This window comes from Paralichthys olivaceus, chromosome 17 (genome assembly GCF_024713975.1).
Source record: "Paralichthys olivaceus isolate ysfri-2021 chromosome 17, ASM2471397v2, whole genome shotgun sequence".
NCBI classification, from domain to species: Eukaryota; Metazoa; Chordata; class Actinopteri; order Pleuronectiformes; family Paralichthyidae; genus Paralichthys; species Paralichthys olivaceus.
This window is the reverse complement of record NC_091109.1, coordinates 20,171,811-20,460,168: the sequence shown is the minus strand read 5'-3', so window position 1 is coordinate 20,460,168 and position 288,358 is coordinate 20,171,811. Positions and strand designations below refer to the sequence as shown.

General features: G+C 42.6%; 6 protein-coding genes across 21 annotated transcripts in view; 3 read left to right on the top strand and 3 right to left on the bottom strand.

Annotated features, from left to right (window-relative positions):
* The window catches only part of ptchd1 (patched domain containing 1), a 9,317-nt gene extending 4,354 nt beyond the window's left edge, over positions 1-4,963 (top strand). Inside the window, exons 3-4 of the mRNA XM_069512734.1 lie at positions 2,882-3,615; positions 3,722-4,963. Coding sequence (XP_069368835.1) covers positions 2,882-3,615; positions 3,722-4,822 — 1,835 coding nt within the window. The 3' untranslated portion in view covers positions 4,823-4,963. The remainder of the gene's footprint in view (positions 1-2,881; positions 3,616-3,721) is intronic.
* Positions 4,964-7,829: 2,866 nt separating this feature from the next.
* adgrg2a (adhesion G protein-coupled receptor G2a) lies at positions 7,830-28,932 on the top strand. 2 transcript variants are annotated; one of them, XM_069512996.1, is made up of 35 exons: positions 7,831-8,177; positions 10,212-10,300; positions 10,494-10,819; positions 11,075-11,333; positions 12,110-12,166; positions 12,350-12,391; positions 12,472-12,546; positions 13,088-13,135; positions 13,220-13,290; positions 13,750-13,818; positions 13,923-13,960; positions 14,047-14,186; positions 14,735-14,846; positions 14,939-15,000; positions 15,158-15,205; positions 15,302-15,369; positions 15,450-15,487; positions 15,617-15,656; positions 15,744-15,778; positions 15,997-16,124; positions 16,204-16,321; positions 16,608-24,054; positions 24,226-24,362; positions 24,448-24,604; positions 24,950-25,105; positions 25,299-25,421; positions 25,554-25,599; positions 25,686-25,789; positions 25,980-26,104; positions 26,179-26,447; positions 26,570-26,669; positions 27,102-27,388; positions 27,476-27,577; positions 27,823-27,936; positions 28,011-28,932. In XM_069512996.1, the coding sequence occupies exons 1-35, from the start codon at positions 8,158-8,160 to the stop codon at positions 28,109-28,111; spliced, it is 11,151 nt and encodes a 3,716-aa protein (XP_069369097.1). In that variant the 5' UTR covers positions 7,831-8,157; the 3' UTR covers positions 28,112-28,932. The 2 variants fall into 2 exon arrangements, with proteins under 2 accessions (XP_069369098.1, XP_069369097.1); XM_069512997.1 differs by lacking the exon at positions 12,110-12,166 and having other exon boundaries at positions 7,830-8,177.
* A 35,356-nt stretch (positions 28,933-64,288) lies between these two features.
* dpp6a (dipeptidyl-peptidase 6a) lies at positions 64,289-222,917 on the top strand. 6 transcript variants are annotated; one of them, XM_020103215.2, is made up of 27 exons: positions 64,289-64,623; positions 64,721-64,789; positions 175,541-175,655; positions 184,894-184,992; positions 197,583-197,677; positions 198,136-198,210; positions 199,562-199,614; positions 200,716-200,797; positions 204,405-204,525; positions 211,147-211,301; positions 211,455-211,552; positions 212,418-212,541; positions 212,624-212,662; positions 212,817-212,924; positions 213,220-213,311; positions 214,335-214,382; positions 214,505-214,623; positions 215,725-215,796; positions 216,957-217,064; positions 217,901-217,970; positions 218,490-218,684; positions 219,010-219,064; positions 219,170-219,269; positions 219,941-219,999; positions 220,099-220,171; positions 220,259-220,332; positions 221,207-222,917. In XM_020103215.2, exons 2-27 carry the CDS (start codon positions 64,733-64,735, stop codon positions 221,354-221,356), a joined length of 2,436 nt encoding a protein of 811 aa, XP_019958774.1. In that variant the 5' UTR covers positions 64,289-64,623; positions 64,721-64,732; the 3' UTR covers positions 221,357-222,917. The 6 variants fall into 6 exon arrangements, with proteins under 6 accessions (XP_019958774.1, XP_019958777.1, XP_019958776.1 ...); XM_020103218.2 differs by lacking the exons at positions 64,289-64,623; positions 64,721-64,789 and adding an exon at positions 80,211-80,738; XM_020103217.2 differs by lacking the exons at positions 64,289-64,623; positions 64,721-64,789 and adding an exon at positions 103,840-104,206.
* ggh (gamma-glutamyl hydrolase (conjugase, folylpolygammaglutamyl hydrolase)) lies at positions 216,665-226,268 on the bottom strand. Of its 3 annotated transcripts, none has more exons than XR_011238952.1 (11): positions 226,109-226,268; positions 225,833-225,941; positions 225,691-225,741; positions 225,245-225,329; positions 225,009-225,147; positions 224,571-224,677; positions 224,298-224,388; positions 224,071-224,205; positions 223,795-223,972; positions 221,188-221,738; positions 216,665-218,714 (listed from the first exon to the last, which is right to left on the bottom strand). XR_011238952.1 is itself a non-coding variant. In XM_020103219.2 (9 exons), the coding sequence occupies exons 1-9, from the start codon at positions 226,236-226,238 to the stop codon at positions 223,854-223,856; spliced, it is 966 nt and encodes a 321-aa protein (XP_019958778.1). In that variant the 5' UTR covers positions 226,239-226,268; the 3' UTR covers positions 223,141-223,853. The 3 variants fall into 3 exon arrangements, 1 of the variants encoding a protein (XP_019958778.1); XR_011238951.1 differs by having other exon boundaries at positions 221,188-221,326; XM_020103219.2 differs by lacking the exons at positions 216,665-218,714; positions 221,188-221,738 and having other exon boundaries at positions 223,141-223,972.
* An 80-nt stretch (positions 226,269-226,348) lies between these two features.
* Positions 226,349-229,007, bottom strand: LOC109639623 (apolipoprotein D-like). Of its 2 annotated transcripts, none has more exons than XM_020103193.2 (5): positions 228,226-229,007; positions 228,017-228,134; positions 227,814-227,935; positions 227,620-227,708; positions 226,349-227,540 (listed from the first exon to the last, which is right to left on the bottom strand). In XM_020103193.2, the coding sequence occupies exons 1-5, from the start codon at positions 228,360-228,362 to the stop codon at positions 227,305-227,307; spliced, it is 702 nt and encodes a 233-aa protein (XP_019958752.2). In that variant the 5' UTR covers positions 228,363-229,007; the 3' UTR covers positions 226,349-227,304. The 2 variants fall into 2 exon arrangements, with proteins under 2 accessions (XP_019958752.2, XP_019958753.2); XM_020103194.2 differs by having other exon boundaries at positions 226,359-227,540; positions 228,017-228,121; positions 228,231-229,007.
* Positions 229,008-229,159: 152 nt separating this feature from the next.
* LOC109639611 (collagen alpha-1(XV) chain-like) lies at positions 229,160-277,710 on the bottom strand. Of its 7 annotated transcripts, none has more exons than XM_069512534.1 (46): positions 277,355-277,710; positions 277,175-277,257; positions 252,097-252,344; positions 251,849-252,019; positions 251,545-251,676; positions 248,133-248,207; positions 246,629-246,721; positions 245,396-245,534; positions 245,126-245,169; positions 244,756-244,971; positions 244,565-244,591; positions 244,296-244,358; positions 244,022-244,102; positions 243,662-243,709; positions 243,412-243,555; positions 243,120-243,206; positions 242,586-242,639; positions 242,229-242,264; positions 241,939-242,064; positions 241,441-241,500; positions 241,310-241,336; positions 241,134-241,178; positions 240,758-240,820; positions 240,339-240,374; positions 240,160-240,243; positions 240,004-240,069; positions 236,113-236,175; positions 235,679-235,768; positions 235,495-235,530; positions 235,311-235,364; positions 234,929-234,985; positions 234,706-234,765; positions 234,558-234,599; positions 233,479-233,562; positions 233,319-233,346; positions 233,098-233,166; positions 232,860-232,885; positions 232,652-232,750; positions 232,413-232,566; positions 232,242-232,327; positions 231,980-232,108; positions 231,561-231,608; positions 231,395-231,457; positions 230,985-231,182; positions 230,786-230,901; positions 229,160-230,701 (listed from the first exon to the last, which is right to left on the bottom strand). In XM_069512534.1, exons 1-46 carry the CDS (start codon positions 277,363-277,365, stop codon positions 230,500-230,502), a joined length of 3,963 nt encoding a protein of 1,320 aa, XP_069368635.1. In that variant the 5' UTR covers positions 277,366-277,710; the 3' UTR covers positions 229,160-230,499. The 7 variants fall into 7 exon arrangements, with proteins under 7 accessions (XP_069368635.1, XP_069368636.1, XP_069368637.1 ...); XM_069512535.1 differs by having other exon boundaries at positions 244,756-244,944; positions 277,355-277,708; XM_069512536.1 differs by lacking the exon at positions 234,558-234,599.
* Positions 277,711-288,358: the final 10,648 nt, after the last annotated feature.

Here is a 288,358-nt window from a genome sequence, read left to right as displayed (position 1 = left end):
CAGCACCTGTGATGGGTCGTGCAGATGCCAGCCTCAGACTGAACGCCATTTCAATGTTGACACATCATCACTGTGACTGACAGGTGGTGTAGTCGGTGGGGTGGGGGTGTTCTGACAGGGAGAGAGAGCTCAAACCTTAAAGGTTCTGAAAAACAAAGTTGTTGAGTTGGCGCAAATCCAGAAAAGTGATAGGAAACGTTTTATAATGTGATGTTTCTACCTGCAGCAACTTGACAAAATGGTTTGTGAATGCCGTCCAAAACTCTACGACTGGAATTGGAGTCAGTAAAGCGCACATTCACCGAAGACACTAACTCTTAATGTTAAAGAAATTAATTTAAAAAAGCTTTTGCCCTTTTGTGCAGATCCATGCTTAAATTAAATTAAATTGGTTTTTGCTATAGTCTGAATATAAAGATGGACGACATGACATCTTACCAAATGTGAAGCCAAAGTGTCTCAATCCCCACCTAGTGGCTGGCTGCGGTATAGGTCATAAAGAGAAAATGAGGAATGTAACACAGGGATTGTTCATCTTTTTCAGTTTTTTCTTTCAAATGATGAATTGAGAAAGAAATCAGCAGGTTAGTTGATCATAAAAACAATGATACTTTTACTTTTACAACAGAAATGCTAATTCATACTGCATTTAAACAGCAGACTGAAGAAGTCATGATGCAGTAAATTAAAAATGAACAAACGAGGAGTAAAGTGAAAATACATGTCACATGTGAGAGTACGGGCAGTTTATCTGGAGCGCATAAATACTACACACTGTGGGGTGTTCTGTGCGTAGCTGCTAATGCACACGTATAGCCTATACCATAATTACTGTGTAATGTGGAGGAGGAAGGCTGCTGTTACAGGCTTAAAATAACCGTAGAGTGAACAGAGGGAACATGCGGAAAAGAGAAAGATGAAATATCGCTCCAAATGGGGGCTGAGATACAGATTCTCCGAGCAGAAAATGAAGTTAGGAGGAAGACGGGCAGACGGGGGGGCGGAGGAGGATTTCTCACAATGCCGGTGGGCAGAAAGAAAAAGGTGGGAGGAAGTGCGAGGAGAGGAAAAAACAAAAGGTGCTGGATTAGTGTGAAAGATAAGAGGAGGTAGTAAATGAAGATGTGTTTTAAGATTAATTTGCAAAGCTGGTTCCAAACATAAATAGATGTTAATGAGGTGAATAGTAAACTGCAGCCAGGGTGGGGAATCTTTTTCCTTCTGAGGGAGTCATGACTTAATTATTGAACACATATATCACACTATCTTCTCTGATGTGAAGGCTGGAGCTGCTCCGATGTGTCTGATGTCAAATGATAGTGATGATGATTCTACCCAGAGCAGGTTTTAGCCATAATCGAGTTTTTCAATCAAATCCTCACATGGTGGAGCCGTGCATCGATTGCAAAGACAACAGTTCCTCCCACGTATCAAACTCTGCAGTGATCCCACGCACAAAAATGTCTGGTTGGGCTGTAGTTTGTACATCTGTTGTTTCATCACAGGCCAGAGACGATTCAGAGTTTCTGTATTTATGAATTGCCTCACAAGGCAGATCCAACTCTTTTGCACACACACACACACACACACACGTTCAAGAGATCTGCAGACTTTCTCAGCTGCACCCACGCCTGAAGTGTTGGTATGTTAAGCCTCTGCTAAGGTGTTAAGTGTTTTGCCATGGTGAGGTCAATGGAGAGAGAAAGAGGGGGAGGGGGTGGGAAGGTACTTGTGTCACTGGTGACTCACGGTTGCCATGGCAACCGCCGACGAGGCAACCATTAAAAACCATCTGCTTCATGCATATTAACACGTATGTGCCCGCATATGAGAGTGGACGTCTAAGCACGGACGCAACATCGACCGGCAAATGGACATTGATGTTTCCAGATGTTACCTGCTTAGAAGCTGGAAATCTGCATATTCATCAATGCATCATTTTCTAATTATTCAGTTTTAATCGTCACAAGTTGTAGTACTCTGCTGCTGCTGCAATGGTTAAAATCCTCAAAGTCAGGAGAACACAGGATTTCCTTGGTGTCTAACTTCTGGGATTTCACATGTTTCCATTTGCGGTGTGACATTCTGCAGAAAGAACAGGCTCAGTGACACTTCCACTTCCTTGTGCTACATAGAACGAGGCCAAAAGGGTGCAATCAAAGCAATGCAGACAGAGATATCGGGTTGGTTTGACATAAGCTCGGATTTAAAGCGCTGCGGTTTCTGGGGAACAACTTTTTTCTTTTTATTCACACAAAACCAATGTGTGCTGTGGAAAGAAATGTTAAACATTGAGGTTAGCGTAGCATCAGTTAGCCAAGTGTGTAGGATCAAGTAGCAGCTTCTCTTGAAGGAAACGCAGAGTTAGTACTTTAACAAATCTTTTAGTTTTAATTTAAAGCTGCATTCATTTTTTGTTTGTTTGGCCAATAGGGGGCAGTGCAACAATGTTAGGAAGCAGGTGCTGGGTTACGCTTCCATCTTAAGTATGCGATACTCCCGTCTGTGAGTCACTGAGCTCAAAGAATCAAAAATGCATGTACGCTCTGAGGGAAACTGCAAAGTCATGGACCTTTGCATTGAGTTTTCACTGCGTGACTCCATTTAACGTCAGGAGATGATTTTCTTCCTCCAAAGTGCTTGTCGGGTGGCTTCAGAAAATGCGTTCCTCCCATCTCTTTTTCCGGTGATGGATTGGAAGGGGGCCCGATAATCTCTTTAACTCTAATTCTATCAGCTCCTATTATAAAAATATCGATTATGTGCAGATTTAAATTTATAAATACATAAAAGTCACCCTTGAGTCATTTCGTCTGGGTACATCTGTAATAAAGCACAACCCTCCGATATAAATCCTCCATTTCTCTTTGTTTCCCGTCAGGTCACGGGCTCTTCGGCTCCTTCGAGATGCTGTCGTCATGGAGACGAACGCGAGAGGACCAGCACGTGAAAGAGCGTGTGGCGAGCGTTTTCGAGGACGTCATGCTGCGTTTCTCCGGATCCACCATGCTCCACCTGATGACCCTGGGCCTGGCCGCCTCGCCGCTCACCAACATGGAGGCCGTCAGACTCTTCTGCCGCACCGCCGCCTTAGCCGTCACCATCAGTTATGTTTACATGTTGTCCTTCTACAGCTCTTGTCTGGTGTTCACCGGCTACTTAGAGACGGGATACCGACACGGCTGCTTCTGCCGGAGAGTCCCCAAACCGGACCGGCTGGACTCTAAACCGGCCTGGTACAGGTGTCTGATGTACACCCGCTACCAGGATGAGACTCAAACCAACACCGCGCCACACGGGGTCGCACACAGTCACACTCCCCCACCGAATCCCAACCTGACGCACACACACGCACACACGCACCCTCACACCGGAAACAACCATAACTCACACGGGCACGAACATGTGGAAAACGCCACGCACACACATCCACACTCTCACACCTCTCACACGCAGTCCACGGTCAGCACGGAACCTCATCCTCAGGACTCTCACCTTTTGCTGGGGTGTGTGAGGCGTTGCTATGGAGACTGGATCACAAACACTTATGTCAAACCCTTTGTGGTTCTGCTGTACCTGGTTTACATCTCGTTTGGATTGATGGGCTTTCTACAGGTGAAGCGCTCGTACACACACACACACACACACACACACACACACACACACATTACAACAGAAACGTTCTGCTCAGTCTGACACTAATCATTTCTGTCGTCAACAGGTGACGCAGGGTTCCGACCCCAGTGCGCTGGTTGCCATGGATACCACGACAGTGTTGTACACCCGTGCCCAGCAGCGATATTTCAGCTCGTACTCCCCCGTCATTGGATTTTATATCTATGAAAGCGCCCCCTACTGGAATGCCTCAGTGCAGCGGGACCTGCTGGAATACGCCAAAGGCTTCCAGAGAATCAGCTGGCTGGAGGCCTACCTGAACTACCTGTCAGACCGCAACCAGTCCACCAGCCAGCCGCGGGAAAACTTCACCCGCACACTCCGCCACGCCTTCCTCCACGAGCCGCAGTTCGCCCACTTCGCAGACGACATCATATTTGCAGAGCGCGGTCAGGGCGAGGAGCCGGATGTGGCCGCGTCGAGGATCTTCCTGGTGGCCAAGACGACGGAGAACAAGCGCGAGGAGATGTCAGTGCTGCTGGACACGCTGCGGCGCTTGTCACTGACCTCGCGTGTTCGCTTCCTAATCTTCAACCCCTCCTTTGTCTACCTGGACCGCTACGCTGCAGCGGTGAGCTCCCCCCTCAGACACTCACTGCTGGCGGTGCTCTTCCTGTTGGGTCTGTCCTCGCTGGCCGTCGTGGAGCCGCTAGTCTCCGTCTGGCTGGGCCTCACCCTGCTCTCCGTGCAGTTCGGAGTGCTGGGCTTCATGACCTTATGGGGCGTGGAGCTGGATTGCATGTCCGTGTTGTGTCTGATCTCGGCGTTGGGACACTCGGCGGACTGCAGCGGCCCCCTCCTCTGTGGCTTTGCCTCGGGTCGGGGCGAGAGCAGGACTCGCTGGGTGAGAGTGGCGCTGGAGAGACACGGAGTTCCCTCTCTACAGACGCTCATCTGCTACAGCGCCGCCCTGGTGCCTGTTGGCTCCATGCGGTCCAACCTCACACATACACTGTTCCGCTGCCTCACCCTCACGGCCGGATGCTCGGCGCTGCACACGCTGGCGTTCCTGCCCACCCTCCTCACCTTCCTGCCCCCCTCCAAGACCCAGGGCCAAGGGCCTGGAGGAGAGGGGCCCAGACAGGAGGTGGAGTGTGTTGAAATGAACGACAGCACACGAGTGGTCGACCAGATCACCACAGTCTGATCATAGGGTGATGTTGTTTTTTTTCAGGCCCCTGGTTGCCATGGTGACTGGTGAGCGGTTGATTGTAGTAGCCGCTGTGCACGCTGCAGAGAAGAATGAAGAGAGGAAGAGGGGAGGAGATGGGAGGAAGAACAGAGTGTGAAGGTCGAGAGAGAAGCGAAGGAGAGTAGGAGGCAAGTAAAACAACGACAGGTTTCCAGCGCAGTGTATCCATGGTTACCTGCTTGTTGCTAGCGCTGTGTGGCATGTTAATGAGGCTTGATTTCTTAAGTAGCCAATCAGGCGTGGATGATCGGCTGAGGTCAGGCCCCTGGATGTGACCCTACGACAGTGAAAGTGTTGCACTTTCCACTTGTCTCCAAAACTTTGCTTTGTATCCGATCACATCGTTTGGCTCCTGCTTTCTGTCCACATTATCAAGTTGCACAAATTCAGCTACAATGACATGAGGCAATCATCTGTATAACTCCAGTATTTCTACTTTAATTCTGGACAAATAAAATCAAATGAAGGAAACTTGGTCTTCAGCTGTGATGTTTTGAACACTCATGTTTTTTTTTGGGTCATTTATTTTATTAGATTTTATGAAACGTCATCTCCTATACTTGACATGGATTGGTTCTGTCGATGAATGTGCGTCTGACATCAGAAAGTTGTAAATATGGGTTTTGCTTTCACTAACTTTTTGAATAAAGTGCATATCGACAATGGAGAGAAATAATAAACCTACTGTAATAAGATGCTATTACTACCAGCAACATTAACGTTGTTTAAACATCATGGAAACAATCCTACGAGACACTTCCTCTTCTTTTTAATCTTCTATTGTTGAATGCTGTCTCAACTTCCTGCAACTGGTCCAAAAGGGGAACTTTTCACACCTGTCATTTTGGTTCCGATCGAAAACGATCGGTGTGAAAGTGCCCACGGAGCTAGATCTCATCAGAACATCGCTGACAAACCAAAAGACCAGAGTAAGTCACAAAAATATTTTCTATTGGTTCCCTCACCCAGATGTGAAGATACAGATGGACGTGTTATTCACTGTGTATGTTTGATGGATGAGTTTGCAGTGACACATTTTCCCTCGTCGCTGTAAATTCATTACTGTTTCAAAGGTTTGAGGAACCAACAACCGATGGAAGTGTTGTTCTCTTTCATCCTCCTGTGAATGTCAACCCCCCCCCCCCCCCCCCCCCGAAGCGAAGGAGCTTGTTGCCTTTTTATTCCTGAATGCGTCTCAGTGGCTGAAGGTCTGTGTGTGGGAGTGCTCGCTATTGTTGATCCACGCTCCTCTCTGACACTCGGCTGAATGAAAGTATTGTTCGGGCTCTATACAGGCGTCACAGCCGGATGGTTTCCTGTAAGAGCACGTGCATGAGCTTCAAGGTGAAGGATCCACCAGCTGTGGGCTGCTTCACCCTTGGTTCTTACAGTGCTTAGAAAATTACAGGGGCTGCTCTATAAAAACACTAACTTTCCAGAAATACAAAATGGAAAACGTCTTCATTGCGCAACGAGCTGTGACTAAAAACTCCAGGCTGCAAAGTAATGGAGAAGTGTTTAACTAATGACCCTTTCAAACCAAAGATTGAGTCCTCAGGGCGAGAAACAGGATTGGGAAACCTCCGACACCTCCCACGCGCTGTCACTCCTGTTGACGTTTCACTGTTGCGTTTCACAAGTACAGTCGAAGAAGACAACAGGCCTCTGGGTGCAGGACGGAACAGACGTGTAAAATGTCACTGCAGATTTCCGTCATAGGAAGAAGACACCAGGACACAAATGACATCCTGTGTGTCTTCGTTGTTGTGTTGTTGCTGTTTTTCAACTCTTTGTCTTCATTTTGTGTTTGCTTGTCGTTGTCTTGGCCGTGTGTGCGTCTCCTTCGGGTCGTACTGGGTCACCTGAAAACCATTCAGTCCAAGTCGCACATATGCAAATCTATAATGTTGTCAGACAAAGCTTCACCTGTTCTGGATGGTGTCATTCCTACCAAACCACAATGACTTTCAATAATTGGCAGACGAGCTTGACGTGAGAAATTGATCAGTCGACCTCGATCTGTGCCAACACACTCACACGCACGATGACGAACCCGCCCAGAAGTGCTGCGTCACTGGAGCAGAGCGGTAACGTGCCGCAGCTCTGCTCCGCTGATCTGACACTGTTTTGTTATCCCTCAGTAAAAATGAACAAAGGCTGATACTTGAGCCCCAGTGGAAAATACAGGAACCACTGTAGTCTTCATCGCCCCCTTGTGGCAACAAGGTGGTCAACTACTGAATTTTCTAGACGCCCTCTCACCACACATACTCACAGTCCAGTCCGTTAAACAAGTCCTCTTTATTAGACTGGGTAAACACATGTCGGTCCCCACAACATGAGTACAACTCGCTCCGCTCATACAGACGGTGGGCTGCAGGAAAGTAAAGCACACTCTGATTTGAAGAGTCGCCCCGAGGCTGCTCTCGTGTTGTTTGGTTTCATTTTACAACAGGTTCCATTCCTCAAATTCACAAATTCACAGCCCGGCCACCTGCATATGAGTGTGTGTGAGAGTGTGTGAGAGTGTGTGTGAGTGTGTGTGTGAGTAAGACACAAAACATGAAGCAGAAGATGTTCAGCCAGTTTGTCAACAATGAATTCAACAATGCATACTTGATCCTATTGTGGCATTTTTCTTTATTTTTGTTTTTGCAATCTGCTGCTCATCTCCATCACCAAGCTTTATGTCTCATGGACACACACACACACACACACACACACACACACACACACACACCAGATAAAGGCTATAATACCCTGTCCGGGATCTGTCTGACCCTGTATCCTGTAATACCAGCTGCTGCCCTCCAGTCCCACTGAGAGAGAAAAAGATGTGGACACATGTAAGGAGAAATACATTCAGATACATTCGACATTTGTCCAACTTTGGTCATTGTCTTTCTCTGTCCGTCTCGTCCCTCCTCCCTCTCGTCTGGAGGTGTGTCATTATTACGTCTACAGTCTCGCTTGAGCAGACACATTTCAGAAATCCTGATCCTGATTTCCTGCATGCAACTACATGCCGCAGACGATGCTTTTATGTAAGAGACAGGTGGATACAGGGGGGACGGCGAGGGGCAAGTGAGGACAGAGACGAGGGAAGAAGGGATAAGGAACCATCACCAGGGAAGAGAATAAGGAGAGGAAGACAGAGAGATATCTTGGCAGTTTTGGACTCATGAAAGGAGGATGAACGAGAAGACAGCGGAGGGATGGAGGGACCAGAGCAATATGTGATGACAAGTCCTCCTCCATATATATCACACACATACGTATAAACACTGGAGATGCATCTAAAAAGCATCAGGTAAGAATTTTTAAAGACTTCTTTCCAGGTATAGTAAGTTTTCTAACTTCACTCTGCACAAACAGTAAAAAGTGACAGTGTATTTCAGAAGTGTTTGAGGACGACTCACTAAAGACGAGGACTAATTCTGAAGTATCAACACAGGAGAGGAAAACACAACATCATCTAAATTCTATGAATTGTAGTTTTCTTTACCCCAGAAAAGGCCGTTTATATTTAAATACTTTATATTTAAATACTTTATATTTACATGGAGGGGACCCTCTCTACGGAGGCCACCATGTTTTTTACATTAGTCCAGACTGGACAGACTAAACACCTTTTGAGTTTTATGACAATTAAAGTCCACCACAGGTTCTTTCTCATGTTTGGAAGGAGAGGGTGAGGTGAGGGGTGTTCAGCCGCAACGTGCAACTTCAACACTAGATATCACAAAATTCTACCCACTGCACCTTTAACACATTAAAGGTTGCGTCTTTGTTTTTGTAACCACGGTAAAGCAGTGGCTCTGCGGAGGATCAGGAGAGACAAGAAAAATTCAAGAAATGTCTCCACGTTGTTTTCTCCTCATGCTTTTCTTAGACTTCAAAGACAGTCAGACTGTGGGAACAGAAGTTAAAGTAGGACAATGGCTGTGTAGTCTGTGTGTCGCCGTGAGGCTTTGAAAGGTCGAGTTTCTGTTTCCGACGTGACACACATGATAATCACATGTAAATGTACAGTTCTGTCACAGCGGCAAAGTATTGATGATTATGATATTGAGGACGTTACTCGACAGAAACCAACCTGCTGTCTGATTTAAACTTAAATCTGCAGCACTGACTCACACTTTAATTTTATTTGTAGGAAATCTTTCAGTAAAGTGTCAAATGAGACGAAATAAGTGACACATTCATTTTAAACAGATTTTTGTACCCCAGCCAGCAAACCCTGTGTGTCTGCATTTCTTTTTAATCCCATGGAACTGCAGACACTCCCTGTAATGCAAAAAAATCAAGACGTGTATAAATGTATACGCACATATTCCTTTAATGCTTTGGTAATGACTCCATTTACTTTAATTAACGTGCAGGGCTGAGGGTGAGGCTATGATAAGAGAACAAGGCTGAAGGAACAGTATGTTTGTACCAAAAGTAAAATCATTTGAAGAAATCATTATTCAACCAACTGCTGCTACACCTGAAGAACAAACTAATGCAGCGAGCACACCAGACAATTAGTTCAGCTCTTTTTATGGACATTGCAAAAATAAAGGCCCCTCGTCCTGATTTCCTTAATATTTACTGGTATAAAGATAAAGTTTACCAAACTGCAAAGAACTTTTCATGTAAATATTGCATTTATTTACATTAAATTAGGAAAATGTGTTATGAGGGAATCATCACCAAGCTGCAGGATTTTTATATAAACAATTCATCAAAGTCTAATTAGACAGCATTAGCCATAATAACTTAATATGTCATGGTTGTGGTATCAGCTGCTGTGCACAAAATGTAATAAAGGAGATTTCATAATTTCACATTAACATAAAGTCAAACAGTCAATGATGTTTCTGTTGAATTTCCCTTTTTTAAGCATCTAAGTGACAAAGCATTCTGTATTATATCAAAATCTTATGGGTGTTAACTGAAGCGTATCAACAACATGGCAACAATAACCTGTAATTTATAAAGGTGTGAATTTAGCGAACTGTAATCCAATCTGCTGCATCCAGCCCTGCCCTGCAGTCCATCCCCGCTGCAGACAAAGCCACAGACAAAGCCACAGATAAAATTAGATAGTTTTAGTTTACCAGCTCTGAATTTCTGTGAAATCCCAAAGCAGGAATATACACTGTAATAATATCTAGAATAACATCGGCTGCATTCAAAGATATGGGAGGAGGAAGGTGGCAACACACACAGTCGATTTTGTTTTCAACCAAAGAACATTGGACATGAGATTCAAATATTTGGCAGAGCCGTGACCGAGTGACGTAAAGAGGAAGAGCCTCGTCTCATCTAATGTGAATTTATTTCACATTTGTGTCTTCAGGAGGATGCGCTTCGAAGAACAGTGGGGATGGAAACACCATTTCCTTCTAGTCATCTGGTTCTTGCTGCTGGCAGCTGCTCCACCCAAAGGTACACGTCTGTTTAGAGATATTAGTTTTGATTATTGGTTTTACATTAAAAAGAGGCATTACATTTGAAATGGCAAAGCATTAAGATTAACCATTTTCTTTGGATCTGAGAGTTTATGAGACTATTTCTGCAACGAGAGCATCCGCGCAGTAAAATTATACCTTCACAGCTGCATTTCTTTCTCCCTTTCCAGCACTGGGATATTTCCTGGGAGACACCAAGGCAGTATTAAATGGCTGTGAGGACCACTGGACCCTGCAGGAGAGGGCCGCCATGCCTCTGCTCTTTCAGATGACCGTGTGTGTGGACATCCGTGTGTTGGTGCCCGGATCCTGGGTGGCCTTCTCTTACAGCTCGGTCTACGCCCCCAGGCCTGAGCTGGGTCTGGAGGGAGACGACGGGGCGTTGTACGGTTGGCTGCTCAGGGTCCGACACAGATTTCCTATCCAGTTGTCCCTAATGCGCTGGCACAGGGTGTGTCTCAGGAGGGACGTACTACGCAACTCCTTCAGCCTGGAGGTAATATCTGCTGTGTACAAGTATGAAGCGTGTTGGATACGTACACCGATACCTTATTTAAGTAAAAGTAACAAAACAATAAAAGTAAAACTCATGCATATAAAATATTATTTAAATGAAAGTAACAATATAAAATTACTCCATTGCAGGTAAAAGTCAAGCATTTAAAATGTTACTTAAATGTTCTGTAAATAAAATAAAATAATCTGAACCACTTTATTTGTACATATAATATTTAACATCTGAATGTTCCAGGTCGATGGGCAAATGGTGGCCGAGAGGACCGTCATCGCTCAGGCCATCCCCCCCTCCGGCTCCTTGTGGCTGGGCTGTCGTCCCAGAGACAGACCCCGGGCGGCCCAGCTCGGACAAGTGGAGCTGTACATGTTCCGGATTTGGGCCGACCTGGACGACCATCACTCCTGCGAGGACGGCACTGTGATTGGCTGGGATGCTCGTTACTGGGGCATCACCAGTCCCAATGCCAGAGAGAGGGACCCAAACCTTCTGTGTGGTGAGAGAGACATGCATGAAGTCCTCTTGATCTCAAAGACAACTTGATTCGACGCATAGATAGAACTAATCATTGTTTGCATGTTCAACCTAAGACAAAGCATGAAGATCTTTAGACGTTTTCAAGCATGCATCTTATTCTAAGCTGTTTTCAGTCATGAACTCTGGAGGATTTCCTCAGAATGGGCTCCGGACTTTCTCGGGAGTTTGCCTTTCACACATGAACCACACAGGAGGTTCGATCTCCGGAGCGTTCAGGTCAGGGGTGGAGCAGCAGGCAGGACGTACCATATTAATTCTGCTGTGGAGATCGCTTGTTTTTGTTTACAGCACATTGACACTAGCGTCTGAGAACTAAAAGCTCTCTTGACGTCTTTTACGTGTATCCCACCACTTTCTCATCCTACACCATGAGAAAGTGTTTGCTACAACAACACATATAGTCCCTCGGAGATCGTCCGGAGGTTCTCTGGAGTTCAGTGCACGTCTGAAAGCAGCTCTGGAATGTTTTTCCAGCCTGATCTTCCACATTTTTCTTTTATGAGATGTATCTAAAAATAGATCCAAATCAAATATTATTCTACTATTATAAAAAGAACAAACTAGACATGAGAGAGAACAAACCCTCCAGTTTTAATTAGGAAACATATGATATGAATGTGATGTTTGAAATCCCTCATGTGAAGAAGAAGTGTCCGTCTCCAACACCTGTAGTTGTGCATGTATGTTTAGAGCATGTTGGTAGTTGAATGTTGCCTGTTTCTATGTTTCCTGTAGACCACAGAATGTGGAGACGTCGTGCTCGCAGAAGTGTTACTAATGGTTTATCCTCAGGTGACTTGCACACTCACATGCATGTTGTGTGTATCTGTAACATACATGTGCATTGGTCCACATGTTTGTGACAAAGGGAGGGGGCTGTTAAATGTGTTTTGGTTTTTTTTAATCTCAAGATTCATATAAAGAAAGATAAAGATTGTTGAAGCAGTGAAACTTTAATGACATTTGTTGTTCCAGCAATTACAACTTCACATGAACGCTTATTCTCAACTCCACCTGGTAAGAATCATTTCACAATAACATCTCCGACGAAATATATTCATCCTCATTCTTACTGGACCTGTATCTTTTCCATTTAGTGCTGTCAGCTCAAACTACCTCAGGTCCAGTCATAGCAACCACGGACCTGAGCAGCCAGACGCCTTCGACCACAGGTGAGCGATGTGCTCATTGTCAATTTCAATTGGTCAAATTTATGTAATTCAGTTCATCACTTCGATCGATTATAATAACACAATAATGTCAAGTTGTAAAACTTTAAGGGCTTAGTTTTTGTTGAAAAGTGGCAGAATTCCTGTGACATCAAACTTTTTTGTCCACCGTTGCGATCTGTTTAATTTATAGAATACAAGATTAGAAAGTCAGTAAAGTTAATGATAAAAGGTTATAAAAGTATTTTTTTTAATGTGGGTCATTTATCTAAGCTATGATAACCTTCTAATGTCAAGGATGATACAATAACTAATTATACAATCAAGTATAATTTAGTTTAATTAAGTAATTAAGTATTTCCTCATGGTTTGATCACTGTCCATCACTTCTGTTAAATGTTTAAAAATGTTTAAAGTTGCCAAATTTTAATATTAAAAATGTACGACATGGCTTCACGTCACTCATTTATAATGGGTTAGTCTGACACAATGTTAAGAATGAACAACATTTCAATGTGTTTCTCCTTCTTCTCTATTCTTTTAGGTTCAGGACCAGGAAACTGTAACATCAGCCAGCTCTGTTCCGACACAGGTGAGAAATATTCACGCTTTGTCCCTTCAGGAAGTTTTATTTACATATAACTGGCTGAAAAAACATCTTCTGTTCTTTCTGCAGATGCTTATTTTTGGATGATACTAAGTGTTGAGAGCAAACAAATCAATATAAAGGACGAAGTGAAAGACCTGGTGAGAGTGAAACCTTTCACCTTGTTGTTTTTTCATGTCTCCACCCTGTCTTCTCTTAATAACTTTAATAGCCACGTTGTCACAAACGAGTCTTTCAGGCACAGGATTCATTCTTGGGAGCAGCAGCAGCAGAATCGTGCCAGAATAACATTCCAACCTTGTGACTCACCTGAAATTAATTTTGAAATTGCCTGGCAACCATTTATAGTAGTGTTACACAGTGAAATTAAGAAACCTTGAATGTTTAGACTCAAACTGAGTGAGATGAACGGGCCCCATGAGCCTTTTTATACAGAGTCCTGTTGGTAGAAGCTAAAGTCGAGATGAGTCCAGATTATTGTATGCATGTGTGTGTCTGTGTGTGTGTGTGTGTGTGTGTGTGTGTGTGTGTGTGTGTGTGTGTGTTATCTGCCGTCATCTCAGAATCTGTCTGCCTCTGTCTCTCCATCTCACACTCAGCTGACTCAAGCATTTGGCTGCAAAGGAAATGCACCAGAGATTTTCTGTCAAGGTGGAACAAATGTTCAGGTCAGTTTGTCCCAGAAACAGGAAACATCATTCCACTTTCCAGAATAAAACCTCTCCCAGACGACACAGACAAGTGCATCTCTTCTCTCTCTCTCTCTTCTCAGTGGGTCGAGGTTTCCTGTGGTGAACAGAGGAACGTGAGGTAAATCATGTCACCAGGTAATTCTGCTGTACACGTGTACTTCCGATTTCTACTCCTCACTTGTGGGGTGAACTTGTTGTTTCCAGCAACGCGACCTGCGGCGTGCTGCTGAAGCTCAGCCACGCGTTCTCAGCGTGTGAGCTGCAGCTTGCCGGAGTTTCTGCACTGCAGCAAGCTGGAAGCAATGGAAGCCGAGCGAGTATCATTGGAGAGGTGGAGAGAGTCGGTGAGCACTCATCAATCAGTCGCTGCTTAGTCCCCATCCATCACAACACAAAACAAACACAATCATTCAATTTTCAGCTTATTAGCAGAAAAAGCCATTAAGCTGACATTTAAATGACACACGGTCATGATGGTGTGAACACAAACACACCCATACTTGTACAAAGTGAGAACACGCTGCACATGCGGATGTACCTGTAATACTTCATATGCAAAACACAAATTAGAATGCAGACATTTGAATACTGCAGCAATTTTTGGAAAGTGAGGACCACACGTTTTCCATGGGCTGGGTTAAGACTTGGTTGAAGGGCGAGGCATTTAGTTTGGATGGTTGAGGTTAGGGTGAGGGGCTGGGGAATGCATTATCGTCCTGGTTAAGGTCAGGGGTCAGATGTGATGTAGTTTCTCACAAACAACAAGACTTTACATAAATATCCTCTTACAATTTCAAATCCGCCCAAAAAAGTCCACAAAAGTGAAAGAACACACAAACACACACACACACAGACACACTCCTGACCATCCTGAGGATTTTGTCACCGTCAGGTCGAAATCTGTGCGAGGACCCGAAGTCCCCTGGTGACAACTTTGTGAGGTGCACCTTCACTTCCTCCCTGGATGACGTCTGCCAGACCAACACACACTCCCAGTTTAAATGGTGAACATCACGTTTGTCTCCCTGTTCTCACTGTAAGCCCTTGTGTGTGTGTTTGTTTGCATGACACACTTATCATCTTCTACATCTGTTAGCTCTCCCCTGCAGCTCAACCACAGCGTCGCAGCTCAACAACCAACAACACACTCCTGCAGCAGTGAGTATCGACACCACAGACAAACTGTTCACCTGAATACTCTGCTGCTTCCGCTGCTGCTGCTGCTGCTGCTGCTCCTGCTGCTGCTGCAACCGTTTGAATTTCCCTACGGGGATTAATAAAGGACTTCTGATTCTGATGTTTGTCTGTCTCTCAGGGCAAAGGTCTCACTTTTGTGACTGTTCTGCGGTCTGCAACTCTTCAAGTAAGAAAACCACCAGAATATTCTGTCTGTATATGTTTGCACTATTAAATGCACACACACCCAACCCAGCTTTGATTTGTGCATTTTCTTTTTCAGGCAAGTTTTTCGCCATAAGAATCAATATCAGCGATCCTTCTGTTGATATTAATTTCCTGAGGAATTTGGTAAGAACATCACAATATGATTGAACTTCCTTTTGTAAACATGCTATATACGTACTAACTGTCTACACATCATCTGGCAGTTGTCAACACTTACTGTTTGTGATCCAGCGCTGACAGGGTAAGTCACTATCCACTTTTAATCAATGCTGAAAGTTTAATAATGTATTTTAAAAAGCAGCTCAAGAATTAAACTAACTAAACTGTTGCAAATAACATGAAAGAGACGTTGACGATTCCTTGTTCGTAGGTTTTGTGAACCTCATCCAGAGATTTCAAATCATTACAAGGTAAATCTTACAGTAGATGATATTTATATATATTTTAATATATGAAAGCTGTCTATCGTGTTAACCCGAACCTTTTCTTTATTCTAGCTTACTCAAGTGGAATGTCAGAGGACCACGCAGAGGTAGACATTTAAAATGAAGAACCACTTTATTAAAATTCGTGGACCTATATATTTATCAGTGATGATGATGGGCAGATGCAGAAAGCACTTGTGAAGAAATATAAGGAAAAAAGATGACAAAAAAAAAAATGCTCACACTGTGGGGTGCAATACAGATCGTTATGTTTGACAATAATTAATAAAGGTGGATTTCTAACCTGCATCCTGCTGCTCACTAGTTTAACCAGCTGCATGGTGATTCTGGAGATGAATGGATCTGTCAATGGGTGCCTCCTGAGAAATGTTGTGCAACGACTCATTGACCACCACAGTGTCATCACAAATGAAAAGCCGCTCACACGCATGGGTGAGTCTTCATGTTTTTCAGTTTTTTCACATTGATCCCATTATGAATTCTCCGTTGAAAAGCAAATCTCTGTCCTCAGTCTTGTGTGGTTCTCCTGGGTCCACTGTCTCTAATCTGTTGGCGTCTAACCGGACCTGGGTTGCCAGCGACCAGCCGACCTCTAATGTCTGCCAACCTGACTCCACTCTGGTTCAATGGTAAAATGATACAGCATTATGATTATATTTAGAAAACTGGTGTTCTAGTATGTGTGTGTGTGTGTGTGTGTGTGTTAGAGAAAAATCTGCAGTTTCTTTCTCAAAAAAATTTATTTTTTGAAATCTGGGAATTCTGGTATTCAACAAACGCTGCAAAGATAAACACAGGTTCAACTTGTGAAATCGACCAGATCTAACCCACTAAACAATAAACATCAAATAAAGTTAAAAATTCATATGAAGTTCTGAACATCGCATATTTTGCTTTTTGTCTCTTCTCTCATAGTGACGTGAATGAGACACTCGCTGTTCTTCTGACTGACAGTTGCCCTCCAGAACTTTCCACAACCACGCAAAGAACTTCCCAGACTTCCACGACAACCGGCACCTCTGAAGCTTCAGCTCCGTCCGTCACCGCCCACTTCCAACAAACTAAGACAACAACTGACAACACCACAGCAGAGCAGCAGACAAATGCAACACAAGAAATAGCTCAGCCCGACACGACAACTTCACCCACAACAATTAACGACACACAATCCTCACCAGCGCAACCCGCACTTCAAACAACCTCACATAGTATAACCATTGCCGACTCCAGAAGTACAACAGAACAGTACACTCAAACTACAGTGATTCAAAACACAACCACAACACAACAACACACAACAGAATTGATATCTACTGTCAACTCAACACAAACCAACACCACAACGTCTGCAAACACCTCAACAACTACTCTGGCTCCGTCAACAACATTTAACACAACTACACTGTCTCACACAACACTGTACAATGTAACTACAGCAGATGCACTTACACCTCCTCCCAGTAACACAACAGTGTACAACATAACTACAGTCACACCTCTTACACCTTCTCCAAATAACACAACACTCTACAATGAAACTACAGTTACAACATCCAGTGACACAGCAGTATACAACATAACAACAGCAACTGCACATCTACTTAATCACACAATAGTGTACAATGAAACTACAGTCCCACCACTTACTTCTATTCCAAATAACACAACGCTTTACAATGTAAACACAACTGATACATTTGCATCTTTGACCAGTAACACAACAGTGTACAACATAACAACAGTCAGACCGCTTACATCTTCTCCAATTAACACAACACTCTACAATAAAACTACAGTTACACCTCCTAGTGACACAACACTTAACAACATAACAGCCATTGCACGACAACTCAATCACACAACAGTGTACAATGTAACTACAGCAGATACACTTACACCATCTTCCAGTAACACAACAGAGTACAACATAACTGCAGTCACACCTCTTACATCTATCTCAAACAACACAACGCACTACAATGTAACTACACCAGATAGATTTACACCTTCTCTGAGTAACACAACAGTGTACAACATAACAACAGTCAGACCAGTTACATCTTCTCCAAATAACACAACACAGTACAATATAACAACAGTTGGAACACTTACATATATTCCAAATAACACAACAAACTACAACTCAACACAAACCAACACCACAACGTCTGCAAACCACTCAACGACTACTCTGGCTCCGTCAACAACATTTAACACAACTACACTGTCTCACACAACACTGTACAATGTAACTACAGCAGATGCACTTACACCTCCTCCCAGTAACACAACAGTGTACAACATAACTGCAGTCACACCTTTTCCAAATAACACAACATTCTACAATGAAACTACAGTTACAACATCCAGTGACACAGCAATATACAACATAACAGCAACTGCACATCTACGTAATCACACAACAGTGTACAATGTAACTACAGCAGATACACTTACACCATCTTCCAGTAACACAACAGAGTACAACATAACTGCAGTCACACCTCTTACATCTATCTCAAACAACACAACGCACTACAATGTAACTACAACAGATAGATTTACACCTTCTCTGAGTAACACAACACAGTACAATATAACAACAGTAGGAACACTTACATATATTCCAAATAACACAACAAACTACAACTCAACACAAACCAACACCACAATGTCTGCAAACCACTCAACAACTACTCTGGGTCCGTCAACAACATTTAACACAACTACGCTGTCTCACACAACACTGTACAATGTAACTACACCAGATGCACTTACACCTCCTCCCAGTAACACAACAGTGTACAACATAACTACAGTCACACCTCTTACACCTTCTCCAAATAACACAACACTCTACAATGAAACTACAGTTACAACATCCAGTGACACAGCAGTATACAACATAACAACAGCAACTGCACATCTACTTAATCACACAACAGTGTACAATGAAACTACAGTCCCACCACTTACTTCTATTCCAAATAACACAACACTTTACAATGTAAACACAACTGATACATTTGCATCTTTGACCAGTAACACAACAGTTTACAACATAACAACAGTCAAACCGCTTACATCTTCTCCAATTAACACAACACTCTACAATAAAACTACAGTTACACCTCCTAGTGACACAACACTTAACAACATAACAGCCATTGCACGACAACTCAATCACACAACAGTGTACAATGTAACTACAGCAGATACACTTACACCATCTTCCAGTTACACAACAGAGTACAACATAACTGCAGTCACACCTCTTACATCTATCTCAAACAACACAACGCACTACAATGTAACTACAACAGATAGATTTACACCTTCTCTGAGTAACACAACAGTGTACAACATAACAACAGTCAGACCAGTTACATCTTCTCCAAATAACACAACACAGTACAATATAACAACAGCTGGAACACTTACATATATTCCAAATAACACAACAAACTACAACTCAACACAAACCAACACCACAACGTCTGCAAACCACTCAACGACTACTCTGGGTCCGTCAACAACATTTAACACAACTACACTGTCTCACACAACACTCTACAATGTAACTACAGCAGATGCACTTACACCTCCTCCCAGTAACACAACAGTGTACAACATAACTGCAGTCACACCTTTTCCAAATAACACAACACTTTACAATGTAAATACAAATGATACATTTGCATCTTTGACCAGTAACACAACAGTGTACAACATAACTACAGTCACACCTCTTACACCTTCTCCAAATAACACAACAGTTTACAACATAACAACAGTCAGACCGCTTACATCTTCTCCAATTAACACAACACTCTACAATAAAACTACAGTTACACCTCCTAGTGACGCAACACTGAACATAACAGCCATTGCACGACAACTCAATTACACAACAGTTTACAATGTAACTACAACAGTGATCAACATAACTGCAGTCGCACAACAAAACACTACAGTTACAACGATGAAAACAACAATTAGCAGATATTCAACTTCTCTCGAAAATACAACTGAGTACAATATAACAGCAGCTTCCAACAATTTCACAACAGCCCCCAACATCTACACAAGAAATAACACAACAACCAACAATTACACAACAGCTTCTAACAGTTACACAACAGAGTACAATGTAACCACACCCACCAACAATTTCACAACAGCCCCCAACATCTACACAAGAAATAACACAACAGCCTTTCACAATTACACAACAGGGAACAATGTAACAACAGCCAACAATTACACAACAGCCTCTAATGATTACACAACAGAGTACAATGTAACTACACCCACCAACAATAACACAACAGCTTCTAACAATCATACAACAGAGTACAATGTAACTACACCCACCAACAATAACACAACAGCCTCTAACATCTACACAACAAATAACACAACTGACTACAATGTAACTACAGCTGTCAACAATTACACAACTGCCTCTTACAATTACACAATAGGGCACAATGTAACTACACCCACCAACAATTACACAACAGCCTCAAACATCTACACAACAAATAATACCACAGCTTCTAACAATTACACAACAGAGAACAATGTTACAACAACAGCCAACAATTACACAACAGCCTTTAACAATTACACAACAGAGTACAATGTAACTACACCCACCACCAATAACACAACATCCTCTAACATCTACACAACAAATAACACAACAGCTTCTAACGATTACACAACAAAGTACAATGTAACCACACCTACCAACAATTTCACAACAGCCTCCACCATCAACACAAGAAATAACACCACAGCCTTTCACAATTACACAACAAAGAACAATGTAATAACAACAACCAACAATTACACAACAGCCTCTAATAATTACACAACAGAGTACAATGTAACTACACCCACCAACAATAACACAACAGCTTCTAAAAAGCACACTACAGAGTACAATGTAACTACGGCCGCCATCAGTTACACAACTGCCTCTAACAATTATACAACAGAGCACAATGTAACTACACCCACCAACAATTACACAACAGCCTCCAACATCTACACAACAAATATTACAACAGCTTCTAACAATTACACAACAGAGAACAATGTAACTACACCCACCAACAATTACACAACAGCCTCCAACATCTACACAACAAATATTACAACAGCCTCTAACATCTACACAACAAATAATACAACAGCTTCTAACAATTACACAACAGAGAAAAATGTAACAACAACACCCAACAATTACACAACAGCTTCTAATAATTACACAACAGAGTACAATCTAACTACACCCACCAACAATTACACAACAGAGTACAATCTAACTAAACCCACCAACAATTACACAACAGCCTCCAACATCTACACAACAAATAATACAACCGCTTCTAACAATTACTCTACAGAGAACAATGTAACTACACCCATCAACAATTATACAACAGCCTCTAATAATTACACAACAGAGTACAATGTTACTACATCCGCCATCAGTTACACAACTGCCTCTACCAATTACACAACAGAACAAAATGTAACTACACCTACCAACAATTACACAACAGCCTCCAACATCTACACAACAAATAACACAACTGACTTTAATGTAACTACAGCCGCCAACAATTACACAACTGCCTCTTACAATTACACAATAAATAACACAACTGACTTTAATGTAACTACACCCACCAACAATTACACAACAGCCTCCAACATCTACACAACAAATAACACAACTGACTTTAATGTAACTACACCCACCAACAATTACACAACAGCCTCCAACATCTACACAACAAATATTACAACAGCTTCTAACAATTACACAACAGAGAAAAACGTAACAACAGCCAACAATTACACAACAGCCTCCAACATCTACACAACAAATAACACAACTGACTATAATGTAACTACAGCCGCCAACAATTACACAACTGCCTCTTACAATTACACAACAAATATTACAACAGCTTCTAACAATTACACAACAGAGAACAATGTAACTACTACCACCAACAATTACACAACAGCTTCCAACATCTACACAACAAATATTACAACAGCTTCTAACAATTACACAACAGAGAACAATGTAACTACTACCACCAACAATTACACAACAGCCTCCAACATCTACACAACAAATAACACAACTGACTATAATGTAACTACAGCCGCCAACAATTACACAACTGCCTCTTACAATTACACAACAAATATTACAACAGCTTCTAACAATTACACAACAGAGAACAATGTAACTACTACCACCAACAATTACACAACAGCTTCCAACATCTACACAACAAATATTACAACAGCTTCTAACAATTACACAACAGAGAACAATGTAACTACTACCACCAACAATTACACAACAGCCTCCAACATCTACACAACAAATATTACAACAGCTTCTAACAATTACACAACAGAGAACAATGTAACTACTACCACCAACAATTACACAACAGCCTCCAACATCTACACAACAAATATTACAACAGCTTCTAACAATTACACAACAGAGAACAATGTAACTACACCCACCAACAATTACACAACAGCCTCCAATATCTACACAACAAATATTACAACAGCTTCTAACAATTACACAACAGAGAACAATGTAACTACACCCACCAACAACTACACAACAGCCTCCAACATCTACACAACAAATATTACAACAGCCTCTAACAATTACACAACAGAGAAAAACGTAACAACAACACCCAACAATTACACAACAGCCTCTAATAATTACACAACAGAGTACAATCTAACTACACCCACCAACAATTACACAACAGAGTACAATCTAACTAAACCCACCAACAACTACACAACAGCCTCTAACATCTACACAACAAATAATACAACAGCTTCTAACAATTACACAACAGAGAAAAACGTAACAACAACACCCAACAATTACACAACAGCCTCTAATAATTACACAACAGAGTACAATCTAACTACACCCACCAACAATTACACAACAGAGTACAATCTAACTAAACCCACCAACAATTACACAACAGCCTCCAACATCTACACAACAAATAATACAACAGCTTCTAACAATTACTCTACAGAGTACAATGTAACTACACCCATCAACAATTATACAACAGCCTCTAATAATTACACAACAGAGTACAATGTTACTACATCCGCCATCAGTTACACAACTGCCTCTACCAATTACACAACAGAACACAATGTAACTACACCTACCAACAATTACACAACAGCCTCTAACATCTACACAACAAATAACACAACTGACTACAATGTAACTACAGCCGCCAACAATTACACAACAAATTACAGTGTAACTACAGCATCCAACAACTACACAACAAGTCACACAACAGAGTATAACATAACTACAGCAGCCAACAATTACACAACAGGATACAATGTAACAACAGCTGGGAACAGGAACTTCAACAATGGCACAATCACAACAAATAATACAACAGCCTCCAACAATTACACAACTGCATCTCAAAATTACACAACAAATAATACAACAGCCTCCAACAATCACACAACAGCCTCTAACAATTACACGACAGAGTATAATGTAACTACAGTTGAGAGTAGGAACCTACACAATGGCACAATCCCAACAAGCAATACAACAGTGAGCACATTTACACATTCTCCAAATTACACAACAGTAAACAACGTAACTACTGTCTCAAACAACTACACAACAATAGAGAATATTACAACTACTACTGTTTCTTTAAATGTAACAGTTGCACCCATCACGGAAACACCACAGAACACAAATGTGACTCACACAACTTCACAAGTTAACGAAACTCTTAACAATGTAACAACAATGACAATAAACTTGACCATGAACAACAACACTTCTGTTGTCGACAACAGCACGACAACCACAGCATATCCACTGAAAAACCAAACAGCAAATCAGAACACAGCAAGTACGACCCAAAACATCACATCATCTGCAAAGACTTACAACAACTCCACGACAACTGCCACCAGCTTGGAACCAGCTGTCACTCACAACGTTACTACGGGAACAAGCTACAACCAGAACACGACTACAAGCAGTTTAACTACCGATGTCAACCAAACAACAAAAAACCCAGTTATTACTTCACTGGCGCTTTTAGCCACTACTTCATCCACAACCACTTCTCCGATAACTAAAACTACTACTTCTAAAACTTCATTTACTACTGCAACAACTAGCAGTACTGCAACAACTAGCAGTACTGCTACGTTGAGCCAAGAGGCAAAGGAGGAGCAGGCGAACGAGCTGCTGAATCAAACTCAGGATGCGTCCAAGCTCAGCTCCTCTCAGGTGAAGCTACTGAAATTCTTACGTGTTTTTGGATTGTTAAACATACTACTGCCGTTTTGTTGGCATCATTACATTGGGGAAAAAAAATCTATATATTTTTGTTATGTTTAAAAAAGTGGGAGGGAGCGTAACGCTCATTGAGCCGTTAAAATAATCTCATGGATGTTGCAGGTGGAGCAAATAGTGGGGCAGTTGGAGAAGCTGCTGGAAGGCCCCTCTGTCTCTCAGTCCGTGGGACAAAAAGCCATCAACATCATCAGCAACTTGATGGAGGGCGACGCTGGGGCCCTCTCTGGATCGGCCAACAGGTAAAAATCACAATAAATAAATAAACCCTCAGTGACTTTCACTGTACATGAACGCAGGTTTTCTACAAATGTATCGTGTCGACAGGCTGATTGGAGTCGTGGACACCGTGGCTCTGAAGCTGGCCGTCAGCGGCGACCGAGGGATCATCTCGTCAGAGTCGCTGGTCCTGGCGATCAGGACGGTGGACGGAACCAACTTCCCCGCAACATCTGTCGACATCTTCAACACTGATAATGTCCAGGTAGCACACGTTCAGGATTTTCTTCCACAGCAAACACAGAACAAAAAAAAGAACTCCGCAAAAAAGTTGAAATCAATGATCTTCAGTACAAATGTACCTATAGAATATATTAACGTCCTAATATGGACTCTCACTTGCTATTGACCATCCTATTTAAAATGTATGCTATTTAATTACCATATATTTATATGCATGTTTACTTATTTATTACTTTTTAACTGATGTTTCCTTACAATCCCCTTTACTGCCTGCAGATGTCCCCATTGTGGGTCTAATAAATTATTTATCATCTCACATTATCCTATAATTGCAGTAATCCTTTGTTAACCTTTTGGTTTTTTACAGCTCCGTGGTCTCAGCAGGTCCAGGTCTAAGAGGTCCGGTTCTGCTCTGGGCTCTGTTTTCTTGCCCTCCACCCTGACGTCAGGTCTCAGTCCTGAGCAGCAACAACAGGCCAGCAGGGTCCAATTCACCTTTTACACTAAAAGCGTCTTTTTCCAGGTACTTTACCACCGTCACATCCAGATTTGCCATCAGTCATTTCTAAATTGTTATTTTTCTTCAGATCCAACATTTATTTTTAGGCTGCATTAAAATTATATTTGATATCAGAGCAGTTATCTTACTCAAATATGAAGAAATGTGAATATTCTGTATTCCTTAAACTGATTCCATTCCTCTCTTTCCTCTGCAGGACTCAGCATTAGACAACACAACCTTCGTCAGTCCAGTTCTGGGCTCCAGTGTTGCCAATTTGTCAATAAGCAACTTGAGTGAGGACATTCGGTTTACCATCCAAAATATCAACCCCGTAAATGTGAGTGGTTTATTGTCATGAACCCATTTATTCCACGACAGTTCAAAAACAATGGTAACTTTTCAAAATAAAAGGTTAATTGTGAAATAGCAGCTAGAAGAGAGGATTCAAACGTTTTTCTTTGGTTCACAGGGAAACTTTGTGGCCTCCTGCGTATTTTGGGACTTCAGTCGGAATGGTGAGTACTGGACACTTATGCCTCATGGAGTTGGTTGAATTGCCTCATGTGTGAACATCCCTGTTTTTGTGTGTTTTCTGGTTCAGGTGGAAATGGAGGCTGGAGCTCTGCCGGCTGCTTTGTTGTCAACACCACATCAGAGGAAACAATTTGCAGCTGCAACCATCTCACGGCATTTGCAATACTGATGGTCAGCGTTTAATGCTTTTAAAATTTGGTTCAAATCAGCATTTATACAGTAATTAAACAAACCAATGAACTTGAACATTGCAGGTACCAAAATAAGTGATCCAACTTTATGTTTGAAGTAAGAAACTGTCTAAATTTGTACATGTGTTCACTGTTTGTATATTTGTGTCTGTATCCCGTCCTCCATGCAGGACTTGTCCAGAGAAGGAATAACCGATCGTGAGCACGCACAAATTCTAACGTTCATCTCCTACATCGGCTGCGGAATCTCGGCTATTTTTCTTTCCATCACTTTATTGACGTACCTTTCATTTGTGTAAGAATCCTTCTCTTCTACAGATATACCCTAATTTCCCGTCCGAGCATTTTCTTTAAAAACTGTCTTTGCAGGAAACTGCTGCGAGACATTCCGGCCAAGATCCTGGTGCAGCTCTGCTTGTCCCTCCTCCTCCTCAACCTGGTGTTCTTATTGGACGGCTGGCTGGCGCTCTACCCGGCGATCGGGCTGTGTATCAGCACCGCCTTCTTCTTGCACTACTTTCTGCTGACGTCGTTTACCTGGGCCGGGTTGGAAGCTCTGCACATGTACCTGAGCATCGTGCGGGTGTTCACGCCTTACCTGAGCAAATACATGCTCAAGTTCACACTGATAGGCTGGGGTGCGTCCTGTACTTTAAACCTCACCGCCTAAATGTTATTACTTGGATGTATAGTCATGGTTCAAATGTGTTTTTTAAGCATAATTCTTCTATAACTGTTTTATGGATGTATTGTGTTGCAGGTATTCCTCTCATCGTGGTGATCATCATAATAGCAGTAGACAAAGACAACTACGGTCTGGTTACATATGGAAAATACACAGATGGCACCACAGACGACTTGTAAGTTACATTTAAATCTTTATTACCTCTGTGTAAATGCAGGTTAATGCTGTATTGCACTGTCATATGATGTTCGCAGGTCCAAGAGAAAAACAAAACAGACCATATGAGAATATTTGTATTCTTCCTGTCATTGTTGTATTTGACCACTGGAGGGTGAGACACTCTTCTCTTAACTCTTCTCTATCTGTGGCGCTGAAATGTTTTAATGTGTATTTTTCTTTCTCTCACTAAATATCAGTGGATTTATGACCAGAATTAATTGTCATGAACTTATCAGGCCAGATATCAACAGTTCTATATGGATCTGTACAGGACCTGAAAGATTAACAATCAAGCAGTTGTAAATTTCAAGTTACATTTGTGCTTCACCAAGGATGAATTTTCAAAACTTCCTATCTCCTAACCATTCCTGCTTCTGTCCGTCTGTAGCTGTTGGCTGCGTAACGACATCGTCTTCTACGTGGGCGTGGTGGCGTACTTCCTGCTGATATTCGCCGTGTGCCTGCTGGTCTTCATCGTCGTCATGGTCCAACTGTCTCGGATCAAGAAGCAGAACCCTCAGAACCAGTCTGCGAACAGAGGAGCGTTGACGGACATGCGCAGTGTCACCGGCCTCATCGTTCTGCTCGGCCTCACCTGGGGCTTCGCTCTGTTCGCCTGGGGTCCGCTCTACCTGCCCTTTGTTTACCTCTTCTCAATATTCAACTCTCTGCAAGGTGAGATCATCAGAAGAGGAAACAGTTTATCCATATTACCAAAACCTTGATATCAAACCTTTTTTTTTTTTTACTTGTTCTGCGCAGGTTTCTTTATCTTTGTTTTCCACTGTGCTGTGAAGGAGAACGTCCGCAGACAGTGGCGGACTTATCTCTGCTGCGGGAGACTGCGATTGGCTGAAAACTCTGGTGGGGCACTAAACGTTTTCTTAAACCATGAACACATTAGGTCAGGGTGCATTGTTTTCAGTGAAGAAACCAACTAAAGCTTGGTTTCATGTTAGACTATAGGACAAGATGATGAATACCCGTCTGCACAATTTAAGTTACCAACTACCAGTAGATGTTAGCCGGTGTCAGCGGCCACCAGCCGATGTTAGGGACGTAACTTGAGTTGTGCATCTTGGCGTAATCATATATACTTTTTTCAACAGATTGGAGTCGCACGGCCACTCAGAACAACAGGTCGATGGGCACGGTCTTCACCTCAGTTCCCCACTCGGCCTCTTGGACCTCCTCTGTCGCCAGCGATGGCACCAATAGCAGCGGTAGGTTTAATCTGTCAAAACTGCACACGCAAAAATATGACTCGTCTGTAACTGTCCCCGCCCCCCTCCCCCAGGGTCTGTGTTTGTAGACAGCGGAATATCCGACGGCTCCCAAGGCGACGTCCTGCTCAACGATCTCCACAGACGAAACGTGCTGTTACAGGGCGAGGTCTGACGGCTGTGTCGAGGTTGGGGGGGGGGGGGGGGGGGGGGGGGGGGGGGTAAACAGGACTTGAAGGTGTAATGAAGGACAGAAGAGTTCAGAGAAGAAGCGCGACTGAAGTTCCTGAAGAGGAAATTGCTACTTGACGTAATTTGTTTATATAATGTAAGAGGGTTGTTAACAGCGGTAAATGTACAGAAGGAGTATTTGTGACTGAAAATCTGAATTTTTACTTTACAGCTTTGTTCCAGTTTCTGTAGAATTATTACTGCAAACATTGTTTATATTACATAATATTCAGACTGCAATAAAAGTCATGGCCTAGAACGCAGCCTAGAACAGACTGTTTCTCTTGTTATGAGGCGAGTTTGCTCTCTTTTTGTAGTTGTTTCTCCTTTGGGAACATAAATGGAAAAAAAAGGAAAATATTTCATGTGTTTTTAAAATTAACTGTTGTCACTATATTTTTAAATTTGACCCTCTCTCTAATGAGGGACGTCTACAGGCACTTTGAGAAATACTGCAGCGGGAAAGTGGACAAGAGGGAAACATGCTTTTTTATTTAATCTGTTTTTTGGAGGTTTTATTTCTCTTTTACTTTTATTTTGCTACAGTTCAGTGTTGAATTTCGAGAGATGTACGATAATATGAGATTTTATTAGATATTTTTTTAAAAGAAGTGTATTGCTTATGCAGTTTGTTGGAACATAATCAACAGTGAGGATTTATTTCCTGCCCTTTTTTTGTCAGGAGCAGATTTGACTAAATGTCCTTGCAGATGAACATGTGCATGCCATGAACGAGAAGATAATAAACCTTCAATTTATTACCTGTCCGGTTTGTCTCTTTTGAGTCAGAGAGTTTCACGTCTGCTTGACATCTTTACATCTTTTAATCAAACCTGCTCAACGGAGAAAACCCTCCAATTACCTTCCCTGCAGCCTCCGCGCTCATCACAGGGTTGTGTAACCTTCAGCAGAGAATCCCGCCGCCGGCTCAATCACAGCCGGGAGGGTCGGCCCCAGTGGCTGCATGGGAGAAGTGAGCTGCTGAAAAGTTTAACATGAGTTTAGATCTCAGAACGGTGTGAGACCTCAATGTGAATTAATGAGTAATGATGAGGCAAAGAGAAAAGATGTCGCAGAGACGAATATGAAACACATTAATAATCTCCAAAGAGAGATTATCAATAATTAACACTTAACACTTGATGGGGTCTGATTTACCCCAAACAGGAGTACTTGAAACTTTCTCTGTGATTTTTTTTTACTTTCTGTATATTCAGAATATACTTTAAATACTTTTTAAATTATAAAATGTGATAATACAAAGTTTTTATACTGAACATATGTGGATCTGGAAATTCCAAATCATCTATTCTTAGTATCTTTGCATTACAGGCGTGTAAAACTTCTTCATGGACGATGAAGGATAGAATAAAAGGATAAATTGTCTCTGATGCTGCTGGTATACTCAGCAGAGCCACCTACCTTCCACCAGATGTCAGTGTAATCATGCAGCTTACAGCAAACTGAGCAGGTTCACTGTCATCCACACCTATGACATTACCAGATGAAAGTTTGATGCATGGTTATTATTAAGAAAAACATCTCACTTACAATCCTGTTTCCCTAAAACCATATTATCTGTAAAACTGAAAGCTGGGACATGTAATGACCCAAAACTACTGACCTGCAAAATCCTTAAAACCTCATTTACTTGCAGATTATTCATATATGCATAACTCCGACATTTTTTTCTGCCTCTGCTGTGAACCTGTCAGATTCAATATCCGAGCGTCTTGACAAGCAGCGTGGATGCAAAATAAATGTGTCTCAGTCTGGTTCACTCCACTAATTTGCTGGCAGATTTGACCAACTAATCATGCATCAGTCAAGAGGGACGTTTTCTTTTTTTTCCTCCTCGTCTGGAGTTTTAATTAGATTTGAAGGTTAACTTTTAGTGCAGCTGCAGCACAGCGGCCCGTGTGTTTTTACAACCTCACTAATGCTGGGTGTGAGCAAAGGGTTAAAGAGAGAGTATAACACACAGAGGCATCGAAATCGATTAACATTTCATTTCTAAAAGGACATTTTATGACTGGTCTCAGGCCATGGGAAAAACATAAATAAATAAATTCCTCTCCTTAAAGTTCACCAACAAAGAATCGACCCCTTTCATTGTGCTGTGACGTAGAAATTCATGCTCTTTTCTCTATTATCACAGGCCATCAATATTTAATCCAGGTCAAATGAAAGGTCTGTCTCTTTCCCCGGGGGGGTTTGCTTTCACAGCTTCAGCACCTGAGCAGCATTTACATGCAGGTCACACCGGGAGTTTTTCATTTAGTTTAAGGAACAGGTACAGATGAGAAGACACTGATGTGTTCCCACATGCAGTTGATTTATTTTTGTATTTTTGTCATGTTGATATTTGAGGCTCAGAATGTCATTTTATGCAATAGTAAGAAAACTTTCCACCTTACAAAGTTGCTGGTGGCTGCCAGTTGCAGTAATTTAGCGAGCTAGCATCAACTAAAATAACAATACAGCACACTAGATGATTTTCAACTTTTGACCGATGACACGATGACAGAACACACACTTTTCACGGTGGCGGGTCCAGAGACTTGAAATCTCACAATCTCGGCTCGCTCTCATTGGCTTTTGCTGGTTTCTGTTGGAGCCAATTACACGATAATCTGCAGCATTAAGATTATTTTGTAAACCCCTCACACTTCAGGTTTATCTGGGAAGATAATCGGCACAGCAGCCTTTAATAGCACAGACCTGCCTTTAGTTACAGCTGAAGAGTATCGATCATTTGCACCTCAGCAGCTGTTCATTAGGTGAACGTTGGCTCATTCAGCCTGATTTCTCTGCTCTCTGAAGACCCGCTCCTAACAAAACCACCATCACAACCAAGGTAAATATCCCACCAAGCTCCATTACTGCAGTTTCCTTATCCGAAATATCCACTTCAGTACTTTACCTATAATTTGCGTAACTTTTACCATTTATCTTGTGATATCTTAGAGTTACTTATCCTGATATTTTTAGTCTGCAGGTTCCAGTTACTTTATGTGTCTTTCCCTAACGTGGCTTATTTAAAGTAGATGTGGCGAAAGTATCATGAAAGTATTGTGTCTGAAGAAGTACTTGTATCAGCACTTGGCAACGGAGGGCAGTAAAACACAAGGAATCTGATGTGTTTCGGATGTGTTTATGTGTGCTCTGTCACAATGACCCATCTGGCGGAGGAAATAGACGGCAGCTGGAAGTCACTTACTGTGTTTTGGTTTCAGTGGAGTTAGACAGATTGGACGAATGGAGAAATGCATTTACTGGTTGATTAATCTGTTGAGTTACTGGCACGTTTCATTTGTTTTGGAGGATTTTTTTTTCGAAGAAAATTGAAGTTGTGGTTAAAGGATGAGGGGCTGTGTCCTGATGGTGATGACAAACCCATATACCTCATGACACAGGCTCTGTTTTTTTCCTTTTTAAACATGAGTCATACTCGTCTGATGATGAAGAAGAAGAAGCTGCTGCATTGATAAAAGCTGCTGGCTCAGCTGCAGAGGAATCAGCTGTGCACCAAGTCCACCTACGCAGAGACTGGCTAATGGCAGGTCACAGAAAGAGTTGGAAGAAAAGAAGTCAAGGAAACAATATAGAAATGCTACAGTTTCACATTCCTATGGTGCAAGTGTAATGGGCCATTGGTGTTCATATGAATAGTCGTTAAATACCCAGGGAGGTGATGAAAGGTCTGTATTGTAGGTGGAGGGGATAAACAGTGAAGTGGACCTTCTCTCTTTTGACGCATGGTTTCTCTACAATAGATGGCCTGTGTCACTGCACTTGTCCTCTTTTTCTCTCTAAACCAGTTGAGGCAGATGGCTGCCCAACCTGAGCCTGGTTCCTACTCCAGGTTTCTTCCCTCTAATAATGAGTTTTTACAATATGAATGGATTATTACTGTGACACCGTCCCTTTCAAAACGACATGAAATACCTTTGAATACATATGTGTCTGTGTGTGTTGGACGGATACGATACCGTGAAAGACTGTACCTCCTTCCTTCAGGCTGTCGAGACAGCTCAACGTCTACTTGTGAATGTTTTCTACTTCGAATGTTTTGTGCCTTGATGAACACTCGTACTCATATTATCTATCAGACACTGTTTCATCTTTTAACACCATCAGCACAAACTGAAGTGTCCCCCGGCAACCATCAGGTCACTGAGGCAGATCTCCCCATCACATGCTGATTGAGAGGAGTCACCGATTCAGCATCATCTTTATTGTTTGGAAAATTGGAAATTCAAAATTGTGCTTATTGTCCTCCAGCTGTCGTCAGCCTTCGAAATTAATTGAGAAGCAAAAAAGTGGGCTAACATGTACTTGCATTTGTAACATGGATTCTCAAACAGCTTGTTTATTGCTCAGACTTTTAGGGATGCATGAATACAAGTATGAAAGTCACTCAACGGATTCCAAATGACTGGTGCACAGAGTGAAAGATGAATTCTCATGGAAGAGAAAGAATTGCACTGCACGCCACAAGTGCTTATGAAACTATGAGATCTGACTGTCTGCATGGATGGTAATAACTTTATGGACCATAGTGCTAGCATGCAGTAGCCTGTGATAGTGCAAGCATGCAATAGCTCAACAACACGAGCAAGCAAAACATTTACTGAGCAATTTCACAGCACATTTGTGATTTTAAATAATTGTGGTTCATACATTTTAGCTGCCACCTATTTCAAAACTGAGAGGATTTTTCTCTATATTTATTTTTATAAAGTTATATCATGTAATAGAAGGGTTAATGCATGGGTGAGCAGCTGATGTCTATTGTCGTGAATGTTTTAACAAAGCTAATTATTATAATGCAGCTAAAAAGTCAAGAATGGGAAACAGCTGAATATGAGCCTCAGTCGACACCGTGCATTCCTTGTGTTTTTGTTGTGGTATGACTCAGAGAGTGCTCACATAGCCGAAGGTCCTTTCACCCTTTCTGGACATTCACATCCCAGACAAAGACGAAGTACAAAGAGACAGACAGGAGAGGGAGGGAGACATGGTTACACAATACATTACAAGACATGAAAAGTGTTGCCTAGACCCAGGGGACGTCTTATTCAATAGCTATTTGTCCAACTTGCATCAGCGGAGGGGTGGATTTTCATCAGAAAGGCTGTGCAGCAGGAATGAAACTGACAGATAATGGTATAGTCAAATGGTGGAGACGTTTCTCATGCTCCTTTGAATCATGGAATATGTGATTGTTGAAAACCTGACGTGACCAGAGCAGGAAGGGCTTTCTGATTGTCTGCTGCAGCGGCTGCTTTGTCCCAGTTAATAAATTAATTGATTAATTAAAATAACACAATCAACAAAATAATTCACACTTTAAGTGTAAAAGGTCTGGTGGATACTCTCACACCTTCAGTCATCGTCATTACTGAGCACTTCTCTGTTTCTGTTCTGGTTTAGTGTCTTTGCTGAGCAGCATCTGATTGTTGGAGATGGGAGCAGAAGAGTTGAAGCATGGAACACAGTGATAGAAATGTCTGAGCATTGGTATTACCAGGAACAGGACGTCCCTCCAAAACAGCCTGGGAGGCTGCCCAGAGATTTACAGCAACATTGAGGGAGGGAGCTGCAGAAATTCAAAACCACAGAGAATAAAAAATGTTTATTGTCTGATGAGACCAATTCCCAAAGGTGTGTTTGGCACAAAAACACGTATGGCACGTCATAAACAGCGAGCCCAGCAGTGAAGCATGGTGGTGGCAGCAGCATCGTGGTTTGGGGCTTTAGTAAAGTTGAATATCCTCAGGAAGATAAAGAGGGGTTTCATTTCTCAGCATGATAACGACCCTAAATCCAGTCGACAAACAAAATCAAAAAAAAGGAATAGCTTCACCGAAATGAAATTAAGCTGTGACCCCTTTTTAACTGCAGTCTGTGAGGTGACCTGAAGAGGCAGTGAGCTGAAGAAATTCATGAACAACTTTGCAAAGGAAAGTCCTTGAGAAATGTCGAGATGTGCCACGCTGATAGATCAAAAGGTTCTTCAAAGCATTTAAGGATGTGCACCGTTACGCAGGTCTTGAATTTCACAGGTTATAGGTCACAGTAAACGTGGAAAACACTCACATCTCGCTTTCATTTTACTTAAGTCACAAAAACTCGAGACTATAAAAGGTATGTGCAGACTTTATAAAGCATGCAGCTCGTCCTGATCTTTATTGTACTCTTATCTCTATGGCTTCATCTAATGATTTTCACATTCAAAGGAGTCAGAACTGATATTTTTAACATTATGAAAAGTGTCTGCTTCTCTGATGAGCAGGCTCACAACGAGAGTTGGACACTCTTCTTTAAATGGGGAATTACATCCCTCTCAGTGCTGGCTGTCAGCCGTCCGGAGGGGGAGGGGGGGGGGGTGTTCCATACACTGTTGGCAGTATGATAAGGAGACATCTGAAATGCAGATATTAAAACGACATCAATCGAGTGTGCAAATTCTATCTGGCTGCATGTTTGTGAACAGATCAGCCTGAGAGATCTGGGGGGGGGGGATGTAGTGTCCACTGCCATTTTAACACAGTGGGGATGTGCTTTTAATAATCCGGCTGCTGCTGAGTAAACAGAACCAGTGGGGTTTCATAACGACCAAATGAAGCTGTCTGGTCGAGGAACTGCAGAGTGTGTGGTTAAAGTTAGTTTTAACTTTAGTTTTGTTGGATATGAATAAAAAGCAGTAATTTACTTCCGTGTCTTATTTTAATGTGAAAGCGAATCACACCTGCACGGACGTTTTCACGATTTCCCCGAATATTTTGAAACCTAATTAACAACATCTCATGTCCCATCATTTGTGAAGCTAAACCGAACGAAGCACAAACTCTGCCCGGGGTTTAGTGAAACTGTCCCATTTGCTCATTTAACAGACTTTATACGTACGATCAAAGAAGCGTGTGTTGAAAGACCAAGTGTATTGACTATAGCTTTGCAGAGCTGCGTTGACTCCATGAGTCGACTTTGAGTCCAAGTTCAACTCTGATTCAACAAAAATAAAGAAATAAATAAAAGCTACGTAAATCTCCCCCAGAGGAGACGCTCGCATTATCTGTCCCTTGAAAGCTTTACCTTCAGGCGAGGCTTTCTGAATTCTCCTCCCTGTTCTGCTTTTGGGATATAAATAGACCTTCAATGTGCCACGCTTACCATGTCGGTTAGCAGCAGAGGAAAGATTGACAGAGTCGGGAATAAAGACACTTTGGAGAGGAAGGAGTTAATTCATACATTCGCTTGCTCTTGCTATTCTGAAGTTCACACATTCGGACTCTGTTAAAAAGAAAACTGTCTGGCCCCGTCTGAACCCACCGACACTGGGATAGTTCTCACAGTTTTCGGTTGGAAAGTTTTTTGGGAGCGCTCATTATTTTCCAAAGAAGGAGACGTAATGTGTCAGACATCCTGTCTCGGGATGATGCAAGGGTTTCGTTCGTCCTCCGCTGCCGCTTATGCCATATCGTGAAGTGGTTGCCCCTGACAACAGTGAACATGTCACCCGGAGACGCATTGATTTATTCTGTTCAATCAGCCATATCTGTGCCGAATATAATGGGGAGCTGTGTCTGTATGGGATTTATAACGGTTTTAATTAAGAGGAGAATCGATATGTGAACAGTCAGATTCATAATTATAACTAATGGCACTTTCACAACACAGGAAAGGGCACTATTTGCTGGCCAGTGCGGCCCCGATGAAATCCACACCTGACGAGAAGCTTTTAATCAATGTGGAATACAGTAATGCATACATAATGAGCTAGCACTCTATTGATTAAGACCAATTTCTCCTCAGCCTCAAGCTGATTAAAACGTTTCATTCATTTAATCTTGTGGCACATTACCGTAGTTTCCTGAGTGTTGAACTGAAGCCGGACCGACACGTTGCCCACCGCAGCGGTGGGCGGTCACGCTCTTCTTCTTCTTCTTCTTCTTTCCCCGGAGCAGCTTTTTAAACAACTTTTGTTTTTGCATCTTATTTGTATGTAATAATTGTTCTACAGTATAAACGCCCTCAGGCAGTGCAAAGGAAACCTCAGCGTCTCAGACCTGACAGCCTCTATCTTAAAAAACAAGAGTGACATTCTTTTTCCCGTGTTAAAGTCAAGAAGACGCTTGTGAGTAGCTTTAATATCAGACTGTGAACCTCGTTGCTTATGCACCAAGCACTTTTTTATATCTTTATGCTTTGAACACGAGACTTTCTGTCCTGTTCACAAAGGCATAAGTGAATAAATGAAATATTTCCCCGAGATTTATTGCTGCACAACTTGTGTGTGGTTTGATTCCGTGTTGCTCACCACTTGCACCTGATAAAACCACACAAGTCTGTGTGTGTGTGTGTCCTTTGCGCTCCATTCACAGAGGGGTCCAGTCCTTCAGAGGTAGGGCAGGCCCCTCAGGATTCTGGCTCAAAGCACTTGGGGGCTTCATTAAAGCTAAGACTCAGGCTTTGCTTCTGCGTCTGGGGTGGAAATGTCTTTCCCTGAGCAAGACCTGGGAAATAAAGGGTGAGCGAGAGCCACGAAGACCCAGAGAGTGGACGAGAGTGTCCATTAATGTCTCTTCGTGTTTCAGCTTGTCTTCACCAGGAAAACTAAGGTCAGCAGGTTGTCAAGTTTAACGCTCGCTCTTCCTTTTAGTGCTCCCTCACAATTTGTCTCGCAAGCTTTTTCTTTTGGGGGCGGGGGGCTGTCATGCTTCTCAAGCAGTCGGTCCAGTTTGGATTTCCTGCTGCGGGAATCACTGCAGATAAGAGATTGTGCGATCGGGACACATGTGCTTTTGTGATAAGAGGCTCATCAGCTACACAACATGAAACATATCACAGCTCCTGATCTGATATTTCTATAAAAACAGTGATGCTGTGTGTGTGAACTGTCAGGACAGTAAATTAGGTCAAGGATCTGTCATTAAAAGGGAGTAATTATCTCATTACTGGTTGATCGCGGCACATCCTATTTGTTATCTAGCCGTCAACCAGTTCATTAGCAAGTAGCAACTCATTATCTGTGTCTGGATGTGTCCTCAAACACAACAACAACTAGATGCATAGTGATTTCTGAACTCCAGAAGATGATTAATGATAGAAACAAACAAGTTAAAATATGATTGTTACCTAAAGCACGTCACAGTGAATCACCTGTTGCGATGCTCTCATGGGGTCTTCTTGAAAAAGGATTCAACATCTCCAACTTGTGAAGCAGGAAAACAGCAGAGTTGATTAATCAAAGGATTCTTAGTGCGAACATGGAGATTTTCAACTTTCAACGCCAAGCAGGTTTGTTTGTTCGCAGGATTAATAAAGAAAACATGGCCGTCTGTTTCACCATTTCAATCAGCAGTGACGGGGAGGGAGCGGCAAGAGCCTTGCATTGATTGGACTCCATTGATTAGACGAGCATGTTCCCTGGGCTATCTCTGTCACACGCTCAATAACAATGGAGCATTTCAAATGTGATCCAAAGGTCACCGGGACGTCTCTGAGTGAAGTTCAAAGTCCGTCTCATGTTGCTTTGATTTGGTGTGAGGTTACAACCTGGGATCTATATGAACCAGATCGGTTCTCATCCCTAATCTGATCAGTGACATCTGAAATATATTATAAATGCATGTTCAAAGGGTCCGTCCGGCTTTGTTCTCTCAATCCTCAACGCAGGGCGTCCTCGCAGTGGAGGACACACACACACACACACACACACACACACATATAAATGATACAGCCTAGCCTTGCCCAGATTTGTCTCACATTCTACATACGATGATGGCACTTGCGCGATCTGCTCCAGATCTGGGCGGCAAGTAAGCCGTAGCAATATCTCACAGGCCGGAAGTGTTGCATCACTGCCTGAAGTGGCCGACATCAGTATATGAAATCTGAGAGATAAGTGTTCTGTGAGCTCCCTTCTGGTTTAATATAAAAGACTCATAAGAAAATAAAACAGCCACACGCTCCTTTTAAAACATTTTTGTCACCTCAGAGGAAAAACACTTGGTTGATTTGAGTAATTACTGAATAATAATCCCGTTACCTTCAGTGTCTCTGATGGCACATTTGAGGTCAATTACAGTTTAATGAAACCAAAGTGAACTAATTACATAGACCTTGCCTTTGGCTGTAATTTCATTTTTCTTGCCATCACAAAAACATCCAAGTTATTTGTTTCCTCTGTGCTTTCCTTCACTTTGTCGTGGAGGTTGAAACTATCGTTCTATGCGTTTTCGAGAGCCTCTTGTATAAAACATCACTATTAATGGATTCTGCTCCTCGAGGAGCATTTGACCTGCAATTTGAAGAGGAGGCATTTTTGAGTCGACAGAAATTACGGCTCCTCGTTCTTGGTTTCGTTTGCTTCTCCTCAGACTAAATTGCTCAGTGAAGAGCTTTGACCCACTGAATAAAGAAATATGTTTATTTAAACCACATCTCCGTGCTCTCGGGCCTGACGGGGCACGGGTGTACCAGCGGAGGCAGCGTTCGCAACAAAAACAAAGAAAGGATGGAGTTATCATCAGACTGCAACTGCACAAACACAAGATATCTGGGCTCTGGGCTCCGGAATCATTCCTCTCAGTGGAACACCTTTCCATGGATCATCGAGTGAAGACGTTCACATGATTACTTTAAGCAAAACCATCTTATCTTAAGCTATGGAGGCTGTAGAATTCAAAGTGTGGCCTCAGTGTCCCCCCCCCCCACCCCCACTGCCAAAAATATTATACCCGGTGACGATGATCAAGGAGAAGAGAGAGAGCGAGGTGATTTCAGAATCGTTTCCACACACCCACCTGCTCTCATCTGTATTCCAGCTTTTATCACCTGAATTTTTTTCCACCCCTTTGAAATCGCTGCTTCTATAAGTTTCTAGATATTGAGCAGACACGTTTTTTTTTTTTTTTTATCTCTTTCCGGTGTTTTCTCTCTGACTGTTTTTATCGCTCTCTCTTTGCATGATTCTTCTCTTTATCGTACGCCGGACGCACGGTGATGACTCACGTTTTCAAGCTTCATGTCTTTCTTACATTGTTTAAATTTTAAATTGACATCGCCTCCGCAGGCTGCATCTACCTACACTTGACATCGACTGGTTTGTCGACAGACGTTTGTCCGACGTTGACTAAAAATGGCTTCATAGATTTGCTTGATAGATTCTCGTGGCTTTGAAAAGGAAATTCATACGCACATTTTCTTGATTCACGTTCCACCTTCACGGTCGACTCGGCTCATTCCGTCGACTCAGCAAACCCTGAAGCCCAGTGACTGAAAACACGTTTCCCTGAGACGACTCGTCCACCGGCACCATTAATCTCAAGAGGAACCCCAAAGTGTTTCTCCCGTGAATAAAGAAATTCTAACCAAGATGAAACAGTGGTAATTTCTCTCCTGTAGGGGAAGGTCTGCTTTGAGCTATCTCTGTGACTGGCGGTTTAACCACTGCTCCTTGATGACATGCAAATGAATGGAGGAGAAAAAAGCAGTTTCTAATCTAGTATTGGGACAAACGCTGTCAGGTTGAATTGTAGAAGATTGACGATGACGCTCATGACTGCAGTCGCCCATTAACATCCATTTTCACCCAGATATGAAGCTACGGCTGTTAAATTCATTTCTAAAACAGCCCAGAACTAAATAACTTTTAATGGTTATGAGTATCAAGGCTTCCCAGACTACACTTATTTAAAATCATGGCAACTTTTAATGGACTTTATCGACCCAAGGCTATAACAGCAATTCGCTAAAGAGAAATTCACATTCTAACAAGCGTTATTTGAGACGGCGAGAATGGATTCAGTGTTTAAAACATTAAATTCATTGATGCTTCTTTAAAACAAAATCCAGATAAACATAAATCTATAGCTGCAGCCCATTCATTATTCATGACCTTTCTATAGGTCACAGACCAAAGGCCAAATCATACATATTTCAGCATCCTCTTCCCGATCAGTCGGACTCAATAACACAGACACAACCCCCCCGTCCTCCTCAGGACTGTGTCGTTTAACACAGTAAAAGACGACACTGATTGAAGTATACGTGCAGGAATCTTTCAGTTCTTACATTTTCCTGCTTCCTGTAATCTGTACCTCTGTCCTCAGATAGGTGCGTTGGGTTCAGCGGCCTCAGCATTTTTCCTATTTGGAGGAATCAGGATTTAAAATTCGAGGGTATTTCTTTCACTTCTTTAATTTTTTCTTTAAAATCTAGATTTAAACGTATGAAGACATAACGTAGAATCTGTTTGAGACATGAACGTCTTAAAATGGCATGAACTATGGGTCTGTACATCCAATGGTTGGATCCGTCTTGAATGTCATAGCGATCAATTCAATAGTTTGTGACGTCTTCCGACCGACAGTTACGTCCCTGCAGCCATTTTACCAGCGTGGCTACAAATTCTGAAAGACCCCTGAAGTTTGAATTTAATTTCTTGTTTAACAGTGAAATATGGGGATTTGAGGGCACAGTATTAATATCACATTCCCAGAACAATAAAAAGCACGTTCCATCACTGTGCAGATGCCATCATGTTTAATGAAATGTTGTGTAAGCATTGCGATTACACAAGTGGGACAGGTTAATAATGAAAAAGGAGTTGACACGTTTCCAAAAGCAAATTGAATTTCCTAGCTGCTGCAGAACTCTGTGTTGTGTGTTTGAATGTAAAGAAATTCACAATTATGTAACTGTGAGCGTCAGAGTGTCGCAGCTGTTTGATCCTGTTGTTCCAACCTGTGTCTTTTATTTTTATTTCTTGTGCGTTATCAATTTCTAAAGTGGGCTGACTGAATTTTCATGAGATTATCCGACTAATTCCTCGATACTGGATTCTCTGTGTACTGTTTGTAAATGTGCCTCGTGCCATCACTCATTTCTTATTCATGCGTATTAAAATGCTAATCACAGGCCTCATTAACTGTGGGAAACAAAAAAAAGCTCTGGGCTCCGAAGTGGCTCTGCAGACGCTGGTGGTAAACAACACATCGCAGTTTGAACCAATATTTGACCAATCAAAGCTGCTTCAGCTGCACAGAACGATGACAGGGTGAAAAATCTAAGAGATACATTTACATAATGGCTTCCTCATGAACGACGAGCTCTCGTGAATGGCAGTTACAGCGTTTAATGTGTAATTCATGAGGAGAGTGTGCGGTCGATGAAGAGCTGGAAGCAGCAGCTAAAATCACTGGAGGACAAAAAGCTGAAAGTGTTTTTGTTTCATACTGTTTGTGCCACAGATAATGAGCATGTTGCTGAACTTTCCCGAGCTGCAGTCTGTGGGATTTTTTAGAATTAATGAAGCGAAATGTGAAGTGTGCTCAAATTACTGCACCTGCGACGACTGTGATCGGTTCTGATGGCGATAATTTGAGGAAGCAGATGGGTCGGTGTACGTCGGAGACACACGCTGTCATTGTAGTCTGGAAAAGAACACCGCGGTGGAATCAGAGGTGGAAAACAAAACTCCACAATCATGAAGGTTTATGTATTTTTATGAGAAACGTTGAATAATGAATTTTAAGCAAGTCTTGGGTGGAGAATGTGTTCGTTTGTCATTCATATACCTGCCGTGGACATGGACATGGACCAAATGTAGTTCTAGTCAGACTGATGTTTGTTCAAGTGTTTGTGTTTCTGAATCTCATCACATGTCAGCTGGGTTTAGCTCCAGCTGTGTGTCCCTCACAGGATAAGCAGAACTGATAATGGATGGATGGATATTTGATCAATTGCTTTTTATAATGTCATTGTTTTACAGATGTGTCACAGATGAAATGTCAGAGCCACATTTTATAGTAATCCATAAAGCTGTTGAGATATTTCACTCAAAACCACCATGGTCGTGCTTGAGAAAAAGTATAATTACCTAAAGTAATTACCAAAGTCACTCAGATTAATCTTCTAGAAAAACATAACTCTATTAAAATGAATGATCACAATTTACTAAATATTTAGCAGTTAAAGTGTTTGATTACTCATTAAATCCTCCAAACTCTCACGATTTGCCTTTAACACATGTACAAATATGAAACATTTCAGCTCCACAATCTGGAAAGATTTACAAACCAATTAACAGATAAATGATCCTCTGTGATTGGACACACACATTGGCAGGTCACTGAGTTATGAATGTAAACAGCAAACAAGACAGTTGTGCAATTACCCATAGATGCATTTACCTTCCTTTGGTTAAACTGGGATTCTAGTGGATTCTTTTTTCCAGCAGTTTCCAGAAGCACAAAACCTTCAGCTTAGACTCGTTTGAAAAGCAGAGGTCCTTTCAATTGAAAGAGGCATTGTAAAGACCACTGGGGCTTCCGTATAATAGCTTTATGGATAAGAACGGGCCAATAAAGCCACCTCTGGTGTCGTAGAGGAGTCGGGCCTGCTCTCTTATAGAACAGCAGCTGAAATGGATCCAGCAGCCGGAGCTTCTGAGAAGAGAGAATGAAACGCATCAAATTGAACTGTGAAACTTGGGTCTGCTCTCCCGCTGAACTCCCCTCCTACATTTTTTCACACATGATCCGTTTACTATAATGTGAGTAATGTAATTGCCGCCCTCTGAGCTAAGGTTTCCACCGCAGCGTCCAATCCTCAATATGCCACAGCGAGGCAGGAAGCAGCATTTCCATTTCCTGTGCTATGGATTAGTAAACGAGCGAGCGGGGCCTGCTGGTATAAAAGCCAAGCATATTTCCAATACATCAACTCGCATTCATTTAATTACCAAGACCACAATTATCTTTGGCTTCTATGGGTTTCCTCTTTTGTTTAAAATAGATTATTCTGCCGCAGCCTGTAAGAGCCGAGGAGCAGCAGCTGCATTAACAGCACGTTAGTTACAGACACAGTTCATCGCCACATTTCTGTGGCCTCATGCAAAAACTCTCATCTTTATTAATACACAAGTTCAAGTCCAATTTGTGGAGGTTTGTTTCAAGTCGTCCCCCCGTCACACCTGATCTCCCTGATCAATTCAGGGAGAAATGTCCAGAAATATCCTCAAACCGAATTCAGTCATGTTTGGTCGCAGCTCAGTTGTGTGGAAACTTAATTTTTAGGAGACAGGGTCGGTTGCCTGCTGCTCCTGGATGTTGTGCTCAATGCTAAATATGTCAAATACACGTAAACATCAGTGGCAGGGTCATTCTTCATTCAGGAACGACATTGAGAAAAAATGTAAGTTTGTAGCCTGTGACAAAAATGCACATGTTTCCGAGCCGTAATTCAAACCGTGGATGTGTCAGATTCTGATTCCTTCAAAAAATAAATAATAAAGTTTATGTTCTCTCTGATATTTTCCAGTTTGTGTAAAATATTCCATTTTGCTTTATAATGACTGGATCATATTCCCTGAGATTTCAAGGGAAGAAGCGTAGTCAGTACCTCTACGTGCCATTTATTTGGTGAATAACTTCATTTCATGGGTTACAACACCAATATCTGCATCTGTTACCATCTCTTACCCAGGAGAGCTGCATGGCGGCGCTGAGGAAATATTCAATTTGTCTGGTTAGAATAAACCTCTGTGGAGAAACTCTCTTAAATTAGATTGAAAAAGGCATCTGCTTCTCTGGAGCTGCTAAACAGGATGATGCCACCAGCTGTCACACGTCTGCGAGAGGTTTCACAGTCTATTGTGCAACATTACGGGGAGAACGTGTCAACACAGCCCCGAGCGATGGATGAAATATTAATCTGAGAGTAACACAGAGTCCAAAACTAAAACACAGGCTGAGGAAAGACGTTTCTGATGAATCAAAACAAGCCTCCAGTGATGACGAGAGTCGCACGTTGTCAGATTTCATCTTGTTTGTCTCAGAGGAAGGTTTAGTGATAACAATCGGAGATATGTTAATGTTATAAATTGAATTCTGAAATGACTCAATCTGTCCAGAATATAACATGAACTCATCTAGTTGATAGAGATGTTTTGAGAGTTTCTCCAACATCGTGAAAGATTTTGACATTTTAAATGAAAGCTGCATTTTCCAACATGTCCTCTTATATGTAAATGATGCTCTTATATAAAGTACGAGTTGAGTATTTGCTAATAAACTCCACAATTGGCTGCAGATGGATATTATGTTCTGTGTGCTGCCACCTCTGCTTTATGGTCACCTTAAGTTTTTATGTCCCTTTGTGGTCGTTGCTCATCTCTTTGTGGTGACTTTGCTTTTTCTTGCTGTAGTTGTTTATTCCTGTGTGTCTCTTTGTGGTCGTTGTGCGTCTCTCTTTAGTGCTTTAATTAACTTTCCAACAGGAAACAGTCCTGTCAAGCTTGTAACAGGCTCTGGCTCATGGGTCCTCCAACACCCTTAGGCCCCTGCGTCTGTGCCTGGATGTGTCACACACAGTAATCCTTCCATGAGTGTAATTAATTTACTTAACTTTATTTGTACAGCTATGTTCAATTAATGTGTCACAGTGAACATTTTCACTGCAGAAGCAGGAAAATGCACATTAACGATAATCCGCTTCCTGCAGGTCGTGTCGTCGAGCATGTTTTAAAATACCATAGAGCCCTGGAACTGCAACATTTAAAACCATGCATGAATATTTTGAGCTTCTCTCGTGTTTGATTAGTCAAAATGTCTGTTGTGAGAAAGGTATACTGCAGCATGACTTGTTTATGGGACACCTATCACCAAATAACAACTCTCCAGAACCAAAGAGGCCACTCCACATATTTCCCTGTCAACCCTGCCGGCACTGGGTGAAAAACTCACGGTTGAGATTCTGCAAAAAGCTCTGCACGTTCTTGTGTATTTCCAAATTAGTAGAAAGAACTACTACTACTCAGTGATGCATGGACTGAGAGAATATCAGCATTGACATGAATGGCTGAGTGGAAGACGTGGGCGTTTGAATAATCTTTGACACCTGCCATGACCTGCCTGCAGCTGTAGTCCCCAGTGAAAGAGCGAGAGAGAACGGCAAAGTGCAAACCGCTTTATGTAGAATGCTTCGGGGGGGAATAGCAGAAATATTGTTTGTGAACAAGTGCAGTTAAATAAATGTTAATGAGGACGCTGCTGAAGAAAAGCCTTCCCGTAAGGTATCACTGTCTATTGTATCTGCATGGCAAAATCTGTGTGGTTAGAAGACTGAAGGCCGACACCTACGATATGTAAAGAAGTCACAGCAGCTTGAAGTGGACTTTTTTCCCTGAATCTAAACGGCCTCTGGACTGTTTTGTATAATCTCTTGTTATTTTTTTTTTGCACTCCACCAAACTCCTTCCACTTTGGTCCCAGTCCATTTTATTGTAATTAGGGATACAGTGAAATTAGTCCACTTAAAGCCAATTGCTTGTAAAATTAACCCAAAGCCAGTAGGTTTTAATGGACTGTAATATTGTGCACTGCCCACCCTCTGGATACGTGTCTGAAAATTTACTTTTCTCGCGGCTTGACCTCAATTTTGGGCCAAAACAGCAGGAGTCACTGAAAAAGAGCAACGTTTAAACTGACCGGCTTGAATTCAGTTTGAAATCTCAATGAATTAATTCTGGTATTAAAATGTGTCTCGTGTTCAGGTTTGATTTTAACTTGACTACGTGGACATAGATGTGTCTCCATGTGTCTTGAATAACGTCCATAGTGGAGGATTAAGGAGAGGATTGCTCCCTGTGTTTACTGGCTATGACTGCTGCTATTGGAATTCTCATCCATGTAGTATTTGGTTGTGGTTTGACAACACAGTTGCATTTACACTTGTTTACAGTGTGGTCTCGATGCGTCCCTGACCATCGCTGGAGGAGATTAGTCCAATCCAATTAGAAATTGGGTGTTAGTATAAATTCCCATCAGTATGTGGCCGATGATGATAATCTGACGTGCGGACCATTAGAGGGAAAAGGCGAATGCAGAGAGACCTACTGTAAAATACAACACTTACATCATTTCCCAGCTTTGCCTGAAACATGAGCAGAGATCAAATCCATAATTATTTGATAATCTCAGTTTCTTGGAGATCTGAGGGCTCTTATGTCTTGAGTGCTCCTCACTGGTGATTTAGCAAAGAGGTGGTTAACTGTAGAGAGGGCAACGTACGACCGGCACACACACCTCAGGGGGACTGACGGTCCACTCGTCCTCTCCTCGATGTAGGTCGCCATTTATTTTCTTTGGGACATTGGCTCCATTATGGTGTTTAGCTACAGGGTTGGAACATGGCCACAAAAGCCCCGAACAAAATGCTGTGTGCTTTTATATATAATTTTTCATATATATATGTTTTTGTCTTATAACTGACTCTGAGCTCCAGGCAGCTAAAGCTCTGCACCTGAAACAACCTCCGTCAAAACAGTAACACAGTTAGAACCCAGCTGACGTCCAATTACCCACTGAGTTAATCGTGCATATTGCAGAAATGTGTATGTTTTATTAACTAACATCAACTCACGGGCAAGAGTCTGTTGCACTCAAGCAGAATTACTCAAAAACATATTTATTTTCAGTTTTAGAAGGAACAGAAAAAAACGATGTGGTCCAGCTGATGGAGCCGTCACAACGGACTTCAACGTTCCACACAAGACATTTAATTTGCAGGAGTTTCACAGTCAAGGTGAGAAGAAAATAAATCCCAGGCCCGGTTGCGAGAAAAGAAACACTGGCAATCAATAGCAAACAATGCACATAGTGGTCCTCTGTTCTGGTGAACCATCCTTCCAACCACCTCTCTGCAATGTGTGGCTCTATAACGACCTCATGCTGTTCTGCCTTTGTTTTGTTGCCACTAGACATGAAACATCTTCTTCTTTTTTTCAAGGTTACGTTTGAATTCAGAAATAAAAGATGTGGGAGTTCCAGCGTGCAAAAATGCTCTCAAGCGTAATCAAAGGAGGTCGTTTTCCCTGCGTTCCCTCTGATATGACAAGGAGGGCTGCGAAATACACGAGACAATGTTTGAGCAACGCGAATAAACAAGTTGTACCTGCTTCTACAAAAAACAATCTCTCCGAAAAATGAATTCTGCATTTTTATGAGAAGGCAGCGGGTGTGGGATGTAGGTGAAGGCTTGTCTGCAAATTATTAATTAAAGAGAACCAGAAGTCAGGATGTAGAGAAAGAGGAAATTATGACCCAAAATGAGAGAAACTGTAAGTTTCCTTTCAGATATTCAGCCTCAAACATTTACTTCGGCCAGTCTCTGCCTAATGAGTGTGGTTTTGGCTCAACAGGAACCGATCTAATGAATACTAAATGAGTCCTGTCTCCACATATTGACTTCCCAACATGTTCCCCGGCTCATTTGAGAGTCCGAACAGATCATGACTGTAGATGGGTTTCTCAAAATGAAACAGCTCGGGGAGCAGTTATCCTTCCACTGTTCCGGTTGCCACACGGCTAATTCAGCACCATCCCTGACGCCCGCAGTTGAAATGCTAATGATAGAAACCACGTTCAAGCTGTTTTAAAATTTATATTACGTTCTCTCATTTGGCTGCTTTTTATCAAGAGCGACTCTGAACTGAGGGACGGCACTGAAACGTCAGGAAAGTGGGAGACCTTGAAGTCAAGTGCTAAATCTGTAAATGTTCACTTTGATTTGCTAATCTGTGATATTTCATTTCAAGTGCGGCTTCTGAAAGTTCCAGACTTTCTCTCTGACTTTAGTTAACTCAGGGCTCCGTTCGCCTCATATAGCTTCAAACAGACGCCATGAAAACAACAGAACCGACTCACATCCGTTCCCGAACATTGTCTGCAGTCTGGGATGAGTAAAGCGTTTTAAATAAATCAAGAGTTGTTGTTTTGTATTGTTAAGAATCTGCTGTTATCTGACTTCACAGTTGGAGTCTTTGACCTGTGGGATATTTACACTTCAAACGCGTCTACCTTCCAACGCACGTTATTCCTGGTGGCGGCTGGTTCTCTGAGCAAAGGTTAGACCCTTGAAGAAAGTAAAGCAGAACTGAACTGCCTGTCCAAGGTGAGAAAAAGGAAGTACACAAGGTACATTTAGAGCAGCTGACAGCGAGTGTACATCATGATACTTTGGAAGTATTTCAGTTTGGGACTTTAAAGTTGGTGCAGAAACGCAACTTATTTAAACACCATAGTAGAAATCATGTCTGTTTTTATATTACAGGTTTCCATGTAAACATAATCATATAGTTTTCTGACTTTCACAGTCTCACAAACAATAACACACTGAAGAAAACACTGACAAAGCTTCATGTGTCTCTCTTAAGATCATAAGGCTGATCTCAGATAGGAGGTCTCCGCACAACAGGGCCTGCAGTGTCATCCCGGTTTTCTTAAGTAACCAGGAGATGAGAGTATTAGCAGTCAACGGCCCATCTAAGACACTGTTACGGCTCTCGGAGGAGCCATTACAGGATGCAGGGAGAAACAACAGGGAGGACGAGTGCCATTATTCACCTTGAACAGCAGTAAGTGAGGAACATCAATTCCACTGACGGAGGTTCAGTCGTCTCAATGTAATTCAAATGGCAGGGTAACAGAGACGAACTGTTTGAGCCTATTGATGGTAACGAGTTTCATCTTGTGATCAAGTGGTTAAATATAAAGAAGCACATTCCAATCTATTCTCCGGAGCTCCGTGTTTTCCCATGTGTGCCGTCTCCATTTGCGCCTAAGATTTTCTTTCTGCGCGTTGTTCATGCACAGAGCGTCAGAGCGCTTATGACGAGAAGTTCGGCACTTTGAAGCCTAGTGCAGGCAGCTAAATGTCAATAAGCAGCACTCTGACTGCCCTTAATATGCACCGTAAAACACATTTTGAATTATTCAGTTTGTGAATATAGAGATGGGTCACACGTAACTGCTGCAAAAACAAGTTATTATATATATATATATATATATATTGGATCACCAAAGTCAACTTTTTCAATATCCTGTTAGATTTCCTTCAATATTCCACTTCCTATTTTATTTTGTACTAACATTTCCTGTCGTTCCAGTTCCTGTTTCCTTAATTTATTTCTGCACACATGTCCCTTGATTAGCTTCCTGTCCCTGCCTCTCCCTCCAAGAAACCCCTTTAAATAGTTTCCGTCTCCCTTTGTTCTCTGCCACATTTTCTCGTTGCCCTCGTGTTGCTTCTGTTTTTCGATTTCCTTATCTGGACTCTCGTGTTTCATCATTTAGACTGTGAGGAAAAACGCTCGTGTCGTAAACCCTGCTCTCCTGAGCGTTCTCTGCGTTTGAGTCTGAATATTCTGTCACAAAAAACATGTCAAGATATTTCACACCAACAAAATGACTGACGCTGCTTCTCCCCGGGGCTGAACCACTGCTGTGAATAAAAGAAAATAACTGCACATTTGTATTTGATGTGATTCTCCTAAATCCTTAAATCTTTTATATTTGTCACTTGTTTAGCTCGATAGACTCTCGACAGCTATAACGTGATTATGGATTTAAATTGGAAATAATGTGCCAATGCTAGACGAGCTTTGTTTGCTGTTACACATTACTGCAGAGCTGCAGGTTACATGTCTTCTTTAGATGTGCAGCATTTCCGTTAATTTGCACTTTATCCTCATTTCCATATAAACACGTGATTAATGAATCATAAAACAAATAAGAATCAGAATTTACAAAGAGGAATCTTGAAAGTTGACCTAATTTAAAACCATGCACGTCTTATTGTGTCTATTGGGAAAGCATCTACAGGTAAATCCGATTTTCTTGATTTCTGCCTGAATGTCTCCAATATTGATAACCTCTGCAACAATCCCTTCACATTCTCTCTATTGTGAAGTGTGTATCGCTAACATCAGAGGAGTCTTTAATAGTTAATACAAATCTCCTCCTCCATTCAGCTCCCTCCTTGTCGGACCACTTGTTATCGTTTGGTTATCGAGGCATTTCTCCTCATTTCATGTGTGATGAAAATATTCATTTCTAATTACCATTTCCATAGCGTTGTTACACGTCCAGCATTTTAATACTATAATAATCCTCAGAATTCCTCGCTGATGAAATAATAAGTAACACTGGATTAAAGCAGATCAATTATAAATTCAACTAATTAACAATTAATTAACACTGAATCTTGTTTTGCCAGCAGTTCAAATATCCCACAAAAGAACAATGTATTCACAATTGCCTGTTTTTTTTCCACCGAGATCCTTGAATTATTCTCAAATCAATAGAAACAGAACGAACCATGTCAGAAACATGAACCGTTGAAAATACATCGATGTGATAACAACTACCAACAACGACAGAAACTTTGAGTAAAATGCATTTAACGTGAAGTTTATGACCTATACTGCAACAAGCCACTAGGGGGCGATTGACATGTTTTGACTTAACGTCATGTTGGACATTTTTAAAGTTAAGTTTCAGGACTGAAACGTCTCTACGCTTTATAAACATGCAAAAATTAACAAGGCTGCAAAACAACAGGTTTTAAAGACGAGACGATGAAATCTCCCAGGTCTCTGACTCCTCAGCAGAAATCTGAATCATAAATCTGTTTCGATGTCAGGCTGCTTTTCGTCTAAAGTGGATTCTTGGTGCTTAGTTTCAGAGATCCTTCAGCCCCCAGGTTCTCTCCTCCTGCAGCAGCACAAAGGGATTACGTCTAATGGATAAAACCATAGAAAAGCAGAAACAGTCAATGAGAACATCTCTGTCTGGAGCATAGCAGGTGCAGAAATGCCCTCATCGATAACACACCTGAGGACAAAAGGGCGTCGTTATGTTTGTGTTTTCAAGTCTTCACCTCTCTGTCAGGTGGTGTGTGCACAAGACGTTGGCTTTGGATAGATTCTTGATAAGAGGAGCTCCTTCGGGGAATATAGGCAAAAGCTTTCATCCAAGCACCTGGGAGGCACTGGGGGAGAATGAGAAGAGGTGAGAGCTCTCCAGGGAAATAAGAAATGAAGAGAGGGGAGTCTTTAAACTGCAGTCAGCCCTGTGCAATAATGTGCAGCCTGAATTCAGGAGGTGTCAGATGGTTTTCATATGAAAAGGCTGTATGTATGTCTTTGTATGTGTCCATGCCTGTATGATGCACGTGGGAGGCGACTCCTCTTGACGGGATTAGAGGGAGGAAACGCTGAATGCCACTCCTGCGTGGTCCGAAAATGTGGGGCGACATCTTATCACTCACAGTAAAGTCATCATCATGAGAATGAAATGTCAAATTGGGGAAAGCAGCAATCCCTGGAAAACGTGTAACCTTTCTGCTGCGAGTCCCCGCTGAGTCTTTTCTCTGCAGCCATGCGGTCGCAGCGGCCCCAGTCCTGCGTTTCCCAAAAAAAAAAAACGTGATTTTGCCAAACACACCTCTGAATCATGCACGACTCAGAAAACAAGCTTCAGCGTTGGTAAAGAACACTTTTGATGTCCACGTCTTTTCTTTTTTTTTGAGAGAGAGAGAGACAATAGAGCATGTAGAGCACGAGTCCCCGCTCTCAGAGCTACGGTGGTCCTCAGTAAGCAAATGTCATCTCTGTGCGGTTCAGGTTCTCACCATCCTCTCCTGCTGATCTGAGAGTCAAAGACATGTGAAATCAAAGAACCGCGAGAAATTCTATTGCACCACGGATTAAAAGAAAGACTTGAAAAGAATTCTCTGACATCGCGTTCAAAGGCGGCGTTGTAAATGTTCTCTTTTTTTCATCACTGAAAGATGCTCTTCTGTGGGAACACGGCTTCACCCTGCTATAGTTGGGATTTCTATGTTTAGAACCGCTCCTGCCATCCATCACCGATCAAGACTTGATGTGAGCATCGTCGCTTCTTTGGGCCAATTTAAGCCAAATCAAAAGGAAATCAGCCCCAGTCATGAAATAGGCACAATCCATTTGGAGTGGGGGGGGGGGGGGGGGGGGGGGGTTGCTGAAAGTCTACACTAATAGGATCGCTAACGACGGACAAATAGGATGAATAAATAAAGGATTTAATGCAGGTTCCCCGTTTCACTTCACATGCAAGACGAGCAGAGCATTGCGGCAGAGAGACAAAAGCCTAATTGGCATCTTGATGAGTATTGGCATTGTTTCCTCTGTGATCCATGTTATTGATTGAGATTGCACATAAGCATCTGATGCACAGATCAATTGGCTCCCAGATGGACTAATTAGGAGTGGCTTTCTTTTCACAAATTCACTTGTGTAGACACCAGATGAGTCTTGAGGTTTAGTGACGTAACGGGACAAAAGTTCTGTCTGGAATTGTTCACTGTGAACTTTTTGTATCGTAGGATTCATCGTGACGGACTCCAGCGCACAGTGACACGTGTGGAGCGTATGTTTTGGAGCAATGTTTGACCGACTGGTCTACGGCTTGTGAAAGCGCAGTCGTGAAGGGACACACCGGCAAATCTTTTTGCTTCAGTCCAAGTGAAATGATTGGTTGTGTTATTGATCAGGACGTGAATGGGATTTCAACAAACAAGATGAAAACTGTTCTTTCCTTCTTTTATAGAAACCGGAACAAAAAGTGTTTCAGACAGAGGCTGAAAAGAGAAATGGACAACATGAGAAACGTTTTCTGAACATTAGAGTAATAACACAAATTAAAATCATGAACTCTGAATATGAGCAGCTCCTTTAATTCCAACCAGATACCAGAAGAATCTTTTCTCCCCCTACCTGCACATTAAATGCTTTTAAATGTTCAAAGTGACGAGCATCAATCAGGTAATGAGCCGTTATCTTTACACTTGTTTAAAAGGAAGTGTCTGACCTGGGGGCACAAAGTCTCTTTCAGTCAGTGCAGCATGGGTACGTTTGCTGGTTTGCCTTCAGAACAGCAGAGTTAGTGAGTAAATCCTACATATAAAATATGCTTGATTTCTTTTATTTTATCCCCCCCGTCTCTCTTTTTTTGTCTGCCACAGAGAGAACCCACACAGCCCCATGAATTTATTCCATTTGATATTCTCTGGGCTGCTTGATCTTGATCCCTCTGCCTGTTTTCCTGGGCTATGAATATATTACAAGGACACAAAAGAAAAATAATTTTATTTTGGGGCAGAAAACACTAGGCTGGATGGCGCAGGAAGGGAGGATAAGAATGGCTGAGGAAGTCCATGGTATTATCAAACCGCTGTGCTTTTCATAAGTAGTTTTTGGGGAAAATAAAGTTAAAGTAGGACACAGTTTTATTATCTTGTGGCAGCTGTGACGGTGGTTATCAAGCCACCAGCGATTCAATACGTTGTACACAACATTACTGCACATTTTCCCCGCTGTTTGTTTTCTGCCGACTCCCGGAGAGAGACGATATCATCGTTGATCACGCGTCCACGTGGAGCTGAATGAGGTATTTGTGTAAATATTTCATTTAGGCGCCCACACGTCAGTTCAGAAACGTCGCACACAAAGAAAAACATTATGTAAAATAGAGTTTTCCACATTCCTGCCCACGCTAATCCTTTCAAGGCGACTGTGACGGAGGATGTTTTCATGGTGATTGAGTCCATATGAGAACATTAGCTGCGTGCAGTCCCTCAGAGGGGCAGGAAGAAGTCACTGTCATATAATGTTACAGGAGGGAGCCTGGTTCTTTGTCAGAGGCAAACAAAAGTAAATATCAGTGTTAAAAAAGTGGGAATGAATCCAGTGATGAGTCTTATTATGTGTATTTCTCTTTAAAACATGGAACAGGGCAGCATGGGGATCAAACAAACACATTGATCATCACTAAAAATATATTTTTTGACAAATTAATTATATTTAATCACCGTTCTTGTGAACTAAAGCCTGAGAAGATTTGATCCGCTCGGTTTATTAGGTACACCTATGTAAAACCAGTGGTGTGTAATAAAAGTCCTGCAATAAATTCTACCTTCATGATCTTCTGTTTTTATTGAAACTCTTTTAGAACTATATGATCATTTTGAAGGCTGCAGCTATTAAAGTAAATTATATACTGATCCTAATGCTCTGCTGTGTTTCCAATAATTTATTCACTCGACTAAGTGACTTCCCTTAGCTTTAGTTAACTGCAAAATACTGTAACATGGCAAATTTTAGTTAATGAGATGTTGACGAGACAATGATTGTGTAGCGTTAGGATGGACTCTGTCTAACTCTCTGTCTGTCTAAGAAGTTCAACCCAGAAAACAGATTCTCCTCATCAGGAAGCTAAACTCTGCTGAAAGAGATCTGCAGCTCGTTATGACCACTTTGACTACATCTACAACTAATGGTCACAGTCTGGTTGATGAGAGTATGTGAACGGATTCTTTCAGTCGAGTCCTGGAGTTTTTCTCTCTCTGTGGAAACAAAAGCCGACAAAATAAACCGAACTCAGAGTCCATCAGTAGCTTTTCTCAACTGTCTTCAAGGTCCGACGGCTGCTGATCTGAGGCCCTCAATCATATCACTCAATCCACCTCCGAAGATGGATTTCCCAGGTGTCATGGAACTGTTTAGAAACACATGGCTCAGATGAAAAATGAAAACACCCAGAGGATGTAGCGCACGCTGTAAACACAAATACATTTCGAGTTAAAGTGTGTGTTGTGCGATTAATGTTTTTGTTTGTTTTTTTCCCCCCAAAGCTGCAAAATCTTGTTGTATCGTGATGCAGAGACTAAAGAGCCAAATGAGGTGAATTGCCAAGTGGGTCGTGAGAAAGTTCCCATGTGGGTGGATGGAAAAGCAATAAAGCAGCAGCCGCACTCTCAATCATAATCTGCAGAGTGATACCATCAGTCTGGGATTGATGGTATCATGATTTCACTTCGCTGCACAAAGACACAACAGCTGAAGACAAACTTTCTCATCCTCTACATCTCCTATAGATGAATATCTGGTTCTTCTGCAGGAGACAAATCTTTTGGGGTAACACCCTCACGGCATTATAAAGACAAATGCGTCTCATTGCCGCTCTTTGACGTCTCATTTCCTGTTTTTTCTTGCACTCTTTATGATTGTTTTTCTCCAGAGCTTTGGTCTTCAAATTAGCATGTGAGCCCAAATATGCATATTGATGTCCATCACTGTGAAGTGGTCGCCGTGGTAACGACTCCACGGCAGCCAGGGGCTATACATTTTGCTGGCAATGCCGTTTAATTGAACCCCCCCCCCCCCCCCCCTCCTCCTTCCTCCTCCCTGTTAAGGAGACCTCCTCTCCCCGAGTGCAATCCATCACCGTTACAGTACAGATGACACCGTGACGTGATTTTTCATCAATATCATACATGAGAAGTGCTGAGCCATTAAAATGCCCTGACAGCTGAAGGGAGGAGAGGAAGAGCTTCTGCCTTTATCTTTAGAAATACTCAATTTCAGGCTCCGATAAAAGGCTGCTTGGATTTCTGTACTGGCTGCGATCAGATCCCTCAAAGCTCTTCTCATCCAAAAACATCACAATAGTCCAATTTACTTTTTCCAGCCCGCGTCAGTTTGATATGGAATAAACCTGTCAGTCCGTGTGGTTAGAAACCAACAGTGTTCTTTGTCTTGTGTAAACTTTTTCCACAAGAAAGTTGTTTTTATGTTTTTTAAAATGAAACGAAGAGATTTTTTTTTTTTTTAAATATAGAATAAGTCAGACAGACTTTTATCTTCTCTCAAGCTCTGAACTCTTCATGTCTCTCATCAGAACTCAATATGCAGAATGCAAGAAAAAGGATTTTACCACATAAAGAACTTCACATATATTTTTTCAGAACAGTGTCACTTGGGTTACAAGCTGATTCTTTGGAGCTTGAGGTCATATCTTGAGCAAAGCTGTCACTGTATATGCACCTTAAGCTATTTTATAACTTTTATTGAATAAAATCTATCTATCTATCTATCTATCTATCTATTCTATCTATCTATCTTCTAAAGAGTTAAAGTTCAAATTTGCGACTCCATATAAAGTTAAAAGAACAAATCTACTTGGAGGATGATGTTGAGTTTGGAAAGTTGTATTCCTAGTTTCTGAGTGACTCAGCCGACACTCGGTGAAGGTGTGAAACTTGCCTGTAGCTTATTTAGGGAGAAAAAACAAATGTAACACTGAAGAAAGAAACACATGTTTCTCTCTGCTGCAATCAGACACGGTTTTAAATCTTTGTTTCTCACAAGAGAGGCGTTAAAACCTCTAAGCCATAATCCATCTCTCCCTTTGAACGATCTCCCACCTACAGTACAAACGACACATTCGCAGCACAACAGAGATCAGGGCATCCTCCGCCCCGACACGACTGTCGGCAACAGCGGATGATGAACAATCTTTTGTAAAATGTTTGGCTTTCGCTCCGAGAACAGACCGTCAGATCTCAGCACCGAGCCGCACGAAGACAAATCGTGGGCACATGAAAAACAGAAGTCGGCGGCTTGTTGGCTCCAGTAAATGTCACCAAGCACAAATAAAAGTGCAAGGAAACTGTAAAGTCAACATCTTAAAAGACCAGATTTGCTCCTTGGAGCAGATAAAAGGGACGTCACAGGTCAAGTCTGGACTTATTGAGCCGTTACGCTCCTGCGATGTAATAATCTGGTGTGAGCTCGTTCTGAAGGATAAATAAACAACAAAAGGTTGGGAGTTGTGTTTGTGTGTTTACAGCGCGAGTCCAGGGGGCTGTCGTACCCTCGGCCCTCCACATGACGTCAGCAGCACGTGATCATTGCGCCTGTATCCGAAATATCTAGGCAGGAAATGGAGACACATGCTTTCATAGTCTGGCCATATTTTAAAGGAAAGTCTCATCCATTGTCAACTTTAAAACCCAAATGCTGCATCTTAAAACCCCGACCTGTAAACTTTGGTATTCTCTGATCAATGAGCAGATCATTCTGAGAATCATGATGCTGGTGATGATCATTATTGTGATTGATTGGATTTCAGGGGAAACCTGAGATGTACTGTAACTTCTGTGCCGGCACAGATTGTGTTGAAATGCAGATATTTCCAGTGTTGACAGCAATATGGCTGCCATATGGCACAATGACTGACTCAACAGTGCATTGACTCCGCAGATTCATTAATGATTTCTGTCATGGCTTTGTGAGGATCTTATTTCTCCTCAGGAGGAGGAGGAGGAGGAGGAGGAGGAGGAGGAGGAGGAGGAGGAGGAGGCCTGACAGTTAAAGTGTCAGGCAAACTGCAGAAAGACATGTCTCCTGCCTCTGCTGGTGCATCAAGCTCCCATGATGACATCTCTGTTTCTCTCTGTGCTCACACACTGATGAAACTCCAAAACACATGAAACACAGTTTTCCCTCCCAGAGCCGGTGATGAACATTAATGTTTTTCTTTTTATTTAAATTCTGCGCTTGGTGAGAGGATCTGAAGGTTTTTTGTTTGCACTCGGACAAAAAGGATAAATCATCAAGAAGCTGTTGGAGTTTTCGAATTCGAAGCTGCACTTCAATCCATTAACAACACACATGATGAGCGGTTCTCGGAATAAACGTCCACAGACAAACAGATCATTGTGGAATTAGACGCTAGATAACACATCACTCATTCCAACTCATTTAGGCAAAACACAAATTAGCCTTCACGTGATCACCGGCTCGTACACTCACACATCTCACTACTCCGTTCCACTGATGCTACACAATAACTTGAATACGTCTTTAATCTGTGACGGGCTGAGACTTTAATTCACGCAACGTCGCGTCACACGCTCCCTGTTTTCTGTTGCACACAACTGAGGGAATCATTTTTTTATGCAAATCGTGCAAGTGGAATTGGATTAGCTCTCCAGTGAAATATCTGCATGTCAGGGAACGCGCTTGTAAACACATATACTATGCGTTCATTTTCACACGGTGACAGCATCCACAGGCGAGTTATGAGGGTCTTAACGTATTTATCACTGTACCATTTGCATGATTATGTTTAAAAACAAGTATAGTGAGTTAAAAATGCAGCCGTTTCTGTTGACTGAGGTGAAACTGTGGGAATCTCTTTACTGTATGTTTAACCTGGGAGATACTGTGACTCCTGGAATTAGAAATCATTTGATCTCCTTGTCTGGGCTTGTTATTCCGTACTTTTTCTGGATTTAATCATAAACTACAGTTTATACATTTTGTTAAAATCAGGATGAACTGGAGAAACATCGTCTGACTTTATTCTTTGTAAAACTTCAAAATAAATGCTGCAGATACAGAGTTTGATGTTGTTCAGTGTCATTGATCCAAATAACACAAACAACTTTCTATTCAAGTTTGGTAGCTTTTCTATTTGCAGCCGTTAGCATGAACGAACTAGTTTAGTTTTGGGGAAGCGTTTGTTGATGTACTGAATTACCTGACGCAGGCTGCTGTGCATAAAAGACAAAATGATTTTATTATCGTTGTGTTGAGTCTGATTGTTTGCAGCGTTTTTCACTTAGCAACCTTCAACTCGCAATAAGAACACGATTAAGAAAACGGGGTTTCTCTCTCGGAGCAGCCTGTGGCCGTTGCATGCTCGAAATATAACATGCAAATCCCAGAGTCAGATAAAAAATTGCGGCCTATTCATCCTAATGTCATCGCACTCTGTCAACCGCTGGAGCGTGAAGGTGGTTATCACCAATAACGTGCCGAGGTGTGTGGACAATCCACAGGATGTTCCATCACAGGAATTGAAAGGGCTGACTGATCTGAGTAATAACCGTCCTCGTGCAGGAACTCAGCAGAGTGATGCCGCTGATACGAGCGGGTCATGGAGTGGAAAAGCAAATTATGACTCTCGGCATATTGGGGAGGGAAATTGGTGTTTCTGTACCTGACATGATAATGACAGGACCATGGTCTGAAATGAGACGGAGCCGCGTCCTGTTAACAAGTTCATCTTCACACATTAACAGCTTCGCTCTCATGCCTGTGAAGACATGTCCTCCATTTGCTGCGTCTGTGCCTCATCAGCCTCTCTCCTCATTTTCAGTCCTGCGGCGTGAGAGCGGCACTAAGACGTGATTGTGTCTGTGGACAGAAGTCATTTCAATAATAGAGAAATATCTTAAGACAATAAAATGGAAGTTGCCTCTTCAAGAGGAATCATTTCCTTTGCTGTCAGAGAACAATCACAGACAATGATCTGCTCCGATAAGACACAGAACAGAAGATGTTTTGTCAGATGTTTAAAAAAAAGTTTTTTTGGAACGTCTATACTTACACGATGACAGATGACATTTTGTGGCGTGACATGAAAATGCACCAAAAAAGTATTTTTGTTTTGTCCTTATTCTTGTTTTAATGACTTTTATTTAATGATTTGAGTTTTTTCAGTAAGTTGTGTGAACACATTCAACCAGTCAATCATTTATAAAATTGCTGTTTGTGAGAATCTTTGGACCCAATTGACATTTTGTGGAGTCCATGTCTGAAAACGTCTTCAGCTGCTTTTCAAAAAGAACAAAGAAAAGGAAGATTTGTTTCAGACAAATAAAACTCATGCAGACATGAGATGTGGTGTAAGACCTCCTGTCCGTGTAGACTGGGTTAATTGGCATCCGATGTGTTGGAGCAGCCAGAGGTGAGTTAGCAGGCAGGACGGCAGCCGGCAGATGTGCACTGGGATTTACTGCTCTAATCCCTAAATCTATGGGACGACCTTTTCCTCCTCAGCGCTCAACTCAAAGTCGAAATCAAACACCACTTCTCCTCATGTTCTTATATTGGTGAAATGTTTTAATTGGCTTTAATGTTTTACTCTTTATTATTATGAGTGTATTCCTTACAGCGTTACAGAGATCGTCTGAGCAGTGGTTATCAAATGTTTGAATTTATTCATTCGTTTTGCATTAATTGGCTATTTTGCTCAATCTGCTGCGTCACATCTTCCGCTCACTGCAGGGAGCAAAACAAAAATGTGGCTAAACTTTGCATGAAAGGATTCTTTTAAAGAGCAAATATGAAAACTTGCAGCAAATCAACTCATTGTTGTGCGTGAGTGGAATCAAAGTCCCCGACCAGTGAGAGAACTGCTGTTTATTTGCTAAAGACATAAAAATCACACTTTACATTTTCTCTTTTTCACTCAGTTCAGTTATGTAATGAAGTTTAAAGCTGAGAGAAATCTGACATGTATGGTGTGAAGGTCATTTCCTAACCATCCTCTAACAGTAACAGGACACAAACAACACAGTCTGCTGTTTTGAATGCTCATTTATTAGCCACATACAGAATAAAATAAAATTAATTGGGCCACTGGGGGTGTTTTAAACTTCTAAGTCACCGGCTGGGTGAGGTTCAGATTTAGCTTCAGTTTCTATTTTAGATTTATTTAATTATTTCTTGTGTCCTTGTGTATGTCTGTGTGTGTGTGTTTGTGTGTGTCTGTGTGTGTACAGGCACCCACTGTGGAGCTCCTGTTACATCACTGCAGTCATTTTGTCATCTCACTCTGCACGGCCAAAAAAGACAATAATTTTTTTTATTTATTTAAGTTTTTTTCTTGCTCCGTCTTGATTTTTTATTTAAGTAAGTGACATTTTCCAGAATAACATCAAATAGAGCCACAAACAGCAAATACATGTGGCTGGAGGAAGGAAGGTGGCTGCAGAATATGAAATGAACTCATCAGTTTTTACCCGTTTTTACTTTTTGTGCCTGTAGAAATTATTAGAATGATAATATCTCAAGAGGACAAAAAAAACAGCTTTGCACAAAGTACAAAAAACAAAGTGAGCCTGTTTGATGTTCCGCTGTGAAGCATCTGCAAAGCTGTTATTGTAACTTTGTAAAAGCGTCTTTAATGGCATTAGGATGCAAGAAAAAGAAAGAGCAGCCTCGAAAATGAGATTACCCCCACTGAATATTATTATGCATGAGTCCATTATCTGCTTTTAGCAACACGGAGAGAGCAGCGCCCCAACATTAACATTCACAATATACACGAGCAGTGAGGATGTGAGGACAAAAGGTGAGCTCATCGAGATCCTCTCTACCTCGCTGACGCTCCGGAGAACCATTCCCATGTGAAAGACGCCCAGAGAGAAACACCTACTGCCGAGCTGTTCGAGACGCTTCACTTGTTTCTCCGGTGGCTAAATACGTTTTTGTGTCTTTATCTGTTTATGCAGCTTGAGACTATGAAAGATGATTTTTTTTTTAAAACCTGACTCAGTGGGTTGAATGATCTAACAAACAAAAACTGTTCTTATTTTTAGACTGAACGTAAAGTGAGTTTTCACCCTGACTGTCTTGTACCGAACTCTGTAGACGTTAGCTCCAGCAGGTTTACATTTTCCATTTCTGTATTGAAAGAACATTCCTCATGCTCGTATTTAGAAAACACACAGAGAGAAGTCGGACTCCTCGACTTATTTTGAAATATGAAATATTTATTTTGCAGCCTTGTTGAGGACAACCAGTTTGTTGTCTCATCCTTAATCTCCCATAGTCCTTCAGTGAAGTTTAAATCTAATGAATGCAAAGTCCAAAGAATATGAATCACATCAACTTCACATATATATGTATATCTTATGCACCGCAGCTCCACCAGAATATCCATGTCTGTGTAATTGTGGCTGATGCAGTCTGATCACAGCCTGCATTAACAGTCTCAGTCCCCTATGGGAAGTTCCTCGTCTGTTTTTTCTCACATTTACATAACGTGTACACATCTGACGTCTGTGTCGCGGATCTAAATTCAGATGTCACTTGAAACATCACTGACTCCTCATACAACGTATGTTTTCCTCACATATCAATACGTGTCTGTTCAGCTTTTTCTTTTTTATAAATATGAGCATAACTGGATTTTAATTGCTGAATCGCACCATGCAGCACATCCTCAGTCGTCTCCACTCGATTATTTTCATTTGTCTGAAACCAGGAAGAATTCTCTTAATGTCCAATGACGAACACAATCTCTGAACTTCTGCAGACTACCTGTGTTACACCCGAGGATTATGGGTAGTGCAGATAACTTGTGTTATTGAGGAGGACGTAATGTTGTTTTAAGATCTCGTAGTTTGAGGAAAACCTACCTTGGATGGTTAAAATATTACAGCTGATAACCAAAATCTCCATTCAGGAAACAAATGGGATTTTTACTTTGCTGTTGAGCTTCGACTGGAATCTTTTCTTTTGTTCGGTTAACGTTTCCCTGTGTGTCTCTCTGCCTGAGCCTGTGTGGGAACAACCGGCTGTGACCTGAATTAATGTGAGGCTCAGACCTCCCTCGGAGATGATCTATAGGTCAGAGTTAACCCTGGAAGCGACAGCGCGGCTCACAGTGTAGAGGTGAACCCGAGGCTCGGATGTCCTTACCTGTCAGCGTGGGTCAGCGCCGTCCATGTCCCGACAACCAGGCTTCCCTGCTGACTGATGGTCCGCCGATAGATCCTGTCAAGAGGCTGATTTGAAAGGGAGGTATACGACGTCCCGTAACGAGCCGGACAGAGGGCTGGTATCCCTGAAACAGTCGAGGCCCGTCCGTCAGCGGCCTGGTGTCCTATTGAAGAGTCCTTGAGCAAGTCAGTGAAAGCCGTCCTCCTCATGTCACATGAAATACATCCAGATCCCCAATGTCATTTAATGTTAATGCAGCTGTTCTCCCAGTCACCGTGTGTTTGATACTCAAAGAACTCAAGAATGCTCAAGTCTTTTACAATAGTAATAAAGTGCATTGCACTCTGGCTCAAGCTTTAAATGCAGTGATGTGCCACTGATCGACGTACAATCCCCCCCCCTGTCCATTTGTTTGTTTGTCTGTCAGAAAGATTTCTCAAAAACTACTCAACACATTTCCATAAAACTTGGTGGAAGGATGCTACATGGGCCGAGAACGACCTCATTACATTTTGCAGTAGATGTGAGCAAAGGGGCAAATCCAATAATTTCTTTTTAATCTTTCTTTGCAAGATTTTTTGACATTCTGTGACATTTACTCTCATTTTCCAGAGAATACTTCATGAATATTGAGAGAGAGAAAAAAAAAATCAGGCATATTTATGGGATTCAAATCTACGAGTGTGTGCGATTCAGCAGTTTGACTGAATTAAGGCGGAGGAACTTTCTGTTCACAGTGTTCACATCGTCGTAAGGTAAAATATTAAAGACTTTCTGAAAAGGAAATACCTCACTTTGTCATTTTGATAATAAAAGAATTGTTTGAGGACTGGAATGATGAGGTTTGGTATTTTTGTAATACTTTTACCAATGTCCTGTCTGGAACCACCAGTGAAGAAGCTGCAGTAGAACAGTAAAACTTTTAAGAATTCATCCAGGAGACTGTTTGCAGTGGAGTTACGACATCAAGCTGCTTCACACAACAATTTCTCTGCCAAGTCTGTTGCAGTAATGTTCTCTGGTGGTGCTGCTGCTCAGGATCTGTGATCATACATTCTGAGAGGCATGAAGTGAATATATAACAGCTGCACCACTGTATACCACTTCTGACCAGCCATTGACTGTATCGCTATATCCGACTCGGGTGGGTGACAAATTGAAAGGGAAATATAATAACGGATGCTTCCATACAGGGAGCCGGGGGGAGTGACTGACTCGGTCTTTGAATATGTATAGAAAAAAAAATATCATGTGAATCGTTATGTTACGGTCTTCACGGTTTCCAGGGAAATGAAATGATTCTAGAAGTTTATGACAATGTTTTATTTATGAAGCTCTTTTCTGTTGTGAGTATTTAATTGATGGTTCTTCCTGAGCTGCAGGGGGTTGACCTCTCGGGGCCACCGTAGGCCTGTATATTAAATGCATCTCAGTGAGTCAGTCTAATTGTTGATTCCTCTTCAGTGAGTGACAGCAGCTCCTGCTCCACCTCCTCCCCCGAGCTGTCACACCTCACAGGAAAAAACCTCATAACACACACTTATTACTGTGATGGAGCCTAATGAAGTCACCTCCTCACACGGAGATAATCACTGTAATTGTCACAAATAGTTTGTCACCGGTAATTCTTTCTGTCGCTCATCTCTCCCTGCATTAGACAGGGGTCACTCAGAGTTGACATCAGAAGGAGGAGGAGGAGGAGGAGGAGAAATGAAGCTGCACTTTGTGTTTTCATTTGATTAGGAAGCAGATGAATCCTGCAACACAAAGTGAGCATGAGGGTTTTAATAAACACACCTGCACTGGTGTGGAGCTGTGTGTGTCCACAGGAGCTGTGGATCGTGGGGAACCTTGCAGACCCCCCGCTGCTGCTGCTGCTGCTGCTTCTGCTGCGACGCTGACAAAACTCCCACCTCGTCCACGGCGTTCAGATGACGCGCCTGCGCAATGACTGCGCGCCAATACTCACAGACGCACACGGGGGCTCAGTCGGTGTTTGCAGGTTCGCTTTCCCAGTCGTCTCCGAAGTGGATTAAAGAAAACACGACGAGTGGAGTTGGACCCGGACAGTTTTTATTAGTTGGAACAAACTTCACCGCGGATTTGAGGCGGAGGTATCCGGCGGCACTTTCCCCGTGGAACAACAAACAGCGGACATCGTGAAACCCTCAGCTCCACACCTGAGGAACAAGTCCCTGATATCTAATGCGTCCCTGAGCGCAGATACGCGTTTTACAAGCCGATAACAGGAAGGCGACCCAACGCGCCAGGTAAACCAAAACACTCCTCAGCTTTTACGCGCTCGCCTGTTCGAGTCAATTCGACTCCAACTTTGACTTTTATTTCTTTTTTATATTTTATCTCCAGAGGTTTTTCGCCATGAACCAAACTGCAGGAGCCACAAATGCGTATCGCAGATGCTCCAAGGGAGGAAAGGTAAGACTGCGTAATTCCGAGAAATTGAGATTGTGGACTGAGTTTTTTTAAATAAACGCGTCCCCGGTGAAGTGCAGGGCTCCCGGGGGCAGAGTGGCGCTGATCTCCGATGGAGAGGCTGTTTACTCGGCTTGTTTGGTTATAATTATTTCTGCTCTGGGGACAATTTATGTGCTGGATTAATCAATGTGGTTGAATGTGAGTGATGCTAATGACCAGTAAACAAGGACACTGGAAGCTTTGGATCAAGACACTCTAGTTGTTGTTGTAGACACATTTGAAATTGGAGCTCACTTGCAGTTTATCCACATTTCCTGCTCAGAGATCTTTTTCACATCCAAGATGATGGCACTGTGCAACGCTACCAAGCCTGTGACCCACATTACAGAGGCTTCTCCTCCTCCTGCTGCTGAGTGGATGTGCTGTAGTCAACTGGGAGAAGGGAGGGATGAAAAGGGAGGCAGGGGGAGACAAGCTGGAGGGAGTGCATGGTGGAGACTTTCCAGTGGCACCAATAGGAGAAAGTGTGTGTCTCTGTGTGTGTGTGTCTCTGTGTGTGTGTGTCTGTGTGTGTGTGTGTGTGGCTGCTCTCATTCCCAACACATCTGCTTCCGTCAGCATGCACCTTCACTGGTGATGAAGTATGAAAGTGTATTCATCACCAGCAGCTTTGACTCATGGGGGCAGATTTCCCAGTGTTTACAAGTATTGATCCTGCAGCCACAAATATTCAGAGTTGATGTGAACTGAGGTTTGAGATGCTTCACTTCACCGATTGATCCGGTGAATGAGCTCAGACATGAGTCAACACACGCTCCTGGTCGTTCGGCTCATTTTTAATTGACTCTGACAGGTTTTCTCTGTCTTTGTCATGTGAGATGACGCAGGTGGTCTCGTGGTTCAGTCCGGTGGGCTTCACGGTGAACCACACGTGGTCGTGAATTAAAAGAGACCCTGCAGAATGCATGGTTAGGCGACCCTGCGTCCTCGTCGTTTGCATGCGCCAGATGACGACTCAAGAAAATGTAAGCCACAACAGTTAGTGGAAAGATTTTAATCCCATAACAAAGTGATTCAGCTCAGTGGGAGACGGCTGTAAGTGGCACTTCAACAGTTGCCAGGGGGATACATGTGAAAAAGTAATTTTGTTGTGGTGGTGCACTGATTTAACACTGTTGCCTCACAGCAGAGTAACTCGGAGTTTGAATGTTTCCTCTGGGAACGTGTGGCATGTAAAGATCAAGTTAACCGTTGACTCTGAACTGTCTGGGAAACAGCATTAGGTCTGCACGTTGAAGATTTAGGGTTTCAGTAACATCCAGTTGAACACATCATGACCGGTGATGAGGATGAAGTGTTGCATGTCTTTCATAAGCGTGGACATCAAACCGAGGTTGATTACATCTTATATACTGTTGCTGTTTACTTGCTCCATCCCTGTCCCCGTATCTGCAGTGTTTCCTGTGTTTGCTCGTCCAGCAGGACAATAGTGGTGTTCATATCTAAATGTGCTTTCAGTCGCTGTTTGTTTCAATCTGTTGTGTTTCATCTCCACTTTGAGTGAGAAAATAGACTCACTCCAGACACTCTGGTCTCCAAACGCCTCCTCAGTGTCCGTCTCTGTGTCCTGTGGCCGCCGCCGCCGCCGGCAGGATCGTCTGCGATTTCAAAACTGTTTGGGCTTTTTGTGTTTGTGTCCATTTAAAGCCTCGGCTGCTGCTGTGAATTTCTCTTTGATGAGTCCTTCGTCTCTCGGTGGAGTTTCTATTTCCAGTCATGTTGACAGTCAGCCACGGAGACGTTTCATCGTGGATTAATGGCGGCCCGATTTTGGTCTGCATGTGTTCTGCGGGCCTCCCAGCGGGATGAGCCTCACACGGTCGTGGTCATCAGCTCGTGACGAGTTTTGACGGGTTTGTAAACACCCGAAAGAGACAGGAGGGAGTCTACTGTGGGTTCAAAAGGAAAAAAAACCACCCGGTAACCATCGTGTAACCTGCATTCCTGCACCTGCGTTGTCGTTTGGTGTATTTTTGTCACTTCAGTGCGGTTAAACGCAGGCGGTGCAGCGGGATGTCACGATGAGATATATCCACTACAGCTTTATAGGATGTTGATTCTCTTATCTGCAACACCGACAGCCTGTCTCATCCTGCTTATCGCACATCAACAGCTTTTTTTTAAGGCTCTGGGAGAAAAATCATAGCAGAGGCAGACGAGCGAGTTCCTTCTGACAGAAGCGTCTGTAGACCATCATGCAGTGCGGCGACGTGCAGGAGATACTGTCGCTGCTCCTCCTCGTAGCTCTGCAGTCATTTCAACCATCACACTGTTCCTGTTGTGCTCAATTATCACACTAACACTCAATCCAACCCGCCCCGCAGGGAAGCTCCTTTCTTTCTCCGGGAGGCCTTCTGGGAAATGTAGGAAGTTATTTGGAATAGTGGAGAAGGCAGTTTGAAAGGGAAGTGGTAAATATACAGTATGAAAGAGTAACTTGGTAGTTTCCAAGATTATTAGATGAATCATTTAAGTTGTTGTTGTTTTTCAATAGTACTTATTAGCATCTTTTGTCATAGTGAAGTGAATCGTTTGGGGTTTTAAACGGCCACGATGATAGAATAAGACATTTCAAGACGTCCCCCTGGACATTTGTCAATGTTTCTGACAATTTATAGATGAATCAAGCAAAAGTTCACCACGAACTCTTCTAGTCATGACTTCATTTAACTGAATTTCTCATTTTCTGCGTGTGCTATTTCAAAAATCTCCTCCGTGCAATCCTGTTTGCACTGTGTAGATTCTGTTTACATTGTGTAATTATGTTTATCTTGCGTGTTTACTTCTTAATTACTTTTTTTTTTTTTAATGATGTTTCTCATTTTTACTTTCCCATTTGCTTCAGAAACACCCTGCAGTGAGACTAATAAAGGATTATGTTACTTTTCTTCTAAGCCTCAGTGATGCATCAGCAGGGGACCTGTCTTTACTGTGGGAGTCTCATGTTAGAAAGAGAATATGTAGAATACTTCAGTTCATACGAGGCAGTAGTTCATGGACACATTGAACTGAGTTAGAGAGAGAGAAAGCAGTAAGTCAAGGATTAGCGATTCTTGCAGGATAGAAAACGTGTGTTGATGTTGTGTTGATGTTGAAATTGATCGCACACTCAAAGGTCAAGGTTCGCTGGGTACTTTATGGTCCTGAACATCCACATATATCAAAATCTACTGTAGAGCAAAATTGAAATTCTTGTGAGAGTCTGCATATGTTGGTTTTTCTTTTTGTCTCTTAGTCGCAAAACTGCTGGACATATTATCCCGAAACCTGGTGGAAGTATGAGGTTTATGAACCATTTAAATTGTGTTGATGATCAGGGGGCGTGTCCTGGATTTTTTTCTTCTTCTTTAACATTGTGTTGCTGTGTGTTGCTGTGTGTTGTTCAACATTTTCCTTGATGACTTAGACAATAATTCATGCATCTTGTTGGAAAACAAAACATGCATGTTTATGGCCGATAGCAAAATCTGGATCTGGAGCATTTACATGTGGTTTCATCAGGGGACTGTTGTTGACACAGTTTTATCTTGTGTCTCATGTGAAAAGGAAAATATTGCAGATGGTGCATGATGAAAATTGTGTCCTAACTTGGAAGCACCACTAGAGGACAGTGTGGCGCTTTCAGTACATTCAGCTTTATGGGAGTCTTTCATATAATGAAATATATTCGAATATTTTACATCCTTTTTAAAATCTGTCCCACATTCATTCTGATTGAAAACATCAATAAAAGAAATACCCGGTGAATAGTTACACCGTCAAATCTTCTGTGACTTTATTTTCCTGCTGTTCCACGGCTGTAAACTTCTTCTTTGCATTAACAGTATTTAAAATAATAACATGCAGTCGTCACACGATGTTTCTCATCCTGACCGGAGCTTGCAGCTCTGAGATTTATGTTTTGACTCCACAATTCTTTCAGCTCCTTCCCTTCGTCTTCTCCTGGTCACAGCAGGCTAGTTTGATTATCTCGGCCCTCGACAGCCCCGCGGTTCTGTGTGCGCTCGCTAAATCCCAATTAGCTTCGCCGGTTTCTGAACCATTTGCAACTTTGCTAATCTCTACATCTGCACAGCCCAGAAAATCCCCCAAATTTCTTCTGATTACAGTTTCATAATGAGAATATGAAAGTTTAATTTGAGAGTCTTAGGGAATAAAGAGTAAATTGATGCTCCCCTGCTATGAATATTTATTAACTTCTGCTGCACCAATATACATTGATCCCATCATAAAGTTTGCAATTTCTTTCTTTTTCAAATAACTGTAAAATCCCGGAGGCTTATTTGTCCGTCTCATTACTACATGGATTTCTTTTGTGTGTTTTCAAACTAAAAGTAATTTGTCTGTGCAGCTATTGAGCTCACACCAGAATATAAATAACCTCAGCAGCAGCCAGTTGTTCATATAGAGCAAAAGGGGCTAAGCTGATCCTTCATGGTGCAGAGGAGGCGAGCTGACAGGTACTTGGATTGAGGGTAAACTTCTTAATTACAGCGGGTTTGTTGGCCAACAGCAGGCAAACACCAGCGTGAATGTGCCAAGTATCGATCCCTGCTCTCATTACACCCAGGGCCCATTGTAATGCACTGTTATCACTCCAACTCCCTCACTGGAGTCTATGGAAATCATCATTGATTTTTTTTTTCTCCTTTGCACCCTTGGTAAAAATGGCAGGAAAGCGTCTCTCTCTCTCTCTCTCTCAATCATCTTTGCTCTTTGAATTCCTGTATCTGTAGCTGCCTCCTGCTCGTTAGCACCAGTTATCTTTTTTTTTTTTTACACTTCCTGATGACCATAGGCTCTGTAGGAAGATGGACGACGTGACGGCTGCAGAAAAGTGAAGCCAAATCCTCTTGATTGGCCCCTAGTGGCTGGCTGTAGTATAGGTCATTAACCCCGCCTCCTCGATGTAAGTGGATTCCTTATTCATTAAAGTCATTCCTCGTTTACTGATCAGTCTTAAGCTTTGATTCAAAGCCACCTATAAATATATAAACATAATATATTTGAATTGTTCCTTATTCACGCACATTATGTACTTCAAAAAAACCTTAAAAGTATTACTACATTTGGCCGCACCTGGATCCGCCCCCTGCTCCAAACGAAGTCTTCAGCACAAGATGGCAGCACCTGTCCCCGGATTATTTCAGCTTCATGTTTGTGCAGCGGGAGGAAAATAGGGAGACGTGTCATCCATCTTTATGGGCGGGGCCAGGCCTTTGGTCAAACCGGGCTCGTTCATGCTTTGCAGCCTTTTACTTTTGAAGTTTCTCTTTTATGCTTTTCTCCAACACATGAGAACCGTGGTCTCGCAGCAGTGTGAGGAAAATCTTCTTATATCTGTGACCGGGTGGAAAAAAAAAAAAAGTATGACCCCGCTGCTCCTCTGTATTTGTGAGGGAACATATTCAGGCTTCATTGTCCACAGTGAATTTACCTTTAAAGGCACATCTGAGAGCTCTACCCCTGTGAAATGAATAATGCAACACACACACACACACACACACACACACACACACACACACACACACACACACACACACACAGAACAGATTTCCTCCCTTTCAACACCAGTATAAGTGAAGTAAATGTGTTGCCGTTTGCTAATTCTGCTGTAGTGGCATTTCTGTTTGTAATAACCTGCTGGTCGTGTGTGCACTTCATCATCAGGTCCGTGCTCCCTCCGCCTGAGCTCATACAACAGAGGAAATCCTTGGGGGGGTGGGAACTTTATTACAGAATGTTCGCCTGAGACAAACATGATGCAGATCCGTAGCCGCGTCGGGGGTTCCAGCTCGCCGACAGCTCTTTGTTTTCTTCGTGACACCGCGGGGAGTGTAATTGCACGAGTCGCCGAGACCTCCCCGTCCCTTTGAGTGAGCGGTTGGCTCGGCAAAAATGCTCGGGTCATGACAGCCCATCTGGTGGCGTATAGCGAGCAGTCAACAAGGCCCAACGAGACAAATGGCGCCTCAGCCGCCGCCTGTTGGGAGACGGACACTTGAGCCATGTCTGAGATTACAAACATATCCAGTGTGTGGCCCCAGAGACATTAGCAGCCATTACACCAGTCCACACTCACTGCATCCAACGTATCTCAGCTGTCGGAGCTGATCACACTGCCTCGTCTATAGTATGATATTTGCTGATGTGTGTAGATTTCAGGAAGAGCAGTTTTAAACCTGAAGCAGCATCATACGCGGTGAAGACCTTTTCGTACTTGTTGTGGGAGCTGAACTGCTTTGGTGTCGATGAGAAGATTTTTTTTATCATTTTAGTTTTTGTGTTGGTTTATTGCTTTTTTTATTCCGTGAAGGACGTTTTAAATCTTATTTTTAAGGTCCAAGATCATTTGAGTCCAACGAAAAAGACCTCTGTCCCCTCTGGAAGAACCAGGTGGTCCAGATAGCAAAAGGAATCATGAGCTGCAAATAATCATTTGTCTCTCCAGGGACGTTTGTGTCATGCCCTCGGGCCGGCGCTGTTATCTAGCTCATAAAACAAATTTCCTCATTCCTCTGCTATCAGGCCAATAAATGCTTAAAGTTGCTGATTTGTACCCGTTGATGTCTGACAGGCTGGCGTCAGATTGTGGCTACTATTTGATTTATTCGTATTTATTTGCATGAATGACTTAGATTAATTTATTGCCCTCCTGGGATTAATAAAGTCTGAATCTGAAGGGCTGCAGGTCAGGCTTCAGTTTGCCCTCTGCTGGACGAAACACGATGTTCAGGATATCCATTAAATTAACGGTTTCATTAGGAGGAGTTTGGATTTGAGGCTTTGGAGCGATTTTTCCGAAAGATCGCAGCAGCCACAAATATTAAAAGATTGTTTACAGGTTGCAGTGGCGGCGGTAGAGCATCACTCGTCTCTGATAGAGACACAGTGGGACATTCTACCTCATCATGTAGGACAACAGGACCTCACTTACTCCAGATAAAAAGTAATTTTAACTCAAATTGCTTTTTTCTCTTGTTATATTATTTGTATTCTGCCCTCATGTTTTTCCTTCTATAGCCTAAACCCACGCAGGAGAGTGCGCTCATGTGTTCAATGGCCTCTGTCAGATATCCAGAGACGTGTATACAAATAGCCACATAGGTTTTATTCTGCCTGGGTTCTCTGCTGCAGATGGTTTGTTCTTTAAAATGTGGGAAAACAACATATTAAAGCCTTATATCAATAATATATAAGCCAATATTAATATTCATGGACAAACACATGAACTCACTCGTAGAGGGTGAACTGCACCAACAGAATAATTCATCTTATCGATATTAATCACAATTTACTGCAGTGACTGCGTTCTGCATTTGTATTGTATTTGTCTAAAATGACTTTTAAAGACAGTCACTCACACTCGTTTGGGACGTGTCACCTTTGAAACACGTCAGCATCGTGTCAGCCGATCTTTTCCTGGATTTTCCACAGGATTATTTCCAAGGTTAAAATCGACTTCACTCGTGTTTCAGTTAACTTCATCGGACAAATTGTTCAGACTTTGCAGATGAATCCGTGTACGTCTGCCCGTCGTCCAACTTTTGCGAGTTTTTTTGTTTTGTTAGCTGATTACATTTATTTCCAAGTGCAACAATTTTTTTTTTTGGGATTATTGCTGAGAACCCCAAGTGTCTTTTTAAGGAACTGCTTCATAGGCTTATTATACATGGAAGCATTTTTGGTGATTCCCTAATCCCTTCTCCTTCTCTTCATTCTAGTCCCACATAAGTGCGTTCCTGGGAATATCCAGCACTTTGAAATCCTTTTAATATCCCTCTCCTCAGCTAAGCCTTTCAGCAGAAAGCTCCTGAAGACCTAATGTTAGCTCCCTGTTGCCCGTGCGTGTCTGTGCACACTGACGCACACCCAGCTCCAAAGAAACCTCTGAGTGAAATCCTTTAATTAGAATCACTTCACTTAATTCCAGGTGAACGTGTATTGGCTCCTCAAATGCTCTGAATGCGATCGGTTAAACCCCAGCACGCTCGCAAAACTCCAATTTTAAGGGGAGGTGCAGCATGGAGGAGTTTAATTTTCCCAGTTTGATACAAAGCAGCGGTTTTTGTTTGTGTTTTTTCTTTTCTGAGCCTCGAGAATCTGATTGTTTCCTCATTTTCAGGCTTTAGTTCGTTAATGTTTTTAAATTAACACTTTTAAAGAGGTTTTGTGTCGTTACATGCATTCAAATTGCCAATTTAATATGGCACCCAACACGTGTGTGCTGCACAAACTGATTTGGATTAATGCCGTCGTTTAGCCCTGTCTGGCCTGATCGCTCTGCTCCGCCAGCTTGGCCGTGACTTTACACGTTGTTTCGCGAGCTCTGTCCTTGTTGCCCTGCATTTCCAATCTGCAGCCTTTATTGAAATGTATAGCACGGCCCTCTCACGGCCCATTTTCATATAACTGGTGGAGGCAATTTTATTGACTTATTGCAAAAAGCTGGCAGATAACTGATCGCACAAGCCTCATCTGTCCCCGCGTCCCTGGCAGTTAAAAAGAGATGATTTGTCTTGTTAACTCCCGGTGCTCTACATTGCCCTAAAACAAGATGCTGCTCCCCCTTGACAATGAACACTCTCCGGCTGAACATAAACAACAGTTTTATTGTGCTCCAGTCTGCGAGCCTCCAAATCAATGCTTTGTAAATCATCCTCTGGAGGCATGCAAACGCAGATCCATTCTGTGCAGCCAAAACATCCATGGACGCACTAAAGCAGATGGATAAAGAGCGCGGGAGCCAACGCCGCGAACCGTCAGCCAGCAGACACGAGTTGTTTTGTTTTGTGGCAAAAAAAACGTCGGCGAATCAGAGGAAAAAGAAAAGATCAGTGAAGCCATCAGCCACCTTTTCAACTCCATTTTGAAACTTGAGCCGTCGTTAAAGTTTAACAAATGCTTTCTGATATTTCACCACTGCTGAAGCTCGCCGCGCTGCCTGTTTGTATTAGTTTTACTTAATGGGTTTTGGAGCCTCCAGAGATGATAGAATCTAAAATGAGCAGCAGGCTGTGGAGAGCGGCAGAAAGTGGGACAGAGATGCAGGTGCGATGCTGGAAAAACAGCCTACTCAGCCGTGTCCTCGGGGGTAACTCGGTTTGGTGTGTGGCTGAAGACCTGCAGCACATAGCGCGCAGTCTGTTGCATGATATTCCTCAGTGAGGCCGATGCCTCAGGGATAAACCTTATTGCATCATTAAGTCTTCTCTTAATGATAAAGTTAATATATGTCTTAATGAGAGCGCTGTGGCGGCAGCTCTGTGGAGTTTAAAGTTATCGGCTACTCCGTGAGCTTTTCATTATGCCAAACCTCGTCTTCAAATCTATTTATGGCTGAGTCTTTTTTTTTTTTTTTTTTTCCAGAATTAGCCATTCAGTGTATCTGTGGTCTGTAATTGCTTTTTTTTTCTTCTTCTTGCCGCTGTTATCACGATGCACGTTTTCATACCTTGCAGGAGACTAAATTCAATAAGTACCATGACACAAACAAATTCATATTCCGCTGCGTTGAGCCCATGTCACAGATTAGTATGTTAAACCTGTCCATGTTATTAAAATACATTTTCATATGTTAATAAATTGTTAATTTCTTATTTTAACCACTGTCTTGATTTGTGTGAATCCTCTCACGTGGCTGGTTTGGCTGCACAACAGTTTGTGAAATATGCTCTGCTGCTGAGAGGTGGATGAGAAGATCGATAGCGCTCTCACATCCACGAGTCGATATGAAGCTATAGTGCCAGATTTCTGTACGGCCGGAAACGGGAGGAAATAGTTTGCACGTCCTAATCCAACATGTTTAAAAATCAACTAATTTCTGTTTCAGGGGAGTTTATTTGTTGCAGGAATCTTCTGAGACTGTTGCAAGATAGGAAATTGTGTCAAGGAAACTTATTACATTTGTGTCCTGATGTGTTTTATTGACTGTTTTACACGTGATCACCTTTTTCACACTCACTCTAGTTCGGCGCACGCTCGTGTTGTTTGCCAGATGTTTTTCAATCTTTCAGGTGTGTACATGCAGTGTGTGGGATGTGACACTAATTTTCATGCTGACAACGATTTCCCGTGAGATTACACCCCGCTGATTGATGGCCACGCTGTTGCCCCAGAAACCACCTTGGGCGATGTGATATGACTCTCCCGTTATCAGACACTGAAGCATATTCCTGTAGTTAATCTTCCAAAATGGGCGTTCACAGGAGATATCCAGCAACCACGGGCCTTGACTGGTAATGAAAGACGGCCCCTTTCCAGTGGCACGACTGAAAGCAGCTCATTTCAAAGCAGGAAAATATTACAAAGAGGGTGAAGGGAAGGCAGCGCGGCTGGCGTGTGTCATTATTCACTGATGTAGTGGAGGAACTTTCATGTAAGATCATAGACACGCAGCCATAGGATGGGAATCAGTGTTTTATTAAGTGAATTCATTCTGCAGATAAATCATAATTGTGGTCAGTGTTGCTGGTGGGAGGTGAATGTGGTTCAGGGCAACATGGTGGAAACCTTTCCTTCATCTGTTTGATTTGCTTTAGATAAATTACTGGACACTGATTTTTGGTTTCGTGCAACATATTAAGTTTGATGTGCAGATTGTGACAGTAGCTCAAAGTATTCATCTGTCAGAGGGACAGACATGACATCACAAGGTTAGCAGCGTGAAGCTGTTAAAATGTGTTATAATTATTATTTTATTACTTTAATCGCTAAATGGTGTTGGAACATCTCTAGTTCTTTCTTGGTTCGTCAAGTTCTGCGGAAATTCATTCAGTAGTTTGAGCTTGATCCTGCAGACAAACCTCATCAGGGAGGTATATGCGTATGAAGAATGAGGAAGAATGCAGCCAAGTTCCAGAGCACAGAGACGCTGTGGGGTTCTGTGAGCTGCCTGACGGATAAACATGAACCACCCAAACATGTGCCGGGTACAGCCGGCTCCACAGAGCCATCAGTCAACCTTAATGGTTGTTAGCATAGCTGAGCACCCTGGTCTAATCGTTATTCCGTCTGTTGACAGAAGAGCGGGACACATGTCTAAATGTTGATGAAGCTGAGAATCTAAAAGGCCAACAGAGAACGGTGTTTACTATCTGTTCCCACGCTCCTGCTCTCTGTGTTTCGATGCAACTGCACTGCAGAAGAACCGCCGGAGAAACAGATGTCAGGTATTTGCAGATATTGTTAAAGAGCAGGACGGTCAGATGTTTGCCGAGCCCCTTCCCCGAGCTAAGATTGTCCAATCAGGGCCCATTAGTCTGACGAGCTCTGGATTTGTCCACTTGTTGAAGCTGAGCGCACAAGGCCGTAGTAACGGTTTTGGGAGTTTAAAGTGTGGTAGTGAATTTTTCCAGCTTTCTGAAAACCAAAATCGACTCCAATGTAAAATGCAAATGTTTAAAACACTAAAATCAACAGCTGCAATCAAACATGTGTCTTTCTGCGGAACCTTTTCATTTATTATATTATATAAATACAGTGATTGTGTAAAAAGATGTCATTCATTAAACGTCAAAATAAAAATGTATTTGTTACGACCTCCGCACGCTGGCTGATTTTCCTCTCCCGCACCTCCAGGTCGAGAGGCTGAAGCCAGCTGCTGTGCGGCGGGGGGGCGTCATCCGTCCCTGAGCCGAGCAGGTAAAAGTGATGAATCTGATCCAACTTCCTGACAAACGCCTGCTGTTCAAGGCAACTGTTCCATTAATATTCAGATGTACTTACCTGCACCAGCGCTGGGCGGAGGGAAGCTAAAGTCTTCTTAAGTTGGAAAATAATTACAGTAACTTTCCCATCTTGTGCGACTGAAGACGAACTGTCTGAACTGTGAAGCAGCGCTAAAGTTTTCAATTTGCCGTTTGTCATATTTTATTAGTCTATTTAAAATCCACAGAAAACTGGATTTAAAGGATCAGGACGCTTTTCATCTTTAACACGCTTCATTTTTATGCATGAAAAGTCAAATGAAAGAATTGAACCTGCTCTTCTGTAGGTGAAGTGTGTGAGGGAGCGTATGTGGGGTGTTTCATAGCAAACACCACATTATTTCCTGATCTTTGTGTCTCTGAATGTGGCAGTAACGCAGGTAATAGACCCCCCCCCCCCCCCCCCCCCCCCCCCCCCGTCCCCTCATTGCATTGAGGCTGGAAGATGAATGTGCACTTTACATGCCCCTGCATCATTTTTCCTCTCCTCCTGAATTCATTAGAGACGGTAACGATCTGTCGCCGTGACACTCCGGGGTGGGGAAGGTCAGTCGCAAACCTCTTATCTAGATTACGGAGCTCCCCACCAGTGGAGAGCTGCACCCACTGTCTTTGAGATGTTTGAGATGCAAATTGGCCCGATGCTGCAGAGTATGTGCTGAAGTAGTTCCCTCCTGCTGCTCAGTAATGGTTTTAAACACAGTTATCTAAGGTTTACTCTGCATTTATTACGTGTAGGCAAAACCACGAGCTGTTGAAAAGCCTCCAGACCAACAAACAGCACCCTCTCTTACTTTTTACTAGAAATAATTCCGGTTGTTTGACGGCGATGTTGCTTAAACACGTCCAGTGGCTCTCATTAAAAACGGCAGGAGACACCGCTGACAGCGGAGCAGTGGATATCACGGTATCTCGTAATGAAGTTGATAATGAAACCATCGATTTGTCCCACGAAGGTCTCGAGTTTATTGTGCTGGAAGACGGACGTCACCAGAATGAGGCTCGTTCTCTGGACTCTCTCCGCTGGGGATCCAGGCCAATCAATTCTGGATTTGTGCAAGTTTTAATCACTTTTGCTTTAAAATGGTTTCCAGCTTCTGGTCTAATGATACAAATGCATAAGAAAAACTATGTCGATATTTTTGTGTATTTTCTGGCATATTTTGGAAGTAGTTGCACGTAACAGTGTAAACAATATTTTTAGATCCTCATTTCCTGTCTATGTAACACAGCAGTTCGCTTATGGTGTCTTCATGTTGGAGTTGGACAGCAGCCGTCAACACTCCGGCACATTTCCTCACTCCAGCAGAGCTCTGGCTGCGTTCAGCTCGGTTACAGTCAACTGCCTTTTTTTACGACCGGACGCTTTTATGCCTCCGTGCCAGAGGCCGCTGCGGCCTGAGGTGTCACCATCTCAAATTTGGCCCAAAACTTGGACACAAGGAGTTGATTAGATTTTGCTGGTCAAAGATCGAGGTCATTGTCTCACAAAACATATCTTTATGTTTTATTTATCCGAGAGGCCAAAGGTCAACTTCACTGTGACATAATGTTCTGGCTGTTCTTTATGGCCGTTAACAGAAACCATAACTCAGGAACAGGAGGAGAGATTGTTGTGAAACTGTTGTGATTGTGAAGATGTCCATGTGCTGCTGGACGTGTGTGTATGTGTGTCTCTCCCTGTGTGTGTGTGTGTGTGTGTGTGTGTGTCGAGCATACGTTATTTTCACTATGTCCACAACTGCAATCTGACTGTTTGGCTGAGTCGTGCGGCCGTGTGTTGATTATTCTCGTCTGCAAGCGCCTTAACGTCTGGCTGCTGTTTGAACGTGGCCGACACTGTTGTTACAGATGTCCTTGGCCGCTGCACCTGCAGTATATATTAATTCCAACTTGGCTGACGGCCGATGCGCGGAGCAGGGTTTCGAAAAACATGAGAATTCAATTTTGCATGTTTAGTGGATTCCAGGTTGTGAGCTTGAAGGGAGTTTGTGCGGCCTGTTTGGTGCACAAACCCTGAAAGCACAAGGCTGCTGTGACCATGAGGGGCATGAAATTATAACGAAGGTTATCGTTTGCATTTGTCGGAGGAACTCCACTGACTGTTTACGAAGAAAATTGTAAATGCAAACACGGTAATGAAGCCGCTACCTGTCTTCTCAACTGGCGTGTTCTCCCTCTGTCAGCAGTCCAGCTGGAGTCGAGGGAGCGCGATGCCCCCATTAGGTTGTTTTGACAGCCTTATCCAGCGTAATTAATACCAGGCACTTTTAAATGAGATTTATGTGAGGCATGCTGTTTGCACTCCCCAGTCGGGGGAAGCGGCTCTCGGTGAACTGCTGCTGTCAGTTTAGGACACTCCGCTGCTTGGCTGCACCGTCTGTGTGCAGCTTTTTATTCAGTGCATTAAAGTCCAGATTCAGCAGATGCACTTTCACAGAGATATCGATTCATAAAGCCTGAGAGGGAGTGAGGTAAGGGCAGCTGAAAGTATGCAGCCTAAATGGGCGTATATTTTATTAAAGAATTAAAATCTAACTTTAAAATGATGAATATTAGGGACCAGGGCTGCAGAGAACAATTTTCAGTTAATTTGCTGATTAGAATTTCTGCCAAGGAGGTTGTGTTTTCACCCCTGTTAGTTTGTTGTCAGCAGGATTACTTAAAAACTACAGAACAGATGTCTACAACACTTGGTGGAGGGATGGGACATGGGCCAAGAAAGAACCAATAAAAGTTTACTGCAGATCCAGGATTGTTTTTTCCACTTTCTGTAACATTGCAAGATGCAGCATTTTTGGACATTTTCACTGATTTCTCCGGGAAAAAAAAACCCTTTATCTCGATGAAAGAAATCTACCTCAAAGTGGGTTCATTCATTCGAACCCTAACTCAATCATCCATTGTGTTTTACCAGCAGTCCATAAACCCAACACATGTATTCACTGTCAGATGTGACGAAGAAAAGCATCAGATTACAGATTCAAAGGCTTCATTGTCATATTCAGCAATTCTTCACCTTTTAAAAACTCCCACCAACAGTTTTGTATTAGCTGCAGTTGTTATTTATTATGTAGGCAACTTTATTTTCTGAAATCTGGTGCAGCTTGATTGAATTTAAAGGGACAGTTGGCCGTCCTCGTTATATTAAGTTAGGTAAATACTAAAACTGGACATCATCGGTCGATTTGACGCCTCTGATTCATCCTCTGACCTCCTCAGGAGTCTCGATCCGCAGCTCGTGAACAGGTACAGAGAAAGCAAGTTGTAAATTGAAAAAGTTTGTTCATGACTGTCAGCGGTGATGGATGCTTCGGTGCCATTAAACTGTGTGTTGCAGGCTTTTGGCATTTGGTTTACAGCAAGTCAGGGACAGTTCTTCGGGAAGCTGCCCCGTGGATCCCCCACAGGCTCATGATGGATTATTCCCCTTTTTAATAATCATGACCTTTAAGACTCAGTATTTACACATAAAACAAACCCAGAAGAAGACGTGGTCAGATTTACGCGAGTTTTTTTTTTTTTTTTGTGCGTACCTGATGTTCGTGATACGCAATTTACCCCACGATCATGACCTTCACACGCGTAAAGCTGAGCACTCCTGCAGGTTCCAGTCCATCCACCCATCCACCCATCCATCCATCCATCAGCGTTTTACGCGCTTGTCCATCGCGTTATGAATGATTCCCTGCAGCAGCTCAGACAACACGCAGCGACTCTCAATTCGCCCAGCGACGAATGCGGAGGAAGGATTTTTCTGCGATTCATAAAACGCATCTTTTGCGCATCTTCCAACCAAGAGAGAGCGACGCTGCTTCATGCATCCAAACTTGAAACGCCTTCTCCTCCCCGTGCATGATTCGCTGTTTGGTATGCACGACGGGAAAGCAGCGCTGTGGAGGCGAGCCCACGTTGTCTCCCTTTTTCTCTCTCTCTCTCTTTTTATTTTTTTTTTTAATCAATCCATTGGGTTGTAAGCCCACCCACTCATGAACCGGCTCGCTACCTAAAGGGGTCTGGCTGCTGGGAAGGCGGCGGGGGACGCAGAGCTGACAGGAGGAGCTGCCTCTAAAAGTCTGCAGATTCAGCCTTTCTCTGTGGAGCACGTCCGCGCAGCGACAGCGGGAGAAATGAAGGAAAAGAATCTGATAGAGACTGCAAAGATGCAGGGCAACGTCATGGTAAGGTGGCTTTCCAATTTGCACCGTAATGCGTGACGCCGATGAAGTGGTTTTGTTTCGCATTCAAGCCTGTAGGAAGTGTCCCGTCTCCTTCATCCTCATGCGCTTTGACGCATCCCCGAAGCGTTAAAATTCCGCGTTTTTAACACTGACCCTTGCATCTGGTGAAACCGCTCCGGGGGAGCTTTTTTTTTTTTGTGTGCAGTTCACGCCCTTGTTGCTTTCACGTGTACTTCCCATCCTGCAAGTACAGTCCAGAGGAGTGGGTGAGGATATAAACGTGAGTTAGAGGAGCTGGAAAGTTTTGTCCTGTTTTTTTATGGAGCAGATCGTGATGATTGCTGACTTTTGGCTTTGTATCCCCTTTGCCTCATGAGGCTTCTGACCTTTCGCCCAAGGAGGGTCCCATTAATATTTTACTGCATCTAAAGCTGTGAGGTGCAGGATATATTACTCTCCTTCTGCTGGGGGCTGCAGGCGGCTATATGGACCCATGTGTAATGAGGGGAGTGGATCCTTTAATGTCCTTTGGGACGCTTTCAAATATTAAGGGGCCAATATCTTCGGCTTTTTCTTTCTTTAAATAGTTGAATATTAAAGTTCATTGTGCATTCACACTGTATTTCAAGCCCTAAGACCCTCCGCCGGTGACTCAACTCTGTGATTCTCGGACCAGATTTTCTCCTGGAGAGTTCGTTAGTTTCTAATGTTTTTGATTTGCCCCACGATTGCTTTATTTATAGCTGAATAAGCTCAAACACTCAGAGCCATTTTGGAAGATGTGGGACACAGCTGTGTGGAGTCAGGCTTTTCTAAACGGTTCCTTGGTCTCTTTCCTCCCTGTGGCCTTATTCTGTGAATGTGCAGTGATTCTTTGGCCCATATCTCTCTTATCCTGCACAATCAAAAGTAAACAGTGTTTATCATGAGGATTTTGGTTGTTTTCCAAAACGCACCGATATGAAGTGAATATTTTCATTTCAGCTGGTGGCTGTGCAGCGTTCCTTGTTGAATGTCTGGGAGAATCTGGAGTCTGAAGGATTTAAAACCCAGCTGAAGATATAATGTTTTTAATAATCCGAGCTGTTTTCATGCGTCTTCCTGTTAAAGCTATGCTATGTAATAATTCTTGATTTTACTGTCTAGAGCTATGTTGTATATTTTGTGGATTTTCATTATCCAAAATGTTAAGTGCAATGTTCAAACCCAGGGAAACCCCCAGTTTTATTCAAGGTAATGGGACGTTTCATTTAATTCACCTTTTAATTGCTTCATATTTGCTTAACTTCATCCCATGAAGGAAAAACACGCCGCTCCCCAGTCGGCTGTTTTTTTTCCTTCCACTGTTTGTATCGGTCACTCGTGATGGATCATAATTATTCACTGCTGTGTAATTTGAACAAAACTTAGATACATGATTTGTCGGGTAGATTTTTCACTGGTTTCACTGCGAAGAGAACAAAAACTCCCATGATCCCACACTGATGTCCTCAAACTGGACCTTTTGTTGTTGTTTTGATTGAGAAACCCCTAGTGGCCGAAGTTTCATATTGTATTTTTAATTTTGCATTGATATGTGGGTCTGTGCAAAGACAGCTACTGCCTTTAATTTTCATCACCGGACTCCTTATGTCTTGTTTGATACACAAAGTGTAACACATGTAGTTATTAGGAGGGAAGTTATGTGGATAATTATTTCCTGCCTATGATATAATGGACATACCGACTGGCCCAACGTGCTTGTTTGAGCATTTGTAGTAGTTTATTTTCTGACATCTGAACAAAGGGAGATATTTATTAAAATGAAGGTTGTTCTTTTTTTTTAGCAGGCAAAGCTTCAATTATTCATTTGAATCTAGAAATCCCATTAATAGTTCTTTTAAAAATGAAATCCCAAACTATTTAGATTTTCCAAGCTGTTCCTCCTGGATTTGGAGCAGCAGTCTTGCAGGAAGGCAGCGAGTCTGGCAAAGAGAAAGCAACTCCATTATGGCTTTATCTGTGAGAGCAGTCTGCTGCCAGACTCCTGACATTTGTGAGTCTATCTTGGCCTCTTCACTGAGATCTACAACCTGTCAGCTCAGTTTACCGCCTAAATTCTGCAGGAACGTGTTCAGTCCAGAGCCCGACCAGGCGTTGTTGCAGCTCCCAAAGATTTTCTCTTGTCCCCGGAGCAGATTCCCGGCTTTCATTTTGTGTATTTCAATCGTGAGTGTTTCCACGACTGACCCAATCGTCTTTAAAACGATTTGATCTCTAGAGTTTGATTTAGCTGGTGGCAACATGGTCAGTACATGACAGTGGAGCCGGTCGTGCACTCTGGCTTCTACATGACAGCTTTATTGCACCGAATGATTGCTCCCCTGCACAATAAGCTCATACTCGTGGGATGGAGACTAACTGTAGCGTCTCAGTGTGAAGTCCTCTCAATAACAGGGAGAGATCTGCACAGCGGGATTTCTGACCGCCGCACAAGACGTTGGACACTGTTGTTGCCTGCTGGGGATTCTGTCTGCCGGTGAAACAGGTATAGCACTTGAAAATGGGTGCCAAAACAGCCCCAAGGTGTTGTGCCTGCACAGGAAATTGCAGCTAATCAAGTCTGCTTTCAGATGCCTAAGGGGGTAATGACAGCGGAGATGTTACCATGGGATACGTAGGCTATTATCTCGGCCCGGGCTGTCGCGGTACAGTGTGCGGAGCGCCGTGTGCTTGATGCCTCCAGATGTATGAGCGTCTGGCACGAGTATGAGACGGTTCTGTGTGTGCTCCGGCGTTTGTTTTTTTCCCAGCTCTGTTCTGTTAGAGTCTAATTGTTCCCTGACATGGCAAACATCCCCCGTTCAAGGGCACAGGCGGCGATGTTGTTGAACAACTGCTGATTTGTTTCTGAAATTGAAATTTTAAAAAACAGAAGAAAAAAAAAAAAAATCTCTGAAATGGAGAGATTTTTATCTGCAGCAGCGGAGGTGAGGGATTTAAAGGTCTAAGGGTCCTGTTGTCATGGTTATAATATTTAAAGCAGTTTTTCTCAGGGTTAGTAAACATCTGCGGATGTTGTCTCATTAACTTCAGAGTTTGTGCGGCTGCATGACACAGAGATTCAATCCGAGCTTTAGAAATATTTTCGGGTGAAAGTTGGGTATTTAGGAATTAAAAGGTTTCTATTACTTTATTTTGGAATATTTAATCAAATATTCATGCCATGTGAGAAGAGTGAGGTCGTGTGTTGAGAAAGTCATTACCACAACGTCTAACACCTCGTTTCAGACCCTGCTTGATATTGTTGCCTCCGAGTGCAGCAGTAACGGTGTCCGGAGAGCCATGGGGGCAACGCCGACTCACTCACTCGCTTCTCGGCGGCAGGTAAAAGGTGCACAGATACCAGGTGTCTGGCAAATCGTGGTGCAAGGGTGCAGCAGGCATTACACAGCGATCGATAAAGCAGCATGCATGCAGAGGTGGAATAAACAGCGCTGTCTGTGATTCCACTGCTTCTTCACGTGGTTCCGAACGGCCGGGCATGAAAACAAGTGAAGTGAGCTATTGACATAACACCTACAAGTTGGCCCGCAGCCACCGAGTCTGTATCGAAAAGGCATTAACTGTGCAGTGCAGCACCAAATCACACAGGGTGGTCCTCCATCAAAAGGATGAAGTAGTTCAGCAAACAGGAACACATCAGCTCCCAGTCTGGGAAAAAGAAAATACAGTAACAACCATCTTCAATGACAAGGGACAGTTTGTACACGGAGCTTATCGCTGTCGTAACCTTAAGTTTAAAATGTCAACTGCTCAACGTCTGAGAGGCTGAAGTTTTTCTAAAGATGAATTCTTCCATTCTCCTTGTCCTGCTGAGAGAAACTCAATATACATTCAGTCACTATATCAATTATATCTAACTGAAAAATCAAATCACGACAATGGGATTCTACAGTGAAGAGGATTCTCTCATAATCCTGATGTGATACTTGGCACAAGGAGATGATGGTGGTTGCTTTTTAACACCTAAAGTAAAGTGATGTCCGTCATCGCTGGGTAAATACACTTAGTTGTGACCACTAGATTAACTCGTTAAGTCGGTTTGAATACTCAAGAGAATAACATGTTTTAAAAACCCTTTAGAATAACGGCTATTCCTTTATTCTTAGAATTAAATCCATTCCAAGGGATTTCCTTTGGGCTTTTTCTTCTTGGTATTCCCAAGTCGTCCCACGATCAGTGCGGACAGGTAAACAGTCTCATGATTAAAGCGAAGTCACGGGAAGCTGCATCTCTTTGTTCATCCGTCAGAACGCATCCGAGCCCGAAAAAAGTAACCGAGCCCGATGTAGTTGTAGCTGTGTTACTCTGTTACCCAAACACTTTAAAATTTGTATCCGAACGCACAATTTGTCCTTCAGCCTTTCGGTGATAAAATGAAGACGGCTGAAGAAACGCTGAGTGTTGTTATTCCGCGGTCGTCTGAGAGGCTGTGCCCCCGTGACTGTGCAGACTTTAGGGATATTTTACGTCGGTGATTGGGTTCGGGTTTTTGCAAAATCAGAAAGGCGGAAGCCAAGCGACTTGATTTATACCGACCTTTATACAGGCCACGGTTTTTCAGTGCACAACAGCAGCATTTCATTAGGGACACTGGAATCCATCAAACTGAGTGTTTCCCCTTTGGCTACATTTGTTTGTCGAGCAATCAAGCGAGGCTGGCAGATGGCTGGAGTCATCAGCTTTAGAGGCGCAGGAGCTGAAATCTTATGACAAGGGTAGTTAGCTGGATTTTATTTTGTCTCCTGAGAAGACACCTTGTCTCATAAAAACAGGCTCTCTTCGTTATTTACTTCATGTTGTAAATTAAAAAAAAAAGCTCAGAATAATTAATTGGGCATTGACGGAGTGGCTGATCAATACCGGTAATTTAAAGATCTCAGAGCGTGGACTTGTGCACATTCGTTGTGTTTTCACACTGACCCACAAAGCTTTTGGTCTTAATTAATGACACAACTGTGATTTTATGAAATCTTACCACTGTGTTTAATGAGAATTTTTATTATTTTGATGGAAAAATTCATCCATTAAAAGTCCATTTGTTCAAAACCATCTATTGTGGCAGTCGGAACTCAGTTAACTTTGTATAACTCTTGTTGTTACTCACACCAAGAACACAAAGACATTTCTTCAACCTGCTGCAGTGACATCAAACCTTTTCTTTTTTCCCCCTCTTTGTCACAAACTCCTTGAGACATTCAGGAGCGGTTCCACTTGTGCATACAGTATCTGTCGTCTCCGTCTGCTGCACCCTCTCCTCGGCCCTGAGCAATCAATCACCTCTTAGCCGGGCTGCACCATGCTGAGTGCCCCTGCGAAATAATGAGCATACAGTAGCTGAATATTTCATACGGCCCGCCCCATTCATCCCAGCATTGTTTGCGTGTGGAGTTCGAGGACCCGTGCGAGTTAAGGTCTGATTGCCGGCGTGTTCGTCTTTTATGAGGAGACGCAGTAATTGGGCTTGTTCAAGTAGCCGTGTTGATTCCTTCCTTCTGTTTTTATGTGTGGTTATTCATCATAGTAAAACCAAGATGGCCCCAAGTGCGCTCGGCGAGCACTAGATATGCAGTTTATGAGTGACTTATACTATATTCATGAAATACATTGATGAGGTGAATCCAGGTAAAAGCCTCTGTATCTTTATACAACGTCGAGTCGTGAAGGAGGAGGTGGACTAATAAAGAGTCTGAGGAGTTGGAGAAGTATTTTAAAGGAACATAACAATAGTTTCTATATGGTTTAAAGGACTCATTATTGTACATGTTGCAAAGGACATTTGATATTCCTAGGATCATTAATCACCACAGTGTTAGCCCCTGTTTCCCCTTGTTGTGGTTTTGAAAGTCTGAGGGTGGATGTACTTGGATTGAAGGGATATTTAAAGCGGTGACTGGTCATTGTTCCTTCAGCATCGACAAGTGTCCCCGAAATCAGCTTACAACCTGGGATATGGCTTTGTAGAGCGACAAACACATTCAGTTTGTGCTAACAGCTTCATTCTTTTGTGTTTTCTGCAGTTACAACACATATGAGCACTGAATCTCAATGTACAGCTGAAGACGATGGGGGTGTCTTTAGTTTTAAACCAGAATTTTCTGACAACACCAAAGTTATGGAAGTTTGTCCAATGCAGGTGGGACATGATTGTCTCTACCAGATGTAAATCGCCTGTATTTATATTTTATATACGCTTTTTCTAGTGTTATTGACCATTAAAGAAGAATTCACCCCAAAGATGATGAGATAAAGTAAAGTTTGAGCTGCTGGTAATGTTAAAAGAAACATCACAAGGGGATTATTAAAGTATATAAATATAAATATGGAGACAATCATGAGGTTTCACCCTCTTTTAATAGCAACAAATAACAAATTAAAAGCAAACTTATCAAAAACTTTTGGACGTACATGACTGTAATAATAATCTATATCTATAACTATACTGCAGCCAGCCACCAGGGGGCCATCCAGATGTTTTGGCCTCAGGTGTCGTCCAGTCTTTTGCATTTACGGTCTTTGCTTCGTCACGTGTGTACGTTCTCCAAACTGTGCCTCCGCCTCACAGCTGTTACTGAATAACCTTGACGCAAACAAAGATGAAGAAACATTTGCGGTGATGGATCATTTATCCCGAGCCAGTTTCCAGTTGATTCTAAAAACGTGCTCGAATGGAAACTGCCTGCGAGGAAGAAGAAGATTAATCTGGAAGCATATGGTGCAGTTTGGAAAGTGGACAGCATCCGTTCCCTCAAGCTTGACGGCAGGTGAGGTTTGGATTGTGCACGAGGTGACGGGAGTCGATATCAGGAAAGTTTAGGGAATGTTTTGTGCTCTCGGGCTGGAGCAGGGTTCTGAAGGAGCAGAGGCTAATTCAGCTGCATGTGCCAGATGTGGACCTGACTGTGTTAATCTTGACCTCTGAGAAGAAGTACTGCAACATCATGAAGTCTCTCAGGTGGTCTCATCTGCTCGTCTCGTCCCCTTTGTGCTCAGCATTAACGATAATTTCCCTCTGTGGCACTTGTTAGGACCCTGACATGATAAGCTGTTTTCCACCACGTACTCATGGCAGCGAGTATAATTGCATTTCACAGGAAGTCTGTGTGCCCAGAGTGAGCAAGCCGACGACTCAATTTGTCCGTAATCCTGCATCATCCCGGTGTTTACCGCTGTGTGTGTGCAGATGCTTTAGATATTTATAGTGGAGGTAGAATGAGGAGGGATGCTGGAAAGCTCTGTCCATGCAGTAATAGAGTGAGACAGAAGGTAAACACGAGGAGGAGGAGAGTTTAGGTGAATGATGGAGAGAAGCAGACAGACTGACAGACAGATGGAGAGGGAGGAAAAAAAAAAAAAAAAAAGGTTTCAGTGCCAGGTTTCTGACTTTCAAAATTGCTCCACACAGTCCAGCGCAGTGAGGGAGTTTGGAAACCGAGCGGTCGGAAACAATTCAGCCAACATTTCTGAAAAAGATTATCTGCATTCTGTCCGACCGGGAGAGTAAACATCTCTCACTGGGAAAGAGGCAGCAGAGCCGTGAAGAGCAACACAACCAAGTAACAGAAAGTAACTTTACTCAAATTTGTGTTTCAATTTTATATTTCTGCAGTTGTTTTTCTCACCTCAAGACATTTCCAACATTATGAAGCTGCTTAATTTGTCACTTGGTGATAAATTGAAATCAAAATCATGATGTTAATGAGAGTTTTACCGATAATGATAATACACAGGCACAATGTGACAAATTAAGTATGAAACGGGGGCGGACATTATTTTCCATATTGACTAATAATAAATTGTCTTGCTTTGAAAGTGACCAAATTGAAAAATCAATTATAATAAAACAGACTAATTGATTAATTTAGAGATCCTTGCTGCTCTCTGTAAATAAAGTGATGTGTTTACATGAGAAATGACGCTCTGCACATTTTTCTTAGTTTGTTATAATTGTTTTTATATTTTTCGAATTATAAAGTGATCACAAAGCTTTTTCACAAAGCTCTCCAACACTTACACATTCATACTCTGAATAAGATGACGTGCTTTACGTGCTCAAGTGGTGTTTCTTTAAAAGCTTCGTGATTCCCCTATAGGAGCATTTTCTCTCCGCCTTTTGCCACCAGGGGATCCATGTATGATTAATCTGTGCCATTTGAGTCCTGGCAGAGGAAGTCGGGGAAACTGCCGGCTTGAATTCTGGGTAATTATGTCCAACCCGCTCTAACAGGCATCTTAGCTTTCCTCTCCGGCGTCAGCGTGCAGCAGCGAGCGCTTTGTGCACGGCCACACACAACAAATTAAATCAGCCATTTTTTTTTTTTAACTGCAGAGTCTCTGTCTGCGTCTTGTCCATCTTGCAGCTTCTCTTACAGCTGTGACATCAGACAGATGTCCGGCCTCGATGTTCTGCACAGTCGTTGTTTCTCCCCGTCGTGTGGCGGAGGTGCCATAGGCAGTCCTCGGCTCTGAGTGGCTGTCTAATGAGATCATTAAAGTCAGCCAGCCAGACAGAAAATGAAAAAGCACCTGTTGTAGAGGGGAATGTTGTGTATTCCCCAAACATTAGAGGGATCTTACCTCACAGGGCGTTGAAAGAACATTCTGCAACGCTAAATTAGCTTTTGTCCATCCACGCCTTGGGAAGCTGATATATTATTAATTATGATATGGATGTTGGGGATTCACTCGAATTAATTGAAGGCCCCTTGAATGCCTCACGGACGGTCATTTTCTCTGCATGTTAGATGAAACACCCAGGGCACAATCATGCCCCGCATATATGAAGCAACTCTGGAGGACAAAAACGGCGCTATGTGCTTCATTAGGAGCAAAAACAATAAAAACCATCACTAACAGGTCTGAAAATGATGAGCGTGAGCAGAGAAACATTTTTACGATGGCCGGCAGTTACTCAACCTGACGAAAGCTGGCGTAATGAAATGCAGCGAGGGTGAGGTGAAATGCATCCTTGGTGAAGGCAGATACATTTCTTTCAGGATTTATAATGACACTCCCCTGCAGGTTATCAAAACCACGGCACATAAAGCAGATACAGGGAGTGGAGTTACTGGAGCCTGTTTGATCTGAAGTCGTACAGCGAGAGTGATTTTGATTTTATACACAGATCCAGCGAGCAGCCTCCGTATGCACTGTACTGTGCGCCTCACACATGCAGCTCAGTGTAGCTGAATTAATAGATTACAGTCGCATCCAAGGTGCGTTCGCCAGCTCCCACTGATCTGGCAGATGCTCAGTGGCAGGTTTCCACGTCAGCAGTACAGTATGGTGTCCTCGGCACACTGCAGCACCTTCACGCTCATTCATATACAGCAGGAGATTTACGCCGGCTGCATTAGAGCCGGGCTGGAGACCAACAGGGATGTCAGGAATCAACTTTGGCGGGAGATATATGTCTAGTAAAAGCTTCACTGTAAATCAAACTTTACACGAGGCCAGTGAGAACATTCTTCCTGTCGAATGCTGCAGGGTGAAGAGCTGCTGTTTTTTTTATTTTCCTCGACCCTTCCAACCACTCTGGTTGCAGGGACTTTGGAAAATACATTTCGCTTTGACCTTATCCAGCTGCTCGGCACATATGTGCACCAACGTAACTTCTGATAGATATCTGAGTTATTTTCTTGTATAAAAAATACTGCACATGTATGAACTGGGGAAGATCAAAAGTAATGATCGGAGGATAATGCTGTTAATCCATTCATTCACGATTATGAAACCTGACCAACATGGCTTTTTGTGGCACAATGCCCACATCAACAGCAAAATATCGTCTTTGTGGACATATCGAACAACAAAGTGGAAATAATTGCTGCAGCGCTTGGACTCAAGATCAACATAAAAAAGCAAGTACTGTGGTTCTATAACACAAATCACCAATAATCATGGGCCATAAACGAACAGAGGAGACTGAAAGCTTTATGGCAGCATAATGAGGGACGGAAGAGGACGTCAAATCCAATTTCAGTATCTCAAACAAAACCTAATCACATCGTCAATTAAAATGTCAAATCCGTCTTTGTTGTACGGTTCCAAAAGATGGAAAACCACCACCAACCTAATCAATAAACCACAGGCATCAACTGAATGTACTGGCCAGACACCAACACCAAACTGCGGGACCGCACCAAGCAAGAACCAGCCGAGCTTCACCTCCGGAGAAGGAGGTTGAGACAGTAAATCCATCACTTAACAGGCACTAGTTTGGAACCCACAAGGCAAGAAACATAGAAACCTGGAGAAGATGCACAGATCAGGAAATGAAGAAAGAGAGCAGCCGTCACGGCAACGACTTGACTGAAGGACATAAGACTGAGGCCTGAGGAGGAGAAAGAATATATCGAACTAAATGAATGATTAAAAGAAATTGTCAGTGATTCCTAAAATGTCTTCATCAAACCCTCATTGCAAAGAAAAGTAATAATGGTTTGAAAGTTTACAGATTAAAAAAAGTAATGATCATAAATAATCAAAATAAAACGCGAATGAACAAAATATGTAAATCATGAATAAAGAAAAACACAAATTCCCATATTTTCTGCCAATAAAAGTTTTCACATCTCCAAACAAACACTGATGCGGATATATCTCCGAAAACTATGACGAGGTGTGTTATAGTAGATACTTCTACACACTTGGAGGATGACAAGCTGTGTTTCTGTTCAAATCAATAACCCAAAATATGACTATGTTGTTTTTTAATTCATTTCCAAGGTCAACAACAAAAAACGTCTCTGAGTTTTGTTCGTCTCTCGTCTCTGCGCTGAGAAACTAAAGCAGGACTCAGCAGCGATTTTGTCAGTGTGTATTGATTGTGTGGGAAATACCCAGTGTGTGACACGGCCAATTTGTCATGAACAGTAGCGGCACACACCCGGTGCCACTGCACAGGTGCAATTCATCACTCTGTATTGACTCGCCTCGGCTTCTTCCTGCCCATCAATTAGAATCTTTGGTAAAGGTATCAGAGGATTCTTTAGGTTTATCTTGTGAGAGTAGTTTGCAGCTTCTGGATGTTGACTGATCTGTATTTTAGAGCCATCATGTACCGTAGCAAACCCTCCACTAATCCACATTTACCCTTTGACTCTCTTCTCTCACTGACACCCCTCCTCCCTTTTCGCACTTCTCCTCTGCAGGCCTGTGGTATTTAATTTTTTCCTGGCGAACCGGTGAGAGAAAAAGCTGCTGAGTGGACTGATAGATTTGGGCCCATAATGAGAGGGCTCCGACTCCCGGGCTGACAGCTGAGTGTGTATCTCAGCGCCCCCTGGAGCCTCGGAAAGGTCAACGTGCCTCTTAATCAAACATCAGGCAGGCCGAGCCCGCCGTCAGCTGGACGCCGCTGCTCGTTCCCCTGCTGAGTTTAAAGTTCACTCCCATCTGCTCCCTGAAACTCACCCTTGGTGGCAAAATGGCAGCTTCGCTCTCATAAAGCCGTCACGAGGTGGATTTGATGGCCGTTTATGGCGAGGTGGTAATTTAGAGGTTCTGAAAATCCGCTCAGCTGTACGGGACGTCGATGAAGTGTTGTTCAGAAGGTTTGTTTTTGCCTCGAGTGGTAATCATCCACTTGTTCTTCACATGGTGTTTTCTCATGGGTTCAATTTTTCTTTCTCTCAGCTGATCACCAGGTCAAACATGTTTACTTATAGAAATGCTTCATCTTAAAACATTTCCAAGTTTAGATAAAAAAAACGATAATGTGGTGCCTTAAACCAAATACCTGCAGCCTCTGAGGTGCCCCCTTTGAAAATCAAACCCGAGACGTCTGCTTTGGAAGTATCTCGACAGCCTCGACTGAACACGAGCAACTCATTACTCATTTATCTTTTGACAACCTTCTTCCCGGCCAGAGTGAAACCCCCTCAAAGAGATTTTTGAAAATAAGTCCCCTCTAGTTTTGAGCCTTTGCTATAGCGCGATAAAAAAGTAAATAAAGTGGCTCCTCTCCAAAGCCTCGGCCAGGAGGAGCGATACATTACTAAGAGGCCTAATCAAGTTCGGTGTGGCTCATTGATCCTCTGCGGGCCGCACCACGCTCCAGCACGACTATTTTCCGAAGGCAAATTGGTCGTGGGGATGATGCCTCCCCCCCCTAATGACAGCTTCTAATGTAAAGCTAATGTAGTGGTGATCAAAGCTTGCCTCTGGAATTTAAATATTGTCTGTGAGAGACAGAGAGGAGGAAGATAATCGCCTCTCACACAAAAGTAAACGGGAGGAAAAGTTTCACATTCGAAGATGTGTGAAATATGAGAGGATGTAGAATATCACGCTACTGCTGCTCGTGGTTATTTTCTTTAACACTGGTTACATCTTTTCAAGTGTTACTAATTAATCTTTGAGTATAAGAGTACAAACTGTCAGTCACTGTTTCCTGGAGTCCAAGGTGATGCCTTGAAAATATCTTGTTTTGTCCGACCAATGCATAGAAATCCAAACATTTTGGTTTAACAGTGATAAAACGTGGAACAGAGAAAATGATGGTCCCATTTAGAATCAAAGAGCCCATAAAGCTCTGCATGCTTTACCTAAGGCCTCAAAAAAAAATGGTGACGACATATTGTTGCATATAACTTTTCTCTTTATCACCATGCATGCTGATATATATTCATCCATTAAGAGAACAGCGGAGGAATGACAAAATTGGTCATTTGGATAAAGGCAGCTGATTGAATCATCCTTCATTCACATTTAGCTTTTTCAGAAATGTGTTCAACTTTGGCAATACTCTAATGGAAACATAACTCATGTGTGTTTGTGTCTTTCTGAGTCAAAGTCGTGGGGACTGGTGCCAGGGACAGCAGCCATATTTCTTCTCTGGCTCTGTGGCTGCAGTGAAATGCTTCAATGCCAAAGTCTCGTCCTCTTTCTCTCTCTCTCTCTTTCTTACTGGTTCTCAGGCTTATCTACATTCTCTCTCTCTCTCTCTCTCTCTCTCTCCCTCCTGTTACCCCCACAGCCTAGTTTGTCTTTGTAAATCGCCACCTCTCTCGCTCCCTCGACACCCTCGGCTCGCCGTTACTGTACCGCCACTGTTCAAATGCGAAATGGAGCAGCACAGTTAATCACGTGAAATTAAAACCTGCAGTTGCATCGGTCACTTTTAAATGGGCGTGCAGGTCTGTCTAAACATTGCCGTCTTTTTATTACACCTTTATATTTCCACCAGTTTTCGGGGAAGGACCTTTTAATAACCCCTGTGCGTAAAGACAGTTTTTTGTTAAGTTTACCCAGTTCGGTGTGGAGGAACCTGACCGGCCTGCACAGAGCCCTGACCTCGACCGGATCCAACACCTTTGGGGAGAACAGGAACAGACACTGGAAGCCAGGTCCTGTTGTCCAGCATCAGTGTTTGACCTCACTGATGCTCTTGTGGCTGCAGGCAGAAAAATCTCACAGCCACACTCTAAGATTTCGTGGAAAGCCTGAAACCTGAAGAGTGGCAGCAAATATAGCAACAAAATACTCAGTGCACATATGCAATTTATGATGTCATCTAACATATGGAGAATAATATGTCATAAAACAAGTGTAGGAGCAGCTGTTTTACTACATAAGCAGAAGTGTAACTGTAATTTTTGCCAACCAAACAGTTTGATTGAAATGAGGTTTGATGGGTGTTTGTGTCTGTTCCCGAAAGACAGCATGGAATAAGTCTCACTACTCTGATGTGTGTCCCAGTTCAATCAGCTGCTCTGCAATTATTGGAAACGTTGCTTTTGGCAACACAACAGCTGAAAATCCACTGACTTTTCAAAGCAGAGGAAGGAACAGAGACCAGAAAAGATATAATTCCCCATCTAATACAAAAGTTCCCCTCGGTGAACACAAACTCAATGAAAAGTTGTTGAGCACAATGGATGTACTGTGCATGTACATTTTAAAAAAAAGGACAATATAGTTTTTTGAGTGGTTTGTGTTTAATAGCTCAACAGGTTCTCTTAATCGTAACTTAAATCAAATCTTGCATTGGCCTCTTTTAAATCCTTCCACACTGTACTGTCAAATATGAAAACATGATTTTAAGACCACCCAAAATCACCCTGAACCTCAGAGCGAGCATCATTAATCATAATGGAAAAACATATTGGACTAAAAACACTGCCCTGCGGAGAAGTCACAGGCCAATGAACCAATACTTTGATGATTTTTTTACCAAATTTCAAGAAATTCAGTATTTTGGAGATACCGTGTTCAACAACCTGTTCCGGATTCGTGGTGATGTATTCATATGCTCCACCATGCACCCTTCAGTAATTAACAAACTGGGGTTCGGCAGTTTGGCACCATGTCTCCTCACGGCAAGAGTCCTCTGTCCCCCAACTTTTCAAAGAGGTGAAGTTAATTGTTTTTCACACCGGCGACATCTCCTGGTGTACTTCGCCTCTTGCCCAATGTTCTCCTTGGACTGGCTCCAGGCCCCCTGTGACCCTCGAGGGAGAAGCTGTAAAGATAACGGATGGATTGGTTGTAAAGACGAATGGATGGATGGTTGACCCTAACTGTCCTCCAACTTGGACTGCAACATATTCACAGAATTAACTCCCTTAGATCTGACAGCAACAAGACACTCATTGAAATTTACAGTCTGAGGACAGAGTTTTTATTTATTTATAGAAGAGAAAGGCTTACTGTCCCTGGGGAAAAATATCAACATCTGTATGGTTCACCATCTAAAATGAGAATGTAGCCATGGGCGTACTGTGCTCAGCTTCTCTGTGCCTGTGTTGTAAAATCCAGACTGAGATAATGGCGTCTAGACAAATTTCTCATTGACATTTAACATGTCTCTTTTACACAGAAACGAATACAAATGAATGCGGCCGCCCAGCGAAGGTTGTGTCTGTGTCCGACTGCGGCAGCTCTCGGTTATCATTAGGAAGGAGCTGTACGCCTTCACTTTATGGTTTGTTTCAAAACTCTCGAGTATTATTCCTTCAGCTTGTTTGCTCAGTTCTTATCAAGCGACAGAGAGAGCTGCAGGAGGAAAGCGTCGGGATGGCAAATAAATTCCGGGTGAAAGGATCTTTTTACAAAGGATTTGGCAAATATTTGCCTTGTTTATTGCAGCTTACAATGCGCAAGACACTCGTCCCTAACGAAATACTAAATGTCTAAAGCGCTCTCGTGCCGAACCTCCAGCGAGGGAAAAGAGCGATTCCAAAAGTGTCAGGTTTATCTCGTACATAATCGCTTGCACACGGGATGAGAGATAAGGCGGGGGGGGGGCTTCATATCTGCAAATGACACGCGCTTGCTCCCATTAAAGAAAACAGATGGAGGGAAGCCACGGCAACCTCAGCAGAGGCGGACTTTGTTAGGGCTTCACAAACTATAGCAAATAAGCATATGTGTTTATGGCCTGGTGGAGCCACAAATAGCTTGTCAGGATTGTGAACAGAGCAGTTGCCCTTTATTGCTTTCAGGGGTGTGATGGTGCCTTGGAGTCGCTCGCTTCCTTTCTCATGCTGCTCCGCAATAAACGAGGAGCTGCTTGCTAACTCAGACCACGTTTACCTTTGGGGCCTGTGTGACTGAAATGCCCCTTTCATCTAGGAGGGACATGTCTGTCTCAATATCCCCATGGTGCTTATGGCGCTGTGCAAAAAAAAAAAAAAAACGTGGAGGGAGGAGGGTGAGGAGATAGAGGGATGTGCTATTTCGTTGTCCACCATAGCATATCCACCGTTTGTGTACCCTCTCCCACCCTTCCTCTACTCTTTGGGGGAAGGTGTGATGAATGCAATCAGGTGTGAGGGTTGGTGGGGGGGGGGGTGGGGGGGGACGAGGCGAAGGTTGACTGGCAGCACCTCCAACCCTCCTCCCACCACCCTTCTGTTCTCCCACTTGTACCTGTCAGTAGTGCCTGGGTTGAGATCTCAGAGGTTGGCTGGTGCTCTCCAGCTGGCTGCTCGCACAATATCTGTTTATCCTTCGCACCGGCGACCCTCGGGATTCAAACCGCAGCATGTAGCCACATTTGATGTGCTACGTCAACACTGTCTGTATTCACAAAGGCTCAAGCATGATGTTTTGACGCTCTAACCTCCACCAACGAGGTTATGCTTTTGGTGTTAGTCAGCAGGATTATGCAAAAACTGCTAAACCGATTTTCCGTGAAATTTTTCGGAGGGGTCGGCCATGACCCAAGGTGCAGATCCAGGAATTATTTTTCTCTTTATTTATTTCCCTTTAACTCCAAATCAAAATCCAGATCTAGTGAATTTACTGTAAGTGCATTTTTTATTATGGCCTGACGAGTCATCATATGCAGAACAAATCAGATGGTGGAGTCAGTCCCACAGGCTTAAAGAGCTGTGCTTCTGTTTAGACTCTCGTCAGTTTGTAGAACTAGAAGCAAATAGTTCTTTGTTGGTTTGCATGTAGCCTTAGAAAAGGATTGAGAGAAGGACTTTTCTTTTTCTTATATCCAGGTTTTGTAGCTCTCCTTCCAGGATTGAGGTCTGTTGTTGTTGTCGAGCGGCAGTTCGACCTGAAAGGTTGTGAAGGTTTATGATTGGAGGTCATGGTCACTGGGCGACAGAAGCTAAATGAAATCATAGCTGCAAGCAGCAATATGGGGACCTGCCTCATGCCTGTGTGTATATATAAATCTTTTCTTTCATAAAAGAGAAAGTGTTTGCTGACGATCCGAATCTCACCTTCTGTCATATGATAACCAACTCAACACAGTGACCGCTCCAAAATGTAAAAATGTATTAAACAGTGTTTAATATTTAATGTCAGTTTAAAAATTAGTCACAAGAATCTGCTGAAGTTTTCAAACTTTTGTATTTTTTTCACTTTGCTCTTTTTAATTCTCTTTAAGTTTGGATGTCGTCCATTAATCCAGTCGATCTGATGCTGGAGAGCAGCAGAAACCGCCTCAGCAGGCAGAGTCTGTCACCGCTGTGGGAAAATTACATCCCACCCTCCTCCAGCGGTCCTGCTGTCATTTACCTTGAGTCTCCGTATGACGAGCCTTTACATTATTGAACCCAGTGCACACGCTCCTCCATCTGTCACCATATTGGCCTCTCCCGCCTGCGCTCCCTGATTGGCTGAGGTTGTCATCGATCATACGCCGCCGAATTGGCCCGGCGCTCAAATCAATGTCGAGACAGAAGAGCGCTTCTGACCTTGGACTCATCCCTCCCCAGTCAAACCAAACTCCGCAAAGAGAGGCGGATTAAATTCCCAAAAAGTATTTATGAGTGCCGTAAAGTACACGACCGAAAGCATTTACTCTCTGCCCGTCCCCGTCTCTCTTCAGCACGGCATGAAATTAACTATATGCCAGTGAAGTCGAGTTTTCTCGCTCCAATTTCACTTTTGACAAGCGGAGGCTAATGGAGGAGGTGTTCCTGGATTAATGTCTCAGCATTTTAGTTCAAGCCGTCACCAGGGTGAGTGAAGGCCTGATTGTTTGTTGGTGTCAGATGATTTACTTTGCCCTCCTGCATCCGGCAGGAGACGGTTTGAAATGCTTATATTCTGACTATTTATTGGGTCATAGTTTTAATTTACTACGACTGAATAAGGTCGACATGCTATTATCCTTAAGATAGACTTGCTTATTTTTCTGACAGAAGATTTTCTTGGACAAACTGAGGTTGATGGAGTTGTTTTATTGTATTCGAAGAATAATACAATATTATGTGGTGTCCAATAGTGTTCAACACTATTCTATTGTGCTTTACACCTAATTAGCGGCTGAGGGGATCTCGTACATCGCTGTTGTGTTTGCTGCTGCTGCTAAGTGGCCGTCTCTTTCTATATGTGCACAGACGCTGGTATTTGTTGGCTTTTATATATAAATCTCTCCTTGGCTGGTTCCTTCTTGTCTGTGTACATACTCCCTGCAAACCGAAATCAATACGGCCTGCACTCTAATAATATTCTACAAATGTTGGCCCCCAGAGTTGGAACAGGATTAGGTAAAGAAATCTTTTAAACACGCTGCCGCTTCTTCCTGGAACAATGTACGGAGGGACCTGGTACTGTCAGAGCTGATTACTGCGGTGGAGTTTAAATCACCTCTAAAGGAAAATGGGATTTCTGGTCAATGTGACTTCTAAGTTTTCAAAGAAATGATATTAGAAAACTGTTCATGAACGGTTCCTTCTCCTTGACCTTGTATCACATTATTAACTGAGACAAATCATTTGTTATGAGTCGTTTGTAATGTACGACCATTGTATTCGGCAGCGTTTAGTAGATATGTATATATACACACACACACACATATAAATGCAGCAGACAAGTACAACATAAAGGTAAATATATACGTGTATGGTACATGTATGTTTGTATCTGAAGCTACACCCAAGCTATTTTTTACGTTCTAAACATGCACAGTTTTTATGTATTTCGGAATTTTTCTTTTTTTTTTTTTTCCCAAGGCTTGATGGGATATATTGTGTTTGCTTATTTTCTGCTTCGCCCGAGTTTTTGAATGTTAGTATTGATTGGAATTTAAAAAGCCCATATTATTCCAACCCTATAGCGGCAGAGCGCACCAGGGCCACGCTGCGGAAAATGTCAAATATTCCCTCTGCTCTTTCATTCTGCTCCTGAGGTGACTGCTTCCTTTCTTTCTGGGAAGTAGCGGCTCTTCAGCTTGAATTTGAAAATGTACCAATTAAAATGCGACTCTTGAAATACAGTTTTTAATTAGTTTTAACTTTAAGAGTTGTACGATGCATATTCCGAACACAGAAAAGCTGACGACCATGTGGGAGCAAACAGAAAAATGTAAATCTACCGCTCCTTCAAACTTGCACCAACGTGGTCACAGGAATGCAGGGTGGACTCGTTTCTTTCTCCCTCGTGAACTCGAGCAAAACTTCAGCCATGATTGATTGAAGTGCTTCCTGACAGCGGAGCACTTTTTATTTTAACAGCGTCAGATGTAGGTTGACTTCACCATGTTGTGATGTTGGAGTGTTGAGGGATTTCCGTCTCTTTCTAAAGTGTCAGTCATTGTCCTGCTTGTATTAGGAATGAAGAAATTTCCTTAAGGGCTCCGCAGCGTCTCCTCTTTAGAACGTACTTTACCGACTCTGTTCTCCTCTAAACCGCCTTAATAGGAATTTAGATGAGCCACAGAAGAGGAGAAACTTGGAGCCGAGTCAAAACTTTCATCTTTTATTCACAAGCAGCGGCTCGAATGCCATTTCAGACTTCCCTCATCTGGAATCGTCCCTGATGACGTTTTTTTCTCTTTTTTTTTTTTCCTCCGCTCTATGGTATCTCTGCCTATGGTTGGCTTTACTTTCTGATAGTCCTATTAATAACAATTCCAATAAAATATAACAGCGGCGACTCTTTCAGACACAGGTTTTATTATGAGCAATGGGGCTATTTGGCGTAGAAGCATGTGGGTGTTCAAAGAAGGCCCATCACTTATCTAAATAGCGCAGAGTCATACGCTGAATGTCAAGTTATTAACTACGTCTGTAATACAAATTCAATTCAGAGGCCAGATTAAATTAGCAAAATGCTGAACTGCGTGCTAATCAAAAAAATGGAAGCCATTCTGGAATTAATTTATACGACGCCACGGTCGTTTTTCGTCAAGACGACCTCCAGCACTGTGTTTTGCTTCCTGTTTCGTACCGAATATTGCTGGGATTCGATTTATCAGAGCACTCAGGACTATTTATAGAATTCACATCTTATCAGATGATTTTTTTACGTTTGTTTCATCGTCTGAAAATGTGATAATGATTTCAATTTTCCCTGATTTGTCTCTTGAAGCTAGTCAGCCTCCCTCCGTCGTCTCTGGGCCCCGTCCAGCCTCGTCCTCGTAGACAATAAGTTGGAATTGCCTTCAGTGCTTCTTCAGACCTCAGGGACTTTTTTTCATTTTGTCTCTTTGCTCCCTCCATACGGGGGAATTGAAAAGTCAGTGCTCAATAATGGAATAAATGGGTTTAAAGGGGTTGGGGTGGGGAACTTTGTCCTTATCCAGGTATTAGTTAACAGCCCAGGCACAATATCAGGCCTGTGTTAGAGACTGCCGACCATGGACTCTCCACTCACTTTACTGCTCGTTCACTATTAAATTTAATATTTAATGAGTTCTATTGTTAGGTATTTTAATTGTATTTTCTCTTTATCACATAAAGTTTCCTTTATAACTGCACAATATCACACTCTACTATTCTTCTTTTTACAATAAATATATGCAACCAAATGTACAGGACTTCATAGTAGAGACGATAAATGTACAGATTTTCTCTATTGCTTTATTCAGTAAAATAATATTGATAAACATAAAGAAGCATATTAATATCTGTGAAAGGGTGATGAATCAAGTAATTTGTAATAATGATAGTAATAATAATAATACTTTATTCCTCTAGCAGGTTCTCTAAACAAGGTTACAAGGTGTGTGTTGTTAAAAATAAAGAGGAATAAAACAACACATACGAGGAATTGTTAAATCCGATTTTTGTGAAAACCTATTGAGACCATTCGATGCACAGCTGATTCATTTCAACACAGGATTTGTTTATTCATCAACACGTAGTCGAAGCGGGAAATCAATCACACAAGTTAATTTTCATACTTTTTTTGCTTTCGTGGTGGGAATGCAACTCATCACATGGTCTGTTGAGTCTGGAAATCATAGAAATACAAGCAATCTAAATGTGAGCAGCAGCAGCGACCGTGTGAAACCGAGTGAAACATCCGACATCAAGGTGAAAAATGCTCGGCCGGCACCTGAGCCAGGTCTCCAGACCCACCACATGGACCTGCTGACTTTTAACAACACGATTACCTGGAATGTCTCTTATAGATATTGCTGAACTTACAGTAGGTTTCATACCCGAATGCCCATAATGTATTTCACTATAAAGTCCTGTACCTTTATTTGCCTCCGCTGAGCAGAAAACCAAGGTTTTATTGGCTTTATGTCTTCGTTTTATGTCTTTGGGATCATATTTTAGTGAGATACCTCAGTTTTACAGTGTGTTGATAACACAAACTCAACACCTCTGCAGGTACTTCATATTAAAAGCCTCCAGCTATTCAGGTCCAATCGTTTATTCCATTGGCAGCTCTACTTTTATGATGTTTCGCCACAGCACTTCTGTAGTGAAACATCTATATGAAGTGTCGTTCATAGCTTACATCCAAATACAATTATCTGGATTAGTTATTTGTGCAGAAGATAATTCTATTTTCACAGTTTCAAGCAAGCCTCTTCTGCTAGAAATGAATTTTCTATATTATTAGGCAACAGCAGCACGGTGGTTAACATGGTGGAAAGATGGCAGCATCATATCTGCTGTTGCAAGTTAGTTTCACTGTCTTATGACATCTTGAGTTTGTCCTAAGTTAACAAGTGTTTTTAAAAATGTTTTATTGCCAAACTGAGAGATGGAACTGTTTTCCTGTCTTGACATGTGTGTATATAATATATATAATGGGTGCATCATGCTTCTGGAGTGTCTCTTCTAAAAGCTCAGCGATGTAAAAAAAGGTGAGGTTTAAACTCTGTTTACTTTCATTTGGGTGTTTTTGTTGGAAAGTTGCTGAAGGTGTTCGATGCAGGAGGGAGAAGGGCACTCAGAAGGCCTCGCTATGAAGTTAAAGATTCTGTTTTATTTGGATCTGCTTTTTAAATCAAGATCCATTAATTATTTTCTGAGAAATCAATAAAAATGTCTCGCAGTTTTAAAGAAAAAAATCTCGATCTGCACCAAAGTGTAATGTCGAGTTAAAAATGCTGATCCCAGGTAAAAATTCTGCACGTTGAATTAGTTTACGGACGTCACTGTTGAGCGGGTTGAGTGTTTGTCGTATGTTTGTATTGACTTTAAAAATGATTTGCGTTAGAGTTGTCATCACAGCCTCTCATGGTGCTTTACACTGGAGTGCTCCTGTGAGCTGCACTTTTCTATCGCACATCATTCACACTCTGACCGGACAGCTGTCAGGGGTAGTTTAGCGTATAGTGTCTTGCCCAAGGACGCTTTGAGCTCGGGATCGAACAACCGACCTTCTGATTAGGGAACAACCCGCTCCACCTCCTGAGCCGTGTCCTTCTGCTACAATCATTCACCTCCCGTTACGACATTGTGTCCAGGTAGTCCCACGCGCCTCCTCAGTGACTCTCCCTCTGTGTGGTGAACAGATGCTGCTCATCAATATCAGTCACTTTGTTTTTCTCTCTGTTTCTAAACTAAATAAAATCTCAATTGCAAGTTGGACCAACGTTGTTTGAGCAGATTAAACTTCGGGAACTTTCGAGAACTTGACCATTGTGGCCTTAATTAAACCATTTAGTTATTTTTTTCAGTCCTGGCCCAGCGTTGCTCTCATTGTCCTTTTTATTTATTTATTTTATTTTTTTACTGCCTCTCATTCACTAGCTGCTGGCCACAGCTAGAGTTGGGCTAACATACAGTACAAGTGCTTGTTACATTTTGGCACTTTGGCTCACCAAGCCGTAAACGCTACATAAATTTAGATTGGTCCTGCATCGTTCCCGGGACCAATCTTCCTGAGAGTTGGGGGGGGTAATTTACGAGGTGCGATTTGTGTCGTGAATATATCGCAGCTGCTTTATCACCGCCCATCACAGGGACTGATTAAATTGAACGGCGGCAGGCACCTCATTGGGCCGAGGAACCTGCAAAAACACAAACTCCAGTGTGAGTCGTGTCGTACACGTGTTCGAAAACCCCCCTGTCAAGTGGAGGAAGAGCTTAGTGTGGAGATAAAGGTAGAGACAAGAGAGAAAATAGGGTGGAGAGGGAGGGAGGGAGAGAGAGAGAGAGAGAGAGAGAGAGGGAGAATAGCTCTCCACGCACCGTCTACTACAAGCAAGAGTTGGAGCAGTCGACTTGTCTTGGGGACAAAGCCTGAGAGGGAGCACAGTCAATGAGAAAGATCGAGGGGCTGCGAAAAGTCAAAGAGGGGCAGGGGGGAGAGCGGCGTGGAGGAAACGGGGGTGGGTGGTGTGGGGTGGTAGAGAAAAGAAGGAAGGGGAGGAAGGGGGGGGGATGAGAGACAGTTGGCGAGTGAAGTCGGGGAGTACACATTTCCCAAGAGCCCATCCGGGCGAATGGATCGTGGTGCATCAGACCGAATCCTTGTCGTTATGTGATTGATTCACAAACGTGGAAGTGTGCTCCAGTCAGCTGACCGGAGGGGGGGCAGAGAGAGAGAGAGAGAGAGCGAGCGAGAGTGGGGGTCTCCTGTAATCCTCCCACTTCAGGTGAAGCCTCGCACTCGCTCGGCACTTGTCCAGAGGACTTTCCTGTGCTGAGGAAGAGGAGGAGGAGCAGAAGAAGAAGAGGGCGTCGGAGGATATTTCATTTCTCCCTGTCACTTCAGTCATGTCCATGCTAATTGCCACCCAGCAGATCGATACCACCACCACCTCCAAAATGGTAAGCTGCACTCGCACTGTAGCGTGCATGCTAAAGAACTGCTGAGCTGTGGCTGCAGCAGAGCGTCAGTGAGCATCTCTCATCTTCATCAGTGCTATCAGGCCCATGTGGTTCTAACGATGCCAGTTCACTTTGAACAGACTTGTCTTCCGGCTGTTTCCTCACACGTCGGCTGAACCGCTCCTGCTTTTGTTCGTCTCATTCTCAAACCATCGCTTGCATTAGGACGTTTGGTGGCTCTGACTCTGGTTCTGGTGGGAATAGTAATTTTTGCGTGTCTCCTGTCAGGAGACGTGAGTGGACAGACGGGGTCTGTCCGTTGGACGGTGTGTGTGTTATATTGTCCTGATGCAATGACAGCAGGTGCTGCGGTGTTGATGTGTCGGCGCTGCCCCTGGGGGTCTCTCCATAACTCATTCACCATCTCTCAAGGCTCCCGGGCAGAGATGGAAGTTAAATCAGACCGTCCTTCTCCCTGCATTCATCTTTTTATCTGTTTTATTCTGCCTCCTCGTTTGAACCCTCGGAACCATCAGCGCTTCGTCCTGTCGTGGAGGATACATGACAAAGAAATATACTTTTGCACTCAAACAACCAAAGTTTCAAGGTTGTGGAGACAAAATTTTAATTCTGTGATGGAAATTCAACAGTTTAATCTCTGTAACAAGTGAATGTCTTGAGGTATTAATGTGTATGAGTTTTCATATTTAGACTATCAGAGAGATATTTCAGTATTTACATGTCTTCATTTATTTGAAAGACATTCCACCTTTTTTAAAATGTCACCTTCTGCAATTTGGGTGTTACACTTCTCCATACTGGTATTTTGATAGTTTGATTAATATTTCAGTCCTATGACACTGACATGTATGTAGTCTTCATATGTCAGGGGGGCAGATTACACACGTTTGGAGGATAAAGCACGTTGCATGCTCATGTTTATTCTCAAGCTGTGTGACGAGAAAGAAAATGTACCATTTGTCATTTTGGAATTCCTGAAGGATCCATCAATAGTATCTGGGTTTGACAAGAGGAAACAGTGGTAACCTTTAAATTCATATTCCCCAAAGTTGGAGACAACCCCCCCCCCCCCCCCCCCCGAGAAACTTTATTCATCCTGTCACGACTCATCCGGTTACACCTGTCCCTCCTGGCAGGATCCAAGAAGTCTGTGTGAAAGAGACACGAAGCTCCAGTGAGGCAACATTTAGAAAGTTTAACTGGAAACAAACCGCTGATGCATCAAGTGCTTGGTCCCTGAGCAGCTGTAGGATGTTGAGCAGCAACGTTCCAACAGGACCAGGAGAAAAAATACGTTTATTTTTCTGTCAGGGGCGAAGAGGCTGGGGGAAAAAAGTGTTGTCACCAGAAACGTAGATGGCGCCGGTGCAGGAGGAGGTAGATTGTTGTGGGTTTAAATGCAGAGAAGAGGCTTCATGACTGTTTTGAATTACAGATTCTCAACTTCACAGTCAATAAAGGCAGATTCCTTCAAAAAAATAAAGACCTTTCGCCCCTCTCTTACTGGTCTTACTTAAACCTCCACAATGTCACTCTGCTGCTAAGTGCCTTTACCTCCTGGCCTCTCTGTCCACTTTGAATCCCAATGCTTCACCCAGTGCTCTCTAACAGCGATGCACTGGAATCCAGTTCTCTGCTCCCGCCGTGTCCCGGAGCGTGCAGGGGTCCGTCAGCACTTTGATTCACTCCCATAGCAGCAGCAGCCCCGTTTTTTCTGAGGGTTTTTTTTCTCGATGTGTCCGATTTCACGCTCCCTCTTTGTACCTCCCCCCCGAGCTAACGGCACACGTCACTACTCTGTGTTAAGACGTCTCATTTCCCAGCTAATGTGTTTAATTCCAATCACTGTTACATTGAAATGGTTTCCAGCCCATGTGCTATCGTTCCTGATGGAAACTCCTCACGTTAAACACGAGAGGAGCTTTACAGGCGGAGGGGATGAGTCTCTGAATGAATTCTAATGACTTTTTTTTATACAAGCAGAGCTGGAAAAACACTGGAATTGGTGTCTTGTTCAAATTCGACTCTGGTTTCACTCCAGTGTGAAGGGATATCTGTACTTTGAGGCCGATTAATTTTGTAAAATGGGGGAGTATTACAGAAAGAAAGGACTAGATTTAGTATTGATTCATTTTGAGATGACAGATGATTGACTTCAACACGCAGCAAAGGCTGAAATATGAATATGTGATTTCTCTCTGCCAACATTTGTCTCTGGTGTGGAGCTCCTCGATGGCATTTAAGTCCCACTTCTCTCCAAATAAATCAATAATTACTTAAATCCCACAGTTTTCAATTCATTCACACAACCTTTTACTTTCTGAGCCAAAGTACCCCCCCCCCCCCCCCCAAAAAAAAAGCTAAGAGGAGAAATTACTAATGTGTAATTGAATGTATTGATTTTTTTGGGGTGCTAATTGAAGCCCTGGCTAACGCTCTCCAGCCACTTCACTTGGCCTCGACTCAAAATTGTGACTGGAATCCTTTAGTAAAACAAATTAAAAAGGAATCAGATAATATCAGCAGGTTGTAGCAGTAATAACAAAGTGTGGGTGTTTACTGCACGTGTGTGTGAGGCAAGTTTAAATGCCAGACGTCCATGTGACGCAAATTTAGCTCAACTTTTGCAAACTTTTCCTTTACATCCCGTCTTCTCTTTTTTTTCTCCACCTTCTTCTGGTCTTTCAGAAGGCAAGACCAAAAGTAGGTTGGAAAATGCCCACCATTGCATTTCCTTCTGAAAGCCTCTCACACTCAAAAATGTTCTTTTTCCCCGCTGCGGTGTGGCCGTCTGTAAACCTCTCACAGTCATAATTCGAGGACATCTGGAGGTACAAATAAGCGGAGGGCTCTGGGTGTGTGTGTGTGTGTGTGGTGCTGCAGTCAGCAGTGCTCGTAGCTAAACAAGAATAAAACGATGGAGTAGTAAGCGAGGGAGCTGCAGCCAGATGCCTGAATTCTTAATGCTTTTCACCTGATAACTGCTTTTTATGACGGGGCGTTGCAAAGTTTTTAAATAGATACCAAAAGTGTCAGGAAGCAGGATTTTCAGTAAAAGTGCATGAAATAAATTCTCACCCTCTTATCTTCATGGAGGCACTACACAGGTATCTGGATCATTTATTCCAGTTTGTCCCGGAGGGAATCCAAATGTCTGTGAATGTAAAAATATCAAAAACTGTCCATGCAGACATCATGTTAACACTGAATACTTATTACAGTGGATTCATTTTCTATGTGATTGGACATAAATTAAAGTATTGGACAAATGCGTCTGCAGTGAGTAGCCAGAACTAGCTGGATATATATAAGTATCTAATACCCTGCAGAATAAGATGAGTTTAGCCGCTTTCAGGCATGCACTGGAAACTTCCAGGATTAGCTGAGTACTGGAGACTATAACGGCAGCAAGGTGGGAAACTCCTCCACGAGGAGGTTTGGGTGAAGACTAGAACGTCTGTTTGGGGTTTTGCACTGAAACTGAACTTAGGGTTGTGATAGTAAAAGAATCATTTGAAGATTTGGTTCGGTTTCGTTCGATGTAGGGCCCCCACAGTTGTTGCTTTGCTCATGAAGTCCCATTACACGCTCCTGCTTGGATTTAACATCCAGAACGTGTCGCTGCTCCTCCTGAACTCTCCACATGTTCTCCTCCGTCCCTGCTCCTGGATTTGTTTGGTTTCTGCTGAGCCGTCAGAATAACAAATCAACCCTTAGCAAACAGACTTTCTCCACTCGGACCACCATCACTCTCCCAGTGGTGGAATTATTCTGCCGGACCTGTCTGCGAAATGGGATCCAAGTCAACACAGAAGCGTGAGATAACTGAAATGCAGCCCCCCCCCGTCCCCCTCTCACTTCCCCAGCCTCACATCTGCAAATTACCTTTGTGCCTCTTACACTTTATATGTGCTTGATGTTTCACCCTCCGTTACAGCTCGTGTCCGCTCTCAGCCACTGGCTTATTTCTGCACCTTCAACCCCCTCCCCCCCTCCGCTCGCTCCGTCCCTCTAAATTTCCCCGGGACTTTATCATGCCCATTCCAAATAGGATTGGGAGTCAATTTGCCATGCTTCATGTCCCTTCGCCAGAGAAATCCACGGCTGATACAGACACATCATAAAGCTGCAGAATGAGCGAAATACCATTTGTAAAAAAAAAAAAAAAACTTTTCCTCCCACTTGTTATTTGTCATTTCTGAGATTTGTTTCTCCTTGAGAGATGGGGTCGCAGCGCGGCCGGGCAGATGGAGCTGTCGATCCAAAAAAAAAAAGAAAAACCATCAGATTGACGTTGAGGGAAGTAGGTGGTTTCTCAGTGGCAATTGACAGCGCCTATTAATTTGGCCGTTTAATTATAAGTCCAGCAGCGTCAGGCTCCAGCACCTTCAATCTCCCGCTGTCATTCAAAACACACCTCCCGCCAGCGGCCACAAAAACACACACGAGAAAGTTTTTGGATGTTATGCTGAAACTTTTCCTCGTTCGTTCTTGAGAAGTGTCCGTGGAAGAATCCTTCAAATCAATCAGACTTACACCTTCTCTCGCTTTGAATTGCCTCTGCATCCTTGTGGCGATACTTAGGGACAGATGTACGGGTGCGTTAAATGACTGCAGTTGCAAAATCGGGTTCTCGTCATAAAGTAGAGTCCAACCGACCTGAATATCCTGAGCAATGGCCAGATTGATCCTCCCGGTGTGGAGCTCAGATTGAAGGTGGAGGTTTATGACAGTATTCTCAGTGAGGAATGGACGGCAGCAGAGAAATGAGACACCGCAGTATAAATTCACGAGTTCCTGCGCTTCCTACTTTCGCTCTCTCTCACCTGAACTTTTGCTCCTGCGCTCGCTCCCATCTCGGCTTCAGGAGGAGGTTTTTTTCCTCCGTTTCTGACAAGGTCAAACTTCACACTCCTTCCTCGTCTTGTTTCAAGTTTGCCGAGTGGATTCATTCTTCAAATGCCATGTGTGCGAATAATCAGCACTGTAAGACTTCACTCGCTCGAAGTATTCAGTTCATCACTTTATCAAAAAAAAATCAATTTAAAGGGTCAGTTCACCCAGAGCAGCCAAACACTGTTGGGGCCCGCAGAACTTTATTTTAAGTTGTTAAGAACATTTACACAGATGGCAAATATATGAATCTAACTTTTGGGAAGTTTGTCTACATCCAATATTCTTGATGGAATTTTGTAGCTTGTAAAAACATTGATTTTTGTATTTTAATATTTCACCGAACAAGCAGATATACTGACAACATTTGACTCACAATTATTTTTCCCCCAAGAAATGTTTGCGGTAATTAGATGAAATTGCCTTTTTTAAATGTTTTACATTTCATCATAGTAATGAATCATTAAATATAATTCTTCATCTTGTTTAATTCACGTTACTTAAAGCTTGTCAGGATGATTGACTGCTTCCCTCCGGCCATGATAATTTCATGGCCTTTCAGTCCAGCAGCAATTACACAGCGTTTAGGGAAAAAACACTGTGGACAACTGCCTCGGCACCAGAGGAAGAGGGCACAGACCCCCAGAGTGGCTTCAGTCCAGGGGGGAGAATTTGGCCTGATAGGAACAACCTTTGTCGTAAAGAAAAGATAAGATGACACAAAACAAAACACAACTTGAAATATACAATAAAATGTAAATACCGCATGAAAGGGTTTAGCTTTAATGTACAATGTGGAGATAAGGATGCAGGTTGTGTAATGTACAATATGTGGAGCAGTGTGTCTTTTTGCATAATGTTGTTGCTTCACAGAATGCGATGCATTGGTTTATTTCACCTCAGGGGCATGTGCGCAATTTTTGCATGAAGACAAATTTGCAGCAGCACAGTGAAGAATTTATTCAGAAATCAACAGACATAAATGAAGCAGCATTTATCCACTAGATGCCAGTGTTGACTCCCTTTTGTAAAATCTCTCCTCTGATTTACCTTCATGAAACATCTGTATCTGTTAGGGGTCGTGGTTATCGTGTGGAATAATCCCCTGTTTCGAGTTCCCAGGATGCACCTGCAGGGCCCTACCTTTGTAGTGTTTTGTGATCAGGTTGCATCAGATAACACTTTTTTTTTTACTTTCATGAATGTCCCACTCCGACAGAGAAGACTCTCTGCCCTCTGCTGCCCAGTTCCAGTACTGATCCCCACAGCCGGCTGCATTTAACTCTTCATCTTTCTGTGCACGATCAAAATCAATAGGATGGGCCGATCTAAGGTGCAGCGGCCAAGACGAACTCCACTGCAGACCCAGGAAGTGTCTTACCTTTCATTTCTTCCACATTATTAATATCCGGTTTAAATATGTCCCACGTATAGTCTCCACTTTTAAATGCGCAGCTTCTGCACCCTCAGGATCCCTCGCAGTTTGTCAAACCTTGCTTCTCTGCCTTTCTCTCTGCCCCTAATCACATCACTACAGTGCCTGAAAATTGAATTTCATTTCTGGGTCCTGTGCCAGAGCCTGAGATGGATTTGATGTGCCAAAACACATGGAAGCCTGTTTTTTTTTTTTTTTTTTTTCTCTTCTTTGCCTTTTATGAAACCTCTCGTGGAAATCAATGGTAAAACATTTTGCAGGAGCCCGGCAGAGAGCGGGCCGGTGCACAATCTGTGTATGTGGGTTTGCAGCTCAGTAATCAAGTCGTGCAGCGCAGGGTGTGTTTTTAATCTACAAAGATTAAAAACACACCCTGCAGACTTCTTCGAGGAGGTTGTCTTAATTGACGAGTAAATCTGAACAGATGTTGTGGGGGGGGTTCGCTCTGAGTACACAGGAGGAGGATGTTTGCATCTCATGAGGCATTAAGCATCTCCCACAGAAGTTCCTGCAGCTTGTCTGTTTTGTGGGCTGTGATCAGTGTGTTTCTGACTCTGCGAGGCTGAAATCCCAGCATGCTCGGCTTGTTAGAAACACAGAGGGAGGTGTTCTGTGTCCTGTGAGGCCGAATAAAAGCAAATCGAATGACAGATTCTGGGTCTGTTGTGTGTAAAATAATGATTCCCACTGGTTTGCTAATGAAGGTAAATGAACTAGTGTCTGGACTCGGCTCCGTCCTTTAGAAATTATAGGTTGAACGTCTGGCAGCTCTAATTTAATGACTCTTTTCCCCCTAACTCATTCTTACTTGTCAAGATGAAATGATGATGAATCAATAAGATGATTGATGGGGAAAACATTCACATCTATTTTGATTATCACGTAAGCTTCTGTCTTCTCAGATGTGAAATTTAACTTTCTTTCCTTCCTCACGTATCATTATAAACTGAATATTTCGGTTTTAGACGATTGTTTGGATAAAACACTCGATGTAGAGATGTCTGCTTTGATTCCGTGGAATTATAAACATGATTTTTTTATAATGATCTTTGCCTCTGCAGCGGTTACAGCCATAACCAGAGGTGTTATGTTTTGGGGTTGTCCATCAGTCGTCGTATTCTCGTGAACACAACATCTATAACGCCATAAATCAAGAAGCGGAGAATATTGTGACCACATTTCCTGCAACATGACCGGTCGGCAGAGGCTTAAAGCCATAGGCTGGCAATTTGAGCTTTTTAAACATTATCCTCTTGGGTCTCTGGAGGAGCTTTTACCCTCTTACCTAACCTCACTGCTGTTTTAATGTGGGCTCTCATGGAACAGGATTACTCTGCAGCTGCGTCAGGTTTTAACCAAGTTTTTCTCATCATGGACAAACAGAACAAAAGCTTAACTCATTGTTGTCCTTCAGACAATTCATTTATTTTTTAATCATTTTTACACCAATTAGTTGATTCATTAGTTTTAATTGAGTCATTTGCTTTATATAAAACTTTACAAACTCTATTTATTTGTGATATTTCTACATTTGCTCTTTGTTTTTGCTGTTTGGCAAATTTAAGCATTTTGTGTTTTCTTGCTTTGGAATGTTTTTTTGTTTCACTCAAACCAAACGAGGGGAATGAATCCCTGATATGCTTCATCGTGTTAATGTCAGACGGATTAATTTTCTTAATTTATGGAGCAGAAAAACGTTTCACCTTGACAATGTGCCTTTCAACTTTCTCTCCTCCACATGGGGGCACTCTTGCTCTCCGCACGACGCCTCCTCCACGGACCCAAATGGAGGTAAAGATGAAAAAAAAACCAACTAATAGAGACACTTGAGTCTTTTCTGTCTGCATCTGCAAAGTCATGATAAGTTTCCAGCGCAAATCTCTGATATCTGACGCGTAAATGTTGCGTTGGGTTGTTCGCATGCGGCTGTTTGGTGCATCAGCTTCTCTCTGCGCGTAAAGACAAAGAGCCGCTGGTCCCCGAGCGTTAGTCAGCGGTCACTTTCTCTTTCTACCGCGGGGAAGGTGATGGACGGAGCCGGGATCTCGCTGAGGTTTCTCCGTCTGCTCGGGTCCGGATCGTGAGCGGTGTGCGCAGCGTCCTGTGATCCACACCGGTTTGGGGTTTTTTTGTGCCAGTTACGCATCAAGTTGGGGAAAGTGAGGAAACTGCGTCGGTGCAGCATCGAGGCTGAAAGTACGTGATGTGAATCCTGAACTGTTTTTCTGTTTTTCCTCCAACCAGAGCATCTTCTAATCGAATTACTCAATCACCTGCTCAAACTTGGACTTGACGGACTCCACAAGTTCCTTTTTTTTTCTTTTTTAAAAAAAACAACCGATCAGTCGAAATGGCGTCACTGTACCAGAGATTCACCGGGAGGATCAACACGAACACATCCTTCCCCAACCCTCCGGAGGCGAGTCATCTCCTCGGGCAAGGTGCGGAGGGGGAGAGGGCGGCGGAGAGCCAGGGACCCCGGCCTCAGCTCCAGCATCAGTACCGGCGCCACTGCGAGGACGAGGATGTAAGAAACTCACCATCACCTCTGGTTTTAGGACCATTGTTAAATAGTTGTGCGCTTTAAAACACAGCAGTCGACAATAAAATGATGAGGTGTATTGATTATTGGGCCAAAAACATGAGTTTTGATTCTAACTCCCCCCTTTTTAAGAGGCAGAGTTATCAAACTTGTGCGTCAGTGCCTGGATTGGTTGGCGTGTGTGTCAATAAACGATGCGTCAGGAGCGTCTCCTCCATGTCTGGTCACTCAGTTAATCCTGCAAATCGCACGTCAGGGCTTTTTGACATTACCCTCTATTCTTAGATGGCCATCGTGTAACTGGAAAAAAAAAACAAATCCTGTTTTCCAGGAGCCTCTGCTCCAAACATGCACCTTTTCTTCCAGTCGGTTGAATCGGACACGTTCGAAGCAGCTGTTGTGTGAGCTGCTCCCTGTGACTCAGAGGCTGTGTTTGTTTGCGGAGGGATTTCCATAAATTCTAATGGGGGGGGGGGGGGGGTCACCTTGGCTCTTTATGATGATGCTGGAGGAATGAACGTGCAGATGCATGAAGCTGATTCCAGATGTTCAGGTCCAGACTCCCGGAGCTGTCCGCGGTGCTGAAACAGACGTTTTTTAGGAGGTTGCCTGTTTCCTGCAGTCTTCAAAATGTCCCGTTGTCGTCCCTGTGAATATATTTGCATTTCCTGAAGACCTCACATCAGCTGTGTCAGTTCTCACCGTCCATGCGTGTCCCTGGAATTATACGTTGCTACGAGTGAATTCAGTGGTTTTGAGTTCATGAATGACCAGTCAGTTAAATCTGCAGAATTACAAGCAGCCCTGTAGGAAACATACCTCTTTCACATGAGCTACATTCACGAGACAGAGCGGGTTGTCCACTTTTGTTCGATCCCGCTCTCACTTGTATTGCATGTCTGAGTGTCCTTGAGCAAGATGCTGCCCCTGACGGCTGTGCCTGCAGTGAATGAGTGATGTGTGAGAGAGAAAGTGCTGCATGTGAAGGCCTCATATAAATAAATGTACCTGTATTATAAAGAGCTTTAAGTATCATTACTAATAGAAAAGTGCTATTTAAATACAGACCTGTTCAAATTAAATGTACTTGAAATTCACTCTGGATGTACTGTCACGTTTTAAACTGAACATTTTCTAGTTGCAGCTTCTCAGATTGTGAGATTTCAGTGTTTTTCTTATCGTGTGTAATTGTCGGTCAGATTGTCTTTGGTAAAAATGCTTAATATAAAATTTCAATAGGGTTATTATTTGGACAACTCTTTATTAACAGTAGACGAGTTAGCATCAGATAAGTTAGTTTTGCTAAAGGGATGTTGTAAAACATTATTTGTGACGATGACGCTCCTTTAATCTGCGTCACAAACCAGCCAGTTTACACCTGATACTTTAAATTGGATTCACTTTGCTCCATCTGTCACCTCCGTGTTAATCATGTGTTTCCATGTTAGAATCACCATTTATCCAAATATCTGTGTCGCGGTCTGCGAGCTCGTGCTTCACACTCGTGTGTCGGGCGCAGGAGGTAAAACACAGGTTGAGGTGAACATGAATATAACATGAGGTTGATTTATTGACCGGTGCTCCTGTCTTTGTGTTTGTTGGTGCAGAGAACTCCGACATGATCTGAAATCAATACAAACAATGATGTAGTATTGTCCTGATTCATCAACCTGAGAGCATGTTAGTGCAGAGAAGAGCTTTGTCAGAGATAAAGACTTGTTCATACAGGCCTGTGCAGTGATCACTGCCGCACGTAGAGATACAAATCCTGCTCTGTCTGCTCAATGGTGGGCTTTTGATTTTTGAACGCTATTTGAATGCTGTAAGTTTTTAATTCATCCAATATATTCACCGTATCTCGCTCTCCTGTCCCAGTAGTTTTCTTCTGAATGTCAATCCGAGCTCTGGCATCTGTCCAGCTGTGTGGCTTTAATGATTGAGTCTGGTGGAGGTGACATTTACATCACACTGTGTAGATCAGAACTCGAGTCCACTGGGATGAAAAGCTCATCCACTGGCTCCGACACCCCCCCACCCCCACCGATCTGCCACTTCAAAACTGTCTCCACCCTTTTCCCTCCTTCATACCTCACCTCTCTGTCACACGTGGCCGTGTTAGTGACCTTTAAAAGGTTTCTGTTTCCTAAGAGTCGCTTCGTTTTATCTCATGTTTGCTTCAAAATCCTTGATTCATGCAACAGTGTCGTCACTTCTAGATGAATTCTTGCCTGTAATGTTTGAGATGTCGGGTACATTTCACTCTCTGTGTGTCTCCTTGGATTAAAAAGTGTCAATTTAACACTTAAATTGTCGGCTCCGTGAACTCATCACCTCTTTTTTTCTTTCCGACACTTTCTCTCTGTGCTTGCTGCTCTGCTGTGTGATTTTTGTTCCTCACATTTGAGAGTCGTGCTGTCCAGAACCAGACAAAGTGAGGGAGCATGTTAAAGTTTACTGTCCTGCCGAAGGACACTTAGATATTGATGGACACCTCCGCTGTGCCAGGTATCGACTGAGGGACTACGACTCCTCACAACCTATGGTTTCCACTGCGGTGACTTAAGTGCAGATACAAATACTCCATACCAAGTAAACGTCTCGTGTTTAAACTTGTACATACATTCTAAAATATCAGTAATAAGTAAGTAAAAGTACTGCTTCTACTTACAGATGTCTTGGGAGTGAAATACTAATAGCTACTTTTAAATACTTTCCATCAGTATTTATATTGTGTTTGTATGCAAGATATTAAAAAGTAAAGAAATACTGCAGTATTTCATGGAGTATTTTGGGGTAGAAGTATAAAATAGCATCAAACGAGGATGCTTTCTACTTCCAGTCATATAAGTGATCAGTGTTTGATCTATGTATGAGGAATCCAGAGAGAGGAATTAAACAGACAATGCATTTAAAACAGCTCATTATTGCTTTTGTTTGGGATGAGCTTGACTAAATCCTCCTCTGTCAATACATTTGATAGTGATCTTGGTTCCACACTCCTCTCTGATGATGATTCCAGTCTGGTGAAACAACTCATTACAATCTGATCAAACTGATTTTTATGTGTTTCTTTGTTCCGGCAGCTTTCACTCTTGCCTGCCTGTGTTATCGGCCTCTTGTCCGGGGCGTTGGATTTTCACGAATCTAACTTTCGCGGGCGTCTTATCGGCCGACTTTCACAATTAAACAGGGAATTTCAGGAGTTTAATATCCAGCGTTGTTTAGCCTTTCACCTTCCGTCGGTCCGGTCCACATCTGTCGAGACAGTGATATTCTGTTAAGCCTTCTTTGTTCCCACTTGAGCCTCTTGCAGCTTCATTTTAAAGTGAGAAAGTACATGCAGTCTCATTAATTAGATTCCCTCTCCTGTGGCATTTAAAGAAGCGAGCAGACGGATAAAAAAGCAGAAATGGATCTTTACATTCCCCATCAAAGCTTCGTCCCCGTGGTTGATTTTAGTTTTTCTTCGCAGAACCCATTACAAGAGTAAACATCTCTGTTTTTGTGTCTGTCTGCTACGATCAGCGCGATCGTAATGAGACTCAGGAGATGTATGACAGAGATTCAAACCCTAACAGACGCACAGAGGTGGCTGTGTTTTTGTGCTCTCTCTGTGTGTGTGTGTGTGTGTGTGTGTGTGTGGTTTAAGTCACATATTCCCACAGTTTCACTTTATTCTGAACTCATCTTGCTGATTCTGTGCTCTAATGGCTTCACCCCTGCACTTTGCATTAAGAGGGATGAGAAAAAAAGATAAATCCACACTCGCACATTAATTCACACACAGTTTCTCCCTTTTGGCTTTATCTCTCTGTCAAACACACACAGACACACACACACAGACACACACACAGACACACACAGGCAGACAAAAGGATATTTTCCTGGTTATGGATTATGAGGCAGCCAAGCCCTGAAATGCACTTTTAATAAGCTGGCCAGTATCAGATTCAGTTTTTTTATGATAACACGATGAGCTATAATGAACAACAGTGGAAAAAAAGTAGTATATATATATATTATATAGTAGAATCTGCTTTTATATCCTTTTCCCCCGCTGTCAGGAGGTATGGAGGTTATTTGGAGCATAATAGAGTTCTGACTAAGTCAAGGGAATAATTTTTTCCTCCTCACTGGGCAGATAAAATTCAGTTTTATATTATCCTGTCCCACGCTTATTATCTATTTACTTATTTATATATTTATTGCACTTAAAAGATAAGCATAGTGATGGCTCTATACAGCACTTATTCAGTGACCGTATTTGTATGAATACATATTATTTGACCTAGTTTGCTTCAATTTCTACCACCAGTGATTAATACTGATATTAATCCCTGTTATTTGTATAGTATATATATGTTTCTTTAAATACTGTCAGTGATATTCTCTCTGAATGAATTCTGAACGTCTGCTTCATTTGAATCTGTTGGATTAGTTCAGTTTGCATTGGCTCCTCTGCTCTATATTTGCTATTGGAGCATATTGTAACACACTGTGTGAGTAAACCTGCTGCAAGTGCTGCATGCATGAGTGTAATTGTTTAATGCCATGATCTACTACACACAGCTGCATGACTAACTGGTTTAGCGAGTCCTCGGATCAGTACTTAACGGTGGATGATCCACTTAATGAAGCACTGTACATGAGAGGCCGGGGTTTAGGAGGAAGAGTGGATTGTCCACTTACCCATGGTCGGTGGTTTGATCCCTGGCTCCTTTCAGTCTGCATGCTGAGGTGTCCATGGGCAAGATGGTGAAATGTGACTGGAGTGTGTGACAGTGAGCGGTAAGACTGAAAAGCTCTGCATAGATACAGCCCGTTAGCAGTGGCACATGTAACGACTGGAACTTTAAAACCACAGGATTCAAAGCTTCATGAGTTACGAGATAAAGTTTTATTATTTACTCATGAAAAGCAGTGTCAGTCTCTGGGGTAGTCGGTGCTCTGCTTCAGTTCGGACTGAAGTAGTGTTGAGGAGCTGCCGTGACATTCTCAGTTCCCAGAAGATGAGTCCCACAGACCTGTGTGATCAGCTGACAGCGTTAGATTCGTTTTTTAAAGAAATATCTCAACACTTAATGAAGCATAGGACATGAAATGAATGTTAAAATCAATACACGTTATAGCTGCGCTCATTGAATATATGACACGTGCTGTTTTGGGGTTAAATTGAGTCTGAGTCCACAGACCCCAGTGTAAATGTAACATGACATGAAGCGTGTTCATCTTTCAGTTGCACGCCTCAGTTTCAGTCTGTGCTGTGCAGGTAACAACTTAGTGAGTGATAACACCTGACACATGGATGCCAGATGTTTGTGTTACCAGATGGAGGCAACAGAACATTTTCACACACTTCAGTTTCTCTCCGCTTGTTGAATGAAGAGAATACTTCACGTTAGGTCGAGCAACGTGTATAAAAGCGCAACCACTGTCTGTTTTCCACTCGCAGCGTATTCAGTGCAGATTAATGAGCTCCTACTCGTCTTAATTCTGCCTGATTGCACACGTGCCTGCTTTATCTTGTGTTGATGGGTAAATAGCGAGTGAATGATGAATAACGGCACCGGTGGCAAAGGTAGAGAGAGTCATCTGTCGATTCAGGGGGCATCTGGAGACCCGTGTGTGTGTGTCAGACTCCTGCAGAACGACTGAATGAGGGTCGGGGGAATAACTGGCACAGAAACTCATCTGATCAAAAACCAGGCAAATGTAATTGTTTCCTCTCGTTCCCAACCTTCACTTGATTACTGTCATATTGTAAAATCCTCGGCGACGAGCCACTTTGACCTCTGGCTCGGTTAATTTCTCCTTCATGAACAAACCCTCTGACGCTCCATGTTGATCAAACATGACTCACTCACACGTGCACCACTTTTCTCCGGGGATGAATTATGCAGCCATCAGGGTGCAAATCGGCCGTATGGTTTATTTATCACGCCAAAACTCCTGCTAACCAAATCAGCCGCACATTAAGAGGCTGTATCTGTACGTGTAAGTCAGCGCCCTCGTGCAAAGGCCAATCATGGCGGGGGGTGTGTGGCGGGGTCACGTGATCGGCTGTTATAGACGGTGAAGGTTATTTTAATGGGTTTGTGTCAAAGTTGTTCTATATATATATATATATATATATATATATATATATATATATATATATATGATGTGTGTGCATGCATTTATCTATAATGTATAGCAAAGCACAGAAATGGTTCCCTATAGAATCAGGACAATCTAAACCTTCCTGGAGTGATTTCCTCGAGGGGTTTGTGACAGCGTTCAGCTTCCGAACTGAAAATTAAAGTAACTGTTGAGCAGAAACATTATTTCTTCAGCCTCTCTGTCTGCCACACATTTGACATGTGAAGTAAATGCTCAGTAAACGCAGGGTATGCTTGAGGTTCCTCAAAGCAAAGGTGGCTGAACTATGTGATTATGTAGCTATGCATTTATCCGTAGTGTGAAGCAAAGCATAGAATCAGAAAAATCTCGTTTTTATTCCAGTTATTTCCTCGAGGGATTCGCAAAATAAAGTGTCTCGTCAGCTTCCAAAATAAAAGTAGAAGTAATTGTTGAACCAAAACATTATTTTTGCATCCTTCTCTATCCCAGACTTTTGAGTTGTCCCTTGAAACCTGTGTTTTGCAGAAATTGTGAAATAAATGCTCTGTAAACACAGGGAAGACCTATTCATCAATACCAAGGTGGCATTGCGCGTCTCCTCGTTGACGTCTGCAACTCTCTGGCGCTGCATTCCTCTTTTGTGTCGCCGCTGCTCGTGTGGCAGCGAGCTGATGATAACGGATGGTGGGCATTAATAACTTCATCTCAGCATAAAACGAATTCATATCCGGCCTCTTCACGAGGCGTTTCCACCGCGGGGAGAAGCGGCGCAATGGAGGAGGACGGGGAGGCGAGAACCAAAAAGTCTCCTGTGCTGGGTTTTCATGCAGAGCTCTTCTCCCCTCCCTATCCATCTCTCTGACACATGCACACAGCTGTACACACACACACACACACACACACACACACACACAATCCGCACAAGCACATGGGTCTTAAGAGCTGCGCTGCATTTCACTTTTATGGGTCAGAAAACTGGAGTGCTGATTAAGTCATTATTTATGACTGGACGCAGTATTTCTAAGATTAGGGAGGAAACAGGAGAGAGGCAAATAACTCCCCAGCATTTCTCCTGCAAAACAACAAGCCGGTGATTTATATGGAGCTATGACAGATGTCGGACGCCAATATTGTCTTAGCAGGGGAGTCGACTGTTTTATGATGCAGTTTTCTCACGTTTACTCGCTGAAAATTTCTTCCAAGGGCGACAAGTCGGCATCTTTATGAGTTCGCAAAGTTTGTTTTTGGCTCCAGGGTCTAAATTTAGCCGGGCAGGCGTACGTCTGAAGTTTGTCTGTGAAGATCCTCAATCATCAAGTTCATGCTATTTTTTTAAATGTTATATACGCAGGTAACTGGACTCGCTTGAGGGGCTTTAAGAGGCTTTAGCTCTCATCCAAAAATGGTTCTTCAAAGTGAAGAAGCTTTTCAATCCAGAGATTTTCAAGAATGTCAGGTTGTATAGCTCTTTAAAAATCGACTTGTGCAGGTTTTGGTTTGGTCTTCAGATGTGATTCTTGTGTGCAAAGATTTTAAATTCAAACTGATAATTCTCTTTCATGTAATTGGAAACAGAAATCTGTGAATCAAAGCAGATCTCTCAGGTTCATTTAGTCAACAGACGCAGATACATATTGCAGACTTGAAATCAAATATGTTCCTGTCGAGATTCGTGTTAATGGCTCAGCTGATTAGGAATCTTTGCATTTACGACAGCTACATCTTCTCTGTCAGGCTCGAGAGGTGAAGGCATCAGTTGAAGTGCCCCTGCTGCACCACTAGAGGCTGTCCTGTTCCTGTCTCAGAGCGAGGTGGATCATTTCTGCGGCAAATGGCTGAAGCGTCTCGCCGTGGAAGCAGAGCGTCTGTTGGGACTGAGGGCCAGGCATACAGAGTGAGGTTAAATCAATGATACGGGGAGGATGAGAGATGATGAAAGAAAAGTACAGAGGCAGAGGGACGGAGGGAGGAAGGGACGGGGATGGACAAGATAAAGCATTTGCCTTAAAGGCAAAGAGGGGGGGGGGGGGGGGGGCGACAGTGAGACCCTTGATCAAAACCAGAGGTGGATAATTGAATAGTGTATAATAACATAAAAGATGAAACGTGTGTCTCAGGGACAATAGACGGAGGATATGACCCAGTCTGCACTGACGAGGGATCACAGCAGAGGCCTGATGGGTAAAAGTGAAGTCACCTGACTCGCTGCCTTTGTGATCATTAGCTCAGCAAAGAAAAAGAACCAAGGCATTGGATTAAAGGAGAAAACCCACTGATATTAACTAAAGTGCAGCACAGTGTTCATCTACAGGCTCTTACATAGTCGGCGATTAGCATCGGCAGAAAACGGCTCGTGTTTGTTAGCCTCTCTCTGACTTTACACAGAGAGACGGAGCATGATGGGAGCAGAGACACTGGCAGCGGCGTCGATGGGCTCAAATGCAACAAAGAGCGTGAGAGCACATCGAGTCCACGTGCATTAGGATCAAATTAGCACTTGTGTGAGAAGAAGCAACTCTATTCAGCACGCATCCTCCCAGAGGGACTGTCAGCCGTGGAAGATTTGCACCGCAGCTTCATGATGTTGTGCATTCTGACTCTTTATTAACCCTGCAGGCTTCCGTTTAATCCAGTTCTGACACTGAATTCTATGTGCATGAACATTTGATATAGTGAGGTTCAAAATCCCGAGGGTCATGGATGGAGCTGTAGCTAATCCCGGCAGATATCACGAGCGTATAGTGCAGAGCTGACATATAGAGACAAACAACCAGCATGTTCTCATTCACACCCACGGGGCGATTTAGAGTCTCCAATTAACCTGCATGTGTTTGGACTGTGGGAGGACGTAAATGGACAATATCTGGGCCGAGACTCTTTTCTGTGATCACAGGAGTCGAACGTTTCTCCACACAGAACACAGACAGGGATACTTCTCCCAGGTGTTTTAGGTCCAAACCACATTTCGGCTAATCTCTATTAGCAGCTTTCTCCGTATGAATGCAGATAAACACAAACAGATTCGCTTACTGCCCCAAAATCTTGTCCCTTGTGTACAAATGCAGACATTACATCCAGCTCAACTTAAACCTTTTAGCCAGAGACGGTGATGAAACACCGTCTTGCATTAAGTTCGACAGAAACAGCTGCACACAAATAAAAAGTTGAAACCTTAGTTCGTTTAGAAGTTAATGAGTCACGTTAACGGCAGAACATGTCCCACAATGCATCAGATATTAAAACTATTTGCGAGGCTTCCTGCAACATCTCTATTTTGCTTTTCTGCCTTGACTCTGTGCAGATAGAGACGTGTGAATGTTTAAAGCACATGATGCACAGGGACGCTAATATCTCGGCTTTATGTCGGATCGTAACAGCTTAAATGATTAAATCCTTCTCTATCCCATAATGATGCTGCTATTAGTCTGTGTGTTTAATTCCGCACATGAATCAAACTGATATTTATTCCACGAGACACAGAAGGCAGAGTTTCGGCAGCTGGAGTTGACGGATACACACGTCAGCACACAGCGACCCACAACAACGTCTATTATTTCTGCACTTTTCAGAGAACAAAAAGCACTTCCTGCTGTCTCTTCCAAACTTTACCTTTTCAGGTGGATTCATTCTGCCAGGTGTTTCTGGCTTTTAACCCACCCCCACCTCCACCCCCACCCCCCCGACATGTTGTTTCTTGATGTAGAGATGGAGAAGGGCGGCAGTTCAGAGGTGTGTTAGGAATAGGAAACGGCGCGTCTCTGATTGTCGGGTTCCTCGGAGTTGAACATGACAGTTTTGTTTTCATCTGCGAGAGAGAGAGAGAGAGAGAGAGAGAGAAGTGTGGTTGTGCATTATTAATGCACGAGCGTGTGAGGAAACAAAATGTTAAGATCGTACAGGAGAGGGTTTTCAGTGTCACTGCAGAAGAAGGGGGGGGGGGCATTCATTCTGCAGAATTGTTGTGATTGGGTTTTTCCCCCGGCGTCCTCCCACAGTCCAAAGACACGGAGGTTAAGTGGAGAATCTGAATTGACCGTAGGTGTAAATGAGATAGTGAACGATTGTTTGGTTAATTTGTTGTTGAGGGAATTCCCCTTTTTTTTAATCATCTGTTTATCTTCTGTTTTAACTTTATTCTCTATATGATCCATGTTTCCATTTTTCCAGCTCTAAATCAGAGGTTTACTTATTCTCTCTATTTCTTCTCCTTCGTGGATAAACAGCGTTTTGTTTTTCAACCTCCTTCTGCTCCTCCCTCATCCTGCTTGTGCTAATTTTAAATATTCTCCTGCTCCTTTCACGTCTCCTCCTCACAAACATCAAAATTAGACTCATCTGCTCGTGCTAATTCACTGCCGCCCCTGATGACTCTGAGCAGAGATGCGAAGGTTTCTGATTACGCTTCGCTCGTACGGCTGGTAGTAAGTACCTGAAACAAAAGCAGCGCCCTGCAGGTAAATCTCCACTTCAGGTTAGAGATAATAAAGCAATAATTCACTCAGATTTTATCGCAGCGTCTCCATTTCTGTCCTTGTTAAAATGACTCTGGGCTATAAATAACGTTACTCATATAAAAACCTTCTCTGACATGTCGTGCTGGTTAACAGACGTCCTTTTGTTGCTGGATCCTCGGTCTGTATTTATCTTCCCTGAGTTGATTTTGCTTCCAGAGCTCGTTACAAACTGGAATTGTCTTTCCTTCCCACTGACCTGTTGAGAGCCGCAGACAAGAACCGAGCCTCCAATCTTCACCGCCGCCTCTTCATTTTTCCTCTGATCTATTTCCTTTTTCTTTTTCTCCTCCTCGCTCGCCTTCTTGACCTTGTGTCCTGTTGAATGGTGTCGGCCCGCTGAAGCGTGACTCTACATCAGCAACCTTGTCTCTTGTCCCCGACACATGGCTCCGGTCATGGCTGCACGGTCCCGGGCTGCACATCTTTGTATCTCAGCTGAAATGAGTTGCGCTGACTTGAATGTCGATGTTTGAGGGGAGGTGGCGGCTCGGCTGCTACATTTCAGTTTACAGCCACTTTGGCACCTGGAGCTCTTATTTAACCGTTGCCACGAAGCAAAGGAGCATATTCACTTTAAAATGATGCTGAAACACACAGCTGGCTTTTCTGTTGATGTGGTGAAGTTAAACTTAGTTAAACAGTTTCTGCAGAAATGAAGAAAATATGGTCTTTCTCGTCACCTGATGTGTGTCACTCTGCTTTTAGCTCTTTTTTTTGGGTCTCTACCAGCTGCGGAGGGGAATTTCTGATGTTTAAGCGACTAAAGGCACCGCTTTGTTCATCAGCTGTTCTCTAACTGTGATCATCTGCACAGTAGGACAGAAAACAGCTGCCTGCCATTGATCAGAATGATGCAATGAGTGATAAGAATGAAGGTTGAAGTCAGTACAAAGCTCCATGAAACTGAAGGAAACGGCAGATTTGCATTGATATAAAATAATCGTAACTTAAATAATCGTTGATTAATCGTAATCATAATCGTCATCAACTAAAGAAACAGTTGAAAAGAGCTTTAACAGAATCTGATAAGTGTGGAAACAATAAGTTAAACTTTTCGACCGTTGTGCTGAGTGAACTTTACTTTGAAGTTTCCGGCGGTGCACGTCTTAGTTGTGATGAAGCAGTTTATCACTCGCTCCCGTCTCTGCTCACAGAGAGAGACATACACACGTTCACCTCTATGGTGAAACAATGATGTTGTATTACTTTCACATTTTCACTCAGTCATACATCGAGATCTTCCATGGCCTCTTAATAAACAATTGATTTTCTTTTTTCTTTCCTTCACTCTTCATCGCTCTGGATGTTCACCGCCTTTCAACCAGCTTCCTCTGTTCCACTGAAACACGCACATAACTTGCTCTCAGCTCATGTCGGCACATACACGCGGCATAAAGAGAGCAGGGACACGTGTTGTATGTAACAAATGACCTCGGCCCTTTTTTATTTGCTTGGAATCCATACAGCCATTACGGGACATTGTGAGGCCGCGACTGGGCTCAGGATAAATGCACCTCCCTGTACGTGTGTGAAGAATTACCCCCAGATATGAACCGAAGGCAATGGAAAAAATGTTCATCTTTGTTTCCAGCCTCAGAATATTGCTTTTCTGCGGCTATGGAGACGTATACCGAGTTCTTTATTAGAAGAATAGAAGTAGAAAATAATTCGAGGGGATGGTAGACAGTATTGTGGATTGGGTTTATTTTCTGAAAAGAACTCGTTGATGCTGTTTGTGAGAGGAATGAAAAGGAGAAGATGGTTTATGATATATGATGAAAAGCAGCGGAGAGACGGCTTTATTTGGCACTCGAGGACAATGTACATCTACATAAGTATCTCTTCACCGAGCTGACGCAGCTTTCCAGAGCTCAGGATGGAAAGAAATGAATGTGTTTGTTTTGGTGACAGGTTTGTTTTTGAAATGTTAGTTGAAAAAGAAAATGTATATATATATAAATATATCATTGTAGACATAATAATGGAGCAGAAATTGATAAGATGGAGATTGTTGCTGTGTATTTTGCCCTTGGCACTCATGCAGGACCTATTAATAAAACACTTAACGTGTCTGCAGACCATTGTACGAATCATAACAGGTGATTCAGACATTTGCGTTCTCGCATGCAGCCCCTTCAGAAAATATCTAGAAAGTGCTGTTGTGTTTAGCCGTGGATGATACGAAGCCTTCAAATGAGACAGTTATGAAAGTGACATGGCAGCCTTCTCTGCGTGTGGCACCAGGGGCACCAGGGGAGGAGGATTTGTAAATGAGCTTTGTGCAGACCGGGGGCCGCAGGAGTTAGATCATTACACCACTGACGCTCCCATGTGACGGCTGCTTGGCTTGTGTCAGCACAATCTACAAAGCAACTCACACATTCACACACTTGCAGCAGCACTTTGTCTTTCATGCGCGAACACGATTTGAATCCGTGTTTGGCCTTGAGGACGCCGCTCCCTCGTCTACTCTGATCTGACAGGAAATAAAGTGCAGACCAGACATTAATGACACTTTGCCAGCGCTGCGGCGTCCGTTCCTGCTGCGACTGTAATATCTCAGAAGCATCGACGTGTATTTTGTCCGTCTCCTCTTCTGGAATGGAAGAAAATACACCCAACTCCTCCCAGGGTCACCGAGCTGAACGTCCACCGGACTGTAACCCCCAACGTGTCGAACTCTTTCAAAAGTGTCACTTTCTAATGGTTCCCTATTCCTTCTCTCGTCCTCTTCCGCTCTCAGTGTTCCCTCTCTCCTCTCTTTCTCTAAGCCCCCTCTCCTTGTCACACACCAAGGTAGCAGCCCCCCCCCCCCCCCCCCCCCCCCCCCCGAGGTAGTTTCTTTCTTGCTCTGTTTGATCCATTAGTAATCCATTTCAGGGGCTGTCAGCCATAAAGCAGCTGCAGAATGCAGCCTGCCTGGTTTATCTGTCACTGCATGTCAGCCTCGCTCCGGCCGGTGAAAGGCCCTGGACAGGGCTGCAACAGTGGCCTGAATTATGCACATTATAGATAAATACTGAATTGTCCTGTATGTCAAAGTGGAGGAGATCGACAGGGTTTCAGTTTGGTGCAACAATGTGCTGAAGGTGCACTTTAGTTTCGTTGTGTTGGGGTGTAAAAAAAGAGTAGACTTTCAGAAACGAAGAAACAAAGCATGAAAAGAACATGAATATCTCCCTGCTCCGAGGCCCAACACTCCACTTGAATTCAATCAAGATGGACACACTCATGGACATCATTGAAGATGCATGAATTATTTAAAAAACAGTGAAAGAAACTATTTCTCTATCTGTTAAATAAAGCAAAAAATGCACCAAAATGAAATTGGTTCTTCAACCTGGAGTTTTGCTGCCATGCATGTAAAGTTGATTGAGCACTTGGCTCTTTTCATTTCTCAGGTTTCTTTAGAGAATATATAAAGATAGAGAAACATAAATCAAGACTTTTTAAAGAAACACAACTCAATAGTCCACTTATTGGCAGATGAATACAGGCTCTATTCAATTCTATCAAACCTTGAGTTTTGTTTTCACCTTATGTACAAGCATATGCTGTCTTATGATAAGAAACTCTCCAAACTCATGATGATAAATTCATCTCCTGGGTAGACGTTTGGCTTCAGTTGCTGCAGACGTTGCACAGCCTCACTTTACTGTTTCATTTCCTTATTACCCAGGAGAAAAACATTTTTTGTTTTCACCTTTTTCCCTTTTAAAAAAAACAACCTCACCTCTCGTGCCACTGTGGGATTCAGCCGCCGCACACAGACCAGAGTAATCCGAGCTGCTGCAACAGTTCAGCTCCGTCCGTGAGCAGATGTTTGTGAAGCTTTAGATTCCAGGTTGTAATCCCGACTGAGTCAATTTAACACACGGCCTATTGTCAATTACAGCCGCTTGATGCAGTGGTTTGATATTTGGTCGTCAACATTCCTAATGTTCTGTTGTGCCTTTTTTTTTTTTTCATCCTTCCTGAATTGAACAGTGTTTATCTGAAACGACCACATTTAAAACAAATCGTCGCAGGCGTATTCAAAAGAGAAAAATATTTAGTTTACACTCCTCGACTGACTTTTCATTGACAGACATGATACATTTATCAGTTTGCACTAATTATACCAAACCTCTCAACAACAGAAACACATTCATGCATGAAGTGTATTGTTTGCAGGAGTAGCCTCGGGGAAGGAGGAGTCGCTGCTGAAATATTCAAAATTCAAAGAAAACCCCACCCAGTGTTAATTCACCAGCGAGGCTGCGATGCATTAATCATCGTCGAGGCTCCAAAACTGGCCGACAAGGTTTTGAACAGTCTGATGTGCAGCCAATGCATATCAGACTGTTTTTAAATTAATGAATGTGCTTTTATTATTAACAATGATCAAGCAGTTGACAGAAACTGTTCACGACTCACTCGCTGGTGTGGATATTCACCCTCTGATCACTGAGCACAGGTGAGCACCACATGCAAGGACCCGGCAAAACCGAGCACCTCCTCCACTCCTAACGTAAACAGCCTCAACTTTTAGGCAATTACATGATGATCGCAGTGGACATCAAAAGACGATTATTCAGATTTTACTGGTGCTGCCATTGTGTGAGAGATTACTTCCCGACAAGGCCCGAAATTGTTATTATTAAGTTCCTGCTGAGATTAATCACGTCTGCTGCATCCGGACAGAAGAAAAACAAGATTTAACACTTAGGGGGTGCTGCTTTGTGATGATGGCATCTCAGTTTGAGGTGATATCGATAATAATGTTGATTTTTGAAATGCATGTGCTACTAACTCTGTTGTCTTTGCTCATTTGGACTTTGGACGTTTGGAAACGCTGCTGGTCCAGTTTTAGTTGGAATTTTCTCGAGCAGAAACAGAGATGTTTGGAAACGATGACGTAGACACTCACACGCACTTGGGCTTATTCGTTCATGGCATAAATAAGATTTGATTGATTGATTGATTGATTGATTGATATCCTGTCTGGAAGAAACCAACCAGCAGTTGTCTGGTTTAGAGAGCGGCCACCTGATGTTTGTTTTCAGGCATGTTAGTGACGACGAGGATTAAAACTGACCTGGAGCCAAAACAGTCCTGGTGTGTCACCATCTTGGATGCTTGGATGTTTTGTGTGGATGCACTGAAGCAGGAAATTCACATAAAGACAGAAAACATAAGGCTGCCTCTCGCTCCTCGCAGTTGCTCGTCATCGGCGCTCGCCTACACTCCCAACTGCAAGCTCATGAACTCAAATCCGCCACTTACCTGCCATGCTCTAACTCTAATGGCTGAATAAACAGTTTAGCACTGATTGTTCCCCTCAGTGGCATCTCATATGGAGGTGTTGAATTACCCGTGTTCACCCTGCATCAGCCCTGTGCACTCCCTCTGCATCTGGATCTCCAAACTTCTCCCGTTCATTAGTTTAAGCCCTCTAATTGCGGCGCTGCGCTGATTAGAGGTGAGCATCATGCAGCGATTTTTATGAGGACTCTCCTGGTGTGGGTTGCCTCCGAGCAGAAAAGTGAAAGCTAATCTTGGCCGTGACTGTCTCCGGCCTCCATTAGGGCCCGTTAATGTGCGGGCCGTGCAGCAGGGGTTGGAGACAGAGGGACTGGCTGTTGTTTTTGTTTGCTTACAGTTGCTGGGAAATACACAGTGTAATGGCTCTGGGTGTGGCAGCTACTTCATAAATAGGAAAGGCTAGTGGGCTGTCAAAGCAGACAGTGGCTCGCTGGCGGAGAAGCTGTATCGTCCCCGGGACAGCGAGAGGCTAACTGGCTGCCACGGACGGCTTCAGGATGATGTTCGATCATCCGATGGGGACGCTGGGCCTTCACAGGAAACCCTCCAGGGTGGAGACGGCCAAGAGATACTGGAGGGTGAGCCTGATATTAAGAGATGGAAATGAGCCATTTTCTCTGTGTGTGTCTGTGTGTGTGTGCAGCTACATGTGTGCGGGGAATGCATTTTGTATGCGATGTGATGAGCATGTCAGAGAATATAAAGTGCATCACTGATAAAGAGCTTTGTGACTGATTGCAGAGTCACAACTCCTCTGGGGGCGTTTCGGAACTTGTAGTGTACCATTAACACATCAAACATGAAAGATCTTTGGATTAAAAGACGCGCTCGCTCTCCGTTTACATCTTCATCTCTTTAACTTCAGCTATTACACCAGGTTACTGCGATCAGTGGAAGTACATCTCCCTCAAAGCTTTACTGTCCCGTCCCATCTCTCTGATAAAGACGTGTCCCTATCGCTCCCAGCAAATCAGTGTAATGAGCCTGTAAAAGACCAACTTCCAGTCCCTTTGAAAAGCTGCTCTCAGGGGGGAAAAAAAAAAAAGAAAAAAGGAAATGTATGCCTCAGATCACGCTCGCCTCACGGAGAAGCTCGTCTCAAAGTTGGTCCATTTCTTTAAAGGTTATCCCAGGAGAGGTGAGAGCCTAACGAGACACGATGCTGTCTGCAGCTCGGAACCTAAAATGCTACCGAGGGCGCTCGGAGCGGCTGCTTGAGCCAGTCAATATTGCGTTCCCCCCAGGACGGTGGCTCTGAGAGGGTAAAGACAAACTCTTTCTGCTCGGAGTCCAGCGGTGAATACAGATTTGCGTGTTGTCGGCAGCTCGTCAGAAAGAAATCTGGAGTTAAATCAGGAGCCGAGTCTTGATCCTCCGTCGTCTCCCTTGTTTTCGTTTCATCAATCTCGCCATCACCTGGGAGTTTTCTCTTCACTTTAATCTCTATCCCTCATCATGTGTGCACAGGCTAAACTCTCCGCAGCTCATACTGTCGACCTTTACTCTCCACTATTTGATCTCCAGCACGTAGCGCTCCACCCCACTTGACTCCACTCTGTTGAGTGTCAATCTGGGCAGGTCTGCCCAGACACACTGGCTCTGCCTCCCAGCTCAGACCTTTTAGCACATTTCAGACGTGCACTGTTAACGTTGCTGCGATTTCCAAATCTGAAGAGAGTGATTTCTTTATTTCATGAAAGGGACTCATTGACCCTCATGGAACTGTAGAATATTTGACGATGCAGTGATGGAAATCCTCTTCCTCTCGGACTTGATGGCGGAAGAAAATATATTTAACATTCAAAACAAGAACCAATATCATGCACACTTGTAATATCCAATTTTCTAGAGAAAATGTCTTCAAGGAGATTAAGATAATGTACAGCTACATGTTGCCAATTCCTTTTCTTTCGTCTTAATCGTGTATATATATATATATATATATTCAACACTTGTCCTTTTTTGAATTTACTATTGGAGAAAAATAATTGTCTCTCATTTTCTCTTCACATTTTTTGAAAATTACTTTTCCTCATGCATTAATTCAGGATGCATCTTTCATCCATAATAGTTCAGTACGTTCTTCTCGCCACAGACTATTTTGTATTTTTCCCCCTAAGAAATTGGACGGTGGACGATTACACCCTGTCCAAGGTCTTGACTGGAAAATTGTTAAACGAAATGCAAATCCATATAAAGATAAGAAAGTCTGAAAAACATTTAAGGATTAAAATTACCTCTGATGTTCACACGCTGCACGCTACAGCGTCTCCGTCCATCTCAGTCAATCCACCACAACGTTTCCTTTTCTTATCATCACACATTAACCTCCCACTGTGAACATCTTTAGAAGCAGAGGCTTTAATAGTCGGTGATTAGCGGAGTCCTTTCCCTTGTTGTCAGATCGAGTGTAAACTCCCAAGGTGTTTGTAATTCGGAGGTTTCTGATATGAAATCAGACAGGAATCTTGTTTGTTTGCATTTCATAAAGTCGGAAAAGTCATTTGGGGGTCGGTCGAGTTTTCTTCTCGTAATCCCTTGAAGCAATCGTTGTTCTCCGGCACACGTAACCCCCACGTCTTCCCTCATTTCCTGTCAAAGACGAGCTTCTTGCATTTTTTAAAATCGCGAGCCGTTTTCGGGGTCATCCAAGTTTCATTCGCCCAAGCTGGCGCTTCCCCATCCAAACGTCAAACCTGTGTGTGCAGCTCCCTGCAGCAGCTCCCTTCAGAACAATTGAGGAAAAGCAGAAATGTTCATTCTGTCCAGTGTGTCAGTCAATATTTCTGTAACCTTGAAGATGTCAGCTCGCCACATGAGAAGCTGTGCTGGTTCAGTGTCAGGATTGGGGTGTGATTAGATCCATTTGTCCTATAACTGAAGGATTTCTAGTTCAGTCCTCACAGCAGCCAATCTGTGTCGATCAAGAGCTGGATCCTCGTCGGAGAAGTTCTGAAAAACACACTTACAGTAGCACTCTGACTTTTTTCGACCATTTTTAGAAGTCCTCTCTTTTTGTTTCATCTTGTCCAATTAGAAACATAACTTGGTTTTCTTGAGCTGCCTTCAGACTCTGAAGAACTTCTGGAGATGTTTCAGTTGGGCTGATTACAAAACTCTCGAGAGGAAAAAATGGTGCCATACATGAAGAAGACATAGATGTAAAGATATCCTCTCTCCAGAAGGTCGGTGGCTCAATCCCAGTCCCGTCTGCAAGCCGTAGTGTCCTTGGGCTAAACCCGAATAGCCCTTCATAGAAAAAGTGTCTGGAGATTTCTGTTTCTCCTGCTGCGTTGTTCATGTCTGGATCCAATCGTGTGTGGACGTCCTCCGGGGTTCGTGTGTGAAAACAGCTTGAAATAAACGTAGCTTCAAAACTTGGACCCGCCAAACCTCTTGCCGACTCAACACTGAAATCTATGGGGTGGGAATATTTGGGCAGTTTTCTTAGGGGAGATTACTCAGTCTGCTGAACCACCTCGTTCCCTTCAGATAAAACAGGAATAAAGTCTTTTTCAGAGTTTTGGGGTCGTTTTCCATTAGGGTATCAGAGACTAATATTCTGTCAGATAAACAACGTATTCTGCGGATGATCTGAGATATAACTGATTTGCAATTCCAACTTGTTTTTCACCCTTTCTCTCCCCTGATGTTTGCGTTTTATGCACGGTTGCTCTCTGTAATTTGACGGCTGCAGAATGCCCGGCAGTCTACCTTGTACCTTGTCTTGTCTTTTTTCATCAGCTCATGAAACACGAACAATACAGTTTCTTTCCCCTCATTTATCAATTCCCCCCTCCACACCCTCTTTTCCTCCCCTTTGCTCTCTTCCTCCATAACTCTCTCCATCTTTTTGTCGGAGCCGCAGAGCTGGCAGGAAGGTATTATGTGTCTTATTGGGTGAAATCTGCAGCAAATGCCACAGCGGTCTTCAGTTTCCTGCTTTCTTTCTGAGCTGGAGAACAAGAGCAGGCCTGTAAAACTTATATTACTGCACCAATCAGAGGATGCACAATTTCAACTCACATGGCGATCGATGAATGGATCATGGAGCTCACTTTAAAACCGCTCAGCGTATTCTGGTCGGGACTTGTTTTAGATTTTAGTTAGAACAGTACTCCTCCCAGCTCCTCAAAACTTGCATTACATTCTTTAATTCTCATTTTGATGCAGTTTAAATGCGTCTCGTTTAGTGACAATAAGTTGTGTCGACAACATAAAAATCAAGATGGAAGAAGAAGACGCTCTGGCAGCTCTCCTCCTCCGTCGTTATTGTTTTGCCTTTTGAAGCCAGAGGAGAAACCATCCTCACTCCCTCTTGATTAACGTCGACAGTTGAGGCCTGAGGAGATGATTGTATGTTCGACCATGAAGTTGTTGGATGTGGGTAAAACACTTGGCTCAGTGGATCGAGGATTTTATCTAAATCAGGGGCCACAATTTACACAGAGGTGCACACTGTCTTTGTTCACTGAGGTTTCTTTTCCCGACGTTTCTTTCACTGATTTGTATCATGTACCTTGTTCCAGAAACATCCATCATGTTTCTGCTGTAACGTGTTGTCTTTTCCCCTGTTTTAAACTGCATGGCCATAACTCCGCAGGTATCAGTCTTAGAATTTATGACCGACATAGACAAGGTGCTTTATAGCCTCATGCAGTATTTATACACACTGTATATTCAACCTCTCTCCGAGGATATGGCCCGATAAGGAAACCCAACCCATTTGACAGCATCTGTGAATATTGACGGAGCTGTAACGAGGAGACAGACCTTTTAAGATTTCACCTTTGGATGGACTCTGCTTCTCTCTTTCCCTGTAAGCATTTTCAATCCACGTCTAGTTTTTCTTTTTTTTTAAATGTACTTATACTACACCATGCCATTTTCCTGCTTTCCTTGAATGGAAGTCACTAAATACCACATACTGCTGCTGTGAGATTACCAAAGGTCAATGTGCGCTGCTCAGCTCTCCTCCGGAATTATTGTGGTGAAGTATAATGGAGCAAAAAATCCAACAAATACGAGCCGGTCCCTTAAAGAAGTCCTTGACAAAGACCGCAAACTCCAATGAGTCATATGGGATATATTTTCCTTAACACCAATTCTCAATACGGCAACATGAGTCATTTCAGATTGGCCCACCTGCTGCTCTGGGTGAATTTTTCCCCTGAATAACCTTTTCACATCCTCCTAATTAATTCCACTCTCTTCTATTTTGCTGTTAAACCATTGTCAGGTAAAACGAACGCTTCTTGCAGACGTGCACCAGCTCGAGAAGCATTTACTTATCCCTGAACTGATGGAGAAGGCTTTTAATGTGAAAAGTGTTGACTTTCATTATCGATCATTTGTGTTCATCACCAGGTTCCATCATGTAAATGTAGCAGATTAAACCGTGCGGGGTAATTTTCATCTGCAGGTTAATGTCATCTGATGAACATTAAAAAAGAAAATATGCACAAGTCTTTCAACAGTTACACAACCATATGGCATAAAAATACTTCATCAGCACAGACACAAACACGCATGCTACGTACATATGCAAAACACAAGCACAGCTGTTAATCCAGATGATGACAACATGTGGGATTTGTTTTATAGAGTCAAAATCTAACTTGATGAAATGATGAGAAACGTGTGTCATCCAATAACCTGAAGGTTTGCGGTTCGACAAAGTGAGTGTGAATGGGAGAATGTGACTTATACTGTAAAGTGCCATGGATATAATTACAACACGTGTTATTCCCTGTGTCCAGCTGGTAGAGCAGTAATTCAAGAGCGAGAGACATGCGAGTATTAAACAGTGAAGACGAACCACAGTGACCAAAAGCCTTGACAAGATATCACGCTACTTTTACTTTTGGTGATTTCCTTTTGTAAATTTGTTCTCTCGTAAAGTCTAAGCTGCCATTGAAGTAGTTTCACTTCTAAACTAAATTAATTTATGTCTCTTTCGACCCGATATAGTGACCTCGTAATAACGTGGATGCGACTCTGTCGTGCGGCGTCGCAGGTTTGCCCTGCTGTGCATGCTGGGAGTGATATTGCAGTGTCAGATGTGAGATGAGGTGGGTGTCTGAGTGAAGAACAGGATCAGTGCATCCCCCTTTATTATTCATGAGCCTCTGGTCACTGCAGAGAAATGTATTAGAGGGCATTAGAGGGCTTCTTCATCCCCAGAGCGGAGCAGTCACGTGTTTCTGTAAAATGCTGGTGAACAGACTCTTCAGACCAATGTTGGTGTCTGATTTTACGTTTGTGAAATATCTCCGGCTCTGGGCTTTTCTTTGATGCCGTCGGCTCCAATGTCGGTCGTCTCATCCTCGCGTGATATAAAAACACACATCTTAATGTATCGTGTTGCTAAGATCTGAAAGAACAGCTCGATAACTTCACTTTATGGCTGCGAGGAAGAATTATTCTCACTGTCGCTAAATCGATTGAATATTTTGATGTCACGGATAAAAACAAAAACTGAACAACTAACCCCTCCCATGGTGTGTGTGTCTGTTTGTGTAGTGTCTGGTTCAAACAAGTGAGTCGGTGCGTTTTAAAGGTTAGAGGACATTTGTCGTCATGGTTACAGTGGAATAAAAGTGTGGTTAAGGTAAAATAACCATTAATTGTCATCATTCTAAGAAAGATAAAAAAAAAAGCTTTTAGGTGGAAATGGGAGACAAAAATGATGAGGCCTGGGTGTTTGAAGAGTTATGAATCTGGTCCTGCATCACAATTTGAAAATCTGTGGTCTGTTAAATGTCAAAAAGCTTCAAGTTCTAAGAAGTTCAAGGTGGTTTCTTAAATAAAATATTCAATTTCCTGTCAGATGAATTAGAGATTAACAGCTAATCCATGACATTTACGGAGCTGGATCTCAAACCTGCCTCTTTTGAGTGGTTCAAATTATTATTATTTTTTTGTAAAATGTATTTCTGCATCCAAACAATAAACACCAGCAGCTTGAGCTGTCCGTCTCAAGGCTTCGTCCATTTTTATTGTCTCGCTCGAGGTCCCCCCACCGCTTAGGACCTCTCAGTCCTCGCCCTGTCTCATCAATATAAAAATTGTCATTAATATAATTATGTGGAGACAGTTTGCACGAGGACTCCAGTTGAGTTGTGGCGTCCCAGAGTTTGAGACATGATGTTGAATGTGTTCGTAATGAGAAAGCTGCACAAATAAGACTCAGGATGTGAAAAAGGAACATTTCCTTTGAGCTCTTTGAGACGCGTTTGTTGTTTTTTTTTCCCCCTCTCCTTTTTGTTAAAGCGCTAATGAGATCCTTTGTGAACGCGGCGTGATAATGATGTGCGAGTTTCATTCTCCGTCTGTCTACCAATAACCACCTTTGATCACTGCTTGTTGATTCTTGCATGGATCATTTCGAGAAATCTAATTTTCCTCGCTGAGTGCGTGCTTCTCCGATGCGAGATGTTCTTGCGAGTGTTTTTTATTACGATTGCACAAAACACCCACGGAGCAGCGCAGGACGTCGGAAAGTGATGAACGCCTCCCAACTCTGCTGCCGCGCTCTCATTAGACGAGCACAGATTTCAGGGATCTGCGCCGCAGTAATCAGTGCAGAATAGATTATAAGACCACAGCATTGTCAATGTTTAATGAGCACCAAAGAACACATTGGTTTTATTGTAATCTCAAATTGTTTAACCCACTGTGGTTACTGCCACACTAAGACTTAAACCCCCTGTTTGTATGCATGGCCAGGCTCACTTACAACAGAGACCTTTTATGTTGTGATCAAATATTCATGTTGTAATGGTTTGGATGACGAGGCCTCCTTCTTTCTGCAACGTAACGGCACATTTGTCTGCTCCTGCGCCTCCGCTCTATGAAAATTAGACAAGCTGTGGAAAGTTAGAGGAGATATTGCGGGAGAGGGAACGACTCACACACACAACGAGCTCACGGATGTCTACGCTGCGGCTCCATGGGAACAGTATTATGAGAGGCTGAGCTTGGTAAACAACACCGGCAGCCTGTTCAGATCCGTACAGAACCACAGACGCGTTTGATGTAGATTGCGGCGGTTTTGGCTCTGCAGGTCCGCGTTCACGTCAAAGCACTCGTCAAATGTCAGCGTCCTCTGGGGGGAAGTGGGCGTTTGGTGCAGATCGAAGCTCTGTGGGGGATTGTTTGGAATCTCCTGGGTTCGCCCGGAGAGCTGCGTCGGGCTGTGACTGGAATTTGTGAGTCAGTGGGGTGAGTTCCATTGAACAAAACTTGGCACTAGCTAATCAAATTGCAAATCCAGGTTCTGCCCCACAAAAGAGTTTGCTGCATTATAGGTGATAAACACCGTCCTTCTCCATGTTAGTGGATGGGACATAGAGTGGTTTGGTTACAAAACACAGAATGTCTTTGGAGGTACATGTTAAATAAAGTTTTCTCAAGGATGGTTTCATTGTAGGTAGATATATCACACTGATCATGTGGTGCTATAGAAACAGGCTGTTTATATTGTGTATATATTGTTAACACAAACTTTAATTGGTTGTTATAAAGATCGAGCCAGAACCAAGTAGCAGACGCTGCCACAGACGAGCCTTTAAGCGATATAAGTGCTCAATAATTGCTTTTTAAAAATATAAATATCTGAATTGGCTTCACTTAATAAAATAATCCTCCAAATATAGCTTCTCTATCATCCCTCCCAGGCCTTGAAGATGGCTCGGTAAAGTTTGTAGCTTCCTACGGCAGCAGAATGTGATTCCGCACAGCTGCAGTCAATGCGAAACACATTACAAAATCATAAAAAAAAATCTAAAGATATGTTTCCGACGCGCTAAAACCACCTCTCACTTCTCCATATGTTCCAGACAACTGTCATTTCATCAGGAGAAGCTTCGTCAGATGGGTCGTTAGAGCTAATGAGCAGAAGTGGCTGCTAGCATGTAGCATATGCTGCGGAGGGAAAAAGTATTTTGGAACATACAAACCTAAAAAAACAGGTGTCTCAGTATTTATATGTACCCCAGGTGTTCTGAGGAGGTTTATTTAAAGCCATTTAAAGCTTTAAATAAACCAGAATGGCAGATCTCTCTTATGAAACAAATTTAAATCCACTAGATGAAGATTTTTCTTATTTGAATCTACATCAAATTGTGGATTTCAGCCTCCAGAGAAATACATGAAAACTTAAAAGTGAATAAAAAAAACTCTTTCCTGACCCATACTTTCTACGTTTCGTGATGACCGGTCCAGTAGCTTTTGCGCAATGTTGCTAACAAACAAACAAACAAACAAACAAACAAACAGATGAAAACAACCTCCTCGTGGAAGTTTTTATATTGAGTCGTACTCGGCTGTAGCTCTACGACCTTTTCAATACAGGTAAAAAAAACTCGGACGGGCTGTTTTTTAATAGAAAAAACATTTTTAAAAAGCACACAAACATTCCAGGAGTTAAAAAATTAGTTTTCTCGACTCCTTTACCAAACTCCTGACCTCCATCGTCCACTGTCCATTTATATTTAATAAAAGCCTCTTATCGGCCTCACGCGTTGCCAAACTTGCTGTAGCCGTACGACCACCGGTGTGGGGGCGCGTGAGGTTCAGGCGCGAGGTCCCGGCTGCTGACTGTGCGGCAGCAGATAACGGCGGAATTAGCCGACGGCTGTAAAGGCCTGTTGAAGAAACTGCGGAGAGGTGATAAGACGATGACCTCAGATGGGCAGAGAGAGGGGGGGGGGGCGGGGGTGCTGCCAATCCGTAACGCTCCCCCTGGTGATAACAGGATGTGGCTGTTCATTGTTCAAGATTGAAGAGATGAGACGAATTGGACGGACCTGATGTCCCCTTGCATCCCGACGAGAGCGGAGCATCAGTTTTCATCTAAGAGTTAATCCACTGCCTCTGTTTACCTCGGGAATGTATTTCCACTCTGATCCTCAGGCACAGCTGCAGCCGGGGCGTCGAGGGTGTGACGCGTACGATCGGCCTCCCAACAACGCCATCATGCCCCCCCCCCCCTCTTCTCTTTGGCGCCAGCAGCCACTAATTATTGCTCCCTCCCCCCTCCTCCTCTCGGGGGAGAGGGAGATGGACTTCCTCTGTGTCAGTGAATCAACCCGCTGCAATATTTGGCAGATTATTATTCCTTCTCAAATGTGCAACTGGCCTCAGTTCAAAAGAGATTTCTTCCTGATGATTACGGCATCACAGCTGCCTGATGGTATTTTCATAATTACATCAGTGATAAGTTGTCGTTGTGACGAGCTAAAAGAGGAAGCAGTCTTTGCAGCCAGGCACAGGGACAGTTGTGTGTCTGTAGCTGGTGCATGTCCAAAAGGATTTTTCGTCTCTTATTTTGACTGTATTTTTTAGCTGTTTCTTTTCTTGTGTTAGTTTTTTTGTGTTGATATATTAACTTTGTACAGAGGCTGTGACTCAGGGGTTTGTGGCCGGTTGGACCCTTTGTGAACCATCCATGCATATTTCTCTACGTCACACCCGGCGCTCCTCCTAGCTGCAGTAACTCTGCTTATAGACATTAAATCAGGATTTATTTCAACGTTAATTCCGTGGCAGGGATTGATGCTATAAAAGCAGATACTCACAGAAGTTTATATTTCAATCATTCTTTGCCGAGGAGCGAAGAAGCAATAGCACGTTGGCGCGTGAGTTGATGGAAACGCAGCGGAATCACAGCGGCGTCAAATCTGAGCCCCTCATGTGATAAATGAAACACAAGAATAGCTTAATCTTTTGCACACACACCCCAGTCATTATTGTGTTCTGTGGATGGGAAGCGTTCACTGAAGGCTCGCCTGTCCTCCCCCGATGCCCCACGCGTCTTCACTCCGGCAGCTTGTATTTCTGCTCAGCAGGAAGCAGCTGGGTCCCAGAGGTCCTCATTGACACTTTGATCAGCCGACCATGAGCTGTTTTGATTTCCCTTTTGATTTGACAGTCTGCGCTCACCCCTCCGCTCCCCCTTCCTCCCGACCCACCCCACCCAGAAGCACACCTTGCTCACTGACACATGCTGCGCGTTGTTATTTCCAGACTGTCATCCGACGACGGTGCGGAGAGACGTCCAAATGCAGCTGAAGGTGTCATTTCAGTTTCAAATACTAGTTTCTGATTTATGGCCGTCATACCGCCCCCCCCCCCCCCCCCACACCGAAAGCTCAGACCTGCCAGACTGTGATGTGTGAACCGCACTGTGTCACTCTGTCAACATCCCAGACACACACGGAGCGATGTGGCAGGAAAAAATGCTTCGAGTAATTCTCGGTCTCCGCAGTCAAAACGCTCAGAGGGAAATATTTGCCATATTTTATTTGTATTTGCAGAAGAAAAAGATCAGCAGGAAAGTGTCCACGTTATCCGTCATGGATTTTATCTGTGAGACAAGTGGTAACTGCAGTTTTACACTCTTTGAAACGTGCACTGAAATACTTATTCCCCCATGAGCGATGGAGATACCACTCCATCCTCGTTACTGCAGTTTAGCTTCGGCTAATATGAGGTCTCAGGGGTTTTTAATTGTTCAAATCAAATGGAGCATTTTCATTTGGTTTCACTTTGATCATTTAGTGTTTCTTTGATTAGCTCCACACAGCAACACAGGTTTTAATGAATACGAATTCACAACATAGCACACATTCAGTCTTTCCATAGATGTAAATATGTAAAGTAGGTATCACAAAGACTGTGGGGAGAAAAGATAAAAGATAAAGAAAAATAATTCCTTTTACATTATAATCCCTATTACCTTTGTTTTGAATCAATACATTTATGGGTCTTTAATGATAATAATCTTTAAAGTGATGTAAAAAGCCAGTGAGGATGCATCAGTGTAACCACACAAGATAACCAGGTTAAAAAAAAAATGCACTTCCATTCTTGCTGTTGTTTTCAATACTTTTACCCAATATATATATATATATATATATTCTTTTAAACGAGGAGTTTGAACGTGAACACTACAGAAACCACCGTGTGATGTCATCACGCCAGCCGGTGACGCCCAATCGCAACATTGATTTTTTCCGACCCCTGAGCACGCAGCAGTTATTAATGCTTTCTTGCATGAGTACGCCCATCTTTGAGCTTGCATGGCCTTCAGTACACACACACACACACACACACACACACACACACACACACACACACACACACACTCACACTCACAAGGTGAAAACAGAGCCAGCCGCCCCGTCATGGCTGATAATAAATTATGTACTGAAATGAGTGTAACGTCAGAAGAAGAAGCCATTTGATGTGACTAATTGCAGCTGCTGAAGCTTCATATCAGCTCTGGTTAAATATTAAGCGTATTTCAAACGGGCGCAGGATGTCGCTCCTTCTGAAAAGGACACGTCCAGTTTGGACAGAACCAAACGTTACAGCAATAAATACAATAAATCAGGCGTTATAATTATAGATATTGGATGATTGGCCTTCTGTAAAGGACCCTGATACTAGGCCACAGTCCACTCCCCCCCCCCCCCTCTCGTTATCAGATTCCCTCTCCCTCCCGATGTCAGACTTTGCTCCAGTCCTTAACAGACTCACCCTGCGCTCCGTGGCGCCCTGCCTGCCGGGCCTGATATTTGTTGCAGAATGCATTTGCTCACGAATCCGTTTCAAGTAAATTAGTTTGCTAGGTTTCCCCCCACCGGCCAATCGCAAATCCTTCTGCAGCTTGTGTCCCTTGCTGGGGGAACAGTGGAAGGTCAAGTCATCCACCCCAGGCAATCAAGCGGCTGGCCTGTTGCTTAATAGGAGGACGAGAGCTGCCGGGGAGACGGAGGCTGCTGGCAGTCACAGTTACTCTCTCCTTCACCGCCTCAACTGTGTTTTCTCCTGCTGCAAACAAAGCAGGTCATTACGTTCAATTACTTTGCTATAGAGCAATTAAGCATCAGAGAAAACGTGCCTTCCCACAGATCTTATCCAGCAGCCTCTACCACCCAGTGAATGGGTGTTCGGTCATGAGTTTGGCTGTAAAGCCTCCATTAAATGTTATGTTCTGATATGAGTTTTATGACAAATATACGGAGGATATCAGAGCTCTTTTTCATGCCTTCATTCAGGCAATTTCCTGTCATTCATTTCGGTTCAGAATGAAAAATGTCACATAAATTACTGTCACATAAATGCCACATCAATTTCCTCAGGACGTCGTTTTTCATATCATGAGCTGAGCGCACAAGCTGTAAAAATGCTTCGGACCATAACCTTCACGTTCAACATGAAGTTACTTTGATCCAAAACGCTAATTTGGTTTTTCAACTTTCAACAAATCTGCTTCTTTGTTTTTATTTCATTTACTCTAATGCACCTCTGCTTTAGTCCAGTGCACAGAGGTGACTGAAGGAAAGAGAGACAGCTCCTCAAATGTTGAGATTGGATTAAACCAAACCTCCAGTAAATTAACATAAAGATCTTCTTTTTTCTTATGATCCTCAGTAATTATTCTCTCTTTGTGCTCTGGTCTTTTCTTCAGTTCATGGCTGCCCTGCTTTATATCGGAGGACTCTTCAGTTGTCAGCGCTCAGCATCTAGGTTACAGGCTGCTGCATTGAAACTGTCGTCCTGAATGAGCCTGTGCTCACAAACTCTTTGTAAGACTGCACTTTATAATCAACTCCATTCAGGCAAAGTCCTTGTTATTAAAATCCACGTCATTACTGTTACGCAGGGGCCTCTGACATTGAATCAGAAAAGCTCGATAAAAGGGGTGATTTTCGATAACGAATCTCCGCCGTCGAGGTTATTTGGTTTGTCTTTGTCAGGAGCCGCCCTCTTCGCTCAGTTGCTTATCTTCTGTCTTAGGAGACGAGAAGTTTTAATGAGTTATATTATTGCCTGCTTCGAGGAGGAATCCCCCCGCGCGCAATCTCGCCTTTAATATTTCAAATCCTCCTCACCTCGTCCCGGTATAGAAGAACGCTGCACGTGTATAAGCCACGTATCAGGAGGACTTATATAATTACCTCTTGAATCAGCTTGTGATCTTTGCTGACTTGTCCCATCATCAAAGCTCAGGGCGCAGTCATTGACTTTTAAATTTAAGTATATATATAAACGTGTGTGTGTGTTCTGCGGCGCAGGCAGGAACCAGTTTAACACCTATACCTTCAAACCTCCTCTCCTCTTCCTCGTTGCTCTGCAGCGTTATTTTGAAGCTAAACAACAAGACACTCGCGGTAGATCACGGTGAGGGCGGCTTTTGTTGGTTGTGCTTCTCGGAGGGATGTGTCAAGAAGGATATGGGTTCCAGCGCCTGTGAAAGAAGATCCTATTACAGCATCTCCCTCGTCGGGCATCACCAACCCCCCCTCCCTCATCTCCAGGACTTGTTGTGTTACACTTTTTTTATTTGCTTCTCTGCAGCCCTGGCACGCACGTTATGCGTACATTTTATCACGGTGTATGTCCGTAAAGTCTCTGTATTCGAATTTCCCCTGTGGCACCAGTGTCCTACCTCCCAGACACCTTGCATCATAGCCCGGTATGCTGCTGTATTCTGGGTTATAGGCTGTGGAGAGCGCCCCGCCGAGCTCCACTTCTATATCTCAGCGCCCACCATGCACTGCTCGGCACCATTAGAAACCCAAGGGCACGGCTAACGCAGCGCAGGGGCTCTATCGGCGACAGAGTCACAACAAAACCTTATTTCTGTGAGGAATGAGACGACCATGGAGGTTGAAGGAACGAAGGGCGGGCGGGAGACTGAGGCCGAGCAAGCAAAGGAGGGAGGGAGGGAGGGAGGGAGGCAGAGAGAGAGAGAGAGAGGCCCGGCGCCATCAAAGAACATGTGGCCCACTGTGACAAATGTTCTCCCGACTTGTGATTTATTACGGTCTAGAGACTGAGAGAGCAGCACCTCCAGAGTAGCTGTGGAAAATACAGATGACGTCTCGTAGAGGACAAGTCTCATGTCCCTGCTTTTACATGTGATTGTCTTCTATATTCCGTACTGTGAGGCCACAAGGGGGCACGGCGTGATTGCGGTTCAACATGGGTCACTCACTCCCATTAAGACCGTGAGTCACGTTGGGACAAACAGCATCTCAGTGCCTCTCTGAAATAAAGAAGATGCTCACTTATAGTCGCAGCTCTACTGCTCAGTCGGGCAGAGGAGTAAAACTGCTGAACCGCACAGTTTGTTCTCACTGTTTATTGAATAAGCTTTTAATGGAGCACGGTGCCAGAACGCTGGACCACTTGCATATAATTAAGAGGCAGCTTGTGAATTGTCTCTGTGCTTTATCTAAACTATATATTTTTTTACATTAGATTTCAAGTTTATTTTTGCTACCTCTGCCAAAGAGGGGTTTTTTTTTTTCACCCGTGTGTGTTTATTATGCAGAATCTACTGGTTTGACTCTGGACTTGGACGATCACGTTCCATTCTGGTGGTTCTTTCTTTGACGTCGGCTGCTCTCGGACGCAAACAAACAGATGATGGAGGATTTACCTGTTCACATCTGAAGAATGCAGCAGGAGATTGTCCGCGTCACCACGAGAGGAAAACTGTCCGGAGCGTTCAGACGAGGGGTGTTTGTGTTTTGGAGCTTGGACCGGTTGTTCCCAACGTGTTCCTGTTTGTGACGCCTTAAAAGGAAGCCGTCCACTTGCGGCCCCTTTTCTATGCTTGGATACATTTAGTTTTTAGCTTTTCTTTTATTTGAAATTTTTTAGAGAAGCAATTATCCAGTTTTTCAAAAGGAGGGAAAGCAATTAGAGGAAAGTGTGGCAGGGAATAAATAAAAGAAAAAAGTATGATTTGGTGCAGCAGTGATGTGTCTTTTATTCTGCTCCTTTTTCCACCTCATCATCTCGTGACCCCTTGAGTTAGTGTGTTTCCTGATGAAGAGCATCTCAGGTCCTGGAGGTTGGTTTTGCAGAAGCAGGAGTTTCCTCAAAAGTTTTAAAAATTTCATGTTCGAAATCAAAAGAAACACATTTCACATGAATGTAACCGAGAGGAAGTTTGATTTTATTTTGCCAGTCACATTATGATTCCGTTGATATCAGATTCTGAACAGCATGTTCAGTCAGGAGACCCGTGTTCTTTCTTTGCTTTGTTCTTAGCTTTGCTTTCTCGCCGCTTCTCAATTACTTGCGTCACCTGGAACAAGACGTTCCCTCTTGACATTTAATTACAGACGTGTTAGGTCTCCGCTACATAAACATGGTCATAGGCAGTGCATATGAAAACCTAGCTTGGCACGAAGTAGATTTATTCAATTCAAACGACGATAAGATTTTAAGAGATTGAGTTGTGTGAAGAGAATATTATGTTTTAGCTCTTTGAAGGAGGAGGATACTAAATAAAAAGCATTGTGTAACATGCTGCTGCTGCTGCTGCTCATTGGATCTTGTTTAAAACGTCTTTGATTGACGCTTCATTATTTCCAAAACATAAAAAACACATATCAATTATTTACAATCACTGTAAAATGTACAAGCATCAACAGAGTTGGATCTTATTGTGTGACGATTATTTAAAAAGATTATGTATTTATATTCAGAATGTAGCCTCTGCTGTACATATACATGTTGTTCAATGAAACCCTGGTGATATGTCAAGTCCAGCAAATGCAAAGTATGAAAAGTACTGTTCAACTCTGCAGTAGAACAATGACGTGTCATATTCATAAAAAGTAGTTTGAGTAGGAATTCCTTCTGCCCATATCAATTTATGATGATCACATGACCCTAATGACGTTTGATGCCTGTTGTCAATCGTTTCCACTCGACGTCTCTACGGTAAAAAGCTTCATCGAGCGGGTTTTTCTCTCCGGGCTCCGTGGTCTCAGTGAAAGGAGACCGGGACGTGGCGGTGGAATCCGAGTTGTCCGTTAAGTGCTGCTGAAATCTATTTCCGAACTGTAAGTGGACGTGTCCTCTTTGCCTGTTGCTGAAATGTCTCATAGTCTGCCTGCTTTTTAGCACTGCCGTAAATGTGTTTGCTGGGGTATGGGGTATTTGGAAGGGTGCTATTACTCCAGGAAGTGTTGGTCCTTGAAGGAGCGATACGCTGCTGAATCAGCCTCTTCTCAGAGATCATGCGACACACTGTTGTGGACACTTTGATTGCTTTGATATCTTTTTTCTCTCTGGGTTTGGATACCTGTCCCTTTTAAAAATAAATAAATAAATAAATAAAAGCTCCCCACACTCACAGGAAGCGTTTTATGAAATGCAGAATACAAAGCACTGGCTTAAAGTGACACTTTGCAAAAAAAAACCCATCAAGTGCATGAAGCAGGCGCTGTTGTCATGACAACAGAGCCTTTTCAAAAACAAGACCATGTCCGTGCGACACCTGTTAAGAACATGTCATTAGCATTTATTGGCACAGCGAGAAAAAACCAGCAATGTGATGTGAGCACATGCAGTAAAATTGTATTCTACTATAATGAAAAAAAGAGGATTCACACTTGAGGCTGTTTGCTGTGGTTGCTTGTGTTACACTGCGGGGCATGAATGTCAAGAAGAACCGCATATGCATCGGAACGGTTTTTACAACCTCAAAAGTGGAGCTGTCATTTCAGGAAGCCCCGACCGGCTTCTGTTTCCACGTCCTTGAGCCTCAGCGTTACCCTCCAGCAGGGAGGACATGCTGCACGCTACCGGTATGCTAATGAGCATAGCTGCAAAACTCATTCAGCACCGCAGACGCGCTCATCATCTCGGGGCTGGAAACGCGGGCATGGTTGTGGAATGTGGTTCTGTTGACATTTCACGGCAGAGTGGTGTGAAGGCTGATGAGTCACACCTGGCACAAAGTGCTGGGAGCCGGCAGGAGAAGAGACGGCATCCTGATGCAGCCGCTCTCTGTCAGGATGATGTTCCCGACCCGTATTTATTTAAGGGCCTCGCAAAGAGTGTTCGCGAGGAGAGGGAGCAGGAGGGAGGTGGTGTAGAGACAATTACGTTTTTTCCCCGTATCTGGCTGCTGTGCCGGGGAAATAAGAGCGGAGAAATTGAGGCAGCAGTGGCATGACGCACCACCTGCTGGGAAACAGAGTCTCAGAGTGTGAATCTCAGACCTTTGGTCCTGGCTCTGTGTCAGCACCAGGGTAATCACTTATCTATCCTCGACCTCTCCCTTGAGGCGGTGTCGCTCTTATTTTGTGAGCAAGCTTCTTCCATCATATACAATATGAGATTTGTCCCATTCTGAATTTACGTTCCAGGAAACAGCTCTGCAGCCCACATGGAAACGGACACCTCGGAGTATTTAATCAAAACAAGTCACAGGGTTTTGCAGCGCTGAACAACTTTTGGCTTTGAAACATCCCATTACACTTGTTCCCCCGGCTGTTCTACGCACTGGGGGCTCGCTGCATTGTAAGGTTTGATTTTGGAATTAATGTAACACTGATAGATGGCTGTGGCCATATTCAATGACAGGATATGTTCTAGGAGAGTGGAGCGGCTTGGAACTCAGAAAATATGTTTTTATTTCCTCCAGATTCCATTTTCTTCACGAATGGCCATGTTGGGACACGTCTCGTGGATGTGGATTTGTGCTTGCATGAACCAAAGGGAGTGTATTTTACAGACACTGAAAGCAAAACACAAAAACTCACTTTATTCAGTATCAATAATCATATTTAACACACTGACGTCTTCTCAGAACGAGCTGCATTGTTCCTGCTCGGCCTCGGTGCAGTTTCAAACTTCCCAGCTCTTCAACAAGAGGCTTAGTCAAAACCACACCAGATTTCCGTGTAATGTGCACGATCCCTCTCGTACCCAGTGGTGTTAACAGGGATTTAACGCTTTACTTCTCCGAACATCTCAATTAAAAAAGCGTTACGGCGCCGAGCACTTAAGGAAACAACTGTTTGCTTTACGTAAACCAAAAGCCTCACGCCGGCTTTGCTTTGGTTTTGTGCTTCTAAAATTAAACTGAGGGAAGAAGCAGAAAGTTAGAGTCGATCTGTGCAACAGTTTTTTTTTTCCGGTGCTTTCAGACCAGCAGCTTTTACTTTTCCATCTCGTCCTCTAAATGTGACCGATCACAGGAGCATCGGCTCATTTTCTAACTCTCCACTTTTTCATTCTATCTAATGCTGTCTGTCGCTTTCAGGCCTGCTTCTAAAAGCACCAGATATAACTGCCCCACCCAGAACTCGCAGGGTTAATTATAGATGCATCTTTAACATTTGCAATATTGTCATCACCCAGTGCCTATGATTATGTTTCCTGTAATTACAAAAGCTATAATCAATACCAAACGAATGCGTCTGTGTGTAGTAATTTCACATCATGCCACGTATTGATTATGTTGAAGTTCTAATTGGGCAAAAGCACTTCCAGTCCATCAGGTTGGCGGCGGCCCGGCTTGGCTTTGGCAGTGAAATGATGAGGCAGAAGCGAGCGGGTGGCTCCATTTGTTTCGGCAGGTTGGCACTGTCGCTCACTTAATTCCCGACTTTCCAGGAATGTGTATTTAAACAGAGCCGCCCTCCGGTGCATTCATCACCATCGCCTCTCGTCCATTTGTCAACATCGGAGACATGAAGTTTGTGCACGGCCACAATAAGGTGGTTATATTGTGTTCTCGGCTGCCGCAGTGCGACCACATGGCATCTGTCTTCAGCCAATAGGGCTTTGGCCCAGAGTGGTTGTCATGAGTTCAGGGCTGATTGATTGGCTGTTGAGAAGTCGTTTCAGTTTCATACATCATCTCCTTGATGGTAAATACAGCCTGAGTTTGTCGAGGAGGGCGGTTAATGTGGTTTTGAGCCACAACCGGCTGGAGCTGCGAGCGCCGGGTGGGCGATCATTCTTTCCACATTTCAAAAGCAGAACAGATATTGGGTTTGGTGACTTTATGGGCCCGAGAATCAAAATGCAATGATTTCCTAAAGGAAAAAAACTTTTATTTGAAGAACCAGAGAAATCAAATTCTTAAAAAAAATATTATCCACCAATGGACTATAAAGAAGTTCAGCCCTGGTATTTGCCGATCCAATACAATGTCCTTTTCATTGGGGTTTTAACAACTATAGCACAATGAGTTGAAGAACATTGGTCTCTCAACAGTTGCTGGTTATTTGAACCAGACTGAAAAATCCCAACAACTATTCAGTGGATTGCAAAGTGGTGTTTAACAGACATTAACAATCCCCAGAGGACAAAGTCTTTTATTTTGGTGATTTGCTCTGTCTTCCTCAAGCTGCACTGTAAGGATGACATCTTTCTTTTTTAATGAAATGTCTTGACAGCTATTGGATTGGCTGTATTGCCGGGATTACCCCTGAGCCTAAATACAGCCTTACAGTGTCACTAGCATAGCTGTAGATTCTAAGTCATGTTGACTCAGCAGGCGTGGGAAGAGCAGGGACTGGTCCCATTACGCTCTCACTTTGGCTCAAGTAGAAAAGGTTGAGATGGTGAAGCTTCCTGCACCGACACGGACGGAAGCCGTTTCTCCGAGGACTGCTGCAGAGAAATCAAGAGTCAAAGAGCAGGTTGAGTCTGAGCAAATCGCAGAACAGCACTTTGACACAAGACAACTCATTAATATCTCGTCCGAGGATTTCAGATTTTTCCCTTGGAGGCTGTTTTCTGTTTTCTCTTTTCGTTGTGCTCCGCCGGTCACACGGAGCAACAATGCAGACGTCCAATCGGGATTCCGGATAATTGACTTCACCCAGCTGCCACCTGGTTTTAATTAGCAAATGCAGCACATTCAGTTACCAACCTGCAAAATAAAGAGTCAACCTGGAGACCGAGGTATTAATTAACATTAAGAACGACTCCGAGCAAATCCAGGCGAGTCATTCCCTTCCTGTGTTTAACAGAGATTGCATAACGAGGGCAGCCTAATTGAACAAGGCCTTGAAGAGATGTTTGGTTCATCATAAAATGTAGATAACGTTTGAGGTTTCTCCCACTGCTGCTGCAGATATGCTAATTATATTTCAGTCTCCAAGGCCCGAGTTGTTCAAATAGTTTTATTCGGATCGGAATGATCCAGATTTGGAAATATCTCAAGTTTAAACTGGATTGGATGAGAGATTAACAAATAAGATTCACCGGTGCTCTGAATGAGATTATTTATCACATGTGTAAAGAACAACAGCTGGATTAGGCATGGAGTCATTGGGAAGTGTTTTTAGGTGAAGACATAGAAAACAGCAGAATTTCATTGTAATCAGTTTTGTATTTTTTAAGTCATCCTCACACTCACACAGCAATGAAAACACAACCTCCTTGGCAGAGGTACCAATACAACCATTTCTTTCAATTTCACCTGATTTGTTTTTAAGAGTCAGATTTGACCTTTTTCTTGTAGCGAACACACCTCGGCAGATACGCTACAGCGCCGCTCACTTCGAAACAGATGTGCAATTGAGCGCTTAAATGGAGCTCTGAATAGGTGCTTCGCAAACCTTAACTACCTGGAGAGGAACTGTACTGAGATACTCGTCTATTTTGTCCTGCACTTCATCACTTCATCACTTCATCGTGCAATGTCCCCCTCTGTCATAACGTTTATTTTTGCTACTGACAGATGTTTAGGGGATTATTTAACAGAGATCACGTTTTTATTTTTACTGTACAGCACTGAAAGACTGTATGAATGTAAATAAATGTATGTATAGATACTGGATGTTGAATTATTTAAACAATCTTTAAGTTTAGTTACATTTTGTTCCTGAAATCCACCTCCTACATGGGATGGAGATAATCCGTATCTTTTTGAAGCTAAGTTATCATAATGATATAAGACGTTTAACGCATGATTCATGATGTACTCGCATATCTGAATTCTGTTTTTTTAAAGATTAGCTTTAAAGATTAGATTTAAACTAATGTCTGATATCAGATCCGATTACCTCTGAAACACTGGGCCTGAGATTTGGATCAAACCTCGCGTGACTGAAGTTTATTAGAAGCTCGACAGCCACTCAAGCCTTAAACTTAATTTCCAACATTGTCATTATTGACGCTCGGTGTTATTACAACTGCTGCTCCTGTATTGAGGACAATATTTAATCCTTTTGCTTCAGGCCACTTAGTGTTTCAGCACTAATGCATCGCTGCAGCAGAGCTTTGGAGTTTTCTTTCTTATCGTAACAGCAGGAAAGTTATGTCCTGCAGAAACCATCACATGAACATACTGCAGGAGCATGTGGAGAAGAAAATGCTGCTTTCATTTCAGTTTGCCCGCAGCTGAGAAGTGAAGAGACGGGGTTTTATTTTGTAATTAATATGAACAATTGATACTGGAGTGTTTGAATGTTCTTCTGGTTGCACATAAACTTATATTTCTCATGAATTCAACATTTAAAATGCATTTTTAATTGTTATCCTGCAACACACGGGCTCCTTCGTGCTGACTTGCAAACCCAGCATGTGTGTGTGTGTGTTTGTGCGTAAGCGCCTGTGGAATATTGAATGGCTCACGCAGATTCCCGCGTCAAGCGTGTAAAGAAGAGATGTGCGTCTCTCTCTCTCTCTCTCCCCCCCCCCTCTCTCTCTCTCCCTCCCTCCCTCCCTCCCCTCTCCTCTCCTCCCTCTCTCTTTGCTGTCTCCTCCTCCTCTTTCGCTTCCACTGAGATTCTTATTTCTCACCTTGGTCGCTGCAAAAGCAGCCGTGAATACACCGTCCACCTCTGGTTTTTCTGTGTGTGTGTGTGTGTGTGTGTTCCTGTTACCGGCTCCTCTGCCGCTGCACCGGTGCATCCTCCAGCGTTTGCACATCTGTTTTCCTCCTCTTCCTCGCCGGGGACACAGCAGTTTCTCCCCAGCTTCAGGGAAACATGACCACGGCGAAGGAAGGCAATGCGCCGTCGAAAACGACTCAGCAGCAAGAACAGGTATCGATGAGCTTCACTCTCACTATTCATGCCGACATTAACCTGCAGCTGCCCTGCTGTGATTGGCCGACACTGAGTTTTCTCATCGCTTGCATGGCTGGAAAAAAAAAAAAAAAACATAATTAGGTCCAGTTAGTTAATTATAGACGTTTGCACCCGGGAGTCATTTGGAAGTGGTGGCTGACACTTCCTCACGACTGTGGCGGTGGTGATGGTGAGAGGGTGATGCAGCCTCGTGGTCGGTTTTCATCATCATCATCATCATCTTCTTCATTCGTGTTATGTTTAAGCTCTGAGCTCCATCCAGACTCGTTACGCACAGACGACGCGCAGTTTGTGATTTCCAGTGCGCGTCACCTTGCAGCCGCAGGACGCGCAAATCAGACCGTCGAGCTCAACTTGAGCCGGAATCCGACTGTGCGTGTGAACAGGCCTGTGAAAGTGCGAATGGTGCCCATTGTCAACTGTTCGATTCCCAATTGAAACCACCGCGTCACGCCGCTGAAATCCGCTGGAGCCCCGGTCTGTAAAAACCCTGTTGAGTTGTGTTGCGGCCGTGTTTTTCTTTTGCCAGCTCCATCAGTCAGCCGGTGATGATGGAGCATCCACAGAGGAACAAGTGCCCGCACACACTCACCTGAATAACGGAGGAAACAATGGCTGTTTGTGTCGGACCATCAATATTTCATGTTCTGAGGGTGGGCGAGAGGAAAAAAAAAGAAAAGAGACCCCATCTTCTATTGTGCTTTGTTAATGTCAGAGGTTGACAAATCACACACCGCCTCCCACAGTAACTGGAACTATAATGCTTTACACAAGGTTCCTGCAGGCTGTTGAAAGTGTTTAAAAGTTTGTGGATGAAGAGGAATAAATACAACTTTAACCATGTCTGCCCCCCCCAGCATAGAATAAAATGACAAAACTAATATTTCTTTATCAGACCCTGAATTTAACACCTTGTGAGATTAACAGTTTTATTTTGCAAGTGCCCTCTCACATTTCACCTCAGACCTTAACTTCCCAGCATCTGTCAGCACCAGGCTCCGTTTCTGTGCTGTCGATATATATTTATATATATGACAGAGAAGGTGAAATGGACTCATGGCGTCGTCCTGCCAAACAGACAATCTAACCCCCGCCGTGATTTTAGCTGCAGGCTGCCAGTCACACCCTCAGAGGCAGGCAAAGGTCCGCAGGTTGCACCGTGCATGTGTTCTTGTAAGAATCTTCACTTTGTTTGGTGCATTTGATTATAAATTGTCTTTAAAGACATAATTGCAGTAAGAAAAAACATGTCTGTCACAAGAACATAGATAGTATTTTTGTAGGAATAACAATATTTAACCAAAAAATACAAACAAATAAAAGCAGCAGATTAAATCGTATCAATAATTAGTTTTTTTATATCAACTAATCAAATAATCGACAAATCTCCTCTAATCCTTGTTACGCCGCTAATCTTTTAGAATGGCTTTGGCTTATTAGCCTACAGTATTGGCTGCATGAGGTATTTGTAATCTGTATTAAATCACTTGATTTTGTTAATTTATAGAAACAATAGTTCTTAACACCTGTAAAAACCAATCCTTCTGCTAATTACTGACAAGATTAGAGACGTGTTGACGCTGAAACTCCCTGTAAATAGCAAACGGTGGCTGTCAGTGGATTTTCCTGAAGCGTGACGCTCCAGCAAAGTGAGAAATTGCTTCAAGCGTATTAGGTTGTAAAATGTGCAATGTTACATACAAGCATGCACAGGGGCACGCACACATATTACATCTGGTGTTTGCCTACACACACACAAACATACACAGCCACTGTGATTACGCGAGGACCTGTTGTGGACTCCTGATTGATGGCCTGCAAGCACGTCTCATGGTCCAGGGACAGAGGACGGAGATAGAGGGCAGCTCACTGGAGATAGCGCCACCTCTCCAGTAATCAGCTAGTCACAGTCCACAGAGAGAATCACACCACTGACCCTCATTACTGCAGCAGGGTGGAGGTGCATGGTGGTGTGAAAGGTTAAATTGGGGTTTAGGGGCAGTAATGCATTTACACGGGAGAGACACTTCTGACTAATGTGAAGCTGAAGTTTGGCTTTTTGTAGTCGAAGAGGAGTCAAGTCTGGTTAATTACAAAGACGGTGCTGCAGGAGTTATTATCACGGGGATCAAAGTAGTTAAACAAATTAAATTCTGCTGCTTGATTCTTCAATAAAAAGTGACAAATGAAAACTTGAACATCAGCAATAAAAGTTGGGACTCTGCCCCAGTTTTTTAAAAACTTGCTTTTTTGGTAACTTGATAATCCAGCTGCCTGTTAGACGTCCGTGCACAGTGAGCAGTTTAGTCGTTATCACATTACATGAGAAATTAGGTTTTTCAGAGTTCACCTCAGAACACTGTTACTTCTCTCAGCCAGTTGGAGTCCAGTGCAGCTTTTAAGCAGGATCACAGCACCAGACATTTAATCGGGGGGGAAAACTTCAGCAGAGACGCCTCCGCCATCCATCGCCGGCCTTTTACTACTTTTTCACTTTCTTTAACAAACTTGGGAAGCCTTGGTGAGCTACTACACGCAGAGTGCAGAAGCTGAACAGCAAAGGTCTCCTCTCTTAAAGTTACATTTGCTGCAATTTGCATGAGAAGACTTTAAGGGTTGATTTAAATCCAAAATGTCAGATCAAACCATGCAGGCAGCTTGAGAAACAGCTGAGCGGAGCAGCCTGTGGGTGCTGCTGAGGAGAATAGACACCCAGGAGCCAAAGAAGGAAGTGACTAATTGCCAAGCTATCGCATTGAGTATAGCACATTTGTTCAGCGTCTATATACTCGTCATGATATCCACTCGGTAATGTGAGTGTTTTTAATGTCATATTAATTTTAAGTAACATTTCCCAGGATGTCTACTTGTCAAATATTGATTAAAAGTTGTTTATTTGAAACGGCGCCTGTCTGCAGTGAGCTGATAAATTCGAGCATAAAATGTGAAGCTGCTCAGTTGAAAGTCAAAACAGAATATCGACGAGGCAGGAAAAAGTTAGTGAGACAACGTGCTGCTTTAAGATGATGATTTTATTAAAGAAAAAAACATTTCCGCTGGCAAATCTTTCTCCATTCTGTTGTTTTGCTCACATAGAAAACAAAGGGTGGTTTTAATTAGCCATGTTTGGTTGGATCCACCTCTCTGTGGAGGGGATGCTGCCTCAGCGGCCCTCTGATGAATAGCTCAAGTGATAAGTGCTTAAACAGATGTTCATTACAGGAGCAAGTTGCACACAAAACACAGCGGGGCAGAGGCGTCATCTGCACGGCACCTGCTTTGGCGTTTGTGCTCCTGCATGAACAAATAACTGTATCTATGGTGATATGATGATATCATTGGAAAGTCTCCTGCCGGCCAATGAGTCATGGGCGAGCGTCAGGGGCCATGACTCTGTCGGCTCTTGTAGAATCTATTTGTAAAGGACTCTCTGTGTCTGAGACATTCAGTCTCTGTTTGTAACCTTCCATGAAAATACTGCGTTTTTTTATTACGTGTGCTCGTTATTCATGCTAATTGGTCACGTAATCATCCAGACATGTTGCACGTGCGTGAATGAAAACACTTTAGGGTTCTGGATTCGGAGTTTGAACACATCGTAACTTTACAATTTCCAGTTTCACTTTTTCCCAGGTCGTGTGATAAGCATATATGAAAACATCTATAGATTACCCTAGCTTTAGCTTTTTAAAATTTGATGGCTAACGCCCGTGGTTTGACTTCCAGCCCAAGTTTTAGGAAGGGACTCGATCACTTGCAGCGTCACTGCAGCGAGAACATCATTCGAGGCAAAATGCTGAAAATATAATGTGGCAGTTTATAAACTGATATATGCTTCTGATGATCGGTACATCATTTGTTTGAGTATATTTCCTTGCAGCAACACTGATTGAATTTGAAACTTAGTAATTGCATCTCATAAATAAGTCATAGTGATTCTTGTGCTTGCACACAGAGATCCCCTCTGTTATCAATCAGCGGCTCATCACAATCACATCGTAGGTCATGAACTGTTATTACAGACACTGAGGCTATTTTGTTTTTTTTTTCCCCCCATCTCTTTCTATTGTAGCTCTCCAGCAGAGCTACCTCTTAATGAAAGGAATGAGCAGCGTGGCCTGAAAAAAAACGGTTCGGAAAAAGCCAAGAGTGATGAGACGATTCACTTTTTGGAATGCAAATAGATAATGGGGCAATTCTTTCTGTTTGCCGAGTGCCCTTGACTGATAAGAGGGAATGAAGGATGGATTCAGAGGAGAATTGGATGCCTCTAATGTTTGTGCCATAGTTCATCTTAAGGGCAATTATGAACAATTGAGTCGTGATGTTGGGTTCTGAAGTGGAGTTTAGAGGCATGATTGCCAGGCGGCGATTCATCATGATTGTTGTCATGATTTAAATGTTCTTTGCTGACATGGTTTATTACGCAGGGGAGCGAAGGGGCCTTTAATACAGCAATAAATATTCAGCGTTTGGAGCAACGGTCAAACTAAAATGTCATGACAATCCTCCGTCTCGCTAATAGTCGGTAGACGTCAGGTGTGTGTGTGTCTGCAGGAGTGTGTGTGTGTGTGTGTGTGTGTTTGTAAACACCCCAGGAGTTTCTGCACCGTGTGTAAAATCGCCTCATTTAGGAAAAGGTCAACATCTCATCTGTCAGATGTTTAAAAAGTATGTTTTTCTTCCTGCGTTGTTTTTTAATTGTCTCTAATCTATGGAAGTCATCACAGACTGGATTCATTTAACACTTCACTACCTTTTCTCCTCTCCATTGAATTAAGGTGAAATGTGTTGTTTCGTAACATGTCAAAGAACTCAAGTATGTTTAGAATAATTTATTCCAGCGTAAACGTTTCTCGTAGATAAACTACGAATGTTTCCGTTGGTGCAGGTTCTGGTCGGCTTAATCGTGCTTCATGCTGTCAGGGGCATATTACCCAATATATCTCCTCGTGTCCTTGTGTGTCTTTCAGTGTGTAAGCTAATATGTCTTTGTATTCTCGTCTACGTTTGCGTGTTCATCTGCGCCTCGCCTCAGTCCGTTCGAGCTGTGTTTTCTGTCCTTATCAGCCTGCTGTAATTAGGGGCCCAGAGCTGTGGAGCAGGAAGGCGATCAGGAGCCGCCATGTTCCACCGAGCCTCTAATTGAAACGTTGAGAGTTGCCAGGTTCACCGTCGGCCCCCTCGGGTCCCGCTGTCGTCTCGAACGCCACCTCCGCATCGGTGACAAACATTCAGAAGAGCGAGTGCTAGTCATGAACGATAAGCAGGTAATTGCCTGTAGGCCCGGATACGAATTAGGAGAAGCTGGTGCTCCAGCTTCATTGGACATGCTGCCAGGGGTTGTTTGTGCCAATGTCGGGGGGGGGGGGAGTGTGACAGCACAAACTGATACACACACTCTGCAGTGAGCGTCATCAGCTTAGTCTTATTTAACCTCTGGTTTCAGACTCTCTCCTTCACATTTGCATAGAGCTGCAAGTTTCTCTCGAAAAATTGGTGCAAATGAACAACAGATTCCACCGCGCCTCCTGCCGTGACCTGAATTACCTGATGAGACCGCACATAGAGACACTTAGTAGCCTGCAGGAGGTTAAAAGCTGAACCCAAATCTTAGCGTCTGGCTGCTCAGCCTGGCGCTAGCCTGGAGGAATGCAAAGGAAGGAAGGCCCAGTCCTCCTGCCTCTCGCTGTTTATCCCCTCAAACCTTTAGTGTTATTGTTACGGCTGCAATGAGTCTCGGCTCAGAATACTGATGGTGCTACAAATTAACCAGCTCGAGGATTTTAATATGACAGCTCGTCACATTATGGTGATGGGACCGTGAAAGCCGGCAGCCGACTGCAATATCATCTTTCTCTACTTGAAAAGCACGCGTCCCCTGTCATCTGTCTGACGGTCGTGTTGTCAGCCCGGCCCTGGATTGCCTATCTGCTGGCGTGCTTCCCACTCTTGCTTCCTCCAGCTATAAAAATCAAGTCTGGGTGGAAAGAAATTGGTCAGAGGCGACAGTGTCAGCCCCCTGCTGATTTTCCACGCTCAAAATATTGGCAACCATTACATGTGTCCTCAGCGGTGTTTAGTGCCCGTGCCCCGAAATACTGACTTTCATCATGACATTTGCTGGGCATACTCCAAACGCCCAGTGGCTGCCTGGTTTCTATGGAGACACACACACACACACGCATAGACTAAAACTGTCGGAGTGAGACGGGAGAAATAACATTGGTCATAAATCGTGTCACCATTTCATTTATGTTTTTTCATTGTCAACTAACCACTGAAACTGAATCAAATGCTCAGCAAATGTGAATTTCATTCTGGCAAACGAGCGTCAGACTTTGTTCAAACATCAGTCTCCGCAGGAAGCTTGATCAGGGCTTTTAATGTCGATATTGTTCTGCTGATATTAAAATGTAAGCACACTGGCACTTTGCGGGAATTGGCATTCCCTGAATATTGCTAATCTCTTCAAAGAGTCACCCTCACAATGATAGAAAATGTATTTTCATGATATGGTCAATTCCCTGGAAATGCTGCGATTCATAGCCTTCGGTAATGTGCTCTGTGTTATTCCAAAATGTTTGGAGCAGGTGGTGGTGGTTGCTTTCCAAGAGCTTCAGCCATCATTGAGTTTACAAGCAGCAATGACACGCACTGTGAACAAGCAGTACTTCAGAGTGACAGACCAGATTCTGCCACGACTGTGGTGGACAACAAGATGTTAAAGAGAATTCAGACTTGTAGAGTTGAGGGAAAGATTGCTGCCGAGTTTCCGTTGGTCGAGGGATTCAGGCGAACTGGACACAAACAGAAAGATCCTCTAATAACCTCAGATTGGACACCTCCGTTTTTGGTTTGGACACGTTCACAGTCCGGGGACAGCTTGTTCAGAACTTGTCTGGCCATCGTACAATAATTCCAACTCCATCTGGATTTTAACAGTTCTGTTTACTTCAAATCAGACTTTGGGTTCATTTTACGAAGTAGAATTCATCTCCGAACACAAAGCTTACTGCAGGACGGGGCCACTCGTATAATCCTGCTATATGCCATCAAAAAGGGACTAGACAGGTCAAATTAATTTTTAGAGCACGTTAAGATCTACCAAAGTGCTGTACAATAGACAGACAAAGAAAAGTACGAGAATGAAATGAAATAAAATAAAAAGGGAATAAAAACAATTTAAGGACACTTAAAACGTGTGTCTTTAATTAAATATGTCTTTGGAAGGGGAACACTGAATTGTAAACTCATGGGCAAAGGGAAAAGAAGTGATATCAAAATAAGAGCAAGTGAAGGAATTCAGTTTAACGTCCAACGTCCCTGCTTTATTGGTAAGTTAACACTTATTAATGCTAATGTTGGCTATATGTAGCAATAGCCAAAGTAAACATGCAGCCCCGGACAAAACGTGTCGTTCATTTGCGTTATGCAACCAAGCAGATATACAAAAGGAGTCAAAGTGGCAGTTACACAGCTTGATCAAATCCATCAGGTCCACACACTCCCTGGGTTTTCACTCTGGAGTTTATTATCTCGTTCCAGTGATCCTCAGGGTGCTGTCAATTGCCACTAAATTATATGCTCGAGCTCTGCTTATATCAGTGAAATACAGGTTATCCTCCACGCAGCCATTTCTTTAGCTATCTTTTCAGATAATTTGAAAGAAGGAAAGACTGTACTCCTGGGTGTAATCTTTGGATGTTAGGAAGCTATTCAGGTCACACTTTTCATTTGATTATCGTTTGTCACTGACCTTTGTGTCGCTTCAGGTGATAAGACGTCAAGAATTAACAGTGATTGTCAAACTTGAGTCACAGTGAGAAGAGGACATTTGATTTTTGAGTTATTGTCCTATAGGGCAATAGTTTTTTCATTACTTCTTAAATATGGTATTGTTTTATGTAAAATACATTTCACATTATAGAAGATTATTTTTGGTTTTAATTACTTTTATGTGAAAAAGAGGAAAAAAAGGAAAAAAAAAACTTTACAATAACTTTTTAACTTTGTTATGTGGAGGAAAACTTTGTCTAGTCCTTAGTACAATACAGGTGAAACTGACTCCAAAGTGTCCGAAGGGAAAAGAAACGCTTCATCAGTTTGGTGCTAAATCACAATTTAAGTTTAACATTAGCTCAATTTCAGGTTTGTGTTTGAGTCAGTTAAAGGTTTGATTAAGTTTATACTCTACAGACTAATCCGTTAAAACCCGGTGGGATTTTCAGTCCAATGTATTTGAAATAGGGATCTATAGATATTTAGTTTGTCCCGAGGGAAATTCTGTATTTTATTGTCATTGGCGAACTGAAACAGCACAGTTTGCTGTACTGGAGGTAGCATAGCAACATGTGTTTGGGTTGTGGGACGGACTCCAGCGAGAGAAAACATTTTGGCTTTAATTAGCGAACAACATCTCAGAGCTTCTCTGCTGTTTTTATGCCGACCGGGGACAAAGAACATGTTGAAAATCAATTTCATCACACTGAGCATTTATGCCGATGTCTGCTCTGTGGCAGCAGAATGCATTAGAGAGCATTAGTGCATTAAGACCATTGAACGGGAGCTTTCCCCTCGTGCTCAAACTGACTGGATGCACAAACAGGCCGTGCCAACAATTTTCAATGGAGCTTAATAACATGTTTTTTCGAATTCATGTTTCCTCCAGAGCCACGACATGTTTATATATTTTTTTTATATGTTACAATAAAGGTACTAAGTGGGACCAGAGATGAATAGTTAGAGCTAGTGCATAAATATGCCTCTGGACCAAGATAGTGAGCGAGAGAGAGATGGCAGCGACCATGAGTCATAACTGTTTACGCCGCAGCGTAATGATATTGTTCTATTTCCATGCCAGCGGGAACATGGAGCATGACGCTGTCCCGACACAAACACTGACGAACACTCACCCTCCTCTTCCTCAGTTCCTCCATTTGATTTGAACACAATATTCGAACACCAGCGCTTTCATCTCTGTGTTTTGTAAAAGTGTGCGTACACCTTCTGTGTTCGCGCTTTAAGGCGCAGAGATGATCGTTACGATTAGTACCAGTGTGTCTTTAGCTCGATTTTAATGACAGACTTCCTGTCGGCTCACGGTTAAACGTAACTCTCTCGAGGTGGAGGTGGCAGCGAGCTGCAACCAATAAACACTCCGACGCTCAACCACAGCCTGAGAAAGTTTCCCTGGTAAATCTTTCTAACTCTCCGTTGACTGTGTGCTGATCACACTGGGGATGAACCCGCAGAGAACCAGTGCTGCATGTTAATGAGGCTGCGCTTATGTCAGTTGTGGTGGAGAAAAACCATGGAAGCACAAATAAAACTCTCTTATATTCCGAGTTGTTGAAAAACCAGACATTTCACTGCAGCTCTCAGAAACATGGCGTAGAACACGTGGATCTCTGCGATAGTTTCTTTAAACAGTGGAGTCGTATTTTTTTATCTCTGACACGTATGAGCTCTTGCACGGCTTCACAACAAACGTCATCAAGCTTCCCAGCAGCATTAAAGCTCACGTGTACCAAGTCCACCTTTTGTTCTCACTTGATATTCGCCCCTCAGTGTAGAGAGCCAGACTCTCTCCGTCCAAACCACACATCAGAACAGGGTCACTGCTTTACTGCCTGGGGATCCTTATTGGACAATAATAGCATCTGAGATACCCAGCAGGTGCCTGAATAAACCCTCTAATAGAGCAATTATTCTCAAACAAAAGGTCACCTCAGGCGTGACAACAGGCCCGGAAATCAATAAAGCTCCCAATTACGACCGAAGCACCGCGCCTAAATTTGGTCTCAGGCCGCCAGCGATCCAGGAGAAGATCAGATTTCCCGGCAACCTCATTCCATGAGTACGTCTTTGAGATTAAGTTACCAAATTCTACTCCCGGAGACTTTGCTTTGTCCGCTTTATTAATGCATAAATGATTGGGGCCACTCTCAAGTGGTTCCCTTGATAACGGACGCCCCGGGAGTGGCCCTCCATGTAGGAGCTCACGTGGAACATCACACCTCTTCTTCCTCAGCAGCGAATAGTTCTGATAAGTTTCGTAAAATGAAATTGATGTTGTGAGTGGATGATGGGCTTTTTGGTTGCTGCCCGACAGCTCTTGGAAAACATTATTTGCATGTGTTTGAAAACTGAGACATGAGACGACATCAGCTATTCCTTTAAATAAATTCACGCCCTCAGGGACGTTATTTGCTGTTTTCAGGGACATGTAATTTCAATGTGAGTGCTTCTGAATAGACACAACGTCTCGAGAGTGGACAACATGCATCCTCTCAGCTGCTGCGATTCTGAGCCGCCGGACGTAATGTACTCCCGCCTCCTCCCACCCTCACCCCTCACCCCTCAACCCCACGTTGCAGAGACAACATTGATTTTGAGAGAATGGTTTGTGGGCTGGCTGGTTGAACAAGCTATTAGAGCATAGTACAAACCTTTTCACTCAAGGTCATCGCCAAACTAAATTTGCTCTGGACTAAATCAGAAGTGCTGCGCTCACGCCGAGGGACGTGTGAGAGAGAAAACCGAGCGCATCTGCAGGCAGCGTGCACGCTCAGGTTCTCACTTCAGGTTTTCTCTCATCATTCTGATGTCTTACGCCATGGGTGGAATTTCAGTTTCAGTTTCAGGGGGCGCAGGTCGTACACAGAAAAAGAAAACTACATCATTTTTTAGATATACACCCAACCCAAGGTAAACATGTTTTTCATAATTTTGACACGCTCCTGTCATGATGATGTGTAAACAGTGATGGAATGATTCAATGTATATCGACTCGCTCGCTGCAGAAGTGACCTAACATTTCTACATTAAGGATTTTGTGTGAGGCTTGTGAACTTGTCTGAATGAAGGTCTACCAGTGCACCGTCGATACGAGACGCAGCACACACACACACACAGTCGTGAACATATAGATTTTAATGGAATAGATTAACTCCAGCGATTTGAGTCAGTGTGCAAACGAAATTTGACTAAAAGCAGGAAGCAACATTTTAAACGATGTCTATTTCTGACTCTGCCTAATTAAAGAAAAGTTCAATTACACCTGAATGTCACAACCCGCCAATTTCCACTGTAACTAATTCCTCAATTTATCTTGTGCTTAATAGAACCACAACAAAAACGTACTTAGAACACGAGGGTTTGAATATCAGTATTCAAAATCAAATATTCTGCTATTAGTAGTTATTGTCTGATCCTTTTAAATGAATATGAATTATGGACGGCCAGTGGAAACTATAATCAACCCATTAAATGAAATTAATGACCGCAGCGTTTGTCTGTGTGCTCCTCGTGTGCGTCCCTTTAACGGTGTGAGCTGACCATCGCCTCCATCTCTACGTTCGGATTCTTTTTTTTCTTGATGCACCTGCAGAGGCCAATGCACACATTTCTCCTCTCTGACACTCTCGCAGGAGACATACCATCGACCTTTCTTTTCACTGTAGCCTGACAGGAGAGCAAACTGCTCCCCTGCTTGTCAGAGAGGAGACCACTTTCTCTGGGCTATTTTCAGGTGTAGGCAGAAGGGTAGAGTGGGGGGGGAGAAGGGGAGGGTGGAAGGCAGAGGATGCATGTTTTTCCTTATTGAAAAATCAATTGAGCTTTGGTTGTTTTTCCACATTTCCTCGTGATATTAAATCTGGAGAAAAATGCTGCATCACAGCTATAAAACACTTCAGTCGTGGGGGTTTAATGGAACTTTTATTTGTGTTTATGTAGCTTCAGCCTTGATTCTCTTCTGCTTTAAAAAATGTGTAAGTGATGCTGAGCCTGAGTCACACATGCGTGCGTTTAGTGTAGATGTGACACGACTCAACCCCGTCATCCATCTGCATCTGGTCAAGTCGACGGCTCCGCTGACGTTTCTCGAGCCTCTGCGTCGGGGCTCATTGGCCGTGGCCGACTAAGCATGTCCGCAAGAGCCGGCCGCCTCCTCTGTCTCGTGTCGCGGTGATCGTTTTGGTGCACCTGAGGATTTGTTCGGGATCATCGACCGGTTCATCGGACCGCTTCATCGGGGGTTGGTTGTGCGAGAATTATCTTTATTCCGATGCGTTCTCCCTGCCGGTGATTGTGTGCTCGGGAACTGGAGGGCCCGACTCAAATTGAAATGTTCAGCTTTGAATCTGGAAAGACAATGTGAAGAGAGGCTGTAATGATGGGAGGGGCTTTGAGACCGTATGGTAATTATGACTGCTTGTAATTATCGTCGGTGGTATGATGGGCGGCGAGGATGCAACAAGCAGAGCCGGAGCTGCTCTGACTGAACATCCATCGGCTTTGTTTGTTTGCTTTCTAGCAGAGTTACTGGTGTGTCTCTGGATCAGGGGACCAAACCGGGAATTTGTTTTCTCTTTAACATTGAGAGAATGGACATTTTTCAACATTTGAATAATGCATGGGTCTTGATAATGGTGCAGATCCAAATAAAAATCTGGGTCTACTGAATTTAAATGTGGTTTCTTGGCAGAGGTGTAAACTCTACATCTCATATGATAATTCCTTGTTAGTCCCACTTTGTGGAAATTTAGTTTCATTAGATTTATCATGGTTATACTGTGGTCTGACATTTGACTGCACTGATTTTTATTATACTATTGTTAAAATTTTGCGTGTAACTGTATTGATAAAGTTAAATCTGCATGCAAATCCAGATCTAGTGAATTTCAATGTGGTTTTATTAAGGGTCTTGGCAGAGGAATGTATTCTACTCAGTCTAATTCTAGTTTCAATATGCAACTGGTAGTACTGATGGAAATCAGATGGAGTTTTGTATTCTGACTTTATACTTTGAAACAAAACTTCCCTGCACATCATTTGCCTCCTTAACCTCCACAGTTTCTCCAAAGTTCCATGTGCAGCTTTTTCACTGCATCTCAGGAGAAAGTCGACAATAATTTTTTCTTTTTCCTGAGTGAAAACATCCAAACTACCGACTCTGAGACGCAGTCATCTAGATATGTTGCACTGCAACCGCTCAAGGCTGCAGCGGGTTTGTGTTTCGTACTTTCATGGAGATATTGTTCTCGTGAAAACATTTATTGGTGCAGAGAAAGGCTTATCAGGAAAGAGAAAGCTTAAGAATTTTGTAAGTTGTAGGAAGAATAACTTTTTTCTTTGTGGAAGCAGTAAGAGTTCTGGTAGTTATGCTTTTATCTTCCCCCCCAGTCGGTCAAGTTCATGCCCCGAAAACTGGGCTGAGCGGTCTACCTTGAAACAGCATGCGTCCTGAGACTGAGAGAAGCAGCATCTGTAAAACCTCTGCAGGCTCAGAGGCAGCAGACACATCCCGCTTTTTTTTTTACTGATTCTGTTTTCCACCTTGTTGTTTTTCACATTTTTTGGTTTATGTAGAAGAAACTGGAGATTTAACGCAGAGATATAGAAGCGGATAAAGTGTTTCTAACCAAAACAAACACTTCAGAAGTGGAAAGAGCAGACGGCAGCACAACACCAGGGTGCTCTTCACATTCTACAGTTATAGTCCTTCAATGGACAGTATTTCCAAATTACCATAAACAATTTAGTATGTTTACATTTTGTAATTTTCTTTTTCATGGCAGTTTTCATTGTTAGCAACAGAATCCACTATTTACACACATCACATTGTCTACTCATGCACAAGGGATCCGGAGGAGCAATGTGTTTAATCCAGCATCGCTGTCACTTCAGCCCTTGCCTTGTTTGCTGTTCACTCACCTACATCCATATCAGCGCAGGATCTACCGGCTGCCAATGCAAACCACACACTTCCTCCGCACGTTAAAACCTCGTGAAACACTAACCGGGGCTGGAGCAGTCGCAGGAAACACAATAGATTTGTTGCTTCATCGACAATATCTCTACAAAACAAAGATACTCGATATTTAAGCGTGCAGCTCGTTTATGAATCTTCAACAATGTAACTGGCAGCACTGAGCACTTTGGGGCCTGGAGAGTGTGTTGAAGCCACTTCTAATGCTTCTTGATGACATTTCAATAGGTCACACTGCACACACTGTCGCACAGAGATATTCTAAAACGCAACATCTGCACATTGTGCTGAGCTTGGCAACCCACCTCGGACCCATCTCTCAGCAACAGGCACACATAACGTTAAACAGATGAATCTCCATGGATACGTGAACAGATTCGGAAACATTTGATTCCAGCAGTTTGCATCTGGACCTTTTCTTTCCTCTAAAACGGGAACGGTGCTGCAGGTTATCCAGAGCGACAGGGAAACGGTTTCTGACTTGGTTGAATTTCTGTATCTTGGCAGCACTCACACACCCAGCGACGCCCTGTAGGTCTGCTGTGATGATCCGTTAATGAGGAGCCTCTTCAGTAGCGTACCACGACCTGAAATGGAGACAAAAAGGACACATATGTTTTGTGATGTGCTTTCAGACAACATTAGACACCCTCTGGCAGCCAGAGCGGAGTCGTGTGTCATCGCGGTGACATCGGTGCAGAACCGTGTGAATGACTCAAATACACAGGGACAAATTAGCCCAGTACAAAGGGGCATAGTGGTGATTTTATAGACTAACGGCACAATTTAAATTACGTGTATTCTGCACGAGGCTGCACACGTTTGTTTCAAGCTGCATCCATAAGTTGAAGTGCAAGAGAACTCGGCAGTTACTGAAGTAAATACAGTCCTTATAACCCTGTTAGATTATTCAGGAGCCGCTCTGACATGCAAAGCACGTGCTCCCATTTTCAGCTTAATAGCAGGAACAATTGGTTCGCAGCAGCCGCAACAGGTGGCGGGATGGAGGGTAAGCGGTGAATTATTTTTTGCGCCTTCGACAGCGTTGCCAAGGTGACACAAGGAGAGGCCACGTAAACAAAGTAGACCGATGGGAGGATGGAAATTTGAACATCCACATGTGCGGCCACATGTGTTGTGGGGGTCCGTAACACGTGACGTGTCCTGCTTCTCCTTCCCCGCACAGAGCAGCGGTCCCAGGTTCAACCAGGTGGGAAAAAAAAGAAAAAGGCGTCTCTTAAATTTCAGACATTTTTCATCATGAGAGCACTTCAGCCCGACATTACGCCAGTGATGAGAGGCTGGGAGTCTATTCCTTTTCTGCGATTGTTCATATTTTGTCAGAGAGGGCGTTAACATAACAGCAGGCCAGAATGCATTAGCCTGTGTAAACATCAACAGGAGCAGCAGCCTCTTTTTATTAGACCCCTGCGCCTGGAAGCAGTGGGTTGTGGGACATTTCATTTCTAGGAAGCGAGCGCGTCCGCCGGTGCATATTGTTTCCACGGCGGCAATTTATTTTGCTGGAGTGGCACCGCAAGTGTGCGTTATGGAATGAAGGCTGATAGATAAGAACAATGGGACAGATACTTTTCAATTCTTAATGTTGCCGAGAGATGCAGCGCTCACTGGCAGTGGCGCCGGGGCCGCGGTGAATACCAATCACTCTTGAGAGCGGGGCCGAGGGGACCTGCGGTGCTCTGCAGTGGAATCTTCCCACCTGACTTTGCTCTCAGCCTCCCTCCCTCTGGTTCTCTGTTTTCTCCTTCACACAGGGGCTCAGGCGACTTTTCAGTGTTCGCAGCTGGAGAGTTCTTATGCAAAGCCGGCTACGAGCTAATGTCAAGTCCAGGCAGCAAACGTGCATCTCACAGAAACCTGGGCTGTCGATGCAGAGTAGTTTCAGTCGCCTCTGTTTGTTTGGTTGTTGGTCGGTTCGTTTTTTTTTTTTTGTTTGTCAGAAGAATGACGCAAAAACTATCACACGGATTTTCATGAAAATTAAAGTCTTTGACTTTTCAAGATAGTTTCAACAATCTCATGTTATAAAAAAAGTCAGGCTCATTTCCAGGACTGAAAATTATATGAGTGTGCAGCATGTTTGAATTGAGTTGTGCCGGTGGACCTTGGCCGAGGTGTGCGCGCTATTGAGAATCATCCTACTTCTGTATTTTCTTTATCCGCCACGTTGGAAGAATGTAAGACAGAGAAAGAATCGTGGGAAGGAGAAGACGGAGATGACACGCAGCAGTTGACCGTTGACCACGAAGACACAGCGACTTTCATTTAGATAATTCTGCGTGGGATGTGCTGCGTCCTTTAGAGGCTGGTGCTTTATGTGTCCATGCTGAGTGGATGATTGTTGAAGACTCACGGTTCATATGCAGCGGTTGCCATGATGAAGGCCCGGCTCCGCACTGAAACATGTCGATTAGATGAAGCTTTCACACGTGGTTCTTTTGTTGCTCGAGCTGATGAGGCAGCGGCGGTCTCCGCTGACTTTGACAGAAGTTGACAAAAGAATTAGCCTCTAATGACACACAGAACATTAAACTGTGTGTATTCTCTTTGTCGTTAAGAATTAATGAGTGTGCTAATTTTAGCCCAAACAGGAAAACAAATAGAATAATGATCTGATCAGACTGTGAGGCAGTTTTCTGTGAGAAACTATTATATAATATTATTTTCCCACATGTCGCTCTATAGATTTACGCAGATCTGTTTAAACTGTGCACACGTGGCTTCAGATACCTGACTAATATGATGGAACATGTACCAGTGCCACCTTTTGAATAGACAGCTGCCATTAAAGCAGCGGAGACGTAACACTCAAGACGAATGACCACATGACCCATCGATTTTCCGCCCCCACCCCCCAGATGTAATTTATCTTTTGCCGTGTAACTCATGACACTGATGCAGTTTAGAGATGAAGGTAAATCTTTTGAGTCATCTGAGGCACAGCTACATTTGCTGCGGGTACATTTTCCCTCTGCGGACGGACGTGCAGACACAGTCCGCCACAGGGAAAGTGATGAAATGAGGAGAAACTCAGTTTTGTATTGTTCTCATTTCCAAAAAGAAGATTTATGTGTTGAGACTGACGAATTATGGAAATGACTCTTTTTTTCATCACTTGTTTGTCATAATCAGTGGAGCAACAGCTATAGGGGACATTCACAGATTAAGAGCCCTAATTATTCTTACTCAGCTTCCATAGTGACGAAGGGGAATAATTTTAAGTGCATGCATTTAATTGCCTCTATATGCACTTGCATGTAAATTGGTTGCAGAAGTCACATGGAAGGAACGTATGAATCACGAGGTGTTTGTTCGGTTGTGAATCAGATTCAGGTTGAGAGAACAAAAAAAAACAACCTTTCATCAAATGTAAATGAAGTCACAGCGAGCACAGTGAATCATAAGAAACATTCCCACTGGTTTATCTCCACCTTGTTACAGCAGCGCGGAGCCGTACGCGCTGGCGCTGGCTATTCTGTGTTATTTCACAGAGATGTGATTTAGTGCAAACTCTGCAGAGGGAGGTCAGCCGGCGGTGGAGCCCTCGCAGCAACTCTCTAATGGACTGGAAGAGATTCACTCGCAAATCAAACAAACCAGGCGGAAGAGGCTCAAGAACAACATGTGCACACACACACACACATACAGTATATATATATATATATATACACGCTGGCCAGTTGGAAATTAATTCTCCTGCTGTGAGTAACAAACAAGACAGCTTGTTTATGTACAGCCCCATCGCTGCGATAACAACAAGATTGTTCAAATGTGTTCGGATGCAGTCGCACAGCGTCGGCGCTCTTTGACCTGAGAAGCACGGAGCCGGAGCAGGCAACCTGATCTGGAATATTTCATTCAAAGATTAAAAGTCTGGCAGAGGGAAGGCATAGGAAGGAAATCCATCCTTACTAGAAACCGTTTAAACAATAGGCGAAGGATTTGGATCTGAGAATAATCTGCTCTTATTTTTGGCGAAATGGAGTTCGTTTGAGGAGGATGAAAGAAGCAGAGATTCAAAATCTTTCTGTGTGAGGATTAGAATCTCTGCTCTGTTAAAATGAGCTGGAAATGGAACCTTTTTACTTCGTATTCAGATGGAGGAGTGAAAAGGAGTTCAGGGCTGCAACTAACACTAGTCAAGACTCAACCAATATGAAATTTTCTTTTTAAACATTTTAAAAAACCTATTTTCAAGCCAAAACAAGCAAAGTAAAGAGCGGTGTCATCTGATCGACGGTGTGCAGGTGGATGTTAGGACGCATTAACCTAGCATTGCCAAACCCATTTGCATTATTGATATCTCCATGAGTGACAAGAGAGGTTCAACATACAGCTCTGCAAATTCCATTTAATGTTAAGTGACATAAACCAAATTCTTAATCCTTCAGAAAATATTTGACTTTCACGTTTGTTGATTAAACACTTGATTTGTGCCGAACAGCAACACGAGCAAAACGGTTATAAACAACTTGGGTTTTTTTTCCTCAAATCTCCGAAGTGTCACATCATTTAGCCTCAAGCTGCGTTCTCATTTGAAGTCATTAAAGATAAAACTGTTGACTAAATGCTTCACGATAAACGTGTCCCCGCGGTTACTGTTATCAGCCGTCAGTGTTGCGACTCGTCGTATCAGATGGCGTGGGACCTCGTCGCGCTGTGAGACGTTGGCTCTGATTATTTGATGATTTGCATCTGTTGTTGAGTCGTCTGCGTGCGACCCAAGGTCACAGGTTTGATCCACTTAGTCGCCGACTCGTGTCTGTTGACAGCTCGTTCCCTCTCGTGTCTCTCAAAGTGTCGGCGAGCCTCTGAACCTGCTCGTCTGGCCCTCCCTCGATAAGTGCATGAATTAAAAGCACATTTTTATAAAAGTGAAACTCCATCTGACTCATCACAATCTGCCGCTGTAACACATTTGATGTTGGAAGTAAATGACTCTGATCTTTGCTGTGGCGGGTTGTTCCGATTCCTTCGCTGCAGCTCCACGAGGCTTCCATCCTTTCTATAGCTCCTTCATAGCTCCTCTCCCTTGCATCTCTCATCAGTGCATTGAGATGCAAACCTAATGACAATGTGGTATTTTTGGTTACGCTATTAACCGTCTCTATTGTATAATTAAACAGATGGAAATGTGCACAAGTGTAGAAAATATGCCGACATGCACACAGGCCCTTAGACAACAGATACTCTGCAGCGGCTTCAGTGTTTCTCATTGAGAAGCAGAATTAATGACCTGTACCGTTTCTAATGCTGGAGCCTCGAGACATTATCATTTGATCCTCTGGGAGAATTCATGAAGCCCACACGTGCATGCAAGACATTATAGTTGGAGCTGCCTTCTATGGTTCATCCCATACAGCTCGCATGTTGCTCACGCTGTACAGGAAATCATGTTTTCTTCCTTTTATTTCTTTTATTTTGCCGTATTGATAGAAAAAGGACAAGTTGATTTATAATTGTGTGGATGTGATTTAAAATTTTAAAAAACCTCAAATAAAAAGGCTGTTCCATGCTTTACGTGCTGAATGTTGCTGCTGCTGCTTTCAAAATGTGCTCCGGGGAATTAGACTGCAGAGAAAAGAAACTTGTTTGGTTGCTGAGCTGCATTGTGTCGGATCGAATGGAAAAGATTTCGATTTATTTTCTGACCTCCTGTGGTGCTGCAGTGGTTACGGTGTATACTCCAGGGTTTGGCCAGTGAGGTCATGTCTGCACATATGGTGACACTAGCAGCGCAACAGTCGTCTGCTGCAAACAAACAGTGCTGCCTCATTCTGTCGTTCAGAGAGGTTTTTTGGAAATGTAGTCATTTAGATGTTGATAAAAGTTCATCTCAGCACAAATAATAACTCCTGTACTCTTGACTGGGTTCTGGAAGTTTCAGACCCGCTGCCTCTGAGCCCCTTTTGCTTCCAACACAGAGGGGGGGGAGAACCAAAGGTGTTTATTTTGCCTTTTCTCCTGGTGCAGCGTGTATCCAAGAGTCGGGTGCTCGGTGTGACTTGTTTTGCTTTCACTTTGGTGAGCTGTGAGAAACATTGGCATCACGTCAAGTCGTACACTCTCGGGGCTGAATCAACACTGATGATGTGTGTTCATGCTCTGCAGATTTAAACATGACAGCTACCGAGGAATAGAAAACACCGGGATCTTGTTTGTATTCGAGTTCGGGGCCTGGATCCATCTTGCGTCCTTTACTTTTTTTTTTTTCTTTCTGTCATATTTTGGTCACGCTTCAAGCTCTTCTGTCAGAATCCTCCTGCAGCCTCCTGTGTTATTTATGTACTGATTCACCAAGCTCTGATCTCGCTCCCCTCATACCTTGTTTTATACCTCATTTCTCCCCGTAGTCACTTGTAATCACCTTGTCGTTACTTCAGTGCAGAAGGTCTCGCTAATTAGTCCAATCATTGCTATAATTACAGATCACGGAGGCATGATTGGGAAGGTTAGACAAGGTTAGGCTCCTTCAGCCAGGATGAATAAGTGATTATTCTCGCCGAGTCTAGAAACAGGGAAGAGGTGCCACAAGTTCTTGGCAGAGTTTCTGTCGCTGGTTAAATCGCGTGTGTGTGTGAGAATTTCTGTGTGCCCCGATATAAACTTATATATGCTGCTATCAGTTGTTTACACATTAAACCCTGCGTGTGTGTTTTACTCATTCAAACTCACAAGTTGCAGTTTCGGTCTCTTCTCAAATCACTCATCAGGGACGCGATACTCAATCGCAGGAGCCTCGGAAAGTGTTTCTGGTTAGTTTCCGGTGTGGACGTGTTTTCATGCAGACCTTTATGGAAGAGAAGCTTCCATCTCTCACACACTCGCAGCTTCTCTTAGCTTCTTCTTAGGTGAGCGTTTGATCGCTGGAGCTGAGGGCGCGCACTCTCTCGCCTCTGGTGTCTGACTAGCAAAGCAGGAAAGGTCACAAATTTTTTTTTTAAAGCTTTTCCTCCCACAGCGTTCAGAAAGGTTGAGTGGATCGGAAGATGCATTTTTCACCTGGAAATGAGTTGTTGGTCTGAGTCGCACTGTGTGTGATTTGACGCCTCACCGAGCAACTGCGTCAGTTCTTGTATAACAGATAATGGAACGGAACTGCATGGACTTTTTGATGAGCCCTTTGCTGTTACCAAATCACTTTTGCTGCACAGCGTGAGTCATTCCCGAGCCCATCCAGCTTTAGGTTGTGTTGCTGTGCAGTTTGTGAAAATGCAGATACGCACACACACACACACACACACACACAGAGACAAATAAAAGATTGTTAAAATTTAAGACGCTGTGGTGGAATCATGCCCAGCTTCAGATTGTGTTATCTACGGAGCAGAGCCATTCGCATTGAGCGCATAACAAACTGTAATTGCTCAGTGTTGCGTGAGGATTTCCTTCTTTCTTTTATTGCGCTTTAAAAAGATTGAGCATCCCATTGTTGCGTGTAAGTTGTTGCTCTCCGTAGAGCACTTTCCCCCCAATTTTGTCCCCATCTTTGTAAATCCCACTCCGTCACTTACTGTAGCAACAGTAACAACTTGTATAATCAGCAGCGGGCTTCGTGCCACTCTCATAAAAACGCATAGTTCCGGAGAGATGGATCAGCACAGAGTTAGAGAAAGCAAAGGACATGGAAGACTCCATCCGTCACCCACATCATTGTGTTTTAGCCTTGAATCTCATTTATCACGCGAGATGCTAAATTGGATTTTGTGCTCATAAGGGGCTTTATTGTTGAGCTGTAATAAAGTTATGTTTAAAACACTGTGCCTGGGTCCTTCCCAGGAGTTTACTGTATTCTGTAATCAAGTATCAAGTCACTGTCCCACGAACATTAAGGAGATTGTTGTGTTTGCTTTCTCATGAGGGTTGGCTGATTAGTAAAGTTTGAGTTCTGAGGAAGTAGAAGTCCTTTTTAAATATCTGCAAAAAAAAAAGTATTTCCAAATATCTGGACGTGAAACATCCATCTGAATCTGTACTCAGCAGCTTGTTTCTTGGTTAAAGGCAAAATCACTTGTGTTCATTAAACATTAAAGAAAGAAGCAAGCATAGATTCTTACATTTCAGCAGGAAGTAGTTTTACATTTGCCGATCTGGACTTTTGGAAAACAGAAATTTCTCAAAACCAACGTTGACTATCAACGTATTAGTTTAGCTTCATCAAATTCTGAACTCTGTTAAGTGGACTCTCCCCATGACTCAGTAACTGAGTTTCTGTTTTCAGACACGTTAGCCTACACGGTGAACAGACACAATTAAAGCCACACTTGAATGCCTCCCAAACTTTTTTTCTTTTTGCTCTTCATCTCTGCCCGAGGTGTTCTCCTTTGTGGCTGTCGCAGCTCTGCAGCTAACTAACTGGTTCCTGTTTTAATGAATGTGGATAATGGGCAGTCTGGTAAATAGCCATGATTGCTCTTATCTCCGGGGCTAATGATGTCTTGGGCTCTTTTCAATTAAGGTGGGAACAAGGTCACTTAAAGGTTTGCTTCATAGTCCAGACATTCAGCTTCATTAAAGCCTTAGTGTGTATTCATTAATGCTCCAGCCACAGGTCCCTGAAGCACATGCTCTACTCCGCTCTTTTTATCCTCTATAAACTAATTAACTTATTAATTCCACACAACAGTCCGGTCCTTGGGTCTTTGCTGCAGTGTCTCTCTTGGTCGTGGTTTTGGTTTATCTGTGCGGTCGCCAGAACAATCACAGCTGAGGTTGGAAACTTTAAGGGATCCTTTGTCTTTTAAAGCCACAAGGTTTGTTTTTCATTCGGCGCTTTATTCCCTGAAATACTTCAAGTGTGTCTCCATCATGCTTCTGTTGACAGAGGATTTAAGAGTAGAGACATGTGACAGAGGTGCAGCGCCCACTCCAGGAATATCATTCAAAAGAGCCTCATTTGCAGAACAGATTGCACAAAGAGATTCTGGTCCAGTGTTGCCAGCTGCCAGATAATCATTGTGTTTGTACGATGTAAAATAAAAAAGGCCCAAATTTCCAACTTTTGTTCATTTTGTGAAACTTATCTGGATTCTAAAATATGGACCAGGTCTGTGTTTGCACATTTCCTCTCACGTGGCGTCCTTCCAGCCGATCATGCTCGTGATGATGAACGTGAGTTGCTCAGCTCAGTTTGTTCCCTGCATACATCTAAAGCTCATACCCACGGTGTGATGCACCGAACCGTCGCTTTTGCTTTGGGTATGAACAAGAAGCTGCATTCCTGCTGTTGTTCCCATTTCATATCTTGCGGGTAACGCTTCCTCTAGCGCCATGTTCGTTCTTTCTAATTCCATTTGACTGCAATAAGTTCATTTGTAGTCAGACAAAAAGAGGGAAAAAAGGCCTCAAGGTTGCTCATAACTCCGACTCGTTCTTCTCCCTGCACTGTTTCCAAGTGTGCAATTCACCAATGTGTCTCGGGCTCCATTTTTATCTGTCACATTCGTTTGTGGCTGATGGCCGCCGATGCTCGGCTCATTAAGAATTCTCCCCTTCCTCCTCCTCCTCCTCCTCCTCCTCCTCCTGCTGCTGCTGGTGCCACCGCTGGCACGTCTCCTTTTGAGCCGAGAGGCTGTGACTCTGACTCACGTTCGTCCTTGACTGACACCCCCCCCCCCCCACCACCCTTTCTTTTTCTTTTCATGAGTTTGCCATTTATACTTCCTCTGATTTCTTTGGCTTCTTTATCAGAGCCCACGTATTGTTCTTTTCAATTTCTCCGTCATTTTGTCCTCATTTCGTCTCCGTGAATTGTTCCCTGATTCCCTCTGATGATAGTGGTTTTACTGTTTCTGACCATGTCTTTTCTCCTCCTCTCTCTCTCTCTCTCTCTCTCTGTGTAGGAGCTGGTGGGCAGTAACCCTCCGCAGAGGAACTGGAAGGGAATAGCGATCGCCCTTCTTGTCATTCTGGTCATCTGCTCGCTGATCGTCACCTCCGTCATCCTGTTGACACCAGGTACACGGCACAGGCTGGGGGGGGAGGGGCCACAACACCATGCATCGCTCTGTTTACACGGTGATTATTATGCACTGACATGCCCATTAGGTTTCGCAATCAATCCGGGCACGAACAATGCAAAGAGTAATGTCTGTCTCTGTCCTTGTGGGCTGGGCTCTCATGCAATATTTGCAGTGTCACCCACGGTAACGTCCCAGTTAACATGAGCACAGGGGATTTAGTGAAGGTCAGTTAACCTCATTGAAGAATCGCTTGTGCAACATTTCTTTCTTCATAAGTGCAGGTCTCATCTGCCATCGTGCACTCAGGCCCTAAACTCTGCACCTTCTGGATTTCTCCTCTGTTATTTCAGGTTTAATTTCAAAATGACCTTCAGGCTTTCTGTTTGCAGAACTACATTAAAATTTAATCAGTAAGTCATCTGTTTATATTCAGGCTCATAAAAGTCCTTGGTATAGTTTTATTTGCTGCCAGAACCAAATCAGTCACCGCAACTGCCAGTGAGTGAGCACGATAACTCACCGACAGAGACAGTAATCACTGTGCCCGTGTTTCTGATTTTCACAAAACAGCAGCGTTACCCAGAATGACAGAGCTCGGTGGCAAAGCAGGGGGAAGAACTTTTCAAAACAAATCCAAGGTTGTGTTTTTCTACACAACCCTGAGAGATGTCGACAGGTGTCGGAGCAAAAGTGTCGCCGGCGTAGACCTCAGTGCAGCAGGTGTCAAAGCAGCGAGGCTCAAAACGCCTTGTCACCTCCTGGCCGCAACCCTTTTCCTGTCCTGTGGCGTTTGTTATGATGGACCTGAGCTGTTTAATGTGCCTTTCCTAAACAAGGCACACCAGCGGGAGTTGGGCGTCAAATGGAGGCCGGGCAGCTGGCGTCTGCAGGTTGTACCCCGCACTTATTTTTCCTGTTCGTGCATCAAATCGGAACAAGCCAAATCTTTGCCACAGCTCTGAGGTCTCGAGTAAAGTGCGGCGTTTTCCGAGGGAATGTGGTATTTTAGAAACATCTGGGACATAAAAAGTGTTTGGTTTGGATTAATTAGATGTGGTGAGCGGCTCAGATGAGCTTCAGGATGTTGCCGCTCTATAAATCGTTCCTCAAGGTCGGTAGTTTGTTTGTGCAGAGTTTATTTTACCCTTTCTTGGGGTTGTTGTTTTCACGATGGACTGTTTGTTAAATCACCAGATTCTGCAAAGTCAAACTTGTATTTGTAGAGTTAAAGTAACAGTTCATCCTTGAGTACTCTCATTGTGTATAACCTTGGATGTCAGTGACACAAACATACAACAGATTATATGAAAACATTTGATTGTATTGAGTCGTGACAATACATTTTGAAAGAATATGAAATCTTCAAATGATTTAACCTTCAGTTTTTCAGTATTTCTTCAATTAGATAAATATTTGTTCCTTTAGTTTTGGTCTGTGTTTTTTAATTTTTTATGATTAAGACTCTGTCCCTCGATGAAAGTGAATCTTAACGAATGCTTCACCTGTTTGGAACAGAAACTCAAACCTCCGTCCTGTCAGAAGTTAGATGAGACACAGTTATCTCTTTCATGTCTGTAAATTAAACATGAAGCTACCAGTTCGCTCAGCCTGCATGAAAACTGGGAATGGGACTGTGATCTGGAAGTGTAGTGTTATTTGTTTCATTACTTCACTGGAGCTAAATTAGGATTAATATGGTGGTTATATCATTTACTTATCGTTACACTGATGTAGTGGATAGTTTCTTCAAGTAGTAGAAGATGATGTCATGGATATAGTTGGTTTTATACTCATTCATTGTGCTGCTTAAAGACGAGTATAGATAAGTGAACATGTTCGACGAGGTTGTAAAAGCGTGAACGAATCCCCCGTCAGCCCTTGCAGACTTATGCACGTGTGTTCGATGTGGTCCGTTTATTTGAATATCCCGAAAGTTGTGTATTTGTTCAAAAGGTTTATATCACAATTTTTTTTCAACCTGTGTTTTTGGAGCTGCTGCATTTTTTGGGGGGGAAAATACTCAGACATAGACGGAGCAGTGCTAAGTTTAATTTCCATCGAGAGAATACGGGTGGATATAAAAAAATAAATAAATTCAGCTTGCAGACACTTTCGGTGATGATCTCCTCAGATGCACGCTGTGGTTTTCTCTGGCTCCTGTCTATGGATACATCTCTTCTCCCCCTGAAGAGGAATTCCTTCTTGTACGATTGTGAACAAAAATAATGAGTGCGGAAGGAAGGCCTTGATTCTCCGGGACCACAATTACAGGCGTAGATTTCATATTCTCCACTTTTCTCTTCATAGTCGAAAAATGCTGTGTGATGAAAACCAAACAATGTTGCTGCTGTAAATCAGTCCGAGAATGTTTGGCCTCATATCTGTTTGAAAAGGAAGAACTTACAGAGCAGAAACGTCTCAGGGCGGCTGCGTCTCGTTGTTATGAATATTTCAGATAATAAAATACAAAACACAAAGATTAAGCTCGATTTAAAAAAGCATCCTTTGCTCTGCGTTTGAGAAAAATAACTCAAGGGCTTAATTACACACAAATTAGTGCAAGGGTTTTTTAAATGCTACATCCAGCAGTCACTCACAACAACTCATTTTACTCTAATTACACTGTGAGGAGAAATATTTTGGCAACTCGTGCCCCCACACACAAACAGCAGCAGACTGCAGCAGTGCGGCTCGGCTGAGGAGATATGAGGTGGCGTGTTGTTTCCACTCGGTTAGGAGGGTTTGTTGATGGATGTTCCTGCGCCAGACAGGCCGGCCACTTTCTAACTGCTCCTGACAACCACTTTGTTCTCGCAAAAAAAAAAACGTGTACACACAGACCAGCACGCACACCAGTCTTATTTTCCTTCTCTGACAAGCTGCGTCTGCTGTAACTGATGGCTACAGGTTTTCTAAGAGCTCGCTCTGTTCCAAACATCAGTACAACGAGGTCAGATGTTCAGTATCGGCAGCCGTTGTGTTCGTCAGACTGAGGGATGTCAGAGTGACTGACAGTGATGAACTTAAACTGGGGGATGACACGCTCTGTTAATTTGGGGCAGGTGAACGCAAACATTCAGATTATTGCACGAAACCAGAATTCAGCTCCTTTAGTGGCATTCACTCAATCTGTGATTATCAGGATTATGCCTGTTGTAGGTTATATTCGGGGGGGGGGGGGCTGTGGCTCGTGGACTAATTGGAGGGTCTGTGGTCTAATTACAGACTCATTAAGTCTGCAAGTGTCTTTGGGCAAGGCACTGACAGCATGTGTGTGAATGCCAGCTGTACTCATCGAGACTAGAAACACACTCTTAATAAATGCAATGCGTTTGCAGGAAGTTAACGTACAGTCCATGACCATACTCTGGATTATAATGCGGATTTAAATCCACTCTTCGACAGCTCCGAGATAATTTCTCTGTTCTCCGTGTCAGCGGGTGAACATCTGAATGAGAATGAAAGACTGAATAGATGCTTTTACCTTTTCTTTTGTCGTCAACACTTCAGACCTGGTGTGAACCTCAAATTATCTGTCAACCTGCCGGGTTCAACGTTGGATTGAAACTCTGCCATTGCTTCTCATTGAAAAGAGGTCGTGGTGCATTAGCATATAAACTGCTCACGTGAGCTGACCCTGCTGGGTCTGACTGTTCCTGGGTTTTTTTTTTCAGACTAATTCAAAGTTTCTTCCTGTGATCACAGCGACTGTGAGGGGGAGATAAAGAAAATGGATTCTGCCTTAAAGAGCTGAACAGAAAACGTATTTCTTAAACGTCCGCGTGTACAACTTCGTCTTTCCAGTAACTGCCTTTGTGTTCAGCCCATGAATCTGCCAATCAGGGCTGATTATAAATGCAGTATTTATCCCCTGTAAACCTCCACATCTGACGGAGGCCGCTCCATTACTTTTCCCCCCGCAGCCTATACACAGTCTGGTGACTCCGATAATCACACTGGAAACTCCAGCGATGCACCGAGCAGATGCCTTCAAAGGTGTTTTTGTCCCCCGTGATGAAATCGGAGAGGAAGTGAGGATCAGTCGATGTTTGTCCATCTGTTAGGCACAATATGACACACACACACACACACACAAACACACACACGCATCACTGACACTTGATGCAAGTCATTGTTTTGTTCTTGCAATTTTTAAAAACACTTTGATTCAGGGATGCAAAATCTATTTATTTTTTGGATTTAGCCAAAAACTAAAAGCTTTCTTCGCTGATGCATGTGACGGATATTTGCTCCGACGCCGCTCGTCAGATATTGACTCTTGACAGGATGATGTGACAGGTGCAATTTATTATTATCGCCATCACTCAAAGAAGGAAGATTTCAGACGTCGTGTTTTTAATGAAAAAAGACCATTCTAATTAGAGCATCATATTTTTAATTCCAACAGCTGCCAGTTCTGTTCGGTTTCAAAACTCTTACATTAACCGTAACAAACCCTAATGAAACTCTCCCTACTCTTAAATTGCTACTAGCGATAAAAACGATGTAATCTGTTAGTCTGGGGCTTCCCTAGCTTAAATAAACATGGCTGTCCTTCTGCAAAGTCTGGGGAAAAAAATCCTTCTGCAAACTTAAACGACTCAGTGGAGCGCAAATCTCCGCCAAGGTCCATCAGTCGCCTTAAACCAGTCAAGCTGCAACAAATTTCACACACTCATAGATATCAGATACATGAATTACTCCCTGGGAAAAACCATCACAATTTTTTATTTTTTTTTTAAATGGCACGGTTAAAGAAATCCAGGTCCGCACCAAACTTTAATGGGTTCTTCTTTGAGCCGAGCCGCATCCCCATCCACCAAATATCGAGGAAGTTCATTCAGTTGTTTTTGCTTGAGTTACAGTCAAAGAGAGAAATGAACCAACAAACACACAGATGACAACAGAACCTCCTCGGTGGAGGAGCAATAAAGAATTAAATATATAAATAATTATAAATAAATAAATAGAGCTAATAAAGTGTCGAAGAGATGAGCTCCGTGATGTGACGTTCCTGCGTGAACTGGAAAATGAGAAGCAGCTAATTAGTCAGTGATTTAAAAGATAATTATGATATTCTCTTAATATGAATTTTAATTAAACACAAACATTCCAGCTTCTAAAATGTGAGATTTTAATGCTTTTCTGTGCAGAATGAAGTGAAGAATCTGCCTTTTTTTTTTTTTTTTATGTGGATGTCCAATCAGTGCTGATGGTAACTGTAGTCAAAATGAAAGCATTAGATTCCACGGCGTGCTCCGTGCTCAGTCAGACGGAGTGAGCTGATGTTCAGACGAAAACAAGTCACTCACAAACGCTCTGGGAATGTGCTCTGGGAAATGCTTGTCAGACATTTTCATGTTTAAATGATTAATCAGTTCTATTCAAATGTTTTTAAATCTGTGTGGATCTCGTTCTCCGTGATCTGTCGTTGAATCATGAATTTTGCTCTTTGGTTTGGATGATGCGTGATCTCAGACGCCTCTGATCGCAAACAGTCGTTGAGGTTTCACACTGATTCATTAAAACTCTGCGTGATGCGACAGGAGGAAGATGTTTAGTTTTACTCCGTGGTACCCCTGACTCTTTTTTTTTTAAACTCCTCTTCCTCCTTCTCCTCCTCTTCTCTTTTTGAAGATGATTTCTCCGACAGCTGCTACTCCGGCATCGAAGTGTCGGAGAAAAGAATTAGAGGATGTTATTACGGGAAACATTTTTCTTGGTGCTGTAGCAGATGAAAGTCGCAGAAAATAAGACGTTGATGAATCCTGGTTTGAAAATGTCTTCTGATTTAATTATAGAGTGGTTTTAAATAGATATTGTTTAACTGTTCGTCTTTGACCGCTGCTTCACTGAAAGATCTTCAAGCTTAAAGTGACTGTGTCATGTTTTTACATGATTCACTACAGTTACATCTACTTGACATCACTTCTAGTTTAGTTATTTATCTTTTGATCCTTCAGGTGCATCCACATACGTCCCTCCCATTCATGTGAACATGTTAATTTAGATTTTGGAGGTCAGAGGTCAAAAGTCCTTTCATTAGCTTACATCTGTCACAAACATCCACTTGGACTCAAGAATGACCTCAACGAAAAGCTTTTTATTTTATTTATTTGCCCCGTGAACGTTTTATCTTCGGAGCGCTTTGAGAGAATCCTTTCAAAATGTGGCACAAGTGTTCACTTCAACTCACAGATTAACTGATTAGATTTCAGTGGTCAACGGTCAAACGGGAAGTTGTCCTCACAAATCTTGTTTTTTGAACTTTTGAGGAGTTCTCTCCAGTTTCTTTGGACTCGGAGATGAACTGAATAGATTCACGGGTCAAAGGTCACAGCGACCTCATATGAGTCTGGATAAAAAAAGTGTATGTAGACTGAAACCGTCTTTTCTTACTGCGAGTGAACTGTTTCCATTTTAAAGATGAGTCAGAAGCACAGTTCATTGTAAAGTGCCGACCTTACACTGTGCTCCTCGATAGTGCCGTGCAAATAAAACGAAATTGAATTGAACTACATAACCAGGTAATGACACCACGAGCTTATCATAGCTTTTATAAAAGTCACGCTGAAAGAATCTGAAAAACCTTTTTCTGGGAATCTAAAGAGCTGCGGGATTTTTTTTTTCTTTAAATGCGTCGGCTGTTATTTGTAGTGCATGTAAATCATCGCCAGCTAAAACATGTAAAATGGGCTGTGATTGTTCAGCAGCACCGCTGAACGTACGCAGCGGGTCATGCAGCCTTATGGATCCTCAAACTCGCCTAAAAGCTTTTTTTTTTTCATTTTTTCAAGGCCTCAATCGACGTTGTCAGTTCCACATAATGGTCAATCTGCTGATAGCTTTGGCTTTACAACGCTCCGAAGTAAAGAGTTTGAAAGAAACACTCAGTCCTGCTCTTTCTTTTGTTGAGCGCTGTTTTTTGGAGTCGAGCATGTTCGCTCTCTCTCTCGCGTCCACATTTCTGTGCTGTGGCTTTAAAACTTTGAAAATGGGATTCTTCTTCCTACACCAAGTCTGTGATGATGATCATGGGAACGTTCCTCTTTCTGAAAAACTATTTCAACATATTTCTCTCACTTTAGTTTCTTTGTTATTCTGTCCCTAAAAGAATGCGATGTGCTTCATGACCTGACCTTGTTACTCCTGCCTTTTCTCACTCGTGTAAATTCGGTTTTGTTTTCGCGGATGCAGGTAATAACCTCTTGCGGTAAGGTGCGTCGTGGCTTTATACTCTCACTGTACTGTTTGAAATGTTGAATAGGTGGTGAAGGTTGCTATTGGTGATTTGAGGACTGAGGCATAAATAAACCCAAAGAACAGATTTCGAGTTCACGTCTGATTTTTCAAACCCAAACAAAACCACCAATTAAAGAGAAGTTGCTCCTTTCACGTCACTTCAAACTGGACTCTGCCATCTGGGTTTATTCACAGGGACGGACTCTCGTGCACTAATATGCATGAAGTATGTCCTCATGCAGTTCAGTTCTATATCTTCAGATTGAGATAGTTGTTGGTATCTGTATTCGTGTTTAAAATCGTGTGTATTTGTGACGTATACAAGATGGAAAGTCACTTTTTTCTATCGTACTGCAATGAGACAAGTTTTAGAAAATGTTAGATTGGAAACATTAAAACTCTACAACCATTATTTTTCAGCCATAATGCAACGAGTGATTTAAAGGCAAACACCATTTCATTTTTTTTTTTTTTTTTTGGTAATTTATTTTGTTTGTGTCAGGGAGATTTAAGCTTTCACTCTAAGTCCTAAGATTGTTTTCATTGCAAAAAGAAATGAATTAAAAATAACGAATGAATAAAATAGCGCGTGTGTATATAACCTTTGAATAATTTAACTACAGGTTGCATCCATCTCAGTTTAAAAAGCAGAATTCTTATCTAACCCTGGAGGAGTGGGAGGTCTAAACAGACTAATGAACAGATGTGTGTTGTCGCCACGGCCACGGTCAGGGCTTGTTCAGTGTGCCACTGCCATCTGCACGTGCTGCCTCTCACACGGCTTGTAGCCATTATGAATATATGTATTTTGTTTTCGTCTGTTTGCTTGAATAGGAATTTAATAACCTCGGTTACCACAGAAATATTCCTGTTCCGTCCTTTTCCTTTTCATTGCTCAGTTTTTTTATCCATATCCCCGTGTACTCGAAAGACAGAATGTACTTTTGTAGTATTGTGGGTGATAAAATAGTAAAACATTTGATCTCACACACAAAATGACGGATGAATGGGATAAACAGAGGGATTAAACATCACACATTAGAAAAACAGTCCAAAAATATCACAGGTCTGGTCCCTGTGGAAACCAGCGGGTGTCCATCAACCACTGTCTCGTCAGGGGTTTCCTGTGTCGGAGACCGAAACCATCAAAGTCGCTGTTAAAGCCACACAAAAAAATGTAACTTCAAATTGAGTTTGCTCGTCATGTATCTTGCTTTTTGCTTTCTATCCTCCAATAACGTGCGCGGAGGTGAGATGAGTCACATTACGGAGCAGGAGATGATGTGATGAGCATTGATGGATGAAATTAAGCTGAAATGAATTGCAGGATGCTTCAGCTGTAAATATGCACGTCTGCTGTGATGATCAGAAGACGCACGAGTCTTAATCAAAGGCCTCGGGGAGGTTACAGCGATGCTCTGCTTCTTTTCTATTTTTCATCTCTTTTTTATTTCTGTCTCAGCTCTTTATTCTTTGTGAGGTGAAGAGTCGTAACCTGCAGGAGAAACTTGTTAAGATGCAGCTGAAGATCAGAAGGTGTTGAGAGAACATTATAGATTCTCTCAGTTTTATCTTAACACCTTTTTTTTTTCTTTACGGCTCAGACCCACTATATATTTTTCAAACTTTATGGATGTACTTGCCATCCACAGAAGTTAGCAGAAGAAAAAGAAGAGGAAGCAGCTGCAGACGATATAACAATATATAAAATGATATAACGAAAAACCATAATGATGTTACAGCAGCAACGGCAAAGACAAATATTAATGCTAACGCTAATATCGATGCAAATATAAATACGTTCAAATTTAGACCTCAGTTACATGGACATTATTACTTTCACCTAACATTATCGTCAAGTCGCTGAATTACATTTAAACGATGATTTATTTTAAATTGCAGAAAACGTCAAACTTGTGTTTGTGTTGCTCTCTGAGTTTCTGAAGTCGCCGCGCACAGAGTTGCTCAGTTCTCTCTTTGTTCCTTTGCAGGAGAGGACGACCGTCTGGCTCTCAAGGGCAAGGTGACGGTGGGAAACCTGTTCAGAAAAGACTTCAAGGTTCATGACCCCAACGCCAAATGGATAAGCAGTAAGTAGTCATCCTGTTGAACTGTAAAGATGGTACATGGAGCCATGTTTTAGTTTTCTCACTTGTGGGAAAAGTATTTCAGAGCTTGGATGAACTTAAGTTGTTCAAATTCACTCGGTGCATCTTAAAAATGATCCGATTGGACACTTGAAGTCCTCGTCACCTCTTCTCGACCAATCAGAGTCAAGAGGAGCGATGCTGAACAGTCAGAGAGAGAAGAGCTGTACTCTGAGGAGAGTTTGACATCAACAGTGTTTTAGATACAGAGGAGCAGATGTAGCACAAACAAAGCAAAAAAAAAAAAAAAAAAAAGTGACAACACTAAGCTACAGAGCCAGCGTGTTCCAGCGCCTCAGGAAACAGCGAGCCGAGCTGCGTGAGGAATACATAGTGACCAAACACAAATAATACAGATCCAGTGACTCCAGAGTTCAGCTTCTAAAGCAGAAGCTGTGATTTCAGCTGTTGCACTGAAAACAGTATGTAGATTTCTGCTTATTGCTTCACAACAAATGGCAAAACTTCATCCATCACACCGGTGGGAGGACGCCACGTGGTTTACATCGGATTTTGACGCAATTTCTGAGTTTCGCAACACATTTCAGAGACAAGCTGATTTTTAGCTTTGTCTTGCATCGCTTGCTTTTTTTACGAGGGGATGCAAGGACGGATCTGATGCTCGTTGGACGGTCGGACCGGTCGGCCTCTGTCAGGCCTGAAATGTCAAAACACAAGAGCAGGAAATGTATTTTATGGCCAGAAGCAACTGCACAAGAAGAAAGAAAAATATATCTGTCTTTTTCTGTCTGGCTGTTCTTACAGTACCCAGCATGTAGCTAAATCCGTTTTTAAAGTAATACATGTTCGTGTGTTACTTAAAATCTGTCCTTTTATTTGAACTTTACATTTTACACATTTTATTTTCATCTATGTTATGTTATATATGTATGTGAAGCACTTTGAGCTGCATTTCTTGTATGAAAGGTTTTTTATTATTATTATAATATGATCAAGGCGGCATGTGTCTCACTCGGTAGCATTGTTAGCAAATAAACTGCGGCTTCTTCTTTAAATAAAACCCAGAGCTGGTCTGGAGCAGCCGACACAGCGTACAGTGTGTGTCGAGCGTGTGTCGAGTGTGAGCAGGTAAATCCCGAGCTTTAGTTTTCCGTCTCTGACGATTCCCTCGTACAGTGTGAGGAGTCCCTCAGCGTTTGAGCGGCTTAATTCAACCTGCAGCTAACGTAACATTTACTAAAACAATCAGATTTGTTTGTTCTTCAATTTCTTCTTCTTTGTTTTTTTTTTGCACCATCTGTCTCCCGTGCTGTGTGTTTGTGTGTCCTTGCTGTGAGACATTCCTCCCTGCGACGTAATCCATATACTTCAATAGTCGCCCAATTACCTGTAACCACCACCCTCGTTTTTCTTTGATCAACGACTGTGTGTGGATGCTGCCGCCACACTATTCTTACAATGCATCACCATCAATTTCAGATTGCTTATTTCTTCAAATCTCGGGGCTGTGACAGTGTAAACACCGGCAGCTCCGCGGGGATCCGATGAGAGAAAATTCTACTCTTTATTTTGTATCAAGGTTAAAAAAAAACTAAACAACAGCGACTTGATCCAGACTCACACGTCTCAGCTGCAGTGAAGACGACGATCACGGCTCCGAGATGGGAGGGATATGTACAGCTGAAGGATTAATGAGGTGGATTTTGTCTCCTCTCTCGTGCCTGACGAAGCTGTCTCCTCCAATCACAGGAATCTAAGATGGCTCCTGGAAACGGCGCAGCTGTTAAAATCTCAGACTCAAATCCTGAAATTGAAAAAAAAACCTTCCCCTCTGTGATTGCTTCTAATCAGAAAGCTGAAAACCCGCATTTATTCCATTAGTGACGGGAAGATGAGGCTCCTCTGGATCTCGAGCCGAGGGACCGTGAGGCTGATTCCAGGGTTTGTGTTAGCGACAGGTCCCCATGTGTGCTAAAGGATGAGGCGTCACTCATGTGGCTGATTTTTTTGTCGTTTCAAGCTGTGACCCACAAAAGTTGTAAACAAATCGATCACGCTTGAACGATCACGGGCAAACATCTCACACTGTGTTACCACTGTACACATCTGGAAGCCGACATCTGTTCTCCGCTGTTGCCGAACATTAATTAAAGACGCATTTCTCACAGAAAACGAGAGGTTGAATTATGTGAAATCATCGGAATTGGTTCAAATGAATCGTGCTTGTTTTCGTGCACAATATTTTCTTAACCTGAGGGTGTAAATTCAAAATGCACAAAGAAAAGAAGGCCCCTGCAACAAAGGGGCTTTGTAAGAATCCATACATTCAGCAGCCAACGAGACTCGTCGTTAAAAAGCAGTCCGCTCTTTCATCTCCTCCTTTTTTGTGCCGTCCTTGATCTGGAGGTATCTTTTTTTTGTGAATCATTAGACGCGGCTGAGAAGGAGGAGGACGAAGAGGAGGACGAGGGAAAGACGGAGAGAGTTTATTATTTTGCCTTCGTTAGTTTGTCGTTTTTACTCGACCAGCAGCTGCACCGACCTGCATGCTTTAAGGACTGTAGGTTTTTCAACAATCGCTTCCTGGGAGGGGGGGGAGCGGTAATTGAATTTTCTTTTTGTCCAAACCTAATTGAATGTTTTCCCTGCCCAAGGTTCTCTCCACCTATCAATCAATTCCCTGGAGACTGACTGAATATAACCTCACAAATCCTTAATGATCATATATTAGGTTATTTTTACCAAGAAAAATTGCCTCCTCATGTCTTGTCGAACTGAATTAACGTCAATTTATTCTGCACGGATCATTCTGGGCTTTTTATCCTCTGCTCAGAAAGTTTACTTCTGCAGCCACTGCAATAATTAATTTAAAGAATAATATTGGTTTGGTGCAACTTTGGACTTTTGCCAGTCATCCTTATCAATATAAAGATTTTTATTTAGTGGTTCCCAATCAAATACAATTTTAAAAACTATTAGAAATGACGCATTTCCCTTGTAATTATTCTGATCTTGTTCTGACTCCATCACTTTAATTCTCACTGGTTATGTAATTGCACTGTTAGTAGACGCACACACGCCTGTTTTGACCCCTCTCCACTCCATCGGAATCAAACTGACGCAGCATCAACATCGTTCTCGCTCCACCAAGGTGAAGTTTTCCCCCGTGGGAAACGATCCAGGTGCTCCGATCAGCTGCTTGCGATCGTAATGGCCACATTCCTCTTGTTCGCCGCTCCTCGATGCCTTTCTCGTCTTGCTGGTGTTTGTTAAATTCGGCGAAAGGGGAGCCATTTGCGAAGCGCTCGACCGTTTGGCACAATATGAAAGTGTCATCCTCGTGACTTTGGACGCGACTCGCGTGCAAGCTGCAGAGTTACCTCGTTTCCTAATGATGCACAACCTCTCGTCTTTAATGTTCGTGTGGAGCAATCACTTTGAGAAGATTAGTCAGTTGTCTCACTCCCTTATTGACTTTTCATGGCTCCGCTCCCGTGACACTACATGAGTTATGATGTGAATGTCATTTGTTTATGGAGTTCTGCGACGGCTCTTTATTTTACCAATGACACATCAAATTAGCCCGTTAAGTATCCAGTGTTCATTCTGTGTCACAGACAATCAGCCGGTGACATTATACGAGGCGGCAGGTGTAAATATCCTCTTCTGCAGCCGCCCGGTTTCCTACAACATCAGTAGGAGACTTGATTTTTTTTTTTTTTATCTGAAAAGACATTTTGTGGCACAAACTCAAATTTTTCCGTCTTTTTCAACCTCCACAGAGCGGCGGGAGCGGTGCGACGACTCGTCTTCTGACAGGAACAAGCTGTCACAATACACCGATGTTGTTCAGTATCTTAATCCCATCAGGGACGGGCGGGAGAGAAAAGCATCTGATGCAGAACTTAAGAGCAGAGGCAGACTTCCCGAATTATTCGGTTGCTTCACTGCGTCTCCTGATAAATTCAGCAGCCTCACAGCTCCTCGGCTGCGAACATCAAGCCAACATCTGAGGAGCTGGATATCGTCTTTGATCCAAATTTCCAGCAACAAAACTTGCGACGAAAGAAAAAAAAAAATATATATCAGCTATACCATTCCTTTTTGTCCATCTTAAGAATATAAAAATGAGATTACTCCTTTCTTCCAGTGACAAAGAGAAGCTTTCATGATTCTCTGATCACTGCTCTAATTCTCACAACCTTCACCTTCACATCTGAAATGAAATGGAATAATTCACTGACGGATAATAAAAATGAAGTCGGACTTTCATATCATAACCCGCTATGAGCCGGAACTTGACCGAGACCTGAGCAGAAAGTATTTCTTTATAAGGTCCTGAGGTTATGAAATGTCCCGTTTGCTGTATTTTCTCGTTACTACAAAATCCTGGTGGTTCTTTTATTATGTCAACAAACTGAATCTACTAAAGTGTGATCGAATCAAGTTTACTAGCGGACTGCGATCCAGAGCCTGACCGATATTTTGGGTCCAGTGTCTTCAGGGATAGGAGATTTTGATACTGATGGCCAATATCCCATATAAAGTACATATACTGCATTTTTGTAGAGATGATTGGTTTTTGCTTTAATGCTGTAAACTTTTATGAGCTGTACAAATTCATATAGGATCAAGATCATAACCTGGAGAGAAAACATGACCTTATAAAAAAGTTGTGAAATGTCTGCAAGGTGGAGGGAATGATTTTGTCGTTTCTACAAAATCTTTACTCATCGCGGCCGTTCTTTTATTTTCTTTATTTTTCTTTTATTACGTCGTCAAGCTGGACGGCTAACTGACGCTGCTAAAGTGTGATACAGGTAACAATACAGTTGTTATTAGCAATATGTGAAGAAGCAGCAGATGAGAGGAAAAGTGAAATATAAAAAAAGTAGATATTATTAAATTAAAAAGAAATATCGTAAATCAAGGAGAAGATGTGCTTGTTTCCGTGTTATATTCATGTATTCTGCATCTCGTCTCTAAAATCATCGGGAGGTTAGACTAGTACAACAGCCGCAGCTGTAGTTGTTGTACTGGTGGTATTTCCATGTATCTGGCAATTTATTTTAGCCTCACAAAAGAGCAGGGAGTAAATCTTGTTGAAAAGCCCCACTTGTGCTGTCTTGTTTCTGCCTGCAGGAGGAGAGACGACCGAGGTGGTTAATTAACAACGGAAGTAACGCAACCCACCCACACACACACATTAATACAGAAGAACAGACGTATAAAACACACACACTCTGTGGGTTTTCTGTGTTTTGTTCTCTTCGCAGCAGCTACAACTAATCCTAATTACTTTATTCAGAGTCTTTGTTCGTCGTATACATGTATTCATGCTTCTACACTTCTCTATGCAGAATGTTTAAGCAGCGCTGATGCAGTTAATGAATGGTGGCGTGTTCCTGCAGCCGCATATGCTCCGACACACATTACGTCTCTGCTGCGGCTGAATATCCAGCTGGCGTTTCGACAAACCCGCGTCCCCATAATGCCTGCTGCACATGGCGTCCACATCCAATCCGTGAAATTGACTTACAGTGCTTTGAATTCACTTTAGCTGCCTTATCACAGAGAATTCATAGCTTAGCTGTGTTTTGTGTGGCACAACAGAGAAGCTGCCAGCGCCCCCCTCCCCCCCCCCCACAGCACGAGGCCCCAGCGGATAATTTGGGTACAGAAATACATTAACGTCAGTTTTTTTTTGTGCAGAATTCAAATGCAAATTTCATGTGCTTGTTGACGTTCTGACTAAAAGTGTTGCAATCGTAAATAATTAGTAGAAGTCGCTCAGGTATGAAAGTATTTGACCAGGGAGCTTGTGTAAAGTAAAAATACACAAAACACAAGAGCCCGATGACTGTGATGCTTATTGTCATTATCGGGACGTGAGAATTCTGCGGTGCGTTCAGGCTGCGGACTCAAGCAGAGACGGAGGTTCTGGATTTATGACGAGCGTCAGACGGATGCCGATGAAATGATTGTCACCTACGAGGCAGGAATTCAAATCAGTCGCACCGAGTAGTTTTCAGGATTAATTGCAGTCGAGGTTCCAAAAAAGCTACAGGAGCTTATGCAGAGTTGATGGAGGGTTTCTGAGAACGCTCGCTCGCTCCCCTGGGAGTCGTCTTGGAAGAAATATGGAGTTGGATGAACAGTTGGTGAGTTTTTGAGGACTTAATGTTCTTCTGTGAGCTGCTCTCACAGGCAATATACTTGAAAGGAGATTTTGTGCAGCGTGTTATAATTTATTTCGTTTCGTGTTTTTAATTACAGATCGGGAACATTTTATTTTCTTTAAATGAGGAAAATGATGCTGAACTTGAGGTTTATGTTGCCAATATTGTGAAATTAGAGTTTGTGAATAACATTACGGCGGAATAAAAAACACCCAAATTACTATTAGAACAACTGCTTCCTGTTACGCTCACACGACAGATGTTGTCATGGCATATTTAAAGGTTGAGCTCGTTTGATGCTTCTTTAATGGACCCGTGTTGCCGGGGCATAAACTTTTACTCTGCAGATCTTGGCACGGTTCATTGTTGCATCATTACCTTGTGCAGCACGTTTCGTTTTCTCCTCAGGTTTTGTTGCAGGCTGTCATTTACACCAGGTCTATTCAGGTGGTGATAATCATCGAGCTCTGTTGTCCTTATGTTTGTTTGAATTCATATAAGCTGATATACGTTGACTTGTTATTACTTAAACACCTGGAATTAGCAGCTTCTATTTATAATGTGAATTTGTTCTGCGCTTTTAATGTATTTGGATATTAAAGTTAAGATAACTTTAAACACTTAATATTTTCATACTTTGGTGAGAATTAGTGATTTATAATCCAACTGACTGAGAGTCACAGCTTCAATCATCAGAATCAGGTTAAATCAGTAAAAACGACTCCAAAGATATTAAACAGTAAAATCCAGTTGCACAAACTCACTCATAGATATTAGTTAATATGCCACGATGTTTTTAATCTCCATCCATTAATCAAGCCCTGGAAAAACAGTGAAAATGTACCAAGATGTAATGAGTTCCTCCCTGACTCACATCACATCTTCTCTGACCCTCACAGACGCTAGTCAGGATCAAGATAAAATAATAAGAACCATCTCTGTATTTCAGATGTTAAAGCAACAGGCTCCTGACCTTAATGGGGAATTCAGCAGCAGCGGTGAACCAGCGGGTTTTCCGCTGATTGGCGTCCATGATAAACATAAATGACTTCCTCTGTGCAGACTGGCCAGCAGCAGGTTGGCCGTAGCGCCGGGTGGTTCCGTATCTTGTGCTGCAGGTTCACACTTGCTCATTTGTGTGCTCTGCCGTTCATTTTCTCACACGCTCATAAATCACGTCGGTCAGAAGTAGAATTCAGATTCCACTGTGCTGCCATGAAACAGAAGAGAATAACACACAACTCCATCCGGAGAAATCCTCTGAGAGCCACACGAATCAAAATAAATTACTAGAAATATAAGAAGGGCAAGATTTTTAATTAAAACTGCCATTGAGTTCTTTTACGAACCTATTTTACAGCTTATCTAATTCAAAGGGGGGCAAAGATTTAAGAGTGTATTACCGCACTGGAAACTTCATGTTATTTAGCCGCCAACAGACGCTGTAATTCTCCGCCAGCAGCTTCTGTCGCTTTTTATCAGACCAGTCATCATCGGCAGCCTTGGGCGTGAACAAATGACCTGGAACGGACAAGAAAAATCCCATTTCATCCAGAACTTAACACTGCAACCCTGCTCACCTTGCAGCCAACGACACACCCCACAGAAACAACCCGTCTCAGTCGCCCGAGTGCGATTCGTAATCACGTGGTGATGCATTGTGTGGAGGTTATGAGTTTGAAGTTGGGGTCGTTAAAGTAGAATTTTCCATTCCTCTCAGCGATGCACAAATTCTGTCCCTCTTATCTGTTTCTATTACGTTTGTGCTCGAGGTGGGAGAACGTTTTTAAAGTTCTCCCTCAGTCGACATCTCAAGCTTGATGAGCTCTTACTTACAACCACACACAGAAGCTCTTTCTCTATTCTACCATTAAGTGTCTGCTGAGGACTGTGTTTCCTCTCAACTGGTACAAAACCCACTCAGGATAACACTGAATGTATTGAGCGCGGTGAATGCAGCTGTATTCATTATGTATTGTATTACGAGTGGGAGCAGATATGGAAGACTGCGAGGGGCAGAACGACCGAGATAGTGAACAGTCCAACTCGTAGTATCGACTGCAGTGCAGTAGAAGGTAACTCAACTTTCCTTCACGTAGTAATAACTAGATTCTCTGCGCGGGTCTGTCTTTCTAATTAAGCTGTCATATTACACACGAGGCAAAAAAGATTTTAAAGCGTTAATGAAGCTTAAAATACAATGAAGCCGCTGAGTGCTGCCGCAAGTGCTTTGAGAGTTCTGCCTCTCATGTTGCATACAGGCCCCCCTACCCTGCTCCTGAAGGTTATACGGGGGCTTTCAGACATGCACTGAGCTCCGGACTTTCTGCAGACCCGATTCTCCAATTATCCTCCGGAGGTCATGTCTGAAAATGGCTATAGTTGGTTTGGCTTTTGGTTTAAGCCCTCATGATCATAACAACCGAGCTACCAAATAGAAATTGTGGACAAAACCATACAAATATGAATTAATCTGTTGAGATGTGGAAGTTTCTCACAGTCTGTGTTTCTCAGTCTCACTCAAGTGTGTCGCCCGGTATCTCCGCCTCTCACTCTCCCGCTCTTCCCCCAGTCCTGGCTCTCCCTCCCCTGGGGTGAGGCTTCAGGTTAGGGCCATGCCCGGGGCAGGAGGCTGTATTAATAAGACATACTGCCATGGAAAGGTATAGATCAGAGGAGGAAACAGCGCCCTGGGCTAATGCACAACAAATGAATGTGCAGGAGGAAAGACAAGGAGAGAGTGAGGGTAAGAGAGAGGCAGAAAACCTCAACGCCTTTTTACTCCACATGTTCATGGGGGAATGTTGTGTTTTTGTTTTGCCACACTGGTCTGTATGAAAGGCATGAACCTGGAGTGTGGGGGCAATGTTGTCCCACGTCGTGAATGAGACCGAGGACGGGACGCTGACATGTTCCACGTCTCTGAGGCTAAATCCTTACTTCTACTGCTAACTCTGCTGCGGATATGCATTTGAAATGTGTTTGTATGGACAGGGATTAAAACTGATAAGGAGCCAAAACACAGAAATGATTTTGCAGTAGAGTGGATGCAGCTCAACTCACACGGAGACAAACAAGAGGTCATCTTAACAACAGTTCAGCAGCATCTCCAGAGAGCGATGGATTGAAGGGAGGACATATTGCCCAGGGTGCTGTGGAAGAAAAGCTGCCTCTCTGGCTTTGAAAAGAGCAGGAAACAAAAGAGCGGAGACGGAGCGATGATAAGGTCTAAAATGATGAACGCAGCAGTAGGGCTTACAGAAAGGGCAGCGATGGGGAGCATTTGAAAGATCTGAGGTATATCTAAGGTGTCTCGGGGTGCGCGGATAAAGGGTAAGATCAGCAGTTCAGTGAGAAATAAAGATGAAGAAAGGCTCCTTAAAGAGATGCAGGTCTTTTGACTTTAAAAGAAAAGTCACAAAACACAAAAAAAAAAAAAGGCCTGTCAATCTCTCCGACCGCTCATTTAACACCATAATATTTTTTTTCTTACCCATTCAGGCCCCAGCGATCGCAATTACCATTTTATATGTATAAAAGAGGGCCATTTATCAAGATGCCAAATTGAGTCAAAGACAAAATAATGGAGCTTGATGGAAAAAATGCAATACCCATTATTTACCACCATGATTTACATGAAGGGCTCCATTTTATACCCAGTGTTTTTTCTGTGAAGGGGACAAAAGCTGTTCAGGGGGGCGTGTGGCTATGCCGATCTAAAAATGTCTGAAACTGCCCTCCCAAGCACGTTCTGAATTAAAGCCATTGTGATGGTAATTTTGTCACCTCTAATGGACAATTAGATATGCCAGCAGATAGAGAGCACGCTGCATAACAATCTCTGGCTTCTAATTACCGCGCCAAATGGCTTGGTTGCTCGTGCGCCTATGGATCACTAAAGCAATAAGGCAGAGGAGAGCACGGGTGGATTGAAGGTGAAAGAGGGCGCGTGTTGTATTAAACTTATCCTTCCCTGATAAAAGCCTGACGGATGTAGAGCTGGATGAACTTTCATACATCTGGGTCATAATGGCTCCCTGCAGGGGTTTCCTCTCGTGGCTGGAACACACTGTGTTTGTGCTGGAAGCTTCTATTCAGATATAATGAAAACCTTTTCGCTGACACTGGGTCAGTTTTCTTAACCCTGGAGCCTGTACCTTTTTCTGTTAAAGCTTTTCAGAGACATCTACGTATTTTTGTTTGCCATGAGCGTCAATATGAAAAGTTTTCTTTTAGAGAATAAAAAATGCAGAAAATGTTTGCATTTCTATCTACATTGTTCTATATTAGTCATTTCTTTTTATTTATAGTTATTTATTATAAAGTTTATGTTTTGTTCTAATTGTTTAACATATATCTGTCATATATCAACTGGTATATTAGTATATCGGACATTTTTTTTATTCTCTAAAATTAGTTTCTCTTTTTTCCATTCGATTCTGATTTCTATTGACTTTGATATTTTCCCTTCAATATTACTTTGATATCAATATTTTAAAAACATGTTGTGTCCATGTTACTTTATGATCAATCACAACTCCTAACCGTAAATGTCGGGTTCTTGACATCAGGGACTATTTATTAACATCAAATCAAGTTTTAAGATTTTAAGATAAGTTTAAAAAGTTGTTGTACCAATCACAGATCCCTGGGGTACTCCACCAGTGATTAACCTAAATCCAAGTATCTTGAAGTATCACGAAATCATCCTCCTCCTGCCGCCCTGACTTTCATTCAATGACGCTACCTCCTCCTCAACAGTTCAACTCGTATGTTCTGGATCACGAGCATGAACTTTTTCTTTCTCCACACTTGGACTTGTTTTCGTCACTTTGCTCATATCATCCCGTAAAACTTTTGCAGCCCCAGAACTTTTTGTTCGTCTTCAGAAATTCCAATCTGACCTTTTGATTCTCACCACTGATGCATTTCGTGGTGCGGTTTTTATATTTCAGTGGATCTGTGATACCTTCACTGCAGCTCTGTGGAGGTTGGTGCTCTTGTCACTGACAGTTGTTTTGTTTTTCTTCTGACAAAGCTGCCGTCGTTGTCTTTGGTCAATCTGTTCCATGTCTGCTGCTCAGTGCACCAGAGCCTTCTCTCTTTTTTCAGGAATTTCCAAATTGTTGGCTTTACCCAATGTTTGTTAAATGGCTCTGATTGATTTTGCCTCTTTTCCCAGCTTCAAAATCACTTGTTCTTCTGCACAGACAGCGCTCTGCTCTTTATGTTCTTTTAAACAACAACACCATCTTCACAAGTCGAACCTAAGGCTAAAACCAAGAGAAGACACTGAAAGCTGTCTGATGTTCAATCAATCGAGGGGAGAGGCAACAAGAAACACTCGGGTCACATGTTCCAGTATTTTTGTTCGATTGAAAAATCAGTGCAAAAGTTGTCGTTTAGTTGTTAAACACATCTTGATTTTAACTCAAGTGAACAAAAGCTGAAACTCTTGTGTCATATGTATCTTTTGATTTGATATCAAAATGTCTTTGGTGAAGAGCAAAAGAGTTTGAATAGTTTTCCAGGGGAACGGATTCACACCATTGAAGACCTTAAATTAAATTATCCATCAATGCTGGTTTTAAAATCCTGTTTATTACAAAAGTTTGAAAAAAGCTTCACCAGGGCTCAGAACCTGTTGTTTCAGACTGTCCTGGACCTTGCGGTGGAATGCACATGTCCATTTGTGACGTCTCTATCTCATGACATTTGCACACAGTATATTTGAAAAGGTCAACACCTTCTAAATAAAGGTGGGCAGCCTCTCGCAAGTGTGAATGGGGAAACCTGCGCTCACTTCATTTCTATACAGAATCCAAACCCCCAAACCACCACATCCGCTGCCATTCAGAGACGTTCCCCATCCTCTGCTGCGCGTTTTAATTTAATTATGTTGGCAATGCACGGACACCCAATAACTTCATTAACATTATATTTGTTTTTTTTTTCTTCCATTAGCCCGGCGGCTACAGAACTGTGCTGCACTTCCAAACTTGGAACGTTTTGTTTTGAAACCAGACTTTTAATCTGAGAGCAGAAAAAAAAAAACTTCTGAGCAGGAAACCAGAAAATTCACAGTTTCACTCGTGACTAATCCGATCTCAGGCTCGAGTCTCTAACGTGCAACATGGATTCTTTCCCTCGGTCTCTAATGTCACTGAGTTACATTTGTTCATGTCCAGTGACCAGTGTTAAAGGATTTCTGTGTAAGGAGCGTTATTAATGTTTAATTAACTAGCTGTCAGAGGGCAGCGAGTCCGTCTGACCCATAACTTTGAGTTCATGTGGATCATGCAAACCTGTTTGTGTTGAGTAATGTGGCGTTTAGAGTCTTTCACTGCAGATTGAAATATGGTTTATTTACTTTGTCTTTCTTCCATCTCTCAGGTAATGAGCTGTTGTACCGCAGTCGTGATGGCGATGTCATCAAGTACAACGTTGACACCGATGAGAAGACGATCCTGGTTCACAACAAAAAGTTTGTAAGTCTTTTCTCATCTTCTCTTCCTCGCTCACGATCACAGAAAGAATTGACCAACGCGGCCCGTGAATTAATTTAAAAACTTTTCTCATAACATCAGCAAATCAAAGCACCCACAGCTCTTTTCTTTTTTTTTTCTTTTTTTATTACAAAGCTTAATGGAATGATCCATTATTGCTGTGGAATGTAAACTGCATAGTTTAACACTCGGGGCTCGGTTGTGTGGGGAAAATGTTGAGATGGAGATGTAGCGTCAGCGCCGCAGCAGCAGCTGGGGTGACGCCACACAACATTATGTCCGCCATCAAATCACCGAGCCCCAGTGCAGAGATTAATGCAACTCCCATTTGCTCCAGGATCCGAGCGATCCGTCAAACGCAGTCATTTAATGAGTAGTTTAATGAAAAAAATACCACGCATGGTTAAAGGTCTCATCTTTTTGTCTCCTTTGCTTCTCAGGAAATGTACAAAGCCAGCAAGTATGAGGTGTCGCCCGACATGAAGCATGTGCTGCTGGCCTACAACGTCGCACCGGTGAGCTTCTCATTTGTTTGCTTGTTTTTTGAATTAGCAAGCTGACAGCTAAATATGTCAGCCGCCTCCACTGGGGGCGGGGGGGTGGCTGTGATTATGGGCATCGTACTGAGGCGAAGGAGGGAGGGAGGAGAAAGTAATCACGGCGGGGGTGTGACGGCCTGCCGCACACCGCCGCCTGTCAGCAATGGCAGCGGGGGCCTGCACAGCCGAGTGGAACTGTAGCGAGGGACGCAGAAACACAAACAGACCCCTCGGCGCTGCTCTGGCTCGCACGGAGGGAGATGAGATCGACAGCAGGGACAGGAAGCGTTGGCTGGGAATTTGTCATTAAAGCTCACTGTCACACGTGCACATTCACATGCAGCGCACCTCTGTAACATGCAGAGTGGATCTCGACTGTTTGTTATAGATATAGTCAGAGCGTGCTAACACACGTAAGCCCGCGCTCCTTTGAATGTGTCTCTAGCGATCAGGGACTTCATGTGTTCCTGCGCTGATTCAGCTGCATGAACAAAATAAAAGACAAATGCAGAAAAACATCTGTCAGTAGTTGTTAACAGACACTTTGAGATTATTTAAAATCAAATTGAAATACTAGGGATCATTCGATCATTTGTTTTATTAAAAATCCTGAGTTAAGGTTTATTAGTTAAATCCCAGCTTCAGATTTAATAGAAACGAGCCAATTATGCAGATTTTTATACAAATTAAAACATTTACAATCTGCTTCACCTCTAACTACAGATTCATCACAGAGCAGCGACACATACCAGACAAAATGAGATGTATTATTTTATTCCCTACACCCAGACATGGCTTGCGTAACTTGTCACGCCGATTGGACGTGAATGCCAGAAGCTAGCGTGACGTTCGGTCTTGTCGTTAACTGGTGTTTCATGCTAACGTTAGCGGGGCTCTCCGTTCTTCGCTGCTCGAAGAAGTTTGGAACGCACCGGATGTAGAAACATTGCACCGCCCCTCTCGCCGCATCTGTTACACACGACATCTATTGCTTTTCTGTTTGTTCTGGGAGACAGATCCCTCACTTGCGGCTCATTCTGAGGTTTCTCCATTTAATTTCCATGTTAAATGTTTTTTGTGGGTAGTTTTGAACTTGTTGAGCCTGAAGTCACACACACATTCAACCGGTGCTTCTATATGCAGCACGTCATTCCTACATCCATGTCTTGTCCAAAGACACTTGGACTGGTGGAGCCAGGGATCAAACCACTGACCTTTTACAGTTCTCCCGAGCCGTGGCCGCCCAGGGCGCTGCCTTAGAATATTATATGTCAGTGTGTTGTGCATTGTTATTTTCCCCTGATGTGATTCCTCTCTGCACTTCCAGGTGTACCAGTTTTCCTACACAGCGTTCTACATCATCTGCAGTTTGGAGACTCCGTAAGTAGACGACAGGGACATTTACACTCTGCCTCATTATCTCACTTGACCTCAGTCCCACCTGTCGTCAGTCCCGCCTCCCACAAAGCACCGAGGGCTGGTATAAAGTAAACTATGACCTGGCAGCAAGAAACGCCACAACATCTTCTGATCCTTCATCTTCTTACACATCTGTCCTCTCAGATAAAATTATAATGAGACGCTTTCAGATGCATATACACGATCAGATGCCAAACGAGCTTATTAGAGCGGAGGCCCAGCAGACAGACATGTTTTAACTACAAGTCTTCTTCTAACGTCAGTCCCCTGTCTGTCAGCGCCGTGTAGTTAAAATGTCAAGAGAGAGGAAGAGCCATTAGTGAAACACGACAAGTTTCCACTCTCAGCTGCATTTTACGTCCGCACCGCTCCGCTTAACGACGCAAGGACACGAGCAAACAATGAAGTCAAGCGCAAATAAAAACAGCACAATTGTCAAGACAAACAATGAGCTCATCAAATGCAGAAGATTAAAAAGTTAAAATGACGGGAAGACGGAAAGGTAAACTAAAAGAAATGTATTATGCATGCATGAAAGCTATGAGTGTTTTTAGAGGGGATCTGATGTTTCCTGTCTTATCTCAGTTTACACAAGAATTTTCACTATCACACATCAAACATCGCATTTGATTAAATCTATAGAACCGGGTGATGCTCATTTTGTTCTTTAAGTAGCCACCTCGCTTGTTTTTCTGGCCACACCAGGTCAGGGTACCACAGCACTGTCAGCAGCTCACCTGCTCAAATCTATTTGCGTGCTGCCACCCAGTGGTTACAAGCCAAGCCTCCCTCCACAAGCTGATGACCTCGTTCATCCTCAGCTCCAGGCAGACACAGAGGCAGTGGCACCTCTAATTCTGCAGCCTGCACTGCACAGCACTTTTCCCAATGAGTCGAGGTGACACTCTTACAGAGTGTCGGTATTTATAGACACACTTAAACCTTTGTTCTCAGATGCTCCACGCTTGTTCTCCTGCCGCTGCAGTGCTTGCGGCGTACGACCACCGACGTGTTTGTGTCTGCTATCTGATATCGTTGTTTCCCCTCGTCTGTTCACTCCAGGGAGACGTGGAACTTGAACCCTCCGGAGGTGCGAAATGCTCAGCTGCAGTACGCGGGCTGGGGGCCCCAGGGTCAGCAACTGGTAAGAACTGCAATTCCCTCAAAGTCACTGCCTCATCTCCTTTATGCTGAGGAATCATCTGTCACACGTCTCAATTTCAATGCAATGAAAACTTTGAAAGTCTCTGATGCGAAGCCACTTTGCAGCTGATAAAAAAAAACACTCTGCACGATTAGTTTCCTGCCACCAAAGACTAGTTGTCTCGAGATTTCCTTCATTTAAACTCTGATAAAACTGAAATAACTTGAATTGGGCCTGATAACAAAGAATCTTGTTATAATGTCTTATACTTAACTTCAGTCAAGCTTCTCTAAATCAATTACAGTTGGTTCAAAATGCAGCTGCCAGACCATTAACTCGAAGTAGCCGCTCCTCCCACATTACCCCTGTTCTTACATCGCTCCACTGGCTTCCTGGCACTGACCTTGCCCCCCCCCCAATTACGTTTCTGTTCTCTTCGTTTCTTATCCCTATTCTCACCCACTGAGATCCTAAAAACTCTCTGCTCCATCCGTAAAACTAAAGCGGATCGTTGCCTTTGATTTTTTGGTCCCTCACTCTGGAGTCATCTTTCCTGATCCCTATGCCGAGATGTCTGTACCCGTGTTTATGAAGCAGACAGACATAATTAATTTGTACTATTTGTCTCCATGTGATTTAATTTTCCTCTGGAACAACTCCTGCGAGAAAAATTGTTAGCTTTTTTGCTAAAACCCGTCGGCCACACTTGTCATGTGCTGCCGGGCAGGTAGCGTAGCAGCTGGGAGTGACATTGATGAGAGAAGTGAGAGTTAAACCAGAGCAGTAAAGTTGCTGGCGGTAAAATCAAAACAATAAACTGAAAGATGCTAAAATGCACCGGCGCTTAAGGGAGCAACAAAAATCTCTATTGGTTTGACTCCAAGTGCAAGAAGTAGTTTGATCCATCGCTATCATGAAAAAGGGGATTGGAGAAGATTTAAGGTTTATTGTTTCGTTTGTGTTTCCAGTTATGTTCAGATGGATATGTCAGTTTTTATACAGATGCCTTTTCACCCAGGACGTTTTGTCCTTCGAGACCTGGCTTAAAAAAATGCTGCTACTTCCTGGAAGAGACGCTCAAGCCCTCGATATCTCACAACTAATGGTACATTCAGGTTCTCTTTGTAGAACCAGAAACACACAAACAGAAAAGTGACAACAAGGATCCAAGTTAAGGATAAATACTTTAAAATAACTAACAAGAACAAATTGTCAAGTTTATACCTGATTTCCATTAATATTCTCCTCCAGTTGCTTTCTTTTTTTTACTGTTCCACTTCATGTAAAAGATCGACTAGAAATTGATGAACCTGACAAACACTTGACTTTACGAGCTGACCAGGATTACTCGAATGCCCCAATGCATTTACCAACCGACCGCGGCACAATGGATTATGGGATTGTTTTATGGTAAGTTTTGACCTCAGACAAAATTCAGCCGGAACAAGGGAGCTCTCACTCGCAGCCCGACCCTGAGTTAATCTTTATTTTATCCCAGTCTTGGGGTTTGGAATAGGTTTGTGTAAACCCTGTTGTCCCCCGGGCTGTGAAGCCTCCTAATGATTCGCTGAGATTTTCCAGCAAACAAAATTCAAATCAAACGCTGTTGTTTTGAATCACAAGAAGCAACCGTCGTTCACGAGATGAGTCATCCGCCGTCTCATCATCGCAGCCGAACTTGTCGGAGCATTAATGAGCTTCACTCTGTTGGTTAGCGGGGCCGACAGACAGACTGTAAGTGATTACATCCTGCAGCACAATGCTATTAATTACCTGTTATCTCATCAGCGGATTAATTAACGCAGAAGCTGGATTGATATAGCCTCAAGTTTCCCACCGTTCGTCATGAAGTGGTTTCACTTGGAGCAGAGCAGGCGGGTGATGTTAGCGTGAAACTTTGCAGCAGCTGGTTTCCCCCCCCTGAAGATTCAGACGTCCTCTGTCGGAGCGGCGAAGGTCGAAGTGAGAGATGTCCGTCAGATAAAATGAGCTCACGCAGCCATGCACCTTCACAATCAGACATCTATGCAGGAACATGTCCAGCTGTCTCCCTGTTCCCAAATCCCTGATGCACATATTTACACTGACATGTGCAGCTGTCCTGCAACAATAAGTCATTTGTTCTGCATGTTTTTACATTTTTTAGATCCTCCAGTGAGTAGAAGTTTATTTCACTCTCCCTGTAGGCGTACATCAGAGACACCATGTGTGTGTGAGGAAGACGGAGAGAGAAAGAGACTGTGTCTAAATCACTAAGGAGTAAACGGTGTGGGTCAAAACTGTGGGAGAATTGGCTTTGTAGCGACATTTCATGGAGGCTAAAGTTGGTTAAAAGAGGCTTTTAACTTTTATTACTAAGAACTTAAGAAATATAGACGTATCCCTCTGGTAAGTTATCCTAGTCAACATGTCTACACACCCCATAATTCATCTGAAGACCTCCCCTGCGTGACCTAAACTTTATTCATGCAGCACCTTTCTTTTTAAAAGCTTTAATAACAGAAAAATGGAGAGAACACAAATTAAAAGGAGAGACTCTGCACTCTGCTTTAAATATCAGTTTGCTCGCATCAACTTTTCTGAGGAGAAATGTGGATCTTACACCGTCCTGCTGAGAACAGGGCCAGGTATTCTCTCCGTGATGTGGCCTAGATTAGCTTCTATACCGAGACGCCATCTGCACTGATGTGACCCCAAACCACACAGCCACCTTCTCCTCACTGAGACAGATATGGTGTTAGCTTTAGAGGAGACATTTGGCTATATGTACGAAATGATACTGTTTATTGAAGGACGTGTTGTAGTCTGCAGGATCGAGAAAAAACTCGACATGTGGCAACAAAGAAGAATTTCAGTTTTGTATTTCCTGCTCTTTCTATCATTTAGACCTTTTTTATTTAATCTTTCACAAACTGATACCACACTTCAAGCTCGAGGCCAAGACTTTCCACAATCCTTGAGATCCTGAGTGAGCTGTAATAGCCTGAGATTGATTTGAGCATGGCATTACATCTGCAACATTTTAAAATTCCAGCCCCAAGAGCCGCCCTGCCCCAGCGCGCTCACCGTGGCTGCTGCTGATCTATTATTCTGTTGAGTTGACCTTCAGTTATCCTGAAAGCCCTGCAGGGCCTGTGGCGGAGAGCGTCAAAGTCAGAACGCGGTCCCCAAAGCTTTGCCATCTTATCGGAATTTGAAACCATTTATTTATTTTTTTCCTCCCCTTTGTGCTTTTGTCAAAAATGTTGGTTTGCCTTGGATCAAGAGGCGCCATCGCAGACGTGTGCACTGATCTCTCGTGAGCGACAGGTGGAAGAGCGTCATGGCGATGTGCGTTTCGACCCCGAGGTTGATGTCGCCTGTGATAGCGTGATTTCTGCCTCACTCAGACATGTGTCAGTGTGGAAACCAGATTGTTCTGGGAATGTTGTTATTCACTGTGGTTCAATTAAGATCATCATCCTCAGAGCTGGAAAGGATTCAATGTTCTTGCACAAGGGCACTAAAGCAGAACAGAAACTAAACCTTCATCCTTTGAAGACAGTTAATCTCATATGTTGTGAATCATAATCTGGATTCAAGATGATCTCCTGTCGGTTCCTTGTAGATCTTCATTTTTGAGAACAACATCTACTACCGCTCGACAGTGGAGAGCCGCTCCATTCGTCTGGTGTCCACCGGGAAGGAGGGCGTCATCTTCAACGGGCTCAGCGATTGGCTCTATGAAGGTAAGGCAGAAAAAAAACAAAACAGCGCAGTTAAAGTAGTTAAAGGTCGAAATCACAAACAAACACACCTATCTCACTTACCAGTTGTGGTGTTAAGCCCCTTTTTTTAAATGTGCCTCTGAAACTGCGCCTGAATGGATTTTTGTTTGTACAGCTCAAAGCAGAGAACATTTTAAAATAGAAAAAAGAAAAATAGCAGCGTGTCTTTGAAGAAACAGCTCGCTCTGGATCATCCACAGCCCAAACAGCAGCCTCACTCCAGACAAAAGCTTCAGCGCATAATGACGAGCGGCTCAAAGCTCGGATCGTACTAATATTAATTTCCTTATCCTCTCTGATATTTGTGATGTTTCTTATTCAGTGTCGGAGAGTTGAGTTTCATAAGCACTCAAATCAAATTTACACTATTTTTCTCCAGGGTCAAATTGTAGCTGCAGTACTTTAAAATACTGCAATCCCACTGGATGCATGTTGCAGAGGTTTGTGTATTCGGGTTCATTTAATTGAACTTTAGATTCACAATCTGGGTTTAAATCAGTAAAGCACTTGCCGCAGTCCAAGAAAACCCAGCCTCTCTCTCTCCATTGGAAATAATGGCTCCACTCTGAAGCTGCAATTTTGGTATAAACACCAGGTAAACCGCTCTGCAAGCAGTTTTTTCATTTTGACTGTTGCAGAAAGTAGCTGCAACTTGTTCCTGATCGGCCTGAATATTGTCTGAAAAGACTTTAAAGTCCGTGACAAACTTTGAGTTTTTATAACAGCAGAAGTCCTGGAAGCAGATGTGTTAAAATCCAGGGAAATAAAACTCTCTGACTATCTCAGAGACACTTAAATCAAGAAGATCGATCTATAGAATCTGTCCTTCCTCTGTCCCTCATCACTTTAATCTAAATACTCTTCAGGAGCACATGTTTTGAGGAGTCATGACAGACACAGTCCCCAGCGTCTGCAGCCATGTTAGTAATGTTGGCGCGTTGATTTCCCGCTGGTAAAATTAAAAATGTGGAGTCTGTCAACTCTCCTCTGCTCTACACAGCCCCCAAAAACAAATGAATGTTCTACATGGCTTGATTTGCATTAATTCAGCGGAGCAGCGTGTTGTGTACCCTCGGATACAGATGTCGTGTTGCTCTCCGAGCGTCGGCGCCACCGATCAAAGCTCACCTGACGGGAGGGGTGCTGTGTTAGCATTCAGCCAATGAATTTATATCCACAGCGCCGGGTTGTGCAGCCTCTGCTCCAGTTTTAAAAACAGAGCGAGAGGGAGATGATGGAGACTCAGCGATGAAGAGATAGAAGGAAAGGAGGGAGCCTATGATATAGAACAAGCCGTTAATCCTCCACCAACGCCATAAAACAACGCATAACTGTTTGATAATGGGAACGGCTGCCACCCGGAAGACTCAGTGGATATCTGAGGTCACCGGTGCACCGGGACCAGAGCCGTGCATCCTCCGCAGGACCCGTCCCTGCTTTCATTCCACGTGGTCGACCCACGGCTCCTTTTGATCTCTGCATTAGCCGGGCTGACACATCCATCCTTCAAGAGCGGCACCCGTTCTCAGCCATTCAAACATTAATCAGCACGATATCGCAGCGTCTGAACCCCCCCCGGCTCATATTTATGGGCTGCTGAAGGCCTCGTAATTTACACTCATCATTTATCGAGCAGATAAATCTCTCAGCGGGTGATAAAACACAGAATCAGCTTCATAATGTTGAGATGAAAAATGAATCATAGAACAACAGAATGTGTTTATTTCTAAACTTATATTACTCGGATAGTGAGATTATTTCACATTGGAGGCACATTTTAAAGATATTAACCCTCGTGGAGCGCTGACTTGACACTTTAGATGTTTATTACTTGATGTTCTATTAGTTTTAGAAACATATTTTAACATTAACAACCCACATTTATATCTTCAACTAGTATGTTTGTGGTATTTTGGGTAAAATAATGGTTATTTTCCATATCTGATGTGATGTTTTTTGTGTCTTGTATGTTGGTGTACTACGTCAAGGTGAATGTAATGTTAACCAGAAACCAAACAATGGTATGGAAAACATTTTTTATCTGTTATATAAAGAAGAATTCATCACAATGCCTGTTGTGGTTTACACTGAATCCTTCTGTACCTTCATGAAGGTTGTAGTGTTCAGATTGTTCCCTTGTGCACAAACCAAGGTCAATAAAAGCTGTTTTTCCCACTTTGGTTTTGAAAGAACTTGGCTGACCTGCACGTCGCCATGATCTTGACCTCACCCACCAACCTAGAGATGAACCGCATCGCCGGCTGGGAGCCAGACCTTACAGTTCAGGATCATGTGAGGGTTCCTCAATGACGCTCCTGGAGCTGAGCTGAAAACCAGAAGAGTTGAGGGTGTTGTTCTGGAGCAGCAGGTTAACGCTCAGGGTTTTGAAATGAGACGTTTAATACTTCCGCGTCAAATATCGTTCATTCAACCTTTTTACTGAATTCCCAGGAATTAATTCATGAATCTTAATGGAAATAATCTCATTTAGGGGACTGGTATCTGTGTGTGTGTGCAACATGTCGCAGCTTGATTGGTTTTATTCACTATTGATGATGCATCACGGTAGAAATAATGTGTCGTTAAGCCTCTAAATAGATTTGGCGCCGGCCTGGTAGTGACGCCAGCAGCTGCAGGGGAGCTTAGAAGCTGTGCGAGATTGTGTAATATTTATTCATTCATCAGTGAGACTGCAGGGCAGACGATTTTCCCTGTTAATGACTCAGACTCTGCTCCGGCCAAGGTCAAGCTCAGGCTCAGACTGCCGGCGAGGAGAAATTAGGTCCTAAGCTCTGCATGTCGCAGCGCTGCAGATTTGACGCTGAGGGGTGAGAGGTTGGCAAATAATCCCCCGGGTTTGAATATCCTCTGGTTTACATCTCTGTCTTAATCCCCGTTTGTGTGTGTTTGTCTGCATGCAGGGGAGACAGGGGAGGGAGAGATGGGAGAAAAGAGAAAAATTAAAAGCTAAATTAAAAAAGAGGAGATGAAGCCAAGAGCCCCGTCGGCTGTGTGTAATAGTCCAGAACGCCTCAGGAGAGTCTCGAGTGTTCTGTCATCTGTCGGCTGTCTGATTATCGAGGCTGCAGAGATACCGACACATCCTGCAGTGTGACGCAGCCGCAGGAAACAGCTGTTTATTGGGCTCTGGTGCAGCGAGATAAAAACCCGGCGTGGCTTTGATTTGAGTCATGTTTGCCCCATAGATGTTTGGCTAAATGACTTCTTGTATCGAGAGGCTTGTTTGTAGGTTTGTTTCTGTTTATCGCTGTGTTTGTGTCAGAGGCTGCAGGGCACGGAACAACCACGGAAAAAACACTGGTGCACCAGGAAAGGAAAGATTAATCCAGGGAGTAAAACTGTTGGTTTTTAGATCAGTGTGAAACTGAGACACACGGTTGCAAATGGAACTTTTTCTCAGACAGTTTTGAAGGTTTGGTATCAGTTTCTTTGATTCTGTCACTGTAGGATCCTCCTGAAGATGTTTTAGAAGCGATTTAATAAAACTGAATGTGCATAGACAGTTTTAATTTAAAGCTACACCCTAACAACCCTTGGAAATCATGCAGCAGAAACACTAAAGTAACAGGTCTATGAAGCTGAAAGCAGCTTAAGAAATCCTGTTTGAAATTCTTCAAACAAAGAAATGTCACATGCAAAAGTTGAGTGTTGCTGAAGCAGCAGATTCCTGTGATATCCTGACATTTAGTTTGTGGTGATGTTGAAGCTGCAGAAATCCTGGATCCTGCATTTCCCATAATGCATTAGAGCCTCACTATTTCTTCCACAGTCAGGACAAGATAACCCTCCACAGCACCAGACATTAAACGGCTGTTTCAGAAGCTTTTCATGAGCTTCACGTGTAAAATTATTGTAAAAATACACAAATGTCCCTTTTTTCTTTTTAGAAACTTCGTCAGTAGAACTCCTGCTGTAGCTGAATCCTTCCCTGAACTTTGTGTGTTTTTATCTTCTGCTTAATCCAGACCTGCAAAAACAACTCATCCTAATCACATTTTCTTCCTGCGTCATCCAGCGATGATTTTTCTCTGCACTGAGGCACAAATTGCTGATGAGGCTTAGTAGACGCTGAGTAAAATCTCACCACGCTCGCTCAGTTATCACCGGCCCTGTCACCTCCGTCAGCGCGTTGGTAACTGAGCTGTATTTATAGTAACAGCTTTTTTTTTTTTTCTGTTTTGCATTTTGGATGGAAAACAAGATCATCATCTTTTCATCTGACCGGCCTGCTTGTCAGCTTGTGGGGGGGGGAGGGGGGTGTGTCCCCGCTGTCAAATGAACACTAAGAATTACAACAAAAGCTGCGTCCCTCGCTGCTTCATGCATCGAGCCTGTGACACTGCTGCCCCCTGTTGGAAACATGCACTCACTTTTTTCCACTCAGTCAATTCAGATTCCCAACGTAAATTTGTGAATTCCTGCTAATAGCAAAGTATGAGCCGAAAGCCGCCTGGGAAGTTTGATATTCTTTTCTCTTCCTCATTAGCTCGAGCTGTTTACCTGAAGCTGTCACCTTGTGCTCATTATTTCCCATCGGCCTCTTGACTCCTGGTATCTCATGCATTAATAATATCCTCCACTCAGTGAATAATGTAGTCTGCGCAGTGGGACCGAGGATGAGGAGGGAGGAGATGAGCCTCAGACAGCTCACCTTGGCCGTCGTCACCATGAGACGCCACCTCATTACTTAAGAGAAAGAAGATGAGCTCATCAAAAGTGGTTCATTTTCACTCCCTTCTCTTTTGTCTCTTCGTTTTCTTTTGTTCACATCTAAGGACGCTTCGAGAAACTTAACGACTCTCTCCTTGACAAGTCAAGGTGACTGGGCGTCCCCAGCCGAGCGAATCCGACAGCCCGGCGGTTCCACTCCACATGGAAAGCTTTTTAAGGTGCCGGGCTCTCGGAGTTAGGAGGCGCCGGTGGAGCTGTCCATGCGGGAAATGGTTTTTTTATTTTTATTTTTTTTCATCATTGCTAATGCCGGGCTGTGCTTCTCTGTTCATCACCAGGCAGTGAGATCCATTCAGTCCCCGCTGAGCTCTGTCAGCAGGGTGCAGGTGACCAACCACAGGCCAGGAGAGCAAAGACTGACCCGACTAAATGCTGCCATTAGCTGTATTTCTCCCGAAGCCACGAGCATAAAGATGTCTGCAGTTATAAATACTTTAACAGAGTCCGGCAGAAGTGCATTAGAGAACAAATATACATAAGTGCTGCGGGTGATTGTCAAATGATGCTGCATATCAAGTCATTCCACCAAGCATGCACAGTTAATGAAAATGCTAATTGGTGGTTGATGTCTGTTAATTCCCCAAAGCCAGCAGCACCCAGTCCTGCAGATAAACAGCATTAATGAAATTTTAATTGCAAAAGTTGATATAAACGTAGCTCGTGGCGGATTCGAACAGGAAGTCGGGCGATTTCGACGCCGTCTGCGTCGGCGCCGAAGACTTAATGATGAAGTAGAATCGTCGCTTTATGTTGTAACAAAGTTCCCTCGGAGAGATGTCGTTTGCATAATTTCTTAATGAGCCACTGTGTGTTGACAGAGTCGTGTGTGTGTGTTTGTGTGAGGTCCAGGTTGTGTTGTGTAAAAACCTGTTAACACAGTTGCATTTTGAGGACTTCAAGTCGAATCAAGTCCCCATCACGTAAATCATAAAACTTTAGGTGAGGACAAGTAGTCAAGTTAGTTTAAGGTGAGACAAGTGGTAACTATGGTTAAAGGTTAGAGTCAACAGGAAATCAATCTCAAGCTAATGTAATGTCCTCTGAAGACATTAAGACACAATTATTTGTGTGTGTGTGTTTGTGTGTCTGCTCATGGCCTCAATTTTTACTTTGTCCTGTAGAGTGGCTGCATAACTTTATCCACACGTGTCTCAAGGGAAAGAGTTTCTTGATGAAATCACACACACACACACACACACACACACACACACACACAAACTAAAGTTATCTTTCTAAGTGCGCTGTGCAGTCGCACCTGGTGGGGAATTGCTGTTCGGTCCATTTGTGGGAAATGTAGCCGGGGTCTATTTTGGTCGATGTGCGGCTGTTCTGAGATTAAAAGCTGCTGTGATTTATGACCCAAGCGTTGGCTGCGGAGTACGCTCCTGTGTTCAGGTTTAAAAAAAAAACAAAAAACAGAGTGAGTGAGAGAGTGCACACAGAAAACAGGTCAGACAAGAGGAAGCCGAGCGGATCACTTTTTCTTTTTCGCCACCTTGACCTGATTTTAGCAGATTTTTCGTCCTTTTAATTGACTTTAACTGTTGTTTCCTATTTTTACAACTCACAGACTTAAAGCAGTAAAATTACTGTGACAACATTTATGAAAGAAGAATTTATTGAGCTTCTGAATGTGCCACTAATGACACTGCACGTTTTAAACATTCTAAACCACACTTCCCCACATCACCGGCTCATTTCCAGCTCTGACAGGTAACGGCGGTGTCGTCCTGCTGGCCGGCAGCCACGTCGTTAATTTACGACGCTGCTGCGAGTTTTTTTTATTCCCTGTCCTTGTGATTGATGGTCATTTTTTTCTGACTGTTCCAGAGGAGATCCTGCGCTCCCATGTGGCCCATTGGTGGGCTCCAGATGGAGCCAGGTTAGCGTACGCCACAATCAACGACACCCTGGTGCCCAGGATGGAGCTGCCCATGTTCACGGGCACACCGTACCCGATGGGGAAAGAGTACCACTACCCTAAGGTTGGTATTTTAGCCTTTTGCATCACTGATACTTAATATTTCACACATTCTGAGTGCAAACGTGAGGAGTTGTGTGTTTTAGGAAACTGTAGTTTGGTTTGTTTGTGTTTTGTTGTTGTTCACGAAGCAGTTTGTTGCTCCTCTCTTCGTCAGGCTGGTGAAGAGAATCCAGTTATAACTCTGTACGTCGTGAACCTTAACGGACCTCTTCACACCATCGAGATGAGACGACCCGATGATCCCAGGATAGGGTGAGACGTCCAAAATGTCCACAAATCAAACCTTGAACCCAATGAGTCGGCGGCTGGAGGCATTACGTTTCTGTGTGTCAGTCCTTCTCACTCTTGTGAAGTGGATCTTTAAGGGAATTCCTTCAAATTTGGTACGAACTTTCTTTTTGCCTTGTGAACACAATATCTCTGGAACTCCCTGAGGGAATCCTTTCACATTTGGAACAAACTTTCCCTTGGACTCAAGGATGAACTGGTTTTATTTTGCTTTGACTGCAGGGCCATATTTCTAGTTCTTGTATGAGTCACACCAGCTGTTACACACACCTCCAATCTCGTATCATTGTCTGGACTCCAGTGTGTGTTTGTTGTTATTGAAAGAGGACATTTATCAACCTAAGGATTTTGGCATTTAAATGATTTGTGTGTTATTTTGTTTGTAGATTCAACTTAGGAACATATTTGAAAAAGAAATGTACATAAATTAACATCCAGGGTTCACATATGTTTTCTTGCTGCTGTAGATTCTGGAAATTCTATTTCTCCAGTGATAGATTTCACCTAATGTGGTTCCATGTTCAATTCCATTAAGTTTAATGTCCTCATTTGCTCTGGTCGTTTTTCTACCCATTTTATTATTCCTCCTTTGCTGTGGCTCATTATACGACTGTATGCTGCTCTAATATCTCAATTTCTCGGCCAGACATCATAAATTATTCATCTCTTTTTAAAATTCGATCATGATCTAAAATTAGTGAATGGAAAGAACATTTTGGAAAGAAATTCCGGTCGTAATCTAATTTTCGAATATTTTCATTAACCTACTAACATTGCTGAATCACAGACCTTGAAGTGTAAATACAGTAAACGTGTCTCTGTTTGTTAGTGAATACTATGTGACCATGGTGAAATGGGCCACCACCACCAAACTGGCCATCAACTGGCTGAACAGAGCCCAGAACATCTCCATACTCACACTGTGCGAGGCCACAACAGGAGTCTGCACCAAGGTACGACTGAGTCCAGTGAGCATGTTACGAGTGCTGCATGTTTTCATGCACCGAGTGAAAACTGTCCCGCTTTTATTTTCAGAAACACGAGGATGAAAGTGAAGGATGGCTGCACAGACAGGTGAGATATAGATATAGATATAGATACACTTATTTTTTAGGTTATTGTGTTAACCTTGTGTGGGTTTAACAGATTAAAGCCTTGTTCTGCACATAATTTTGAAAAATGACAATGTTGCTGGCTTTTGTAAAATGTAACTTGTTAATGTCTTCAGAATGAGAGGCCTCTGTTTTCCAAAGATGGTCTCAAGCTGTTCTTCACTCGAGCCATTCCTCAAGGAGGCAGGGGCAAGTTCTTCCACATCTCCATGTCCATCTCTCAGGTACACGGATGTTTATGTGGAGATTATAACTGACAAAGTGATAAAGCTCAAGTTTTCCACAAAAAAACCTGAGGTTCTTTTAAATTTGGTTGGTATTTTCTTGATAAATAATCTTTTTTGGTAGCTGGTGACTTTCAGCATGTTCATTTTCAAAACATTATTTACTCTCAATTTGAAAAAAACGTACTAATGTAAAAGTCTAAGTTATTTTATCATACAAACTATAACTATCTTAACATGTACTTGACGTTATGAACTAAACTTTGACTCTTTCTCTGTTTACTGTTCTTCAAAGCCCAACACCAGTACAGACACGCTGCAGTCCATCACCTCTGGAGACTGGGATGTCACCCAGGTCCTGGCCTACAGTGAGGAAAGCCAGCTGATGTGAGCACCCGCAAATATCTACCTCACTCGCAGCAAACTAAAGTCACATTAATGCAGCATAAATTAATTTATTGAACACTTATTAAGTCCTGTCAAGCCGCCGTTCTCGTGGAGTCTAGGCATGTGGAGGCGTAAAGAATTTATTCTCTCTGTAACCTTGGTTTGACACGATAATCATGTCAGCTGTGTCTGAAGTGATGAGGAACCATGACGTGACACATGAGGAAATAACTTTTATGTGCTGGCAAGAGCCGCACACGCAGCTGGAACACGAAACAAAGTGATGATTCAAATACTTTTTTTTTTTTTAATATTCCAAAACCTTTTTAAAACTGTTTTCGTCCTTCAGATATAAAACAGTAACACACCAGTTAGTGATAGTTGATGAGGAAGCTTGAAAATGAGAGAGCAGGCAATGGGAATTGATTTTCAGCACCATGGACAGAGAAAGAGAACGCATGTTTAAATGGCTTCTCTGTCTCTGTCCGTGGTTCTGAAACCCAGATCCCCTGGTGGTGATGCTGTTTATTGTCAATCTGTGAAGCCGTTACGGTCCTCGACGCGTTTACAGCCCTGATGCTACATTTTGAGAAGGCGCCCACTCTTATCGTCTATTGTGCCCGAGCCCCGTGTTCCTCCACCAGCTCATAGATTTACAAACAATAAACTGCTCTGAATGTGTTCGGTGTAAAAGCTCCCTCTGTCTCTGCTGCACCCGAGAGGAGTGTGACTCATCGCCGTCACTCCCAGATAATTTCACTCCCACGCTCAAGGCCAGGAGGCAACTGCGATCCGACTAACATGAGTGTATAGAAACACAGTCACTCTTTTGTTCCCAGTGTTGACTGAACTGTACCAACAAAAAAAAACCCTCGTCCCCACAGGGTTAGGATTTCACCTACTTCTTTTCTTTAAAGGATTCATTCCCCTTTTGTCCTCCATCATTGATTCATAAGGCTTCTGTCACTGTGCATGTTCTATTTAAATCTAATCTAATGTGTTTTTCTGTTTGCATGAACTCAGATACTTCTTGAGCACTGAGGACGGTCCAAAGCGAAGGCATCTGTACAGGTAACCGCTGCTCCTGTGGCATTTCTACCGATTGGTTTTGACAGTGAAAGCCGCTGACATTTTGCTTATATGGGTAAATTTAGAATTCTGCAAAACATTAGCTGTATTCTTTGTTTTCTTAGTGCCGACACTTTTGGTTCGTTCAACCGCCGCTGCCTGTCCTGCGCCCTGTCCGACAGCTGTGGCTACATTAGCGGCTCCTTCAGCCACAACATGAGCTATTTCCTTCTCAACTGCCAAGGTAGCTAACACCGCATGTCTCCTTTCTCTCTCTCTCTCTCTCTGCAACTCTCTGTTCATCCTAACGACTTTATGAAGGCAAGCGGGGCTGTAGTTTAACAGCACGGTGCAAAGTCTGCTTTTATTATGAGTTCAGCCAATGACGGAACATTCTGAGGGGGATTCATTAACATTTTAATGCTTTACTACACGATGACATTTTTATTGCTGTGCTATGATGTTATAGTTGATTTTCTTCAGCAACAAAGTCAAACTATATTTTATTACAACTAATACAGATTAGTATTAAACCTTTCTATTATTCTAATAATTCTTTCCACACACGCTAATAACACATGTTGGCCAAACGTGCCAAATTTAGCATCTCATTTTCAGAACATAACTCAGAAACCATTTCTTAAATTAAACTTGACGTGTTTAGAGTTAATAAAGTAGTACCTGTTAATGTTGGGTTTCATAAATTATATTGTATTATAACACTGGTTGGTGAAGGCATACAATCTAGTTTTCTGTGTTTTCAACAGTTTGACTTGGGTTGGCATTGAAAGTAGAACGGAACAATATCAAAATGTCATCGCTCTGTGTTCAAACTGACACAAAAATAGACCCGAGGTGTCAGAAGATTCCTGCTTCTGTGATCAGAGTCAGACTTGAAGCCTCAGAATGTAATCACTGATCAAACAATCACCTCTGAACCAAACTATGTGAACTCAGATCAGTACGGCCGTAATAAATCAATGAGGAATTCGTGTGATGAGGTTATAATATCATTACCACGAGAAGAGAGAGGAAGAAGAAAGCCTCCGTGTTTCTGCGGACCGTTCACAATTTGCTAAGTGCATCAGTCACTCCGTTCGCTGTCCCTCCTCGGGCCTCTTTGAGGCTTTAGAGGGACTTTGCTTGTGGCCTAGATGTGGACGAGCTTTTCCAGCTGATGCATTACATAAACCATGTAACCGACGAGTTGCCTTTGTCTGGCGGATAAGTCTCTGGCTCGTCTGACGCCAGTGAGCATTCAATGATAAATTTAGACAAAAAAAAAAACTTTCAAATTGAGCAGAATGAATCTTTTCCTGGTTTATGATGATGATTTTCTCCTCAGGCCCCGACATCCCGTTTGTGGCCATTTACGAGACGCAGAGAGACGCGGAAAGTGAGACGCAAGACAGAGAAAGTGAGTTTTTCCACCGACTGAATCACACATTTGCATTTTTAAGACTCAGAATGATTTTTAGAGACGTTACGAGTCCGTCTTGTTTTCATCTGCGTAGCAGCGACATTGGAAATGACCTTGTCCAACAGGGACGTGTTTCCACTGCAGTGACAACCTGTGCACTGAGTCATCGTTTGTCCAAGAGCCAAGTCCGGCTTGATGGAAGTAATCACATTACTCCTCACAATGGATGTACTCATTAAATTATGAGCTGCCCAACAGCAACATCAGCATGCTGTAATTTCATTACACAGTGTGTGTGTGTGTGTCATGTTTTATCAACATGATGTCGCCGCCCTGACTGCGTTAAAAGTCTGCAGTTTGATTTTATTACTGCCAATTATGCAGCTGTTTATTTTGTGGGTAATTCAGTTTATTCACTTGTACGGGTTGTTTCCACACTGACAGGTTGTTCTGCCGTTAACATCACTGACATTTTTAACGAACGCAACGTGTCGTTGGGAGACTGTTGATCAGTGAACACAGAGCGACGCTGCCTGCGTTCATAGTGTTTCCTGTTTCCCCTCTGACTTCAGCTTTCATTGCTATCAAAGGCAACGAGCCGGCTGCACAAACCACCTGTTACCTGCTGAATAGGCACAGCTGCTTTCTCTTTTTTAGGACAAACTCCGGAGAATCCAGGTCACAGATTCAGCTGCTCTCATTTCTGTTTTATTTATTTATTTATGTCTGGTGTGGATTAGTTGAGGTTCATGTTGTAGGATTGGAAGGATTCTGTGTGTGTGTTTGTGGGGGGGGGTTCTTGTTTGAAATTAAAGACAGGGCTTCACACATTCTTTTCAATATTTGAATTAATGAACAAAGAAAGAATCATTGCAGTCAGGTTTTTATTGTCACTTTCAAATCATCAAGGTGATAAATATGTGAAAATTAACAAAAGAGCTGAAGAAGACTGAAACACATTTTCTGTTGTTTAAAAACTTTTAATATATTTAGTTTGATATTAAGTTTTTTTTTTATTGTTTGTCTTTCTTTAATTAAAAGGTATAATTTGAAGTTACTGGGTTGCCGGGGATCACACAACAATAACTCACCGTGGTCTCAGCTGAACTTTAAACCACGTATAAATTATAAACTGGTTTCTTATTTCTTGTCTGCAGGTATCACAGAAGTCTATAAACTGGAGAGCAACGAGAACCTGAGGCTGACCTTGGATTCCATGCAGATGCCCACGGTGGAGTACAAGGAGATCAACATGGATGATTACAGTACGTGTTACACAAAAACGTGACAATGAAATAATGTAAATGATCTCTGTGTCTGCGTTAATGTAGAAATGTGTTTTAAAATTTGGTCACATGTTCATTTAAGTTACAATAACGAAACATCGCAGTCTAAGTTAACGATCACTGTCACGTGAGCGTAAGAGAGATCTCAGAAAAAGTACTGTCCAGAATTGAAAATGTGCATAAAGTTTCTGTGGAGTCAAGTCTTCTCCGAGGATATAAGGATATTATGTTCACAGTGACACGACAGCAGAAAATGCTCTGCAGAGAATAACATCACTTAGTTCTGTACGAGGAGCGAGCAGCTGCTGGAGGCACTTATTTGAAGTTATTGCTGCCAAAGGAGGTTCAACCAGTTATTAAAATCTAAAGGTGCACCAGCGCTGTCAGTGTTTAATGGATGTGTTCAATAAAAACCCAAAAGATAATAAGATGATATATAAGATGCGACTCAGTTATTAGCTTATTGTTTTTGTCTATTCTACTGATTCTCTCATTTCATGACAAATGAATGTAGAAAAAAGCTATTTTACATTTTTCTCCCGCTGTATTAAACTGTGATGTTTTAATTATAATTTAATCTGAAAACACATCAGTCAAGCTGCCATGAGGGTAGAATCTTTTTTTACTTCCTGCAATTAAAATGTTTCTCATTTGTTTTAGCGGCTCTCAATTAATTCGATTTCTGAAAAATACATTAGTTGACGCACAGCTTGTGATTATTGAAAGATAGCGAAAATGTAGAAGTATTAATTAAATGTTGTGTTTTATCAGTCTTCATTGAAGTGTGTTTATTTTGTTGTGTGTCTGCCTCACAGCTTTGTCGATGCAGATCCTCAAGCCCGCAGGCTTCGTGGAGACGTCGCACTACCCGCTGCTCCTGCTCGTGTGAGTATCTGCACGTTTTCACGCATCGGAGAAGTTTGCGCGATGTGTTGTTCTCGTCGACGGACATTTTCTGGACAAAACTTTAAGCAGACGTATTAATCAAACACAAGAATGTGTTGTCTTTAGATGGATAATGATTTCACTGCGGAGGAAACTTTCCCTGCTGTTCTTCTTATTCTTTCATTAGCGTTTTGTTATTTTACTCTGTAACTCACATCTCAGCTTGGCCTTCTGTGCTCTGCATGAACACGTCTGACTCCCTGCATGCCACATTTTTTTAATCCTAAAAAGTTTACCAAGATTTCTTGTCTGAGAACATTTTGTGAAATCTTTGGTCAACTTTCCAATCCTGCGTAATGATGCCAGAGAACCCATCATTAAGAAATACAACATGATATAATATACACACTTATATTTATACTTACAATTATATTCAAATAAAACAAATAGAATGTAAGGAACAAACTTTTTTCTGTAGAAGTGTGTGTGTGTGATCAGTCTGTGCTTGTTAATGTGCAGCGATGGGACACCTGGTGGTCAGATGGTGTCAGAGCGGTTTCTCATGGACTGGACCACGGTGCTGGTGAGCAGCTTCGGCGCCGTGGTGATGCGCTGTGACGGACGGGGCAGCGGCTTCCAGGGAACCAACCTGCTGCACCGCATCCAGAAGAAAGTGGGCGTGTTCGAGGAGCAGGATCAGAAGGATGCGCTCAAGTATGTGCGGAGCGTTTTCATCTGGTCTTCCTGAAAACACCAAGAGTAGACGGGTGTTAAATAGATATTTGGATTCCAGAGATTTGTTTAGGACAATTAAAAGAAAACATATAGAAGATGTTTAAAAAAAAAATTTAAAATATGGATTGAGTAACTTAAAATGTTGCAAAAACAATATGACCACGCTGCTGTTTTGTTTTTATCTGTGTATCACTTTTCAAGTTAACTTACTGAAGCAACGGAATGATTAAAAGTTCCTCAAAAACAAGTTATATTACGACAAACGATTGATTCCCTGACGTGAGCCTATGTTTGTCTGTTGCAGTTTTATTTTGAAAGAGCCCTATATTGACAAAACCAGAGTGGGAGCTTTTGGACAGGTAAGAGGGCGTGTCAGTGTGGAGCTGAGAGGAATCGAACATGTGTCTGTGAAACTTAAGTTCTGTGGACGTCACCGTCTGTGATAACGTGTGTGTGTGTGTCAGGTATATGGCGGCTACGTGACCAGCTTGTTGGTCAGCGGCGAGGAGACTCCTGTGAAATGTGGAGCTGTGCTGTCGCCCATCACAGACTTTGAATTATACGGTGAGCGGTTTGCAGCATAATGTTACATCTGTATTAACATCTGTGTCGTAAACAAATACAGTTTTCTCCGCTGCGGCCGCGCTGTCGGGAAGTCGTCAAAAAAAGAGGGAAACGATGGAGAGATTGTGAATCTGTCACCCGTAACCCTGCAACTGGAAGTTAAATATAAACATGAACAGCGTGAGGAAAGAGCCGGTGCAGATACACCGAGAACCCAATCAAACAAAGATAACCACCCGGGCCTCACCTCAGCTACCAAAGGAATAAAATGTGTGAAATGCAGAATTGTGCGTGAGAGGAGGGTGAAGGAGAAAGAGGGACGGAGAGAGGGATGGAGGACGACAGCAGTTTTGTAGCCGTAGATTCACCGAGTCAGGAAACGGCAAATTAAGGAGTGGCTGGTTTCGGCGGTGGGACGAATTTCTCATCTATTTGATTTCTCTCGCTTTGCCGGAGGGGGCGAGAGACACGCGGTGACACGGTGTGAGTTTAGAATTGCAAATGATGTCGGTCAACGGCAGCTTAGAGACTTAACAGTATGTTCATGTGGGAATATATTTGAATGTGGAGAAGAAAAACCTGAAAATGTCGACTTCAATTCCTCAGAATGTTCAGAGAAAAACTTGAATTTTAATTTAAAGACAAGTACTAATTGCATCCTTTATTTCCAGCCTCTGCATTTTCAGAGAGATATCTCGGGTTGCCGAAACCTGATCCACGCGCATACGCAGTAAGATTTCATTATTTCAATTTTCACATCTCAAATTCCAGTTGATTATTGTGAAATCCAGCTGATCTCATTTGCTTCTGTGTGTCTTTTACTCTGCAGATGGCAAATTTAGCACATAGAGCTTCTCAGTTCATGGACAAGAAGTTTCTAATCATCCATCCGACGGCTGATGGTAAGTCGAGAATTATTGAAACGCGCAAAGAAAATATTAACGAGAAAACGTAAATCTCTCGAGTTTTTTTTTCTTCTGTATTTGCAGAAAAAGTTCATTTCCAACATACGGCAAAATTCATCGCACAGCTCATCAACGAAAAGGCCAACTACACTTTACAGGTACGTGGCTCTACGCTGCACATCCACTTACTCTCTCCGCTCGTCTTTCTTTCCCTCGTTCACTAAGTCTCAAACCTTCCGGGACGTCTCGGTTCCAGCGAGGATCCCGGAGCAGGCGGAGGATTAGCCGCTAACAATGCCTTTATTCCACATAATGAGATTATGAGACCTCGGTGGGCAAACTGCATTAACACCAGCACTAATCCAATTAAGATACAGTGAAGAGCGGCTGGGACGTTCATCGGAGCTCGTTATTGACCAGCGGACGAGTTTCTTTGCTCACGCACATTGACCCGGTTTCTCCAGCAGCTTCTAATAGATGTTAGGTCAACACGAGTAAACACGATTACTCAGTAAAAAATGTGTTAAGCTCATGAAATGAACGTCCCATTGGTGCTGAATTCATTTCTGATTTAAAGAAAATAAATTATAATTTAAAGGGGATTTCTTTTTTTAATTGAAAACCAGTTGATTGGACAATAAATGACTAAAACTTGAGCTTTTTACTTTAGTTTACACGAGTTGGCACAGCTGTTCAACTCCTTATTTCCTACAATAGAAATATATATATATATATATATATATGTTTAGGGTTGTTAGAAGAATTCAAACTTCAATACTATATAATTCCAAGTGTTTAACAATCAGATTTTCAACCCCAGGCTGAACTAAAGAAACAGAACTGACCTCAACCGCTTGGTTTTTTATGTGTACATCAATCCCTCACGTTTTTAAAGAAAAGTATTAGATGAACAACTTTTTTCTTGTTATTGTGGTATCGTAAGTAGTATGAAGTACTTTATGGTGTGTTTGTGAGATTGGGAACTTTAACAAGTTGTGTAATAATGTTCTCACCGTTCTCTTGTGGTCTCAGATCTACCCAGACGAAGGCCACTTCATCCACAGTGAAGCCACGAGGCAGCACCTCAGTCAGTCCCTGGTGAACTTCTTCGAGGAATGCTTCAGGCTACCGGAGCGAGTGTTTGAGGAGGCTCTGGAGGAAGAGAGTGAAGATGAGGGTTAGCTTGGCCTTGCTGGGCTCCTGCGCCCCAGAGCCTCCCCGCCCATACAGTCATCCACCACAACACTGGCGTCCAATAGTCCACAATATGCAACTCTCATCTGCTCTTTCCATTCGTTTTGGTTTCACATTTGGACTCCGTCCGTGTCCACATGTCGAACTTGAACTGCCCCCTCCAGCAGACGACGGATCTACTCCTGCGTCCCTCCTCCTCGTTTTGTGCCCTGAGTTTGAATCCAAAAAGCCGACAAAAGACCGCCGACTTGACGCGATGTTTTGGAATATACTGACCGACGTGACAGGAAGCAGTCTCCTTCGCAGCAGGACGGACCAGCTCCTCCAGAGCAGTGGAGAGGAAGCATCGGCTCTCACACAGACTTTGACGCTGTGAGGAGAAGGAACACCGTGCAGCACATAACTCGAGGGCTTGTATATTGATGGAAATCAGACGCCCGGTGGGGAAAAAAACGCTTCTGTGGGGCATCTGGAATCGTGCGGATGCAGGAAATGTAACTATTTTTAAAGTCGTGAAGAACTTTCCTTGTTGGACTGTGGTCGTGTCCGTTGTTCTTATGTAAAATAGCACACAAACGTTCACTCAGCTATTACGGATACATTTTCTTTTTGGATTCCATGTTTGCCCTGATGTTGGTTTCATCTTGTCGCCTCATGTATTCCAGTTGAAGCTGTCTGAATTCTCTAGCTGGCAAATTGTTTGGAAGAAAAGAAACTATTAATGTTCATTTTAGATTGTTTTGACCTGGATTTAACAAACGATCTTAAAAACAGAAACTTGTTTTAGTCACTGTGCCTTACTTTGTCAGAAAACATCCTGCTGTGGGATTCATTTTATTGGAGTGGTTTGATGTTTTGGGAAATTTATTTATTCGCGATTTCTTCCTAATCGTTTCAGTCACGACAAAAACAAAGTTACGGCCACCAGCTAATTAGCCTAGCGTAAAGACCGAGGCAGAGCTAGTTAGGTGAGTTAGCTGTTGATCTGCAAACTAGCTTAGCTAGCAAGGAAATACATCTTCACACGTACAGAACCTGCATGCATCATTGTGGTGAAGAAAACGTTTGAGCGCTTCACAAACCACAGTGTTTGTTATCGAAAGTTACTTAAACTTAAATCTGTGAATGTCGAACACGTAGGCGTGTTACATCCTGAGAATTTATGCATTTGTATATAAGGGAAAACTTGTTCTCTTTACAGCCCGAGTCATTGAAATACAGAATATAAAATGATGAATTACTGAGGCACAAGTTTCATTTCCCATTTTTCTATTTTTTCTTTTTAATTGAATGGTCATTCGTGTTTCGTTTCAGTGCATGTTCAGAGGTTTTTTGCAGCACTATCCCTGATCAGTTCCACATGGTAATTTTGACATCTTGAATGTTCCTTACTGGATTGCATAAATTACATTTCCAGTAGTATTGTGATTGAGAACCCAGTCTCGTCAGCTTGATGTGTAAATGTTATTCAAATATCATTTTATTCTAAATAGAAAAAAAAACAATATTACCTGAGTGTTATTTGTGCATAAAAGCATTTTGGAAATTACATTTGACTTTTCATTTCTCTTCTCCTGTTGCTGTCCTTGACTTTATTGGAAGTGGACTTTATAAATGCCGATCGTAAAGTTGAACTCTCTTGTCCGTGGTTGAGGACTTTTTCAAGACGCTTCTATGCTTTGTAATCCAAAAGCATAGAAGGAGATTAATGGCAGATTGTGGCATGAAGGTAAATGTTAGAATAAAAAAATAGATATTTTATCAGCGTACAATGTTTTTGACTCATTTGTTTTATTTCTGATTCTTTGTTATATATTTTTTGGAAGTTCACAGCAAAACAAGTGTCACATAAAAGGTAATAAAGTATTTCATCATTAAAAACACACTGAATGATAAAAGTATGCATTGATGCATTTCTTTACAAGTGTATTGATTTATAAATAATTTGATTAATAATTTAATAAAATGATTTTTCAAATTATTGACCTAAATGTATTAAAGCACTAGTTTATAATTTACATCCAATTTTAGACTTTGTGAAATATTTTATGTTAAAACTAATTAATAATTCATTAAATGCTTTGTTGCGATTTCTGTGACACTTGTGGGCCTCGATAGGAAGCAGCAGAACCCAATGCAACATTTACAGGTTATCACTGTTATAACTTTTTGGAATGTCAGCATCACAATGCACCAATTCAAGAAATTCAACACAAAAACTTTCAGGCTAAAATTCCTAAAAATGCTGCTACATGCATTGTCTGCTATGGAAAAGTAATATCAGCTGTGAACGAGCTAAAGAATCCACAAAACATCATCTGAGTAATTTTAAATCCTACACTGCATCAAGATTGATGCTGCACATGTTTTTGCAAATATATCCTTTTTCCATTTAAGGCAGCAAATAAAAAAAAAAGAAGAATTACCTTTAAAGATTCACAAGTGATAATGCAGCCAATCAGCGGCTCAATGTGGAAAAGCGACATCAGAAGAAATATGTCTGCTCGAAGGCGCTCTGGTGCCCAGTGTAAACGGGGTTGTAGTTGTATATCAGCGCTTTGTTCTCCCCCTCCTCGGACTCAAAGCTGTGAAAGTTCTTCCTGGCTGCGGGGAGACGAGACGATACTAAATATTCACATCAAGCTCCATCGAGCAGCGACTGACTATTCAGAGGAAGAACCAGAAAATAATGGTTTTCATACCTTCGCTGACGAAGAACTCGGCCATGTAGAAGCTGGTCTTGACGGCCGATGGAGTGTGTGGAATGTAAGGCCTCGTCCATTCAAATGCATTTTTCTCTGGATGCCACTGCGTCGCATAAATTGGGTAATCATACGCTGCGGAAAGGTAAACAAAGAGGAAGGACTGAAACACTTCAGTAGGATTTATTTTGCTTGAATATATTAAAGTGATGCTGCATCATAGCTACCTTCCACTGTTGACGCAAACTCGATTTTCCCGTCCGTGTTTGTGGAGAGAACTTTGTAAAACTTCTTCAGTTCCTCGTTGGTGTTGTAAGTCTGAAAGGAAAGTTACAATTCACCACATTAAACTTGTTGAACTCATTAAACCCTGTTTTCTTTGAGCTTTTTATGTTGTCAGAAAATGATTTCAGGGGTTTTCACTGAAATGTTTACTAAATGTTGCCGATAAAGTTTCACGATGGAACATTTTATTGTCATATCAGAAATGGACGACTCACCAACATGGCCAGACTCCACTTGTGAGAGTTTTCTGTCAGGGGCTCAGAGGCCAGATCGTTCATGAGTTCAGCTGGGAAGCCTTTAAACAGCCGGCTGTCTTTGGTTTCTAGAGGTGAGCAGTAACATTGAGATCATTTATAACAAACTATGTGTTCATTAGCATTTTCTAAAGCACGATTAAAGCAGATAGAGACGTTTACTTTTGCAGTAAATTGATCAAACAATCTCCTAAGACATTTCTAAATAAAGGAAATTGGCATCAACAGAATAATTTTGCCAAAAATGAACATTATATAAATCTAGTTACGGAGATAAGATCATAGAAAAGTTAGAATTAAGAAATGAGCGTACAGTTACAGTTAAAACCTGGATCATGCAGAGCAAACAATATCTACACGCGTCCACACAAACCTGATTCAAGAAGAGTAACCACGTACCGTTAGTGAAGTCCAGAGGCAGTGACACACCACTTGTATCGGTGTGCGTCAGTAATGTCTTCCCACTCGTCAAATACATCAGCTGCTCAAACCCGAGACACGTTCCCCACACAGGGAAGTAGTCGCCTCTGCTGTTTGCCTGAAACATCGCGGGCACACACACACACACACACACAGTTTGCAACGTAATCCAACATCAACGGGTTTAGATCTGGTTATGATTTCAAAGAAATTACCTGAAGAGCAAGCTCATAAAAGATTTTTGCAGCTCGTTCATAACCAGATGAGATGATGCTGACCCCCCCGCCTGGGTAAAGGATCCTGTTAAAACACACAAGACACAAACCCTGAAGCCTTGAGCCGACAAAAGCTGAAGTGAAAACACTGATGAAGTTATCTCGGTATGTAAAACTGGCATCACACGTGACGCAGAAGAAAAATCTTGAAAAATCTACGAGAAATTACAGTTTTTCGTAGAAACAAACAAATAAAAACTCAAACCTGTTTTTAATCCCAAAATGTTTCTGTTAAGTTTTAAATACAGATATTTTTTTTGGGGACATAATCTTTACGAATATCATTTCACAGGAAAAAGGTTTGTTCTGTTGAATCAAACTGATGTTTATATGTTTTAATTTGTGAGGCTGTATTGTTTGACTTGAAATGATGCTAACACACTTACCCATTAATGGAGTTGAACAGGGCCTGGTACTCCTCCAGGGTCTGGTTAATCCTGCAGGAGCAGAGGAGATGTGCAGTGAGAGGTCACGTCACCAGCTCTCTGCAGAGATGGTTCTAAAAGTAGTTCATTGGTAGAAACTCACATGACGGGGACGACCCTCGCTCCCGCCGCCTCCAGGAACTTCACATAGGAAGCAGCGATGTACGAGCTTCGATTAGGTTCGGGTGAAAAAACCTCCTGAGCCAGAACCCCTGAGAGGAAAACACACTTTAAACACGAGCCCGCAGCCGAGTGAGTCCACGTGCGTGTGGTGAGCTAACAACACAACAATCACACACAGGGGTGGGTGGGGTGGGGGGGGGGGTTAGCTTAGCTTAGCTTAGCTTCAGTGAAAGAACGTGACGACGTGAAAACTCACCCACGATGGGTCTGTCGTTCCTCTTGGCCGAGGAGTGAAACGGGAAACACAGCAGAGGAAGAAGAAGAAGCATCGGAACCATCATGATCCTGAAAGCGCAACAAACATCCGCTCGTTTCACCGCCGCCATTAGCCCGCTGCGCTTCCGGTTAGCTTCAAAACAAGAGCACGCCTGCTCGGAAATAACCTCGGTTTTTTTTTTTTAATAAAAAACAATAAGAATTAACTTGTGTGATATTTGTTTAAATCGTGTTTATTGATCCGTTTCAATTGTATTAAAGCTGCCACGTCCATTTAGATTGAGGGGGAAAAAAATTATGAACAGAATGAAACTATTCCAGTTTGTGAAAAGACATTTGAATTAATTATTTTAAAAAAAAAGATCTGTATTCAAACATTCTGAGATTTAAAAAAACTCAGTTTAATAAAAAAAACAACTCCTTTGTTAGTACAGAGCTCCTGAAGACCCAAAAGATGAGTGTGCACACTGTCATCATGTGGAAACAAGATAATGATCAAAACATAATAAATCATTTGAAATGTTTTAGTATGTTAAGAAATGAACAAACTAAATAAATAAATCAAACCTAATGTTGTCGTCAAAGTCAGTGCAGATATTAACTCTGTGTGCACGACTTATTCATCTTGTAAGATAATAAGTTCAGGGGCTCCGTAGTTCTGAAGTCAACATTGAAAAACCTTTTTTTGTATGTTTTGTTTGTTTGTTTTTTTTAATCATAATTTATTAATCAGTTACTCTCTTACGAACTTCAATGAATCAACATCTTGGATGCATTATCAGAAGAATACAAGTTCTTATAATTCAACCATGATAAACACCCAGAAACCTCAATGTACTATCTTGGAGAGCGAAAAATGTGTTTAGGATTTACAGGAAAACCTGACATGATAAATAGGAACATTTAAATTGAATTATAGAAACAAAAACATAAATGTACGGATCAATTACAATTGACAGATGTAAATAAATTCCTGATGTAAATATGCCAATACTATAGCTTGTGAGCTGTAGACACTTATGTTGGTTTATATCCAGTCTTTACATCTAGTATAGTCTTAAAACTCCTGACAACATGATTATTTCACAGCCCCATGTTACGCCTATGCACTTAACAAAGTTTTTACACTGACTGAAAGAACGTAAACAGCAGAGTTTAAAAAGTAAGGATCCTGCTTCAGGTCATGACATCACAACCAGTCTGGTTTGTAACTGTCAGCCTGTTTACGTCTACACCAGCAGCAGTCAGCTCATCGTGGAGTCTGCCGACCACGTCCTCCGGCAGCGCCCGAGTGCGAGCCAGGATCCAGGCGAAGTCAATGTGGAAAAGACTAAAGTAGTCGCTGCAGGAGTAGACCAGAGCGTACGACTGGTAGTCTGTGGAGAGAACCCAGTACGGAGCATCTGGAACACCTGGATCCAGAAGTAATAGTAAAACACAGAATAGTAAAATTTTACTAAAATTTAAAAAATGCATCTGAAGTTTGCTCACCTTTAAAGAAGCTCACATCCAGCATGGCAGGGTGAGATGGGTCTTTAACTCTGGCAACGCCTTCGATGGAGTTTATCTTCCCATTAGGTCTTTACAGAGAGGAAGAGAGGGGGGGGGAAGAAAGGGGCACTTTACATTAATGATTGATTCATATATATTCTAACATAAGAAGTCAAAATAAGTTAAATCCTTACAGCAACTCTGCATTGTGAACTCTGACTGTCCCGTCAGCGAGAAGAGAATAAGTGGCCTGGACACATTTTCCTCTCTCAAACCGAGCCGGGAGCTTCTCCGCCTCGTACCAGGTTCCCATGTACTGGAGGAGAAACAGAACAGAGCTAGTTCGGCTGTTGCTGAGCGATTAAACAAAACAGAAAAGAAAGACTCAGTGTTTTACCTTCGTGACGTTGAAGTTCTCTTGAACTGACGGCTGAGGGCAGACGCCGAGGTGGAAAGACTGAGCGTCGGTGGCCACGGTCGTCAGCAGGAGCACGAACAGCACCTTCACATCGAAGCTAGAGGAGTTAAAGTGATGAAGAGTGGAACACCAACTCAAACATTATCATTATATTACAAATATTATCATTAAATTACAGAAAAACATACAGTACCTGGAACTTCTTCATGTTCAAGTCGCTGGAGATCCTCCGATACAAAATCAGAAGATGTGACGTGAGAGCAAACTGTGCAACAACATGTGCTCTATCATTCAGCTCAGTGCAAACTTTGTTTCTTCTGCACATCCGACCTTTGGAAGTCAAATGTGTTTGAAGAGCTAAACTTCTGTCAACAGAACCTTTAACCTTCAGTTCAATCACATTCAGCACAAACTACAGTTTAATAATTCGGCCTTCTGCTGCTGCCTCCCGGGAAGCTGTTGTTTAGGCTCGAGCTGAAAGTAACAGCTCATTATTTACGTTCTGAATTATTCATAATGTAGTCGGCTAAATATTAAAGATAAAAACTGGCAACTTTAAAGGTCTGGAGGTTTTGAACAGTAATAGTTAAATGGATCGTTTTTCATTAGTTGAATTACATGTGGCCTTTTGTTTCCTAATTTTCTGATGCCGATCATTTGCAGGCAGTAAAACGCCAGATAATTAACCAACATTTGTAAAGAAGGAGATGATTAGCTGCTGGTAAACACAGGCATAAAGATACAAGAATAAAAACTGTTTAAATGCAGGTTTGCATGTGTTTTATGAGGAATTAACATCGTCACAGCCTCCAGGATACACAATGTGTTTTGGAAAATTACTCTGAAAGTAAATGTAACTGGATGTCTCTAAGTTGGCAGAGCAAAGATGGAAGTAAACCATTTTTTAATTTTATTTTTTTTGTCCTGTTTATATCCAGACACACATGCACACATTGCAATTACTTTAGGAACCAAATTTAAGTTGTGTAATTAAAGATCATTGAAAAGAGAGTTAAGGGCTCAAAGGAAATAAAACCACTGTTTCTCTTTTAATTGAAAATGTGTGTTTGTTCAGATTTGTTTTTATATTCTCTCCTGCGCTGAGAATGAAACAAGATCAGGTTATGAAAAGAAAAATCTTTATTCAACAAAGCACCAACATTTATACAAAAACATGTGCTCTCACTTTCACCAGCATGGACTTTATAAAGTTTTGTTTTTTGGTTATGAAAATATTTTTTTGCTTGTTTATATTGTGTGCATTTTTTGTTTTGAGTTTGTCGACATTCTCCAGAAAACTATGAGCTAAAAAAAAAAAAAAGAACTGTACAAAATTAAATGTCAAAAAAGTGAGGAAAATAAAAAACAGTCATTTGACAAACAATGAACGATAAATTACATTCTTAAATTTAATCATTTGATTTCATGTTATGTGCTGTGACGGTATAAATAAATCAAAATGGATTTAAATTAAATAGGCTATAAAGAAGAGGAGCTGCTAAGGAGTGAGATCACCGAGGTGTAAGAAAAGCTAAGAACACATTCAAGAATGAAAATGTCGAACTAAAAAATATTTGTAAAATGAAGTACAGTGCAACGATATTTACTTTGGCGGCAACACTGGTCGTCAGGTCGTCCTGCTGTTGGACGAGGGACGAGCTTTAAGGTCTGGCTCTTGAAATGTTGAGTAAACTTCTCCTGAAATTCTTGACAAATATAAAAACAAAAAAAACTATATCCGTGACAACAAAACAACAAAAGTCGCATTTTGACGCTTCCGTTGAAAAGTCTTTGGAGATCTCTCAGGGCAGGTTTCAGGTTCAGGTGCACATTTCTGCGGACAAGTGTGTCCTCGGTCTCGACGTTCAGTCTTTTGAAGAACGACGAGACAAATGCAAAAGAGACGTCTCATCCTCAACACACCCGGGTGACTATGTGAAGCCGTTTGTGTTGCTTTGTTTGATTCTCGCAAACTGACACAAATTAAAGGTGCCGCATTTATCATTTTAACAGTAATAAGTTATTTACTTTGAAAGGACAGCGTTAACGTCTCGAATTACTACGATCATCGCTACGAAGACTGGCAGCCGCCATCAGGCTCTGCTGCATTTTACATTATGTGCCACAACAGCCGAGTTAATGGGAAATCTATCATGTTACTTTACAACACAAACGGAAATTCTTTTGCAAGGAATCCTCAAAAAGTAGCGTCGACTTCACATCACGATAAATCTCTGTTTGTTACTGCATCTGAATCTTTCTCCTCAGAAAGTGACGTGAGGAGAAAAACAAGTATAAACATCCTGTTTTGTAAAAGACGGGGTTTCCTGCCACAAAATGCGACACATAGCACCAACCATGTGCTGAAAATGACGTTCTTTCCCAGAATGTTCCACGGCGGCGGAGACGGGTTCCTCGGTGGAGTGGTATGGGGCGTCGTCGGGGGAGGGTTGGGACGGGATTTAAGGGTTTTTGTGGGTCTCTATGCAAAGGACGATGTACTCGTTGGAACAGCTTCGCGTCTGCTGGCCCAGGAGCAGCCCTGAAGTCAGGCTGGACGACTGACCCATGACGGACACGTGATCCGCTCGCCACGTCTCACAGTGTTTGTCCACCACACGGAAACCCCTGCTGGTGGAGCCGTGCCAGATGTTCTTGTGAGGCCTGGCAGGTAGAGGGCAGAAGATATAAACTTGACAAATTCAAGGGAACAAACAAAGAGGCGTGCAGTCATTAAAGTTTACTGACCAGAAGGGGTCGGCTAAAACGTCCCGGCCATCGAAGGAGTAGATGGGTATCCGGGAATTTATTGGTCCCCCGTCGCCGTTGAAAATCCCCCGCCAGTTCCTGAACATCACGTCTCCCTGAGAGACGACACAGAGCGGGTGAGACACGCAGAGGTGGAGGGTGAACCCCTGACAGACATTGAAAAGGGGAGCAGACTCACCCTGAGGTTGGTGACAGGCAGAGTTTCACGGAAACCAGGGTAAACCACATGGACCAGGTCCTGCCTGTGGGCGGAGATGAAGGCGCGGTAGTTCGGAGCCAAACCCATCGCCTTGGCCTGCTCGTAACACATGCGGTCGGCCGTGTCGAGCCCCATCAGGCCCCCAGAGTGAGGCTGGTTCAAGGCCACCAGGTTGAGCTGCAGGGAGAGGGAGCAAAGGTCCAGTGTTACTCTGGGGATTTGGATTAGAAAATCTGATAATGATAAATATGCTGTGAAAACATTTTGAAGTTAGTTCAGCTGTCTTTTAAAAAATAAAGGGGCTTGTAGCATAATATGCTACAAGAACTCACTTCAAACTTAAATGCAATCATTCATTCAGAATAATAGTATGTGTGATTTCAACTCACCCTCTCTTTAACTGAACTTATTCTTTCCACCGTGTCTCCTCTTATCTGATATGCTACTCGAGGCTGGAGGAACAGAAAACAGATGTTATGCAGATGAGCATCGGCCTGTGCAATATTTCCCAACAGCACTTTAAAAGTAAAAGCCATAAAAATGAGCAACACGCACCTCATCTTGTGGTATGATGTTACTGGAGAGGTAGATCAGGCTGCCGAGCTGCGACGAGGAAACGAAAGAAAAATCAAGGTTGTAAAACTGGTTCCGTATGTTGAGCTTGCGATGTTTAAATCTGAAAACCAGTCTGTCTATTGCATTATATATCAAACACACACACTTCAAACATTTTCTGAATAGTCAAATAAGTTATAAACATTATTTAAAGAATGAAAAATCTCAGTGAGACTGATTTTCCTCTCTCTGCTGATTGTTTAGATTTAGACGAATTGTAAAACAGCCTGTTTAATAGTCTGACATTCATGTACACATTTCATTTTCAAGTTTAGCGTTGATGATGCCTTGATGTCTTCTATTTGTATTTAAAGTCTACAGATTAACTCTAAAAGTTCAACACTGGTCCGAGTGTTTACCTGTATCTCTTTCCATCCCTGGGAAACCTTGAGGAAAAGACTTCCTGTCGTTGTGACGTACGCCAGAGTTCCCTCTGCGTCCCTGACCGTGTTCTGCATCATGCTCTCACGAGTAGAAAAAGTTTGCAGCTGAGAAACAAACATGGAGAAGTCCAGTCACATGTGGAGGAGGTTCAGTGGTTGAATATTCATATACAGTAAACTCTGTACATGTGTAGCAGCGTGTATACAAACTGTGTGTGGCCAGAGGAAACACACTTACAGGTGCTAAGCTACCAGAGGTTCCAGGAGGTCCTGGTGGTCCAGGAAGTCCAGGAGCGCCAGGAGCGCCACCGATGGTCATGCCAGCTAGAACAAAAACATCATACTTCATAAAACCTCAATAGATTAATAAACAGTATTAAATCCTAAAAGTACGGCCGACGTGTTGTACTTGAGCCGTATCTTGTGGGTGTCACAGAGGGTCCTGGAGGCCCCGGTGGCCCAGGAGGACCAACAGGACCAGTTCTCCCATAACCTGGGACACCAGGTGAGCCGGGCACCCCAGGGTGGCCTGGAGGGCCCAGCACCGACTCGCCTTTCGGACCCTGAAACATGGCAGGAGGGAGTTTCTGAGTTTAGTTGTCAATTCTCTGTCAGAAAGATGATGCGGTTGTGTATCCGTGGACTCACCACCAGTCCTTGTCTACCGGGGATACCTGGCTGCCCCATCATACCGGGCTCTCCCTTGTCTCCCTTCTCCCCTTTCATACCCTGGTCCCCTGTTGGCCACTGTGATCACAGACACAGACACAGACACACAAACAAAACCTGAGTCTCATGGAACATTAAACCAACAGGCTCCAAAAACAAAACCAGAAGACTTTGGTTTGACACGTACCCAGGCTCCTCTGGCCAGGAAAGTATCTACAGAGGAGAAAACACAGTGAGAAGCAGAGAAGGAATTATTATAACTTATGAACAAACATTTAAAATATATTCTAAAAATGAGAAATCACAGCAGGAAAAACTGGAAAATTACAAAAAAAATTTCTCTAAGGTGATATTTAAAGTTTGTATTTTTTTTAGACATTGTGTATTTAATGCTGTTAAGTATTAATTCTAATGTGCTGACTCACTCTGTGGAGCTGGCATCCCAGGAAGGCCTCTGTCTCCCTTCTCTCCTTTTAATCCCGTCTGACAGTTTCCTTGGAGACAAAAATAAATAAATCAACACGATCCTTGAATCCATGAAGTATTTTTTAAGGATCTTTCATTGTAATAATATCCAGAATAATATATTATATTATTATTTTGTAATCCATACTTTATAGTAAATGTGGAAAATAAACCAACGTACCAACTGCAATGCTTCCATTGGGATTAAGCTGAAAAATACCAAGCAGAAACATTATATATTTAAAAATACTAAGAGTACTTCAAATGATCACGTATTAGTCCGTTGAGTTAATATTATAATCCACATGCAGATTGCTACGATATGTTGATTTTAAAACTACCTCAGTTGGTTTATGACACCGAGCCTTCACCTTTCCAGACTGGATGTGAAGCATGCAGGAGTATGATGGGATCCTTGAACAGTTCTGAGTGATGACATGTTAGAGGAAGTACCGATGTTACACAGAACCACATGCAGGTTAGAGGAAAGATGTGCAAAGGAAACCAAGTTTGAAAGAAAGTTTGCGTTCAGGGACCTGAAGGAGACGACGAGGAAGTCAGAGGGGAATCATTGAATTTTCATTTGAATCCATAGATGAGATTATGCAGGTGACTGAGGTGACTCTCTACTAATCCGGACAAAATCTTTTATACAACTTGTGTCAGAGAAAAGTGAAATCACACCACGTCTGACGCCTTCCGCTGTTTCAACGTGTACACAGTGAAAAACGTTGATTATTAAAAAGTATGATCATCGTAGATAGAAACTCTGAATGAAGTGTTTACCAATCAGTGGTGTTTCATTCTCTGACACAGGCTGAGGTAAAAGGTTTTATTAACACATGCTTTAGTAGCAATATTGATGAATACAGTGTATTCAGAAAGTACTCAGACCCTTTTACTTTTTTTTTTTCTTACATTTTATTATGTTGCAGCTAAAATCATTTTTCCCACAAATCAATCTACTCTCAATTTCCTAGAGTAGCAAAGCAAAACATTTATTAGAGAGGGAAATTGAAATGTCCCACCGACACAAGTATTCAGACACTTTACTCAGCACTTAGTTGAAGCAGCGATTACAGCCAACGGTCCTCTTATGACTCAACAATCTGATCACACATGGACATTTTCTGCCATTATTCTCTTCAGATCCTCTCAAGCTCTCTCGGGTCAGATGGAGGACAACCATCGCCAGGTCTCCCCAGAGATTTCATCAATTAAACTTTGCTCAGGTAGATATTCAAGGTGCAGAAACATCCGTCCAGTGTCAGAGCAAAGAGTCTGAATACCTTTTTCCCTTTATTATAAGTTGAGTGCAGATGAATGGGGGGATAAATGAGATCAAAAGAGTTTTGCACGAGGCTAAAAAAAAGTGAAAGGGTCTGAACATTTTGTGAAAAAACTGTAGACACAGACTTACAGCCATTTTGCAGTGGGGTCTGGGAGGGACGGGGAAAACTGTCTTCAGAAACCAGAGCAGAGAGGATTTAGAAACATGTACACAATGACACGAACAAAGATATATATCTAGTATATATGAATGAAAGTATGTGAGTGTACGTTCTTACTCCTTTGGGGCAGTTGAACATTCCCGGGCGGCCCGGCGGTCCAGGAGGGCCTGGAGCTCCCTTATTAAGATGATTAAACAAAAAAGTACAGAGATTAAAAAGGGAAAATTAGAAGCTATACAACATATTATTGTACTTTAACTAATTAGGTTAAAAGAAATAATAGCATTCTGGACATTTGTGAGAGTTTTCACTCTTTATCCCAGCCTGGTGTGTGACTCACCTGCAGCCCAGCAGAGTCCCCTCTGTCTCCTTTTTGTCCCATCGGGCCTGGACGACCCTTAAAAGACACACACACACACACACACACACATTATCCACAATCATCCAAAACAACTACATGTAAAGCTAGATTGTCTTTAACACTAATGATTCCCACAGGGACATTTGGGAAATTGGGTAGTTTGTCGACTGTGCGATTTCATTTAACGTAAAAGCTTCTCCAACAGCAGGTGTTCTGGACCTAAAATCATGTGTGGGTGTTTATCACAGCAGACAAACAATTGCTTTTTGAAAAGAACCTGAACCTGTTTCAAAGAACCAACGATTTATTTAGTTAATATTGAAATCACACTGGTAATGTTTGGTGAGTTCATGGTGCTTACAGCTCGTCCAGGAAAACCAAACTCTCCTTTTGGCCCTGGGGGTCCCACAGGTCCCTGTAAAAAACAAAACAAAGGGACTGATTGTCTTAAATATATATTCAGTGTTTCTGTTTACAAACAGCATAAAAACCCAGAAATTTGAATTGAGTTGAATTTGCTTCCTTTGCTCAACGTCAAGGCTTACTTGAACACCAGGGGGTCCAGCTACACCGTTATCTCCCTGCAAACACAAATACATTTTCTCTGATATGTGCAGTTCCATTGAAAAGGATTTAAATTTGTGTTAATATTAAAATCCTTGAGAACATGTGCATGTAAAAGAGGAATAAGGTTAAAAGTTTAATAAACAAAAGAAGGGGAGGTATAACCTTGACTCCCTTGGGTCCCGCAGGACCAGCCAGGCCTGACACCATGGCTCCGTCTGCTGCCATGATAAATCCTGGCTCGCCCTTTTCACCCTGCAGGAAAGTAAACAAACAAACAAACAAACAAGCCACTGTAGCCTGAGGAATACCAAGTGCATGTACAGAAATATGAACTCGCATTAAACTAGGAAAGTGTTGAAAATTAATGACACAAATCAAATGTTTACTTCACTCATTTAATTTGCTTCGAGCAAGAGCGAGAGAATAGAAGAGAAAGCCTTTATTATTTGTACAGAGGAAAGTAGTGCAATGAAATTAGAGGTGCAAGGACATTTATAAAGAGAACAAGTTTAAAATCTGACAAAAGACACAAACCAACAAATAACCAACAAAATAAAAATACACAACTAATATAGATGCGCGTCTATATCACTTACTCTAAGTCCTGGAGGTCCTTGAACACCTGGCAAACCAACGTCTCCCTTTGGACCCTGTGGTCCCTGCAAACATTCAATTAAAGTTAAACTCAAACTGAAATAACTCCTCATCTGTACGGAAGTGTGTTGCATTGACTTGAAAAAAAAAACAAACCCGATTTTTCTGAGTAATTTATTTTTTAGTTTGTTTTTTTGAATAATTTTTTCTATTTTTCTGACAAATTTTTTTTGTTACTGTTTTTCTGAGTATTTTTTTTTCTTTCTGTTTTTCGGAGTAATTTTTTTTTCTTTAGTTTTTCGGACTAATTATGTTCGGACTAATTATTTTCAGTTTTTCGGACAATTTAAATTTTTTCTGTTTTTTCGGAGTAAAGTTTTTCTTCTTCTGTATTTGGGACAAATTATCTTCTGACTAATTATTTTTAGTTTTTCAGACAATTTAAAATTTTTTTTCAGTTTTTCGGAGTAATTTTTTTTCTTTAGTTTTTCGGACTAATTATGTTCGGACTAATTATTTTCATTTTTTCGGAGTAATTTTTTTTTTTTGTTTTTCAGAGAAAATTTTTTTCTTCTGTTTTTAGGACAAATTATGTTCAGACTAATTATTTTCAGTTCTTCGGACAATTTAAATTTTTTCTGTTTTTTCGGAGTAAATTTTTTTTCTTTTGTTTTTCGGACTAATTATGTTCAGACTAATTATTTTCAGTTTTTCGGACAATTTTAATTTTTTCAGTTTTTCGGAGTAATTTTTTTTCTTCTGTTTTTGGGAGTGATTTTTTTCTGACTAATTATTTTAAGTTTTTCAGACAATTTAAATTTTTTCTGTTTTTTCGGAGTAATTTTTTTTTTCTTCCGTTTTTCGGACAAATTATGTTCAGACTAATTATTTTTAGTTTTTCAGACAATTTTAAATTTTTTTGTTTTTTGGAGTAATTTTTTTTTCTTCTGTTTTCGGACAAATTATTTTCTGACTAATTATTTTGAGTTTTTCAGACAATTTAAATTTTTTCTGTTTTTTCGGAGTAAATTTTTTCTTCTTCTGTATTTGGGACAAATTATTTTCTGACTAATTATTTTTAGTTTTTCAGACAATTTTAAATTTTTTTTCAGTTTTTCGGAGTAATTTTTTTTCTTTAGTTTTTCGGACTAATTATGTTCGGACTAATTATTTTCAGTTTTTCGGAGTAATTTTTTTTTTTTGTTTTTCAGAGAAATTTTTTTTCTTCTGTTTTTAGGACAAATTATGTTCAGACTAATTATTTTCAGTTCTTCGGACAATTTAAATTTTTTCAGTTTTTCGGAGTAAATTTTTTTTCTTTTGTTTTTCGGACTAATTATGTTCAGACTAATTATTTTCAGTTTTTCAGACAATTTTAATTTTTTCAGTTTTTCGGAGTAATTTTTTTTCTTCTGTTTTTCGGAGTGATTTTTTTCTGACTAATTATTTTAAGTTTTTCAGACAATTTAAATTTTTTCTGTTTTTTCGGAGTAATTTTTTTTTTCTTCCGTTTTTCGGACAAATTATGTTCAGACTAATTATTTTTAGTTTTTCGGACAATTTAAATTTTTTCTGTTTTTTCAGAGTAAATTTTTTCTTCTTCTGTATTTGGGACAAATTATCTTCTGACTAATTATTTTTAGTTTTTCAGACAATTTAAATTTTTTTTTCAGTTTTTCGGAGTAATTCTTTTTCTTTAGTTTTTCGGACTAATTATGTTCGGACTAATTATTTTCATTTTTTCGGAGTAATTTTTTTTTTTTGTTTTTCAGAGAAAATTTTTTTCTTCTGTTTTTAGGACAAATTATGTTCAGACTAATTATTTTCAGTTCTTCAGACAATTTAAATTTTTTCAGTTTTTCGGAGTAAATTTTTTTTCTTTTGTTTTTCGGACTAATTATGTTCAGACTAATTATTTTCAGTTTTTCGGACAATTTTAATTTTTTCAGTTTTTCGGAGTAATTTTTTTTCTTCTGTTTTTGGGAGTGATTTTTTTCTGACTAATTATTTTAAGTTTTTCAGACAATTTAAATTTTTTCTGTTTTTTCGGAGTAATTTTTTTTTTCTTCCGTTTTTCGGACAAATTATGTTCAGACTAATTATTTTTAGTTTTTCAGACAATTTTAAATTTTTTTGTTTTTTGGAGTAATTTTTTTTTCTTCTGTTTTCGGACAAATTATTTTCTGACTAATTATTTTGAGTTTTTCAGACAATTTTAAATTTTTTTTCAGTTTTTCGGAGTAATTTTTTTTCTTTAGTTTTTCGGACTAATTATGTTCGGACTAATTATTTTCAGTTTTTCAGACAATTTTAAATTTTTTTGTTTTTTGGAGTAATTTTTTTTTCTTCTGTTTTCGGACAAATTATTTTCTGACTAATTATTTTGAGTTTTTCAGACAATTTAAATTTTTTCTGTTTTTTCGGAGTAAATTTTTTTTTCTTCTGTATTTGGGACAAATTATCTTCTGACTAATTATTTTTAGTTTTTCAGACAATTTTAAATTTTTTTTCAGTTTTTCGGAGTAATTTTTTTTCTTTAGTTTTTCGGACTAATTATGTTCGGACTAATTATTTTCAGTTTTTCGGAGTAATTTTTTTTTTTTGTTTTTCAGAGAAATTTTTTTTCTTCTGTTTTTAGGACAAATTATGTTCAGACTAATTATTTTCAGTTCTTCGGACAATTTAAATTTTTTCAGTTTTTCGGAGTAAATTTTTTTTCTTTTGTTTTTCGGACTAATTATGTTCAGACTAATTATTTTCAGTTTTTCGGACAATTTTAATTTTTTCAGTTTTTCGGAGTAATTTTTTTTGTTCTGTTTTTCGGACAAATTATTTTCTGACTAATTATTTTAAGTTTTTCAGACAATTTTAATTTTTTCTGTTTTTTCGGAGTAATTTTTTTGTCCTTTGTTTTTCGGACTAATTATGTTCAGACTAATTATTTTCAGTTTTTCGGACAGTTTTAATTTTTTCAGTTTTTCGGAGTAATTTTTTTTTTCTTCTGTTTTTCGGAAAAATTATCTCCTGACCAATTATTTTCAGTTTTTCAGACAATTTTTTTTTTTTTGTTTTTTGGAGTAATTTTTTTTTTCTTCTGTATTTCGGACAAATAATTTTCTGACTAATTATTTTCAGTTTTTCAGACAATTTTTTTTTTTTTGTTTTTTGGAGTAATTTTTTTTTTCTTCTGTATTTCGGACAAATAATTTTCTGACTAATTATTTTCAGTTTTTCAGACAATTTTTTGGGTTTTTTTTGTAATTTTTTATTCTTTTGTTTTTTAGGAGTCATTTTTTTCTGTTTCTTGGAGTAATTATTGTTTCTTTCTGTTTTTTCGGAGTAATTTTTTTTTCTTTAGTTTTTCGGACTAATTATGTTCAGACTAATTATTTTAAGTTTTTCAGACAATTTTAATTGTTTTTGTTTTTTCAGAGTAATTTTTTTTTCTTTTGTTTCTCTGAGTAATTTTTTTTCTTCTGTATTTCAGACAAATAATTTTCTGACTAATTATTTTCAGTTTTTCAGACAAAAACAGAAGAAAAAAAATTTACTTCGGTTTTTCGGAGTAATTTTTTCTTTTGTAAAACAGAAAAAAAATTACTTAGAAAAAACAGGAGAAAAAAAAAAATTTCCCTGGAAAACCAAAAAAAAAATGTACTCTGAAAAACAGAAGGAAAAAAAATACTCCTAAAAGCAGAAGAAACATTTTTTCCGAAAAAACAGAAGAAAAAATATTACTTCGTCATATCTGTGTTTACATGTGTCATGTCCTTTATTTGCATTGTTTCAAACTGGAGAAACATGGATGTTACACTCTGCAAATATCCAACAATCTTCTGATATACTTCAAGAGGACTTTCTCTATGAAGGGTGTTGTTCTTCCTGATACTCACTGCAGATCCCTGAGCATCCAAAAACCCTGAGAAGTTGAAGGCACCGTCTGTGTCGTTAAGTAGAAGCTGAAGAAGACACAGAAGCACAGTGTGTGAACTTCCTCACTGAACATTGTACAGCTCCACCCTGCGTAGCTGTAGTCAGGTGCTACTTACATCCTGGAGGTTGACGATAGGTCCTGGAGGTCCAGGTGGTCCTGCAGGGCCAGGAATACTGAGTCCGTCTCGTCCCATCTCCCCCTGTAGTACACATTTGATATTTAACACATTTTAGCAAACAGCAACATGGAGTCACCTGAATGTCGGAAGTGTCTGTGCACCTGTGAGTATCTCACCTTTTGTCCTGGATCACCTTTGTCCCCCTTTGCTCCCTGCACATGACACAGAATAAAGCAAAATCAAACATACAATTGTTTTCTGTCACTATTGTTGTGATTTTCACAGGTTTACACATAATTATCATGTAGAAGGACAAAAATAAACAGTCCAGATAGAATCAAAAAGGCTCTCTGGTAGCAGTATATTTAACAGAAGTATATGCTGAGGTACTTCTTTGCAGTTTAAGAGGGGACTTTAAAGAAGCCGTGTTTGTGAAATGCTTCTTTTCTTGTTGACATTTTACACATTTAATTTGGGATCCAGTCATGAACCTCGGTCATTACATGTTTAAGCTCATGAAGATTTGTGTGAAAGTTGACATTTTAATGAAACCATTAATCTATTGATGTGTCTGTAAGTGGATCCATTTCCTGACCTCTGCCCCTTTCAGCCCCTCCAGTCCTGGAAACCCTGGTCGTCCTGTAACACCTGACTCCCCCTGCAGAGGCAACGAAGAATCATCCACCACGCTCCATTCATTAGATTAGATTAGATTAGATATACTTTATTCATCCCACAACAGGGAAATTTACACACATCACAGACACGATGATCTCATGGTAACATGCATTTCTTATATTCACATTCAGCCAGTAAATATGAAAAATAAATAAATAAATAACAAAAGGACTTGACACTGAATATTCCTGTCTGACTCTTGCATGACACAGTCCCTCTTTTCTAATTTGCAGAAACACATCTGAGCGAGCGGAGCAGGAGGACGGCTGAGATAACGGCCACAGCACACTCACCTTTTGCCCTGGATTTCCTGGAGCGCCGTCTAAACCGTCTTTACCCTACAAGAGGCAAAGATAAACCAGTTTAAAATTCAAGATGCTCACTCCTCTGAACTGTAGAATTAAATATATCTGTGTCAACAACAAAGGGAAGCCTGTGAATAAAGTTTAAAGTAACTAATGAGCCTTACATTTGGTCCTGGAGCTCCAGGAAGACCCTGTGGAAAACAGAGGTAGATTATAATTTGTGATGCAACAAGTTGACTAACGACATCAAGAAAATACGTGACGACAAAATATGGAGCAGACACGATCACTGTACCTGTGGACCTGGGGAGAAAGTGGAACCTAAAGCACCCTGCATCGCAGATCCTTCCAAGTCCTGCAAAACAAATCATGGAGATGAGGTCACACCCACACAACCTGAGAGAGCAGATCATTTGGTGCCATCACAAATTAGTAAAAGGTCTACATAAAATAACCAGGTGACTTTGACGCGTATGTCAAAAATTTTAAAAGCATGTTTTTATGTGCTACTCATTTCAAGCTAATCTAGAAATATGAGAAATAAAAGCAAGGATTCTGTAGATACGTATTTGGGAGAAATGTTGTCAATCAAAAAAGTTTGATTCTTAAACATAACTTTAAATAGTAAATCCAGAAACACTGATAAACTTGCAGTGGTCTCGTTATTTGTTTCCAGAGAAGTAAGTATAGATATGATGCTAGAGATGTCATCTTTATTTATTAACCATTAGTCTTGATCATTAAAACTAATATTGTCAGTTTAACAAAAAAAAGTATCCCAGTCAAGCTGTACCTCATAGTCCAATGTGAAGCCTCTTCCAGGGGGTCCGGGGGGGCCCGGGGGACCCCTGGGACCGGGCCGCCCTTCTGGACCCTCTGACCCTGGAAAGCCTGGGATCCCTGCAGGGCCCTGATCTCCCTGAGAGACGGATGAGAAATTGAAAATGTTGATTAAACCATTTTCAGAACTGTATAAAAAAAAAAAAGAAGTTGTAATGTGTAAATACCTCACAAAACCCAGTGTAATTATAACCGATATTAGCAGTAATGGCGGATCACTGCAGGGAAATAATCAAATCCTACCTTTGGTCCTGGTTGGCCGCTCACACCAGGGGCTCCCTGTTAACAAATAAAATACAATCACAGCACATTAACTACAGCGACGACAGGAGAGCGAACGTGTTTCTGTTTTGCACAAAGCAGCGACACCCCGGAGACCCTGAGCTTTATTAGTCTGCAGGGTCCCCTCATTAGCAGCGTGGCTCCTGTGTCAGGTGGTTATTTAGATTGTGAGTATCTGTTTTTGCTAACGGAGCAGTAAGAGCCCGGCTCAGGGGAAATTAGAGACACAAGCAGGAGCCACACGAAGGTTTAGGTACGTTCACATAAGAGGAAATAACTCCTTTTCCCATAAAACACTGCAACAATACTACACCTCACCTTGTCTCCCTTCTCCCCAGCAGACCCTGGATCTCCATCTTTTCCATCCACTCCCTGCAAGAATATTTCAGGATTTAGCAAAAAATTAAAAATAAAAGCACATATATTACTTAAATGCAAGAGTTGTGTTATCATTGCTACCAACCATACGTACGCTACGTACAAGCCATCGAGGATAAACTGGGTCAAATGAGGCCGTAATAAAACAAAGCTGATAAGTTCCCAGAAACTGAGGCCAATAAACTTTTTCTGAACTTTAACAGTGAAGTGGATTTTGCAAAAACACGTGAGTCGTCCATTCACACAATTAGTAAAAGCCTGTAAGACAAAAGACACATTTCCCCCAACACATGCTACAGCGGAGACCATGTTCTGAAGCACACGTACACACACACACACACACGGATACACAAGGTGCACACACACACACACAATACTGCACAACAAGCAGTGAAGGAACATGGGTTTTTTAAAATAACGTTGGGGGAAATACTGTCTTTTCAGCCCCTTAGATTTGGGGCCAGATGTTTATACCTGACCAGACCCTGAACCAGACCCAGAACCAGAACCAGTCCAAAAACCAGAACCAGACCCAGAACCACTAAACCAATCCACAATCACCTGGAAACAGAAGCTTGGTCAGGAGAGTGATCGTAAGACGAGAAAACTCATGTTGAAGATGAACTTCCACAAGCTGATAGATATCAGATATTCATTTCTAACCACCGTCTTTCATATTTTATATATTTTCTTCTTTTATTTTGCTGACAGAGCTGTCAAATGAAAACCAGAGCACAGAAAAAGGAGGAAAGAACGTTGAACCTACAGGGAGTCCAGGTTCGCCCCTCTCTCCATCCTTCCCATCTTTCCCAGGAACCCCAGGTGGTCCAGGAAAGACGTCTCCGGAGGCGGTCCCTGGAGTCCCTGGAGTCCCTGGCTGTCCAGGTGGTCCAGGAGGCCCTGGAGGTCCCTGATGAAGCAAGACAATACATTTAAAAGTTTTGGAAATTGATTGAAAGACTTTAAGATGAGCTGTGTCAGGATAAAAGATTTAAGTTAAAAAGACTTTAACTCACCCTAAGAATTTCTGCATCGCTGTCAAACTCTTCAAATCCTGACCCCTCCTGGTGAACACATGACATGACAATCACCAACAACTCATTAATGATCACAATTAATCAGATATCATATGATGGTTTTTATTAATATAACTGGGGAATACAATTGGCAGTGAACAGAAGTATAATTAACATTAAATACTTTATAATAGTAATCATATTCAGCAGAATAAAGTTTTATCAATAAATGTTTGGATTGTAGCCTGAAGCTCAGCTCGCTCACACCAAAAAGAAAAAAGAAGCTGAATCTGAACTTATTTTATGCTGAATCTCCAAAATAACTTTTAACTGTGTTAAAATAAAGGTTTCATAATTTACCAGGAACATGGACCCCATGCTAGTTCGGCCTGGAGGTCCAGGAGGCCCTGGAGGACCCGGTACTCCAACACCTAGATCACCCTGAAGAAGACACCGTGGGATAATTGTTTATTAATTTCATTTTCCATCATTGTTACTGAATTATTCTTTTGCTCATTGTATTACTCATGTGTAGGATTGGTCTTTACATATAATATTATATATATTCTATGTCCAGTAATTGTGGTATTTAATGTTAAGTAATAAATGTGAGGATAATTTTTTTTTTTTTTACCTTTTCTCCCTTAGGACCAGGCTCTCCCTGAAGTCCTGGGAATCCTGGAGTCCCAGTTGCACCCTGGGAAAGAAACAGCTCAGCTCAGTATACCAGAGACAGAGTCTCATCATCATATCATGTAGCACGCTAACACTTTATCCAGATATAATAAACTGTAGCACTAAATTAGCAACCGTATGTGGAAAATGGGACATTCCTGAATTACTTTTCCCCAAAGACACTAAAATAAGACGCCATATAAATCTACAAAGACTGGAGAGACTTACCGGCGAACCAATTTCACCTTTACTCCCCTGGAGACGAGACAAAAATAGAAAACCATTCATTTGACTTTCAGAACTCACATAAATAACAGACTCTGCTCTGAATAGTTCATGTGATGTTTTATAAAAATAGAAAGTGACGTTCAAAAACAGAACATTGCAAATAAAGTGAAGAAGAAGCGTTTACAACTCACAGGCTGTCCGTCTTTCCCTGGTGCTCCAGCAGGACCTGTGGGCCCCTGTGTCCCCTGTGGACCCCGTGGTCCCGGCTCCCCTCCCTCTCCATCTCCTGAGGCTTTCCCCGGAAGGCCAGGGGGTCCTGGTGGACCAGCCGGACCTGGATCCCCTCGCTCGCCTTTCAGCCCCGGAGACACCTGGAGGGACTGAGCATGAAGTGGATTCAAATTAATCTAGAGGAAAATAAGAGATGTGATTACACCAACATTAATTAAGGTAAAGAACAGACTCATTGGCTTTGAGATACTTGAGTATAATGAAGTAATAAGCTGCATCTGGGAGTAAAATTAGGTTAAAGTACACATCTGAGAATAAATAAGTACTTACAGTGCCTGGTACTGAGGCTGGAGTCGCCGTCAGAGCGGATTGAACTGTGACAGAGAAACAATTTGCTCGTTAGACATTAATCACTTTGATTTTAAACGAATACTTTTATTGTTTATAAGGTTTATTCTTTCTTCTTTTTAATCAAAGACAGAAATAAAAGGTAGAAAAAGAGATGAAGGTCACAGCTACATTGCCTTTATCACCATCTGCTGGTTCATTTTGAGAAGTACACTCCTGATGGGACTGATTTCAATGAATTAATGAATTCACCTCTGACTGTGCTCGTCGCCTCCTCTTGTCCAGACGTCTCCTCAATATCTTCATCATCGTCATAATCCCTGCGTATGGACGTCTCAGTGGGCGGAGCTCGGACCGGCGCGCTGTAAGTGGGGTCCAGCTCTGGGAGGGGCTTTAAAAAATAACACGGGAGAAATAAAATAAAAATCAAGATCAGATTTGTTTTTCGTGGAAAAAACTGAATCAGACTTGTAGACATTTAGTTACTCCAGGTTTTACACAGGACAGACTCTGCAGCTCGGAACGGGAAAAGAAGAAACACAATGTTATCAACAGATGTTTTCTCTAAGTCCACAATGATCCAGGTTCAGACTTAAAGCAACATTCCACATGTTGTACCAATCTGCCTCACTGTGCTGCCTCGCTGCAACTTTACGTCTGCACTGATTCGACAAGATACACGGTGATGACAGCGAGTCCTGACCCCATAAAAACTCTCTGTCCTGCTTATGAATGATGCCTGAAAATGAAAAGGGTTTCCATCTGTCTTTTAACTCCGCTGATACGACTCAGGGATATTTCTCATCCCGACGGATCAGAACGACTTGGTTATGAGCTGTCAAACCTCTTTGTTCCATGTGTTTGAATCTTAGAGACGTAAGACCGAAAGGATCTCCAGAGGGCAACAGAGAAGTCAGGGTCAAATTTAATTTGGGCCACACTGGTGTGGATTTGAGGAAGAGAATCTGAGGTAAATCCCCCTGATTCCTTCTGAAAGTCTGTATTCATGGGCCCTTCAGCAAGGCACTGACATCTCCTGAGACCAAAATCTTCTGGTTTGGATGTGAGGTGATTCTCAAATTTCAAGACACATCTGACACTTGCTTTTAACGCACAGTCACCCCTTTAACTTTATTTTTTAAAGTCTTCCCTATTTTATTTTAGAAGCATTTCAAAGTATTCTGATGAAGATAATTAACCGTTTCGAATTTGGAAGACATCACAATGCCAGAGCGACCATTTTTCTTGTGATTAAGGCCAAGTCATTTTCTGTATTCTCTAAAGTTGTATAATCTTTAGTCATTATATCTTTCTCCACTCTTTTTTTTTTTCTTTCTTTCAGAGGAGGCTGGCAGAGAGCTGCACATTTCACCATGTTCCATTCTCCAGCAGACCTAAAAGGATAAGAGTTGTTTTCTTTGGTCCGAGTCCAGATCAGCTAAATTGGAATGAGTGCCTAAAACGTGTGTGTGTGTGTGTGTGTACCATGGTATACTCTCTCTCCTCCACAATCTTTTTCACTTCTTCTCTTTCTTCAACGTCGTCATAGGCGTCATCACCACTTCCGTATCCAGAGGCCTGGAGAGAGAAATGAGAGTGGGGTCCAAAGATAAACATGGAGAAAGACAGAAATGATTAAACACTACTTAACAGACAGATTTTATCTGAGCTCAGACTGTGGGATGAGAAAAGTGGATCAGGAAAAAAAAAAAAGAATGAAAAGGAATTAGTTTATACCCAGTGTTTGGTTCCCACAGTTCCAGATTGTTCAAATTCAACTTAATTTAATTCACTCACATCTGATGCAGCTAAAGCTCTAAGCAATAATCGAGGAAAATACATGGTGCAACATAAACTGGTGCTGAATATAACATGCAAATCTAGAATATAAAGTATAGATAGAAATGCATAAATTCAATTTACCATTTTAAACTGAGATTATAGATCACGTATTAAACTAAACAAAACACCTTCTATCAGGAAACGGGTTTGAAAACTACTTAACATGTAAAATAATTTTAAAATTGACAGATGAAAGAGACTTATTCTCACTAATCACGCTTTTATTCCATGTAGAAGAAACTAAACTGGGATGAAACTCAATAAAAATAATCTTAATCCATCTCTAATATTCAAAGTCAAATTGATCTAAATGTGAATATAGACTAATTGTGTGCATTAATCTGATTTTATGAAACCCTTCAAACGCAGGGATTCACTCCCATGCAGCTACAACAGCATTAACAAGGACGGACAAATATGTTGGCTTTCACTCTGCATTCCAGTTGACCCTAAATTTGATGGATGGGGCTGAGGTCTGGTTTCTGTTGCGGAAGAAGTTGATTGACCAGCGATAACTTGGAAATCATGAAACTGTGGATCTGGTTTTCTGCAGATGAGCGCTGTCATGTGAACACGTTCAACATCCTTTAACTGGAGCAAATACAAGAGGTGGCAAAAGCAAACCGCATTCTTTACTCTTCTTTAATTGTTTTCACGGAGGAAATGTGTACGAGGTATTGAATGAGGTATTATTAATTTAAATAAGGTCCAGGGATGGAGAATGTTTTGTTGATTCTTCACCTTCCTCCATGTTGTTGTAATTAAAATGCATCAAGACGAAAGTAAAAGTGAAAATGTTGAGGAGTAGAAAGTTCAGATAATTAGATAATTAGTAAAAAGCCGACAAAAAAAGTATATAATCAAGTATAACTACCTGAAAAATCGACTTAAGTACAGCAGCCAAGTATTTGTACTTCATTACGTCCCACCTTGGCCATGCACATAAAGGTGATAGACTTGTCTGTATACTTTTGGCCAGATAGTTTGATGAAGTGCACTTTTTCCACCAGTAGAGGAGGCGATAGTTCCAGGTTTGGTCTACAGAGGATGGTGTGTGTACTTCTGTCAGACTCAGAGTTTTGGGTGTGTTTTCAGATGTGTGTTTTCAGATGTGTGTGTGTGTGTGTGTGTTTTCGTGCACACTCACGTAAGGATCGTCCTCCTCACACTGGTCATCCGGGGCCGTGGGATCTGACTTCAACACCAGCTGCTGGATGGAGCCCTGGAGAAAGAAAGAGGAGGAGAGGAAGAAGACAAGAAGAGTGTTTTATGTTGCAAGGTAATTAAGTTCATTCTGTCTCATTAAAAGTTATTGAAGCTGAGCGGAAGTTTCCCACACACCGACACTCTACCTCCGACCTTCAGCAGGACATCTCTGTCCCTCGTTAGGCCAACACGTTAATACACACGCTAACATTCACACGTCAACATCTCTCGGTGAAGCAGGTGTGTCGTGCTCTGCTCCAAAAAAGGGATTGTTTTTACAAATTCACGTGTAAAATACTTACACGCTTATATCATATTACCAGCTGCTGCACATGTCAGCGGACCTGTGTACGTGTTAAGACGGTGACACTTTAACGCAGAAACAGTTCAGTCGTGATTCATGCAACTGCACGAACATCAGTGCTTCATTAGGCCGAGATTAATGAGTGGAAGCTTGACGGGGTCATCAGGCATTAAACGCAACAATGGAGCTGTGAATTCTGAGCTTCTGTTCGGGGCGTCGCATCTCTAACAGAACTGTGAACCCAATTATTAAGTGCTTGCACGAACTTGTTCACACGTGCAACACTGAGCAGTTCTCTACATCTGAGAGTCTGCGGACCTCTCCTCTAATTAAATCGGCAAAAGGCAATTTCAGCCAAGTTTATTGATATTGACGTCAGGCCAGAGGACGAACACCTGTTTTTAATGGAAACACGGACGATCAAATTCAACAGAGGTGAAGGAGTGAGAAATGGAGAGATTAGAGGGAAAGAGCGAGGGAGGGTGGGTGGATGTGAGTTGGTGTAGCGGCTAAATCGGAGACATGTGTTTGTGCAGCAAACAAAGAAGTTTGTGCCGTACAATCTTCAACACGTTTACGATGTGAATTCGCCCTGAAGTCAAACCACAGAATCATGGATGAATGATGGAGGACAGTTTGTCAAACTTTTTTAATTGCAGGAACATAAACACTTGAAGTCAGCGAGTGTGGATGTGACGTTGCCGAGATGTTTGAGTGACACGTTTATAATACAGATGACCGAATCCTAACTAGCTTCAGCCTTCAGAAACTAATACACGTGAGGAGACATTAGAGAACAGCAGATATTGTTATTCACAGCGACTCAAGAGGATAAAATACCATGTTGCTGCTAACATTAAAACCTGTTCACAAACTCAAACTGGAAATAAAGATGGAGGACACTGTCCCCGCTTCCTCCCGCTACTCCGAAACTCATTTCTTTTACAGTATGAGGCAGTGGAGGTGTGTCGTCCATCTTTATTTACAGTCGATGATTCTAACAGGAATAAACAACAATAAAGAACTTTTACAAACAAGATGCAGTTTGAAACGTGGACGATTCTGAATAGCTGCTGTGAATTTCAAACTTTACACAGACGAGTGTCACAGACGAGTGTTCACATGAAGGTTAACTACTGACCGCAAACTCCTGCTCTGTGTGTGCAGCTACTGACTGAGAGAGAGCTCACGTCATGTCATCACCACTGACTCCAGGGACAACACACATTTAACTCAACAAGTTAAGTGATATATAAAAAGTTTTACAAAAGTAGCCTCTCTTCACCACAAGTCGTCCCTAGTTAATTTGATAACAACGTAATCACTGTTATTTAACGTTTAAACCTCATTATACTCATCATTCATTATCTTTTATGGCTAATTCCAGAAAAAAAATCAATATAGTAATGTTTTACTAAAAGGTGGAGAAAAAACACTGGCGCCAAAAACACAATTTTATCCAAACTGCCATTTTTATAAGATTCCCAGGGTGATTTTTTTTGACATTATGAGTAAGAAAAACACATTGAGCTTCTGAGGGAGAAGCAGAGGACTCGTAAAATGCATTGCACACTAATGCTCCCTCGCAGATACACAAACATTTCCCTGCACCCAGCATGGAAGCTAAGCAAAGCAGAGAAGAACACGAGTGAATACGTCCGTGTGGCAGGAGATATTTTAGCTCATTTGTTTGCATGCTCGACTGCAGGGAAATGCTGTTGCTGCACGGCTGCAACCGATCTCCCCGGGTGGAGAAAGAGGATCTCAGACGGAGCTGCCAGTTCAAACACCGAACAGCTGGAGACCAACACTTACTACTGGTCTCTCTTTGTGTGAGGAGAGGGAGCAGTAAAAAGTGATGGAGCTTTTTGGGAGGAAGAAGATGGACAAAGAGCCTGATGTTACTCATCAGGCTCGCTGGCGGCCTGAGCTATATGTTGGGTTTTCTGGTTGACGCAGTCTGCTTGGTTTTCTGGTTGTGAGTTACAGATATCGGTAACAACGGGCCTGAATTGATTCATGACACTATTCTTCTGTTAAAGAATATTTTTCTTGCATTTTTGTCGGTAACTTTATCTGTCAGAGCTGCTGTTAAACCACAGTACGTCGTAGAAAACTTTATTTTTTTTTAGGTTGTTTCAGAACAAAATCACTCCCCCTCTGAGACTGAGAGATTCCTGAATAAACACACACGCTCCCTCTGCCGAGCTCCTGCACTTCTTTAAATCTCTCCTCCATTAAAATGTTATTGAGTAAAATAAAGTTGCTTGGCGATAACCACTTCTTTCCATCGTCCTGGCAAATAAAACGTCTTATTTCCGTCACATGGACTCACGCATAAACAGGAAGAAGACGAGGCCTGGTTCGAGTTTTTAAGGTCACAGGTCGCGCGTTTTTTGAATTTAGCCACTGGCCATGGGGTAAGCGAAAGAAAATGCAATCAAAATTCAATTAAATTGCTGAATTTGCACATTTTAAGACTTCGGAATTTAGATTTAACATCTTTGAAGCTCACCTTTCTGGCTGCACTTGCTAAACCTTTGCAGATACATCGTATCGTATAAGCCGTTCAAGATGAGACGGTCGTCTACATACCAAATATGTAAATCACATATGAGTTATGTGGTCTCGCAGGATGAGGCAGCGCTCATAAACACAAGCCGTCATTCATCCCTCGTCTCCTGTGGTGGTCGTAAAGCTGCCAACAAAGACTATTGTGTTCATGTCTCGAATGTAAAATAGGAAACCTCCCAAAACGCCACGTTTGTCTGTCTGTTCCACATCTGCTCTCAACTCGTTTATCCAATGCATCAGAATCTGGGAATTCATAGAACTTCTATGAGACACAGGAGAGGACATTTTTAACTGATGATGTTGTGAGAGAAGTGGGACACAGGATCGGGAGTGTCGCAGCTCAGGGGCTGCATCCTTCGAAGGCTGCATTTCCAATCTCGGAGGCGCCTTCAGTGTCGCCCGAATCGGGACACAGGCTGTACGTGCACACACATGAACAACTTCTCTAGTAAATCCAATCCCTGTCCGGACTCACCACAAACTTCGCCAGGCCTGTGCCCCCGGCGTTTCCCACAAAGATCCCGGAGCTGGCCTCGAACGTCAGTGGCTTCGGACTCCTGGTAAAGGCAACCCGGTGATATTCCTCACAGTCCATGTAGAGACGCACCTGAGAATCAATTTACGAGCAAAACTCTCATCATCTTCTAACTTTACATGAAGTGTAGAAATCAGGAGATGCAGCCAAAGGTAGAAACTGTACAATTATGATTAACTGTCACGAGACACACAAACATTCTTCACCCAGACAAAGAAAAAGAACGTTGCACAGCCCCACCCACCTCCGCCCCCTGCACCGTCAGGGTAAACCTCGCCCATCGTCCCGTCAGGTCGCCCATTTTGAAGGAAGCTGCTTCCTGGGTCCCAGCTGTCGTTCCTGGGTCAGTGTAGTACAACACGACCCTCTGGGAACCATCCTCCACTTCTGACAACGCTATACCTAAGTGCACAATCTTAACAACAAGGTGTTAAAATTAAAAATGGGAAGAGACATATGTGAGTGGAGTTAAACACAATCCCCGTGACTTACTTTTTGATAAGCATCTGTGATGGCGAACAGCACGCCACCTTGCCGTGTGGTGGGTTTGGCTATGACCGTGACGGCGAAGTCATTGTAGAACGGGTCGGGGATGAACGACTTTGTGAGGCGGCCCACGTTGGCGTCCGGTCCGAAGCTGTAGGCGGGGTAACCCTCGAAACCCGTGACAAAGGAGACGGAGGGGGGGAGGGGGACGCCGATCAGCTCTGTAAGGTCCAAGGCTCCCTGGGAACCGCGCTCTGCAGGAAACAGGGTGGGAACCGTGTTAGAGGACGGGGGAGATGAAAATAAATGTCAGTGACTTACTGACACATTTACATGAGGAAAAATAAACAGATGAAAAGTCGAAAAACAAAGGAAGCTGCTGCTCGACCGAGAGGTCACGCTGAGCTGTGTCTGAACAGCAAGAGTTCAACCAGGTGAGCCTCAATTTCCCAGATTTCTTTTCCACGGCACGTGATCTTTAAACTGATGAGCTCTAAGCATCTTTGCTTTGGTCACACACACACCACATCAAAGTTTCCCAAGAGGGTCGAGACGGAGCTTCCATCTGTCTTATGCCTGCACCCATGTCATCATACGCTCATGCACGGCTGAATGCACATTTGCGTTATATCTGTCCGTCACCCACTTTCTCCAGCACGCCACAGTTATCATATCCCCGACAGACACGCGAGTGCTTTGTGAATCCCCACCTCGCACAACACGTCTTTTCTCCTCCTCTCTCGGTCAAACACACAGACTCAGTCCCCACAACACCTGGTTCTCCTTAGTGGGACGACCCCTGCAACAATCGCCTGTTGTTATAGTGCGTAGGTGCAGAGGGCATAGACGGCGGGCATCTGGAAGGCATTAGCATCGACTAGTACACACGTGCTGCGCAGTGGCAGTTCCTGTAAATTAGGCTTTACCACATGGTGTGTGTGTGTATGTGTGAGCGAGAGAGCGACAAAGCCAAACAGGAAGCGGGCCCCCCCCCCATGCAGTAATAGGATTGAAACCCCTACAGACTGCGGCAATTAAAATACATAACGGTGACGTGCATTTCTGCTGCGTAACCTTCACCACAGCTGATGAGAGCCACGTCATGAGCTGAAACTCAGAGCTGCCTCTGCTGCAGACTCTGCGACGGTGGATGCAGTGAAATCCAAGCCGGCTTAAACATGTGTCGATATTTTACAAATAAACTTCAACTCATTTCCAGAGGATCGAGAATGGAAACGTCACATCCTGGAGTCAGAAATCTGTAACTGGTTTCACCTCGAGACGCAGGCTTTTGTCTTCTCCGCTGTCAGAGGGAGAAGTTCTGCCAACATTCCCACAGCTCGGCCCGTCCCTCCTCGTCGTGTTTGTCCAAAAGTGACATCACTGCAGATGTTCCTCCTCTGGGTCAGAGACGTAACAGCTGGACAGATTGCCATGGAAATTAAAAGATGTCGCTCAAGTTCTCATCGTGCAGCAGCTCTGCAGCTTTACTGTTTGTCCCGTGTGCTGCATCGTCCCTGAGCCAAACTGTGTCTGTCACCAAGCAGCTGATCTTGTTGGAGGAATTTGGCTTCACTTAACGGGATAGTTTCAATTTAATAAAACCAGGATTAATAATGGGAATGAAGCTGTAACAATATGAAACGTGTCAGCGCAGGACGACGTCAGCTGTGAGTAATTCCAGTCAGGGTGGGACTTCTCGGAGTAATCAGGCTTGGCTGAGACTGAGCACCACCTGCTCTGGAACTGGGCATGAGAAAGAGAGCGGAGAAGAAGAAGGGAGGCTCAGGAGATCCAGTACTTGTCCTCTAGCTAATGCTCACAGTGCTATCATCAAAGTATCATGAATGAAGTACAAGATGCTGCCAGGTGATCAAGTCTTTGAGTCACTGAGGAATTACTGACTTCAGTGAGGTGAACTCCCTGCTCTGGTTGCATGTGAGAACATGCAACATGATTTCGGTGCGGAGCCATGATGCAATGATGCGTGTTTGCACTATTTTATTAGAAACAAGGACAAGAAACCAAATTAAAGAGAAATGTGAGTTATTGGGTTCATTGTGCTGCAGGTGAATGAGGTTGTGTGTTTGTCGGTTTCTGTTTACACGGTGTCTCGTGGTTGTGTGCCTGCTCTCCTTCCAAATGAGAAACAGACAATCCTTGTGTGTCCTTCAGTGTCAGAGCAAAATCAAGACTGTAATAAACACATTAACACCTGTGAATGGGATTGATGAGGTTACTGATGGTAACACTGATGTTTTCCATATTTCGCTCACATCATTCCGTCCTCTCCAGACTAAAGACAACGTGTGTGGTGGGTGTGTAACACAACTGTCAAACTTGTGAGTTTAGCTCAGACTTTTTCGAAGTTGAGGTCTGATCACAAAGGGGAAAAAGAGAAAGACAGAAATGTGGGTCATAATAATGAGGTGGTGATGGATTTTATTTGGACAAGTCTAACTGGGCCGGAGAACCTCGGCTGTCAGTCAGAGCACAGCAGTTTGTAATGAGCTGCCACACATGACGAGAGGCTCCGAGGCTGGAATCCAACCAAACCTCAATCATCTCTGACTCCAAATCATCACAGGTCGTCAGACACAGGAACACGTCCACGGAACTTAAGCCTTCACCTCTGCGTACGTGCACGTGCACTACGAGCACTCACAAGCACACTCAGCCGACGTTGCAGCAACGATCAAGAACAAGTGGGTCATGAACTTGATTCGAGCATTTAAAGATGCGAAACCTCAGAGTGACGCGGTAAATCCTCTGCGGCTGTGGTAACGCAGAAACACGCTGCCGCCGCCCACACAGCTGCTCTCTTTGTGTGATTGTCTTGTTTTCATAAAGATTTAAAACTACATTGAGTTGGACTGTGAACTTGTGTGAGGACACATCTGCCAGAAGTTATAGCAAAAAAAGCTCAAACACTCAAGATAACAGCCAGTTCCACACGAAACAAAATAAAGAGATTGCAATAATGGGGAAAAGAAAAGCCGGTAAACAAACAATAGGGCAAACACTGACGTAATACAGATGTGAAATTGCTAATTTCTTGCATTAAAAGTTAAGCTCTTGCTGGTTGATATTGAAATATTGACTGTCCCTGAATTTTTCTTGTGATGTCTGCTATCGTGAAAAGCAGGAAGTCCTCTCTCTCTTAACGTGCTGCATTTCTTATCTTTATATTTCATACTCTGTCGTCTCCAGTGGGAAAACAAAACAATGAAGGAGAGAGAGAGAGAGAGAAAAAAAAGATAACATTCCTGCTGTCACATTCAAGTAGAAATGTGAGATTAAGTCATGAGGAAGCACCTGCACATGTGACTCCTCTGTATGTGAGGAATGTGATGCTCAGACAGGAGTAATTCAACTATTTCACAAAAGTTAATGCAGCAAAATTTAAATATTAAAAGTAGCATCCCCATTAAAAAAGGTATTCAAATATGAAATTTAACAGGAAACAGACTCTTCAGGATTGAGCTCCTGTGGCAGGTTGTTCCAGCGCGGGCACAAAAACAAAGAAAGTCTCCAAGTCAGAGAGACACCAGATCTGCTCAGTCTGATGCAGGCGAGTTTTATCCAAAACAGGCAGTTTGTGGTCGATAACACATCAATTATTACTCATTCCAGTGGGGAAACGCTGATTGCATTGTGTTGCAAGCACCTTAATGCAGCAGCTGAACCGAATGAGCCACACATGGAAACGAGTACTGGGAGGACGTGCTCAGGATGATTTGTATGGGAAAATGTCGCCTACTGTTTAAAGAGGGGGTTCTGTGAAATAATGATTTCATAATATCATTTTCTCATATCTTTGTTTCTATTTCGCCACGAGGGTTTGTTTTTCTGTCTCCACTGCGATCGAAGTCAATAGAATTATGTTTGTCATCAATTTGAAAAGAGACTATAATGATATTTTTCAGTGTTTCTTTCCTCTACTGTGTTGCGTAGGTTTTGTAAAGGTTCGGCAACTTTAAGAAGTTTAAGAAGTAGTCTGCACGTTAGGCAGCTAGTAAGGCACGTAACCTCAACTTGTGTTTTTGATGTACAAATACTTCACGACTGTAAAATAACTGTAAATTCACCCCTGGTATACTGTAGTTTTTGGGTAGCACAGTTACAATGGAGTCGTTCATATGCTGAGAAATGCAAATAAATGTGTGGAGCTGCCACATGAGGTTTCCAACGTGGGAAGTTAAAGCAGCTTTCATGTACAGCAGACGTATAAAAGAAAGCTTGTTCTGTTTGGTAAATCCTAAAAAAAAAAAAAATGATTTAACGTCGAGGGGCTGCAGCTTCTTTTGAACTGAGTCTGACCTCTTAAAAAAAAAAAAAGCTTTCCATCTAAACACACGGTCGATACGTATATCAAGAGTTTATTAAATGTGTTTGTTGCAGCCAAGATCTCATAAAGATCATAAAGAGCCATCATGACTTCATGTTCTGAGGCCAACAGCAGGACACCAGCAAAACACAGCCCAGCTGATTATCCCATAAAGTGGAAAAAGCTTTTACAGCCGCTTGAATTTCAACTGACGGTGAGATAAACCAGATGGTTAATGGGAATCTGAATAAGCCGTTTCAGACCCTGCCATCCTCGATGCTGGAGCAGAGCCAGGATCCACAAATATTTAAATTCATGCTTGTATGCTGTAGATAAACATCTTTTTTTTAAGCTATCAACACACTTCATTTGACAATTAGTCGCCACCGGAAAGGCCACGAGAGATTATTCAGGGTATTTCCAGCTCAAACCGTTGCGATTGTATCACTCGGGGACATTTGAGTTTCCCTCGTTGCACACAACTTTTTTTTTTGTGTTGATGCTGAGTAGGTGTGCTCCACATTCATTCGCTGGGTGGTTACATAAACAACTGATGCAGCTGTTGAGAACAAGATCCACAGCAACGTGAATTCATTACAGACTTCAGAAGAAAAAAAGAAATCCTGTCGGGCATTCATTTGCCGTTGCCAGCTACATCACCAGCGATCACTTCCAAATTCTTTCTGCAGCGTTTCATAACCAATCTGTTTTCTATGACATATTATGCTCTCGGCTCAGCGGCGCTGCTCCACAAAGTGTCGGTGACTCAGCCCAATCTCTGCCCGCGTCCCCTGTTGACCCCCGTTTACCCAGAGCTGGTGACTTCATTATCGTGCTCTGGGTCTGACTCTGATTCAGACATGAGCTATTAGTTCCCAGGGTGGAAAAATAAATAAATAAAAAGAAAATGCAATTAACTCGTCGGGCAAAGGAAAGCAAATCCTAAACATTCAATATTTTGAGGGAAATTCCACAGTAGCCAAACCAGAATAAATAAGATATGACCCCATGAGGAAATGATGACTAGATGGATGGAGAGCTAATGTTAAGTGGATTTGGTGGCAGTCACTTAGGAACTCAGAAACAAAACAGATAAGACAGATAAAGTATTTAAGTATTCATTATAGAAGTCTGGGCGTATTTTGTCATTAGCTTCCTAACAGGTCCACCTAAATGTTTGATTCTTTCTACTGTAATAGTTTAAATAACGTCATGTGTCCAGTGATAATGACGGACAAGGCTTTTCTGGCTTATGCAGGACAGAGACAGAAAATAAACCTTCTGCAAAAAGACTTCCACCGTCTCTTTAGAATTTAAATTCAACTTCTTTGAGTGAATCTGCCAATTTCTCCTCCAAAAACATGACTCTGTGTTCCCACCGTAGCTCAACGAGGTCGTGCACACTGCGTCCCGATGCCAGCTGCAGCATTGAAACCACCGAGCAGGAATCCCAGATGTGAGGCGATGGGTTTTATTACTGCACAGATTGTGGGTTTTATTATGACTTCACTTGCATCTGACTCTGCAGCTAAGAGGTGTCCAAGATGACAACTGCACTGGGAGAAGTGACTGGGATCAGGAAACCAGTGGTGAAGATGTGTGTTCAGTCCCTGCGGCAAGGTGGTCATGTTTTTACTGCTCGTTTGTTTTTCAGCAGGATTACGTAAAATCTATGAAACAGATTTCCAGGAAACTTGGGTGGAATGATGGAAGAACTTTGACAATGAGATTTTCATTGACATTTTCAGCAATTTCCCCGGGTATAACTTAAAAATCTGACAGAGGAGGTTAAGTTTTCATCCAGGAATTTGTCATTCATTTTTTTTTAACATTGTGAGTGTGGGTCCTTAATTGCTCTCTTTGATTTCAATTACCCTAAGTTAACAGTGTTTACAGTAACAATCACCAACATCACAGCAGTGCAGATGTACTGTGAAAGTGTATCCCGCTGTTTACCGGCAGGATTTAGGAATCATTAGTTGGGTTCATCCTTTTCTTTCTGGTGGTTGGTGTTCCTCTGTCCCTCATTTTGAGATTCCAGCTTTGCAATTTCCTTTCACGGCTCAATTCTTGATGATCAGACGATCGTCTGCCAGTGGCTAAACCCTAAACCAAAACTGGGTTTATATTTACGCAATAGCCCCAAAAGACACGACAGAGGACAGAAGCTGAACAGTGAGAGTACTACTAGATAGAAATCCTTTCTTAGTCCAGCGTTTTAAAAGGCCTCTCTTTCTATAGCGCTCTCTCACACTGCACAACAGAGGCCTTATGTGTGACAGGTAAAGTGAGGCCTGGACTGGGGCGAGAGGGACTCAGCGGTCAGCAGAGAGCGAATTCTTGCATTTCATCCAACATTGGTTTTGGGGAACTTTCTCTCAGTGAGGCGGACCGCCTTACTCTCGGCCGGTGGTCTTACAGACTACTGTCCACTTAATGCATGATAATGTATACAGTGGAAAGCTCTCCGTGAAATACGTGAACTTTTGGAGTCAAGTTGCTCTTTAATCAAGTTCCTCCTCTGTAAATGGGTCAAATAATCTCTTGCCCTGAGCCCTGTACACCAAACCTCATTAAGAATGCTTCATATTTCAAAAATATTGGTGATAAATGCAGGTTTTTAACAATTTCTAAGTCTTGTTAACTGGAATTCTACAGTTTGGCGTTATACTTCTTCTTCTAAAAGATCATACCTGCTCACCAAAGTTACATAGAGCAATAAACAGACCTCAGGGCGAGAAGTGGGGTTGAAAGTGGCTCCATTCTCTCTATTCAAAGTCGGGAAACATCAAACTGATTTGGAAGCTGCTATTTTACAGCAAAACATTTGGATAGTGTTGCTTCAAGTGTAAATCTTTTGCTCCGTGTCTCCAGAACGGCTTTAATTTGACATCACAAACATCTTCCACCGTTGCCCAGTTCTTAATACGTTCTGGAAAAAACAGAGCTCTGCCAGGAAACACTGGCTGACAGTACACTGAGGTTTAATGGTAGCAGCACTGCTGTAGGTTTTTACAAGGAGTTAGGGGTCTCAGTGTGACTCCAGCTGACCGTGGAAGAGGAGCATAATATGACTTCCTAATGACAACAGTGTAATTGAAGCATCCGGGAGGAAAGGGCCCGTTTTGGGTCAGAGCAGAATAAACTTGCAGTGTCATGATTTATGTCCATGAACTTTTTAAAACTAAATCTTATTTCTCAACACGAACTGGCTGCTTAGAATTTCTTCTTTAATACAGACTGGACGGTTCACGTAACCCCTGAATAACTTTCTTTATATCCCACCTGCTCTACTTTTCATACTCCTCCCATGTCGTGTTACACCAAAAGAACCATTTCTTTCTGCTCAAATGTTGAATTAGGCAACAACAGAGGTGAAAACACAGTTCAGGAATCTTTAGGAATTCAAACCATCCGTTCAGATTTCCAGTTGTTTTGGTGCGAGGCTGCTCCAGCCATTTAAAAACTCGGGCCTGTGCCCATTAAAGCCGACAAGACTGGGGTCACTGCTCAGGGTCTTTTTCCTCTGCTGAGCTAAAGAGCAGAATAGGTTTGTCGGTAAGGTCGAGGATTTCACTCGTCTAACAACAAACGCACACAAACATACATCTATGCACACGCACACTGCCGCCAACTCCCTGCTCCTGTAGATTTCTTATCTTCCATCTCTATATGGGGCACCATCTTGGCGTCAGCGGGAGAACAGTATCACCTTTGTAAAGTGTTTTTTTAAAACACGCAGGTCACTTTTCAATAGAGTATCAGAGTTACAGCTGAAGATAAACATCTGCAGCACTATAGGTCCACCATGTTGTAGAATTAGACATTTTCTCTGATGAGACAATTAAGCCAAAAGCAACCGAGGGACGTCACATGTTCTCTAAAAGTCGTCATTGCAAATTTGAAAGTTGTTTTTCCAATAAAAACCTCAAATACACAAAAAAAAAACCTCTGTAGCTGGAGTGAGATTTTATGCAGCAGAGAAAATATGCTGGTGCAGAAAATCTTTACTCATTGACACAAGAAGACAAAACGCAACTGAACCTCGTCACTCAAATTAGAAATAAAGAGACACGGGTCAAGTGGTAAAACCTCCGAGAAGCATTTAAAATGTCAACGCGGCAAATGTCACATTGAAATTGAGATTTACTACGGAAATAAACCTCTTTTTTCACATCCTTTAAATTTTGCTCTTAACCCTTCGGATCTGGGGATAAATAACGTTTTACCACAGCGTTTAAAAAGCACTATGCCTTTAAGTTAATTAAGGCAGCAAGAGGCCGCTGGTAATAGCGGACGTCCACAGGGGTCAGGTGTCATGAGGCTCCGTGTAAACGGCACGTTGTTTCGGCTTACCCCAAGCTGTGTTTAACCAGCTGTAGAAACTGCACTCCGACCGAGGTGTCAGAGGAATGATGGGAAGGTGGAAAAAAAACAAAACAACACCGCCTGCTTTTGGCAGTTTGCCGCCACAATGTCGAGACTTCAACGTAGAGCTGGAGAGAAGGTGCAAAGCTTCTGTCTCAATTGAAAATGTATTTGATGAATGGGCAGAGAGAGAGAGAGAGCAGAGGAAGACGAGAGTGAGGAGAGGAGATAACGTGGAGGAGGAAGACAGAAGCCATCAATCACCAATTAAACAGAGAGGAAGGTGCAAAGCTTCTTTCCCACTTAATCAACAAAGCAACTGGGATCTTTTAACACAGCCAAGGTTTGTCATGGCTCCTGCCAGAGGAGAAGACAAATCGACTAAAGAATAAAAAGGAGTGGAAAACTGCTTGAGTTACAAAGAGAGAGACGGAGAAATGAAAAAAGACAAACGTGACAGAGCAAGAAAAACTAAAACAAATGAACAAAGGTGCAACTGAAGGACGAACATCTGCAACTGAGCGCTGCGCTGTGAGAGTTTCAATTTCATCTCTATCAGCTCCTTAACCCGAAAAAAGAAGAAATCCCTCTCCTCCTTTTTCCATTGATGGATGCCAAAGCTTAGCAGTCAGGCTAAGGTTTGTCGTGTTTGTGTTCATCACAGTGAAGATACTCGTGTAGCTTATCCAAACTGTTCCTGCAGAGGGAGGGCGGAGGCGGGCTGAGTGCTACCATCTGCTTTGGCTCTGCAGTCCCAGTTATTCAATACAGTTTGAGGAGCGGGCTCTCGGCCAATCCACTTGCAGCCCGGTCCATTCATTGACTTACAGTAAGTGTGGCTGCTTCCCCGGCGCCGCATGGCTGCCACTGTTTGAAGCGTCTTGACCAGCCTGGCTGACCCAGATGAGAATGACCTGGATGACCTGAGAGCAATGTGCTTATTCAGAGTTTAAAATTAGTTTATTCACAAAATATTTTCATTCTATTCATAGACTACAGGACTTTGGAACAGACGCCCTGACAACGCCCAGGTGCACAAACCGAGGTCCAGGCTTTTTCTTTCGTTAGTGTAGATCTCATCAACCAAAATCTCAGTGTCCAACCTCACTTGTGCTTTTCATATCTTTAGTTTAAATCTCTCGAGACTCAAATCTCAATTTAAATAGAGATTTGGAGTTCAGACATCCAGAGGGAGCTCGGAAGAGAACCACTGCTCCTTTACGATGAAAGCGGAATGTTGAGGTGATTCGGGGATCTCGTCAGGGTGCCACCTGCGCAGCCTTCCTTTTGTTGGTTTCTCAGACGTGTTCAACTTGTAGGAGACCCACGAGGTAGACCCACAACTCACTGAAGGGACTACAAATCCCGTCTGGCCTGGGAGCGCACCGGGATCACTGAGGAAGAGCTGGAAAGCGTCGCCAGGGAGAGGGACATCTGGAACACCCTAATTGGCAATAGACGGATGGATGAATGTTACTGTAACTACTTTAAATTCAGTTTCGGTTATTCTCCGACCCACAGCTCCTGGTGGGAGAATTTTAATCTGACGTCTGTTGCAAAAAGGCAATAAAGAGAACCATGGTATGCATTCTTAGTCTGTATCGTTAATTCAGTCTTTACTGTAGCTACTGGACAATATATTCTCAATTGGATGTAGCAAACACAGGTCTGTCTTTCCAGGAACAGATCCAGTGGAATGAAGAAAAGAGGTGTTTTTGTACTTTTGGCAAAAAGGGCAAAGATTTCTTGGAATAAATTCAGAGCTATTAGTTACTGCTACCTGGCTGCAGCTCTTTTTTTACCCTTTCTTTCCATTTAGTGCTTGTTTCTATTTCTATCTATGCTGCCTTGGTTGCCAAGTGATCTCCTGAAAAGTACAGTGAAAAAATGAGTCCTTATCACCAGATATGATCTAGATTTCAACTGTAAGCTGCTTTAGACGACATCCTCTCGCATCCTGTCCGTCTGAGAGTTCATTAGCGAAGCGGTTGCTAAGCTGGGTCAAACTGCAGTTCAGGTTCACCCCATGGAGGACATGACCCCGATCCTTGACCCCAGTGTCCTACAACAAGCGAGAACACTCAGCAGCTGTTAGCATCATTTGTCAGGTCAAAACCAGGTCAAGCTCATTGGCTTGTTATTTTAACATTAAATCCCTCTCATCGCTCAAGTGGTTTAAGCGATGCGGCCAAAAGAAAAGCACGCAGAGCCTTTTTTAGGTGGGTACGCATTTCAAGATGGACAATCGTTTGTTTCATAAGTTGTTTGGAGAGTAATTTTTTTCTCGTCGAGGGAGTCGGACGTGGGCTGGTACTCGATTCTTATGTCTGGGTAAACTCCAGAAAAGCATGTAAATTGGTCTAATCTGCAGGATTTACACAGGGCAGCGTGTGTTTGGCTTGGCATGTGTTGGACATGAGAGAGAGAGGAAAAGAAAGCAATGAATCCAGGTTGCAAAAGAAAGGAGAAGACAAATCGAACGGCAGATTGAGAAATGTAAGATAGATGTTGAGAAGAAAGAAAACTAGAATCTAATCTTTAATTTCTTTAATCAGATATTGTGTCAAATGAGTAAATTGCTGCTTATAACCTACGACACATGTTCGTCTTTGTTTCTGATTCTGAATTCAGAAGCAATTTCTTCATATCGGTTCAAAATAAACACGTAAAAATCAAACAGAGAAACAGCCATATGTTATTCTCCCTGCTTCATAACCGTGATCCCTGCAGTGCCATTACTTATAATGTGCACTGCAACGGTCCAGATCCTGAGGAGCCCCAAACTCCTGTGATGTCTCCGCTCCATCTGCTGCTCTGCACGACGGGAGCATCATTTCTGTTTTTACAGCTCATGCTACTTGCTTCCAACATGTTTTTACTCACCATATTCTCAGCGTGTGCATATTACTCCACAGAGAACATCTCAGACTAGTGCATCTTTGCGACGTTAACGTGTCGGTGGAAGCTCGGCGACAGATTTTCAGGTAATTGCGTCAGCGTTGGACGAACTGAAGGAAAAACTGCAGAGACAATCAGAGCTATGAGGTCTTTACTTCAACAGTTTGAAACTTTCAGAGCAGAGATGAAACGAAAGGAGTAAAAGCGGTTTTCGTTATTTCTGGCTCTAACATCCTGGTACCTCATCCTGCGGAGCACAAATCTTAAAGCGTCAGACATGGAAAGAAGTCAACAAGCGTTCCCTAGGTGCTCTTTATCAAAAGTTCAGCAAAGAGAGATGATAAGAAAGAGCAGAGTCACATAGTGAATCTTAACTACATGATTTTTAGACTGATTTTCCACTTGGCAACAAAATTTGGCACCGACAGAAACTAAGTGCATGAACTCAATGTACAATGAAATTCCGAGAAGCTGAGGTTTCGTCTTCCATTTGGAAAAGGATACTGCTGCAAAAAGTTTGCATTTTCACTTGATAGAGACCTTAAACTGATTAACTGCTTCATAAACTGTTGCTCAAACCCATCACTCCCCTCATGAAACCACATTTAAATTCCCTAGATCTGGATTTTTGCACACGCTCATAGACATCAGTCGCCTAAACATGACTGATTTTCACCATGAGCCATGATTCCTTTGAGAAATCAATAAAAATGCGTTTTATCCCACAATGTTAAAGAAAGCGAAAGAAAAATCCCGGATCCGTCCCCTGATCTGGAATTCGCATCACAATTTAAAGTGTTCAAACATTCGTGGAAACTGTTTGAGTAGTTTTAGCGTCATCCTGCAAACTAACAAACAAACACAGATAAGAACACGACCTCGTGGACGGAGGGAATAAGAAAGTAAACACTGCTCCTGAGTGGAAACTCTGTGATAGTTTTATAATGATAAAACCTGCTGCATGAGCAAAAAGACATTTTACACACAAACAAACTCTGTCCCCTGACTAATGAAAAGTCTCGGCGCTCTCCAGAATGAGTCTGATTTACTGCTGTTGGGGAAACTTAATCCAAAAGCAACAGTTCCTCAGTTCAGCCGTATGTGTGTTGGAACATGTGTGAGTTACTGTGTGGGTGTAAAGCTTTCCAGATTTAGAAGCAGGCCTCTCTTCTCGCTCACAGTCGCTCTATAACAGGAGATTGCACGTAGCTGTTAGTCTCCGTAAAAAAAAAAAAACCTCAACAAGTACCTGCTGGCAACCTGCAGACGCTTTGATCCTCAACATCTGACCCACAGTTTGTTTCCTCATGCGGCAGATAAACTCAAAGCATGACAATCTCATGCTCTACACAAACACACAAACACACAAACACACGATAACTAAAAATATATATCAGGGTTTATATTTTTAGATTTCCACTTTTCAAGCTTTCTGATGTGACACATCTTGAAATGAAAACTTTTAGTTCCCTTGGTTTGTTGCTCTAAATACTCACAGGTGCACATCTCCCACAATTCTGGGATGCTTTTATAACACATGTTAAAATGTCTTTCCATGTTTCTCTCTGCCAGTGACTTGACCTCATGAGTTCTGCAGAGGTTTTGTTTCTGTAGGAATCGGGATCAGTTTAGCAACAAATCAATCACCATGACATGTATATTTAAAGTTTTTTTTGTGCCAATTCTATACTTTATAGATGTTTTGATACTTTAACTACTTCATTCTTATTAGTGTCGCTGCCTGAACTTTATACCTGCGTCCCATTTTCTTAATTTTCGTCTCAAACAAGGGTTCAACTGAATAATTATCTCAAAATCGTCCAAAACCAATGGACATTAGAAGAGAAGATTGTCAATAGACAGTTCTATACAGCGCATCTCTGTGCCATACAACCGATTCCAAGATTCTCTGCAAGACATGAAAACAAACAAAGCTATGCTACATTTGTTGCCGGTCTGTGTTTACTCTGACTTCTAGAAATCCTCTGACACATTGCACGCTTTGTTTTGTTGGCATCTCTAATCCCAGATGTCCGTCTCTGGCCTTTACTCCCCCCCCCGTCTCCCACACATTTCAAACATGCATTTATAAAAGTTATTCGGAATCACAGAAGAAACCAACCAAACTCCAATTCTGACTTTATGGAAATAAAAAGAGATGTTTCCGCGTTCAGCCATCAGGAGACATCTTTGTCCATCGCAGCTTAAAACCTCAGAGGGGAGAAATCTATAACGTAGGTGACATTACATTTCCACAAAATCCTTTGGGGTGCATAATAAATGCACCACATTTTCCAGACAGCCTTTTAAGTGGTAGCGGTTTGCTGCCGCCGCTGAACGCAACATGGCGCTGAAACCACAATCCTCTCCCATCATAAACCAGTCATAACCCTGAGGAACACCATGTTGTCCACACTTCAGAGCTCCACGGTTACAAGACAAGCCAGGGCTGTAATAATAATAATGACGCTGCCTGTCACACTCCTCTTGCTCCAGACCATTACATGCTCGTTGCATCATGTGTTGGAAACTTGAGGGGAAAGCCTTGAAGCCACTCGGCACAAATTGCAAACAAGGAGGACGCTGCAGAAACCGAAGCGTTTCTAATGTTACCATCAGAAATATGGAGAAACAGGAGTGGGATGAGGAAAACAAAATGAAATATTCTTGTGACCTCTCCGGGCCGGCCAAAATAACGATGAGCAGCAACACCAGCAGATACTCGCATCCAACTTGACCTTGAGCCCAGATGATATGGATTTTTGGGGGGGCTGATGCCGATTCCAGGATTTGGGAGTAAGATTTACAATATCTCCTATTCCATCTTTTAAACCATTTCATTCAAAACAGCTTCCACAGGTACTTTGTTCATCGGAGCTACACCGGCCTGCACAAGGAGGAAGAAATATCACAACAGATGAGAAAACTTGGAGGTTTCACCACAAGTGTTCAGTCAGGTTATGCTCAATAATACATCAAAAGCGAAGTGATTTCCCAGTCGACGTTATTCCCCCGAGGGTGAAACTGGGCCAGAGATCATGTTTCTTATCAGCTGCCAGTGAGCGAGTTATCAAATCCGGGGTTGACAGCTAAACGGGCAGATGACTCCTCAGCTGAGCAACCACAACATCACATAAAATCCCTTCTCTTCCCCTTTGGCCACGTAGTCAGGTTTGACTCAGCTGCTAAAAGTGTGCTGATGAGCAGCTACACACTGAAGTTTCATCAGTGCAATAAAAAACATCAGTCCCTTCTAAAGGCTCAAGGTTTTTTCGGCGTCGATGAACGATGAGGTTCAGATGATCTACGAGAGACGATCAGAGCAGAAGACGATCCATAAAATAATAAATTGTACATCTGCAACGGATTAAAAGAAAAGAATCAACTGGTTCAACAGAAAACGTTTACCAGCTTTTCACTACCATTCATTTCAGCTTGTTCTTGCCAGACATACACATTTCTAACCACAGTGATTTTCCATTATATCTACTGCTTCCAGCTACTAAACGTTTTTATTTTATTTTTTTTAATTTTATGTGTTAAAGTTCCACTGAACCACGGGGGAGGTAGCTGTTTATAGCAAGGTTAATTACTTCATACCAAGAGCACCTCAGTTAAATAAACAAGAAATCCTGTCATTCCAATCCGGTGAAAGCAGCTCCACTATCTACACAAACTGTTTCGCTGCTTTATTATGGAAAACCGAGGTGTTGTCCTCTATTTAAGAGCGTTTGTGCTTAAACTCCTTTGTCTGGCTGTGTTGCCTCGTTGACTGACTTGGAGCTGCTGAAGCTGCAAGGAGTTGACATTGTTTTGGAAGAGAGTTAAATAGGAATTGACCTTTGCTCTAATCTCTGTTATTGTGTGTTTCTCTACACTTTGGCAGGAGAAGCTGTTGAAAAGTTTGGAAGCTTGAGTGCCACACAAACAGTTTTCAAAAAGTCTGCACGTAACAAATTAAACTACTGTTGCCCAATTATAAAAAATAGTAACTAGAGACCTTCCAATAGGTTTCATGAAAACATCAGGACTGAAGTGTTGCATTTGCTCTGGAGCTTGAAAGCTTTTTTGAGAAACAAATCTGTTTTCCTCCTCGCTCTGGTCAAAAGAGGCTGATGAAAGCTTCAGGGGCCTGAGCACCGGACTGGGATGACGGGTGTTACCTGAGGGACGGACTGATGACAGCATTGTTCAACCAAGGCCTGAAGAGGAAGAAAAGATTCCTCCGAGGCTTTTGAAATCCAAAATTGTTTCTGTGACCTCAAATACTTACAATAGGTTGAGTAAAAACCTTGATGTGGCAGTTTTACCTCCAACAAGGACGTCATGTTTTCAGTGTCGATTCTCTGCCTTGAAGCAGGATTACACAAAAAAGGAAAAGGTTTTTCAGAAGTTCTCAGTTTATACTTGAGACTCATGGTTTTCATAAATTTACCATCATATATTTAACAGTTTTCTTGGGTCAAAGTTTATTTAACTACATCATTATAGGCATTTTGAAGTGGATTTCCAAAAATTGAGTAAGTGTGACAGAGAAGAAGAATGTTTAGTAGAACATTTGTTTTCTAAAACTATATAAGGTTCTTTCATTTTGCTTGGATATTCAGGCTCAGCCCATCGGGAAGCTGTTTTCACTTTTTTAGTAGAAATTGCAGACCACAGAATAATAACTTTGCAAACATCATGACCAAAAAGAAAAACCATAGCATCTTCCAGAACTCATCAACCAGAGCCATGTGAAACAAATCTAATCCAATACGATGCCGGCACTTTGAATAAGAAGTGAAGAAACCAGTCACTCGCTGCTTGACTTCATTTCTGCGACCACACGAACTTGAAAACTTCTTGAATCCAGCTTCACGCCACAAAAGCGAATTTTCATGCAGCCTCACAGGAGCAAATCCCATTTTGTCAGAGTAACTATGGAAAAACTAATAAAAATGTCAACGCTGATGCAAATGGTGTGAAGCCCCGAGTCTGCTCCTGCACAGAAACTGTGTTTATAGAGATAGGAGGATAAATATGTAGAGAAATCTCACAATGAGAGAAGTTTTAGCAGCTGTTTGTACAGCAACAGTAACACAGTCTGATCTAAAGAAAGGAAATACATTAACTGCCGCTAACTGTAACACACTTATGGTCAAAGTCAAGCTGTCGACTTCATGCACAGACTTAATTTCTGGCACCGCTAACGAGGCGCCAACAGCCGCAGCTCCAACCGCAAACCAAGGTGAGAAATTAACTTCCTGATTTTCACATTTCACGGCAGATTTATCAGCACTCGGCTTTTTCTGAAGCACTTGCGGTAAAAAGCAAAGAGAGACGAATATGAAGATGATGGAAACACGTGAACAAGACAGACACTTTTTTTTTTTTTTTTTTTTAAAAGACAGTATTGAGGGGAGACGGAGAAAGACACAGATGTTTGTGGATGTTTACTCGCCCGCGGGGGTGGGACAGAGAAGTAAAATGAGACCTAACCAGGAATTAGATTTGTGTTGGTGATTTTCAGGAAGTGCTTTGACAGTGTGCTCAGAATCAACGCAGCTGCAGACCAGCTGAGCACACGACACATGAATGCGTGTACACACAGACACACACACACTCAAACACACTCGCCACTAAACGACCAACAACCCCTATGCTAATCCCACCTCCCGCTGGGAAACGATCTGATGCCCCTCAGGGAAAATGTCTTTCAGTCGTTCCCACACTTTCCACCTATCTACACATCGATCTCTCTGCTGCTTCGAGACAAACTCCCAAAGCTCTTCAGGCACCTGAAGATTCGAGCAGGACCTCAGACGTGCAAAGAGTTCAAAACAATAGTTCGTGTCTCAGTGATGAGAAGCTCAAAGTCCCAAAACAGACTGTTCTTGTTGGTTTGTTAATGACCAGAAGTCATTTGTCAGTAAGACAGGAGACAGACCAGAGCCATAAAAGCTTCAAGGTTGAGACAGCAAACGATGTAACAGAGTCTTTATTCTTGATGCTGCAGATTAAAGTGACATGTTGGACCAAACAAACTTGACTGACCTGCTCAAACCCTCCGACCTCAACTCAATCCAACACCTTTGGGATGAACTGTAACATCCCCAGGCCTCGTTAGTCAACATCAGTGCCACTCTCACTCATGCTCTAGAGGATAAATGGAAGAAAATCTCTGCAGCCATAATCCCACATCCCGCAAACGGCGGAGGTATCACATCAGACGCCTTTTTTCGACACAACTGTGGAATTGTTTTTATTAATGCACAGATACACAGCTAACATGTTCAACTGTCACATGAAGGTACGATCTTTGGACGTCTCCTTACTTTTGGCCGTGCAGTGGAGACAGACGCCAAACATCTAATAATCATTACCAGGGTTCAAGTGAAGTGTTACCTTGACCCCAGTAGCAATTAGCAGAACGAGGAGCAGCGAACCTTTATCTCCGACACTCACATCCTGTTCCATCTGTGACTAACCCATCAGTCAGGCAGAGAACCGAGAGCAAACGAGGGTAAAGGTGATATTTTTAGAGTGAAAGAGGGGAAAAAATGAAGCCTTCATAAATCTGCTCTCACTGACAACTGCTCTGTCATTAAGAGGCGTGCTGCTCCAACTCAAACACAGACACACAAGAAGAACTCTCTGAACACTCCTCAGGGAACGAGAACTTGTTTCACTATAATCCACACACAGAATTCGGATTCAACCAGGATTAAGGTAAATTAGACACCGAACTCCTCACGTCTGTTTCGGAGCCACACACCACTGCTCCGCACTCCATGACCTCATTAGGAACTCAGATGCTCCGTCGCTGTTTGACGTGCCCTCTCTCCCTCTGTGGTCTGCACGCAGCTGAACAGACACCTGCTTGTTTCTGCTCCATCTTTCCGGCCTGACGGAAACTTTCCAGAGTGATGGAGATTCCATGTTTTGCAAAAAAAAGCCAGGAAGCCGCTCCCAGAAAAACAAACACGCTAATTCAGATCCACTCTACGTGATCGTAAATCGCAGTTTTGATGCACCCCAAAGACCCGCCGGCAACATGTGAGCCCGCCATTTCCTCCAGGAATGAAGGAAAACTCATAAATTCTAATGGTGTGTCACATTTCATCCAGTAAAAATGCTCACAGGACAGAGGATGTACTGTGGCTCGGTCTCAACCGTGCATCTCCACAGCTGTAATGTTTCTTTTCATCCTGCATCACATTCATAAACCACTGAACATGTCCGCATGAGCTACTGGCAGAAGCTTTGGTCGACTGCACTTCATTAGTGGACGTTGAGGACACAGTGAAGTGACACTGCTGAGCTCAGCGTTTCTCACAAGCTGAAAGTGGCGGAGGCGACGGAAGGTGCGGCTTGTAACCGATGTGCCTGCGTAGAGCGATGTCACCCCAACGCCTCACATGCAGGGTATCGATATGCAGGACTGGTTATTTCCTTATTTGAAAGAAAAATGTGAGGACACACAACATGGGTTTGGACTAATGCCTCACTTTGTGGACTTCAGACTCGTGGAAAGAACAGCATCAACCAAAACACCAGCAAAATAAATACATAAATAAAATAAGATCATGGCAACACAGTGCGGTTTCGTTTGATCTCCGTCATCCCCGTTTGAAACGAAGGCCCAGGAAGAAAAACATTGGACCACATCAAACGCAGAGTTCAGCTCTTGGTATAAAAGCTCTTTGATGGCCAAGGCTTTGATTTCAGCGAGAGAAGACTGGTGTCGAGATAAGGTTGAATTAACGAGAGCTTAAACCAAAGATAAGTTCGCTCAGGAAGTCTTTTGTGTTAATGATGCTTTTCATGAAAAACAATTGTAATCTTGGGTGAAACTTCCCACTAATCTGTTTACGAGGTAATTGCAAAAAACCACATGTGCGGTTTTACTAAAAGAGGACAGACGACAATAACTTCAAAACCTTCAAAGGCTCAAAGTGACATTAGGCGTCACACCTTCACCCTCCCACAGAATCCTTCCTATACTTCACACATCCTGCGTTTGTCCTCAGAGCTCAATCTCTGAACGCAGCTATCCCGCTCATCTCAGTGTTTCTGCTCACACTGTGTCCACCACTAATAATAGTAACTTGTTTTGTCCAGGACAGATTTAGCGGTTCCTGTTTACCCTCCAGAATAACGCACATGTTTTTGGTTCGGTGTTTCTTTTAAAACGTTTGCAGATACAAGTCAGCGTCCAGGCTCGGAGCCTGCGGAGCAGCTTCCTTCAAAGTGTCGTGTGAGCAGAATGGTCGCTTATAAAATCAGCAGCGTTTAATTTTTCAAACTTATTCACGAGGTAATGAATGCGTAAAATAAAAATGATTCTGGTCATGTGGCAAAACAAATCAACAAGGATAAAACCTAGGAAGTCGCAAAAGTAACAAACTGCATTCATTAGGAGTCAAAGACATGAACAAGGAGCCAGATGAAGATAATTAAGAGCTGTTAGAGGACGCAATGTGGCAGTTGGACGTAACAAGGAATAATCTGGGATGCAGAAACACGTGCGACACACACAACCTGCAGAACATCTGGAATCGATTCGAGCCTGACGCTGACGCATGCACCCACAAGAAGCTGGTGTCACCGTCCAGGGAACAAACAAACAAACAAACAAACAAACACAGAGATGCAGAGTCAGTGAAATGACGAGGATGAATTTCATTTTCAATATCAAAGCTATGGAGAGGAAATTCTTCATGAAAGCAAATGGCAGAAAGACACGTCTGGAAACAGCTGAGCTTTCGTGCAGATCGTTATAAATTCCCTCAGACGAAGCCAAAGCAGCAGATTCCCCTAGTTTCCAGTCCTGTTGCAAAGCTTTAGTTTCATATCTACAATAGACAATCTTTATAAATGTGTTGTATTCAACTGACTAATGACAAAGTGCAACTGTTATTTATATAATTACCTCATAATGTAGCAGAGAAACCACGTTGAACCTGTGCAAACTCATACAGAGCAGTTGCACATTTTGACATGCAGAGTATAAACACATCTGCAGAGAGTCCAAGAAACATCTGGACACTTAGCTTTGTCTAATATTTAGTGGTAGTCATGACGGTTGGTACAAATGGAGCTCAGAGTTCATTGTTGTGGGTTTCAGGCAGGAAAGATCTGCTCAGTATTATGTGTTTCAAAGAAAAGACAACGTCAGGGAATTGATAAACTGCATATCAGATGACTCGCTGGTGGCCTGTATGTTGCGCTGAATGGAAACAACCAGGACGTTGATGTATAGGAAAATGTCACAGACTGTAAAAGTCTCGTGTTTTTTCTTTCTTACTCATTCATGAAATCATAGTTGGACACGATGGACGATCCCTCTGCGCTCCAGCAGAAACTATTAACCAGAACCTGACGTCTTAACCTTGCGCAGGGCTGTGGTCCAGATGACCTGCATCGAACTGGAAAACCAGGATCTCGTTAAGTCGGAATCAAGACCAAATGGATGTGGAGGATTTTACAAGTTGCTTCCTTACACTGAATGTCATCTCACTTCTGGTGACATCTGTATTATTGAGCGTCGATCTGTGCTCCTGCAAATATTTCATGCATCTCAAGTTTTCCTGATTCATAACAACTCATCAATTAAGCGCCCGTCTTTGTCTGGTAACAGAGACGAATGTCTCGACATCTTTTGTTTGGACAATGAAAATCAGCCGTTTGTCAAATCGTTTCCAGATTTTGGAAAATGAATGTTTTTAATTTTTAAACAAAGTCACAGGAGAAAAAGTCTGAACCTCTGAATTTGATTCAAAAACTCTGAACACCGAGAAAATGTTTTACATTTATAATATGATTTACAAAATGAGTGGACATTTTTGCAGCAGCTCACAAAAAAATTAATATTCAACCAACTGAACATGAACTTCAATCATACATCAACGCAGTCAGTGCGTCACTACTGGAACACGTATTATTTACTTTATTTATTAGTATTCGGTTTCTTTCAGTGCTGTCCAGTTATTTGACTGAACATTTGTTATTCCCTAACAGACACATCGCTCAACTCCCTGCTTCTTCTACATCTTGTTGGCAGTTGGGGAACCGGCTTTAGTGGACTCACTCTAATTCATGTACTCTCTCTCTCTGTCTCTGTCTTATCTGCTTCAGAACGACATTTGCCAAATCCGGATCTGAACCATCGGCTTACAAGCGAACAAGAAACGTCAGAAGCTGAGATTTGTTCCTCGTTGTGTTTATTTTATTCCACCGTCTGAGATCCACAATAACAACAGGGCACTGCAGCATCTTGAAAATACTGGAGCTAGGACCAGAAACATTATTATTTCCTCCATTATCAAGGTTAAATCTCTACGGATGCTTAGTCAGCCGGACCCCAATAATGAATCCTGCTTTTGCAGTAGAAGAGAAATGTTTTCAGTCGGATAAACCAGCGAGTGGATGAATTTCCTTAAATGAGGTCTGTCTACTGAACGCCCCCGGAGAGCTTCATCTGAAAGTCACGTGTGTGTCATGTACGACCGACTCTGTTCGAGATGTAACATCTGACGTCCTCCCGACCCGTTGCTTATTTTACTGATCTCCGAGGAGTCCCATAATTGTCTTTGTCTCATCGTCACACTTGTCTTCATCATAATCATCGCCCACAATGCACTCATCATAACCACGTTCACAGAGCGTCACTTCATCAGCTACCTCATGTTCATTATCTCCAACAGGCATCTGTGTCTGAGGCATTCCTGTCATTCCACAGAGATAATTACAAACATTATTATTTTGGAATAATCACCATGTGTACAGCAGATGGGGAACAATAATTGAGTTGAGTTGCACGTGTGCTCTCGTGGATGTGTCATATATGCTGATGCGAGCTTCCTTACGTGCACAGCGAAGCACGGCAGCGTGACTTTCACTGTCTCACAGAATCACCGGAGGCTGAAGAGGTTAAAATATATGTTGTGTTTGTTTACAAGCTCATTAGTTGAGCTGTTCATTCCCCAAGGTTGAAGCTTTATGACTCATGAGAACAAAGTATATGAAGTGACATCTGATCCCTTCACAACATGAGACGACACCATTTTTATTGTTTTGTTTACTGGGGTTCGAACATCTTGTTTAAATTCTATTTGATATACATACAAACTTTACTCCTTTATTCATCCATTCACCCGTCTACATAAGCTGCTGTCAGACATGCCCCGGACTCCAGACCTTTGAACATGAGAGTTTTTAAGCTCGGCGCCGGTAGAAAGTCCAGAGAAAGTCCGGATCAAATTGTGCGGACATCCTCCGGAGTTCACGTCTGAAAACGGCTGCACTGACTGAAGTGACTCATTTATTAATTTACTCATTTTCATTGCAAATGTAGTTGACTTGAATTCATTTGCTCATTTATTCAACTCAACGTTTTTGTCATTAATCTGCTCATTTATTTATTGACTAATTGTTTTGCATATGCACCAGTCTTGCATTCATTCATTCATTCATTCAATCAATTATGTAGTCATTCATTTGCCTGGTGACACATCTGTTGATTGACATATCCATGCATTTCTAATAGTTCTGCATTCTCCATGAATTAATCAAAATCTAATGTATTCATTAATATATTGAACAATCAACTTGTTGGTTTGATTTTCCATTCACTGCAAAGTCTTTCTTTCTATTATTTCTCTAAAACTCATGTTATTTCATTCATTCATTCATTGGTAGCCGGTTAATGTGTCCGCACACCTACATGAATGTCCTTTACCAAATATGGCTGAACAGAATTAAGTTCTCGTGTCCAGCTTGAACTGTGAGACGTGATATGTTGTTGCCAAGGAATATGTTTTGCGTTGCCAACTCTTAGTTCAGCTGCATCCACCTAAAAACATCGGCTGAGAGAAGACCCCCGAACCACTTCACACCGAGGAAACAAATCACATCGACTTTATTCAAAACAGAAATGTCAACGTTGCCACGGCGACAGCTCATGTTTTCAAGAATATTTACAGCATGCAGCCTGGAAATATTTGTCCCTGGTGTTCTCTCTCTCTCTCTCTCTCTCTCTCTTTCTCTGGAAAGTGAGCCAGCGAGCGTGCCCCCCCCCCCTTGAAAAAGTGAATCATAGCAGACTATTATGAAAATGGCAAAAGCACAAACACACTGAGAGCGAAGCCTCGAGCACAGCCGGTGTCCGCAGGATCCACAAGAAACCAGACCATGGAATCACACTTTTCTTCAGTCAAGACATCGACCAGCTCCACCCACACTTCCACTGTCCACTCCTGCTGGTCTGCAAACACTTCTACAACTTCTCCTCCCCACAAGGTCACATTTCACTTCATATTATAATTAGGAGACGAGATGATTACACTCCTTTTTTGCCGCCAGCAGCCAAAAGTGCCGTTTAATTCAAAATGTCAAACTGACGATTACACTCATTGCGGCCACATTAGCAAAAGAGACCTCGCAATTATTTCACAATTCAGCTTTTGTGACACAGAGGTCGATGAGGCGATCATACGTCGAGATATCCACACACACACACACACAAAGCTGCAAATGTCAATCCAGATTCCAACACACTGACGGAAGCAGTGATGATGTATTTGGCCGACCGTCAGGATGGAGACTAATCAAAAAAGAAGCTCTACTGACATTGGCCCTCATGTCTGACAAGCACCTCCCAGCACACCCTCAGAGAGCTGCGGCATTACATCATGTCCGCTACCTGAATAATGCGGTGCCACTGATTGCAGAGCCGCTGTCACTGTGCACGCCGTGAGGTTTTGCCTGTTTCCAATTGCGATGGAAAAGAAAACCTCGGCACTAATTGGGACCATGCTGAAGGGTCCTGATTGATCCATTAATCCTGGAAAATAATCCAGATTTAAGCTGTGAAAACAGTCGGCGGAGGCTGCAGAGCGCTGCACAGGGGCTCCTGAAAAACATCTCCAGAGCAGATATAATTGAAACCATCGTACAACAGCACAGGAGCTAGCAGGTAGCTGCCCGACGTGCTCCTCAACTTTCCAAAAGTTTGCAAAGTTTCCGTAGACTTTGAGGATCCTCGTGTTTCATTATCAGCCTCATGCACAGAGACATTGGAGCCCTTCCAGAAAGAATAGTGGGCGCACTCAAACATCAGACTCAAAACTTTCCCAGAGATAAAACTTTGTTAATTAGATACTTTTAATTAGCATCGATAGACAAGATGATTTGCAATATAAATTAGAGAAGCTGCTGCCAGGATGTTACTGTAATAAGCATAAAATGTGTGTGTCCTACTCAATGCATAATAACATTGACACCAAAGGTTTCACTATATCATCTTCCGATTAAGAAATCCCTCTGAAAGTAATATCCCACTGTGCCTCTGTAACCTCACCCCTGCAGTGCAGCAGGACCCGAGTGCAACAGCTAAATCATTCTCACTCAACGGATGAAAAGTCATGAGCCAGCAGAAAGTTTGCCAACAGCAGAAAACTTTTCCCCCCAGCAGCATGCAGTCATCAGACAGACAGAGTGTGCACATACCGTCCAGCGGCTGATAGGCAGAGGAGCGTCGGCAGCAGAACCGGAGCACGAGCAGAAATAATCCAAAGAACCAGGGAGGAATGCTGCACACACAAAAAAAGAAAACACACGAGTGAAGAGCGAGACTCAAAGTTCACATGAAACAACTTCTTCTCAGAAAACACTGTGGCTTTCATTTACCGTGAAGACATCTTCAGTGGCGCCGAGCTTAGATCCCAACTAAACTTGCCCTGAGAGTGACAGCAGACCGAGAGAGAGATGGAGCTCACTCTGCCTCTCTCCCCCACTTACTCCAAACTAAAATCCTCTCTCCTCCTCCTCCTCCTCCTCCTCCTCTCTCTCTCTCTCTCTCTGGTTCCCAGTCAAACAAAGGCAGCTTCAGTGCGCTGGGACTCAAGGGGCCCTCGCTGAAAGCTGAAACCTGACTCCTTTGCGTCTCTCTGCGGACCACCGCTTTCTTATCCGGCCCTCCCCTCAGACATCACAACCCCAGATACAAATTAACACACTCCGGTTAAGTCCTCCTCCGACCGTTACGGCTGCTCCTCCTCACTGGTGTGGTTTCTCCCACACTCCCCCTGTCCTTTAAAGCAAGTGTGGCCTTGACCTATGAGGTGGTGGTCGTGATGGTGGGGGGGGTTGGGGGGGTGGATGTCTCTCAGGATTTGCAGCATGGAAGTTTTACATCTTTCAGAGGAAAACTTTAGTTTCTTGGATCAAAGTACATTTTCAGCAGATATCAGGTTTTACTTTTCACATATTATTCTGAATAAAGTTTCGTAGGTAAAACCAGAGTCTGTCCTGGGTGAGAGGCTAACATGCTTTGGTTTTTAAAATCACCAACTGATTCTTCTTTATCCATCTGAGCTATGATGGAGTGAGCCGTCTGAAACCTTCTGTGTCTGGGCTTGGTCTCATGAGCATTGTGCCGTGGTGCCAAATGGAATCTGCCGAGAACAAACACAAACAGGCAGCAGTCTGGCTGCAGGAGCCAGTGTGGGGGGGGGGGGGGGACGGGAGGACAGGAGGACAGATAAAGAAGTGTTCAGACCTTGTCTCTGGACAGCTCAGACAGATAAGTGCCATCACAGCCTGTGAGCGATGCCGTTAGAGAGGCAGCATCTGCGAGCCGTCCTCACTTCACTGACCTCACGCAGACTGACCAGTGGAGCTGTCAGGGGACATTGTTTGTCAAAAGAAGAGCGTCCCGTTCCCTTTGACTGTTTTATTACCAATTCATAGGATTTCTGAGTACCTGGAGAAGTTTTTAAATTCATTACGTACCAGTTAAGATATACTTTGTCTCTGTACTACTGCGGAAAACTCCGGGTAATTGTGATAATGTTCGTATCGTATTCGTATAAAACAAAAGTTGCTCTCAGGCAAAACAGGGGAGTAGCACAGGGAAATACATGAACACTTACTGGGAACGTGGCGAGAGGTGACGAGACACATGAACATGACCGGGGTAGACGACGACAAACCAACGAATACATGGGGGGGACACAAAGACTTAAATACACACTGAACTGATGAGTAACTGGAGACAGGTGGCACAGGACAGACAGGTGAGCCTGACGAGAGCAGGAAGTCCAGTGGGGAAAACAGACCAGGAGCAGGGACTACAAAATAAAACAGAGGAACACTGAGAGGAACATGGGGTGAAGCACAGGGCGGAACATAGAGAGGGACACAGGAGAGGGACACAGAGAGGGACGCAGAGAGTGGGACACAAGCGAGGGACACAGAGGGGACATTTGAACTGAAAACACTCTTTATAAAAGATGACAAAAATACAAAAACCATGACAGGTAGCGTGTGTGGAGCAGCCTTCAGCCACTGTCTTCCCCTTTCTGCTGCCGCCAGCGTCTTCCATGTGAGACAGTGCCCCCCCCCCCCCCCCCCCCCCAACCAGAGCCACGACCTGACAATCTGTTGGTATCTGCTCGCCGTGGGCAGACGAGCTGGTTGCCGGTGGCGTTACAGACTCTGGAAAGGTCATGGAGGTTGTTGACTGAGCGTGTCTCAAGTTTACAGTCCAACACAAGCACGAACACAAAAGAAACAAGTTAAGAATTTGCTGCGTCCATGCACGCTGACATCTTGCCTTGATTTCTCAGAAACAACCAGAATAAACATTTATCCTTCACCTCAAAAGCCACGACAGTAGTTTTTGTTCCTCTTCTTGTCTTGTGTGGAGACGCAGATGGGAGTGGAGCGTTCAAGCTCAGCGAGACGGTTTTCCCTTTGGACTCATCGTATTGAGAGGTTGTTACTCAGCATTAAGTGCGTTAGGTTCAGTTGGAAGTTCCCGATGACAAAAACGTGGAAGAAAATGCATCCAGGTGTCCACTCTGCCTCACGGACGTCCCCGCTGAGTCACTGTTTCTCTGAGTCACTGTTTTGGTAACAAAATAAACTTGTAAGGAAATGACACATTGGGGACATCACCTGCAAACCAGTTGATGAAAACCTCTTTATATCAAACACTAAAACCTATTTAACCTTAACTAGGGATTTTTGGAGAGGTCTGACACATGGAATGCAAACTACAGTCTCTAATCAATGAAATGTGGATTCAAAGTGATGAATCATTCATGTATACATATGTGGTGAAAGCTCACATTTATTTAATGGATGTTTGTTTTTTTTTTTATCTCCAAAGACACACTGCGGCTGCCAAGATTACTCTGCACCCCCTCTACGCCCACACGTTTAGGTGAGTGCTCTGATATCTCCATAGTAGTCTGTGTATTTGGAGATAAACAAAGAGCGTTCATTGTGATGAGAGCGACGAGGAGACAAAGAGCAACACGCTGGCGTTTCCATGCAAAGAAAACAGTAACACAGAAGGGGGTGAGGGACTCCAGCCTGTGGGTGGCTGCAGATTAAAAGGGGTCCAGGCTGAGGTCGCCGCCGGTATGAGTCAGTCGAGATACCACATCATCGTCATCGCTCTTTATCTGACGGCTGTGAGAAAGCAGACCGGAGCTGCCTGAGCCGACATCAAACCGCACCGTCGGACAAAAAGAAAACACATCTGCTTGCAGCTTTGAGTCTGAATGAGGCCGATGTTCTCTCCCCCCCCCCCCCCCCCCCCCTTTTGTGTTTTAGGGAGTTTCCATGTTGTGCAGCTCAGCTGTTTGTGGTTGTAATGAACTGTGCTGCTGCTGCTGAGAGACTAAGTGGAGCTGCTCAGTAGAAGATTGTGGTATGAAATGTTTTGGTGGAAACTGGAAATCCTACTTGGATATTTATGCACGACATAAAAACCAGGCGGTGTAAAGAACAAGACGCCCGGTGGAGGAAAAAGCAAAAAGTCTCTCCGCCTTGATGAGCAGCGTTTCCTACCTCTCGTATTTGAAACATTTCTTATCGCAGAGGTCGGGATTCCTCGCTGCACCTCTGACCCACTGCAGTTGTCCATTAACCTTCGGACAAGAGCGATAGAAGAGACGGTAAATGCTGCGAGGAGGCCGGACACAGGGGACGTGAAACCTAATTATCAGTAGGTTCTTGTAAACATCACCAAAACAGCACCGTCATGCACCATCTCCTGTTTCTGATGAGTCTGCAAATACAGCCGCAGCGACAGGGAAACTTTAAATACTGACGAGATTTTTGAAATCTGTCAGTTCCCTTTGCTGTGTGTGACTGAAGAGCTAGTTTCACATTCAAGTATTTTATCCAGATTGTAATTCACATCATAACACTGCACATTTTGTCCCGTCCTGATGTTCTTGGCTTCTTTCTGTTCTCGGTTTAAGACCCTAGAGTCAAGTTATGGGTAATTATTATTATTAGTCATGTTTTTGTACGTGCACAGGGAATTCAGATGTTTTTAATGATGGATTTAGTGAAACATTTGAAGCTGGAAAGTGTGCAGCCATGTCAGGAAAGAACCACAGAGGGTATTTGAAGATGGACGACAAGACAAAAGTTTTCTTTTTCAATTTAACTTTCAATCTCTTCACCAACTCTGTGACTGACATGGACCCCCCAGCTCTCACAAAGACGAGGGGGTGGGGGTGGGGGGGGGGGGGAATGCTACAGGTCCAGAGGTCACACTTCATCTCTGAGGGGGGGGGGGGGGGGGGGGGGGGGGGGGGGGTGTTTATTCTGGGTCAACAGGGAAAATAACAAGTGCCTCTGGTTGATTTTTAAGCTGAAACCCAAACAGAGCGGTCACAAAGGGGTTTCCCTGCTTCTGAAAACCAGTCAGGGCTCCGCTGTTCAGTCCCGGGGTGATTGGCACGACCGTGAGCCTCAAGGTCAAGCTGCTTTTAAAGAGTGAAAAATGAGATTTAAATGGATTTAGAGCCAGAATCCAGAGAGACTGAGACCAAATAAACCAAAACATTCCTCCATCAAGGTTCATTCCAGAAAACAAACAGACACAGAAATAAAATGTGTTGAACTTCAACATCCAAAATGTCTCAAAGGGACGTTTGAGTTTCTCTCAAATACTTATTTTCAAGCGTCATGGTTGAAAATAACGAGGTCTATTTTTAATGGGACGATCTTCAAAGTTATTGTTTTCAGTGCATCAGTCTTTCTCAAATAAAAAGACACGTCGCAGCTTTTTCTAGTTCAACTAAACTTTTCTGACCCAGATCTGGTTCACGGGTGTTAAACGATCACAGAACGAGGCAAAGCAGAGAAAAAACGTCGACGCCGCATTTTAAATCCCATTCGCAATTATAGTCTCCAGCTGGAATCGTCCTTACAGGTGTTCCTGGCCCCGATCGGTTTTTACTGTAAAGAGCCAGAAGTCTGACCTCCACACTCTCCGTCCTTGACTGTGCAACAATGCACAAGGCGCCACTCCCCGTACGTGATCCCGGGTGATGATAGAATCAATTACAGGTTTCGGAGACAGACTGGGCCGCGCGCTTCGTGGTAATTACGACGTTGAATTGTCATGTTGCAAATCCGTTCGGAATTTAAAGAGAAAATACGAAGCGGCCTGGAAGTAATGGAACCGTCAGTCACAGCCAGATATTGTTCATTCATGATGCACACAGCTGCAGCGGAAAAAAACGAATAATACGGATAATGTTCATACTGTTCGCTGCTCTCAGTTATTTACGACAATGTTTCTGTTTCTTATTTCTGAAATGAAATAATGGTCACACGTCTAAAATAAAAATCTAAATAAAACTATAAGACTGATTTGAACGTGATCATGCAAAGCAAGGAATAGTTCCGATGAGTTTGGTGGGAAACTTTTGAGAAAGGGGTTTTTCTTTTGTGCCCTAAGCGTTGGGTTGTGATATAAGGAGGGTTTGAATGACAGCGAGTATAAATACTTTTTTGTTTTGTTGCTGATGTGTGAGATCAACCTCAGATGTGCAGGTGATTATCGTGGATGAGCAGCAGCTGCTTTCAATGAGCAGCTCAGGATTAGGTGCATTCCAGCTTGTTCTGATCCTGAACAATTCACTTCTCGAAAATGTTTCAGATTTTACCTCAAAATAAAATCTATAGAGTGTTTAAGTATCTAACGATGAAAAGAGACTTCATAGATGCAACTTTCAATCTCAACTTTAAATCCCTGTCCTGTATTTGAGTACATTTAGTTTTTTTGGTTCATATTTAGTGTTTTAGATTCCTGCAAACTTGCAGGATGGAGATTTCCAGAAAATGTAGAGCAGGAAAACGGTTTCTAGGCTTCTAAGAACATTTCTGTCAAGCTACTGGAACCGTAAACGACTTCTCTCAGGATCCTGATTTACCATCAAGGCTGTAAAGTTGCTCTTCGCTCTTTCAAACAGGCGCGAAAATCCACCCGTCTAGTTTGTTCAGGTTATCCGAGCGAGGTGAGAGCACGATTTTGGTGAGTAGTAGCCAGAAGCAATTTTTTTCAAAGAAGAAATCCTACTGCTTACCGCTAACGCTCGCTCGGCAAGATAAACGTTATCCAAGCTCCAAGTTCTCCCTCGAACTGCAAAAGCACAAAATCATGTTTTTGAAAAACACACTAATTATGATATTAAAATGCAGCAATATTAGCTTGAGTGCATGGATGCATATACTTATACGTGTGTGTGTGTGTGTGTGTGTGTGTGTGTGTGTGCAGGTGTTGTTGATGCCTACAAGCCCCCCCGGCGTCATCTCACTCCACTGATGTTAAAGAAAACACGGCTGGTAAACACAGATGTGGTCGGGCCTGAAGCCGTGAGTCTGCCTCTGCCATGTTTCAGCGCCCGGACACAAGAAGTCAGTATATTCACTGGATTCTCTCATAAACTGTCTGCCAAGAAATATTCACCCCCCCTTTTTTTTTTTCTCGTCATAAAGCCAAGACTGTTCAAACATTTTCGTACATCATCACCTTCCTGCGTCCAGCGTTGCGAGTTGAAGCGGTTTGTTGAAAACCGAGTCTCTTTGAATTAAAGTATTTATTTATAGTTTGCAAAGTTTTTTGTGTTGAAGATAATTTACAAGATGAACAAAACTTCACCAAATATCTAAAACGTCTGTCTCGCATCCGTGCTTTGAGTTCATTTCTACATCAACGCACGTAAACGAGCTCATTAGTGCGTTTGGGCTGCTGGGATTTATTTCACACGTTGCAATCAAAAGACCGAAGTACAGTGCAGGGTCTCACACCCAGCACAAAAGAAATCCCCAGTTTAATCCAAATAACTGAAGCGAATCTTCAGATCTGAGTTTTCTCCCCCGTGTGTGCTGCTTTGCATCAAACTGCTCGGTGACATATCAGAGAGAAAACATGATGAATCAATTACTGAGCTGGAATCACATTAACAAGTTAAAAGAAAAGCCGTCCTTGTGCGTGTAATTTGGAGAATGTTCGATTGCAGCCAGTTGTTCGGCGCTCGTGGCTCCAGGTTGGCAAATATTTCATGCGTTTCATGAATATCACAAATTCAAAAAGGATAAATGTGGTCAAGGTGAGGAACTGACTTCTGGGGAATTCGGTCTTTGAGAGCGCCGGGTGGCGTCTCGTCCAAATCTCTGGTTTTAACATTTGACTCGGGACAACGCAGCCTCTCCCCCTCGTGTTTTCTGCCTCGACAAAAGCCCCCCCCCCTCGGACCATAACCTCCGGTGCTTGGTTCAGTATTTCCTCTCAGTCCTCTGACAACTGACGTCTCGGCTGTGGGTGGATCGCATTTTTGAGCGTCGATCAAAAGTCACTTTTCCAGATGGGGAGCCGTATATTTTAACAAAAAAAACAAAAAAAAACAATTCCTGCACTTTACTCTGTCACTGAATTGTATTTACTTCCTCTCCCGCTGCAGGAAGCATGCTGTGTCTGCAGAGCTCGACTTAAACACGACGCAGCGATGTGTGAAATGAAGCCGCAGTGCGAGTGTGGATTGTTGGGCAGACGACAGATAAACGTCTATTCATAGTATTCATGAAGGGTTTAGATGAGATTTAGATCTTAATGGAACTGGATATTGCGTATAGAATTTGCGACTCAACAAAAGATGTCTTGTCTAATGTCGCCCGTGTTCATTACCCTCAAAATTAAGACCTTTCTGTTTCCATTGAAATAGTGAAAACGTTTCTCGGGGAGTTGATTATTCTCTTCTGGGACTGGAATTGCTTTTTGTAACACTACATAATAATATGCATTGATGTTGCAGAGCTGCAAGCACTAATAAGTAATACTAATGAGGAACACGATTAATCCAGAACTCCCGACAGAACCGTTTCGTGCTTTGCTCGGAAAGTTTTCCGTGGTTTTATTCTTTCTCATAAAAGCTGCAGAGAACATTCAAATGGGAGGAGTCAGTTCCTCATTCATGTTGCCGTGCAGCGCGTTTGTTTACCAGACAATTCACGACTTCGATTAGCAAAAGCAAATCAAAGTCAGGACGTGAGGCGGCTCCATCATTGCCACAGATGTTTGAGCCTCTTCTCAAAGTGAAAGCAAATAAGACTTGATCTCTGCTGATGGACGTTTTTGTACTTGTGTCTGTTTTTAAAAGCCTTTTTCAATAAGTTTAACATGAATTGTTGTAAACACACTTAAATAACATCTGCTTTCGTTTCTGCAGCAGGTGGTCGAGTGGAGTTGTGTGGATAACGACTGTTTTTGCTCAGGAGCAGACGTGGGAGTCACTTTTTTCATACAACCACACAACATCTTCAGCAGGTGTTTGGGTCGTATAAGACTCAGAATGAGAAACGTCAGGTCCGGACCACATCGGATAGCAGAGCGATGCGTCACGGAACATCTCGCTCTTCGTTTCGGCGCCCGTGTTATCAGGTTAGAGCGGCCACACTGCCCACGCTGCTAAACAAACAGTGACAATGATCTTTTTACCGCAGTGTCTTTCTGTCAAATGTCAAACACTTCCGGTACCTGTTTCGTAGCAAAAGCACTAAATCTAGTTGTTTATTTTTATTTTTCACAGCTTTGTATCGGAGCGTCCCGGCATTTGGCAAGACTGAAGTGTTTTCAGTTCCCTAAACATCAGCAAACCACAACCGAGAGGACACATAATCTGAATAATTATATTTTGGAGGGCACGAAAACAGCCCAACAGGCTCTCGTCTTGCAAAAAGTGACGGTGCCAGGTCTGAAAAAGGTGGAGAAGAAACAGGAAGGCTCGGCTGAAGCAGGGTTTGGATTAAGACACGCTCAAAGATCTGCAGCAAGCGACTACTTCATTCCCGGGCACCTGTCAGTGCACTGGCATTCTTCTGGGATCTTTCCACGCTGATGTAAGGAGCTGCTTTAGCTCAGACCAGCACCGACCAACGCCAACCAACACCCTTTACCTCATGGAAGACGGATGATGTTGGTGCTGGACTCTGACCGGGAAATGAAATGAAATTAACTCTTCATCCTTTTTCTTTCTTCGGTCAGTTTTCTTCCAGGTCTGGTGGCGGCCCAATGTGGATGTAGAGAGGACTGATGATGCCGGCTGAGGTCATCCACAGGGTCCGACCCAGATGTCGTCACTGGATCTAAGTTTGTGGTTTCACAGCTGGAAAGGCGTCATGTTATAAAACAACAGCAGGTCCAAGCATGGATGTTAAATAAGGGTGGATGCAAACTTTTTAATTGATTAATTTTCTGACTAATTGGTGCCAGAGTTGCCTTCTGACAGATTTTCTGAACGACTGTGGGAATTTGCAGATTTCCCTGACAACTTCGGCTTCCACGGTTCTTTCAATCAAAACAAAAACAGAAGACCGAGTTTGATGAGGTCGTGAAGCAGTGTTGGATCATGGGAGTTGTTGTCTTCATTGCCAATGTAAATTGATGCAGCTCGCACGCAAATCACGAGTCGATGTATTAAAGTTTCCGTGTAGCAGTCAAGAGAAGCTACGATAAAGTGGATCCAAATGAAAAGTACAACAAAATGAAAAAAATATAATGTTACATATTAAACCTGTAACTTTAAAGAAGAACCAAAAACAGCTTTTCTGGAAGCATGAAAACATAAAGCTGAGAAAATCCAGAGGACAAACTGAAGCCGGTGGTCGCACATGAAGGATTTGTCCAACAAAAGCTTGCACACACCTGCACAGAACCACAAAACCAACACACACCTGCTCGTCCAATGACGACGCTAACAAACAATCAGACACGAAGAGGCCTCTTCTCGTTACCACGACTGATGACTTCATGTGCTTTGAGTGAATCCGCGCTCCTTGAGCACAATTCAGATTACTGTCACCGCTTTGCTGAACCTTATTATCTCCTCATCCGTCTTCAAGGACACGCTTGAGTGCAGATGTTGGGATGTTATTGTCAAGGCTGTGAGGTAAGAGGATGATGAAACTCTCCGTCAGGTGAAGCGGTTTCATCTCTGGCTGCTGATAAAAGCTCGACGTCTGATTGCAGGAAGATGAGACAGAGGTTTCTTTCTTAACGGAGGTCGGGACAGGGTCGAGGTTTTCATCAGCGCAGCTGAGTCTGTTCACGAGCACAGAGAGGTGGTGATGTTCGAGAGGTCTGAGGTTTGATTGAATTAAATCTGAATACACCTCGTCCCCTCAGGTTGACAGAATCAACATATGGTGACATAGCAACAGGAGATATACTGAAATGCAATTAATTTATACGAGTCATTTAACTAGAGCGATGGAAAGTCAATACAATTTGTGTTGCAAAGCAAACTTCTCCTGGAAACAATCACCGCAGAGTGAGAGATGATTCACAGGGTTTTATAGTCGCAGCACATGTGCCATCACTTCACTTTCAAACAACCCTAAACTGGCTGAAGGCAGAAACAACAAAGAGCAGAAATGTTACGGTTCAAATGTCTGAGAGAAAATTCAACACATCCCACAGCTTCAGTGAGGCGAGAGGCCGCGAGAGGCCGGGGCCAAAGTATTGATTTGACTGAAAGAGACATTTGGTGCTGTGTTACAACACAGATTGTCTAAACGCTTAATGAACAACATAGCATTGGTAATAAGAGGCTGCACACAAAGTAATTATATCAGTGAATCTCATCCATTAAACCTTTCATTCATTAAAAAGCTAAAGAATAAAAAACAATTGCAAAACTGTTCCCAAAATGCACCAATGCAAATAAAAAAATTCAATGTCACTTATTCTTCTTCACTTGTAAGAAGCTGCAAATTGTATTTTGTGAATCGAGAAATAGCAGATGAATAAGTTCAGGAGTCAGAAGAACAAGAGCAGCGAGACGTGGAGTAAATATTGAGCTCAGGGGAAATCATTTACATCTGTTTGTGCATATATCACCAACTCCAACAGATAAACACTATTTGATGAGTAGCAGCAGGGTTAAACCAACACCGAGTGACAGGTGGGATGCACATGGGAAAGGTTCCATATAGAGCAACAACACTCAGATTATTATTTGAATTCTTTGTTTGAGTGTGGAACAGGTCTGTGGGGTCTAGGGTCCAAGGACAAGGAGAGAGATGTCTCATTCCCTCTGAGCAGCTCTGGAGGAATTCAGATAAGTTGGGAGTGTTGCAAAAATTCCAAACTTCTGGCGATCAAGGATTTCAAACAGCAGGATTGTAAAAAACGTCTTTGTGTTTAAATTTTAATTCTCACACAAACCCCGAGGAAGGTTCGTGTTTTATTTTTAATCTAAAATACATTCGAGCTCGTGACGGGGAGAAACTTTTACACCCTGAAAACACAAACACACACTTGAAGTCAACTGTCTGGTCAGACAACACATCACTGTTTTCATAGAGTCCTCTCCTCTCACTGTG

Bases quoted from the DNA above. Each gene is read 5' to 3' on its own strand.
- LOC109639611 (XM_069512534.1), bottom strand. The intron at 252,020-252,096 runs GTAAGTCACGGG...CTTGTTGTTAAG, and splicing joins TCACAGATGCTTATCAAAAA to ATTGTGCACTTAGGTATAGC. The intron at 243,710-244,021 runs GTAAATTATGAA...TGTGTTCACCAG, and splicing joins GCATGGGGTCCATGTTCCTG to GAGGGGTCAGGATTTGAAGA.
- LOC109639623 (XM_020103193.2), bottom strand. From the start codon at position 228,362: ATGTGCAGAAGAAACAAAGTTTGCACTGAGCTGAATGATAGAGCACAT. The intron at 228,135-228,225 runs GTATGTTTTTCT...TAACTCCTCTAG, and splicing joins ATGAAGAAGTTCCAGGTACT to CTTCGATGTGAAGGTGCTGT. The intron at 227,541-227,619 runs GTGAGCAAACTT...TTCTGGATCCAG, and splicing joins GGATGTGAGCTTCTTTAAAG to GTGTTCCAGATGCTCCGTAC.
- dpp6a (XM_020103213.2), top strand. From the start codon at position 112,906: ATGGCGTCACTGTACCAGAGATTCACCGGGAGGATCAACACGAACACA. The intron at 211,553-212,417 runs GTGAGACGTCCA...TCTGTTTGTTAG, and splicing joins CCCGATGATCCCAGGATAGG to TGAATACTATGTGACCATGG. The intron at 220,172-220,258 runs GTAAGTCGAGAA...CTGTATTTGCAG, and splicing joins CATCCATCCGACGGCTGATG to AAAAAGTTCATTTCCAACAT.
- adgrg2a (XM_069512996.1), top strand. From the start codon at position 8,158: ATGCATCTAAAAAGCATCAG. The intron at 10,820-11,074 runs GTAATATCTGCT...TGAATGTTCCAG, and splicing joins GCAACTCCTTCAGCCTGGAG to GTCGATGGGCAAATGGTGGC. The intron at 12,167-12,349 runs GTGACTTGCACA...TTGTTGTTCCAG, and splicing joins TACTAATGGTTTATCCTCAG to CAATTACAACTTCACATGAA.
- ggh (XM_020103219.2), bottom strand. From the start codon at position 226,238: ATGGCGGCGGTGAAACGAGCGGATGTTTGTTGCGCTTTCAGGATCATG. The intron at 225,942-226,108 runs GTGAGTTTTCAC...TTTTCCTCTCAG, and splicing joins GAACGACAGACCCATCGTGG to GGGTTCTGGCTCAGGAGGTT. The intron at 224,206-224,297 runs GTAGCTATGATG...ACCTTTCCGCAG, and splicing joins GTTTGCGTCAACAGTGGAAG to CGTATGATTACCCAATTTAT.